This window comes from Ammospiza nelsoni, chromosome Z (assembly GCF_027579445.1).
Source record: "Ammospiza nelsoni isolate bAmmNel1 chromosome Z, bAmmNel1.pri, whole genome shotgun sequence".
Classification (NCBI taxonomy): Eukaryota; Metazoa; Chordata; class Aves; order Passeriformes; family Passerellidae; genus Ammospiza; species Ammospiza nelsoni.
The window spans coordinates 61,398,571-61,685,837 of record NC_080669.1 but is presented as its reverse complement, the minus strand read 5'-3'; the positions used below and the strand labels follow the sequence as shown (position 1 = coordinate 61,685,837).

General features: G+C 39.5%; 2 protein-coding genes across 7 annotated transcripts; one reads left to right on the top strand and one right to left on the bottom strand.

Annotated features, from left to right (window-relative positions):
- The first annotated feature begins 47,966 nt into the window (after window positions 1-47,966).
- FER (FER tyrosine kinase) lies at window positions 47,967-205,977 on the top strand. Of its 2 annotated transcripts, XM_059491723.1 has the most exons (20): window positions 48,550-48,644; window positions 60,852-60,963; window positions 66,083-66,341; window positions 70,028-70,201; window positions 73,555-73,654; window positions 88,352-88,535; window positions 91,453-91,590; window positions 92,422-92,541; window positions 98,249-98,371; window positions 101,773-101,962; window positions 124,712-124,804; window positions 131,205-131,408; window positions 134,865-134,987; window positions 149,393-149,449; window positions 152,366-152,481; window positions 154,072-154,166; window positions 167,786-167,909; window positions 190,701-190,855; window positions 194,558-194,680; window positions 198,043-205,977. In XM_059491723.1, exons 3-20 carry the CDS (start codon window positions 66,135-66,137, stop codon window positions 198,183-198,185), a joined length of 2,469 nt encoding a protein of 822 aa, XP_059347706.1. In that variant the 5' UTR covers window positions 48,550-48,644; window positions 60,852-60,963; window positions 66,083-66,134; the 3' UTR covers window positions 198,186-205,977. The 2 variants fall into 2 exon arrangements, with proteins under 2 accessions (XP_059347707.1, XP_059347706.1); XM_059491724.1 differs by lacking the exons at window positions 48,550-48,644; window positions 60,852-60,963 and adding an exon at window positions 47,967-47,987.
- A 37,862-nt stretch (window positions 205,978-243,839) lies between these two features.
- On the bottom strand, window positions 243,840-275,141 carry PJA2 (praja ring finger ubiquitin ligase 2). Of its 5 annotated transcripts, none has more exons than XM_059492338.1 (9): window positions 275,137-275,141; window positions 262,996-263,187; window positions 258,353-259,364; window positions 253,663-253,848; window positions 252,078-252,263; window positions 249,919-250,027; window positions 245,640-245,754; window positions 245,235-245,350; window positions 243,840-244,003 (listed from the first exon to the last, which is right to left on the bottom strand). In XM_059492338.1, exons 2-9 carry the CDS (start codon window positions 263,183-263,185, stop codon window positions 243,923-243,925), a joined length of 1,995 nt encoding a protein of 664 aa, XP_059348321.1. In that variant the 5' UTR covers window positions 263,186-263,187; window positions 275,137-275,141; the 3' UTR covers window positions 243,840-243,922. The 5 variants fall into 5 exon arrangements, 3 of the variants coding, with proteins under 3 accessions (XP_059348321.1, XP_059348320.1, XP_059348322.1); XM_059492337.1 differs by lacking the exon at window positions 275,137-275,141 and adding an exon at window positions 274,940-275,126; XM_059492339.1 differs by lacking the exon at window positions 275,137-275,141 and adding an exon at window positions 274,940-275,126 and having other exon boundaries at window positions 245,652-245,754.
- Window positions 275,142-287,267: the final 12,126 nt, after the last annotated feature.

Here is a 287,267-nt window from a genome sequence, read left to right as displayed (position 1 = left end):
GCGATGGGACATTGTGAGCCTGGCCCAAGAGCACCCTGCTAATGTGGTGATGAGCCTCCTGCGCTGTGCCCCAACCTGTGACAGGTACAGAGCACAACTGCCTCGAGAGCTCGGTGCTCAGCGGCCCCTAGGGCCCCTCCCCCTGTCCAGCCTGTCCAGTGGGGTCTGCCAGACAGGCGGACAGCTCCAGGACCCTGGGGCCCCTCTGTTTCCTAAGCCTGCTGCCAGGCTCCCCGCCCCTGCCCCTCAGGGCACCGGGGCTCTGTACCCCGGCCCCACGCAGCCGCACGGGGGCACGGTCCTGACACGCAGCTCTGGTCCCACAGGGCTGCTGCGCTGATGTGGAGAACCATCGGCTCCTCGGGATCCGCAGTGCAGAGGGTGCTTCCAGCACTCCTGTCTGTGATGGAGGACAGGCCACTGTACAGCATGTTCTTCTACAGTGGGGATAACGAGGCCATCTTTGCCCTGGCTGTGAGTTTCTGGAACTGGCCTTTGCTCACCCTCCAGGTCACCTCTCCAGCAGCTCTCCATGCTCTCTCCCTGTCCTGCAGTTCCCTGCCTCAGGCGCTGGGCCGAAAGCTGGGTTAAGGGCAGGCTCAGGGGGAGCACGCTGGCTGCTCCCACTGCCATCTCCCCTCGAGCCCTGCAACGTGGACACCTGGGCACTGACTGCTGCCTCGGGGTGCTTTCTCCTTTGCAGGCAACTGTGGTACTGTGGAAGACTGTCCACATGCCCGAGTGGCACGAGGCACTAGTCCCTTCTTCCGCCCGCCTGTTTGTGGCTCTGCTCTTCCAAGTTTTTGACACCACAGAGCAGATGCCAGAAGACGTTGAGCACTTCTGGAGAGCTTGCCGGGAGGAACACTGCCTTCCCACGAAGCCCAACAGGTCTCAGTCGCCCTGTCCTTCCCATGCCCTTGTGGCCAGGACCAGTGCTCCTGGCGTGACCTGGCCTTTGCTCTGTACACAGGTTTGCAGCGCAGGCCATGAAAGCTCTGCTCTGCCTCCTGGACTTTGAGAAGCAGCTGGTGACTCTGGAGCGCAAGCGGGTCTGGGACACCCTGCTCTGTGCCGACACCCGGCACTATGCAGTCGGTCTGCTGGCCAGGTGAGACCCCCTTCCCCCCGCTGCCGCCAGCGTTTGTGCCCTGTGCCCGGAGCGGCCCACGCAGTCCCCGTGGTTGTGGGCGAGAGGGCCTTGTCACCGAGGGGCGACCAAGCAGACCGGAATAGGCTGGGAGAGGAGGGTGCCCAGGAGCAGCTGCCTCCCAAAGCACCCACGTCCCCTTGCAGGGTGCTGGAGAAAGATCACACCTCTGGGAGTCAGTCCTGGCAGAGGTCTGCCTGCCTGGCTCAGGCCTTTGCTGCCTTTTTCCCCCTGCCAGGGAGATGCGCCGTAGCTCGACCCGCTTGTGTTCCCACATCGCCTTGCACCTGCTCAACCTGCTCATTGGGAAGCAGCCCTGCTGGGATCTGCCTGCCCTGGCCTTCTTTGTGGAGGTGAGCCTGATGGCCAGCGCTGCCTGGCTGAGCTGCCTCCCAGCTCTCTGGCCTCTCGTAGCTGCAGCCGCCTGGGACGCTGCCCGCGCCTGCTGCTGCTGCCTGGGCCCGGCCCTGTGCGCTCTGGGCTCCTGCCGGCCGGCTCCCCTGGCACTGCCCTGTGCCTTTCAGGTCCTCGAGTGTCTGGACTTGACCAAGCACGTGTCCCAGTGCGCTGTCGGTTGTGTCCAGGCACCTGCCGAGCGAGTGCAGGGACAGGCTGCGCCTGGAGCTCAGAGGCCTCGTGGTGCTCAGCAAGGAGCCCTCGCTGGTGAGAAGGGGCGGTGGCTGAAGCCGCGCTGACAGCGCGGGGCTGGGCAACGCAGGCCTTTGTCCTTAGCTGGCCTTTGGCAGCAGAGGCAGCTGCTCCCAGCTCTCCTGCCTCCCACTTCAGCTGCCCGAGTGCCCCAAGCAGCTGTTGGTGCTGCGGCTGTCCTCGGCTTCACAGCACGGCCTGCTCTTGCACACAGGGCGGAGGAATACGCGGCCTCTATCAACACCTGCTGGAGCAGCTGGCGGATCCTGACGCAGAGATGGTCGGAATGATCCTCTCTGTGTTCACACATATGCTCCAGGAGAAAGACCTCAAGATACCTGGCGTCACCGCCCTGAAGCTGGCTGAGCCACTCCCGCCACACTTTGAGAATGTAAGGCTCTGTGCCCCCAGCCACGGGCACTGGACGCTGCCCAGAAATGTCATGCCTTGTGCACTTTTGGGCCTCTGCCTTGATGGGCCTGGGGCAGTTGGTGCTGAGGTCTTTTCCTTTCCTCCAGGACAACAGCCACGTGCAGCTGCTCTCCATTACGCTCTTCTGCAAAGTGATGGAGCTGGTAGTGGAAGAGGGGGAAGAGCCTCTCACGAGAATTGTGAGCCAGAGCCTGCTCCCTCTCTTCTTGCGCTGGCATGATGAGAACCAGAGTGTGGCAAAGGTCAGGTTTTGTGGGACGCTGCTGCATCCCTGGCTACCTCCTGCCCTGGCAGCTGGCAGGCTCCAGCCTTCCCTGGCCTTGGCACAGGGATGCGGGTCCTGTGCCCTGGGCTCTGGTGCCACCTGCGGCTCTCTGCTGCTCTCCAGGCCTCTTTCCAAGCCCTGCTTTGCGCGGCCCGCTTCCGGAGGAGGAGGGACCTGGAGGAGCTGCTGACCAAGGAGCAGCGCATGAAGTTCGCCGAGCGCCTGGTAAGGAGAGCCCGAGAGCCCCAGACGCGGGCTGCAGAAGCCCCCTGCCCCCCGTGCTGGGGCTGGCAGCTGTGCCCCTGCCCGGCGCCGCAGCCGGGCCCGCCAGCCTGCGCCCCACACGCCGCTCCCTGCCCACACGCCGCTCCCTGCCGGCTCGGCCGCTGCCGGGCGCAGGGAGCGCCGGGCCGAGGGGCAGAGCCCGCGCCAAGCCTTCCCCGTCGGTGCTCCCCGCAGCTGCTGGAGGACCAGAGCCGAGCGGCCGAGCACCTGCGCTGGGCCCTGCCCTTCCTGCAGAGCCCACAGAAGCGCCTGCGACAGACGGCCGTCAGGTTGATCGGTGAGCCAGCGGCCCCGCGCCCCTCCCTCCCTGCCCCCGGCCCGGCTGCTGCCCCGGCAGCGGGAGCCGCGCCCGGGCCGCTGCAGCCCCGCCCGCCCTCAGCGCTGCCGCCGCCCTCCCGCAGCCGTGCTCTCGGGCGGCAGCGTGCGCAGGGGCCCGGCAGGAGCCCTGCCGAGGCAGGAGGGCGTGCGGCCGCAGGGCTGCCAGCGCCCGCGTCGGGCAGCTGCGCAGCCTGGCGCCGCCACGGGCTCTGTCTTGCCAGGGGTCGCCGGAGTGCTCATGATGGGGCAGAAGGAGGAGCTCCAGGTCCTCAGTCAGGGTGAGTGGGGGCAGCCGCGCGGCTGCCAGCGGGGCCCGCCGGGGGCAGCTGCAAATCCCGGCTGCGGAGCTACAATCCCTGCCCGGGCTGCCGAGGGCTCTGCTCCCTGTGCGGACGGGCGAGGGGCGGCGGGGCCAGTCCCTGCCCGGGCTGCCGAGGGCTCTGCTCCCTGTGCGGACGGGCGAGGGGCGGCGGGGCCAGAGCCCGGAGGGCTTTCTGCCACACGCAGGGGAGCCGAAGCCAGCACCTCCCGGCCCAGCCCTTGTCTCCGGCTCCCTTCTGGCCATAGCAGGAGCCGGCTGGGATGGCCCTGGCAGGAGCGTTTCCCTGGATTCCCGCAATCCAGCCTCTAACCGTGGCTCTGTGCTTCTTTTGTCCAGCCCTTCAAGCCCTGAGGGAATTCGAGTGCCCCTCCGTCATCAACCGATTTATCCAGGTGAAGTTCGAGGCAAGAGTTGCCGAACTTCGATTGCAGGATCGGAAGAACCCGTGTCCTTCGGCAACCCCGAGTTCCCAATGCAGATGAGACCACCTGCAGAGCACAGGGGACCAGCTGGAACTCCAGGCACAGCTCTTGCTGGTTACAGTTGAGCCTGTGGGAAGCTCCAGGAGCTCCTGTCATCTCCCTCCGTGATGGCAGCTCCCTGCCTCCCTCCCTCCCTGCAGCCCCCAGGCCCTGCCCATCCCCTTTTTTTGCCTCCCAGTTCACCCCTTTGCTTTGCCTCCCCTTAATAAACAGTTTGGCTTTGTCACTTTACCCACGTGTCCTTGGAGCTGAAGCGGCACAAATCCTGAGCCCGGGGACACGCGGGGCCCTGCTGCCGTTCTCTTCCACGCTGTGTTCTGTGCACGGGCAGAGAGGAACAAGGGGCAGCTCAGGCTGCAAAGGTCCCTGTCCTGCTGCTTCAGTTGCACAGCACCATGGAGTTGAAGGTCATGCTGAGCATGCTGAAGGGAACAAGGACCCTGGGTTTAAGAAGAGCTAGCTTGAGGATGCTCTGAAGGCAGCTGTGAGGGATTCCACAGCATGCATCTATGGAGGGCAGAGGAGCTTGCAATGCTGGAAGGTTTTCCCAGAGAGCTTCCTGAAAGCACAGCAATGCTCCATCCCTACACAGGGACAGGAAGAGGGCAGAAGCAGAGACCGTCGTGGCCTAACAGTGAGCTTTGCAGCAGCAGCAGCAGCGGGGAGTGGCTGAGCCTCAGAGGTGCGACCGTCCCAGTGGCCGCAGCGCTGTCAGGCGGTGCCTGCAGGCTCAGTGTGGTTCTGGCAGCTCTGGTCTCCCCACAAGTGAGGAATGGCAGCCCCTGCCTCGGGCCCAGTCAGAAACCCAACCAAGTGAGACCAGAGGGAGGAGACCCTTCCCACCTCTCTTGGGCAGGGCTGCAAAACAGCCGCTGCATCTTCCTGCCTCTCTGTTTGGGGTGTGCTGAGCCCAGAGCCGGCCAGCTTGTGTCCTGCTGTCCCAGGAGCGTTCTGGGCGGGCAGGAGAAGTGCTGCGTGCACGGCGGAGCGTCCCGGAAGGGGCTCACCAGAGCCTCCTGCGGGAGCATGGCTCCGCTCTCTGGCTGGGAACAGCCTGGTTTTGCTGCCCTGAGCGCAGGCAGGAGCTCAGGCACGTGCAGAGGCAGCGGGCAGCTCGTGTTTGGAGGGGCCAGGCGCTGCGCGCCCAAAGCGACGCGTGGAAAGAGACTCGGGGCAAGGAAGATGAGCTCCAGCTGGAGTGCCTGCGCTGCAAGGAGCACAAGCAATTCAGCCTTGCCAGTGTTTCTTAAGGGATGGGTTGGTGTTCCCCAGGAAATGTACACATTTGGGGAAGTGCCCTTGGAAGAGAGGGGCTTGATTCCCAAGGAAACTGCTTCCCCAGGAGCCCCCAGTGAGGTAGGTGCAGCTGTCTCCCTTTGACTCCCCGTGTTTCCTTCAGTCCTTGAGGCCCCTTGCACTTGGCAGAGGGGCAGGGCCAGGATGTGAAGAGCAGCCTTGGCATCTGCCTGGGCCTGCAGAGACCAAGCCAAGCACCTGTGGCAGGGTTTGTTGCCCAAACCCTGAGGACAGGTCTGAACCGGATCCTGTTTGTTCAGCCGAATGCCCCAAAGCTCTCTTGGGGAGCTGTGAATTCAAAGGCCTTGATGCACACATTGATGCCACCTCCCCTCTCTGGTGTGTTTTAACTCTTGGCAAGATGCGTTTGCCCCGTGCTTGCTGGAAGCTGCTCTGCTCCAGAGCCAGCAGCGAGCTGGGCTGTGCTGGCCGGGCACCGTGGAGAGTCCTTCCCTGAGCACTTGGCCGGGCTTGGTGTGTCCCGGGCTGTCTTAGACACTTGGGGCAATGGAATCCTTCCAATCGGAGGCATTTTGGGCAGGGTGGGGGTGGCCCCAGAGCACTTGGCAGCGTTTCCAAGGGCCCTTGCTGACATGGCGCAGCACAGTGGCCACGGAATGGAACAGGACCCTTTGTGACACGTGGTGACATGGGTGCTGGTGGTGACGAGGCAACGCCACAGTGCTCAGTGCACGTGACGGGACAGGACGTGCCAGAGCTGTGCTGTGAGGAGACCCACACAGCCGGCTCTTTTGTCGCTGACCCCGAGCTTTTCCAAACCGTTACTCCTGCGGCTGGCCTGGCGGCCAGACTGCGGGACTTCCTGACTCAGAGCCTTCCCAAGGTATCTGCCGTCCCTGTGGCCAGTGCCCTCGTGGCCAGGCCATAGGACTCAGTGCCTTCCACTGCTCACGAGGAGTCTCGTGTTATTGTGGCAAGAGCCCTTGAGAGATCAGAGTGCAGGACGTGCTGTCCTGTAGCCTTCCTGAGGCTTGTCTGTGGCAGGCACCTGCAAGGCGCTCGCTGATTCAGACCTTTGCCCAGGCATCTGGCGCAAAGGGGTCCTCCAGGTCAGCAAGCGGGATGGCAGGTAGAGTGCGCAGCCTCTTCAGGGTGCTTCGGGGGAAGAAAAAGAAAGGCCCTGCAGCCTCCCCAGCGCAGCAGCCTGCAGAGCCGGAGCAGTTGCAGCCACTGCAGGACGGTGAGTGGCAGAGCCAGGCCGCAGGGCTGGTGCCTGCGGCCGGCCTGGCCCCATCCCATCCCTGCCCCCGTGGACGTGCCCGCAGACAGAACGGAAGAGGGGCTGGGGCTGCCCTCCGCTGGCCGTGCTGTGTCCCCTGGCCACCCGGGGGCTACCCCTGCCAGGGCAGCGCAGGGCTGGGCCGTGTTCTCCGGCCTCTCCCGCAGCCCCTCAGCTCTGGCTGCGCTCGCTCTTTGCCAGGTGCGGGCAAGGATGGGACACCAGAGCAGGACCCCACTGGCGGATGCTTCCACCGAGCAGCGCAGGTACCTGCGGCCATCCCCACCTGGGCCGGGCCTGCTGGCACTGCTCGGCCCAGTGCCGCGCTTGGAGCAGGCCACGGAACGTCCCTCTCTTCCCGCCCTTCCTTCTGCTGCAGATACTGCGGAGGTTGCTGCGCCTTCGGCGCAGAAACACCAGCGCCACAGCAACCCAGGCCACGGCCGAGCTACGGGCAGAGCCTGATGTCAGCTCGGCCTCCCCTCAGCGTGCAGCAGACTCTGTCAGGGCAATGGCTGAGGGAAGGCCGGAGGCTGTCACGGCCCTGAGTGAGGACACAAGGACGCAAAGCACGTGGGCCCTCTCAAAGACCAACACCAGGCCCACTTGCACTGCGGTTCCTGCTCCCACTCAGGATTTCTTTTCTTCCCAGCGGCAGGTAAGCAGCCTGGGGCCAGGGCTGAAGGCCTCCCAGGATCGTGGGGCCCCTCAAGCCACGTCTGCTGGGCCCCCCCAGCCATTGAGGCTAGCAGAGTGGGGTGGGAAGGCAAGCACTTCTTGGGGGAAGCTGGGCAAGTTGCTCCCTTGCACAGCACTCCAGACATTCCCCATGCCTCCTCTAGGTGCCAGCCATGGTGAGGGACATTCACCAGACACTCATGTCCCATCTCACTGTGGACGCTGGGCTGCGATGGGACATTGTGAGCCTGGCCCAAGAGCACCCTGCTAATGTGGTGATGAGCCTCCTGCGCTGTGCCCCAACCTGTGACAGGTACAGAGCACAACTGCCTCGAGAGCTCGGTGCTCAGCGGCCCCTAGGGCCCCTCCCCCTGTCCAGCCTGTCCAGTGGGGTCTGCCAGACAGGCGGACAGCTCCAGGACCCTGGGGCCCCTCTGTTTCCTAAGCCTGCTGCCAGGCTCCCCGCCCCTGCCCCTCAGGGCACCGGGGCTCTGTACCCCGGCCCCACGCAGCCGCACGGGGGCACGGTCCTGACACGCAGCTCTGGTCCCACAGGGCTGCTGCGCTGATGTGGAGAACCATCGGCTCCTCGGGATCCGCAGTGCAGAGGGTGCTTCCAGCACTCCTGTCTGTGATGGAGGACAGGCCACTGTACAGCATGTTCTTCTACAGTGGGGATAACGAGGCCATCTTTGCCCTGGCTGTGAGTTTCTGGAACTGGCCTTTGCTCACCCTCCAGGTCACCTCTCCAGCAGCTCTCCATGCTCTCTCCCTGTCCTGCAGTTCCCTGCCTCAGGCGCTGGGCCGAAAGCTGGGTTAAGGGCAGGCTCAGGGGGAGCACGCTGGCTGCTCCCACTGCCATCTCCCCTCGAGCCCTGCAACGTGGACACCTGGGCACTGACTGCTGCCTCGGGGTGCTTTCTCCTTTGCAGGCAACTGTGGTACTGTGGAAGACTGTCCACATGCCCGAGTGGCACGAGGCACTAGTCCCTTCTTCCGCCCGCCTGTTTGTGGCTCTGCTCTTCCAAGTTTTTGACACCACAGAGCAGATGCCAGAAGACGTTGAGCACTTCTGGAGAGCTTGCCGGGAGGAACACTGCCTTCCCACGAAGCCCAACAGGTCTCAGTCGCCCTGTCCTTCCCATGCCCTTGTGGCCAGGACCAGTGCTCCTGGCGTGACCTGGCCTTTGCTCTGTACACAGGTTTGCAGCGCAGGCCATGAAAGCTCTGCTCTGCCTCCTGGACTTTGAGAAGCAGCTGGTGACTCTGGAGCGCAAGCGGGTCTGGGACACCCTGCTCTGTGCCGACACCCGGCACTATGCAGTCGGTCTGCTGGCCAGGTGAGACCCCCTTCCCCCCGCTGCCGCCAGCGTTTGTGCCCTGTGCCCGGAGCGGCCCACGCAGTCCCCGTGGTTGTGGGCGAGAGGGCCTTGTCACCGAGGGGCGACCAAGCAGACCGGAATAGGCTGGGAGAGGAGGGTGCCCAGGAGCAGCTGCCTCCCAAAGCACCCACGTCCCCTTGCAGGGTGCTGGAGAAAGATCACACCTCTGGGAGTCAGTCCTGGCAGAGGTCTGCCTGCCTGGCTCAGGCCTTTGCTGCCTTTTTCCCCCTGCCAGGGAGATGCGCCGTAGCTCGACCCGCTTGTGTTCCCACATCGCCTTGCACCTGCTCAACCTGCTCATTGGGAAGCAGCCCTGCTGGGATCTGCCTGCCCTGGCCTTCTTTGTGGAGGTGAGCCTGATGGCCAGCGCTGCCTGGCTGAGCTGCCTCCCAGCTCTCTGGCCTCTCGTAGCTGCAGCCGCCTGGGACGCTGCCCGCGCCTGCTGCTGCTGCCTGGGCCCGGCCCTGTGCGCTCTGGGCTCCTGCCGGCCGGCTCCCCTGGCACTGCCCTGTGCCTTTCAGGTCCTCGAGTGTCTGGACTTGACCAAGCACGGTCCCAGTGCGCTGTCGGTTGTGTCCAGGCACCTGCCGAGCGAGTGCAGGGACAGGCTGCGCCTGGAGCTCAGAGGCCTCGTGGTGCTCAGCAAGGAGCCCTCGCTGGTGAGAAGGGGCGGTGGCTGAAGCCGCGCTGACAGCGCGGGGCTGGGCAACGCAGGCCTTTGTCCTTAGCTGGCCTTTGGCAGCAGAGGCAGCTGCTCCCAGCTCTCCTGCCTCCCACTTCAGCTGCCCGAGTGCCCCAAGCAGCTGTTGGTGCTGCGGCTGTCCTCGGCTTCACAGCACGGCCTGCTCTTGCACACAGGGCGGAGGAATACGCGGCCTCTATCAACACCTGCTGGAGCAGCTGGCGGATCCTGACGCAGAGATGGTCGGAATGATCCTCTCTGTGTTCACACATATGCTCCAGGAGAAAGACCTCAAGATACCTGGCGTCACCGCCCTGAAGCTGGCTGAGCCACTCCCGCCACACTTTGAGAATGTAAGGCTCTGTGCCCCCAGCCACGGGCACTGGACGCTGCCCAGAAATGTCATGCCTTGTGCACTTTTGGGCCTCTGCCTTGATGGGCCTGGGGCAGTTGGTGCTGAGGTCTTTTCCTTTCCTCCAGGACAACAGCCACGTGCAGCTGCTCTCCATTACGCTCTTCTGCAAAGTGATGGAGCTGGTAGTGGAAGAGGGGGAAGAGCCTCTCACGAGAATTGTGAGCCAGAGCCTGCTCCCTCTCTTCTTGCGCTGGCATGATGAGAACCAGAGTGTGGCAAAGGTCAGGTTTTGTGGGACGCTGCTGCATCCCTGGCTACCTCCTGCCCTGGCAGCTGGCAGGCTCCAGCCTTCCCTGGCCTTGGCACAGGGATGCGGGTCCTGTGCCCTGGGCTCTGGTGCCACCTGCGGCTCTCTGCTGCTCTCCAGGCCTCTTTCCAAGCCCTGCTTTGCGCGGCCCGCTTCCGGAGGAGGAGGGACCTGGAGGAGCTGCTGACCAAGGAGCAGCGCATGAAGTTCGCCGAGCGCCTGGTAAGGAGAGCCCGAGAGCCCCAGACGCGGGCTGCAGAAGCCCCCTGCCCCCCGTGCTGGGGCTGGCAGCTGTGCCCCTGCCCGGCGCCGCAGCCGGGCCCGCCAGCCTGCGCCCCACACGCCGCTCCCTGCCCACACGCCGCTCCCTGCCGGCTCGGCCGCTGCCGGGCGCAGGGAGCGCCGGGCCGAGGGGCAGAGCCCGCGCCAAGCCTTCCCCGTCGGTGCTCCCCGCAGCTGCTGGAGGACCAGAGCCGAGCGGCCGAGCACCTGCGCTGGGCCCTGCCCTTCCTGCAGAGCCCACAGAAGCGCCTGCGACAGACGGCCGTCAGGTTGATCGGTGAGCCAGCGGCCCCGCGCCCCTCCCTCCCTGCCCCCGGCCCGGCTGCTGCCCCGGCAGCGGGAGCCGCGCCCGGGCCGCTGCAGCCCCGCCCGCCCTCAGCGCTGCCGCCGCCCTCCCGCAGCCGTGCTCTCGGGCGGCAGCGTGCGCAGGGGCCCGGCAGGAGCCCTGCCGAGGCAGGAGGGCGTGCGGCCGCAGGGCTGCCAGCGCCCGCGTCGGGCAGCTGCGCAGCCTGGCGCCGCCACGGGCTCTGTCTTGCCAGGGGTCGCCGGAGTGCTCATGATGGGGCAGAAGGAGGAGCTCCAGGTCCTCAGTCAGGGTGAGTGGGGGCAGCCGCGCGGCTGCCAGCGGGGCCCGCCGGGGGCAGCTGCAAATCCCGGCTGCGGAGCTACAATCCCTGCCCGGGCTGCCGAGGGCTCTGCTCCCTGTGCGGACGGGCGAGGGGCGGCGGGGCCAGAGCCCGGAGGGCTTTCTGCCACACGCAGGGGAGCCGAAGCCAGCACCTCCCGGCCCAGCCCTTGTCTCCGGCTCCCTTCTGGCCATAGCAGGAGCCGGCTGGGATGGCCCTGGCAGGAGCGTTTCCCTGGATTCCCGCAATCCAGCCTCTAACCGTGGCTCTGTGCTTCTTTTGTCCAGCCCTTCAAGCCCTGAGGGAATTCGAGTGCCCCTCCGTCATCAACCGATTTATCCAGGTGAAGTTCGAGGCAAGAGTTGCCGAACTTCGATTGCAGGATCGGAAGAACCCGTGTCCTTCGGCAACCCCGAGTTCCCAATGCAGATGAGACCACCTGCAGAGCACAGGGGACCAGCTGGAACTCCAGGCACAGCTCTTGCTGGTTACAGTTGAGCCTGTGGGAAGCTCCAGGAGCTCCTGTCATCTCCCTCCGTGATGGCAGCTCTCCCTGCCTCCCTCCCTCCCTGCAGCCCCCAGGCCCTGCCCATCCCCTTTTTTTGCCTCCCAGTTCACCCCTTTGCTTTGCCTCCCCTTAATAAACAGTTTGGCTTTGTCACTTTACCCACGTGTCCTTGGAGCTGAAGCGGCACAAATCCTGAGCCCGGGGACACGCGGGGCCCTGCTGCCGTTCTCTTCCACGCTGTGTTCTGTGCACGGGCAGAGAGGAACAAGGGGCAGCTCAGGCTGCAAAGGTCCCTGTCCTGCTGCTTCAGTTGCACAGCACCATGGAGTTGAAGGTCATGCTGAGCATGCTGAAGGGAACAAGGACCCTGGGTTTAAGAAGAGCTAGCTTGAGGATGCTCTGAAGGCAGCTGTGAGGGATTCCACAGCATGCATCTATGGAGGGCAGAGGAGCTTGCAATGCTGGAAGGTTTTCCCAGAGAGCTTCCTGAAAGCACAGCAATGCTCCATCCCTACACAGGGACAGGAAGAGGGCAGAAGCAGAGACCGTCGTGGCCTAACAGTGAGCTTTGCAGCAGCAGCAGCAGCGGGGAGTGGCTGAGCCTCAGAGGTGCGACCGTCCCAGTGGCCGCAGCGCTGTCAGGCGGTGCCTGCAGGCTCAGTGTGGTTCTGGCAGCTCTGGTCTCCCCACAAGTGAGGAATGGCAGCCCCTGCCTCGGGCCCAGTCAGAAACCCAACCAAGTGAGACCAGAGGGAGGAGACCCTTCCCACCTCTCTTGGGCAGGGCTGCAAAACAGCCGCTGCATCTTCCTGCCTCTCTGTTTGGGGTGTGCTGAGCCCAGAGCCGGCCAGCTTGTGTCCTGCTGTCCCAGGAGCGTTCTGGGCGGGCAGGAGAAGTGCTGCGTGCACGGCGGAGCGTCCCGGAAGGGGCTCACCAGAGCCTCCTGCGGGAGCATGGCTCCGCTCTCTGGCTGGGAACAGCCTGGTTTTGCTGCCCTGAGCGCAGGCAGGAGCTCAGGCACGTGCAGAGGCAGCGGGCAGCTCGTGTTTGGAGGGGCCAGGCGCTGCGCGCCCAAAGCGACGCGTGGAAAGAGACTCGGGGCAAGGAAGATGAGCTCCAGCTGGAGTGCCTGCGCTGCAAGGAGCACAAGCAATTCAGCCTTGCCAGTGTTTCTTAAGGGATGGGTTGGTGTTCCCCAGGAAATGTACACATTTGGGGAAGTGCCCTTGGAAGAGAGGGGCTTGATTCCCAAGGAAACTGCTTCCCCAGGAGCCCCCAGTGAGGTAGGTGCAGCTGTCTCCCTTTGACTCCCCGTGTTTCCTTCAGTCCTTGAGGCCCCTTGCACTTGGCAGAGGGGCAGGGCCAGGATGTGAAGAGCAGCCTTGGCATCTGCCTGGGCCTGCAGAGACCAAGCCAAGCACCTGTGGCAGGGTTTGTTGCCCAAACCCTGAGGACAGGTCTGAACCGGATCCTGTTTGTTCAGCCGAATGCCCCAAAGCTCTCTTGGGGAGCTGTGAATTCAAAGGCCTTGATGCACACATTGATGCCACCTCCCCTCTCTGGTGTGTTTTAACTCTTGGCAAGATGCGTTTGCCCCGTGCTTGCTGGAAGCTGCTCTGCTCCAGAGCCAGCAGCGAGCTGGGCTGTGCTGGCCGGGCACCGTGGAGAGTCCTTCCCTGAGCACTTGGCCGGGCTTGGTGTGTCCCGGGCTGTCTTAGACACTTGGGGCAATGGAATCCTTCCAATCGGAGGCATTTTGGGCAGGGTGGGGGTGGCCCCAGAGCACTTGGCAGCGTTTCCAAGGGCCCTTGCTGACATGGCGCAGCACAGTGGCCACGGAATGGAACAGGACCCTTTGTGACACGTGGTGACATGGGTGCTGGTGGTGACGAGGCAACGCCACAGTGCTCAGTGCACGTGACGGGACAGGACGTGCCAGAGCTGTGCTGTGAGGAGACCCACACAGCCGGCTCTTTTGTCGCTGACCCCGAGCTTTTCCAAACCGTTACTCCTGCGGCTGGCCTGGCGGCCAGACTGCGGGACTTCCTGACTCAGAGCCTTCCCAAGGTATCTGCCGTCCCTGTGGCCAGTGCCCTCGTGGCCAGGCCATAGGACTCAGTGCCTTCCACTGCTCACGAGGAGTCTCGTGTTATTGTGGCAAGAGCCCTTGAGAGATCAGAGTGCAGGACGTGCTGTCCTGTAGCCTTCCTGAGGCTTGTCTGTGGCAGGCACCTGCAAGGCGCTCGCTGATTCAGACCTTTGCCCAGGCATCTGGCGCAAAGGGGTCCTCCAGGTCAGCAAGCGGGATGGCAGGTAGAGTGCGCAGCCTCTTCAGGGTGCTTCGGGGGAAGAAAAAGAAAGGCCCTGCAGCCTCCCCAGCGCAGCAGCCTGCAGAGCCGGAGCAGTTGCAGCCACTGCAGGACGGTGAGTGGCAGAGCCAGGCCGCAGGGCTGGTGCCTGCGGCCGGCCTGGCCCCATCCCATCCCTGCCCCCGTGGACGTGCCCGCAGACAGAACGGAAGAGGGGCTGGGGCTGCCCTCCGCTGGCCGTGCTGTGTCCCCTGGCCACCCGGGGGCTACCCCTGCCAGGGCAGCGCAGGGCTGGGCCGTGTTCTCCGGCCTCTCCCGCAGCCCCTCAGCTCTGGCTGCGCTCGCTCTTTGCCAGGTGCGGGCAAGGATGGGACACCAGAGCAGGACCCCACTGGCGGATGCTTCCACCGAGCAGCGCAGGTACCTGCGGCCATCCCCACCTGGGCCGGGCCTGCTGGCACTGCTCGGCCCAGTGCCGCGCTTGGAGCAGGCCACGGAACGTCCCTCTCTTCCCGCCCTTCCTTCTGCTGCAGATACTGCGGAGGTTGCTGCGCCTTCGGCGCAGAAACACCAGCGCCACAGCAACCCAGGCCACGGCCGAGCTACGGGCAGAGCCTGATGTCAGCTCGGCCTCCCCTCAGCGTGCAGCAGACTCTGTCAGGGCAATGGCTGAGGGAAGGCCGGAGGCTGTCACGGCCCTGAGTGAGGACACAAGGACGCAAAGCACGTGGGCCCTCTCAAAGACCAACACCAGGCCCACTTGCACTGCGGTTCCTGCTCCCACTCAGGATTTCTTTTCTTCCCAGCGGCAGGTAAGCAGCCTGGGGCCAGGGCTGAAGGCCTCCCAGGATCGTGGGGCCCCTCAAGCCACGTCTGCTGGGCCCCCCCAGCCATTGAGGCTAGCAGAGTGGGGTGGGAAGGCAAGCACTTCTTGGGGGAAGCTGGGCAAGTTGCTCCCTTGCACAGCACTCCAGACATTCCCCATGCCTCCTCTAGGTGCCAGCCATGGTGAGGGACATTCACCAGACACTCATGTCCCATCTCACTGTGGACGCTGGGCTGCGATGGGACATTGTGAGCCTGGCCCAAGAGCACCCTGCTAATGTGGTGATGAGCCTCCTGCGCTGTGCCCCAACCTGTGACAGGTACAGAGCACAACTGCCTCGAGAGCTCGGTGCTCAGCGGCCCCTAGGGCCCCTCCCCCTGTCCAGCCTGTCCAGTGGGGTCTGCCAGACAGGCGGACAGCTCCAGGACCCTGGGGCCCCTCTGTTTCCTAAGCCTGCTGCCAGGCTCCCCGCCCCTGCCCCTCAGGGCACCGGGGCTCTGTACCCCGGCCCCACGCAGCCGCACGGGGGCACGGTCCTGACACGCAGCTCTGGTCCCACAGGGCTGCTGCGCTGATGTGGAGAACCATCGGCTCCTCGGGATCCGCAGTGCAGAGGGTGCTTCCAGCACTCCTGTCTGTGATGGAGGACAGGCCACTGTACAGCATGTTCTTCTACAGTGGGGATAACGAGGCCATCTTTGCCCTGGCTGTGAGTTTCTGGAACTGGCCTTTGCTCACCCTCCAGGTCACCTCTCCAGCAGCTCTCCATGCTCTCTCCCTGTCCTGCAGTTCCCTGCCTCAGGCGCTGGGCCGAAAGCTGGGCTAAGGGCAGGCTCAGGGGGAGCACGCTGGCTGCTCCCACTGCCATCTCCCCTCGAGCCCTGCAACGTGGACACCTGGGCACTGACTGCTGCCTCGGGGTGCTTTCTCCTTTGCAGGCAACTGTGGTACTGTGGAAGACTGTCCACATGCCCGAGTGGCACGAGGCACTAGTCCCTTCTTCCGCCCGCCTGTTTGTGGCTCTGCTCTTCCAAGTTTTTGACACCACAGAGCAGATGCCAGAAGACGTTGAGCACTTCTGGAGAGCTTGCCGGGAGGAACACTGCCTTCCCACGAAGCCCAACAGGTCTCAGTCGCCCTGTCCTTCCCATGCCCTTGTGGCCAGGACCAGTGCTCCTGGTGTGACCTGGCCTTTGCTCTGTACACAGGTTTGCAGCGCAGGCCATGAAAGCTCTGCTCTGCCTCCTGGACTTTGAGAAGCAGCTGGTGACTCTGGAGCGCAAGCGGGTCTGGGACACCCTGCTCTGTGCCGACACCCGGCACTATGCAGTCGGTCTGCTGGCCAGGTGAGACCCCCTTCCCCCCGCTGCCGCCAGCGTTTGTGCCCTGTGCCCGGAGCGGCCCACGCAGTCCCCGTGGTTGTGGGCGAGAGGGCCTTGTCACCGAGGGGCGACCAAGCAGACCGGAATAGGCTGGGAGAGGAGGGTGCCCAGGAGCAGCTGCCTCCCAAAGCACCCACGTCCCCTTGCAGGGTGCTGGAGAAAGATCACACCTCTGGGAGTCAGTCCTGGCAGAGGTCTGCCTGCCTGGCTCAGGCCTTTGCTGCCTTTTTCCCCCTGCCAGGGAGATGCGCCGTAGCTCGACCCGCTTGTGTTCCCACATCGCCTTGCACCTGCTCAACCTGCTCATTGGGAAGCAGCCCTGCTGGGATCTGCCTGCCCTGGCCTTCTTTGTGGAGGTGAGCCTGATGGCCAGCGCTGCCTGGCTGAGCTGCCTCCCAGCTCTCTGGCCTCTCATAGCTGCAGCCGCCTGGGACGCTGCCCGCGCCTGCTGCTGCTGCCTGGGCCCGGCCCTGTGCGCTCTGGGCTCCTGCCGGACGGCTCCCCTGGCACTGCCCTGTGCCTTTCAGGTCCTCGAGTGTCTGGACTTGACCAAGCACGGTCCCAGTGCGCTGTCGGTTGTGTCCAGGCACCTGCCGAGCGAGTGCAGGGACAGGCTGCGCCTGGAGCTCAGAGGCCTCGTGGTGCTCAGCAAGGAGCCCTCGCTGGTGAGAAGGGGCGGTGGCTGAAGCCGCGCTGACAGCGCGGGGCTGGGCAACGCAGGCCTTTGTCCTTAGCTGGCCTTTGGCAGCAGAGGCAGCTGCTCCCAGCTCTCCTGCCTCCCACTTCAGCTGCCCGAGTGCCCCAAGCAGCTGTTGGTGCTGCGGCTGTCCTCGGCTTCACAGCACGGCCTGCTCTTGCACACAGGGCGGAGGAATACGCGGCCTCTATCAACACCTGCTGGAGCAGCTGGCGGATCCTGACGCAGAGATGGTTGGAATGATCCTCTCTGTGTTCACACATATGCTCCAGGAGAAAGACCTCAAGATACCTGGCGTCACCGCCCTGAAGCTGGCTGAGCCACTCCCGCCACACTTTGAGAATGTAAGGCTCTGTGCCCCCAGCCACGGGCACTGGACGCTGCCCAGAAATGTCATGCCTTGTGCACTTTTGGGGCTCTGCCTTGATGGGCCTGGGGCAGTTGGTGCTGAGGTCTTTTCCTTTCCTCCAGGACAACAGCCACGTGCAGCTGCTCTCCATTACGCTCTTCTGCAAAGTGATGGAGCTGGTAGTGGAAGAGGGGGAAGAGCCTCTCACGAGAATTGTGAGCCAGAGCCTGCTCCCTCTCTTCTTGCGCTGGCATGATGAGAACCAGAGTGTGGCAAAGGTCAGGTTTTGTGGGACGCTGCTGCATCCCTGGCTACCTCCTGCCCTGGCAGCTGGCAGGCTCCAGCCTTCCCTGGCCTTGGCACAGGGATGCGGGTCCTGTGCCCTGGGCTCTGGTGCCACCTGCGGCTCTCTGCTGCTCTCCAGGCCTCTTTCCAAGCCCTGCTTTGCGCGGCCCGCTTCCGGAGGAGGAGGGACCTGGAGGAGCTGCTGACCAAGGAGCAGCGCATGAAGTTCGCCGAGCGCCTGGTAAGGAGAGCCCGAGAGCCCCAGACGCGGGCTGCAGAAGCCCCCTGCCCCCCGTGCTGGGGCTGGCAGCTGTGCCCCTGCCCGGCGCCGCAGCCGGGCCCGCCAGCCTGCGCCCCACACGCCGCTCCCTGCCCTGGGCCGTGCGGGCCGGCTCGGCCGCTGCCGGGCGCAGGGAGCGCCGGGCCGAGGGGCAGAGCCCGCGCCAAGCCTTCCCCGTCGGTGCTCCCCGCAGCTGCTGGAGGACCAGAGCCGAGCGGCCGAGCACCTGCGCTGGGCCCTGCCCTTCCTGCAGAGCCCACAGAAGCGCCTGCGACAGACGGCCGTCAGGTTGATCGGTGAGCCAGCGGCCCCGCGCCCCTCCCTCCCTGCCCCCGGCCCGGCTGCTGCCCCGGCAGCGGGAGCCGCGCCCGGGCCGCTGCAGCCCCGCCCGCCCTCAGCGCTGCCGCCGCCCTCCCGCAGCCGTGCTCTCGGGCGGCAGCGTGCGCAGGGGCCCGGCAGGAGCCCTGCCGAGGCAGGAGGGCGTGCGGCCGCAGGGCTGCCAGCGCCCGCGTCGGGCAGCTGCGCAGCCTGGCGCCGCCACGGGCTCTGTCTTGCCAGGGGTCGCCGGAGTGCTCATGATGGGGCAGAAGGAGGAGCTCCAGGTCCTCAGTCAGGGTGAGTGGGGGCAGCCGCGCGGCTGCCAGCGGGGCCCGCCGGGGGCAGCTGCAAATCCCGGCTGCGGAGCTACAATCCCTGCCCGGGCTGCCGAGGGCTCTGCTCCCTGTGCGGACGGGCGAGGGGCGGCGGGGCCAGAGCCCGGAGGGCTTTCTGCCACACGCAGGGGAGCCGAAGCCAGCACCTCCCGGCCCAGCCCTTGTCTCCGGCTCCCTTCTGGCCATAGCAGGAGCCGGCTGGGATGGCCCTGGCAGGAGCGTTTCCCTGGATTCCCGCAATCCAGCCTCTAACCGTGGCTCTGTGCTTCTTTTGTCCAGCCCTTCAAGCCCTGAGGGAATTCGAGTGCCCCTCCGTCATCAACCGATTTATCCAGGTGAAGTTCGAGGCAAGAGTTGCCGAACTTCGATTGCAGGATCGGAAGAACCCGTGTCCTTCGGCAACCCCGAGTTCCCAATGCAGATGAGACCACCTGCAGAGCACAGGGGACCAGCTGGAACTCCAGGCACAGCTCTTGCTGGTTACAGTTGAGCCTGTGGGAAGCTCCAGGAGCTCCTGTCATCTCCCTCCGTGATGGCAGCTCTCCCTGCCTCCCTCCCTCCCTGCAGCCCCCAGGCCCTGCCCATCCCCTTTTTTTGCCTCCCAGTTCACCCCTTTGCTTTGCCTCCCCTTAATAAACAGTTTGGCTTTGTCACTTTACCCACGTGTCCTTGGAGCTGAAGCGGCACAAATCCTGAGCCCGGGGACACGCGGGGCCCTGCTGCCGTTCTCTTCCACGCTGTGTTCTGTGCACGGGCAGAGAGGAACAAGGGGCAGCTCAGGCTGCAAAGGTCCCTGTCCTGCTGCTTCAGTTGCACAGCACCATGGAGTTGAAGGTCATGCTGAGCATGCTGAAGGGAACAAGGACCCTGGGTTTAAGAAGAGCTAGCTTGAGGATGCTCTGAAGGCAGCTGTGAGGGATTCCACAGCATGCATCTATGGAGGGCAGAGGAGCTTGCAATGCTGGAAGGTTTTCCCAGAGAGCTTCCTGAAAGCACAGCAATGCTCCATCCCTACACAGGGACAGGAAGAGGGCAGAAGCAGAGACCGTCGTGGCCTAACAGTGAGCTTTGCAGCAGCAGCAGCAGCGGGGAGTGGCTGAGCCTCAGAGGTGCGACCGTCCCAGTGGCCGCAGCGCTGTCAGGCGGTGCCTGCAGGCTCAGTGTGGTTCTGGCAGCTCTGGTCTCCCCACAAGTGAGGAATGGCAGCCCCTGCCTCGGGCCCAGTCAGAAACCCAACCAAGTGAGACCAGAGGGAGGAGACCCTTCCCACCTCTCTTGGGCAGGGCTGCAAAACAGCCGCTGCATCTTCCTGCCTCTCTGTTTGGGGTGTGCTGAGCCCAGAGCCGGCCAGCTTGTGTCCTGCTGTCCCAGGAGCGTTCTGGGCGGGCAGGAGAAGTGCTGCGTGCACGGCGGAGCGTCCCGGAAGGGGCTCACCAGAGCCTCCTGCGGGAGCATGGCTCCGCTCTCTGGCTGGGAACAGCCTGGTTTTGCTGCCCTGAGCGCAGGCAGGAGCTCAGGCACGTGCAGAGGCAGCGGGCAGCTCGTGTTTGGAGGGGCCAGGCGCTGCGCGCCCAAAGCGACGCGTGGAAAGAGACTCGGGGCAAGGAAGATGAGCTCCAGCGGGAGTGCCTGCGCTGCAAGGAGCACAAGCAATTCAGCCTTGCCAGTGTTTCTTAAGGGATGGGTTGGTGTTCCCCAGGAAATGTACACATTTGGGGAAGTGCCCTTGGAAGAGAGGGGCTTGATTCCCAAGGAAACTGCTTCCCCAGGAGCCCCCAGTGAGGTAGGTGCAGCTGTCTCCCTTTGACTCCCCGTGTTTCCTTCAGTCCTTGAGGCCCCTTGCACTTGGCAGAGGGGCATGCCATGGGAGAAGGCTGTGAAGAAATATGAATCCTGTTCTCTTCTTGCAGTGTGATTTTGTTCACTCTCTCCTGTAGTAGAGATGCTCTTCATTTCTACTGTTTTGATTATTGTTATGAATATATATTTTAGTTTTGTCTTGCATTCTTCCCATAGAAAATCTTTCCTTGTGTATTTGATTTACGTCTGCAAATGTTGATTCGTAGCTTCAGCTATCTGAATTTAGCCCACTTCTACTCTCGCTTTAATTTCAAAAAATGTCTGCATTGGAGATGTACACTCTAATGTATCCAAGATTTTTGTGCAACAGAAAGATGGGTAAACAGTCGTACAGCCCAATCTGAATTACCTTTAGCAGTTACCAAAGCCAGTAGCTATTTAGAAAAGTGTGCCTTCTTTCAGCAATATTACAAATAGATTGTTATATACAAAATATAATATTATAATATTGGCTTTAGATAAATATTAAAATGGATTCTATATTTGTGATGTAAAGTTGTGATCTTTATGACTTTGTTATAAAGATATAGTTTTTATTTCTGTTGGTAATTAAGCTTATAGAGCTCTCAAGGCCTCGAACATACTTGATACTGATTTTACAATTAACTATCTTTTAAAACTGTGTTTGGAAAGGAGAAGGTAGGAACATCAGTCATCTGTTGTGTTTGACTTCATTGTTATTTGAGACTGAAGTAAATACTGAGCATGAGCTGGGATGCAGATTGTAGTTGCTCATCTTTCCAAAGATGGATATCTTTCCAAAGATGGATACTATTAACCTGTGTCCTGTTTATTGTTCCTCACTGACTAATTTACTGCAGTAGTTTTATAGTGCATTTTTATTGTTGTCATGTCTAAATGTAGTGGGAGAATATACATGTAACTTGGGGTGGTTTGGCTTTTGTTTTTCTAATAAGAAAACCACTCTCTTCAGCCTGGTGAAGATAAAATCTGCTTCTGTCCTTGTATACAGCTATGGGTTTGTTTACATATCTTCTCCTTCCCTTTTCTGCCTAGGCTTTCTCACCTGCAGTTTTCAGTAGAAAAGCAGCAAACCTTTCAAAGGCTAAATCTCAACATAACTGTGACCCTCAATCAATACTTCCTTCTTCCAATTTCTTAAGATCTCTTTGTTCTGGGCATTCAGTATGGCCTTTTTCCTCGAAGTTCTGTGGCTGTCTTGAATGCCTATAGCGTAAAAGGTAATCCCTGATCTATTTTCAACTCTCTGCTCATATGCAGACTGCTGGAAGGGAGGTAGGACCGGTACTGGAAACCTGGCAGCTTGTTCAGGAAGCAAAATTATTGAAATAATGGTAATCTGAGAAGCATGCAAGTCCAGGTGGTGAACTCATATATGGAAGTACTTGCAGTTTCCTGTCAGGACTTTACAGTTCAAGGGTATGGTCTCCTTATTTCTGTCCCTTAATGCTCAGTCCTTGCCACACTCCTTCAACTTCTTTTGCATTGACATCTTCCGTGTTTTCTTCCTCTCTTCTTCTTTCTGTGACTTTCTATGCAGGATGGATAACCTGTCATACACTGTCAGCTTGCTCAGTAACCAACTAGTGATATGATGGTGTAGAAATTGTAGGAGCACAGTAGGCAAACATGTCATGCTTCTGTGTGCCCTCTGCAGGCAAACCTGCTTCCCTAACCTTCAGTCAGACTTGGAAAAAAGGCTTGTCACCACTACTTTGTTGTGGTTTATGCATTGATGAAGAAACACTTCCATCTCAGCCTGCTTAAACCACTGCAGAGCAGGAATTGTTGCTTTGGTAGCAGATGTGCTGTCAGGGTCCTTACAACTCCACAAGATGTGCCTCTTCTAGAACAGATTTCCGCATCTTTGTGCCATAAAATCTATGCTTTAAATTGCTCCAGTGCAAGTCATGCACTCAGTGCAAGTCATGCACTCATGTAGATGTGTTTTCAGACATAAATATTTGTATATATGCCCAGTGAATGGCTTCCTGGGGAGCAGGGACAAATGAGGAAGGAAACTGGGCTGATAAAACATGCTTCTGCTTCAAGAAAAACCCCCCTGTCTTCCCTTTACAGAGAAGGATATAAACTTTTTCTTGATTGGCCTAAAGGGGATAAACAAGTCCCTCCATGTCCTGATCTTTTAGTAGTCTCAAATGATTTAGAAAAGTTGTAATTTTTTGTGTGTGTGTGTGTTGGGGGGGGTGGTGGTGGTGGTGTTCGGGTGTGCACTTCAAACCTGTTCTCCCAGCAGTCAGGGACGTACAGCTGCTGTGGATGGGGCAGGTGCTCAGGTAATTACCACCAGGTGCTTCGTAATTGCTAACAGCAGTTGAGGTGAGAAGCTGGCTTGTGCCTGGCTGAGGGCTGGAGGACTGTGGTGGGAGAAGGGATAGAGAGTGGAGTGGAAAATATTAGTTACACAAGCAGGTATAGATGGATGCCTTAGGTGTAGGTGGGATTTAACTGTTGATCACAATTTATGAAGAACTGAACATTTAACTATGAGATAGGACTATTTAGTTGCTATTCTAAATGCTGCATTTACTAACATGTAATGTAGTTTATTTGTCCTAATGATTTAAGAGGAATAGCTCGATTGATATTTACTCAGCATCAGCAGTTACTATTTAACGCCCATTGGCAAGCGTTGGTGAACGAATCGGTTGCTGTACAACGAGCCCAGGGAGACCCACTACAGGGAGTAACAGTAAAGGAGCTGATGGGCTTAGAGGCATTTTTACGTACAGAGGCACAGATGATATCGGGAGAAGATAAACTTAGGGAGTCTATGTGGTTAGTGAGTGCTGCAATTGACATGGTTAAAGAGCCAGGAGGGTTACCGGTTTATATGGGCATTAAACAAGGTAGAGAAGAATCATTTGGAAATTTTATCGATAGAGCAGCTACTGCTATAGATAGGGCTGGTGTTGCAGGGCCCTATTGAAGTAGTGTGCCTTGCAAAATAGCAATCCAGCAACCCAAAGAGTGTTAGCTGCTTTAGGGGCAAATTGGGCTATTGAGGAAGCATTAGAGTGAATGGCATTAATGCCAACAGCTTCACAGGCATTTATAGTAGAAGCCTTAAAAAGGAATTAGGATTAGGGTTGCAAAAGCATAGTCTACTCAAAATCAGGTGTTAGCTGCTCTTGCTCCTCTCCGAAGCGGCTCACTGGTGGTCACGTAAGGAGGCTCGAGACCATTCATCAAGTGTTACCGATGCGGCAATGAGGGACAGACACAAGTTGCCGCCGTGTCATCGGAGACACCAGCTGCTGCCGTGACATCGCTGCTACCTCCTGTCTGCAACCCGCAACAACAGGGAGCCTCGGCTTGGATTTATCAGCAGCAGTAGACGTCACACTAATGACGAACCGGCCTGAGAGGATACCCACTGGAGTAAAGGGTCCTCTTATATTAAATGGACAAACATGTGGAGCATTATTGCTGGGACGTTCCTCTACAACCATGTTGGGATTATTTGTTTTGCCTGGTGTTATCGATGCAGACTTTACAGGGGAAATACAAATCATGGTTTACACCCTTTATCCTCTGATTAAAATTACAAAAGGACAACGCATTGCACAATTGGTACCACTGTCACAAATGATATCGGGAATACAATCATTTACTGGACAAACACGGGATGAAAAAGGTTTTGGCTCTACTGGTGTTACACTTTTAACTGTGGATTTACAAAATAGACCAAAGCAAAAGGTTGAAATTACTTATGGGCATCAAAGCATAACCCTTTATGGATTATTGGATACAGGAGCAGATACTAGCATCATTTCTCCAGAAGCATGGCCACAACACTGGCCTCTATTTCCTTCATCAAACATGCTCACAGGAGTGGGAGGATTTACAATGGCAAGCAGATCGCCGTCTTTGTCTGTGTGTATTGAGAATCAACAAATATCTGCTGTGTTTTCAATTGTTCAACTGCCTCCTACAGTTTCTTGTTTAATTGGAAGGGACATTTTAACACAATTGGGAGTGGTGTTAACTAATCAGCACCCTTTGGGGTAATTGCCATTGCTTGGACTTTCCCCATTCCACTCACCTGGAAAACAGATACACCGGTGGTGGTTAAGCAATGGCCATTAAAAGGGGAGAGTCTTATGCATGCCCATGAATTGGTACAGGAACAATATACAAAAGGGCACCTACGACTATCTACAAGCCCTTGGAATACACCTATTTTTATAATCAAAAAGAAATCAGGGAAATATCGTTTGATACATGATTTGAGGGCTGTGAATGACCAAATGGAACCGATGGGAGCTTTACAGCCTGGTCTTCCAAATCCAGCTATGATTCCAGAACACTGGCCACTTTTAATTATTGACCTAAAGGATTGTTTTTTCACTATTGGCCTACATCCTGATGACATGAAGAGATTTGCTTTCACTTTACCAGCAATAAATCGTGGAGAACCGGATAAAAGATTTGAATGGACATCTCTTCCGCAGGGCATGCGCAACTCTCCCACTTTATGTCAGCTTTATGTTGATGCTGCATTACAGCCACTACGTCGCAAATGGCCAGCAACTATAATATATCATTACATGGACGATATTTTGTTTGCACAGCAACAGCCATTCTCCTCTTTACAGATTGAAACCATTAAAAATACTCTTGCTGCATATTCACTTGTTATTGCTGCAGAGAAAATTCAGGCTACAAAGCCCTGGAAATATTTGGGATGGACTCTGATGGATCAAATAGTAATACCACAAAAATTGGAATTACAATTGGACATTAAAACTTTACATGATGCACAGAAGTTGCTGGGAGACTTACAGTGGCTGAAGCCTATTGTGGGAATACCAAATCATTTACTAGAAGCCCTACGGCCTTTGTTGAGAGGCGTGGACCCTACTACTCCTGTACACCTGACAAAGGAGCATCATCTTGCCTTGCAGCAAATTAGTAACTGTGTACAGCAAGGGTATGTGTCTCGTCGACAACTCGACCACCCCATCGACCTTACTATCTGGAATAGCCCTTGCCACTTGCTTGGTGCCCTCTCTCAGTTGCAGAAGAAAACGGGGGAGATACGGGTGTTGGAATGGTTATCACCACCACTACAGCATAAGAAAACAATATCTTCAAAAATTGAACAATTGGCTGCATTAATCAAAAAGGGGCGTCTCAGAATTCTTGAAGTGGATGGTAGAGAACCTGCTACTATTAGATTGCCTATGGAAAAAGAAACCTTGGACTGGTACTTGATTAATTCAAAGAATTTACAAGAAGCATTATTGATGTCACCTGCTAAAGTAGAGACTAGTAAATTAGTGCCTAGAGTTTTGCAATGGATGACAGAATGGAACTGGATTACTCGACCTTTGAGAGAAGAACACCCCATAGAAGGAGCTATTACAGCTTTTACAGATGCAGGAAGGAAATCAAGGCGTGCTGCTGTTACCTGGCAAGAAAAGGGACAATGGAAGCATCAACTCCTCACAGCAGACCCTGCAGATAGCTTACAAACTTTGGAATTGTTAGCAGTAGTATGGGCGGTATCCAACTTACAGGAGCCTTTAAATGTGGTCACAGACTCTATGTATGTTGCAGGAGTAGCCAAACGAATAGAGGAAGCAGCAATTAAGGAAGTGAATAATAAACGATTGTATGAGTTACTGATACAGTTAAGGAAGGCTTTACGAGAAAGAAATGCAGCATATTCTGTGATTCATATTAGGAGTCATAAATGGTCTGAAGGTTTAGGAGAAGGGAATGAACGTGCAGATAAATTGGTTACCCTACCCATTGATAATTCTTGTCCTATTGACAAGCGCACATTGGCCAGAGAAGCACATAGTAGATATCATCAAAATGCAAGAGGTTTAGCAAAACACTTCGAGCTGAGTTTGTCAGAAGCCAAGGCCATTGTCAGAGCATGTCCAACATGTAGTTATCATAATGGTGAGATAGGTCTAGGCATCGGGGTAAATCCTTGAGGTTTAGAAATAAATGAGAAATGGCAAATGGATGTTACACACATAGCCAGATTTGGTAAAGTCAAGCATGTGCACGTCACCATAGATACATATAGTCATTACATATGGGCTACGGCTCAGGCAGGAGAGAAAGCTATACATGTTATCAGACACCTGTTAAGTTGTTTCGCTGTTATGGGAGTTCCAAAGAGTATCAAAACTGATAATGGTCCAGCTTATGTAAGTGCTAGGGTTCGGAAATTTTTGAATCAGTGGTCTGTTAAGCACGTGACAGGTATTCCACACTCTCCTACTGGACAGGCAATAGTAGAAAGAGCAAACGGTACCCTTAAGCAGTATATTGAAAAACATCAAGATTTGGCAGATCCACAAGCATGTTTGGCTAAGGTTTTGTATGTGATTAACCATTTATGCATTTTTGGGGAAGATGATACCCCCCCTGCAATGAAACATCATCCGAGGTCAGGTCAGGAAAATACTAAGGAAACAGAGGTCTGGGTTAAGTATAAGAACCCGAGTACAGGACTATGGGAAAAACCTGCAAAAGTATTATATTGGGGTCGGGGGTATCTTTGTGTTTCCTCACCTACAGGGCCTTTGTGGGTGCCTGCTAGGTGGACTAAACCTGTCTTTGATGCAGCCTCTGGTGGATCGCCTTACGGAGGAGGACAGGGAGCGACTGGGGAAGAAACTGCTTCTAGTCCTACAGCCACTACTGTTACAATTGAAGGGGTACTCGGAAGCGTTGGACAGAGCACTGACACGTCACTATCGGACAGCCCAGGATCTGATTGGTTTTATTGACTCATTATCAACTTTTCATTTAACGAATCCAGCGAAACTACATTGTCTTGACTGTTACAATCCACATTGTGCTGCCTGGATAGCTCTATGTTGTGGGGGTTGTGAAAGAACTTTTTGGATAGAACAATCACTATTGTGGGATTTGTGGTGTCATACTTGTGAACAAGAGCACACGTGGGGTAAAAGTTGGCAAGATGAATTAAGGAGACAAACAGGGCAAAATGCATATATAGCTTTAAATCTTTATGAGTCTCCTGAACAGAAAATTCTTGCTTATTATCGATGGGAACTACAATGTATTGTAAATAGAATTAAGGTTCAAAGTAAATCACGTATAGTTTCTATAAGGTGTAGGAAATTAGTGCCTTTAGCACAGCATTCAATTGTAGGACCCTTCAAAGGGGATCCTGATAGAGCATTAGATTGCTGCATTGACAAGTTGCAAAAATTGAGTTTGCAAGTGGCAGGACCAGTGAAATCAGGAGCAGCAAGATTAAAGACAGATAAGAAAAAGAAGGCAAAAGGGGAAGGGTCTCTTTTGAATAAGGGTATCAGTGATTGCTAATTAATTTTCTATGATTAGAACACTTTTACAGTTGTGGGACCCTCGGGAAGATATAGTTGTTGAGGAGGATAACGAACAAGAACTACGATTACGAAATAAGATACGTCTTGTGTTAAAGAGAGACCTTGAGCTGTTAGCCTCATATAGTAAAAAGGCAGAAGAGGCTTTGCGATCACCACCATTGAATTGGTTGCTTTGGATTGAAGAACCACAATTTCATACTGGTCCTTACTTATATTCACTTCCTTGTTACGTTTGCAAAAGGGATAATGATAAATGCTATGCATGGGTAGCTTTGCATTGTGTAGATTGTAATCAGGTTTATTGGTATTCACAGAGGTCAGTAGATTATTTATGGTGTAAACCTTGTTCTGGAAAGTGGATTCGAAATTATTTCTGGGTTAGAGCTCTTGAACAAAGTACTGGCCTGCCAGGACGGACAGGATTACAGCTTTTTGAGAGTGCAGAACAAGTGATTATAGCATATCTTAGGTGGAAGTTGCAGGAAAACCTTAGAGTATTTGAAATTACTAAGGCTTCACGCATCATAGCAGCTCGCTGTAAAGCTGATTTGCCTTTAAACTTATCTCATGCTATACTTGTAAGCAAGGATGCTGATTTAGAATTAGATCAGTACATTCAAAAATTAACTCAGCCCTACAATAGACAATCTAACAAACCAGGGAAAAGACAGCGAAGAAAGGAAAAACAACGCAAGCAGAGGGAAGAAAGGGAGAAGCAAAGCAAGCAGAAAGAAAAATGAGGTTTGTTCTTGTTATACTGCTCAATGCTGTAGCAAGTGAAGCAGTAGGAATAACACACTTTAGTCAACCAAGGGAAAATTTATGGGTGACACTTGCTAATCAAACTAACCAATCATCACTTTGTCTTAGTCTTGGAGGAGTCACTAACCCATTTCGAACATGCCTGGTGGGACTTCCGGTGTGGTCTCCTGGAGAATTTTGCAGTTTGATAAACAACCAAACCTTATGTATGTCTAACATGTCAAACATCACATTGCCAGTACAACAAGGGTATACTGCAGGTCAGAGTGATGGCTATCGTCAATGCTTACTAATCCAATCACTTAACACCTCTTTGCATTCTCCTCCTGAGGAATTGGATCTTTTTGGAAGTACAAATGCCAGCGTATCTAACACTACAGCTGGTGGATGGTTTAGCTTCAGACTTTTGGGTGCTCAGAATTTAAACCAACCTAAAGAAACATGGGCCACCCTAGATTCATCCCTGAATGTGAGTGAATTCTCTCCACAGCATTACAATCAATGTAATGGCACAAATATCACAGCACCAATGAAATTACCCACAGGAATATTTTTGATTTGTGGAGACAGGGCGTGGAATGGCATACCAGCTAAACCACAGGGTGGACCCTGTTATTTGGGAAAATTGTCACTGTTTCACCCTAATGTGTCCTTGCTAATGCAGCTGAGTCAAAATTCAAACAGGAAAAAACGTAGCATACATGACTTAGACTGCAGCAAGATAGGAGATCCACGGTTTTGGGGCACATTCAAACAGGTGGTGGTTTCAACTATCTTGCCAGGAGGATCTGCCAATAAAGCTATGAATTTAGCAAAACAATTAGGATGCTGGGCAAGGGATGAGTTGAACAAGACATCACAAATTCTAGACATGTTAACTGCAGATGTGCAAAGTGTTAACCATGCTGTTTTGCAGAATAGAGCTGCTGTAGATTTTTTGCTCTTAGCACAAGGGCATGGATGTGAAGAGTTTGAGGGAATGTGTTGCATGAATCTGTCTGATCATTCGGTGTCCATTCACACTAAGATAAAAGAATTGCAACAGGGACTTCACAAACTTAAGGAAGAAGACGGTTTAGGAATTGACGAATGGCTTAAAGGCCTAGGACTTGGACCGTGGCTGAGGAACCTTGTGATCTATGCTATAGGCCTGCTGGGTGTAATCTTACTGTTTTTGCTTATTTTGCCTTGTATCTTTAACTGTATTCAAAACATGGTCAGCCGTACGATAGCAAAAACATGGCAAACTAATCTCCTTGCACAAGAAGAAAACGGGGGAAATGTGGAGAGTATTATTAATAATTGGTTAGCTGAGAAAGGCCACGCTGAAATAATGCTGCTGGTTAAGCTGAAAGAGAAAAGCCAGCAGTCAGCAAGCTAAAAGGAAAGGTCAGCAGTGACCTTGCTGCAACATGAGGAAAGGGAGTAGAGATATTCCTGAATATATCCTGAGAATATGTAGAAAGTATCAAAAGTAGAACCATAGGAATGTAGAAGTAGGCGTAGATGCTGATATGTAAGCTGACCAATCCTGAGCTCAACTTTTGCAATATGTATGAAGCTCATTATTAACTGTATTTAACCCGCCGTACTGATCAATAAAATTGGGCCTATGATGATCAACGGATGTCTGGGTCTCCTTCCGTCGACACCCTGGCAGTGCTGCCACAGAGCCCAGCAGGAGGGATTCCAGGCATTTGTCAGCACAGGGAGCGTCAGCTCCTACTGATACTTCCATTCAGGGCTGGCACTTTCAGGCCAGCAGTGACAAATTCTGCAGCTCTGGCTGCACAGTTGCTCTTGGCAGTGCTGAGGCAGCCTCTGCTGTGAGAGCAAGAGCGTCTGCAGGGGCAGGATGGTGCAGAGATGCCTCTCAGAGAACGGAGAGAACACCTTCAAACAGCAGCTGGCAGAGTTAATGAAGGGCTGGTAAATCCCTTTGAAGGGGTCGGGTTATAAAAACCTCTCTCTGTGAAAATAAGAGACAATAGGAGTGAGGAGGGAATGGGAAAGGGGAAGGGAAAAGGTAAAAAAAAAGAGGAAAAGGAAAGAGAAAGGGAGAGGGAGAGGATAGAGTCCTTGGAAATTCTGATTTTATCTAAAGGACATTTTCTGACAACATAGATGTTTGCTACAATAAATAGTGCTTTCCCATATGCTTTGGATTGCTAGCACTTGATATTAACTGAACGCAGTGAGTTTTAAAAGAGAGAGGAAAAAATTTAGTAAAAAGTTTTCCTTTAAGACCAAATATCTGCCAGAGACTGAGTGCTGTGGTTAATGGCTTTTGAACATTTACAGGAATGATTGAAGCATTAAAATAATTAAACAGGGTTCTCAGAAGCCAGCATAAGTTGTACTAGTGAGGAGATTAAATAGAGATTCTCATTGCATGTCGGTTTTATAGTCTTGAAAACAGAGGCTTAGTAACAGAATTTCATGCATACCAACATAAAGAATGACAGCTCATGCCTTTTTGTCCTGGTAAGTATTTGCTGCAGCAGCCGCCTTTCTTCCAAGTAAAGATGTGTTCAAAGCCATTTTTCCCCGTTTTCTGTTGAAAACTGTTTCATATCAAAAAAGATTAGTACCATATGTAGTCTTCTTGTCAAGGAATGAGCTCAAATCTCCAGGCAAATATAAAAGGCTACAAGATTTTAGATGTATGTAAATTGCAGTGTTAATGAACCTGACTTGAATTCAGTTTTGACTTCTGAAGAATTAAAAATCCAAATGGGAATGACACTGCCTCACCTTTCCTTAGTCATATGTGAAAGGCCAGAACAAGAAAAGAGAATCTGGTGCCTGCTGAGATCAACATGTACTGAGAAATTATTGTTATTATTGAAAGAACAGTTTAAATTACAGGAGGGTCTCTTGCCTTGGTGAGCCCTCAGCCCTCTGTGATACACCTCACCTCAATGTAGACTTCAGGTGGTTTTCTGTTTTCTTTTTCTTCCTCCAAACACCAAGAGATGAAAATTCTTGGTAAAAACAGGACTTCTACTTTCAGTCAAAGCCAAAGAGAAGCTCTGCAGGGCTTCTTCCTAGATACAGATAAAATACTCTGGTAATCTTATCACGCCCTGTTCTCAAACTTTTGGCACCAGCTTCTACTCTGGAACACCTGACTTCCCTGTACTCTGAAAGAGGGAACAAATCAAACCTCAAGAGCTGGTCCTACCTTTAAAACCAGTGTCCCTCCCACCAGAAACTTCTTTTCCTGTTGTGATAGATGAGTGATGTGATGATTGACTCTCACAATTAATAGACAAATGTCATGTATATAAGTTAAGAAAAGTTTACACATTTATAGTTACGCTGTACCCCTCGTGTGGTTATGAAAGGACAGCTGGGGTTGGGACATCTGGGAGGGCTGGCTTGTCGCTATGGCGACACCTGACCCCCAGTCAGGATTTGAGGAAGAGATCTCCACCACTGGGCAGTGAAGAAGGGGTTGATGGACAGAACTTTGGGAGGGGTTAAAGGGTTAAAAAGGGAAAAGTCTCCAGTGTGAGGGGGCTGAGCACATGGCAAGGAAAGTCTTTTGCTGCCAGTGCTGTAACCTTTTTTCTTTATTCAGTCTTCTGTTGTATTTTTGATAAGGTTTAATAAACCTTCCTAAATATGAAAAGTGAGTGGCTATTTCTCACACTGTGCTCTGCAACCCTCACTCTTTATTACAATGAAATGATTCTTTTTATTAGGTTTACATCTGTTCCGTATGCTTTTATGAGCTTTTATGCCTTTTTATCTATATATATTTAATGCCACTATCTGCTTATTGCAACATTCCAGGAATCCCTTTTGACTCTTCTCTCCATATTCCTGCAGAAGGTCAGGTCACTCTGGGTTTTAAAAAGATATTCTGTAAATATGTCTCTTATACCTACATCTCACATTACTGTTGGTAAGCCCATTTGACAAACAAAAATGCTGTTATGATGAGATGCAGGACAGGCTTCAAGACAAAAGACTGGAGTATTAGATATTAAATTGCTTACCTAAATCCCAAAGATGAAGAATTCCCAACTTTCTTTCACATTGATCTTAATGCTTTTCTAAATAATAAGAGGTCCTTGTTTTGCTGAAACAATCTGTTCCCTCGAAACCTGAGAATTCACATGTTTCAGGAGCAGGCAATTTACTAAGTACTGATCCAGTTTTTCACTCCTGCTTTGTTACATTTTTAATCAAAAGTAACTCTTGCCAAGCTCACCTAAACTAGGAATATTGAAATGCACCCCAAATTTATAAGCCTTGATGAGAGGGTATCCAGCCCTGTTTAGCAACCAGTGAAGAACTACGACAAAAAGAAGGAGTCTAAGTTGTTGAGTCTGTAATGCCTGTAGAGTCTGCATTACTCAGCCAAACTGGCAAAGCAGTCTGGCTGTCCTGAAGAGAGGAAACAAGCACCAAACAGGCACAACAGCCAGCATTCACTGTCACTCCAGAAAATCTGAGAGGCGGGTCAAAACAAACAGACAGGGCCAGAATTCCTGTATGGGAGGTTCTTGTACAGCAGGTTACAAGATTAGGCTCTGTACACTGGTGAAGCAGGTCTTGCATAACAAGTTTCTCAGAAAATTTTCTTCCAGATATTTCTAATGCTTACAAAGCTGTAATAAGATACATGTCACATTCATGTGATGGTTCTGGGAAACAGCACACAGATTATATTTTTATTCCAGTGGAATTAGCATGCATCCCTCCATGGAGATCAACAACAGCAGCTCTCTAAATTTGGCAGATCATGGGTGGTAGCCAAGGAAAAACATATAACTTGATTTCTGAAGGGTAACATGAGGTATGCTTCTTGACTGTATCAATCAGAGAAATCCAAAATTTGAAAACACACAAAACCAGGATACTTTCTGTTAACTATGGTTAAAAAGTACTTTTCTTAAAAAAAAAAAAAAGAGTCCAAGAAGTCCATAAGTGACATGAAATCTGAAAATTCTCTAGCTATCATAAAATACTTTTAGTTACGGTAATGTGGTGAACCAACAACATCAGAATTACAAGGCAAGCAAAAAAACTCAGTAGGCATTTAGTAGAAATAGCAAGATTGAAAAAAGCAAAATAAAAGGAAAAAAATTACTTCAATACAGTTGAAAATTAAGAAGAAAAATGGTTTCATAGAACAATAGTCTGTTGATATGCCAGTGCACAGAAAGGTTACATCAGCAAAAAACAACAGCACAGCTCTTGGTATATTATGCCATCAATATGCACAGCCAAACAGAAAATAAATTACAGCAGAAAATTACTCTTGCATAATTGACATTTAGTAATTATTTTCTGTTCCTTACCTTTCCAATTTCACTGTAGCAGAATTTAATCAGAATGTAATATTCTTTACTAGACTTACCTATGTGAGAAACAAGACAGGTTCTTCCTATCTACAGAAATAAAAGGGATAAAATGAGCATGAAATAGAAAGGTATCAGAGCTTCTAAAATGGACATTTCATCTCTAATATACTTATGGCCATATGCTATAGTGTAAGATTTAAAGTAAGATACAGTTCAAGGGTAAAATTTTTACAATATGGCACAATAATTTTGTCTTACTGTTGCTAAAGAATTTGTGACACTTTCAAGTGATCCATTATTAAAACTCATATTAGCCAGATTCCAACTTGGAGTGCTTGTTTAAAGCAGATAGTGTTTAGAATTTTGAATAAATTGATGCAAATTCTCCTCTCCTCTCCTCTCCTCTCCTCTCCTCTCCTCTCCTCTCCTCTCCTCTCCTCTCCTCTCCTCTCCTCTCCTCTCCTCTCCTCTCCTCTCCTCTCCTCTCCTCTCCTCTCCTCTCCTCTCCTCTCCTCTCCTCTCCTCTCCTCTCCTCTCCTCTCCTCTCCTCTCCTCTCCTCTCCTCTCCTCTCCTCTCCTCTCCTCTCCTCTCCTCTCCTCTCCTCTCCTCTCCTCTCCTCTCCTCTCCTCATTACTGTCAAATGTAGGTAAACAGTTTTTGTTTAAAATGAGACATATACAATGAAGGACTAAATAATTCATAACTACAGACTTCATTCTCCAGGTGTAACACACCAAAACTTCTTGAGTTGTATCTGTTAAGATGATCCTGATTAATCTGGTTGTACAAAGAAAGTTTAAATCTGCCCTTAGCAGATACTGTCAGTGCTATAACACCTTTCAACAATCCCAGTATGTGGCCATGAAAAAAGGGTTTTTGTGTCCTGCTGTTGGAGCTGTCCATTGGGACTGTGGCCCTGAGGCCTCATTAATAAAAGAGGGATAGAGGGTAAACATTTTTGTCCAAGCAAAACAGCTTATAATCAACTCTGTGATCACAATCAGTATTGCCTGCCGTCAGTAGAGAGAAACATCAGAGACCCTGAGCATCACACAGTTGGTGCATGACTAATATTTTCTATAATATTTAATGTATGAGTATGAAGTCAGCACTAGTCAGGAGTATTTCTGCTATCTGAGGGATGCCGACATACTCTCATACTTTTCCCTTGCTGCAGTGTCAGGAAATAATGACAGAGGGCAATGTAGGCAAAACTTATGGGACTTGCAGACTGGGATTTAAAGAATCAGTAGCTGGGAAATAATTTTATGCTACTTTGAAGACATCGTTCTGACAATGGGCAATTTTTAGGTCACTTAAGCATGCACAAAGAAGTGTCCATTTTAGAAAAACTCTCTCTTGTCCAGTAGATATGAGAGCACCTTGAAACAGCACTGAGGAAAACTGCAGGTCCCATCAACCTGCTCAGAAGCACCAGTAAATAAAGGTACCAGGAAAATATTTGTGATAATGAAGGCCAACTGGCACAAGAAGACTGCAGCTCTTCCAGTCAAGTCTCTAGACAGGTTTCCAAGAGAGGAGCTGCAAGTAAGCTACCTGTCAGAAGTGGAGGGGCCTGATGAATTCTGACTCCCAAATCATACCCAAGGATTATTCTAGGCAATGTTAAGCAATAGAAAAAATATGCCAGGAAATATATGAGGGTAGGCAAATCCAAAGAGTTTAGCAGGCTTTGGATCTAATAGCTTTGAAAGGAACTTTTGTGGCTTATTAGAAATGACTGCACACACAGAGCTAGACTGCTTTGCTGTTACTGCAAGCCAGGAACAGAAGACTGCTCATTTTTATAGCATTGCTCCTTTCAGTGCCCTATAAATTTTGGAGATTTTATTAGTTGGCATTTCTATCTTAAAAGTATTTTTAAAAGCATTGCATGATTTATGCAGTCTTAGTAAGAGATTTATGTCAGAATTCAAGGCTATCACCCAGGAGCCTGAGAAGAAAGTTTAAAAATTTAATACACAGGTGGAATGTGGGACATTTATCCTTCTGAAGTAAGAGGTAGATTCTAAGATAAATTTCACATTTCTTTTTCTCATTTAAAGTGCAGGTTATTTGATAAGAAAATTAGAAGAATGACTACCAATTAAATAAAGATAAGTAATTTTGGAGTTGAACAATCGGAATTTGATAGTTGCCTAAGTTGGTGACCATTTCACAATTAGACAATCTTGTTGCCCATGAAATCTATACTCCCTCTCAATTTGTCAAGTTACAATTTTTAGGACAAACACTTATGGGCCTGTTTTTTTTATTAATCATCAGTTCATTTTAGATTATGAACTGATAATTAATAAGTTAATAATTAACTGATAATAAACAGATTCTTTTATTAATGATCAGTTCATCAGACAATATTTTTCAATAATTTTCGGCTGTCTACAAGTTCCTTCCAGAAATAGTATAACAAAGTTAACATAAACCCCAAATGAATATACCACACACCTTGCAGGTCTTCTGAAGAAATGCTACAGGCTTTCACAATACTGAATGAACTTTTCAGCTTGCCCACTGGTGAGACTCGACATTCATTATCTTCAGAAGCCTATTTGTGCCAAGCAATGAGAAACAATTTGTTTCTGAATTTGACTATAGTTACATCTCAAAGCCATCAAGAGAATTTAGATTTAAGGATGGATATGATTCCATAGCTTACTTCAAAGTTATACCAGATTCTCGTCGTGCTAAACTGTGACAGCTGGCCATATGCAGGTTTGAAACTGGGCTATTCATATGGCACTTGAAGATGAATGTGAGGAGCATTTTTAAATGCTGCTATTGTCTTTAAACAGCAGAAAAAATACATACAGCATTTACTGCTAAAGTCAAAGTCAGAAAATTACTTCTGTGCTTCATAAGACCAGAATTGCAGGGAAGAGGAGGACTTTAAGAACTCAGATGAATTTTATTTAATTGCATATGAGGACCTGTGTCTAAATAAGCTCATTACAGTTGACATATCAGGTACTCATCAAGTACACATCAAATATACCCCAAGACAAGGAGCCAGTGATGGGGCCAATACTTTCTAATACCTTCATCAATGGCATAACCAATGGTATTGAGTGCACACTAAACAGATTTGCAGATGACACCAACCTGAGTGGTGCAGCTGACACGCCTGAGGGACAGATGCCATCCAGAGGGACCTGGACAAGCTCGAGCAGTGGCCCATGGGAATCCCATGAGGTTCAACAAGGCCAAGCTCAGGTGCTGCCCCTGGATCAGGGCAATCCCTGGTGCCAGCCCAGGCTGGGCATGAACAGATCGAGAGCAGCCCTGCCCAGAAGGGCCTGGGGGTGCTGTGGGTGAGAGCTGGACATGAGCCAGCCATGGGCAGTGCCAGCGCAGAGAGCCAAGGGTGTCCTGGGCTGCACCCAGAGCCCCTGGGCAGCAGGGCAGGGAGGGGATTCTGCCCCTCTGCCCCGCTCTGCTGAGACCCCACCTGCAGAGCTGCCTCCAGCCCCGGGGTCCCGGCACAGGAAGGACATGGAGCTGCTGCAGAGAGGCTAGAGGAAGCCACAAAAATTATCAGTCAGAACTGTTTAGCTATGAGAGGAGAAGACTCTGGGGGGGACTTTTATGTGGCATTTAAATACTTAAATGGGCTGCATAAGGGGAGGTAGTCTTTAACAGGGCCTTTAGTAATAGCACAGTGATGATTTAAACTATAAGACGACAGATTCAGCCTAGATAAGGAAGAAATTTTTTTTTTTGTAATGATGGTGAAACACTGGAACCCGTTCCTTAGAGAAGCTATAGATGACCCATTCCTAGAATTATTGAAGATCAGTCAGGATGTTGCTCTGAGCAGCCTGATTTTTTTGATGTTGCTGCCTATTTCAGGTCATTGCACTATGTGACCTTTAAAGGTCTCTTCCAATGCAAACCATTCTATGATTCTTTGATTCTATGAAGAATTAAATTTGTGGTTCTCAGAACATCTACAAGTAGGGAAACACAACATAAAGGCTGCATAACAAAGTGACTAACTCTGATTTGCCTTAACCTTTATATTTTTAAAATACTTTTTACCTTTGCAGTTGCCCATTTATTCACTGACTTGTAAGATTTGAACATTCTCCTCTACAATACTTTTATACCTAGAGTAGGATGTATGGATGCAATGAAAAACAAACAAACTGGAGAGCAGCTTTGCTGGGAGGGAGACGAAGGTCCTGGTGTACAGCAATTTGAGTGATTCAGCTCTGTGCCCTGTAGCGAAGGCCAACACCATCCCAGCCTGAGTGGGATAACATAATAACATGAGCACAGGTTAAGGGAAGTGATTATCCTGCCTCATGCAGCTCTTGTTAGACCACATTCAGAGGACTCTTGCCTCCAGTTTTGGACATACAGTGAAACAAACATTGACAAACTGGAGTAAGTGAAGCAGAAGGCCACCAAGAAGGTAGCTAGCCATGTCAACCAAAAATCCCTCTTGGCCATCTTCTGGTGCACTACTAGTTGACCTCTGGGGCACTAGTTGACCTCTGCAGCTCTGCTCAGCCTCATGTGGGACCCTAACCCATGTGACAGACTGCCACCTTCTCCCACAGGCACAGAGTGACATTCAAGGAGTGCTGCTCTTCAGCCTCACCTGCCCATAAGTAGGGTCTGTAGAGTCATAGATTGATCTTGGACCTGCCCTATCCTCATAGATATGTGAGATGCCCTGGACTTGGGATTGCTCTTACTTTTAGCCCATCTGCACTGAGCACCGCCCTGCTCCCTTCCTGGAGTGCTGAGATTGATTGCAGTGAGATTCCTGTCCTGACAGAGATGGGATGCCCTTGTCTCCCTGGGCCTGGGGACACCCTGGTTCTCTCCTGTGCTCTGGCACCTAGTTGTGATAACATTTTCAGTTGGCTGGTTCTCTGCAATCACAACTCAAATGTTTAGACATAGGTGACTAGAAACAAGGCATTGTCACATGGTGACAAACATGTGTGGAGTTCACAGCTATCCTTGTCACTACATAGAAAGTTCAAGGTAACAACTCTGACATGCCTTGCTTGAATAGAGAAAAAATATGTGAAACTTGGATAGTTAAAGATATTTATTGGAATAATCCATAGAAAAGGTGCCAATGGAAATCTTGGACTAATGCAGCAAAACCAGTCTTGCTACATACACTTCTTTCAAGGTTAGACATGTTGTTGCATTTATAAATTATACAAGAAGACACTCAGATGAAACACAGGGGATGTGTCTTTAAATGTGCTTCTCTCATCATCTGGAAGTATAAAAATCAGATCAAAACAGAATTTCCTGCAGTTGAAAAAGATTATTTTTTTAATTAAGCACAAAGCAGATATCTAATATAAACTAGCCAAGAAATTTCTGTAATTTGATATTGAAAGTGAGGAATGCTGATAAGCTACAGATATTATATTCTGTGCACTTCCATCAACAATTTAAGAGCAATTTCAACTAAAATGGTATAAACATAATCCTAGAATATCTCTGAGCAGGGAAAATCCCATGTTTTACAAGAAACACGCTTCATAATTACATGCAATATTAAAAAAGAAGGGATTATGTCATCATCTATGAAACAAAGCAAACTATTTTGATAAATGCTTAATTTAAAATATATTTTGTTGAATTTTTTATTTAAATAATGAAACAGAATCAAGTCAGAACTTGTTTTATCCTGCTATGGATTCCAGAGGGCACAATTGATTAACTGCTGGTGATTAGACAAGGGCAAAAAAAAGTAAAAACCTAGTAATACATTTCTTACAGCTTCACCTACAGGTATTCAGAGCTGGAAGATGGATATCTGCCTATTTGTCATTTGTTTCATACTGCTGCAAGCTGCAGAATCCGTAGTGCTGGCCTTTGGGAGCGCTCCCACTCTGTCAGCGCTGATACACGCTGGCTTCAATGGGCAGGGTACCAGCACCTCCCAGGAAAGGCTTCCTGCTGTGTGGAATAATGCTTGCTGTTGCATAAAACTCTTGTTTGCAAATCCTACTGCCGGTTTCAGGGTGATTCACTTGCCAGAGGTCCACGGAACTCTGTGTGTGTATTCATCCATCCTTAAGACATGGTGTAGGCCCGACAGGCCTAAACTGTATAAATGTGATATAATCTACTAAATACTCAGTACACGTCTAGTGGCATAACATATTGGATACACTAGCAAGCACCAGCTTAATTTCCAGGGCTAGGATCTAGTCAGCTGGCCATAATTTTACCAGTACCAGATAGCAGTCGAGCTTGTATTAAAATCTGAGAAAACTGTTGATCTGCACTCTTTCTCTCTCTCTCTTTCTCTTATTTTAAAATATTTTTCTAAATTTATTTTCCTTCCCAACCCACTTTCTGAGAGAATCTATTTGTTAATGTATGTATGCTTATTCACAGACCTGACTAGCTGGTCTTTCCAGGCAAGATGTGTGAGCTCTTACATAGTTAGAAACTGTTTGGAATGGACTCTGAGAGTCAAAAACTGTATGGCAGATAGCTCTTTGTACCCAGTTATTATTGCTGTGCTGAGTAATACTTGAAAGACAATTTTAGTTGTGAAATACACTGTGCTTTTAAAAGAGCAATGCTGTGTAAAGTATCCCAGGCAACTGAGCTCCACGAACCTAAACCAGTTTCTGATAAGCAGAAATTCGGCTTTAGAGAACTTCTAAAGAAATCCCTGTGTCTCTCCATAAAAGCTCCAAAGTAAATAAAGTAAATAATGGCAAAATTGACATTTTTTTGCCTTGGGAGCTCTACTGCTGTTTCTTTCTAAATTTTTCAGCTCCATACTTTGCAATGACATGGTGTCCCTCCAGGTATTCTCTTTCTAATAGGTACTGAAAAAATATTACTGGACAGGACAGTTCTATTACAAAAAGACATAGGATTTTAAGAACATGTTTCTGACATCAGGACAACAATAATACTTTGGCTTTTCCCTTGAGGTTTATCTACGTAGCATAGCCAAAATTATAAAATATGGGGCAACTTATACCCCACTGAGGAAAATACTCCCAAGTATGAAAATGAGGAAGTGAGAAAAATATTTTAACAGGTTTTAATATTGAAATTACCCTTGGCACCAGAAAGGTAAAAATAACAGAAGAGTAATCCAATTTCACAAATCAAATCTGTGCAACCTTTTTTGTCACATCTAAGGAGAGGTTTAGAGGAAGAGCTGCATCTCTTTGTACACTGGCTCTGGGAAACACCTCCATCACTTTCCTATAGAGATGTCAAGTCACTTAATCAGCCATGGTGCTGTGGAAACAAATTTATATAAACTCTTCACCCTAAAAAAAATCTTTGCCTTAAAGGAACAACATTTAAGAAACATGTAATCTTATAAACTCTGTTTCATGACTGCCTTCTTGGTGATTTTAAGTTTAATAAAGTTTACTTTTATCTTCTGCTGCTGCTTATATTTTAGAAAGACTCCTTTTCTTTACTGTCGTAGATATAAACATTATCTGTCAAGAATGATTAAATCATCAATATGTTCTGCTGTCTCAAGGCAAAGACTGAACTTCTAGGCCATGGATTAACAACTTGTGTTTTAGAGTGTTTTTTGTTGTTTGCTTGCAGGATTTTATTTAGTTCTATCAGTTTTCTTCACTATGTAATCCTACCAAAAGCTGCGTCAGCACAACCTAGGGTGGTAGCATATTGCAGCATGGGAGGAGGAATGTACATTGTTTGTAAGATGCAGGAATACTTTAAGGTGGAATTTGTCCTCAAGGTGGGTTTTCTTAATACACTGAAAATTGTTTTATACAAACGGATTCACAGTGATGGCCACGATTTATTTAATCATATAAAGTAGCTTAGCCTGTGCATTACAATTTTGTCTTCTCAGAGTAGAAAAATTTTTTTCCTATCCCAGGTTTGGATAGGAATGATGACACCAAAGAGGTAATTCAACCCTGTTGCTTCAGGAAAGGCACACTTTAGTGGCAATGGTAGCCTGAGGAACTGGCACACTCATCCTCCTTCGCCGACTCCTCACTGCGTGGCTGAGTTGTGCCGGCCCAGCTCCTTCCTGGCTGTGGTGTTCAGCAGATAGGGAACACGCTTTGTTTGAAAAATCATAACAGGACTTACATAATGAAACCATGTACATTTTAAAGTGACAATACTTTTTTTAAGCCCGGTCATCTCCTTAATGTCTTTTACAGAACATGTGCATAAACTTCTGGTGCACTTCTGGGAGCAGAAGTGAGGAAAATGCTGAAGACTGAGGAGGGAAATACCTCTAAAGTGGAGGGCGTCAGAGGAATTGATGCTGACTTCAGGTATTGTATCCAAAGATTTAAAATCATTAACTGCAGTCTGAAATAAAATACCAACAGAAGGCTCAGTGGCCTTTTACCTGGGTACATTCACACACAGCTGGCCTGCTGTCTTGCAGCTGGGAAATGAATTTGCTTTAACACCATTGAAATATTTTAAGGTGGTTTCTGTATCATCTATGATACAGAATGTTAAATATTTACCCTGTTTTCCAGTCTGTATAAGTAAGTAGCAAGATTACCGTGATTTTCAAGGAGAGACATTTATTCAAGGAATTATTATTATTCCTTTAGCTTAAGAGTAATAACGAGCTCTGGTTTTGTTGGTGTGTTAGTTTTTTTTTTTTTTTTTTTTTTTTTTTTTTTTTTTTTTAATTAGACAGGAGCATAATAACATAGATTAGCAATGCTGCTCCACAGAGCTAGAGGTAGAAAAATTAAATCAGTGTGTCAGTCTGTAATGCCACTTGATGCACAGGATAAAACTTGGATAAAATTTTATCCCAGGATAAAACTTGGGCTTGTCATATCAGTAACGTGGGATCATTGTAATGACATTGCATAAACTCTGTAATTATTTTTTAATTTGTTTAAATGCTCAGGAACTTACCTATAAGTCTCCTCCCTCATCACAAGTTGATACAGGATGTTCTTTAAACTCTGTTTAATTTCAGTGAGTGTGTTCCAGTATTTGAGCAGTGTATCTGTGACCATCTAGGCTGAAGCTTATGACTCCAATTAATGGTAACAGCAGTAAATTTATCAGGACTTTAACCGGTTTTAGGAAGTCAGGTGTTTGAATGTAAAATCAGAAATTTGAATGCAAAATCAGAGATTTGAATGTGTGTCTTTAGCTTTGGATTATGAGTGGAAACTCCACTACTGCACACTTGTTCTTTGTACTCAGGCATTAGCAAGGATCAGTAGCAGCTTTTAAGGAAAAAACCATTAAATTCCCTCACACCACTGCGAATCTTCCCTATTGTCTTCTGAGTTTTAATTCATTATAAAATTAAACTGAATTTGGTGGTTCCTTTGACTTCTCTGAGAAGTTCTGTGGCAGATTACAGTTTACAGACATGAAAAACAAATTGTGTATGTGCACATTGAGCCTGCTTATTTGTTTATGTATATACCCATATATGTACACATATGTAAATATTTATGGAAATAAATAAAAGTAAAAGTATGCTTACTTCTGTTAATTCCACCATCATTTATTTAGCCACCATAGAAAAGAAAATAGTCAAATTAATGTGAATTGGGATGGACAAGCATTGGCAAGTATTAGGATTTACAATATGTATCTGCACTATAGCTTAGAGCTGGGAAAATCCTGTCAGGTTATTCTAAGGAAACCTCCAGGCCCCTTAAACACAAAATGTGTAGTTTTAAATAGCACAGCATAGATTTGAAAAGGGTCTGAAGGCAGCACTAGTCAGATCGTGGTGTTGCCATAGCAACAGACATTGAAATTCAAAATATGAAGTACAAAATGGGGGTGGGAGAAAAAGAAGGGTAGAGAGGAGAAAAATAGCAAGTAATAATGAAAATCTCTAAAAAGAATATGAAAATAAGTCTTCTATAATCAATGATAGAATAACTATAATATCCTTACTTCGCTTACTATTATTTGCATTTTTTCACCTTTTCCACACAAAAATTTGAAGATGCTTTGTAAATATTAACAATCTACACCTTCTACCATCCTGCAAGGAAAGCATTGATGTTGTCATTTACAGATAGAAATACTGAGGCAGGGAGTGCTTTGTATAAGTAGAATACCTATGGCAGAGGTAAAAAGGGAGTTCAGCTGTTTGCTTAGCTCTGTATTCACACGCTTTTTGCTTCATTGCTTTAACATGCCTCAGTTTTATGATGTTATTATCTGGATATGCAATAGAAGAACCAGAATAATTTTTGTAAGAGCAGTAGCAACATTATTCTCCTTCTGACACAAAAGCTCCGGTGCTTTAATACACATTTGGTATAGTTATTTAAAGGTTTCTTGGTATTTCCTTACGATGATAGTGACAGAAATTAAGAAAAGAATGAGTAAAATGGTAAAATGCAATTTTTTTCAAAGATGTTCAATAGTTCAGAAAAAGACATTAATTCATGCCTAACTCATCAAGCTACTGCAGCAAATCTAATTCAACAGGAAGGAATTAATACGCCTTTGTTGGGGATCAAGGATACATACTGCAGGTTAAAAGCCTGAGCTAATGTTTTTGTTGGGTTTTCTTTGAAAATTTATTATTTTATCTTTCACAGAAATCTCTTAAAAGTCTTTACTTCTGAGTGTATATCTATATTAATCTTTCAGTATTGCTGACTTGTATATAATAGAATCCTTTAGTATATCCAGGAACTTTATTTAATCTTGAATTTTGCAATGACTCCCATTTTACTTCAGCACTATGATGGAGTGATAATGAGGAACTTTCCATCTCTCTACTTCCTACATTTATATTTCCCTTCCAGGCATGTAATTTAGCTTACAGTCATTATTCTTGAAGGAATTTAACACTACAGTATGTCTCCTAAGAATAACTTTGAGGTTTTTCAACATCAGTATCAGCAGTATAGAACAACTGATAACTTGCATGTCACATCCAGGAATTTTAGGCAATGAGCCATAAACAAAGAAACTAGATAAAAGGTAGAAAAGAAAATATGCTGACTGAATTACAGACTTGCAGTGTAGCAGAGGAGTTGCAGCAAACAGAAGAACAAAGGGGAGAGAATTCTTGAAAGTTATAGCTTATCTGAATAGGACAAGAGTTTTACTATTTAAGAAGCAAAACTCTGGTATTTCTAGGATCACAAAGGTGTGTGGATAGATTATGACAGACTGACAATTCTCTAGCAGTTGGAAAGCCAGAAGAAGCTGAAGCATGAGCTTACAGAAAATGAGTAATGTGAGAGGTAAAGAATGACCCAGGATAGTGAACTCATTTCTTCAGGTATTTTTAACCAGAGAGCTGCAATCGTTTTAGGTGGTTGGGCCATGAAGTAATCTGCCTGGTAGCTGTTGAGGAATTGCACCATGGAACCCAGCACGTGTCCAGGTTCTGCTGAGGTTTTTTTGGGAGGCAGTTTTGCAGTAAGGTCTGAAATAATGCTTCAATGCCACAATCGTCCAAACCAGCAGGTTTTAAGTACTGATGCTGATCACCTCTTGTCTAGCATGAAGATATTATGTGTAGGAGTTAACATTAGGAGCTGCTGAGGGCAGAATGGAAAGTTTCAACAAGGTTTATGAGGGAAACCCTCCTGCTGCATCATGATGTTCAAAAAGGTTCTAGCTTTCTAATGATCTCCTCAGAGAGGAAACCAGGTGTGGCCTGGATCCACACCCAGTCCCAGACTTGGTCAAGAGTTTTGTCCAAAGATTTTTATAGGCATAATTAAACCTTAGTACAGCTTTATCTTGGAGAGTTAAGGATTACAAGACAATACAGAATAATTATTCATTTTAATTGATGAAATTAAAATGCTTAATCAGAATTTGTTACTACACAGTGAACATAGTTATAACTACTAGTATAATGCACAATTTATTAAATACTGAAGGAATAATATTAAAGCCAGCAAAACAATTACTAAGCAGAGATTGATGTTACCCCAACAACAGAGGGCAAATTTCTTCTGTTCAGCCTTGAGGAGTAGCCTTGAGGGGCATCCCCGTTCAGGGGTGGAGTATCCACAGTCGCTCTGAGAAGTGGTGTGTCAGAATTCCCTGCAATTAAAAAGAGGGGCTGGGCTTTTGTGGTACAAGGTGATTTACAGTCAGATGTCTCTGGGCCTGCAGCATCACCTCAGCAGCTTCAGGTTATCAGCGCTATGACCTGATGGTGCCTTTCATAGCAACTTCACCTGGCACATCCTCACCAGTGCCAGTTCATGTCAGGAAATGTTCTTCACATCCTCAGAATGTTTCACTTTGGGACTGATCAATCAGGCTGATTCTTCAACACCAAACACAGTATGAGGCCCCTTCCCCACCCACTACTGATAATTTTTTTCAAATAGGGTCGATTTTGAGCTGTTTTACCCCTACTTAGGCAGAGCATCCTGCTACAGCAGCAAAGGGGAGTGGCTGGAAGAAAGTACAGCCAGAATGTGTTGAGGCAAGAATATATAAATTTCCCTGATTCTTTTCATCTCTTCTGGATACTTGCAGGAAGCAGCCTCTCCAATTTTGTACTTAGGCAGTGGGCCCTTGGTCAGGCTTGGGAGGAAAAGGGCAAAGGAAATATGTACTGGGCTGAGTGAAGGAATGTGTGCAGAACTGGAACACTGGGATAGGGAGGATCCTTTTACAAATAAACTTGCTAATTTGGATTTCAATTGCATGTGGTGATAAAATTCTAAAGCTTTTTTTATTCAAATAATAACTGCACTTTCTATATAAAATTAACAACTTGATTTTTAAAATATTTTGCATGTCTAGACTACACTGCAGTGACTATAGTATAGGAACATCTCTTTTTCATATTTATTTTAAAAATATTTGAAAGCTGCAGGGGAAAAAAAGCCAACCCTGTTACATGAAAAAGCACACAGAATCCTCCCTTCCTCAAAAATCAAGTAGATTCTTCAATAAAGTTTAAAAATTTCTAATTAGAAAACTAATGAAGAAAGGTTTTTCTACCCTTGTACCATTGCCTACCAGTTTTCACAAAGCTGAAGGGTCTCAAGGCCAGGTAAACTACTGAACTGTAGACAAAAATCATACAACATCTGCAGGCACACGAGACTGATAAGATACCTGCCCAATAAAATAGTCTGTGTTTGAATATAGCTGAACGAAGAGACTGGCTCATGCTGTTTGCACCAGCATTTGTCATAAAACACTCTAACTGATGACTTACAGCAAATTCAGTACTAGCATATAAGATATTTATCCCAGATCTAACACAGTTGGAAATTTACAAATGTAAATTACAACTTAAACCCCCATTTTCTACAACTAAATAGCTTTTTTGTTTTCCTTCAGTACCATGCAAATTTGTTTATTATTGCATATAGGTCTCAATTTGCCTCAAGGTGCATAGAGACGACGTACGAAGGATGTAATTTTTTCTTATTTGATAAAGAGGTCAATCCAAAGGAAAATATTTTTATAAGTTGTTTGGGAAGCAAATGTGTGAATGGTTTAACAGAGGTAGAGAACTGCACACACCAAATTTCATTAGTGCTCTTTAAACACTTGGGTCTAAAAAGAAGCCATGAACTGGAATATGAGTGCTCTGTGCACATTTCTGTTTTTAGGGTCCTGAATACCAATCACTACCAACCTCTCAGGAAAAAAAAAAAGAAAAAACAACAAAAAAGATACCTCTCTGTAAGTTTAATCTAAACTGTTAAGGGGCTCTTCAGTATCTCTGAAATAGATAATGACATCTGATTTTGTTATTGGTACTTCATTAAATTGACTTTTTTCATTTGTTTTCAGCTTAATCTATTATAAAAGACAGTATTAAAAACTTTAATATTAATGGGATTTCCTGAAACCTATCAAGGGGATTTTTTTCCTCCCTCTTTTTTTGTTTTTCTTTTTTTCTCTTTTCTTTCCCTCCCCTCTTTTTCTTTCTGTTCTTTTTTGTCCTCATTTTTCCTTCTGGTTTTTCTTTTCCCCTTTTTTCTTTTATTCCCTTCTTTTTCCCGCCACTTTTTTATCTTTCTTTTTTCCTGCCTTCTCTCCTCTTCCTTTTGCCTTGTTTTTTTTCTTCCATTACCCACCCTTCGTTTCTATTTTGTTTTTCCTTCCCCTTTTTCTTTTTCCTTTTCTTCCCACCTCCCCATTCTTAAATTTTGCCCCTTTTATTTCTCCCCCTTTTGTTTTTCCTTCCACACCCAATTTTCTTTTTCACCGCCTTTCTTTTTTCACTGCTCGCTGCCTCTCTCTGGCTGAGCTGCTGCAGCACCAAATCGCCAAATTACTCCTCGTCCACCTGTTCGGCAGCTCAGGAGTCACTCTCAGTCAGCATCGCGCACCGCTGAGCCCCGCACGCCTCCCTCCCTGCCGCCGGCGCGGGCAGCAGGGACCTGCGGGGACATGGGGCTGTCCCCAGGGCTGTCCCCAGGGCTGTCCCAGGCATGTCCCCAGGGAAGTGGCTGCCCGGGGGCGCGGAGCGGGGGCGCGCGGTGAGGTGCGGAGAGTGTTGCCGGGAGACGGAGGCGCGCGGGAGGCGTTGACGCGGGAGCGCGCCCCCGCTCCCCGCCCCTCCGCGCGCGCGTCAGCGGGAGGCGGACCGCGCCGCCATTGGCCGGCGGGGCGGCGGGCGGCGCCGCGCGCATTGGCCCGCGCGGGGTCACGCGGCGCGGGCGGGCCCGTGACGCGCGCGGCGGCGGAGGGGGCTCGGCTTGTCAGGTAGGGACGGTCCGCGCGCACCGCCCGCGCCCGCGCAGAGGCCCGGCCGCCCTCGCCCCGCCGGCGCCGCGCCTGCCCTGCCCCGGCCAGGGACCCCCGGGAGCGCCGGGACCCCTGGGACCCCCGGCCGGCAGGGGGACGCTGGCGGGCCCCGCGCCGGCTCTACCTGCGGGCGGGGCGGGGCGGGGCGGGCAGCGGCGCCGCTCGCGTTCCGCTGTGCCGGGGCGGCGGCGGCGGCCGCATCCGGTCGCGTCCCGGTGGCGTCCCGCGGGGAGGTGTCGAAGGCGCCGCTCGCCCGGCGGCGGCTCCGCCCCGGCGGGGCAGGGGCAGCGCGGCGGGCGCGGGTCCCGCCCCTCCCCGGGTCCGCCGCCGAGATCCGGCCGGGGGGGAGGCAGAGGGCGGGTTCGGCCCCGGTCCGGCGGTGCCGGGCGTGTCTGTTCCCCTCCCGTGCTCCGGCCGGGCTGGGAGTAATGGGAGGACGCGCCGGCCACCGGCAGGAGGTACGATGTGTGACCATCCCTGCTTCCAAATAAATGCAGCAGCCCCGGGAGGCGGTTTGGGGTTTTGAGTTCCTTTCCTCCTTGGTGCCGCCTGACAGTTCTGTGCAGCACAGCGGCCGCCTGCGAGAACTTGTGCCTTAGTGCTGGAGCCTGCACGGTGAGGCCTTGTCAGCGTCGCTGCCCTGGCGCTCTTCGTGTGCCTTCTGATGCTTTGTGTGTTTGAGATTGTGGGATTTGCACGTGTACCGAATACTTATATTTGGTGTTCGAGTGGGCATTAAACATCCCTTTTCATGTTGGAGTATGTTTCTCTTTGGTTGGACTTCACATGAGCATACACATCCCTAAAATGACACATCTGTCTGAGCACCAGGGTTTTATAAGACCTTTAAAACAAGCCAGCTCATTTTCTCTTTGCAGGAGGGTATCACTGCTTTTCATGTACGTGAAATAACTTTTCCTGCTTTGCAACAGACCTGCTCAAAGTGGCTTTGGTGGTCTGCTCTGTTGTACTGCAGATTCCTTCAAGAAGTTGCAGTGTGAAAAATGATGGGTGATGCATGAAACTAGACCAAAAAAAATATTGGGTATTAAAATAAGTTTATTAAAATAAGTTAGTTTTACTTGTTTACAATACCTAACAAGGAGACTGCTTCTACAGTTTATTTTATGTAAGTGGTAGTCTTTGAGAATCTCAGGGAGGTGGGGCATTCACACATCATCTGCTCACAGTCAAATCAAATTGCAAATGATGGACATTGTAAGTTGAGTTAGAGTAATGATTATTGTTGGTGAGACCGAGGTCTGTTCCCTCTTCTTACAAATTCCTTGTAATGTGTTGACAAAAATTGTCAGTACAATTAGAACTTTAAAATACACGTGTGCGGAATGTTAACCCTAGTAAACTTGGGCTTTGGAGATATTTCATTGAGGGAGAAGATTAGGTCTCCTATGTACAGTGTCACTTACTAGCTGAGTAAAAGCTGAGTTATCCATCAGATTTCCTGATTTTCTACAACTGTAACTTCATGTCACAGCTGAGTCCTTTGTCCTTTGTCAGTTGGTATTTGGATTGCCAGTGTATAAAGTGATCATGTAGGAATAATTATGATACTTGAAAGCAAGACAGGCTAGAGAAGGCAGTGAACAGAGTATAGAGAATAGAAATTTTCAGTTCCTCTGGAGTTGTTTGATGGAGCTTAAAGATTAACTTGCAAAAAAGATAAAAGAATGTATCAGTGTGTGCACAGGATGTCGGGCCAATTTCAAAATCAGAACTTTAGTGATGCGAAGGTGAGATGGGCCTTTGTTAAGAGAGGGGGAGTGACATTTGCTTCACTAGATTAGAGGTATTTAACTAAGAGCATAAAAGGGAAGAAAGGTTTGCCTTCAGGAGGTGCACTGCAGTTAGGTAACATGGGATGCATTTCCATACTTAAAATGTTCAGAGTTCAGTGTCATTCTTGCTGCAGTGGCGAGCAGAGGTGCTTTGGTGGTAGGAGAGCGGGGCTGGCATCTGGTGGCCTGTTCTTTGTCCTTGGGAAATCCCCTCTCCCTGCCTGCTCTGACCTCCCAGTTGCCGCCTGTCCTCAGTGTTCCCTCAGCTGGGAACAGCAGGGTGAAGGAAGATATGTTTGCCATGTCAGGCTGAAGGCGGAGAGAGCTGGCAGCAAGTCCAGAATTGCTCCATAGAAGGAGATGGGCTAGGAGCATGAGGTCATCACTTTGCAAGGAGGAGGTTCTTTTTGCAGTGTGTGGGAAGTAGCTCTAGGAAAAGAGACTTTTTTGCTGGCGGGGAGAAGAAACAGAGATGTAAGGGAAGAAAGACTAAATGCATTCCACTGGGAAGTAAACTGCATAGATGCTCGTGTTCTAAGATAAAACTGTCCACTTAGTCTTGCCCTAATTATATTGGTGCTGTACTTGCCTTGTGAAAATAGATTTCAAAAACCTAGTGGAGAGCTTTATTCTACAGTAGAGATAGTCTTGAAATTGTTGAGTATTCACCATTTTATTAGGGAGTTAAAGGATTTAAAATTTGGAGCATGAAAATATGCAGGAAGTCTATGCTGTTTATCATTTGTGTCAGGTAAATCTAGCATTTCTTTACAAAGGTGTATTTTTGAAACTTTTTTGCAGTAGTGAATCAGTGAAATTCATAGCTTTGTTTCCAGGGTTTGAGAGAAGATAGTCACCTCTTATTTTAAGAGTGTATGGTATCATTCAGTACATAGAGAGTTCTGGTAAGGATTCTTAAAAACCAGCAAGAGTCCTTCTAAAATGGTGTTTATGTTTGTGTTAGGGAATTATAATTTTTTTCTTGTGGAACAGCTTCACTGGATGGAAGGCTTTGATTGCTGTCAGCTTGTAGCATGAAATCATATTTTTGACCATTACGGTAATTCTTCTCTATTTTCTCTTTCAAGTTTAGGTGCAGAGTTCAGTTCAGTGTAAGGAGTCTGAATTAATATGGAATTTTAAAATTCCTGTGTGTTTCCCTGATGATATTAAAAATAAATTCACAATAATTTAGGGCTTAATGCTGTTTTTAATCTGAGTGAGTGAACTGTACCTCATGACATCATTCTACTTTGGATTTCAGATTTCTGTTTGCTCTATAGTAACCAGCTTCCCTTGCATTGCTGCTTTCTACACTTGAGAGAAAATGCCAGGTGCTTTAACCACATATAATTTCAAACTTTTTTCTTCATATCTGAGTTTCTTACTAACCTGCTTACAATACTCAGATGGGTGCCTTAGCAGTTTGTAGAGACAACCCTCTGTTCTTATAACTTTACTGCGGTTCAGTGTCTGATTTCTGTCGCCATGTATGGGTTTCACAGAATTACTAATCTTTGGAGTGTACTAGTTGGCTCTTTAGAGCGTCGTTGATGTTGTGGGTTTGCACCTTGAGCAAAAAGGATATTTTGTTAGCATATCTGGTATGGCTGCTCTCATTTTCTGCTCAGGGCACAGTTACTGCTTGGACCAGATAATTCCTTCAGGTTGTTGACAGCGTGAATGTGGAGTAACAGCACTAATTGCATACTGTGAGAGCTTTCTGCCATGTAGCCCCCTGTTACGACAAACACATGCTGTCAGCTGTTGAGGGGGAAATAGAACAATCATGTGTATGCTGTTAATCTGTTCTTTAGGTATGCTGTACAATACTGCCTGCAGAATACTGTAGTCCGCTTAGTATGAGCTAGTAAGAAAATACTTAATGAATAAGTTCTTAATGGTTCTCATGTATTTGGCATTTTTCAATACGGCATTCAAGTCTTGGTCTGAAGACAGGTAGCTGTCTTGAAATTGTCTTACTTAATCTTAAGAGTCTCACAACTTTTTTTTTTCATTCTGTGATTCTGTGAGTGATTTATTTCAACATGAGGAGCTGAGACGTTTAGAAATTACGCTTAAGCATAAAACTAAATTACCATAATTTAGACTTAATGAAAAACTAGTTATCTTGTAAGTAGTGGCAACCTGTGAATAGTCTGTGAATTGTTGCGTATTACATGAGCACTCTTTGCCAGAAGTAGAAGTTAAATCCAGAGCAGTGTTAAAGTGCATTAATCATGAGTCATTTGTTCCTTGAAATTGCCTGTTTAGTAAATGGGAGACACACAATTATAGCAATGAGCCTGATAAGAGTCGTGAAGATGAGCCCCTCTGACAGAGTGCTGAATCATACTCAGAGCACTCCATCCTCTCTAATAAATGGGTTGGGCATTTCTGGAGAAAAGCTCTATGAAAGTAATTACACAATCACATAGTGCATATTCCAAAGAGGGTGGAATTTGGGTTTGCATCCTCATTTTGTGAGTCCTAATTTCGTACTCCGTTTGTCAGCTTTGCTGCCTTTTTTCAGTTCTGTTTATGCCTAACTTTTTGCTTTAGAAAATTTGGAAAATCTTACTCCATACATTGACAGCATATTGTAGCTTACATTGTCTGTCATCACATTTGTTATGTTTGCTGTTTGAATTGAGAGTGGCAGTTATAAGTTGTTTTCTTTCTTGTAATAGAGAGCTGGAAAGGACATAGATTTAATGGTTATTTAATAAGACAGGAATTATTTCATTGAATATTTGGTGCTTTAATACTCAGGCAAATAACCTATTAATAATGGCTGAGCTGGTGGGTGTTGTTAGCTGCTACACTTGTAAATCACAAAATTTACCTTTGGTAAACATATAAACAAGTAGGAGTAGCATCATAGGATAAATCCTGATTTTTGAATATATTAAGCTTGTTTTATCTGCTGTTACATTGTATAAATTTGTTAAATTATGATCATTGCAGTGTATTACTATTGTGTCTGCTCAAGTACAGCTTTTTAGAATTATGCTAAAGCTTCCTTTCTAGATTACATGTGTCTTTCAGATAGCATCTGACTTCCTAGTTGTGGCTTCTGCTTTCAAATGTTCATGAGTGTAAAATAATAAGCTGCAGCATTTATTCTCTAAGTTTCAGGAAGTACAGATAAGGGTTACAGTCAGGCAAAGTGGTTAAGTTCAAAAAATATGACAAGCTTTGTAAAAATGTGATAATTGCAATGTTAAGAAAAATCATACAACTTTACAGCAGCTTTTTACTGGTTAAAAAATAGAAAAGATGGAATCAGATAAACACATCCTTGTTTATTTTAGGTATATTTGTTGGATGTCAATGCTGTGAATGCTGTGTTACGTCCCAACTTTTCTGAAATTTTCATTATATTGTTGATAAACTGAAGTTAATCAGATAAAAGAAAATGCCAAATACAGAGAACATGGTGTCAGTTGAAGTGAGCATCTGAAAAAGCAAGCAGTTCTATAGGGTCTGTAACAAAGATAGAGGAAAGCTATACAATACCAGTTCTGCCTTTTGGATTAGGTGGATGTTGAAATTGGAGCGCAAAATCTCTCATCAGTGAATGTGTTAAGTAAATTTGAAGCTACTATTTTAATAAATTTAATTGGCATTCAGATAATCTAATTTATCTAAATGATTTTTTTAATGAGAGAAGGTAATTATATGTCATTCTTACTGAAGTCAAAATCTCAGTTAGAGTCAGTTGTTGTGTTCTAGCTTCCAGCTCTCCTTCTCTGGAGCCAGGTGGTATCCTCTGAAGGGAAGCCAACTGATGGCAGTTTACTCCAGGCTCTGCTTCAGACACAATGTGGGAACTCATTGCAGGAGATTTGTGCCCTTTGCAGAACAGTCTTCAGGAGGTATCCTGTCCTTGTATGCCTTGTGTCCCAAGGCCTCATGTTTCCGGGAAGCAGCAGTGCATACCCTGTGCAAAAAATCAGTCCAGTGGGCTGTGACACAGCAATTTCTTGTGCTCTGGTATTTCATCACCAGTCACCCCATCCAGGCTTGGGGAGCCTGAGTGGGGCTGTAGGGGTTAGCAGTGTGGGTGTGGTCAGTCTGCTTTTGGTGGGGGGGGAGCTGCCATTTCCAAAGCTCTGATTAAGCAGATGGTTATCAACATTTGGCCATTACAATAGTGTGGCTTGTGTCTCTCTACAGAATTTTTCTCAGATTAAGCTGGGATTTCTGGTTTAGAGATGCAGTCAAATTCCCTTTAGGTATCTCAGAGTACAGTAAGACAAGAATTCTGAGGGAGCTAAATAACCCTTGTCTACAGTACAACAATATTGTCATCTCTAACTTGTTTCTGAATGACATTATGTTATGAAGAATATTGTCCTTTTAGCTGAAATATTGGCTGCCTGGTATAATCTCTGGAAAGAACACTTTTGGGCGGCAGAAGGAAAGGCTGGATATGAAATAATAATCTAGTGCAATAAAGATCAGATAGGCCGAATCTTATGTATGCAAATAAATTTCCATGTGAAGACTCCAGTCATGCCATGTGCACTTCAGGATCACTTGTCCAGACATCTGGAAGATTAAGTCTCTACCACTTTTACTTGTTTGTAAAAGCATCCATTAGTTAAAGCTCATACATTTTCAAATGAGAGTAATATTCTTCAGAAGGAATGTTCTTTAGCTAGGATGGCTGATGAACCCAAACAGAACTGACTGGAACTAAGAAAAGAATAGGTAGGTTTTACATTTTGGTGTATATCTCTAGAATGTATGTAATAAAATTTGTTACACACTTAAAGCATATAAGAAGGTTCAACAAATGCATCTTTCAGTCATTTGCATTTCTGGTGAGAGTAACTGTGTCCCATTTAAGACAGAGAGTTATCACTGTATGGAGATGAGAAGGAGCAGTCAGTTCAGGTGCAGCAAACAGAGGCTTGAGGCAACACCTTTCACTGAACCACAGGAGAGGTTGTATCTCCCGCAGTGCAACAGCCTGGAATATCTGTAGTTAGGAAGAGACAGAACTGTCTCATGGACCTATGGTCCTCATGGCTAGTATTTTCTGTACAAAATACTGTGTAATCAAACTACATTAAATGTGGTACAATCATGCCAAGGAAATAAGTGACCCCAAGAAGACTAAATGAACAGTGAGTTAACTAAGTAGAAGGTTTAATGAACCAGAAGGATGTGATTAGTTTAATGAAGGAGGCAAGAGGAAGAAACATCCTGATTGCTCTTTCAGTTTCTTTCCAAAGAGCAATAAATACTTGGAACTAGATTATGTTTCTCCTGAGGAGACCACATTGTCATTTATTACAGACTAATGGCAGATGTCTTACCTAATTGTTTTGTCTGAAGTGAGACATTCTGGCTGATATTGGGCCATAGGAAGAAATGAAATGTCTCTAGACTTCATAAAGTACTTCACATCCTGAGGATTTATCTTTTTCTATGGCTGTTCTTGAATCTTGAGAGCTAAGACAGTGCTACTGGGAGAAGCTTCTGGTAGTACTCTGGATTTCTAAGCTGAAATGTGCAATGGCAGCAGCCAGTGAATTTTGGGACCTGAAGTCTTCAGGAGAAGTCTTAGGTGTAGCTTTGTGATGGTGAGAGGCCCCCAGTAGGAGTATTCTTCAATCTTGTTCCCCTTACATAGGCAGCTATGCTTACATAGGCAGCCTTGGGACTCAGGATTTGCATGTGGGCTTTGTGTGTACTTCTGACTTGCTATGTATTCATCTCGAGACTGGTGATGGATACCAGGATGTGAAATGCTGCTTTCAGAGGTTTGGGGTATTTTTTCAAATACAGGAGACTGCTTCCTTCCTTCTGACTAAAGAACTTGGTAGCTAATTGAAATCTAAATATCTAAGAGAAATCAGCAAAGATATAAGTTAACATGCTTCATTTGAGATGGTTACTACAGGTACTTTTTAATTTCAGTGTTGACTTTTTCGAGAAGTTTCTACCTTCACTAGTTGTCCAAGACAAGAAATCCCTTGAAAATGCAATAGTTTAATTTTCTTTAGCTTCTCTTTTTTTTTGCTCAGAGGTTTCTTTAATACACTGTATAGTACACACTTTAAATGAGCTTGAGTCACTGATGTATTTTTTATTCTGTTTTCAAATTGTGGCCAATTTTTGGACATTTTAACATTATGTATTTCTTAGTAATTCTGGAAGTCTTTCTCTTTAGCTGGTAGAATTGGTTAACCAGGCTGGAGATGCACAGTACCTGCCCTGTGATAGTCACTTTTAGCAGCCTTATCCTGCTCAATCCTTTTTTCTTTTAGGATCTAGTGTGGTGATACATGTTGGAACACTGCAGAGCTGAGAGGTCAGTAAAAATTTGTCAGTCAGGAATTCTCTATTGAGGCCATGCTTTTCTCTGCCTTTCTTTGAGTCCTGGAGCTGAATTTAAGGAAAGTGTAATTCTTGGAAAAATAGAGGAAGGAAAGCTTTTTCTTTCTTGTAAACTTATGAAAGGTAATGGGAAACTAGGTGTGTTTAGCTTTGAAAGCAAAAGAAGGGTGTGTGGCTCATTTTGTCACTTTCTCAGAGTCAACAAGACAAGAGAAGAGTCTTGAAGCATTAGTGACAGGATGTGACTTCTGTCAGCTGGACTAGCTCTTCTTAACCTGTATCTGCCTTCACCTTCTTGTTTGTCTGCCTGATGAGATTCAGTCTTGCTATTTAGCTGTGACTGTAAGGTAGAAACTTCTGTCAGGTGGAAACAAAGCTGGTTAAGTAACTGCACCTAAAAAGCACTTAGTGCATGGTTTGCTACCAGATGTCAGCTCTACCCTTTGCCCATTCTTTCACAAAAGGCCTGAGATGATAAAGAACGTGCTGAGCAAGTTACCAGGCCATGGGAAGTAGCAAACAGCTGAAGATGGGGAGGAGAATGAGATTACTGTTTCAAATAGTCTTGGAAAATGGAAGATGTCATCTGGAACAAAGCAGGGGTCAGTGAGTATGAAAGCTCACTGGCTGTTTGTAGGCTGGACAGAGTGGATATGTGGTGGTGGAAGATGAAGTTACGTGGAAAAAGAACATGAATTTTTGGATAATGAACAAATAAGGATATATTATCAAGTTGTTAGAAAGAGGGTAAGCACATGGGCAAGGAGCTTGAAAGTAATTTGAACTAATTTCTTGTTCTTGTCAGAGTTGGTTGGTCTTACAGTTGGTCCTACAGTTTCAGCTTCTGACTTCTTATGTGGGATGGAGACCAGTTGCAGGGTGTTCAGAGGAGAGCAGTGGTTTAGAAAGTGGTTTAAAAGGAAAGATTGAAGATAGAAAAAAATTAGAATTGTCTTATGATTCTAGGTAGAGAATCTGGGGGCTGTCTTTTTGGGCTTCTGTCTGTTTCACTTTTTTTTTTGGATTGCTGCTAAGTGTAAATCCTATTCTTTGATGAAGCCCACTACTTCTTATTTGCATTTATTTTTAATAACATCACAGCTGCAGGAGCTGCTAAGAAAAAATGTGGTCTTTCTACAGGTGTACGAATGGAAGAGTGAGAGTGCACTGTTTGAGGATGTTAGTGCCTGACCAAGTAAAATCCATGTAGCTTAGTACTTGCTACTGTCAGATAAGAAGGGGCTGTTGGCATAAATATAGACTAGTAGTTCCTGTTTTGCTTTTACAGTTTAGAGACATCTTGAGATGGAACTCTTACTGTTCTACAGATCTGTTTTTAAAATGAATTTGTATGATAAATTTGTACTTTTGTTTCATGGTCTCAGAAATGTCTTTAGGCATTGAATTATCTAATTATTTTCTGAGCAAAGAAGGACATAAGAGCAACTTTTTAAAAATTTCATTTGATGTTCTCGAGTTCTTCTGGAAAACACTTCAGGCATTTGACATAGCATATCACTTTGTGCTACAATGATTTTTCTTTTGGTGTACTTTGATCTTACACCTGTCATTCTTACATTTTTTGTGAGCTAAAAATTCTCTTTATATGTAAGCTGCTCCATGCCATGATCAATATTATCTATATATTTTTTTGTGCTTTAAGTTTTTCTTTAGCTAGAAGAACTTCAACATACAGGGATACCACTAATCTATCAGCAGCATAAGGCTATGTTATGTTTTCCCTTCCCTTCATTAAAAAATAGTTTAATATTCTGGATGGTTTCTAACCTGGGTGCTTGAAAGCACTGAACAAATGTTTTTGAAGCTATGTGTTCTGTTACAGTTTTTTCTGGCACTGTTATTTAATAACTCCTACCCAGTGTATTATGTGGCATTTATTGACATGTGACTTCATCTGCTGCTTTCTGTGCTTGCTGCTCAGTGTTCTGAGGTTTTGCAAGTTTAGTAATGGTTTGTTGGTTTTGGTGAATCAGAATAATTTTGTATAAAGCACAGATGCTTCTGTTATGATGTATAGGCAGGTAACCATTCTGAAGAGCAGTCCAAGTCCTGGCACAGATTATGGAGGCTTCTGAGCTCTTTCCCCTGTCAGGCTTTGTCTCTTAATCTTACCCTGCAAGGTCTTCAGTTCTCTAGTAGCTTCCTATCAGAGACATCAGCAGAAACTTCCTACTTCCAACACCTTTTCCCACAGGATCCTTGATGCCTTCATAGAACTCTTCAAGTTGTGAAACATGATTTTGCTCTGTAAAAGCTGCGTTGTTCTTTTTTTCTTTTGATTTATTCTAGTCTACAGATTCTTAGGCATGGTTTTAACCACCAGTATCAGAGTCAGACTGTGTTGTGCTTCTGATTGCCTTTTCCTATCTGAGGAAAAATTTATTTATTTTCCTCTCTTGATACTTCTTTGCTTGGCTCACCTTAAGCCCAAGTTTTTGCAGAATTAATATTTTGGAAATTTCAATGCTTTGGCTCAAGTGTTGGACTGGTGAATTCTTACTGATAATTTGGTATTTTTAATTGCCTCTTGGGTGCTTCATTTTTAGAAAATGCGTTATATATCCTAAATCTGAAGAGGATCTGATTTGGGGATTGGCCTTAACTGTCTTGTTAGTAATTTCAGAAAACAACAGATCATCTAAGTTTTCTGTTCTGTCTTTATCATCGTATAAGTTTGTCTTTTATACCTTCATTAGCTAGTGAATTATTGCATTGAGGTAGCAAGATGTTTGTAACTATCAGATTCTGCTATGTTTGAGCTCAGAAATAACAGTGGACATATTGTGAGATTTTATTGCCTTCTGGCAGATGGCTGCGCAATTCACTGGAAAGCTTTTATTATGATTCCATGTACTAGCTAGTCTATGCCTGTCAATTAGACCTGTATTGGACTTGCATTACCAGCTTTAAGTTCTACTAATGACCTGTGTACAGATGAAAAAATGCACATAGGTAAGAAGTTAATAGTAACAGGAATTCTAAAGAAAAGTGGGGTTTGCGTTTAGTTTTCTTATTGACAAAATTCTGCACTCCAAAATACGTGATAGCTCAGTTCTTTAAAAAGAGAAATAAAGGTGTGTTGTTGTTTGTGTTCAGGGAGCAGAAGATAGAACTTTTTTGTGTTGAAGTGGCTCCAGTCTGTTGTTTCATTTGATAAATGGAATTTTTTTATGGGCTTCATTTTACCACAAGCAGTTCTTCACATCTGCATGAAACTTGAATGTGCCCAGGTGCTGGTGGTGGTATTTGTTCCACTTTCATGAGTCCCATTTGAATGGAGATTAGGATTTATGTTCCTGTCCAGTGACTGGTGTTTCTTCTACCCACTTTGTATTTATGTTAGTAAGATGAGCCAAATTTACTCTAATGTTTTGCTCTTGCTTGTACTTTTTTGCTAGTGGAGACTTACCCTTGGGCTGTGCAAATTTGGAACAGATTATTTTATATCTGTTTCTTAGAAATGTGATTAATTTTATAATGCTTGTAACCTCCTGTGGTTTTTTTTTCTCCTTTCGTATCTACTTGCTGATCCTTTTCAGTGCCTGAATCTTAGCATCACTTAGTCTTTTCTATTTTTGGTCATGGAGAATAGAAGTTTTGTATTTATATTAGGCAGTTCTTTGTTTCTCAAACATACTAAGTAACCAGAAGGGAATACTAAATAATGCTGCTTGAATGTGAGCTAAGACTGTCCCTTCTCAAGGTTTTATGAATGTGTCTGTGAGCAGTGCTTTGTTTTAAATAATGGAGAATTTGAAAATAGTTTTGTTTTCTTCACCCCTACACACTTGTCTTTCTTTCAGTTTTGCTTTATGTGTTTTTTCCTATGAGGGCATTGCTAAACTGTTATGGAATGTCTCATTTGAAGTTGGACATTGTGGTGTGAGATTGTGAGTGAATGCTTATCATGGGTCCACACACAGAGATTATACAGTATACCTTACACTTGTAAGTTGTGTGCAAAGCTTGTTCTTTATAATTCTTTAAACCCAACATATTTTTTTCTTAATATAAACCCTCAAAACCTTCTGTGTCATTTTGCTTCACCTAAATTGTGGTCCAGATTTATGATTTGAAGTTTTGGTCCTGCTAGTCATCCTAACTTCCTGACCTCCTACTTTTCTAGATCTTAGAGAAGTTAGAGCCAGACAGAAATGTATGTGTCTTGAGTGGTTCCTTTCTCTCGTTGCCACTTGTTTTCTTCCACTCTTATGAAATTACCACTACTAACTTGGTCTTTCATATGACAAATTTTGGCCTTCTGTGCTTTCATTTTCCTTAATAGGTTTCTGTTTTCATTTTACCAAGGGCAAGATTCATAAATAAGTAAAATTGTCTAATTTTTCAGCTACAGTACACTTGTCATAAAAAACTTCTAAGAACTTAAAGAAAAATCTTCTCTTACATGTGTAGAGACAAAATTATTTCTTCATTCAAAATTATGTGTATTAAGTGATATATACTATTGCTAGCAGTCATTTGAGAAATCTGCTCTTTTCTTTTAGTTGTACTGTCTGTTTTTTTTTTTTTTTTTTTTTAAAGCTGGCCTCTGGTAATCTCAAAATGCAGGGCAACTTACCTAAGTTTGAGTTTTGCAATGTATTTGAAAATGGTGAGATAGTTAAAAGAAGTTTGATATGTTTTTCTTTCACAGAGTCCCCAGAAAAGAAAAAAAAAAGTATCTTTCAGTAGGTGAAAATCAGAGGAAGTAGCTGCTGATATAGGAAAACTGTACTAAAGGACATTTCTGAAGGAAAACTTTTAAGGTATGTGGGCTAAGTTATGCTTTGCGGAGGGGCTTTCCTGAAAATTAGGTGACTGCTTTGCTTTGAATGGACCAGTATTTCAAATCAGCTTTGAAATAATCAGGCAAACTTTTATTACCCCTTCAGATGTTTATTGTTGACAAAAGCTCTGCAGAAGGGTTGGTTTTACTAGTTTATGTTGTATGCATCATATCTATGCATACAAAAATGATCTTATTAATATGAGATTAGTGTGCACAAAGGGTAGATAATGTATGTGTTTTGTTTTTCATGGTCTTGTGCATTCCAGGAATGGACCCTATACTAACAGAAATGTCAGTTGTTTGACTGTCTAATTTTTGTTTAAGGTGTGGATGGAACACTAAGAATTATTTATTTCATTATTTTAATGGAATATAACTATTGTAAGCCTCACATTGAGAAATTGAGAAGGACTGTCTAACAAATTCATAATCTATTGTAAAACCGCTTTTAGTTTGGTATAGAAGCCTTGATTTTAAGGATTTGTCTCCTGAATCCAAATCCTCTTTCTTTTCTGATTTTGAAATATTTTTCATGTTTGTAGAAAGTGTTTGCAGAATAAAAGACATGCTGTATTCTCTATGATTTGGAGCCCATGCAGATTAGGAGTAATCTAAATTCATGGTCAGCATATGAAGAGTGGGAGAATCCAGATCTGTGATGTGCTTTCCTATTCCAAATTTAGCTGGGGGCCAGGTGTGCTTTCTGGGTTTGTGGTTTTTTAGTTGCCTACCTTGTTATGGTACTGTGAAACCACAAGTTCCAACTTTAGATCCGTCATTATTTTAAGTTTATAAAGTCACAGCCTTGGATATAAGTGATGGCAATATGTAGCGGAAGACACCAGTTGTTACAAGTGGAAGTGTTGCATTGTATCTGCTCTGTTCTTCCTTGCTCATTTGATTTCAGTCAGTGTCAGACGCAGGACCTTTGGTCTGACAGCGTGGCCACTTTCCTGTGTCACAGTCAGATTGCAGTCTTTAAATTAAACGTATATGGGTTATGGAAACTACTTTCTTCAGAGGTGCTGCTGGAATCCAGCAGCATGACTAACTGGAATGCTGGTTTTATTTCCTGAGGGGAGTGTTACAATGTTGAAGGATTATGTGACCAGCAACTTCCTTGAAGTTTCTCACTGTTTGGCTGAAAAAATTTAACATTGATTTGTTTTGAATCTGACTGCACCACTGTGTTGATGGTTGACAGAAATTTTAAATTGTCTTTGGTAACTCTGCTTAAATTTAGAACAGGTTGAGATCTGCTTGCTCATTCACGCTATATTATTGAATGTACATTCAGTGTGTACTTCCTGTGAGTGATTAGTTCGTTGTTTTGAGCGTAACACTGTAACGAATGTAAGTCCTACTTTCTTGGAATTGATTGTGAGATGCATTTTACTCCTAAGTTTAACAAATATTTTTTGACTAATATACAGGTACAGTAATTTTTTTAGCCATCTGTATCTATGTCTGTAATAGATAATATAGGATATTACATATCTTCTAAGATATTATATATATATCTTATATTTCAAAATATAAAAAAATAGCTGAAGCTCATTTGTCTTATTTGGTGGTACTGGTATTTTATTGCTTTTACGAGATGTGGTGCAATTCTGTTTGAAACTTCACTGGCATGTCAAATTGTGCAAGCTATGTTCACATATGGAAAAAGAGATAAACCTCATGGATATCTGCCAGAAGCAGAAGAAATCTCTTCACAGTAAGAGTAAAGCAATTCCTGAAGGTTTCTATTTCTGTATGAATTTAGCATATCGTGTTTGTTATTATCACTTCTCTGTCTAGTTTGTTTTAAAACCTCATGCCATCTCTGGTTTTTCCGTTAAGATAAAATACTCTCCCATGTTTTTTTGAGAATTTTTTTCCCCCAGAATAGCATTCACACTGTATTTTCATCTTTTGAACATTAGAGAAGAAAGTATGCTTGTTCAAACTCCTCATATCTCATACCAGTTCCACATTAAATCTTTTCTGGGTTCAGATTTTGCTGGTTTTGCTGATTTTTTTTTGCCAGTGGTCTGTGATTACAAAATCTGTCAGGGAATCTTTGTCTTTCAGTGTGAGTGTTTTAGTGTTGTGTGGTAAAGCCAAAAAATATGGGAATATTAGTATCCCATAATCCAGTAGCTGTGAATGTGGGGAAGCACAAGGAGAATCACACCATGAATAGCAGCCCAGCTAGTCTGCTGTTCTTAAATGTCTTGTGGTGCCATGGTTGGAGACACAGGGCGGATCTAAATGCATTGCTGTACCTGGGTGATCACTGTAGGTCCCTTCTGACTGAAATATTCTGCTGTATTGCTCTGGCCCTGTAGAGCAGCTGTCGTCTCATCTGTGGTCACTAACGAGGGACATAGCAAACTTGGAAAAATACCTGTCTGTGTTGGTGCTAGACATAGTATTTTTGAACACTGCTTGAAAATTTGCTTGTGTTTTTTAAGAGAAAATTAGATTTGTTTGTTCATGTGTTCGGTAAATCTTACAGTTCTGACTTCAAATTAATGTCTGTGTGATCTGTACTGTTTTCTGTTGTTTAAAAACATTAAAAATCAGAAGTGGTTTAAAGCAACAGAATTAGTTTTTAGTTTATCAAAATTTAAGCTTAGTCAAGTGGCTTAGGTCTTGAATACTTCTTCACCATTTCTTAGCCTCCAAATAAAGCACTTGAATTTGGCTGGATGTCTTGGTTGAACATGTTCTCAATTTACATGGAAGTCACATGGCAGCTGACTTACCCATTTGGGAGTCATCAGTTCTCAGTTTCTGTGCTTGTTAGTTTTAGCAAATCAGAATTGTACCACTTTTGCAAAAAAATTCTTTGCTGTGCTGCTTCTGTCACAGGGAAAGGAATAATTTAAAACAAAGATGATAGTCTACTATGTGTACGATTTTTGCCTATGTATCCAGGCATCTAATAGTGGAATTGGAAAAAAAATCTGTTTACTGCTTCATGTAGAGGAATTTAGCAGGCTGGAGTAAGATATTGTTGGGTCTTTTGTTCTATTGATTTTTGTAATCCTATATCTCCTTTGTAAGTCACTAGAAGCAGACTGAAATATCACATGCTGAGAATATTTCCTCCTTCCCTTGCCATACTGCCTCTCAGTAAAAAACAGAGGCTAGGGTAAAAGCAAGCAAGCCATTTGTTTACTCATAATACAAAGCCGAACTTCACTGTGAGACTCAGTTTCCATCTCTTCTAATTCTGGATATAAGAAAACAAGGGTACTATCTTTTCTCACAGCTATTCTGCTAGGAGAGTTTGGTAATGTGCTAAAATGAGCTAGGAGAAAGATGAAAAGTCATAAAAATGGGTTTAGATGTAAAGGACATTGAAAATTCACTACTGCAGCTTTAGTCATGTTAATAAACAGGGACTTTAAGGTTTTTTTTCTTTGGTTCATGTTGCTAAAATGTTTGTGGTTCTACAAGAGTGTTCCTCAATTTTAACTGTGGAGGTATTTTCATAATGCTACTAATAATGACATAGTTCATAAATACAGCCAACATAAACTATTTACTGTTGCTGCGTATGACTGAATTCCTAGCCATCAAGAAAGATTCTGACTAAAATATACAGTTTCAAATTAAAGAGTTTATGAAAGCTTACAGGTTTAAGGTTACTCATACAGCTTTGACTTGTCTGTATTGTGTAGATATGTAGTAATGTGTCACAGTTCTAGTTTTCTTTATTGGATCTTTGTTTTGTTTTGTAGCAATGTTTGTGTTCTAAGAATAAACACATAGTACATGAGGCTTTTTTCAGAGGTTGCTTGAGGTTCTAAATTGCAAAATCTTCAGAAATTTTGTGCAGTCCCTGAAGCCAGTAACATATTTATTTTTTCTGAATACCTAACATGCTAAAATGCTAGGCACACTGAAAAGTCTGTCTTTAAGCTTTGTACATATTGGTATGAGCTGCCACAGTGTTGACATTAGTTTATGTGTATCAGTTCTTAATGCAAAATAAGAATATTAGTCCTACTTCCCTCAATGCACTGCTAGGAAGATAAATTTGTTAATGTTTGTAGAACACTGCTAATTTAAGTGGTAATGTGTAAAGTATATTAAGAAATTGGTATTTCTGTGTTAAAAAGAACCAAGACTTTGCTGTAGTGCAGGAATTAGTGAATAGGCAGTGCACAGGCTGTGGCTGCACTGCAGTCCAGACATAAGGGTTGCAGTTTATATAAGTTTATCTTACCTACTTGAAGCTGATTAATATAGGAATGGGTGGTGTGTACACAGAAAAGAGGGTTCAGCCCACATTACAAAACCTTGTGCAAGAGTGTGTAGGAATTACTTCTTTGTGTGGTTTCAGCTCTTCCACAATGTAGCTGTGTGTTTATCACCATCAGATGCAGGTGTTTCAGAGCTAACAATTGGTTCTGCTACAGGGTTTCACAAGGCAGCATATCTTATGTGTTTATCAATCTTACTTTATGTCAGTTTGGTACAGTGAGACTGGCCTGTCCTAGGATAAAATGGTGTGAGCTAAAGAACTCTGACCCAGGGGACTAGTGTATGGTTGGATAGGAAACCTACTTTGGGATATTTTCTGGTTTTTGGGTGGTTGAATCTGCAGGTTTAATGGCCTGTTAACTCAGGGCTTAGGAGCAAGCTAGCTTCTAAATAGTTACCAACTTCTCACAGATGCAATGCTTTATGTGGATTTTTCTGTGCTCTTAGGAGAGTAAACGTGAGAAACAAATGTTTCAGGTCACCAGGAGTAGAAAAGTGCAGCTGGCAGCTTGTCTGGAGACACTGTGCTTATTTGGTTAAATATGTAGATTGGTCTTAAGTGTTTGTCTTAGATGCTGTTATGTCTACTTTCATACTGTACTTTAGGTTAGGAAGGAATGATTTTGCAGAAATGTAAACTGGAATTCTAAGGCTGAAATATTTTCCAGAGTTTGTTGTGCTCTGAACCTCCTTTCAGTTTACACTGAGGAAGTTAATGTGTGTGGTTAGTCTTATGATTAGGTAATTTCAGGGTTCAGGCATCAGTAATTGCCCTTTGTCTCACCAGAAGTTTTTTCTTTTGATAATTGTCTCATCAATCTTGTTCTCCCTTTCAGATGTGGTGAAGAGCCTCTATTTTCCCCTGTCTGGTATATAGTGCCTTAAAAAATGGGGTTTGGAGGTGACCTGAAGTATTCTCATGATGCTTTATTAAAACTGCAAGACTGGGAACTACGACTGCTGGAAACAGTGAAGAAATTTATGGTAATGAGAGTAAAAAGTGATAAAGAATATGCGTCCACTTTACAGAATCTTTGTAACCAAGTAGATAAAGAGAGCGCTTGTCAATTGGATTATATCAGCAATGTGTCCAAGGTAAGTCTGAAGTTTGAATTTGGAATATCCTTGGGTTTTGGGTTTACTTTTTTGTTTTTTGGTTTGAGTTGGATTCCTGTCCATTCAGTTTCTTGAGAGTTAATGTTGACAAAGTATTTTAAATGGATTATTTTAGTTTCTCAGTGAAATATGCATAAGTTGAGCTCTAGTCTTGCTTTGAAAAAATTAACTGAGTGAGAATCAATCCTGATTCTTGAAACTCGGTGTTTTACATAAATGGGTTGAGCCTGTTTCTTTGTTTAGCTTTGAAAATCAAGTATGCTATAGTAAGCTTTTCTTTTAAGATAGGAACTATTGTTTATGCTATATAGAATTTGTGAGAGAAATAGAAAAATGCCAGGAAACCAAGGCAAACCCTAACATTCCAGCTGTTGCTCACACTGCAGCATGTGTTGTAAGAAGAAAACATTAATTCAGGATGTTTCTCATAATTGTGAGGTTATTTTGTATTCTGTTTAAAAGAACTGTGTTGACTTTTTTAAAAGGTAAGGCTATTCTCCAAATTACTGGTTTTTAGATTTAGAGCAACTCCAAGTAAATGTAATAATTAAGCAAACTTCCCTTATCACCTGTTTGAAAGTTTTACTCCAGACCTGGAATCTACTGACAAGAGAAGACTATTCTGTTTTGATGGCTTATTCGGTTCTTGGCCCTTGTTCTGTAGCAGAGGTTACACAGTCAATTCAGTCTGGAGGGAATCCTTATTTTCTCTCTGCAGGAAACACCCTTTCTGGGTCAGGTTAAATTTCAGACAAAGCAGTTTTTATGTCACGGGCTTATTGGATGGCTGCTTGGACAGTGGCTGTGGTGTAGCATTAGGAACAGGAGTGCTCCTTGTGCAGCAGGATGGATGTATACAGGGTGAAAGTGGCTGTGTGTGACTTGGAGGCTGTGCTGATATAGCTGGGCTGCTTCAGCACTGTTATATAAACTGCAGTGTTTATGTATAACATGTTTTGTTGTTGCTTCCCTCCCTCACAATAATTCTTGCTTTGTAAATTGAAATACTGCCCTTTTTTTTCATTGGCACAGAGCATTTAGCATTATAAGGTTTAAACAACCGTTAACCTTCACATAGGTATCTCAGTCTAGGACAGATCCTGTTAATAACATGAGCACTTCTTGTGAGCAGATAAAGCAAAAAAATCTGGAGATCTGACTTAAGCCATCTTCTTTTTGCCTTGAAAAGAGGTGTGCATGTAACATTTTGAAATCGTTTTGAATGAAGGTGCTCAAGTTGTCCTTCAGCATAATTTTCATTCCCTTTTTTTTTCTCTTAAGGAGGTGTAATTTTTCAGCGTTGCATCTCTGATTTCTATGTTTTCTCTGTTTTCCACATTTTAATAGCAAAAATATTCATATGGACTGGCTGATCTTTTATATGGGCTTGCCTTATAATTTCACTGCCACCTTGGATTTTGCAGTTGTGTAGTGACACTTTATGTTACTGGTTTTGGCAGTTAAAAAGCCTGAATTATTGATTATTTAATAATCTCATTCTAATTTATTTTAATCCTTTGTGATACTTTTTTCTCTCTTCCTGACATTTTACAGAACCAAAGAATGATGGAAATATGGGAAATAAGTCTAGTTTCTTATATCTTTTAATATATAAAATACCTGTTTTTGTTATTGTGGTATTATTTGGCATTTTGTGGCATTAAAACCCAATAGCAAGCTGTTTAATTTTTAATGGGTTTTGTTTTGTTGGGTTTGTTGTTGTGATTGATTGTTTTGTTTTGATTTGATCTCTAAGTTTACAGTAACAATGAGCACTTATAGAGAAATGGTGTTTGGGAAAATCTGTCTTCTGGTTTTTTTCATGTGGAGATAACAAACTTGCTGGAAGGCATGGTAGCAGGAACTGGTAATGCTAGAAACGGGGTGTTTTTAACAGCTTCCAGACTGCTCTTTTGTGTGTGTATATGTCTGAAAAATAGTGTTAAAACAAACAACAATGTGTTTTACTGCATTTGTTGAACTGTGGTAATTTTTTTGTGGAAGGAAATGCTCTTTACTTTTTCTGCTATTCCCACACAGCTTTTTTGTCCCATATAAATCTCTGTTATTGAAGCATTTTCATGTCACCTTCTCCTAATTTAAAATAATAAAAACACAGCACACAAACTGCGCTTTACTAATATTTCCCTATGGAAACATCACTTTCCCCTTTTCCTGATGGAAAGAGTGATGTGAAGAACAGGGAAATACATGATTTTTTTTTTGATAGAAAGGGAAGTAATTGCTATGTTTCTGACTTATTTAAGCTCATTTGGTGACTTATAAACTAAGCATTTCCTTAGAATACCTGTACTGTTGAAAAATGCTTTTGGTGTGATTTTTCAGGATTCAAACAGTAGTTGTTTCATCAGTAACAAATCAGCCTTGCGGAAAATGGATGATTCTAACTACATTTTCACCTCTGAGAGCACTTTCATGAACTCTTCTGCAACCAGAAAGCCCTACTCTTTTCACATGTGTTCAGTGCTGTTTTATCCTATGCAGCTTTGCAGTATGGCTTCTGAAATGGTCTCCAGCCACAGCAGGAAAGCTTTAGGCCTTGACATTTTATAACACACACTTTAAGCAGTCCAGATATCTCTGTGCCAATCTGTGGGACATTTACAATCTAGAAGAAATGTTAAAGATAGTCCAGTATGTAGGGGAGTCAATTGTCTTCTGTTCTGTATAATCCAGTTTCTGTTGCAGCATTGTCATGTAGAGATGGAAATATTAGGTATATATATTTGTATGCAGGATATAAAGAAACCCCAAAGCTAAGAAACAAATTATTTTCTAAAGTTTTTATCTCAGATTAAGAGCCAGGATAAATGCCAATAGAACTCTTATGCTAGGTGTCTTCACAACCTTGTAACACTGTGGCATGTAGCCACTCTGAAATCTTAGCTATAGCACAGCATTCATTGTCAGGGAGTTATCTTTAAGGAATCCAGTGACAGCAATCTTGAGGGTAACCAAGGTTTTATTTGAACTGAAGTTTAATTTCACATTTGTGTCTCTGCTATCTGTAGATGTATATCTGTATTCAGAGCCACTCACAGCACATTAAGCTGTCCTGAAAACTGACAGAATGTCCGAGCAAGCTATTAAGGCAAGGGTTCAGAAGGATGCTGGGTTACAGTGACAGATGGGTGTTGTGTCTGTGCTTTGATACTGGTGGTCTGACTGATGCTGCTGTGTGAAGCAGCTGATCTAATGGTGTCCTCTTAAACCACCACCCCTCAAATGTGTATTGCTGTCAGGTGTTCAGACAAAGGTGGAAGTCAGCTTGGGCAGAGCAACTATGGGGGGAAACTGGAGGACAAAGGATGTTGGAACATGGTTCTCAGGGATGTTAGGGGTATATTTAAAAAAAATAAGGCTGCAGTGCTTTCTTTGGTGTAGAGAAATACTATGACAATGCTGAAGGGTGAATATTCAATACTGTATTTTTCTCTCTGGTGCTTTTTTATGATTTTATGAGTGAGATTGAGGCATGATTTTCCTGTTGCAGGAGGATCTCAAATGCATTTGGGTAAGCTTAAAATTATTGCTTTACTGAATTTTTTTAAACAATGATGCATCTTCTCCCACAGTTCTTATTAATTGTGTGGTTATTGTGAGCTGAAATAAATAAGTGCTTTTCTGTTCTGACTTTTTTATAGTCTTGGTTGCTTGTGGTACAGCAAACAGAACAGCTGAGCAAAATAATGAAGACACATGCCGAAGATCTTAATTCTGGGCCCTTGCATAGGCTTACAATGATGATCAAAGATAAGCAGCAAGTTAAGAAGAGTTTTGTAGGTGTTCATCAACAAATTGAAGCGGAGATGTACAAGGTATTTTATTCATCTGTGCTTGATAAGTTGATTATAATTCTCATATTTAAAATATTAAATTAAGAGTGGGTTTTTTGGGTTTTGTTCGTGCTGTGGTAAAAGCGTAGTGGGTGATATGTAGAATGCTTAGTTTAAATTTTAATGATTTTCTTCACAGATTTTCTTTTCCTGCTAGTTGATAAGGCAAAGATGGAAAGGTTTCTTCCATGAATTTCCGTGGACAGATGGAACTGGAAATGTTATTGTAGTAGAGGATAATGAATTCTTGTGTGACACTTCTCTATTCCATCTATTTTCCTGTTCTAATTCCACTTTAGACATTCATGGGACTAGGGCACTGTAAACTGTTCTCAATGAGTGCTCTTGGCAGTCCAGACTCTTTTGGGAGGGGACAGGGTTCTAGTCCCTATTCTAAAATATAGAGCAGGTGTAAACTAAATATTGAGACTGCAGGTAAAACTCTTCAGAGTGTTTTCCATGACATGTCTGTTATCCTGCTTGTGTTCGAAGTGCTATATCTTGTCAATAAAGCTGACAGAAACCACAGTTTCAGATGCTCTGGGGGAGATTTAGCTACAGATGTCAAAAATCAGAGCAATAGTCTGAAATGTCTACTGAGAGAAGGAAAAGCACTGTTTCTTCTTTGTTCCAGCAGAGAATTTGGGATTTGAAGTAGTGTAATTAAAATGTAAATCTGAGTAAAGCAGAAACACTGTCACGGATTGATGAGTAAAAGATTCTTGGTCAGTTCTGAGAAGAATTTGGAGCTATTCTGTATTTAAACTAAGACTATTTTAAGTTAAATACATTGGCTCTAATAAGATTGCTTCCATAATATGCTAGAATCCTGGCATATTCCTCAGGAAGGGACTATGGGGATGTCTTTTTTGATGCATGGTCAGTAGGCTGTCATTATCTGATAAAACTTCAAGCCAAATGACCACTTACTGCTACTTGTGAATTGGTGCACCTCAAAAAAGTCAGAATGGAAGAAGAGGAAAAGCTGGTAGCATGTGTTAGAAATAATAAAAGTTATAAAGAATTGCAGAAAGAGAAAAAGAAAGATAAGAAGGAAAGGCTGAATGGAGTAAGAGTGCCATAAGCTCCGGTATACTTTGAAAAAAGACTATGCAATGTTTTGTTTTCTGTTAATAGGCCAAACTCTAATAGAGGCTCTTATAAAATTGTTTTTTAAAATAAGACTTTTCCAAAAAACCATAATGCATACTGAGCACTTGCCAAAATGATTATTACAAACCATATTAACTTTATTTTATTATGGGTTTATATAGCCACGAAAGTATTTTGCATCCTGCTGATTAAGCTTGCATTGTTGTTTGGTTAAAGGTTTTTTGGGGTTGTTTTCTTTTTTTCCTCTTGCTGAATTTGCAAAGAAGTATTTGAATAGCATTCTCCTATTGTTAGCTGACACTGTTCAAGGTTTTGTGTACCTGGAGCACTCTAATAATGAATCCCTGAAATTCAAAAGACTTCTGATGTTCTGTGGTATTATTTCTGATTGTTATGCACAGAGGTAAAATGCCAATTATATCTCAATACAGTGTGCAAAGTTTGTGAACATCAGTGTCTGTGCAGCTCCTATTTTTAGGATAAGATGGCATAAAAATATGTTTAGTTGAAATGGATGTATGTCATCCTTTCTTATTCTAGACACCTCTACAGTGAGGAATCTTATGGGCAGATTCTTAAGAATAGTAAATAACATGGCTTTTGCACAAATGTAGTGGACTTGTATCTTGTAGATTTATTCCAGTTTCCATTAAGATGTTGAATAATTTTCTTTCTTCATGAAATTTGAAGGGGAAAAAAGTACAGTACTGTGCTAATTAGGTGGGTAAGACTTTTGAAATAAAAATGGAATTTAAAGAAATCCTTGACTGTCTTAATTCCTTAAGTGTTCTTTGGGAACAGACATGTTCTTGGTGTTGGTTTTATCTGTTGGAAAAACACAATCTAGATTAAGAATCATAATGTAGTTATTATAAAGGTTTCCTAATGCTAGTGCCCTGTTTTATTTTTCAGTTTTCTGTAAGAGAAGCTGTTCTTATTATTTAGGTCTTAATTACTTCCTAATTACATCTTTTTCTCCATTTGTGATGATGTCTTTAAATACAAATTGTCATAAAGTTATTTCTCCTATAGTGCCTCTGTTGGTGTATAATAGCAGCAGATGTGTATAATTAACAGATTGTAGAAATATTAGATGAGTATATGTGATTGATGTGGAGAAAAGGTTCTGCCTTCAAATTAAATATTGCACAGTTGGCCCAAAAATACAAGCTGTAGACAGCACTTTGTTGGATCTTTAAGGAATTTCATAAAGTTTTCAGATGTTGATGAAAGTAGTGTTATCTGGGCCTTGCATCATGAAAAAAAGGGAAAATGGTGAACTTCAGCCTTCTTCCTGCCAGCTGCAAGAGGAACAATTTTCCAGTAGAACAAATTTCTTTTTCTACACATTCACTGAGAGGAGCACTTCCATTAAAAGTAGTTAATAATTTCTCTTCTGTGATTTTCCAGTTGATGTCTGTTATTCTGTTGGATTTTTTTTTTGTTGGAATTTTTTGTTTTTCTTACAATATATGGTAGGTGATTTGTTATTGTGATGGCTGGTTTTGTTTGCAAGTTCATTATTTGGGATTATTTCTGAACAGTGCACTACTTTTGTCACACACTGAATGAATACTGGCGGAAGAAGAGAAAACTTTAATTTTGTGATCAAAAATGTTGTGTTCAGTGCTCAATTTCATGGTAGATGTTTCTTATTTGGTTAGTTGCTTCTGTAGTTGGGTTTTTGTTTGGGTTTGTTTGTTATTGGTATGGTTTTCCTTTTAAGGGTTTAAATTTTACCATTGATAGATTATTTCATGCCAACTTACTGTTCTTAGTCAATTGTAGGAAGTGTAATGTCTAAAAATTTTGCTTTTTATTAGATGCAAAAGAAATTCCTTCCTTTGCATAGGACATTCTAAGCCAGTATGATTTGTTAAGCATCTTTTTGATTTTTTTTTGCCTTGTAATTGGAATAGAATATTGTTGATGATTAGCTGGATTTTCTAAATGATTTTAATTACATTGATGTGAATGGGGATTTGTGTCTTAGGCCTTTTACTTAATTACATGCATGTATTGATTTTGATTTCACACCATGTAATGTACACCATGTAATTTGAACCATTTAATATCCTTTTAAGATTTTCTCAATCCAGTAGAAAGTGTAGCATCCTTGTTTTGGATAATAAATTCTGTTAATTCTGTTTTACTAATGCTATTTTTTTTAATGTGGTGAGAATAAGTATTTTTAATGCTTTTAATATTTCCCTTTTTTAAAGGTCACAAAGACAGAACTAGAGAAACTTAAATCTAGCTACAGGCAACTAATAAAGGAAGTAAATTCTGCCAAAGAAAAGTATAAAGAAGCTGTGGCTAAAGGTATGATTTACTTCATTTTGTGTATTTATTAGTGCTTTTTTCAAATCTGCTAAAACTCTGACAATGAAATAAGGTAATTTTTTTTATTTTGAGCTGCTTGATTACAATATAAAAGATAATTTAGTATCTTAAGTAAGCCAGGCTGACTGTCATCATGTATGTTTGGTATAACCTCTTAAAAACTAATTAAATATAAATGGTGATTCTTCTAAGTTCTTGTAGCATTCCTTCAGTGGATATTTTTGAAATCTGAAATTGCTCAGATGGACTCTGGTCTCACCTGTGTTGTAGCTACAGCCTACTTACCTGTGAATTACTATTGTTGCTACAGTGGCATCAGCATCAGTTCTTGTCAGTGTAACACATCAAACCCTTGTCAACTTCATCTAAAAGAGGAAAATAAGTCATTTGCACACAGAGATTGAGCACATCACTCCCTAAAAAAACAATCTGCATGGATTTTGATTCCTGTTGAATTGTGCTTGAATGATGAGATAAAAAAGAGCCGTTGTTCTATTATGTATTGAAATATTGTGCTAATAGTAGTTCTTATGTGTCCTTCTTAGATTTTATTTTCTTCCTTTAGTGAAAACTGACTGGCAGTATGTAAGTGCGATTCCAAGATCCATCTTAAGGTTTTGTATGAGTGTCTAAATCACAGTTAATCTTCTTGGTTCTGTTGTAGTACAATTATAGTAGCTCTCAGTGAGGAGAGATTTTTCTTTCCAAATTTGTCTCAAATTTGGACAAAACAGCAGGAGATAAGAAGTTATGCTTAGCACTGTTGAACTTTTACTGTTCTTTTTCTTTTACTGAAGTTCATAATCACTTAAAATTAAAAATGCATACTTTGATGTCAGTTTCCTCCAGTTCCATGTTTTCTGTATGTAACTTAATTTGATTACTTGGTTTATTCTCAAGTAACTATTTAGCATTGCAATATGTAGTATCTATCATGGAAAATGTAATAGGATGTTCGGATCTTATATGTTATTTTTAGCCTGTTTTATCCTCTCTTCCTGTTACTAATTTGGTCACTCTCTATTCCTGAAGCACCATACTTTCCCACTGGAATAAAGGAGTGTTTTGTCTGTCAGCAGCTGTGATGTTTTGATGTGGTTTTGATTAACTGAATTAATGTTTCTTCGGATAGACAGCAAACATAAATTATTTTTAAGACACATATCTCCTATGGTTTTCTTTGACCTTCTCTTTCAGGCTTTTATCTAATATTTGTCTTATATAGTTCATACTTAATTTAATTTCTGGTAAAATCTTGCTTTGATAAACACTGATGCCCATAAAATATTTTTCTCCCAAAAGTTGCAGAATTGCTTCTCTCCTGCTCCATCCCAGGCTCTGTTCCTGTTTGTAAATACTTGTGCTACTACAGTTTATTAGCTGCAGGTCATCTGGGCTGCTTGAATTTTTCTAAGTCATGGTATTTCTGAGCTTGTACGTTGTCAAGCTGGTTTGCTGGTGAAGTGAAAATTTAGGGAAGTCTTAAAATTACAATGCTTCATTACAAGGTATTCTTTATTCAGTAAGCTAAGCTTATCCACATTATGTGCTATTAAGATATATTACTTTTGTTAATGTACAAACTGTTTCAGTCTTTCAGGATTTGAAGAATTATTGAAAACAAGAGAAGAAATAGTGCTTACCAGAACAGTGGGAGGGCATAAATAAGTATTGAAAATAAGCTGAAAACAATTTTGTTAAACAAAAAAATGAAAATCTTTTGACATCAGCTCTTGCAAGTAATGTGTTAAAATAGCCCATCCAGGTTCATTTATGTAAAATGTTGTTTTAAACAGAATCTCTTCCGCTGAAAGGACTGTACAAGTCTTTAAGACAGTGACTGGCCTTGCCTCTCTGGAGGCAAAGGGGAAAACTGCCTCTTAGGAGATAGAATTTTAGCTTTACCCTGGGGGTTACGTGCAAGTTTGTGCAGCACCTGTACGAGCTGGTCCCCAGGAAAAGAATGAAAATCACACAAAGTAGTCTGACAAATGTCTCTGTTTTGCAAGAGTAGTGATTTTGAAATGTAGTAAATTTTTCTGCTTTGTTTTAGAATAGCAAAGCTGCTTTCTGGTGAGAGAGTAGGTTTATTAGACCTAATAGTGAAAGAGGTACAATTGGTTCTTCAGCTTGTGAAGACAGTTGCTTCCTAGTTTTCTAGTTGAGTTATTAAAAGTGATGTTAAGCTCTGGGCTAAACACAGAGGTAGAGGATATTAACTGATAAGGGTAAAGGCTGGCAAAGTCTGTACAGTTAAAAGTTTGTACATAACATCACTTTCCAAGTGATATGATTTTCTGGAATCAGGAAGTAGTCTCAGGTAAACTTGAATGTCTCTGTGTGATACTTTGCACCATGATGTGGGTCGTCCCTTTGAATCAATGGCACCCTGATGCAGGGTTACAGGTGTTTTCATTTTTTGGTGAAAACTCTAGGAGGACCATTGGAAAGATTAGTAAGTGTTAAGGACTGAATAATAATACTGGTTAGTTACAGGTTTTGTTAGTGTTTGGGCAATGGGTAAAGCATGTGGTGAGAATTTTTGGATAGTTTTTTAGTCGGGAAAAGGGAATTGGTTTCTGAAGGAATGCAGGAGCTTAATTCCGGAAGACTTTGTGCTGTCGAGATTTGGAGGAAGGTGAAAGCATCTGAGATTGTGTCCCAGGAGCTGTTCTGGGGAACCCTCTGCTAGCACTGCTTCTGCTTGTGCCCCAAGGGAAGCAGTGGGACTGTTGTGTTGCAGAGGGAGCACCACTGAGACTTGGCTGCCGCTTCCACCTTGTGCTGGGTTGCACTGCCTTGTTGTGGCCACCAGTGTCTGCCTAATGGCTCAATCAGAAATGACTGAGTTATTTTGTTTGTTCTAGCCCTTACCCCAGTAAGTCATGCATAGCTGCTTCTTTCTGGACCAGTGATTACCATAGGAATCACAAATGCAGTCTGGTTGGTTTTTCTTGTGCATGGAGGCTCCAGGTGTCAGGCAGTCTGGTTGATGTTAGTCATTTGCATGATAATTTTCTGCCCTTTTTTCCCCCAGACATTCGTTCTTATGTTTTTTAATGTATGGTAAGAGATAGGAGGCAGAGAGAGGATGAAGTCAGCAAGCTGAACTAGTCCAGTGCCTCTTAAATGAGGTGTGCTTCAGATTTTTGGACTCTATGGACAGATTGGATGCAGTATTCTCTTCTGGATTAGAAAGCTTTGTTAAAAAAACTCCACAAAGTATGTGTAGTGGGAATGCAGAGCATGTTCCTTTGCAGAACTGGGTCATTGGAGTCATAAGGCATGCAGGGGTCTTTGGAACAAATATAAGTGCTTGTTATATTATTTTTCTTTAATGAAATTGACAGTCCTGTGAAACATTCTGTATGTGTGATACTGACAAAAAACAGTGTGAACATCTTCCAACAGCAGTCCAGAGTAACAGTCTCAGAGTGTATATGAGTCTGCATTTACAGGGCTGTGCTGATCAGTGATGCTGAGTAACAAGGTGGTTAGAATGTGGCGCGTCGATGTTGCTGCTGTAGAAAAACACATCAAGCCAAAATTTGTGCCAGATGGAAAAACCATGATTTCACCAAAGAAGTCACAAATCTTCTGAAATAATTTAATGAATGATGTATTAAGAATACAAAATAGAGACTGTAGGACAACTGTAAATATCAAGTGTGATATTTCATTACATTTTGAATCTCATTTGGTTATTTGGTTGGATCAGTAACTGCTTCCACTTAAGTTTGCTGTTTGCACAATTATTTTTGTTTCTGCAGGACTGTGCATCTGTAAGTATAGTTTAGTGTGTCCGTGGGGGTTTCAAATATTTTCATCCTTGAACCTTTTGATTAAGCATTACTTACTGCTTTATAAATAAGGAAATAATGGTAACATGAAACAATAATTTACTCAGTTCATTACAGGTTTTTAAAAAAGTTGAAGTGCATCAATAAAATTTAGCATCTGTTTTTGTAGCTTATTTTGGTGTTAGATGTTGAAGTGTGAAAGAGTTGCTCATATATCAGTAAATATTCCAAATTGGAACAGAGCCAGTGTAGCTTTGGGAGGTTTATACTGAATTTTAATACAACATACTCTTTAGAAAAACTACAGTTTTTGTGTAAATACATTAATTACAGGTGTTTATTATAGTCTTACTCCTGGTTCATTACTGATTGAATGTAGAAAATATTTTGCAGTGCTCTTACGTGACACAGTGGGTCTGAAATAAACAGTAAAGGAAAAATACATAGATTCTAAGTATTTAATACCATAATTTCATTTTATGCTGCTACAGCAGCATAAAGAATATTTCACTACATTTCTCTAGGCTTGTGTTCCCTGACAACATTGTGATTTAGAGGAGCCTAGAAATATTAAGTGTACACCTACCACATTATACCACATTGCTTCTGCTGTAAGAATGTTTTCCCTGCAACTCAGGTGATTTAATACTTCAGAATTGATGTGACTTCTGTGGCACATACTGAAGTTTCACAGCAGCATAAGCTCACATCTGTGATAAATAAGGGAGCTGTTAGAAAGCTTTCATTATATCAAATTATTGTCCTACTATTCTTTGTAATGGCCAAGTGGTCAGAAAATACTTACTAGGTGGCTGGTGCATTCATTCTCAGATGCCTTTAAAATTGTTATTATACAGCCACATTTCCTGGTGGTATATGTTGCCTGGAGTTGTTGCTGCAATGAGGGAAACTCCTAGTAAGATTTTTTTTTTAAGCTCAGCTTTGACTGAAACTCTCATATTGTTAAGACAAAACAAGTAACACTGGCTGAACTGGTCTTGTGTTACAGAGGCCAACAGCCTGTATAGATTTAAAATTAATGCTCTACTGCAAGTGTTTCAACACATATTTACTACCAGTGCTTTTGCTTGGAAAGGGTCGGGTTGTTTTTTTCTGTGTAAAATAAAGCTTCTAGAGCAGGAAACCCCAGGGAGTGCAAAGAGATTATGGTGACTTCTTATGGAGAGTGAGACCAGCTTGGACATGCTGTTTTCTCTTAACACAGACATGCAGCACCAGGAGGTTCTTTCCTCACAGACCAGCAGGCACAGGGCTGAGAATTGGCTAGAGGTGCTTAATAGCTTGCCCTGACAGTATCTGACAGCAGTTCAAAATATAGAACATTCATGTTTGATATTTTTATGCTATGTTACTTACTTAAGATTACGCTGATAGCTTTGGTGAACTGATTCTTTACTCAGAAGTTTAGATGTGGTATTCTGTAAATTTGAACTCTTTAAATATACACAAATAATTTTGGGTTTTTTTTCCCATTACAAAACTATTTATTATTTTCAGTCATTAATTTGTCAAGTCATAATTGGGAGAAACCTATCCTCTTCCCAGAAACTGGTTGAGTGGAGAAAGGAGTAAGTGATTTTACTTGTTGAAGAAATAGATTAATGTAACAATCTTGCAAGACATAAAAAGGAGGAAGACCTTTGAGATTGAAGGTGAAGATCCTATCTTGTTTCTGTCTTTGTGATTTTGGTATTGTAAAACTTGTGTTAATTGAGACCACTCTGTTTGCATCTCTTGTTTTGCAGAATGATGATAAGGCTGGTCACCCACTAAACTTCTGAGCATGTTTCCAGAGACAGAGCTGACAGTCAAAGCTGTCCTAGTTTAATGGCAGCAGTTTGCATAAAAATTGCTTTGTAGATAGGAATATTTAAAAGTCTTAACTGGGGGTGGAGTGGCTGGAGAGCAGCCCTGCAGAGGGAGACCTGTTGTGCTGGTGAATGGCCCGCTCCACATCTGTCAGCAGGGTGACAGATGTCATCTGGGGTGCATCAAACACAGCACAAACAGAGAATCAGCAGTGGGATAGTCTTCTGTATTTAGTGTTTGTGAGGTCTCACCTGGAGCACTGAGAGCACTTCTGGGCCTCACACTTGAGGAAGGGTGTGAAGGCGCTGGGCTGCACCCAGAGGAGGGCAGTGGGGCTGGTGGAAGGGCTGGAAGGGCTGTCCAGTGAGGGGCAGCTGAGGAGTTGGGGTTTGTCCATTTTGGAGAAAAGGAGGCTGAGGAGTGACCTCACTGCTCTCTGCAGCCTCCTGGGGAGGGGAAGTGGAGAGGGAGGGAGGTGCTGATCCCTGTTCCCTGGGATCCAGGGACAGGACACATGGGAAGGGCTCACAGCCGTGCCAGCGGATGTTCAGACTTGACATTAAGAAACATTCATTCATTGAGAGAGTGTTTGAACATTGGAACAGGCTTCCCAGAGAGGTGGGTGATGCCCCAAGGCTGTCAGTGTTTAGCAGACATTTGGACAATGCCCTCCAAAACACGCCTTAGTTTTTTGCTAGCCCTGAATTGATTAGGCAGTTCAACCTTGTAATTCTTGTAGGTCCCTTCCAATTGGAATATCCTAGCCTAGTTTTAGGGAAGTGAAGTTGGGCTCAGTATGGGAGTCCAAATGATTCAAAAGTCATGTCACTGGTGGTTTTTTTTGGATCAATAAGAACTATTGTATGAGGAAGTGATTTTCATAATCACCTATGGTATTTACATGTTTCTAGCGTTATAGTATGAAATATGGAATTTTATTAATTTGGATCAGAAAGGTCCTGAAATCACTAAAGTGGGTAGTACAGAACAATCAATTACAGAGCAAGCTCTACAACCTGTGTCTTTCCTATTGCACAATAAAAATCTGGGAAATTGAACAAACTATGAGGAAATAGAACTGGAGAAGTAGAAGATTGCCTCCAAAAGCAGGATGCAATTATTTTTTTCTCAAGAACTAACTGTAAGTTGTGTAATGTACTGTGTTTGGAATCACTTTACGTAAGTATACATTGTTACATTGGTTTGATGTATAAAAGTAGTCTTTTTTCCCCCCCCACCATATCTAGGCTTTTAAATTACTTGCTGTAATTTAGGTGCTTAGTCCATACTAAAATTCAATTGAGATGAAGACCCTGTTCTACTCCAGTTTCAGTCTGTGGAGTAGCTGAGTCAAGTTTTATGATTCTCTCATGTAAAAATATTTTACTGTGTTAAAAAAATACGTTTCTAGAAAAAGAGCTATTTGAAAGCCACAGCCATCTCATTCATGCAAAGAATGTGTTCAGTGTGTTTGGTACTATAATGTAAGCAAATAATGTAATGGAGTGTTGTTTTCCAGGCACTATTAAATATTGCTCTGTGAAAAGGTGTGTCTCCAAAGTTGAAATAAATAAGGAAGTGACTGTATTGGACTTTTGGTATTGATAAACAAATGTAAAGACAGCAAAACACTCAGAAATGGTCTGTGTTGTTGAAAATGCTGGAAAAATGTGTAGATGGAAAGAAATGCAGTTCTGGAAAATTATTGAAAAACTACAATCATAAAGAATGGGAAATTCATTGTAGATCACTGTATGCATTGTCAGCTTTATAGTTTAGTGCTGGTATTTACAAAAAAAAAAGTTTCTAAATCAAACCGAGGAAGAAAGGTTTTTACTGTCTTAAAAATTATTACATGCTCAAGATTTCCATACTTATTCAGGGGAAGATTGTTACTTCCTGAAAAAAAAAAAGAAAAAAGAAAAATAGCAAAATCTCTGATTCTCTCCTCTTTTTCCATTTAAAAATTTTGTGAAATCAAATAATGTGATACTTAGTGAGATTTTAATCCAGAAGATTGCAGCAACTCTGGAGCCAAGCTGCTTAGTGTTCTGTGGGACCTCACCTGTTCCCTCCTTAATCCTAACTCACTGGGTCACTCCTTTGTCACCCCTCATCCATCTTGAGGCAGTGCTCCATGCACACCAGCTGCTCTCTCATGTGAAGAGCAATTCTCTCCTTGACTTCCTGGACTGCTTTTCCCCAGGAGACTGAACTCTACATTGCATAGCTCTGGTTCTGCCTCCGTATTCCTGACAGCATCCTGGTCCTACAGCTGTGCACAGACACCCAGCTCACCACGTTTATCACCCACACTGCATGCAGGAATACACAGGAACGTCATGGCAGCATGTTGAGGTCCTGTAAAGGATTTATGTGACTTCTCAAATTGGTGCTTTGCAGGGATCTTCTTGCCTACCTGCACCTCCTGTTTTGTTTTCCTTGTGACTGATCCCTTCCCATCTTACTGTGCCCTTTCCTTAGCAGTCTCCTTCCTCAGGACTGTAGGTCACCCTTTCCATCCTGTGTAGTTACTAGTTTAAAGCCCTCTGAATGAGGTCAGTCATCTTGCTGACAAAAATACTTTTACTCTGCTTAGGAAGGGGCTTCCTATCTTTCAAGCAGATGATGGTCTGCAAAAAGGGTCCCATGGTTGTGGAACACAGACCCAGGTGGCTGACACTGGTTCTGCAGCTACTTACCAGCCTGGATTGTCAGTGCTCTCCTTGCACCTTTTCTCTTCCCTGGCAGCACTAAGGAGGACACAGCCTGATCCCTTGTGCTTTTCATGTCTGCCCCTAGATCTCTGTAGTCACTTTTGGTACTGTCCAGGTTTCCCCTGGCAGCATCATTGCTGCCCACATTTCTTATGACATTGCCTTTGCTGCTCTTCCCTGTACTTACCTATACCCAGAAATTTGAATGGATTTGCTTTTTGCAGTGCCTGAACTAGACATGGTTATGCTCCTGACATATATTTTAGTCCTCAGTTTCTGTGGATTTTTAGCCACGGTTTTATTTACGTATAAAGACTTTCTTCCTTCTTGTTATTTGTGTAGATAGTCACCTTGTCCTGTTTTTCATTTTGTTTGTCTGTTCCTACAATTTTAGCATATTTAAGGTTTCTCACTGTGTTTCTGTTGAAGGGATGTAACCATATATTGTGACATCAGATGTGTCATTGGCTCCTTTTGAAAATAAATGAAATTAATTGTCAAAAACTGGCCTTGTGTAATATTGTGTCATTGGTATGTCTGCATGGGATGGTGTTCATTGTGTGCTGAAGCCAAAGGTCACGTTTCAGTACCAGGACTATAAATCTAGAAATTTAGTTTGTCTGTTGTGAGCTAAGCCTTTATAATGATCTCTGTTGAGTCTTTTATGAATACTTTGTCATCACTTTGGAATGAAGGTCTAGCTGGAAGGAGTTGGAAAACCTGGGAAAACGGGGAAAAGCCTGAGCTCACTGGCATAATTATTTCTTTTAAAGCCAAAATATGTGTGAAAACTTTCTCTGTCTGCATTGTTTATTTCCTTAAGGTCAGCTTCCCTGAGGCATTTGGACTGTACATTGATGCTGATTTAAAAACAGATTAACATTATGAGCTAAAATTTTTCTCAGTTTTTTGTCCTATCCAGTATTTTTTCTTCTATTTTAGGTGATTATTAGGCCACAAGAGTCTAACAATTATGGTTGCAAGAATTTGGGATTGGCAAATCTGCCTTTTAATTGAAAATAGACTAAAACATTCTTTTCCTGGATGGCTGTGTTGTACTGTATGCAGTAAAATCTTAAATGAGTTTCTATTAGAAATTGGAATACTAGACTCCAGAATGAGTGAAAAAGAATGCCAGCCTTTTCTCTGTAAATATAAAACTTCCATAATTGAATTTTGCAAGCTTCACAGTACAGTTTATGGTGTGACATATTGTATACCCATCAGTTTCTATTAACATTAAACAGTTTTGTCAACAGCTGATGGCAGTAGAATTATAATTATATCTATTTATGAAATTCATTGTAGAGATATAGAAAATTGGATGTTTTCCTCTGTGCTAATTGACATGTAGAACAACTGTGTATGCTGCTTCTTTATTTTGCTACTTTAAAAAATAAATTACAGTATGAAAATAAAACTGTAACTATGTTCCCTGAATTAAATATAAGGCTCTAATTTAAAGTTGAATGAATATGATAATTTGATTTATGTCACAATTAGTTGAGGTGTTCTTTGGAGGAATAATGTGTAGCAAAGGTGTTTAGTCCTTAGAACAGATGGGAAAATCAGATAGTTTAGATGCTAATGAGTTATTCTGAAGGAGATGTAGTATTACTAAATTGTGAGTTATTTGATAATTTTAGTGTAAATTTTCAGTTTAGTTTAGCTGTTGAAGATGGTTTGCTGCAGTTCACAGGTCACAAGCCTGATGGTACATGGTATGATTTCAGATGTGCTAATATTTCATAAGCTGAAAACTGATAAAGAAGGTCTTTTAAACACATGCATAGACAACTTGTAGCTCTTAAACTATGACATATGGAGATAATTTTAGAATATTTGACCCAGGGGATGCTTGAGTATGAACAGGCAAACACAGAATAACCCAAGAAATTCTGCAGCATATTTGCCTCTGCTACCACCTTGCCTGACTCTTCTGGCTTCCTGAACAGTGTGGGCTGGCAAGCAAAACATTTCAGCCTTGGCTTCCAATAGTTTGTCCTCTCCTTTTTCATCCAGTCTTCATCCTCTACTGTACATGACCTGTTCCTTTCCCTTCCAAACTCTCTTCAGTCATCTTCCAGTATTTCCCGATACTCCACATACCTTTCCTTCTCCAGAAAGACCTTATGGTGTTTATGTTTTACTCTGAAGATGACCAGGTTGACTCTGTAACCTACTGTATTTGAAAAAAGTATGTATGATACTTCTGTATGATACTCTGAAATTAGTTGAGGTTTTCTGGTCAGGAATAATGTACATACAGGAGGAATTTAGTTCCTAAGGCAGATAGGAAAATAGGATTTTACCCTCCTGTTACGTTGTTGTGCTGATGTCAGACATGCGTATTTGGGGATATTTAACTTCTGGGATGTTATTCTCATGTGTTGGATTATTTTTTCCCTTATAAATTGTCTATATTTCATTTAGAAATAAATACTGATAAGTACTGTGGGTTTTTTTTTGGGGGGGGGGAATTAGTCTCCATATGAAACATAAGTTTAGATGATATGCCACAGACAAAACCTGCTATGTCTGGCTAAAGTTTAAGATAGCCTTGTGAATGTTATCTCTCCAAAACAGTTCTACAGAAATTTTTAAAGTGGATTGTTTCATTCATACCTACATGAAAAATTCTTCTCTGGTGACAGCTCTGGAGATGTGCTTTGTCTTTGTTGCACACAGTAATTCAGATAAATTGTAATGTAAGAAATCTGTACCTTCCATGTACAAAATTAGGTCAGCAGTTGTATTGTTTTCAATTAAATGAAAGACATAATATCCTTTTAAAGTGATTTTTATTAATCTGTGTTTGAAATGCAGTTGACAGTGGTGTGAAGTAGCAAGTGTCTAGAGAGCCATAGGAGAGTACAAACTGATAGAAACGTGCTTTGGCTTCTTGGTAATTTGTTACCTAGGGAGTTCCGAGTCAGAAGTGCTGTCCTAGTTCTTAGTAACTCTTCAGGATTTTTTTTTCCTTTATTTTTATTTTACATATACTTGTCCCTTCACTATTAAACCATGTAAGTTTCTTTTTTTTTTTTTGCTGATGATAACTTTTACCAGAAGAAACCATAGGTCAGTTGTGTGCTTATTGAAGAAGGTCTTTTCTTTTTACTCTTTCCATATAATCTCATAAAATGTACGGTTTTTACATTGAAAGTGGTTGTGCAGATCTGTTAACTGTGTCCTTACACGTTTCTCCTCAGACTCCTAGTGCTTCAGGACCCCTCACTGTAGTAACTCTTCCTGTGTTTGTCTTGTTTCCCACCTTTTTGATGGTAATGCCCTTTTCTAAACCTTTTGCACATCAGATATATTCTTCTTGAGGTCAACAGATTTCACACTTTTAAGTGGATTTGATCAGTAGCATAATAACCCAGTCTACTCCTTTGCTAAATAGCATTGTGTTCAGCAACTGCTGAACACTGAGTTCATATTTCTGTCAAGCTTGCTGACAGAAGTACTGACCCCAAGACCTCATTCTGTGTGCATTTAAATTACTAAACTTCTTTACCCATGTGCACCTCTCTAAATATTCACTCTATAATTTACTGTTGTTTTAATCAGTACCTCTCAAGATTTTTGTGTTGGTTTTGCATGGCCTGGTTTTGGTAGTGGGGGGCTAGAGAGGTGGCTCCTGTGAGAAGCTGCCAGAAGCTTCTACCATGTCCGGCAGAACCAATCCCTGACAGCTCTGAAGATGGACATGCTGCTGGCCAAAGCTGGGCCAATTAGAGAGGTTGGTAACAACTCTGTGATGACATATTTAAGAAGAAAATCAAAACAAAGGGGACACAGTTTTTTCCTATCCAGAGAAGAGGAGGAGGGAAAACAATATGGAGACACCAAGGTCAATGGAGATGGAGGAGGTGGAGCTGCTCCAGGCACCGGAGCTGAGATTCCTTTGCAGGCTGTGGTGAAGACCATGGTGAAGCAGCTGTGCCCCTGCAGCCCATGGGTGCACAGGGAGTTCAGAGATCCACCTGCAGCCCATGGGAGAGCTGCCCATGCTGGGGCGGGTGGATGCCTGGAGGAGGCTGTGACCCAGTGAGAGACCCAGTGGAGAGAGGGCCCTTGCTTCCAGGCTGGAGCAGCCTGTCCTTGGAGGAGTGCACCCCCTGGAGTGATCCCTGCCACAGCAGTTTTGGGAGGAGTGTCTGCCCATGGTGGGAGTTCATGCTGCAGCAGGTGCAGTATGGCTGTTGTTTGTGAGAGTGGACCCACACTGGAGGAGTTCATGGAGAGCTGTCTCCTATGGGAGGGACGCCATGGCCTCACAGGGGAAGGACTCCTCTCCTGGAGCAGTGGAAGAACCCCTCAGGTGATGGACTGACCAAAACCGCCACGCCCTGTCACCCTCCACTGTTGGAGGGAAGGAGGGAGGGGGTGGGGGAAGAGAGGTGTCTTTAAGGGCTTATTTGACTTTCATTATCCTCCCCTGATTTTGTTAGTAATAAATTCACCTTGTACCTTTAAGTTGAACCTGTTTTGCCCTTGGAGTGTTTTCTCCCCTTCCTTAACTCAAGAACCCTTCCTTAACTTATTTTCTCTCTGCCTATCTCTGTTATTCATTAAATTATTTTCCCTCTGTCCAGCTGTGGCAGGGGAGGTTGGGGGAGCAGCTTTGATAGGTGCTTGGCATTTGGCCAGTGTCAAACTATGACAGCTTTTATTCCAGTTCTTCACATCTGGTTTCCCTGATTGCTACTTTCAGACAGCATCATCATCATTGTCTTCATCACCTCATCTATCAGAGTCCAGCTGATGTTCCTGGGACACTCCATTGAGTTCCTACTTCCTCCTGTATAATCTAATCATAATATTTTAGATAAACTTTCTCAAGTACCTTTGAAGTTTCCAAGCTAAGCACCATCCAGTCCTCGTAATTTGTTCTCATTTCATTTATTCGCAACAGCCTCTTTTTCTGACAGCTTAGAAAAAAGAGATTCTTTGACTCGTTCACGAAGTAATATTTCATCCTGGAAATCTCTGAAGGTCTGAGGTAGTGATCACAGAAGCAAAAACAAAATCTTTTCTTGTACCAGCTCCTTTTATATGGTGACTGTTGTTTACTTTTTCTGACAAGGTTGCTGACTCCAATGTATATGAAAGAGGATTTGTTACTGGTTTTCCCTCAACTTCTTTTTAGTGTGCCTTTAATGTTGCTCTGTTTTGATTTATTTGAGTTCACAGTCCCTTGTGTATTCCTTATATGACACAGCTCTTCAAGGTCTGCTTTCAAGTAGCTGTTTTGCCACTTAGCTATGAATGCTTACATTTTCTTTTTTCTCAGCTGTTTTGTGATGGGTAGTAGACGTGTTTTTACTTACATAAATTATTTTAAGTTTCTAAGAAATGCAGTAGTCTGAATGAGATTGCTTGAGGTAGTATATATTTATCTGTGCAGGTACTTGTGACTCTATGCTTGATATTTGCAGATATGAGAATAATTTAAAATGGTCTTAGTTCCTGAAAAAGTAATGAGATACTTGGTAAATATCAAGAAGACAGCAAGGATGTCATTAAAAGCTTATGTGTGTGTTGTGGTTATGGTTATTTTCTTCAGCTGTTGCAGGGCTGTATTTTGGATTTGTGGTGGAAAAAGTGTTGATAACATACTTCACGTAGCTGTGCAGTTACTGTGGTAAAGAATGGAATAGGTGACCTCATGAAATACCTTGTAGCTCTGCAATTCAACTCTCAGCTGGTCCTGTCAGCTTGAACTTGAGGAATTCCAGTCTCAGTGGTACAAAGCTGGGGCTGTAGAGCCAATCTTGATCAGGATAGGGGAATGTTAGGGTGTAGGAGAGAAGCTGGGCATTTTGAGCAGGAGTAACAGTGTGAGGGTTCAGCTGCTCGTGTGGACTGACTGCATCATTGCTTTATCTGGATTATAGGTAGCAATAGGAATGCTTGAATACAAAAAAATAATTTTAGTGCATCTAGTATAGGAGGACATCGCTTTCTCTTCTAAAAATATGATTTTGCAAATAAAAGAAAAGCTTTGAGATAGAAATCCGAGATTTCTTTGTTGTTGATATTGTATTATTTTTATACTTGTGGTTTTTATATACTTTTAGATTAGAAATTCTTACATTTCTGCTCAAAGAAAATAACCTTTTTTCTTATGAAGTTTATTAACTAGAAAACCTAGACATTTGATCATACTAATTATCTGGCAGTGGTTGGATTTTACCTTCCTCATAGAAGTACCTTGGAAATTACTGCAGATAAAGAGGAAAACCTGACATAAATTTACCAGATGTGTCATCTGTAGGCCTGTATACTTTTTAAATCACCATTTTTGTTTTGTTTTCTCTCAGGAAAGGAGACAGAGAAAGCCAAAGATCGGTGTGAAAAAGCCACTATGAAACTCCATATGTTGCATAACCAGTATGTGTTGGCGCTGAAAGGAGCACAATTACATCAGCACCAATATTATGATACTACACTTCCTCTGTTACTTGATTCACTACAGAAGATGCAAGAAGAAATGATTAAAGCCCTGTAAGATGTATTCTTAAATATTTCTAACTTGTAAAATTTCTATGTGTAGTATTCTAATTAATTTTTGAGAATAAGTGAAAATAAGAAACTCTGATTAATTACTTAAATATCAGGGGATAACAGTTGAAAAAAGTCTGTCCAATTGATACATACAGTAGTTGTGAGTGCTCACTTAAGCCTATCAACAAGACACCATCTTTTTATAAATTCTTACAGATTGACTGCGGTGTTTATGTTTGAGCTCATGACTTTTCCTTCAGTTTATAGACTATAGCAAGTTTGTTGCCTCTCTGGTAGTCATTATTATGAAATTCCACCAGCAACGAGTTTGGTTTAAACTGCCCAACTGTCTTGAAAGTGATTGTGGAGGCGCCACAATTGGATGCATAGTTAATGGTATGGGTGGGAGGATTAACAGAATTATGTAAACTTGATCTCTCTGTAAGGAGTCTCCCCTTAGAAATACTGTGACCTCTTTCCTAAAAGATCATTCTTACTTCATTACAGAGTACATGCAAAGTGGTGATGTCTGACAACAGATAGTGAGGACTTTCAGCCCTCCTTTCTGGTTTGTAGCCACCATGCTGCCTCCTTGTCTTAGCTTAAAAAAGGGGTGGTTAGCTTTTTTTAGTAAGTTCTTAATTTAGATGTGAAATGTTCTTTTTTAGTTCATTGTCTTCCCTGTTCTGAATTCAGAATTCATCTTTATTTCAGTGCACAGGAACAGAGGGAGAGTTGGGGACTCCACACTTTATATGGTGCAGGCATCATTAGCTTCCCTGTGCAGTAACAATTTAATTTTTAATTTTTTTGTTTCAGGGGCTGGTATTGAAGTAAAGCTTTGTAGTACTCCCTGTATGGTCATTTTAATTTTATATGTAAGATCACAGCAAAAGGCTACAGTTAAATATGTGTGCTCTAATTCATGTTATTGTTTTAGAATCACGAGCTGTAATAATTAACTGAGGAAATTTATGATGGAACAAGAGCTTATTGAACTTATCTTTACTCTTCCTGGAGTAATAACCTGTAGAAAATACTTTTTTCACTACATAGACTTTTTTGTGAGTTCTGAATGCATTGGAAAATGATTCTATTATATTACCTTTTTTTTGGTGCTCGTATAGAGATGCTGATTTCAGGTGTAGAGCTTAGTGTTACAACCTCTGTGAAGCAAATCTTCCTCAATAACCCTAATTTTGCAGGTGAATTAGTTTTTTAGACCTGAAAAAGTATAGATTAATATTGCTGATGATATTTTTCCTCTTTTTTGTTATTGTAATTGATATAGATTCTATAAGATATGGCACTGCTATTGTTGATGTTTATCTATCTGTTCATTACACTCCTTGAAGTATTTTCTGGAACTTTTTCACACATATTCTCAGAAAAAGACAAGATTTAATGCCTTCTCTTGCCTGCTTTCTGCTCAGAATTAGTGCACTGAAAAAATCCTCTCACACCATTCTCTTTTTACAGAGCAAACACAACTTGAGATCTTATCCAGAAAAAATGCATTTACACTTTTTCCTCTGCATATTTGACTAGCCAAAATTCATCAGTGTTTTTTGAGTGGCCACCATGCTTCAGGTCCTGGCAAGCTAACAAGTTTATCAGAGATAAAAATGAAATAGGAAATAATTATGAAGGTACATGATGAAGGAAAACTGAAAGTTAAGGAGAATAGGAGGGTGTTCTGAGTGTGTGTCACTGGATGTTATTAAATAAGAGTAGTGTCACAATACCACCTCTTCCTTTGCCATTCCTTTTCCACTTGGTTTTTCCCACTCTTGAAAGCAGATGAAGACAAGGTTGGGTGGCTTGTACTTTCTCACAGCAACTTCTTGGTTAATTTTCTCTCCTCTTGTAAATGCATGCTTACTTGTGATTTATGCCTATTTTTGTCTGAATGACAAATAATATACATAAAAAAGTTAGAACAAGATGGAAAGCCAGTGTTGAAAGGAAATGCACACATTTCTGTTGATCATTTTGCCTTATGCCAGAATATATTTTGCCATGAAACATGAAAACCTTCAGTGTTATGAATGGGTAAGGTGATGATTGGCTCTCACGATTAAGAGATTAATATTGTGTGTATGTTAGGAGAAGTTTTTGTTGATGTATGGTTATGTTGTAGTAGTTTGTTTGGTCACCCTCTGTTTTCCCCATAGTCCCCTTTTCCTTCCTGTATTGTTGCCATTGGACAGCCTTGGTTGTCAGGGTCATGTGGAGGGAGGGTGTGCACTTGTGCCCCTTGCATAGTGCCTTTGGGAATGGAAAAGCTTGTTGCATGACAACACATGACCTCAGTCAGGTTACAAGAAAGCAGTCTCCACCAGTAGATGGTGAAGAAGAGTTGACAGACAGACTTCAGGAGGGGCCAGGGTTGGCTGATGGGACCTCCAGGGGTATAAAAGGTGGAGCAGGCATTTTGAGGATGAGCCTCTGGCAGTTGATGATGCTCCCAGCGCTGCCCTTTTTCCTGATTCAGTCCTTTGTTGTGTTTGTTGAAGTTTAGAAAACCTTTGAAATTTTAATGTGATAGGTTGTTTCTCACTTTCAGTGTAGGTTATAACAAGTGTGGCAAGTCCTCTGTGAAGAAGAGCATCCTTTCTGAACTATATACATTCCCTTTCCTTGTAATCGCTCCAGTTTTTAGTTTAGCTATGCTGTGTGTTGGTGCACTGAGATCAACAGAAGGAGCATGGTCTTAAGAGCCAGCCTAAGCCTGTAGAAGAAAGTCCTCAGATGATAGATTGTTTGTTTCTTTGAATAATATATTGTCATACTTTTCCCTTTTAAGCCAGCTGGAACAAGACTTTGTCAAAACAACAAATAGAAAATTTGAAGCATCTTCAATGCCATCGGTGCCTTCAGTGCCATATTATACACTAGACTTTTTTTTCCTTTCTAGAAAAGGGATCTTGGATGAGTATAGCGAAATCACCAGTCTTGTAACAGAAGAGATTGTGAATGTACATAAAGAGATCCAGACCTCCGTGGAACAGATAGACCCTAACTCTGAGTATAATGACTTCATAGATACTCACAGGTGAGCATTTTAATCTCATATTTCTTCTTGAGAAAACACTGCATTAAACTCCAACTGTTTAAGTGCTCAGAGGAATTTGTTTCTGTTTGATTCCTTTTACCTTGTTTCTTGTAAAACTTCATCCTCATTTGAAAATTGTTTTACTTTGCAGATACAGAAAGCTGGCTGAACAGTCTGTTTGGCTGGTTCTAGAAAAACAAATTTCCAGTTACATGAGAATAGCCAGGACTTTGATACTGACAGCAGACTACACATTGCAGTCTAGACTCAATGTGAGCCAGTTTGCTGTTTATTTTGATGCAATTTGCATTCTGGGCTAAAGTTTAAACTTGTTCTAGTTTAAAGTCAACTCTGCAGTTATTGCAGGTTGAGACTTCAGAGCATGCAGATAACACATGCTCTGCGTGTATTAAAAAGTGTATTTCCCATTTACTGAACTATTACTCTGTTTTACTGTATGAAAAAATAGCTCTAAGATTTCTTTTGTTTTCTTCTTGTTATGGTTATCTGTTAATTCATGGTCATCATGTGCAGGTTTGTGGAGGAAGCAGATAACAGGCACCTGTTCACATTGATAGTCTTTGAGAGTCTTGATTTTGCTGTGAACTTTATTCAAAGAACTGTAGTGTGTTTTATCTCATGAGACTTTAGAATTATGGTTTTTTTACAGGAAAAAGAATATGTATCCAATTGCTATCTATCCTTATATGTCATAAATAATTTTAGCTATAATCTAGTTAATGAAATACTTCAAAACCTAATGATCTGCTCTATGATCCACTCAAAGATACATGTTGATTTTTAAATGATAACAATTATTTACTAAATTAGGTCATCAGAAGTTGTCGAACAAGAAATAGAGTTTGATACATCTTTACTAGAAGAAAATGAAAACCTTCAAGCTAATGAGATCATGTGGAATAATTTAACAGCAGAAAGTTTGCAAGTCATGTAAGTCTCTACAAATCTTTCATCCTTTGGAAATGCTATTCTGTGTTATATCTATGCTCACTTAGATCCTTGCATGGCTGTGTCTCCATTTTTAAGGGCCAATTTCTATGTGTAGTATTTTCAGGGTACAGACTCTTTCCCATTCTGGTTGTACTGTTCTTTGCACAAAATCCTTCTCCTTAGTCTCCTCAAAAACTTGTCCTTATTTTCAAAGTATGCAATTCTTTGTGCCAGTTAATAAAATGCCCCAAATCTATGATGATTCCTCTTTGGGAAGGTGCTGGTTCATTTTCCCAAAAGTGTTTCCACATTCACTACCCTAGAAGAAGCAGCAAAATATTTTGATGAAATCACTGAGTAGAGTTATGTGATCAGTGATTTAAATCACCGTGTAGAAAATTTTCATGAATAAATTTATCTTGTTTTTCAAGTGTTTGCTTTTGTTTTCTAAGGGAGATTTAGAGTACATTAACTTAGTAACACAGATGTAGCAGTTGTATAATGTTTCACAGTTTTTAGCTATATGGGGTGATGAACTACCTCTCTGTGTTTTCTTAATATATTTCCTAGTTAAATAGTTTCATTACTTTTACCAATTTCGCCTTTAATCATTTGTTATGGGGAATGAATCGACTGCTGAGAGTATTATATTTGTATATTATTGGCCTCAACTTTTGACATAAAATGGTCCCGCGTGGTCATCTGTGGGATTGTAACTGTTAATCGTGCATTAAAAATGGGAAATTTAGAATTTCATTGGTTGATGTTTTTGCTGTGTCTACTGTATTTCAGTTCATGTGAAACTTATTTGAAATATTTTCCCCTTATAAAGTAAAACTGATGCAAATAAGACATCAATGACATATTGTGCGAATTTTTACATTTAGTTTTCTTTTCTTTAATTTCACTTCCTTAATCAAACTATGATCATTATTTTTTGTAGGCTTTTCTGAAAACCAAAATTAGTGTGAAATATTTTCAAATGTAAACATATAGCAGTGTCTTCTGCAGGTTACTCTCCAGCCCCGTGTTTTCTCAACATGACAGAAACTCGGGATTTTATTAATTCCTTTTTAAGGCTGTTAATAATCCTCTCTTTTTTTTCTGTATAATTTGATTACTTTCTGTAAATCTATTCCCTTGGTAAGTACTGAAATATTTTTTAATATGAAGTATCTGCCTTCTTAATCATGAAGAAGCTTTATCTTATGAAAAGATCCCATGATAATTAAACCCCCCCAATTCCTTTAAACATGCTTCTCTTTTTAATATATTCTGCATCATTATTGTATTGAGATTATTCCTGCCTAAACTCTGAGATGATGTACATCTTGATGTACTTAAGCACAGCAGCAAGAAATATATAGATACTAAGCCTCCTTTTTAAATGGAATATTAAATTTTTTCTAAAATTCTGCCTTTGGCTTGTCTTTTGTATCCAACTGTTTAGAAATATGACAGCAGCATATCTAAATAAAAGAGATGAAATCTTGCTTTTCTAATTAAGATTTCTGATGAAGTATATAATTTTGTTATAAATGTATGTCAGGATATTTACCTACATATATATATATATATTCAGTACAATTTACATAGTATTCTCTTGCAAACCATTCATCCACTTGAAATGGTTCTGCAATTGGAGAAATTTTATGGTGTAGCATTATTTCTGGAACACAAATCAGGTAGCCCTTTTTCGTGTTGCTGTCATTAAGTTGTTCACTTTCTGGTATATATTTAGAGTTCTGAGAAAGACAGTTAAGCCCTGGTAGGTCAGACCAAAGAGAGACACTCAACTTTCTTCATTCCCATGTTAGATAACTGGGAAAAAGTGTTGAGAGAACAAAGCCAGGATGATCATATAATGCTAATTCCTCAGCCTCCCATAATTTTAACCTCTGAAATATTTTGAGATAAATGTCTTTAATGGCTGTGGAGGTAGTTTATAATATCCTTGGGAGTACTTCTGTGATCTTTTTCAGTCAGGTTCAGTGTGTAAAAGTGTCTGTTGTCCATAAAATTTTTGGTCAAGGAATTCCAGAAATTAACTTTCTATTTTGTGAACCTGCTCTTATCTTTTTCCATTTTATGGTTCTTAATCTGTTGTTTTGGAAGAGAAGACAAACAATCTGTTCCTTTCTGCCTATGATAATGTAAATTTCTGTTCAACTTCTGTTCTGTGATCTCTTTTTCAGAGTGATCTTTTAGCTTTAATCTGGCCTTTCACAAAGCTTACTCATCCTTTATCCGTCTGGTTGTCTTCATTTGAATATTTTCAAGGTTCTATATTAGTTTTGAGATGAATGACTAGAATTTCACAGGTAATCCAGATAGAGAGTTTAGAGGGAGGCCTTCCAAGGTTTTCTGTGTTCTTGCTCTGCTTTGGTTTTAACAAATCCTAGAGAAGCATTCGGTTTGATTTTCTGACCTGAGCAGGTCATCAAGCAAGTGTTTTCAGGGAATCACCAACTGTATCTCCAAGATTTCATTTCTGAGTGGTAGTGGTCATTTTAGATCCATGCTCCATTCTCTACATAAATAAAGCTTTGGATTATTTTTTCCTCACTACATATTTGCCTATTTCCATATGTATTGAAATGACAGCCTCGGTATGGAGTGTCATAAGGTCCAGAATAATCCTTTTTTATTTTTCACATTCAGCCTTCCCCCTACCTCAAGTAACATTATATGATCAGCATTCTTTGTCACTTTTCAAACTGTCTTTTTATTTGGGTTATTATGAATATAGTAGGGAGTGCAGATTATATATGAAGCTCCACTGTCCCACGGTACTGTAAAAACTGTTTATTATTATCCTGTTTGTCCTTTTGCTTTTTAATGCAGGTCAGAACACTTCATTTTTTTTATAGTTCTTGGTAACTTGGTCTTTACTCATAGCTCTTGTTAACTGTGTTTTAGATATCTTGCCTTAAAGCCACTGCAGCCAAAAAACCTGTATTTCTGTCAGCGGTGTATGATGAGAAATTTGCAAGCAAGAGAAGTGTACTACATCATTTATCCATAGTTGATGACTTTTAAAAAGTCAGCTTTACATGACGAAACAATAGAAATTTGACTTTTTATCTTCAGCATTAAAATCGTGGATTTGGAGCTTTAAAATGCTGCTTTATGTTTCTGCAGAGGAAAACTACCTTCAGTATCTACCAAATAAAATAAATGCACATGACGGATTTATTACACAAACATTTAAAACATTCGAAGAACATTATATTGATTTATAATCAATATAATTATTGATTATACATTATATATATAATCAATAGTATTTAGTTGAATCAGCTGTTTTATTGACTATGCAATGAAAAAATGACAGCTTTGCTTACATAACTGTTTAATCATTTTAACAATGTGTATTTTAAGGGAGCATGATGAGAAAACTGGTTTTTACATTTTAAGGTGAGCTTATATTTATGAATAAAATTTTGACAAAGGGAGGTAGTTAAAAGTCAGCGTTGACTAGCTAACCTTTCTAAAGAATGAGTTGTGGTGTCTCCTGATTAGTATTCATAGATGTCACTGAATAGTACTGAGAAATTCTGAAAAGTGTAGCAGGGTAAGAGTTTATGCTTTGAAGAGACGCGTTAAAAGCTGAGAGGAAGCAACCTCAGCTAAAGGCTGATCAATGAGCATAGTAATGTCCAGTTCTTCTGAAATATGAATTCTCTAAGATCAAGCATTTGTTTTAATTGATAGTTGCAGCAGAACAGAGCTTAAAACTAAAGGAATAGAAATGGAAGCTTTCTAGGCACGGGCATGATGTGATTTTTCAAGTGTTACAGTGATTAACTGTTAAGTCATAGTAACCCTTCTGTAAACTGATTGTATCCATAAGGCATATACAACACCACAAGAAAATTCCTTTGGTAAACAAGGGCCAAGATGATACAAGACAGATGCAGAGTTGTCAGCTGTAGCCAGTTTGAATGGAAGTTATTGTTTAAACAAAGAATAGATGTGAAGTGCAAGGAGGCAAGTAGTTTTGGTGTACCTGGTAGCTTCTTTTTCTTTTCCCTAAGATAAATAAAAATCTTTCTGAAGTATCTCAGAAGTTTCAGGAAGAACTACATCAACTTAATGTTTCAATCTGATATTGCAATATAAAATATAACATCTAGTATTTTTGAAGCGGTGAAATAATAAAGATGTTGTATCTGCATACTCATTCCTTCTACTGATGAAGTCTTATCAGTTTCGTTTTAATTTCATTACTGTTGATGCTGGATCATTAGATAAAACATGTGCTTCCTGTAAATCAGTTGTTAAGCAAATAAAATATTGATTAAAATTTTGTTTAGAAAGCTGTTTAAAAAGCAGTTAAATTTTTTAAAATTACTTTCTTTAGCAAAGTATTAAAATAAAAAAGTTAGTTGGTAATAAGTTGGAGACCCAGTATAAGGAAATATAGAGAAGTTCAGCATAGAGATTTTGACAGCCTAAAACTGATAAAATGTATATGGAAAGCAGAGCTGTGATGATGTTCGTGAGGGAAATGTTTTAAGTATTTATCTTATCTCAAACACATGTGGAAGGTTTATCTTTTGGGAAATAAATCTTCATCATTCACTCTATGGCTTTTTTTTAGTGGTTCTAGTCTCCTAGAGTAACGTACACGACTGGGTACAGATCATATATAATCAACATTGTATAAAATATATTGGGAAGCGAGGACTTGATTCAGCGTTTAGAATCAAGTAACTCAGTTTGGCATATATGGACGTGTGGAATATGCCTCCTAGATATTTAGAGAGTTGGGTGTACCACTCCCTGGTCTGGAATGGTTTTGGGCAGTAGATCAGTGCAATGGTAATTGCTACATATATTTTGCTTGTGTTCCACTTTTTACTTCAGTAATTTTATTGAAATTGGGCTTGAAAATATAGGGAAAATAAATTAAGATAGTTAAAGATGTATAGATAAATGACAAAAAGGAAACAAGATGTTTATGCTTATTTATCTTTAAGAGATTGTTCTGATTTAACAATCTTGATTGATACACATTTTAGAAGTTGTCATTATGTAAGCCATTTACATGCATTGTTTAGAATGCAAACGGTGTTGTACGTTCATGGAACTTTTTTTTTGTTATTGGAGTATTTACCAGTATAATTATGAATTGTTAGTAATAGTTTTAAAGTGTAATACCCCTTCTCTGTTAGTATTGAGTGGTTTTGTACTTTATTTTTAATTAACCATTACCAGAGATTGTAACCTGAAAAGGATAATTGTAAAGAAAGATACAATCAGTATTACAACAGAAGGTGATTATTTGTACTTTTGCTATTTCTAGAAGTAAATACAACCCAGCTACTGATTCTGTGTATTTATTTAACACATTTTTTATCAGTCAGAACACTTTTGTCTTTCTTTAAGCATCTCACAAATTAGCAATATATTAGGAAGGCATTAATTCATGGAACTCATCACACAGTCTGGAAAAATATTTTCTTGATAGGAGAACCTGCAGACAGGAGATCATTCTGTAACCTTGTGTGTATACAGAGGCTCACACAAAATCTCTAACAATACAGATTAGCAACGTGAAGGTCCAGCCACACAAAAAAAGAAATATCACTAAGCACTGAGTAACATAATCTAAAAAATAATGCTCTTTTACGTCTTCAGGAAAAAGATTACAATGTACACAGTTTATGCATTCACAGGCTGGGTTTCTGAAATCTGTTTACAGGTTAAAAACAGTAATAGAAGAACTTATGCAAACGCAACAAACCCTTCTGAGCAAAGAGGAACTTGTTTTGGAACTAGAGAAAAAAATAGAAGAGTCATCTAAGACATGTGAAAAGAAATCTGAGTAAGTTGAAATTTAAATTTCAAAATACAATAGTTTGATGGGGAAAAATGTCTATAATGCAATTCCTAAAACTTAAGTAAGAAATAATCTTCACTAATCTTGTTCTGCCTTTGTGTTTAGGAATTACTGTGAAAAACAACGGTAAGTTAATTTCTTGTCTCTGAAATAAGCCTTGCCCACTGCAGACCCCAACTCACTGAAGAGCTGTGCAGCTCCATAAGTTTAATGTAATTGCCATGGTTTGGCAAGAGCTTTTGGCTCAAGAGCTGGACCTTTCATTAATTCAATTCAGCTTGCTCAAAGAAGATGAGTGAGTTCAGTTGCCTCTCTGTTTGGCAGAATTCCTTGTGGAGGTATAATTCTGTGAAAGGCTTTCAGAACCTTGTGCAAGACTTTCTTATGCAGTAATATGTTTGCAGCTTGTCAGGTTAAGGTCATTCTTCTTTGCATTTCCTTTACAGAAGTGTAAATGTAAAGTACGTAAATCTCATACCCTGTAGTACTGCATAGTAAATGCCAAAGGTGAAACATTAGTGAGTGTTTTAGTGCACCATAAATAAAACATTATTATAAAGAATCATTCCTGGACAACATCTTTAAGTATTTAGTTCTTCTACCTTTGGTTAGAAAAAATATTCACATACTCTTCTAAACTGCTGTCGGTACAACAGATAAAGAAACCTTTTGTCTGTAGTGATATTTTTCTGATTCTTGTAGCAATCAATCTTAAATCTTACTAATTTGGTAATAAATATTTGTTTACAGTACCAGTAGTGAATTGGAATGCAAGTCCTTTAGGTAATCCTTCATTTACTGTAAAAGTCTTGATGCTCTTTGTTGATGGAATCTTGTCACACGAAACATTGTATCACATTGTTCCATCACATGAAACATTTAATTACCATCTAAAACTTTATGTATCTGTTGTCAGTGTTTTAAATAGATATTTTGATATTTTGTGTCCTTTCTGTGGTGAAGTTCACATGCACTCACAGTGTGTTTTCCAATTTTTGGTTCTTGACCTGTCTTCTTCGCTGTATGCTACTTAAAGGATGAACTATATTTGAAGTAGCTGAGTTTAATGGGGTGCTGTTTGGGTTTTTTCCCCTCACTATCATTTTATTACGAGTTATCACTCCCTGAAAATAGTTTAGACCGTCACTGTGTTTCTTTCTGTGTGAAGGCTTCTGTGACTGATCCTTTAGCAGATGTTTGTGATATTGAGAAGATGATTTCAGTTCAAATTGCACCAGTACCTGTTTCTCTTATTAAAAGGCAGGGAATCTGGCTTAGATGTGTAGCTGTACAGTGAAGGCTTCCCTGAAGTCATCCTTGTTCTAATTTGTCATTGATCATGCCTGCCTCCAGCAAACTCCCTTTTCACCTTTTAGCTGCAGTGCAGAGTTGATCAGGACATTTCAGGATGTTTACTGTCCCCAGAAATATCTTGTCCAACTGTAGCATTGGGTTTAATAATGACTGCATAAGGTCATACCTTATGACAATGTCTTGGTACTATTGTCCCCACACTAATATTCCTTTCCATCTTCAAATGATGATATCACCTTCAACACAGAAAATGTTTAATTGTATTTTATTTATATATGTATATGTCAAGCATACCAACTGCCCTTAAAACATGATAGCGTATTGAATATTGAATAAGGTTTTGGTTTAGTACACCTTTTTACCACTTTCTCACATGTAGCTGTGATTTGCGGGGATCCTTCATAAAAGATGTCACTCTGTGAAGTTGCTTGTAGCTATTACTAGCAATAAGAACTTTGCAGTTTACACTCATGCAAGCCACAAGCAAATTATTTTATAGATTCTAATTCCTCATGCATGACTGGAGTGGCAAGCACTGAAAGTTGGATTTGGGAAACCAAATCAGATTGTAATCCATATTGCCACAGTTCAGAAAGAGACTATCTTATGAGTGACTTTTCAGGGTATTATTATGTCATGTTATTGCTGTGTCCTGTTTAGTTGAGACCATTCTGTGTTTGGGGATGTTACCCCAGCCAGTGTTTATTCACGTAAAGCCTTGCTGATGGTTGAAACTTGTTGTTTTCACATGGTGATGTCCTTTTTCTCTCATAAGGGAGACCAGATGAAAACACATTATCTTCAGGATGACTTCAAAATAGTTGTTCATTTGCTTCTCTGATGCATTTAAATATGTGCAAGTCTATGCCAAATCTCAGTTTCAGATTTGAGAATTGTGTTTGCATACCTCACAGTTACCGTTTTTGGATGAACAATGATTTTGCTGATAGTGAGGAGTTTTGCTTATTACTGACTTGATGTAATATTCACCTGTATCAATATAATTTGTATCTTTTCCTGCCAAAGAGGATTTTATGACATATGGTTCCCCTGTTATTTGAAACCCATTTGAGTACCCATTTGACTGAGCATCACTTTGTGAAGGATCAATCCCTGCATGAACTACTTTTGCCTTATTTTTTTCTTCAAGGGTAGGGCTTGCAGAGGGCTTGTCTTCAAGGGGTTATCCTGAAGATACAGAGTAACACAATACTGTGATTTTTCTTCATATGGTCCTCATTCTTCATAGTTCTGGTCCATTCACCTCCTTTATCTATTCTTGTAGACTGTGAGAACTCAGCATCTCCTCTAGACCACATATTACTGGGCACTGGTTGAGTGCTTATAAGGGTATCTGTATTATACTGTGAGTGATAGTGTCTCTTAGGCAGCTTCTGTCAGTCTTTGGTTTTGGTAGTTGTTTGGGACGATAGAGTCAACTGGGTACCTGCAGATACTCTACGTGCGTGTCCTTCAATATGATTTAATCTCAACTGTCTCAAGTATTCACGAGTTTAAGTGGTATTCAGAGAAGAACTATAAAAATAAGCAGAAGATGAAAAGTTGCTTTTAGCTCCTCATAAAGATACGTTTATTTAGCTTCATAAGACAGTTATAACCCAGTCCAGAAATACTTACAGTGCAGAGGAAAAAACAGACACCTCTTATGTGATGCCATATGAATGCATACTGGATGTGAGGGGAGTTTAATATTGCAAATTATTACTGCAACAACTACACTGATTGGAGTGAATTTCTCATCACTTCAAATCATTATCTAAAATTTACTTATTCTCCAAGGGAGGGGGAGCCCCAGAGTTTATCAATTCAGTCAAAAGTGGATGAAAACAGGAGTTCTACCTATATTTATTAAACATTATTTTTTGTGATAGAGAGAGAGAATGAGTGTTTGCTTTTATTATCTTGTTGCTTTGAAAATTTTCTAGAGTTGCTTCATCTTTGAATAAATGATTATGTTGAGGAGTTGTCATGCTTTCTTCTCCCCAGATTTTATGAAGCGAATAGACTATTTTGATTCATGTACATTGTTAAATTTTTATTATTCTTTGCAGTATTGTACTCTTGCTGAGCCAAAAGCAAGCGCTTGAAGAACTTAAGCAAACAGTCCAGCAATTAAGATGCTCTGAGGCAAAATTTGCAGCCCAGAAAGAACTACTGGAACAAAAGGTTCAAGAGAATGATGGGAAAGAGCCACCACCTGTAGTGAATTACGAAGAAGATGCCAGATCAGTGACTTCTATGGTAAGTTTTACATCTGTTTTACTGAATTGTGTAGCCCTGCCATTGTACTTCAGACCTGGGATCAGAGTATCAAGCTGGGGTGATTTCAAGTGAAAGGGCTTCACGTTGCATTTCTGGGGACTTGTTTGGACAAGAAGTTCAGTTGCATGATATTTTTTCTTTTTAAGTGTCAGTAATGCATAACAATCTGTCTGTGAGGACTTGGATTCGTCTTCTCTACACTTGATGCTTAGATTTTCATTACACTGTTTAACAAAGAAAAGTCTTAACCCTTACATAGATTTAGTATATGTGACTGTGTAGCTGTTGGTAATTTCCTTGGCTGTGTTGAAGAAATAAATTTACAGTTGCATGTAGAAAATTAACAGCAAAAGCTCTTGGAATTGCTGCACATGTTATCTAATTGAGAAAAATTAATGTTATGTACTGTAATTACTCTTGTCTCAAACAGAAATGAACATTGGTTTCTTTACAACTTATTTTTAAGTGTTTACATGCCCTTAATAATTAAAAGGATTTTTTTTGGTCTGATGAGACCTCATATAGTTTAAATAAGTACCTTACTTTGCTGATATTTTCTGTGACTTCCTTCTCTCAGTTGTGTGCATCTATATGCAGAGTTTGTAGGTCAAGTAAAAAGGCAAACAAACAGTACCTGTTTACTGAAGGGGCAAACAGTTTTTGCCTTTGTGGATTAGTTTTGACATGTTGGAGATATTTGTGACTTTTTTTCTTTGAGGTTTAGCCTCACATTCTTTTTGGCCCGTGGGGCAGTAGCTCTGTGAAATGATAATTAAATAGTTATTTCTGAGGGGAGAGATGTTTTTCTTGATTCCCATTCTACAAATATACTTGATTGTCAGCATTCTCTTTTTCCACTGCGTTTTAATATTTACAAGGCACTATGAGATGGTTCTCATTTACACTGGTACAAAACATTATTTTACAAAGCTTTTATGCTTGTCGTGACCTAGAAGGAGTTTAAAAAAGTACAAAATGATGAAGAGACAGGAAGGATCAGGATAATGATTGCAAAAGATTAGGAGGCTTGGAGTCTTTTTGGTGCAAGCTATCCTGTTAGTTACTTAATACCATATCCTGTAGTAGTGTTAGTGATTAGTGTCTGCTAGTATTAGTTGAGATGATGAGTCTAGTCATAAGAGTGGTACTCTTCCCCTTCAGCTCAAGGTGACTGAAGTCTGCTTTCTGGTGTCTAAACCTCTGTTTCGTTGAGTGGGAGAAAATAATCCTGTGTGCTGAGCACAGGCCTACACGGGGCCAACATGACAGAGACACAGCAGCTCCATCGCTGCCAGCACTGTGTCACCTCCAGCGTCACCTTCAAGGTGAGAGGGCTCATCACCTCCAGTGCAGCTGCTGATGGGCCCGCTGTGCCCCAGGGCAGATGGCACAGGGTGGCTGGTTCTGTGCTCAGGGCACGGTGGCCTCTGCAGGAGGGCAGGGGAAGGGCGAACCGAGCCATAGGATGGTTTGGGTTGGAAGGGACTTCCAAGATTGCCTAGTTCCAACCCCTTTCAACACCTTCCACTACCGCAGGATGCACCATTTACAAAATCTTGCCGCTTTAACTCAATGCAAGGTTGCAGAGAAAAGCCATGAGAGCAATTAGAAAAGGGCCTAATGATGAGAGGCAGTCTGGTCAGCTTCTCAGGGAGAAGGTACAACGGAATCAGGAAGTTGGTACAGAAGGAGGCAGAAATATTTAACACACTAAGGTGATGTTGTGTAAGCTGAAATAGGATAATGTTGATTTTTGTTGTTTTATTTTTTAAACCAGTAGGTAAAATTTACTGTTAAGGCAACTTCAAAAAATAAATCAGGTATGCATTTGTATGCCAGAGATAATGTTAACATTCATTTTTAACATGGTTTGTGTACTTTAAGTAACTTGCTCTAGTTTATGCAGTTCCATCTGGCCTGTGTTATCTGAGAGTTCAGAGTGCCTTCACCTTTTATGAAAATAATGCTGATTATTCAAGCTACCTTGAAGAGACGACCTGTCATTAAGTGTGATATGTTAAGATTCATCAGAAGAATAAATTGTGCAGAATTACCACTTTCCTTGCTTCAAGGCAAAGCTTGCCAGAAGGGCTAAGCCACTCTTGCACTCTTATTTTTTGGGTGCCAGTTGTGGAAGTCCTTCTCTTGTGCAGGAGACTGAATGGGACTGAAAACAGGCATGTTTATTTGCACAGCTAAGTCAACTTCAGCATTTACATGTACAGGATACAGCATTTACATGCAGGCCATTGGTACTGAGGCTGCCTTGGGATCAGCACATATTGCCTCAGAAAGGAGATGGTCATGATCTACTGCAGCCTGCACTGGACCCTGTTCATTCTGCTGCTTATGCTGTTTTTTCCCTTCAGACCTGAAGAAGCTCCTGCACCTCAGTAAGGAATTCTAGCAGCTTTTAGACTTAAAAAAAGACAGGAGCTAAGCATGCCTGATGGTGTTGATATTGTCCTTGCTTTCTGAGAAGGGATTTGAGGTGATCGTTAAATGATTTGATGCCTGTGATGTTGGATAAGTCCTTACACCTGAGCTACACGGTAGAAGTGCTGAGAGGTAGTACAGACTCTGGGGCATTTTTCTCTCACACAGCCTGTTCCCCAGCTGGTTGCTCCAGTGAGCCAGAAGTAGTCAGCCTGTTGTCTCTGCACATGAGAGGACTGCTGCTGTCACCCTGCAATGGAGCAGAGAGGATTAAGGTGGTGTTGGGTGGTCACTGTCAATAGTGGGGACGTCTCCTCTCCCACAGCTTGTGCCAGAGCTGTGTTTCCAACAGGGTAAGACTCTGCTCAGGTGCTGGAACCTCTCCTCTTTTAGAATAAGACTGGTTCCTCTTATATCACTGTCTGCCAGCCTGAAGAGTCAGCCTCCATCTTTCTTATGAGCTTCCTTTAAGTACTTAAGGGCTTCAGTGAGATCTTCCTGGAGATCTTCCTTTCCTTCTCCAGGCTGAACAACTCCTCCCTCAGCCTGTTGTCATAGGAGTGGTGCTCCAGCACTATGATCAGTTCAGTGGTTTTCCTCTGGGATTGTTCCATCTCTTTCTTGTCTTGAAGACCCCAGACCTGGGTGCAGTTTTCAAGATGGAATCTCACAGGGGCAGAGTAGAGGGAAATAGTCACCTCCATCATCCTGCTGCTCATGGTGCTTTGAGTGTAGCCCAGGATGTGGTTGACCCTTTGGGCTGCAAGTGGATGGTGTCAGCCCATTTTTGTCTACCAGCACCACAGAGTCCCTCTCTGCAGGGGCTGCTCTTGATGTGCTCTTCTTTCCTACAGTCTGTGCTTACGTTTGGCATCACCCTGACCTGGCAGTCTTGACTATATCTCAAGATGGAAAAATAATGCTCTGATGGGTTGTTTCTGTAAATAAACATAGTGGTGATTTTTAAAATGGGATTTTTTTTATTTTTTAGTAAAACTCCTTAAAAATATAGGGTTGTAAAATATCAGAAACTAAATGTTCTTGCTGGTGATTGCTCATCCTGATTTCATTCAAGAGGATGATTGTTTCTTCGGCTATAAATTAAGTTTTCTCCACTTTTTCTGAGAGCAGTTCATCTAAATGTCACTCTGATACACTTGAATGTAGTTATTTATTACTGTTCAGAAATTAATTGTAAACACTTGTTTTGCAATTTCTTTTTCCTAACAATTAGAAAATCATGGTTGGCTTGTGTTGTCAGCATCCATATGAAGCAAATTTTCATGTCCTCAATTCACAAGTAATTTTTTTGTTTTGTAATTTAAAATATAAAAGATGGATATGCAAAGCAATTTTGTTTCATATCTCCTAAGTATTTATATCATATAAATAGAGCCAATTTCATGGTGGAATAGTTTGCAAATTGTTTTGCTTCCCTTCTTTTACATTAGGTGACTGTATAATAGAATACTAACACAAAGTGAAATTCTGAAATGCAGTTAGATATGTTTTTATAGACTGTATAATGTTATGTGAGTGTTTTTACTTAGTTTCCATGTTCTTTTTTCCCTTCATTAAATGTAGGAAGTTTTGTATTGTGTTAGTGTCTCCCATATGGTTTGCTTTAGTCAATATATTTTTTGAAGTATATTTGCTGTGTATTGGTAGTCATGCACTCATTTAAGGAAAAAAAGAAATCGCCAAGCCATTCTCTTTTTTTCAATCAGGATATATCATGGAGTGAAACAAAAATTTCTGAACATTGCATTTAACAGTTTTATCATTGTATATGGAAAAATGAAACATTTTATTGTTACTAGCAATTATACTTTTCTACTGACTTATCCATGCAAGACAGAGATAATTATAATTCTGATGGCACTAGAAGTTTAAAATCTTGGTTTTTAGCCCCTTAGAGTTATGCATTTATGCCATTCACTATGTTAATGGGAGATTTATAGTTCACATTTTTTTCTGTACTTTAAGTATGAAGATACTAAAGAGAAGCTGGTTATTCCATGTAAATAGATATATTTTCACAAAAAATTCAGTAGTATCCAAAGTGTTATGTATTATGTCACTTCATAAAATTTAACTGAAAGCTACTTGAGCTAACTTTTCCACGTTTAGGTGTTCAGTCAGTGGACGTATGGCCTGTCATTTGTCTTGAGTTACGTAGGGTGTATTTTTGCTGTTGATGTGATCATCAAAGCGTGGCATTAGTCCATGGTAATTCAAATGAAGAAAACAACAGCAACAAAACTTTTATATGTCTGATGATCAGATTAGAAACAAAAACATCATTAATTTTTGAATATTGCAGTACCAGCTAAACATTTACTCAGGTAATTACATACAATTATGATAATTTGCATTTCATGGTAAAGCTTTAAACTTACAACATCAGTATTGCCTTGGAAATTGTTACTGGATAGGGAGTCTTCAGGGAGTTCTTAAACCAGGCAATAAATTCAGTTAATATAAAATAGTAATTAATTTTGCGTAGCAATCAAATAGTGAAATCTCTATACCACTTTAGCATATCTTTTCCTTTTTCCATACATGATAAAAAAATTATGAAGGTATAAACTTGTGACTTTAAGAATATGTGTTTGAAATTAAATACTGTTCTCGCCATAGAAGTGTTTTGTGTAGATTTATTTTGCACACTGCAGCATTTTCCTGGAGCTGGCTGACAAAACTGAGACTTGGTGTGCAAGCTCTGCAACACTTGAGAGACTTGTCAGCAGGTGGAGCTCAGTGCCAGAAGACTAGTTATGACTGAATAAGCCAAAGCTGTTAGCATGAGCTCGGGAGAGATACCCAGGGCAGAAGCAAGCTGAAGCACCATGGTACAGCCGTTGGGATGTTGTAATGCCTTGTGCCGGTAGAGTTCGAGGCTTAAAACTGTACACAGTAGAAAATGGTTTTATCTGTTCTAGCATAATGCTTGAAAAAATACCACAGAAGTTCACCTCATATCTAATCACTTTTGTTTGTTATTCTTTTTAAAAGGCTTCAGAGACCTTATACTTAGTGATTGCCTTAAAAATAAGATAAGCCAGCTTTTAGTGAAGGTTGTGGTAATTAAAAAATTAGATCTCAGTCATTACACAAGGAAAAAACCCCTAAATACATGAAACAGAGCTGAAGTGCTATTTTATTTGTTTGTAAATTATTCTACCTAATGTGAATGTTTTATCTTTCCATCCTTGCTTTCTAGAATCCAAGACACGGTCCTCTAATTAGTATGATCTTAAAATCAATTGCCAGATTCTTGTTCTGCAGGTTTGTATTTGAAGAGAATGTGTTCAGAACTCTCACTAAAATAGTAATTGACAAATCTAATCAATTTGTATGTTTTGATTTTTTCACTGTCAGTTACACAGGTATGAGAGAGGCTTTGCATGAGTTTGCAATTTCATTAAAGATGCTTCATTGCATACATTCTTGATGTTGGATCGCGGGGTCCTGAAACGTAATCTGCTGCGAGAACTACCACACTCTTGGTGGTTCATTTTCCCCTGCTGTGTCAGACTATGCAGGCTCTTTATTTTGAAACAGATGCAAGGAAGTGATTGCCTTCTGAGACAGGCCATTGCAGCAATTGCAGAAAGCAGAACCGTAGAGATAAATTTGTCACGTTCTTACTGATTCAGGAGATACATTCTTATGCTCTGTAATGCATCACCAAACATCTCCCTTATCTGTGTAAGTAATTCTCTACTGATTTGAGGCTCATGACATTTATATAAAACTAAGATTGTATTAGAGCATGGTAGGGGAGCCTTCACAGTAATTTGATTTATATATTTATAACTCTTGTACACTTCCACCATGTTATTGCAAAATCTTAACTTTCTTGTCAATAGACCCAGGGCCAGAGTTAGTCTGTGCAGCCTTGGTATCCTTATCTTTTATTTTATTTTAGTCTCTGCTGAGGAAGTGCTGCCAGTACAGTCATGCTGTAGAAATTTTTGCCTATCTGTTTATTAAAGACCTGGAAATAAACAGTTTTATTTGGTGGCTGCCTGGACAGCTGAAATTCAATTTTGTTTATGGCCACTTTCCAAGCTTGCTGGCTTGGACCTGTGTTTCTGGCATACAACCAGAATTTGACATGGATCAAAAGTGTCCCAAATGTCAGATGCTGTTAGGAAATGTGGAGAAGATGAATTCTATTAATCTTTCTCTCTTAGTGAATATATTCTAGCTTCTTTTCTAAATCTCAACTGCTGATGGATATATATCAGAGGAAGAACAATACAAAAGGAGATGACAAGGTAGTAGGCAGATAAAATAAGTCATGCTTTGTCCCACTGACTGTCCAGAAATTACAGGATAAGAGGTCAGTGGAGCTGTCAAGACTCTTGCCATTGAACATGCCTAGAGACTTATGAAGTAAAAGGCTGGACTAAGTTCGCACACTAAGGCTCAGAACTTAAGTATTTCTTAAGGTTAGCATATTATCTATCAGAAATTTGTTGAGAAATTACTTGGTCTTGGGGAAAATTAGAAGTATAAGCAAAATTTTTGAGGAATTTAAGGAGGTGGATCATTCACAGAAACAGGACTCTAGAATATTTGAAGTGCAGAATTAGTTGACTCTCTCTGTATGAAGGAGAGTTATAAGCATTGAGATACCTAGACCTCTCTTGAGCTGCCAAATATATTTCAAGACCTTTCATTTCTTCCTTGAGGAAGCAGGCTTCACCATAGTAGTGTTCAGAACTGCATACCCACTGGGGATTTGTTATTTCACTATGAATCTTCTCTGTAGATTAAGAAAGCCTCAGAGAGAAGTTTCCTTTCGAACAGAAATCACATAGTAGTATCCAGCATATGTTTCTCTGTGTGCTGGGAGAAAAGTAGTAATTCTTTGCCAGAATCATCATCATTGCCTTCTTGCATCTTTTTCATAGTGATGGGACTGAATTAGTGTGATTGCTCACTTCTCATAGCCTCTAGGCAGTGCACAGGAAGTAATATGATAGAATTTGGCTGCTATAAATCACTCCTCTGCTTTTCTCTCTTCCTTTTTAAGTGCCTGATTAAAAATGCCATTGTCCTTAAAGGCAATTATTATGCTTCTAAAACTCCTAAAGTCTGCTGTAAAACAATTATTAGAATTAGGATTTGTGTTTTTAATCTAGTGTCACTGGTAGTTTTCTGCCAGATAGAAGTGTATGATTTTATGCTTAGCTTCTGTTTTTTTTCTGCCATGTGGGGAAGTTCTTGCCTGCTACAGACTTGAGAAACCAGAATGGCAATCCAGTTTTCAGACCACTGTCTTCAAGTTACAGAGCTATTTTTTTGTTCTCCTTTTTATTTTTTTGGGTTTTACTGCTGCTTTTTAACAGCGGGGTAAGTGAAATAGCATGTTTCAGATAATCCTTTCTTTTTGTTTTTGATCATCTAGCAGTCAGATGCAAAACATTTCTGGCCAGTTTAGGATGCAGGTGCTTGAACATCAGCACTAATGCCCGATTTTAGATTGCTTAAGGCATCCTGCCTGTGACATGAAGCTGTGACTCAAGTCTGCCAATCGCATGTAGTTGTCTTGGAAATCTAGGCCATGAAGAGCACTGGATATTAGTTTTCAAACAGGTGAAGCCCTCTTTCCAACAGACATTGCGGTCATTCCTTGTTCAAAATAGTCTTTAATAGTAGGGAAAATTGAAGTTCTGTGTGAGACCGTGGTAGTCACTGTAATTTTGTCAAAAAGTTCCAGGATACTTATCTCAATTTCTTTTAAGGGAAGTATAGAAACAGGTCATCAGAAAGTTAATTTCTCTTTGGCTGTTGTGTTAGGGTAACGTGATAAAGTCAGTGGCATTTGCGTGAAGAAAATAACAGATATCCAGGAGTTTCTGAAACTGACGTCCTCATCCTAGAGGAAAGAAAGCTTGGAGTATCACAGCCAAGATACGTGGAAATTTTTAATTCTTGGAAAATTATTGAAGGTCTTTACTTTTAGAGCACTGTAGGATTTTGTAGACCAAAAGCAGGTTGTTTTCTGGAAGTTACTGCAAAATATTTCTGCAAGAAAAATGATTTCTTAAATCTGATTTGTTTGTCAAGTTTCTGAAGAAAGTAAGATTTGATGGTGTCTAGAAGCTAGAGCCAGACACTGGCAGCTCAAGAAACAGCAGAGTGTTTAGTCAGGGTCAGAGTGTGCCTAGGAGTCCTATCAGGAGCAAAATTAAAAGAGGTCAGGGACAGTGCTGAGGACAAGACTATCATGTTGGTCCAAAGTCTGTCCAGGACACAGGACCAAACATAGGATTGGAGAAACCTACCGCATAATCATGTAGGACTCATGCAGGACAAAGGGCTGGAGACAGAGCAGTTGTCAATATAATTTCATGAGACAGTATGAAATTATATGAGACTGTGGCTTCATCAATACATGTTGCCACTGTGGTAAATTGAATGCTAAGTCACAGCCTATACGGTATGATAAAAAAAATACAATATATATAAGATATATATATATAATATACAAGAAAAGTATACAAGTAATATACCTGAGCTATGTCTGCAATTTTTTGTTTCTGATGTGCCTCAGAATGACTTGTTTTGTTTCTAGATCTTGGCTATGAATACTAAGATGAAATAAAATCACTTAATGTTTGGCTTTATGTATAATACAAACTTCTGTCATTCTCCTTTAGATTAAATTTACTTAGTTTTGCTAGCACTCTGTAACAATGAGGACTTTCACAATACCTAACTGAAATTATCTCACTCTGGAAACCTCTGTAGCATTTACTTAGCAACTCCTGTAAAAATGAAAATAAAATGGAAACACAAATATATTGGTTTGGGGGGCTCAAATGAGATGCTTGACAGTCTTGACAGTTTCTGAATCATGTTAACCTGAAATTTTTGTCTTCTGTGGTAATTGCTGTTTGGAGCAGTTGAACATGTTGATTTTTGTACTGAATTCAGTGTAATGCAGTACAGAAGGAGTTGGTGTGACTGAGCTGGCCATAGACAATTGTAATGAAAGATGATGCAGATTTTGCATGGCTTTTAAGTGAGGGGAGATGTATTTAGAGAGTTCTAAAAATGAAAAATTTTGAAAGTAACTTCTGAGCTAGAAACAATGAAACAAACAAAAAAAGGTAACTTCTGGTTTATAAAACCGTAAGACTAAAAAAGTAGCTCTGGGTTTAAAAAAACTAAAAACCTTTTAGGTTTGTATTTTGTTAGTCTGAAAGAGAAACATGCATCCTCAAGGAAAATCAAAGTTCAGTGCAGCTGATATAAATTCAGTTTTCTTATGTTAATTTGTTGGTTCTTATAGCATAACACGGAGGTGATGTTTTCTCTGTAGGGGGTGGGAAAAGACAAACCTGCAAGTGGAATTATAAACTTTTCCTACCTAATAGGATCCTGCTATGATGTGGTTGTGCTCATTTAGTGATGATTCAAGTTCCAGGCCACAGTAATATGTGACAACTACATAAGTACCATTAATGAAGGAATGATTTGTTTTAGACTAGTTTTGATACAGGCGAATGAGATAGCTTTTTGACAAAAATGCAACTGTTTTCTTCTTAGGCTGTTTTGTATTAGTATGCAAAGCCGTGACTGTGTGTTGGTCTGCTTGAGACTGCTGCTGCTTTTGTCCATTTGATCTGTTCACTCTATAGGGATTTTTTTTATATAACATATAGAGTAACGCTGGTTTTGTGGATAGTTTTTGATCTTGGTGTCTCAGGAACTGTGTGACAATGAAATTTGTAGCTGAGGCATTGAATCATGTATAGCTATACCTATAAAGTAGAAAATACTGATTTTTTAGGGTGGAGGGGGTGTGGGCACGAAAGGATTTTCTTCTGTAAAAGAAGAGACTGGTCTTTGATTCAACAAGCAGCTTGAGTATGCCAAATAAATATAGCTTATAAAATTTGAGGGAATGCTGCTTGGTTGTTCAGACGCTTTTTAATAACTAATGATTGAAGTAAAAAAAGGAACTCTATTGACTGAACTAATAATTCAAAGTCTTTGCATTACTGTAGAAAAAGTGCTGCCTTGTTTATTTTGTTTCATCATGCTAGATAAAATTTATGAACCTTAGCTTGAATAGTATTGAAATCTTTTATTTGGTACATTTACTAAGACTTACACACTGACTTTGTCCTCCGTGTTTATTTTGATGATGTTTATACTTTCAAAGTAGTCGTGTTTGTGTCTAGGATTTGTAGCTGTAATCTGTGCATGAGTTCAGTGGACCATAGGCTTCACTCAGAGTTGAATTTGAACACTGCCAGTTTTGAGGGTTGGCATTGATGTTGTTCTATTGTTTAAATCGGCAGATAGTTGTTTTTTTGGCACCCTCCGAGGATTACTTATTAAGCCTACCTCAGTTATGATGCTAAACTTATGTTCAAGCTGTCATAAAGTTGGTCCATTATTTTATCTATTAACATGCAGGCTGATTTGTGCATAAACAAGTATCTGTCAAGACCAAAAGTAAACATCACATTCTGACTACCCTGCCAAACAGCTGTCAGACAGAAATACCTGATCAGATTTGAATCTAGGCATACTGCAAGCTCCTTCCAGTTATGAAAGTTTCAGTTTTATTGTTTAACACATCTAATCTAAATGTGGATTTGGCTAAGAACCTGTCATGTCCCATTTGACTGAAGCTCTTCAGGGTCAACTCCATGAAACTTTGTTTTGTTATGATAAAACAAATGTACCCTCTCACAGTAGGATTTTCCAAACAGGTTACAAACACCAGTCCATATTTAGTAATGCTGTTTGTTGGGAGAAGAAAAGGGCTTCACATCCTGCCTGATCACTTAACATATAATGCCATTTCTTGGTGCCTGACACAGCATTTGTCAGGTGGTTTCATTAGAGCCAGTCAGTGAGTCAGCTCAAGCCAGTTAATGAATTATAAGAGGAATCTTGATTAATAGATGCCAATAGATGTGTAGAGGGCAGAAGTGAAGAAATCTTTCTTTGTACCAGTCAGAACACGGTGATGACAAACATAAAGGTAGCATCCCTCTGGTGCAATGACATGGTGGTTGGCTGGGGAGAGAGGATTTCTCTGCTGCCTATAAGAACTTCCTTTGAAGTTGGGGAAAAATTTGGTGGTTTCCCCTCTTCATGCCCCTAGAGAATAGTGTTTTCTGTAGGTTGGCATGGACTTCTGTTGAAGTTGGGCTGCAGGTCCCTGCCTGCAGCCTGGGTCTTGCAGCTATTGGATATTTAGTTTTTGATGTCTTTTGAACCATAGTAGGATTCATGGATTTCAGGATCATGCAATATAGTGATGCTGTTCTTATTCTTTATTCTTTACACGTTGACTTTTGTCCACTGCTTCCCCAACAGCTGTTCAGGTTTCAGCTACTCCAATATATCTAATCCCTTCCAGGAACCAGACTTTCTTGAATTAAATGCCTAAGATCTGGACTCCACCACTAGCTTTGTAAAGCACTTATCTTCAGCAGGTATTGCTGAGTGTAAATATGGCTGAAAACCAACCATATCCATCAGTGTTTGAATATATTTAATGAGATCTGGAAAGACTGTCGTTCGTCTTGTTAGTGAGTAGTGCATTCTAATTAAAATAATTGACCGATGTAGTAAGTGCAGTCACTAACAAATGCCATAGTCAGTTCATGCTATGTTTATAAATACTGCATTTAGATATATTTTGGACTTAACTCCCTGTTGGCCCAGTTGGAAGAAGCATCATCTGCTTCATTTGCTGATGCACAGAGTACTCGCTCCCATAGCTTTACTTTTCCCTTTATGCAGTTGGTACAGCATCCAGTTAGTTGAATCAGTTGTCTTCCCATGTCTTTGCATACAAAATGCTGAACTTAAAAACACATGCAGTCCTTCTTAGAAAACCATGTTTTGGATGGAACCTTTGCTTGAGTTGAGGTCAGGAATTTTTTTTTTTCAGAATTTCTAGGAAGAAACTTCCCAAACTGTCCTTCTCACTGACCTGTTGCCTTAGTTCTCCGTTCCCTGTACTTTACTGGAGCATCTTCTAACTAACCTCCATGTCAGAAATAAATCGCCTGCTTGCAGCTCATAGCTGTAATTCTCTTCTGTGCTGACTTATAATCCCCCCCCTACAAACTGCTATACAGTTTTACTTTATGAGATCACATTTTGTCAAGATACTGATGCCATTGTACTCAGTGAGAACAGAGAAGCTCTGCCTCTGCAGATCTGGAATAAAAGAATGAGAACTGTTTTTGTTTTGTTCTCTGCAGAAATGTGGCTTGACTTCCTGTTGTAGGGTTTTAGTTTTAAAATAACTAACACAGGTTGTAATGAGGAAAGGAGAATGGCTTGTGCTCTCAGTCTGCAGGATGTGTAAGTATATATGGATTTCTGGCAAGCCTGTTACTGTTATTTTAAGTTTGTGGCTAGTAAAGACAATTTCCAGTTCCAGATGGCATTCTTTGGCATGCACACTGCTCTTCAGGAATTTGTCAACATGCTTGTGGTAGCTGTGGATGATCTTCATCACTTCCTTACTTCAGCTGCAGACTGTTGCAGAGAACATTAGGAGTTGAGGTATTTTGGAGATTTATTTGCAAGACTTTATGTTTACCAGTCTGGATCCTTGCGTAAAAATGTCCTGGACATTGAGTTTGTATTTGCTTGGCCTGCTGAGTTCATTGTGTTGAGAACTGTATGCATAGCTTTGTTCTTCAGGCACTTGCACTGGAAAATTTTGCATGCCTCTTGTGAAATGTAGCCTGGAGGTTCTTCACTTGTGGCTTTTTGTTATCAGCCCACAGAGTGGTGACTCTAGTTCTCTTTATTACGCCAGTAGTTGTATTAAAGTTCTTTTGGTCCTTGAGCAATATTTACTGATTTGAAAAGCTTGATGTTAACTTTTTTAAAATTGAAGCCAACTACTGTACACCTAAAACTCCACCATTCTGTTGGGGAAGTGCCGTTACAGAATACTGTAATTTTTGAACAAGTGCCAAAACAACACTCTACCTTTATACGTGGTTTTGTGAATAAATGAGTATATGAAAACTTCAGGACATAAATTTTATTTCCTACGCTAATTCCCATCTCTAGTGGAGGAGTACTGTTTTCTTGGTTGCTGTTTTATCACAATCTAGTTCATTAGAGATGCAGTTTTCCAAGTAGGAGTCATGCTGCAAAACAGGTGTTTATGTAGAAAAAAATCAATTTCTTCTATTACCTTAGCAAGAATTTTCATTCTAGCTCAAGCTTTGTTTTGTTTTTTTTTCTTTTTTAACTTGAAAGAAGGATGGCAAGACCAGTCTTTTTGTGCATAGATGCATATAAGTTCAAAAATATATTGTAATTTGAAGACTTGAGCACTTCAAATGGCAACTGTAGTGTTGATCTTTATTAAAACTCTGGGGCAGCTTGAAGCACTACTACATTTCTCTGTTTTTCTGAGAATTCTGGTCATAAAACCCTGAAACTATTTCAACTGGATGTATGCAGTACTAAAGAATAAAATTAGTCTCTTTGAAAAATTCTCCTAAGAATTTTAACATTGAAATGGTTTGTGGATGCGCATTTATTCACTACTTTTTGACTTGTGGGTCTTGGTTTTCTTGAAGCAGCAGCCAGCAGCACAGCCCAAATGTTGAGCATGTTGTCCTAGCAGATGCTGACCTTCACCAGCAGCCAGTTCATCATAGCATTGTTTTTTTTCATGCCATTGGTTTTTTGAATTATTAGCTGCCAGTGGATGTAAGATGTTTGCTTTCTTTTGTGAACATTAGGTACTGCAGTACAACTATGAGTACTCAGTGCAGTCTGTTTTATGTTCTCCCATTGCAACTTAATGAGCACAGAATTATAGCAAGAGAAAACTTGTGAGTATATTTGGAGATCTGTTACTGTGATGTGGCTCTGACAGCAAAGAAGGAGAAGGACCATGCCATGAAAAGATAGTTCCCTTTCATATATAGCAAGAGCAGTCATATACAGACTGAAATTTAAATTTAATAGTTTTTTATTACTTGAAGCAAGTAAAATGATGTTTTGAGAATTAATAATTTTTTGTAAATTCAGTTAATAATGGCATTGTTGATTAATAACACTGCTCTTGAAATCAGTGAAACAGTTCATATCTGAAAATGTACATACAAGCCTGAGGTTTTTAAAGGATGGAGGTCTTAATTTTCCCTGTTATATGTTTCCAAAGTTAAATAAGGTAATAGTGTTTAAATTTATTTTTAAAAAAGTATTTATTTATTCTAAATTTGTCCATCGGCTTTCAAAAGTTTTAATTGGTTTGTTAAATTGCCTTTATTGATATCAGGTGTAATTTACTTGGCATCATTATGTAATCAATGGATAGAAGTGTCTTGGGATTTAGTGGTGTAGAGATACAGTCATTAAACAGAGAAGGAATACTTAATTTTGGGGGCCTATCTGCACTGCAAAAACCCTTGTCTGGCTACCTTTTCCTTCCACAAAAACAGTTTTTATACAAGATCTCAGTGCCTCAGCTTAGGTGTTGAGGTACATTTAGTCATCTTTTTCTCTAGAGAGCCATTGACATTCTTGACGATAATTTGCTGAAATCCAAGTATCATCTTTTTAAAAATAAAAGTGCTGTTAGGTGTATATAAGAGTTAAAATGGACTGTGTTTCTGGAAACATTATTGCTAACCCCTGTTAAGAGGTGCTTGACTTTCGTTAAGACATTTAATACATGTTCATGTGTTTGGAAGATTTGCTAATTATTTAAAAGATGAAGGTGACATTTCCCTGACATTTCATATGTAGCTTGAAAAATTAGCCTTCTGAAAGTCTTAATTAAAACAGAAAACAGAGCAGACAACTTAACTGTACATTCTGTTATGATAGATAGGGATTCAAAAAAGAGAGTGAAGGGTCAATCATATTGTAATATCCATAATTATTTTTTAAAAATTAATCTATTTACACAGAGTGTTTGCTGATAGCCAAACCTTTCCTAGGTAAAATCTGCCAAAGATTTTTCAGGTTTTTGTCTCCAAATATTTCACTAGTCTCTCGCTTAATACTTTTTCTTGTTGCTGTTTGTAGCTACTGTTGTAACTTCAGAATCTGATATATAAGAAATTAAATACATAAAAGTAATCATAAGAGAAAAAAACTTTATTTTGAATGAAAACAAATGTTTTTGATAGTAAGTTAAATAAATCCCTGAACTTTTTACAAAATGTATGTATTATTTTTAACACCCTTGTAAAAACTTTTAACATTGACATTGTATTGTGTTACTACATTCCTGTATACCAGCCTGTAGTAATACCGCCTGATTTCATATAAACCATTAATAACTTCTGATTTACCACTCAAAATAACATCTAAATGTTCCTGGAGATGTGAGGTCACTAGAAGTGATCAAAACCAAAAAGCATGCCAGAAAGTTTCAGGAAAAGAAGAATAGAGCAGAAAACATTACATCACTGTACTAATTGATGTGCACCTGCTTCCCAAATGCCATAGAACCGCAGAATAATTTAAATTGGAAAAGATCTCAGGGGGTCCATCTGGTCCTGCTTCTTTCTCAGAGAAGAGCCATCTTTAATGTTATACCAGGCTGCAAAATGCCTTATGCATGTTAGGGTTCTAGCAGCTCCAGTGTTGGAAGTCCCTCTGGGAAACCTGTTTCAGTGTTTAATCACTGTCCTCATTGTGAGGTTTTTGGTTTTTTTCAGTATCTTAACTGGTGTTTTCCTTAATGCAAATTGTCCTTTTGCTATGTACCACAGAAGAGTTTGGATTTATGTAACTGATTGTATTTTCAGCTCCCTTAATTAAAAAACTGATGTAGGAGAATTCAGAAAGACTAAATAATAATGCTCAGATATGTGGAGGAGCTTCTGTAGAATTAGTGAATAAGTAGATTGGGCTTTACAGACTTGAGAAGTGCAATGAAGGGGATTGTGATAAAGATGTAGTGGGTGTGGGGATACCTGGAGGAAGTGAATAAGGAATAATGACTTTTCTTTGTCTTTGCAGAAGCAAGAAGTAGGGCTCATCAAATAACCACATTAGTCAAATGATTCAAAACAAGCACAGAAGCATGTTCTTCAAAAATGTGTAATTAACTTGTGCAAGTGGTTGCTACAGTAAGGCATTGTAATAGGTTACATAAATTCAGAAAACAGCTAAAAAATATGGAAGGAAAATCCTTCCATGACTGTTGCATGTAGAAACATCAGATCTTAACCAGTGAGGCTTGTCTTATACTACAGCTGCTTGGAGAACAAAGACATGCTCTGAAGAATAGTCATTCTCCTTTTCTTACAGGTTATTAGTCCACTGGTGTAGTCTAGGATATGCTTTTGGTCTGAGAAATTATAACAATTATCAAATTTCACACTAAGTCTTGTTTTTCAGGCTACCCCCTGCAATGCAGGATAGGTAACATTAATTTTCATCCAGTGCAGTGTTTTATAATAGGTATACATCAATTATGCATAATTTCTGCTGCTTTGGAAGGTGTTTAAAACAGAAAATGCTACCTTATCATAAAGTGATTTTTGAATACCTATGTTGTTTTAATTGGTTTCACTGTGTACATGAGATATTTTTAATTAGATTTGAATATTTAAATTTTTAATAACTGTATTATATCTACATGGCTCTGCACAGTTCTAGATATCTACAGTAGTAAACTAAGAAAATGCATATTATAATTCCTGGAAAGGGACTCCAAAGAGATGATCTACTCAACTCAAGCAATCAGCTTATATCCAACCAGCAACTGGTTTTGTGTGTGAGTGCCATGTTAATAATTTAAAATACTCTGTGTTTTTTTGTAAAGATGGCATGATTCTTTATCTGGTTTTCTGCATGTGGTCTTTCTGAGATACCTAATTCTGTCATGAATGGGACCAAAAAAAAAACCCTAAAAAACCAGAGAACAGTGTTTTGAGGAACAAAATTAGTCTTATTTCTGAAACCATGTCATAGGCTTTAGGGGTATTGGCCATGTTCTGCTGTATGCCCAAATTTTAATATGTCAGCATTTATATCTCTTTCAGTAAGTGCTAACAGCTGTGAAACAGACATACAAAGTTTTTTGTGGTTAGTATATCCACTCATCAGTTGGCAGGCCAGAGTTAATGTCACAGTAAAAATTTATGACATGCTTTTGGGGCCTCTCCTTAGTAACTTCTAATCTCCACTACTGAAGTGACTAATGCAGATGATCATTTTCAGAAAGTTATTTTCTCTATTTTGAAGAGTTTCTGCTTGTAAATCACAAAACTTCATTCTCACTCCATACTTCCGTAGACTTCAAAAAAACCCAAAACTATTCCTTGTTCTGCCCATTGGCTAAATTTAAAGCCTTGAGATGAATGTTGTTCAGCACTTTTTTCATCGGGGAATGTGTATTATCAAACAAGAAAGGAAGCTAGCATTCCCTTTACAAAAACTATATTAATTACTCTGGCAGATGCTGTCTGTATGCCTGTTTCATCTGTATGTTCATTGAACATCGTTTGCAGTAGCTGCTGGAATTTCCCTGTCTAAATTTATCTTAGAGCCCTTGTATTCTACTGAATTTTCATCAAAATGTCTGAGGACCAGTTCCCTAGCCAAATTACAGAAACAGTGATATCATTCTCATCTTTTAGATATCACTGATTAATTTCTTCTAATTGAAATCCCTTTTCTTCTGAGAGCATTTTCTCTTTCACTTGTAGAGTCATCATCACATTTCCTCTGAGTTTTCTGTGAAGGTTCTATGATTTGGTTTGCACGCCCACATTCAACTTCTGTATCCATGGGGACAGTTCACATCTGACTCATGAGACATTTTTTTCTTTGAATGGAGTAATGTTAGAGTATGGGCTTATTTGTATCACTGTACATACATGGCTGACTAGTGTTTTAGGAATATTCAATATATGCTGGACTGTCCTTTGTCTCTTGCTGATAATCATGCACCTTTGATTTGTAGTGTTACTGTTTTCCTGTCTCTCAGAAGCATTAATTCTATTTTATTTTTATCTTAGATCTCCCTTTAGCCTCTTACTTCATTGGTTTTTTAAAAAGAGTCTAGACTATTTTTCTTTTATAAAAACATCTAAAATACAGCCCTAGTCCTGGATTTATACCACTAAAAAACTCTTCTGGGCTTTTACATCACACAGTTCAATTTAAGCAAAACCTTTTTTTCCTGTTGCTTTTTCTTGCCTATGTTCGTTGAAAATACTGTTGTGACTCTGACTCATCTGGTCTGCCTTTTTGATTGTATCACCCTGCTGGGTATATTGTTTTATTTCTCGTACACTGTTAAGATTTGCAGTGATTGCACTCAGTGACAAGACTGTGTGCTTGGCAAATGAGCCACTTGTCCATAGGAATGTATCAGTTAACGGGCATGACCATGGAAGATAAATTGTAGTGAAAAATCCACTAAAACACACAGGATCTCACACTGCACAAGATCCCCCAAAGACAGTACAGGAACCACAGAAGCCCAGATTCTGGTCGTATATAAAGATGCAGTTGAGGAAATCCTCAAGTAAAATAGCAGGTGCTTCACTCATGGTTTTCAACTGACCTAAATCCTGCTCTTGTTTTTTGGTTCTTATGCTTATTTTCTTCTTTCTGTCACTTGCGAGAGGAGAAAGAATGGAAGAATGTCAGAATGGTTATCTTCTGTTGTGGCATCTCTTGAAAAAAGCTGAAGTAATTTTTCCCCTCTTAAGAAGGAAAGAAAACTGAACAGCTTTTCATCCTTCCATTCTGACACTCCACTGGCGCTGCCCTACCATGCTTCAGTGATACCAGTGAGGTTATAGCCCTGAAAGTGTGAGCACATCTCCAGTTTTCCTGTTTACTCCCCTGCTATATGCAGCTGTGTAGAGTCATTTCAGTGGGCTCCCAGCAAGGCCAACTCTGTGTCTGGGGTGGCTGAAATTCCCTGGTGTTCTTTCAGGTGTTCTCCTGCTGATCTGCCTGCCTACCCCGGGCTGTGGGCATCTCAGTGGTGTGTGTGGATGGCATCTCATCCCACAGCTTATCATTGTTAAACCTGATGATATCCCCTGCCTCAGTTATGTCTAGTTTATGATATAGTTAATTTCAATTTGTTCTGGAGAGTCATTAGAAACATGGCTAGTTTTAAAAAGGGAAATACCAGTCATGCATTTTTCATAATTTTTTATTATGTGCTCCCATGACACAGATGTGTTTAAACACAGTTAAAAGAAATAGGTTAAAATGTTTTCTGATGACAGCTTGTATTTGCGTACATACCTAGCTTCTTAATGGTAGAGTAGAAGTTTTTCTGTAGTAATTCAGTTATTACATAAAATATTATGATCTACAGGTTAGTTTGCTTTCTAGTGAAATTGGTGTTATATAAAATAAGTGAGAAATCATGCTGCCATTTTCTTGATGTCTCTGAAACTAATTAATTTGAGCTGAAATGAAACTGAATCAGCTAATATGCTTTAGTGGCTGTGTTGTGTATGCTAGTAAGTGTAATACTCCATAATGCTCTCTATAGCATCACTGGAGCAGAATTCGTAATACCTTTCCAGTGTCCAGATCAGATTGTTTAGTCTGATAGTCACATGTCTTACAACTTTGAAACTTTTGTCATGACTACATATTTGGCATGTTTGTTCTGTTTGGTGACATGATGTCTGTTGGAATGAGCACTGTGTGGAATTGTAATGAACTTTCTGAGTGAAGAGTGCCTCTGCTCTCTGCTAGGTTCCTTCAGAAATTTTAAGTTACCTAATACCCTGAAATAATTCTTTCAACTACTAAATCCTTTGTTGAATTGAGAGTGTCTTGACTAAGAGGTTCAAAATTTGGGGCTGGGGAGAGATCACTGAAAGATAGCTGTGATGTACATTTGCTTTTATTTTGTAAATCAGACTTAAAATAACACCCTGATTTAACTAGTAAGATATTACACGCGCATGTATATAAATACATTTTAAAATAAGTAGATGGGATGTTCTGGGTTGCAGTTCTACAGTAGTTCAGAAAAAAGATATACTTAATGTGCATTAAAAAATCCCTTTATACTGATTTTTGTAATATTCTGAGTGAAAAAGAGGTTTCCTGCAAGATCAAACAGTTCCTTCTAAGGCACACTGCAGCTGGAAAATGGCAAAAAAAGTCAGCAGAAGACCACTGTTGTAGCTCTTTAGCTTTATATAGGTTGCCCTAAAAATACTTGAATGGAATAAATAAACTCAGTACTGACTGCAGTTGTGTTTTGTCATATGTTTGGTTAGGCCTGCTGTGCAAATTCTGAATCTTCATTGCTGTAAGATATGGACTAGTTTCAATATGTCAGGGGAAAGAACTGTAGAAATGCTAAATACAGTTTATAAATGTGCTATAGTTGGAACAGGATGTGCTACATTTTGAATAAAGCCAACGCTTATCCCTTAAATCCACATTTCAATACTCACTCTATTTAATGCAGAAGTTTGTCTTTGTATGTCGTTCAGTGGTGCTTATCAAAGTTGTCCCAGGCCTTGAGCCTGATATTTTGAGTGAAAAAAGCCCCCTGTTGTTAATGTGTTTTTGTTAATGAGAAATTGGTGAATGTAGAACCTTACTTGTAGTTTGATGTTGTTGCTAGATAAGCAGGCTGTTAGTGTCCACTAGAAAGGGAGCGCTTGAATTTTGGTTGTGGGAAGTGAAGTAGAGTTTGTACATCTTTTGGTAACTTATTTTCTCCTGTTATGTAAGAAGTATACAAATAATTGGTGTTAAATCTCATGGCTCACTTCTGAAGAGATGTGCAGTGGATCATTCCACAACCAGCATGCAAGCTAATGTGGACTTTGTGTCTTAGTTGTTAATGAAGTTTTTTTGGTTTTGTTTGTTTGTTTGGTTGATTTTTTTTAGAGTATTTTTGGTTTTTCTTTTTTTTTGTGTAAGTAGTTTAATTCAGCAGCATCATAAGAATAAAAATCAGGTTTCAGCACAGAGTTGTTTTACTAAAATTAAATTACTTAGTATATGATAATATTGAGTCCGATAAAATGTATAAAAATGTTATTGATGGGTAAGTGGGCACCCGGTTAATGAGTATTTCTGTGACAGATGCACTCCCTATCAGAGTTCTCACAATTTGGCTGGTTTTTGCACTCTTTTATTCAATAGCGTACAAATTAAGGCAAGTTGCAGACTTCTGGTAAAAAATAAATAACGTTATTTTGCTAAGAGAGCGCTTAACCTGTATCTTGTAAAATAAACTCTATTTGGAAATAATTTTCAAAGACTGCTAAATTTGGTGTGCAGATTTGTTGCTTGTTTGGAAATCTTGGAATAAACTGAAGCTGCATTTCTTACATTATGAGATCTTTGGTTTCTTCTCTCAAAGGTGTACATTGGAAACTTGGAAGCAATTTTTCTTTGTAACACTGGCAGTTGTAGTCTGTCTTCATTATCAGTTTTTTACAGTTTTGAGTTAACCTAAAGCATGAGGTTGTTAATGTGTGATTTTTCTGCTTCAAGTTTATATACTTTATGAGTACTCATTGAAGTATCTTTGCTGTTTCTGAAGGTGATTTACAAGTAAATAAACTCAGTTTGTCCATATTGAAAATACTTTTTTTTAAAGGTTGTTATTACTTTGAGAGCTGATAGTAGAGATGAAGAAAAATACAGTCTTTGGACTAAGTCAGCTTTTGAGACTTTGGAATTTATATTGATTTCTGCTGAACTAGAGATGCTTAAAGGCTGTTTCAGTGTTCCAGTCAGAACCCTCTTCTTGCAGAATTTTAAATTCAGGCAGTGGCTTGTCAGAAGTGACAGTGGCACTTATGGTTTACAGTAATATCAGAAGAGAAATGGCTCCTATTACTTGCACTAATGGATGCTAATATTTACAGGTAGTCTGTTGTTAGAGAAGGACCTGTTAATAAAGGGAAAAAATCTAAAAATATATTAAGTAAAGATAATGCACATACATAGAGTTTTTTACTATGTGGGGATGTTTATTACATATTTTCAAATCATTGTCCCTTTAAAATTTCAGGTATTTCAGGAGAACTGAGACTTATGTCTCTTGTTTTTGGAGTAAAAAATAATTTCAGTTTTCTTTATAGTTCAAATATTTGCACAGAATATTTTAGGAAATATAAAATTTGTAAGTGGTTAAATTGATCTCTGCTTAATCCTGCTGATTTTGACACTTTCTGGCTTGCATCAATAGCAATTCAGCCCTTATCTTTTATTTAAGTGAAATTCAGGATTCTATATTCACCAATAAATTCATGATCCTACAGATTTGCCTTTTTTCACTAAAGATTATGGCCTTTCTCCTAGGACAAGAAGGATAAAGTGTCAAGGTTTGACACTATACGTCATTCCATAGCTGGAATTATAAGGTCTCCAAAATCCATGTTGGGTTCATCATCGGTAAGTAGTACCAATACTGTAGTTTATGATATTGTTTTTTCAGCTTAAATAAGATTTCTTTTTCCTTTAAACATCGTGCATTTTCATCTGAATGGACAAAAATTACATTAAAACAATGTTATATAAACACTGTTCTGACTGATCAGCATACAGGATAATATCATGGTATAGTGGTGTGTCAGAACAACTTGCCACACTTCAGGAGAATCACAGTTTGTATGTTCTTTGCAGCTCCCAGAGTGGTGCTATATTGTTCAGAGTATTCTTCCTGATAAGCTGATTTTCTTGAAATGCACTCTGTGATAATAATCTCTATTAGGTTAGATGGCCATACATGTTTTACCAATTGTTGCAGAAATTGTATTACCCATATTTTTTTAAAAAAAGCTCCAGTGTACAAGCATATTGTTACTATTGCTACTACTCCTGTACTATATAAGTTACTTGAAGTAATCTTGCTTAAAACCCTACTAAAAATGGTTGTTGAGTATCTCTGAGATATAGTTTGCTTTTGTTGAAATTCTGTAATTGCTGGACAAATGTCTTTGTTTGTTTTACTTTTGTATTTACTTCTGTTTGTTTCATATGGAAGCTTGCAAGATTAGTTAGAAGCCTTGAACCTCTACTTGTGGATGTATGAGATTGTACTTGAAAACTTGAAAACCTTCTGCCTTTTTCTTGAATATGTGATCACCATAACCCTCCCAACTAAAAATAAAACAAAAACCGCAACTCAAAAACCAAACAAAAGGGGAAAAAAACCTGGAAGAAATTTGGGTGAAGTTTTAAAAATTGTTTAAAATTGCATTTAATTGTGATCTTGTCACCTAAAATACAAGCTCAAAGTAGCATTCTTGAGAAAACTTCAGAAGTAATGGGTCTTCTATTTTATGCTGCAGGATTGCATCCAAGGACCCATTAAAGGGCACAGCAAACCACATTTAAGCTAGATAGTATTCAGAAAGGGTGGAAGAGATAACAATTACATATGTGAAAATACACATGTTGTATGCAGAGGACAACTGTACGTAGTGATGAAGGAATGGAAATATAAATATAATAATGAGATAAAATTAGGGTAGAAAGGCTTTTCCTCTGAAAAACATAAAAGTTGTTTGGCATTTGAAAAGTAATAGGAAAAACCTTGCTAAAATATTAAAATATCCTTGATGTTAAACAAGATCTCCACATTATTGTGATCTTCATTTTATTAAAGTTTTAGTTGTGGTAAAAAGGCAGCATTTAATATTAAAAACTGATTAAAATGTGTATTTCTGTGACCTCTGTTCTTTATGTAGGTGAGACAAAGTGTTCATCTCTGTTTCTCTGTATTACAAAACTTATGATTTCAAAATAAAGCAAAAAGCTTCCACAAACCATAGAAAAAACTTATCTGAAACTGCTTCAGAGAAAATTTGGAAAATAAAAAAATCTTAGAGATAAAAAAAAAAACTTGAAAAAAACTTGAAATAAAATGCTTAGGTTAAATCAGGGAAAGTCAATGTCAAAATGTCAATTGGCTTAAAGTGTCATTTTAAATAGTCTATGTGCCACACTCCGATTTCGTTCCATGTAAGCTGATGTAAATCTGGCTATAGTGCGTGATAGATAGGATTGGTGAAACCTTGGAATATATTTGGAAGAACTAAGATTGGTGTTAGTTCATTTGAGTCAGAAAGTAAAATCTAGTAACAAGTGCAATCTTGATTACCTGTTTCTTAAATGACACTTAAATTACTTCAGTTACAATGTATAAATTTCAGCCAATTTTCACTTTTGCTTTGTATTTTGATTTAGCGACTTTGTGTATGTTATAAAAGCTGACCATTGTGTACAGCTCAAATTTGCTTCATGAATTTGTACTTAGCTATTAAATGTGGTCAGCTATTTCCTTCTGACAACTACATAAGCATGTTTAATTGCTAAATATATAAACTGGTACTTAAAACTTATTATCCATCAACAAAGTATTCAAAATTATTACTGAATGTGTATTATAAAGTAATACTAACATCCATTAAAAAAATTTTTTTTTAAATAGACCAGTACAAAAAGGATGTCAAAGCAGATTTGCAAAAGGACTGGTACTGATCTTCTCATATAGTCTAGTCTAAAATGATCCTACCTACCTGTTTTCAAATTATTGATTTGAAGCATTTAAAGTTTTTAAAGTATTTCTAAGTATTTAATTTTCAAATATATTAAAACTTTAGAAATGGAACAATATAATGATTTAAATGTAGTGTTATATTGTAAACACTGTCCAGTATTTTTATTTGGTTGAATAAATTGAATTTTGTTTGTATAAATTTGAGAGGACTAATTTTTTGTATGTTATCTGGAAAAAGTCATAGAGAAACTGTGCCATTGTAAAAGCAGACAGGAGTTTTTTGTGTGTTGACATTGAAATTCTGTATGTGCTCTCAGAATGAGAGGGTAATACAGGAAAAAAATGTTGTTTGAAGAGAAAGAAACAAGGTGAAGGATTCAGATAGTTTTTGGACAAAATACAAGCCAATTTTCTATAACAGCAAGAGATGTAACTTAAATGAAATGAGGAGAGGAAACACAACAGTGGGGGTATCTTTCATGTACCAGTAATGAAATGCTGTGAATAATCTGAATGAAGAGTCTGAACAAATTGCATCATGAATGCCAGCTTCTGCCCTTCTGCATATTATTTTTATATGACACATTTGAGCTTGACAGAAACATCTGCTTTTATTTATAGGATTTTTTTTACTGTTTATAGGATAATAGGTGGAATTACTGCTTGTTTCAGATGGTGTACTATTAGCATGTGGGCATGAGCCAGGTACACAGAGACTAAATATTCCATAGTGTATTGTCTCCAATTATCAACTTAAATTTATTGCTTTACATTCTTATTTGTGTCAGTGCTATTCTTTTACACTGTGAGAGAAAAACTATCTTGAGAAAATGTTTTGTTTGCTCAAACATGGGAAATAAGAGATTACTGAACATTTGCATTCAGAATACACACAAAAATAGAATATTGAGCATGCTGTTAGTGCAATAAAATATCATCCCCATTATTATTTTAATTTAATTCTTGGTGCAAGTGCAGGAATAATATACAATTTTTTGAGTAGAAATAACACACTGCTGTTTGCTCAGTTTTTTTCTTGAAATAAGGGAAGCAGCAGAGGACTGCTTCTTTTTACTGTTGGAGAAGAGCGTATGTTTTAATGGGTTGTTACGCAGGGTGAGAGAAAGGAGCTCAATATAAGGAAAGAGGACAAAATACATGAGGATTTGATGATGATGAAAACCATGAGAAGCATGGTGAAATACATGAGGACATCTCCTTGTAGAAGAAAAAGTGTGATTAAATATATAAGAACACACACCCCGCCAGCCCCACCCAATAATCCATGAGTGAAATATGGCAATAAACGGAGATCTTAAAGGGCAATGGAAATCTTAGAGATAGGCAATAAACAAAAAGTTGGGCAGAGGGAGAATTGAAATTTGCAGTGTGAGTTCCTTTCTCTTTGCACAGTTTGGTTAATTATTGTTACCTTCCAGCAAAATTAACAAATCCTAGAAGCAATATTTCTTCCTTTAGGCTATTGAATCATTGAGTGCTTCTGTAAGTGTACATACAAATGAGCAAGAGATCCATCCTCAAATGAGATTGTAAAACATTATGGCCTAGAATATAAACTTGTCATATTAACTTGCTGGCTGATATTTAAGTAGAGTTTAAAGAAAAGCAGTGAGTGAGTTCAAAGAAAATTTCATTTTGTGCAGGTAGGGTTTTTTTTCCTCCTCTGTTTTCCTTGAAGACTAATCTATTGTCTAATTCTAACTATAAAATGCAGTAGAAATATTAGTACTAATAGTGATAAAATGAATTGAAATCAATATTGAAGTAGATATATATCCTGCATTGGTACTCTTTTTTCTAGTCTTTCAGCCGTGTTTTATTCTATAGCCAGTTAGGGTCAATATTATATCACAGAGGAAATATGTTGGAATCAGAAGACTTGTTCATAAAAAAAATGTGATTTTAATAACACTCAAGACAAAAATAATTGCTGCTTACTTCATCAGAAAAAATGATATGATAAAAAGTAAAGGTAAGGTAAATTGAAAGACAATCAACAAAGAAAAGTCCATGGAATTTCCACTCTTTCTTTCTGAAGTAATAAACAATACTTCAATCAAATTTTAAAGGGAGGGAAAATTTATGACATTGTTATCTATGTCTAAAATTGTCTGTTTTCCTTACATAAACTCTTTCTCTGTCATAAAGGCTCTTAAGATGCTTTGTTTTAGGATTTGATCCTGATTGTCTGAATAGTGCCTCAGCCTGAACCCAGTTTGTACATAAGCATATTTTACAATCTGGTGGCTTCATTTTTAAGATATAAATAAATTGCATGTCTGGTTGGTTTTTTTTTAAACTTTCTTTCATGAAGGCCATGGAGTAGATTAGTCACCCTGTACAGTCCTTTTATCCTTAGGAGCATTCCCTCTCAAGTAGGAATCTGTTCCTGTTAAAGAGTTTGCTACTCTGAACATAACAGAGATCTAGGTTTTCTTTCAAGTCAAGCTCAGAATATTTGAATAAATAAATAAAAAAATACTTACTTGAAATAAATGTTCAAGTAAATAACATTGTCTAACATTTTGAAAGCTTTTTTTTTCTCTTTCTTTTAGAAATTTGTGAAAGAAAATGTCATAATGTCATTTAACAGTGGTGAACAGTTTTCACCTGGGATGTTTTTTAACTGTTGATGAAATTGAAAGATATGACTATCTTCTTGGCCAATCAATATCTCTGCTTTTAAACAGCTCATTGTGCTGATAAACACATAACCTTGGAGTACAGCTTTTGCCTCTAAAAACTCTGTGCAATTTTTGTTCAAGCTGTAGTTATTTCTTACATAGTGCTTCCTATCTCTGACTCTGTAACAAAGCACACTCTCTCTTGTGATCAGCCTGTTGGTTATAGCACTTGTTTCAAATCTCAGGTGTGAAATTCTCCTGAATTTCATCCATGATGATTCTCTCTCTGTTGATACCTGAGACCACAAGGGTCTGTCAGGTTCTTAAATATGTTCTCCAGTTTTCCGTCAAGATCCTGACCAAGGATCCTGACAAAGAACTAAACTGGTTCTTTGAAGTATAACATAGGCAACTGGAAGCTAACAAAGATATTTTTAACAGCTAAAAATATGTGCAAGTACTAAAGAATTGCAGATATTTGGAAACAAGAATTGCTGTTTCCATTCTTGGGTCTGCTCATTTCTACTCTCAGAGTCTGAGACCATTCCTAGTGTTTTTTGGACTAGGTGAGGCATTGTAGTCTAAGTATCTTCTGAGAAGAACCTTAAATGTACAGATGGCCCCCAGCCTGGGATGTTATCAGGACAGAGCAATAGCAGAGGTTAATTGAGAATGGTATTGCTTTGCTTGTATCTGTTTGACTGTGCTTCACTGAGACAGAGATCTCTGTGCCGTTGCCTAGGTGCACTTCAGGAGTCTGGGAAACATCCACATACCTGTTGTACTCACAGTGTGTGCTGTGTTACATTGTTCAGAGCTTTACCACTCTGGCTGTGAGAATTTCTATGAGCTTTTGAATTACATACAGCTTAAATGAGGGCTTGCCTTCCTACCCAAAGGTAGGAATAAATAAGTCTGAAGTGGTCAGTGACAAAATACAAAGTTTTAGTCAGTGTTTTGTTAAACAATGTAGGCATGTTAAAATTAACATGTGAAATAATAGATTAAAACTCATTAACTTCCACTTATAGCTAGTAGCTTCCATTTGCAGCCAATTCCATGTAGTGAAAACAATTCCTTACAATCTTTGTGTCTTACAGTAGAGTTCATAAGGACACTACACCCAAGTGTGTACTCTGCACTACAGGGTACGTGTTAGGAAAAAAGGCTCATAATTGTTAATTGATTTGGGATGCAATTGATGAATTCTCTGAAAACAGTTTATCCAATTCAAATGCTTTGTAGGAGTCAATGTGTTATGGTTTTGTCTGAGAAGTTTCTGTCTGGATAGACAAATGATTAATTTTTAGTTGTTAATAGCATGTCAGAATGTGTGAGAAAGAGTTGGTCAGTACAGCTTACGAAAAACTTTAAGCTAGATGAAAAATATTGCATGCTTTATAGATGATTCCTTAAACTTCTGCTTTTGATATATTGATTTTTCAGGTAAAAAGAAAAGAAAGCAACCAAGATGCTTTTGTGCAAGTGTAAGAGCTTGTAAGAGCATTGATCTTGTTGGTTAATAGAAATAAATAATTTAGATACATAAACCAGAAATTATTGTTGTTTGTGATACTTTTCATGTACAAGGAAATTCTTAAAGTGTACTATTATAGTAACATTTTTCTTCAATATTTTTCCCAAGTTCTTTGATGTAATCTCAACCACTGAGAAACCATTGGCTGAGCAAGACTGGTATCATGGTGCAATTCCAAGAATAGAAGCCCAGGAGCTATTAAAGCAGCAAGGAGACTTCTTGGTGCGAGAGAGCCACGGGAAACCTGGTGAATATGTCCTTTCTGTGTTTTCAGATGGACAACGGAGACACTTTATCATACAATATGCTGATGTACGTCTCTGACATAGTACTGAATATTCAATTTAGGATCTACATAGTTCGCTATAGCAAATGGATTTAGCCTTTATGTGCAAATATGAAAGCTGTTAGAAATATTTCCATCTGTGCTGTAATCAGGAGTAAAGGTCATTCTGGGAAATAAATGAAAAGTAGGAAGCATCAGGTTATTCAGTATCTTTTGTCTTATACTGAAAAGCCAAGATATTTCTGTAAATGTTTTTAAATCTGGAAATTGTTACTGTTTATTTATGCATTTACATTTGGTTATTGATTGGTTGGTTACCCATTTTCATAGTTGGTGCAAATTTAGCTACTTCTAGTTCAGACTGTAATGATCCCACTGCATCTTCCTGAAAAATTGAAATAGCCATGCAGAAGAAAATAATCTGTGTTGTTTTTTATAAACATGGGAATTGAAGTCCCTGTTGCACTTCGGGTGCCTATTTTCTTTTTAGTCCTGTGGTAATTGTTTTGTTCAGTATAACACAAACACTTTTGGATGTTGCACAGTGTGTATGCTTCTAAGGACCAGAATTGACCCCCTTGTTGCTCTGAGGAAAAATCGATGACTTAATAAACAATATATTAATTATTATCTACCTTTATAGAGTGTGGATTTTTTATTGTTAATGCATTGCTTGGTTTTTTTAATGTATGTAAGTTTCTTTTTACCTTGCCGAATTTTAAACTTATTCAAAATGTGACAGTTCCCATAACATTGCTAGAAATTTTTCTTGAAGTATGAAATTGCAGCAAATCATTCTCAGTTTTGATTCAGTAGTGCTGTCTCTTCAGTCTCTTGTAATAAAGTTTCCCATGTACAGAAAAATTCTCAAATTTAATTGCATAATGATACTACACTGAGGGAATTTCATTGTCTGAATCCCCAGATGATGCAGCATGTCTGGGGTAACTCAGTATTGTGTACCTGGTTTATTTTCTTTTGAGAAGCAGTAATATTTTTCTGAGATTCACAGAGTTTGCAATGCTTCTATAGGATTAATGATTATGGACACTTGTCATGCTGGAGAGTGTTCATTAGTTCTCACTTAGAATTTTCCTTGTAGAAGTGAACACACAATCAGTGTTTATTTTATTTTGATTGTATGACCTTAAAGTATTTTGATATGTCAGACTGCTAAATGAGAAAATTAAAGCAGTAAAATTACCTCTACCTAGAGTCTTACAAGGTGCTTGGTGCACTCTGATCTGACCCAGCAGAAATAAAAGGACATTATATATGTGGTCTAACTGAAATAATTTTGTGCAAATCACTGTATGTGCAAGTACATCTTGAAAAGATAGATTGGACTTTCAAGTTTCAACTATTACTTTGGGGCCTACCTGTAAGCAGACTTCTTCTTTTGTGTGTCTATGTAGGAGGGTTTCCACCAAAGCAAAACAAAACAAAAGAAGCTATCTTTCTCTCCATAGAATCTAGCAGTTAAATTTGAAATGTAAGACTGAAACTGTTGCATGGCCTGGACAGTCCCAGCATTGTCAGGTCAAGATATTTACCTGCTTGTACATTTACTAATCTACAAGCCTTATGTTCAGCTGCTCTTGGGATTAATTTGTAGTAGATTTTCTTGGCAATCATGGAAGTTAACACTTTCTTTTTTTCTTAAAGATGCTCTGTCCACTGTATGCATTCCTATTTGGTGAATTCTCTGAGAATGAGGAAAAAGTTTATTAGCTTTAGAAGGCTGGTTAGCTTTATTAAGCTCTAGAAAATAGGTGTTGGGAGTGTTAGGGTCACGTAATGAGGGATTTATTCATGGACATTTTTGTAGGCAGGTTTAAGGAGAGTTTAGTACAAAGGATTTGCTCGTTTGTTTACATTGGTATGAACAATGTAGAATTGGGTTTCTGACTGGTCAAACCACACTCTTGGATCATTGACAGGTTCCCATATTTTTTTCTGACTCAAGTACTGAAGATTAGAGCAGGATATCTGTTTTAACAGCAATCCTTCAGTTGTTTAAGTGTTTTCTCTCTGGTTTTACCAGCATTTTAAAAGCTAATCTTGATACAATTATGTGTGTGATAAATTAATTCATCATTCAGCTTTAAGCATAAAAATTCATTGCTGTCATTCAAGGCTGCCATTGTTTTCATTTCTGCTTATTTGAGGCTGTGCCATTTAAAAATTTTTGTTTGTTAGTGATCTTAGTAAGGGTCACAATTGGGTATAAATACACAGAATGAAAGGACAGTGGCTCTGCTCTAAAGGTTTTACATAAATGGCAGCAGATGGGCAGTGGCTGGATCTGGAATGAGGAAATTATAGGCAATAGTGGTAGTTGTGCTGAGGAGTCTCAGGACAGCAGATTTTTTGGATCTTCATCAGAAGTATGAAGGAGCTTATTTTAAAGGGATGGGAACTAGTGTTAGTGGTCAATCAAAGCTGAGTCACTATTTAACAAACAACAAAATATTCAGACTGTGGAAACGTTTTTATGATAGAGATCGGTGAATGTTAAAAACAGCTGACAAGACCCTGCTGTCTTTACCAACAGCAATGACACATTTCCGGAAGTTAATGCTTTAACCCTTAAGGAAACAATGAACTTAGAAGTCACTCTGTAAGGAATTCAGCCCTTCAAGCTAGAAAGAAAGCATGCCAGTGGTAGAGGTGTTCACTGCCCATTTGTGCAAATGAACTTGAATCACCACCTGTGCTCTGAGTTTTGAAAATTGCAGTACTTGTTCATTGTTGCATTGTCAGGCTTGTGGCAGCTACTGCCTTCTGGGAAAAGCTCTCTGTCTGTAGATGCTGAGACTTAGGAAAGCAGGAGACTTTATCGTGTTTCACAATCAGCTGCAGGATCCTGCCCAACTTCTCTTTGAAGCCTGTGTATCACCTGCCTTTGTCTCTAGCTCGTTTAGACATTCCTGATAAATACTCTTTTTACAGAGCAATCATGCATTCTATACTCTGTGCCAGGGATTTACTAATTTTAGGAGACATTAAATGAAGTAAGATGAGATTAGGATAGCTATTGTGTATCTCCTGTTTGTTTTATTGCTTGTTGTATTTTATCATATAGATCTTTCAGTTTGCTTGCTGTAATTTTTAGAAATAAATAAGAAGTTGGGGTTGTTTTTTTCTGGTTTATAATATTTTTATTTCACTCTGTAATAATTTTGATTTTAACTGGCCTATTTAAATTATGAGTTTAAATCATTATTTTATCATATTGCCTTAAATGACTGATGCAGTCATTTTTCTTTTATTAATTTATCATTTTCATAACTGTCATTCCTGTTAAGTGAGTATAAATGCTACTCAATAGGTCAGAAAAGAAATCTAAAATAACTCTTTAAAAGTGTACATTTTTTTTCTGTGTTGTTACTAATGAAGAAACTTTGGTCAAGCACTTTTGCAGTTTCTTGTTCAAATTATTGCTTATAGAAAAATAAGTTTTTCCTTTTGCCTCCATACAGAATCAATATCGTTTTGAGGGAACTGGCTTTCCAACTATTCCTCAGCTTATAGAACATCATTACACCACGAAGCAAGTTATTACAAAGAAGTCGGGTGTTGTTCTGCTTAATCCTGTTGTTAAGGTAATGCATACATTCCAGAACCTTTATTTGACAGACAATAACTTTGGGGGGATTCTGTTACTATTTAAATAAGCTTCTATGGAACTTCTCAGCAGATTTTTAATTTTTATTTATTTTGTGACTCTGTTCTTGATCTCTATTAAACTTCTCACCTCTGTGCAATACATTCACTTGAAACAGCTCTCCATCCTGATTCTTACCATGAATTTTTGCTATTTTGAAAGAATGGCATTCAACTTCTTATCAAGTATCCTGATACTTTTATTTTTGGTTTCACATTTGGATTTCCCTACTAAGTAATTCAAAGTAGTAGTTCATTTTAGTCCCTTTTATAAAGTAAAAAATCTATTTTATACAATGGAGAAGGTCTCATGAAATTTTGGAAGACTTATGACAACTGCATTTTGTCCCTATTTCATATTGCAAAAATAAGTTAGATACAAGAAAAGGTACTGATATTCCAGTATCAATGAAAATTTGAAACAAAAATTTACTTTTTAATCAGGAAGCTATTGCAGAAAATATTTCAGGATGGAAATAAAAAGGACTAAATATTAAACTGTATCAGTGTTTTAAGAGTCTCCTTGAGTTCTTCCAGCAGTTTTACAGTTAGTATTTATCTAGCTGGTACTTCATTCATAAGGCAACTCCACTTGTATCTTTGCATCTCAACTATGGATAAGCCTTTTGTTCTTGATATATTTGTTTTTTCAAGACTGGTTTCAAACCTGTGTTCATCAAAATTTTAGGAAGTACGACAATTTATATTTCACCATTAGTTACCTATTCCAAGATCCTAGTTTTTTCCTGCTAATAATACTAAGAAAGTCAAGTATGTTCTTTTTCTCAAAATTGCACTTTTTCTGCCCTTAACTATTCTATATAATTTTAAAATTTTGAGAGTGGGACATTAGAAATACACATTTTAGGTTAGTATCTTGCTGAATACCAAACTGATGCTTCATTGAACATAAGTTACTGCTTACATTCATTCTAGATCACATGTGAAAGCAGGGAACATTAATTTTAATGTGTAATTATTTTTGATATAAATGGTTTAAGCTACAAATAAGGGGTAGTCAAACTCAAAATTAATTTTTTTAAAGACTGTTTGCAAATTTCTCTCTCTCTTTAATACTGTGTTTGTTTTAAATGTGACTGTACATAATGTGAGAGCAGCCCTGTTTTAGCAAATGTAAAACAGTGGTATAGAATATTATCACATAATCTTAGTTATTGTCTGATAAACTGGAACACCTTATCTGTAAAACAGCATTCATGTTTCATTCCCTGTTGCTTACTTTGATGATAGGGGGTTTCTTACTCCTTCCGTTTTTGCTTCATTTTGTATTTTCTCTTCATAGAGTTAAGTTTTAATGTAACTATAGGCTTATGTAACTATAGCCGAATAATTTTTCTAGTCCCTATCTTATAGAAGAAACATATTCCCAAAAGACATTCCTGGTCATTTCACCATTACCGCTCTGGTGGCAGCAGCGAATTCCCCCCCATGAGGCAGCTCCGACCGTTCTCCAGAGCTGAGAGAGCAAGATGGAGCTCGCAGCTGCCCCAGCCCTCCTTATTTCCAGCTCAGTTCTTAGGGTGTCTCTGCCCTTCCGAGAGAAACCCTCACATAAGACAGTAACTAACCGCACCTTTTTGAGACAACTTCTTTTTTCTTTCAAGTACCTGGTCGTTATGTCTCTTAGCAACAGAATGGGAAATAATTCTCTATGAGAAAGATAATGAAAGGAAAACCCCAAACTTCCAACGAGCCTTTTGTTTTTCCTCTATTCAGGGGGAAAATGAAGTGGGTCCACTCCTCCCAGGGTTTGTTGACTTGAGTTAGTATCAACTAAGCTCAGTATTAACTAAAAATTAGTGGAAATAATAGTATTTCCTCTAGAATTGTGTTAGTTGGTAGTTGATCTGAGGTGCAGTGCACAACTACTTCAGTTACTCAGGTTTCCCAAAAATTATGCAAGTAATCGGCATCTATTTGTAAAATCCACAGGCTGCATCTGTTTTTTCATATGACTGACCTTGTCCTGGTGTGCATCAGTCTTAATATTCAAGAGTCCTTTGGGTTAGTAAGCCTTTCTACTTCCATTCTGATATGTTATGTAAAGTAATGGAAAGGGTTACTGTTAGTACTAAGAAAAGTATTGGGTGACAGGAAAGTGAATGTATAGATTTTTTTAAATATACATGTTGCAATTGCATGTAGGCTTTCATGAATTTATGAAATAGGATGTCAGTTTCTACAGCTGCTAATACTTGGTGTAAAGTAAAACCAATGTATAGTATACTTAGTGCTTCCTGACCAGCAGTTTGAGCCAAACAAGGCAGTGTTGAAAAAGGTGTTAGCTACATGATTTGAATTTTTTAAGAGCAACTGTTCTTAAAAATGTTTAAATTGTTTTGGTTTGAGCTATAATTTTATGGTGGTTTTACTTCTCCCATATGATAAAAACTATTTGCAGTATTCTGAAAGATGTACTTCAGAGTTAAGCAAAAGATTGTTGTGAACTTTCCTTTTTAATTTGCTTGGAACTCTTTCATATGGGAAAGTGGAGACATTTCAGGTCGTTTTCAGAAGGAGCATATGCACTCTGACACCTAGTGTTGGGGGTAATTTATGCATCATGTGCTATTACCAAGATGTCTTTAATCATTTCCTTAAAGTTCATTTGGCATCTGCAAAGACTGTTTTTGCATTATAGCTGCAGAGCAGTCATTGTCATTTCATGTAATCTTTAATCTTCTTATGCAAATTGCTGTCCCTGTAATAACCTATTTAGAAATTGAAAGTTAAATACCACAAACTTCACAGAAAAAAAAAGTTATTCTTTTTAGTTTGCTTTTGCTTTCCTTCCTTCCCACAGTCATTCATTCTCCTTTACTATATTAGGAAAATTAGTGTTCACCTTCTGTGATGTTGCCCTTGAAAGGAACAGGCTTAATTGTGTCACAAAAGGCCTGTCCCGTATCCCATTTCATGTAGACTGAATTGCCTGCTTGGAATTTTAATGATTCTGTAATAATAGAATTTAAATTAGAAAAACTGATGGCATTAAAAAGATATTTGCTAGTACCTTCTTTAATGGAAAAGTGTCTCACACTTATTTATAGTCTTCTTGAAAAAAGTGTACATTACGTTCTTCAGGTTGTTATTGATGGATTGACTGGTACACAGAGCCACTGAGTAACTCTAAGCGCACCCAAGGACTTTATTATATAAAAATGCTGTTTTAACCATACTGGATGTATTTTAACCTTCTAAGATCTTTGACCTCCTGTTTTCGAGGGTGATAGATTTCTTGAAATATAATTCCTTTTTATATTTTTACAGATTACACCACCTGTATTAAGGTGTGAATGTGCTTCAGTTTGACTACTAGAACAGAGAATGATCAAAAAAATAAGGGATACCATTTTTATTTAAGTGTACCTGTATTAAAGTTTTCATTTGGATAGTAAATACACCTTTGAAGCAAATCTGCCCAGGATGCACAGCTGCTCATGGGAGGGAGCTCAGTTTTCAGAACCAGGAAAGATTTAGCCTGAAATATTACTTTTCTCCCAAATACATGTTTCAGATTCTGAGCACCAGTTGATTTGTTCTGAAGATCTGCTACTATTTCACTAGTGCTGAAATACTCATGGTATATGAATGCTCTGTAGTTAATTCAAATTCTGAACTTATGGAAAAAATTAACTGCTGCTTTGTCAGATGAGTTAAGCCATGTGTTTGTTACTAGTAACTTTAATTTTAGAATTCTGGGTCTATTTTTATGTGACAAAGAAGCCTGTGATATGGTCTGATATGTTTTGTGTACATAGGAGAATGATGGATCAATCATAAATGATGAGGTGAAAGGAAAATGCTGAAAGAAAAAAAAACAGGCATTTCTTATTAGTGTTTCTAGTGCTGATAAATCAGTTTGCAAGTGACATGAGAATTCTCTGCAGATCTGAAGCTGTCTTGCAAGGTATGAATGTATTGAGGAGTTAGACTTGGAAGGAAATTGTGAAGAGCTGTAAATTTAAGTTAGATTTTCTTCATGAAAATCCATTAGTAAAAATCTGAAATAATGCTAATTTTTTGTTGATGGATTTTCTGGGGAGGTTTGTTTTATTTTAGCAAAGCAAGCTGAGGTTTGCTGTTGCAGACAACACATGTGCTTAGAGTACAGGTAGTGTGTGCCCCTCAGGCCAGCAAAGCACAGGAGGAGGAGGAATTGAAGGAGACTGCTGAACAGTCTCCGTTTCAGGGAAGCACTCTTAAGCCTGCTGGGAGATATTGAATAGAAACAAGGAGACTTACAAAGGCCAAGTTAACACAAAGTAATGCTGTCACACAATTACAGATGCTCATTTCATGGCTGGAGACAATTAAGGTGCTGCAGAGGGAAGCAGTGGCAGTAATGGTGCTCCGTGGAGGGAAGATCATCTTGAGTCTGTTTGACCTGAGGACAACTCTTGAGGAGCAGGAATCCAAAAGAGAGAAGAAGCCTGTAGCAGGGAGTGATCCAGTTATTGCAGCTCTACCTTGGCTAGATCTGTCACTCCAAAGAGGATTCCTGTGGCACCCTGGCTTACCTGTGTGATACCCACCAATTTGGCCAGGCATTCTGTAGAAATGCCAAGAAGCACCTGGTGGTAGTGATCTTTGGGTGTTGGTTTTTGGCCTAAAGCTGTAATTTTCATGGGCGTGGTTAAAGTCTAATACATGCATTTTCAAATGTCAAAATACATCTTCAGTTTTCTTTAAGAAAATTGATCACCATTGAAAGTGAGTGTTTATAATATGCAAAAGACATACTTACAGGAAATGAATGTATTTATTGTATGTGCACTAAATTAATCAATAGCCTGCAGCTATTGACATTTGAGAGCAGAGTTTCATATCCTAATATTAGAGATTACATTTCAGTTACATTCTCATTCCTTCAGAATTTGGAGAAGTGTCACAGGATTTCCTTTTAACATTTTTTAGCAGAGATTATTGCAATATTTCTGTCAGATAACAAAAGGAATGCATCATCCTTAATGGTGGTCTGTACTTGTCAAGGCATGTCATCCTGTAGAGAAAAGTGAAAAAAGAGAGTAATATACTCTTTGTGCTAACAAAGTACTGAACCAAATTTATGTATAGTTTCAGGTATATTGACTAGTTTCAAAATTGAAAGGATTTATTTTCTCAAAAAAATCTCATTAAAATGCTTTATAATAATGGAGGCAGATAAGGCTACCTGAACAAAGAGTAATAAGGATTGTTTTATATTCAGTGATCGAAGTTTTTTATAGTTTAAGAGGCCATGGCAGTAAACATCAGCTCTGTTGAATGTTTCTGGTTCAGTCTTGTTTTTCTGGTATTTCTTTCCATGATGAGGTTTAGATTAAAATGGAAAGATAACCCTCCTAAAGGGTGTAAGCATTACGCTCAAACCTAGAAAAAAAAGTATTTTATCAAGTATATGAATTTCATTTTAACAAACACAATGTAATTTCTGACCAATTTAATAAAGAAAATTCTCTGTCCTTGAAATTTTAAACCTCGGCAACATGTGCATTCCTACTTTCTGTGCAACTTTCATATAAAAAAATTACAGAATGCCATACTGCTGTGTGGAGTGCAAATTGAATAAAATGAGTTATCTCAAACACAACTGAAACAGTAGGAAGCAGAAAAAATAAGTAAAATTTATAAAGCAAGAGATGGAAGCAAGAAATTAATTCTTAAAAAAAAAAAAAAAGGTATATTATTAGGAAAGGGTAAAAATTTTTAAATGAAAGATTTAAGATGATTTTTTTATAACTGATACCTAAGAGAATAAACTACTTCAATCAAAGCATCCTTCATCAAAGATTATTTAGATTTACTAGAATTTGCTGCTGTTCATTTGGCTATAGACGTGAAAATCAAAGGATTGACTGTGTTCTGTAATATTCTGGGTGTAAATTGTGCCTTATGGAGCACTTTTAAAAACTGGGCCTTTTATCAGAAGCTTTATAACCAGATGTTAATATAGTGCAATAAAAAATTATATTGGAATTGTGTATGATTGCAGCAGTTTTTCTGCTGAACTAAAACTCTTGTAGTCCTTGTAGTAAACTTCTTGTAGACCTCTAATTATATTCTTATTCCTGTTTTCACTAGTGCAGTCAGGATGACTTTAAGGCAAATAATGCTTTGAGTTTTCAGTGTTTTCATAGTATGTGGCTGACAAGCACATAACCTTCCTTGAACACTGGCTCTCATGGGTCAGAAAACACAGTGTAGATTAAGAATAGGAATGAGCGTCTGTGCTCTTAAATTCCTGTGAAGTAGCTTGTGGTTGCTTAAGTAGTTGGCCTCTGCCAATTTAAGTGGAACAAAATGTTAAAAAGGAGCGAAATGGCATTTCAGCTGTGGAGGAATAAAGGATACACACAAAAAGGAGCTACAGGGTAAGAAGGATACGTTTTTCTTAAATCTGGTTAGTGCATCTGATGTATGTAATAGTGTCTGAATTCTCAAGAAGATCTGTTTATTTAAATGTTGATTAAGGAGGAGTTCAGAGGTGAGAATAGGTAAGGCTTCAGGATTCCTTATTTGCAAAGCAAATACTGTACTTAGCCTACTATTGAGGGTAGTGCATGGATTTCATGCTCAGTTCATAATGAAGTAAATGCTATTACCAATTCTATCCTTTCTGTCGCTTGGATTTCTTCCTAATAGAGTTGCCAATGATTTACATAGTGTATTACTAAAATTAAGATCACCCCCAGAGGGTGGTAATCAGTTGTGCAAAGTCTAATTAGAGGCCAGTAACTACTGCTCTACCCCTAGGGTCAGTTGTGTGTCCAATCCTTCCTTCATCCCCTTCTTCATTAACAAGCTGGGTGATGGCTAGCAGTCTTACTGATGAGACCAGTCTTGGAGGATGGGCTGATACACCAGAGGGTCAAGCTGCCATCCAGAGCAGCAGGAAAGGCTGGAGAAATGGATTTGACAGGGGCCTTGTGCAGATCAACAAGGGGGAAAACAAAGTTCTGCAACTGGGGAAGCACAACTCCAGGCACCTCAACATGCCTTCACTCCAAACATCTTCCCCCTTCCTTCTTTTTGAGCAGCTTTATATGCTAGGAGTGATGCTGTATGGTATGGGATATCCCTTTGGTCTGTTTGGTGTCAGTTGTCTTAACTTTGTCTCCTCACAGCTACTTGTACAGCTGCTAGAATAGGTGGTAAATTCTTCAAAACATTCACGTTCACTGTTTATATTTCATGTTTAATTTTAGAGAAGGATGTGCACACATGCATGCCATAAAGATTGCTTCATGGGTAATCATCTTTGTCAAGAGAATACTTTAAAATGTAAAACGAAAATATAACCCCAGACTAGCTACTGTGAACAAAATTACCCCAGCCAGAACCAACACAGTAACAAAGATTACTGTGTAATCTGTCTGTAGAATCTGTAGATTCTACAGACCAACCACACAGGAAAATTTTGTCACTAATACAGGAGAAAAAAGATTGCAGAAGACAGCATTTAGAAGATTACTAAAGTAATAATAGAATCTGCTAATATCTAGCAGAACCATTTCGTGTATTTGCTGCTTCCCTTTGTGTGTCCTTCATTGATCAACTTTTTTTTTCTGCTGCTAAGAGATTTTCCATTGCTTTTGCTATCTGAATATTGAGTTGGTAGTATGTGAGAAAATACCAATATCTTGTTAAAGAACTGTATGCATTTGATGTAAAAAACCCAGTGCAGCATGTTCTTTTTAAACTCTTGGCATCCATGTAGTGTTGTATGACTTCTGATTCAAAGCCAACATCTTACATGGAATGCAGGTCAAGCTCACTGGTACACTGAAATCTCATAAGTTAAGGCTACAGTTTCCTTTCTGTGTGGCTTTGCCTTTTTCCTGTGCTCTCACAGTCACAAATCAGCTAATACATCAGATTATTTGAAATTTGGACAATTTATTTCTGTTCCAGCTCAGTGGTTTTAACATGCTATCTGAAGCTTATGAAAGACAACGCAAAATAAACATGTGTGGCTAGAAAAACTTAGGATGAAGAATCCTGGGGTTTTGCTTTGAAGAAAATAGTAATTTGGTGGAAGGTCTAATGTGGAACTGTAGCACTCTGAAAGGTATTGCATGCTGACCACTGAAACTTAGACATTATTTTTGAGGGATGAATTAAGCTTTTCTCTTCCTGAGGTAAAGAAATCTAAGTGGAAACAACTGGATATGGAACTAAGTATGTGGCTAAGTGTCTCATATATATTTCAAGGAGACTGTCTTGGACATTAATACAAACAGCTGTAGTTCCCCCAAGCCCATTTGACATAACCTTTCCATATGTGGGTGGAAGTGAAAATGTGTTTGCACATATGCGAAAATATTTTAGCCTATTTTAATAATTTGAGTGTTTGGGGAGTGTGTTGTGCATACATAACGTGACTCTGCTTTTCCATTCCTCTCTGTTTAAATTACATGGAATGTTTAAGTGAAAAATCACGTTGCCTCATGGTTTTGTTTGCCTTTGAGTGTTTTGTTGGTCATACCTGATCCAGAGCTGATAATTTTTCTGTTGGAATATATTTGGTTAATAGATGATTCAGAGTACTTTGTTTTGGTAGCTGAATTTACTGTATTCAGTCGAGAGGAATAGTGTGTGTTATAATGTGCTTGAAATATAAAGGTTTTGACATAAAGTTGACTTTCCTTTTCCTGTGCTTAACTATTTCACATTCTATGTCTTTTTCTTTTCTCGGTTGTTTTTTTAAACTTCTTTATTTTTCTTTATTTCCTGGTTTTTTTCCTGGAATATTCTTAGCATCATTTTAGCCCTTTCATGAAAAAGAAAACATAAGTTTAGGGAAGTACTGCAAAAAACCCTGAGGAAAACAGGTATTGTATGTTGAATTGTACAGTCGTTTTGTCTACTGATCTTCAAGAAAGAATGGTCAAAGAACAGCTGTGCAGGTAATCTGAGGTCACTTCTGCAGTTTATAAATTGCACAGTAGCTTTTCCAAATCTTACTTCTCCTGTTATATGATAATTCAGAATTTGGTTTAGCAGGAGGGTTGAACTTTACAGAGTTTTTATGTAATAGTAAGAAGTCAGATAAAATAGTACTTTTTTCCCAAGGAGCTATTATTCTCTTTTACAGCTCACATTGAGTTTCATCAGTGTGGCTTACTGCAGTGCTGTTAATAATGCAAAGCAGCTTCCATAACAATTTTTACAGCTCATGAATCTTTATTCTGAAACAGTTTTAAAGAAGTTGCCAGTGAGGTTTTTCAAAACCTCTCCTGTAAAAGCCACTTATTCTTATGAAAAATCTTTCCCATCAGCTACCTTTATTTCTGTACTTAATCTGAAGGACTTGAAACACATAGTTTATGATTCATGAAATTGATATGAACATTAGATCTACTGGCATAGGTGGTATCAAAAATAGTACTTCTCTAAAAAGACAATTTCTCATTCCAATGCTGATAAGCCCTATCCACATGTACACAGCTGTTACATTTTTTTTGTCTGGTTCATCAAGTTCTGATAAGTGAGATTTGAATACCCATCTGATGAAAATTGTCTGTGATTCTGATTTTCTTAGCCATAAAAATAATTTTACTCCAATTATCCTTAGTATTGGAAATGAAAGATTAACTTTCCATTTTTGTTGATGTGGAAAAATAGCTGCAGTAATTCATACTACTGTATTTCCTATTTAACTTGTAAGAAGGAGAGCAAATAATACTTTCCAAAGTATTTTTAATGCATTTTTTCTGCTTAAACCATGAAGAAACAGGCATCATCTTTGTTTGTGCACTTTACTCCTGAGGTGTTGACCATATCCCTCTATTTTGAGTTTTTTTAGAAGATTGTTAAGGATTAATGTACTGGGATGAGGGAAAGGGGAAGGATATTTAGGTTTTTCACAAATGCCACATGCTGTTCTGGGATAGATGTAAGATTGGAAAGTCATATGTTTTGAGTTCTCTTAAAGCAATAAGTTTTGGTTGATTCCTTCTGGGGCTCCTTAAATCAGCTGAAGTTTCCAGCCTATAGAGTTTTTTATCGTTTTTCACTTTGCTACATCTACAATTAAGATGAAAAACAGTGACAGTGTTTGTTATAGATACTGCCTTCTGAACTAGGAAGAGTAAATAATGTGACAGAGAACATGAGATGAGTAAATAACAGTGATGATAACAAAAAGTCTTACTTATGCACAGTGTTGGAGCCTGATCAGTATTTCCTCACTCTTCCTCTTTGAAAAATCTTGTATTGGAGTTTGGGTAAGAATCTTGATGTTGTTTGGTGGTTCTCTGAAACTGAATACAAACACAGGTGGCTTTTTTCCTCCTGCCTTTTCTCTCTCCTTTTAGAAATGGTAAGATTTTTAGAACCAATTATTTAAGCCGAGGCTCATAAATTCATACCTAATTCTCAAAACATCTGTTTTTAAAAGTTTATTTTCTGATTGCTTTACTGCTGGTTTTTAATTTGAAAAAGTACCATTTTAAGATTGTTAATGATTGAAATTGTTGCTGAGAATTATAGAAAAATAATGCTAAGGGAATTTGAACACTAAGTATTAGATCATGATTATGCTTTCTATTTTATTGAAAGCTGTTTTAATTTACTGCAGATGATTTGTAAACTTTCTTCCTGGTATAGTAATTTGTGATCTCTTTGATGTAACTTCTCCTAATGAAGGGAGATAGGCAGGATAAAAACTGCATTTAAGCGTTTTGAAGATGTTTAGGGTAATAGTGATAACATTTCAGTCTCATAGCTCAGAAAAGGAAAATTGAGATTTCATTTTTTGCAGCAACCAACTGCCGTTCAAACTGTTTTCAGTGCCTTGCACACAACTCCGCTGTATGCTCACTAAAGTAAGGAATGATGAACAATTCCATCTTTGCTAACAGTTCAAGTTTTGAACCTTATCATGGCCCAGGGAACCATGAAACACCCTAACATTATAAAGGAATGCTGTGTATCCAGGAAAAGAATAGTGTATATCCGGAATACTTTATTTTATGAGTAAAAGGAGACATTTCTTATTATTTCTAAGTATTGCTTTTCACAATTGAAAGTTTTATTTCTTTAATTACTGGTCTGTTTGAGGTTTGGTTTTTGTCACTTAAAATTAACTTCTGAAATAACTCTTCTCTTTGAAAATGCTTATCTTTGTTGAAATCAGACAAGTGTGCTGAGTGGTTGCCCAGAGTCTAGAAAGATAGTCATTAGCAAGCTGCTGCATATAAAAACCTTGTGTGTGATGTGGGTTATCAAGTGCCTGGCTGTTGGGTAGGAGTAACTGTCATGGCTGACCAAGTTCTCCCCTTTGTGAACTGTCTAGTTGACAACTTGTTTCTCAATGTTTGACCAACAGATGTAGCAGTACCTCCAAAGTAAGAGAAACTGATAGGATTCCTATCATCTTATTAGTAAACCTGTTCTTCAAGTGTGATGTTCATGTAATTCAGTTTCTCCTCCTGGGGGAAGCTAGAGGACAGAAATAAAGCAGAATGTGGTAAGCTTGTAGATGTCCCAAGTTATTCCATTTGGAAATAAGGTATATAATTAAGATTACAAATGAGTATGCTCAAATGCTAATTTGTGTGACTGAATTTTTCTGAAGTGTTTTTATATTCTGTGGTCCAAAATTAACAAGAGAAAAATCTGAACAAGCCCAAGGTAAAGAGATAGCGATGTCACAAGAAAAGGGCTGCATCATAAATGTCTTCCTTCTGGGTGAAATTAATGGGCATTAATAGTCTCAGGAGCTCTGCTTGCTGTCATTCAGATTACTTTGATTAGGTACAAAAATGTACTGGATTTGCTCCATTTGATTTAGAAGCAACTAACTCTATTGAAATGAAAAATTCTGTGACTTGGATTGATATGCATTAAAGTGTCTGTTGATCTATACCTACATTCAAGAATATTTTTGTCCCATTTTGCTGTCACATTTCTTTTCTAACTTTCATTATCTTTTGCACACTTGATGAATCTGTAGAGTAATGGCATTTGACAACTGGAAAAATCCTTACATTCTATTCCAATCAGAATTAAACAGTTAGAGAAGATGATGAATTTCATGATCAGACACATTATTTCATAACCTTTGTTTATGAGTGCTAGTATTTATGCATTGATTTTGACATTGATAAGTGTGCCTTATTGATGTCTTTAATTACTGACAGCTATTCAGGTTATTAATTGATGTTATATTAAACTCAGAGCAATTCAAGTAGATTTAGTGAGACAACAAACTTGGAGAAGAATGTCTTGTTATTTTTGACCTTACTGTTCATATTATAGTTTACTAATTAAAGGCAATTATCTGACCAATGACACTGTGTTATGAACACTATTTAAATGAATGTCTAACACATTGCAAACTAGAAAATTTGGTTTGTTTCTTTTTTAACGTCAGAATTGTACATTGGCATGATGTATATGACTCTCTCTTCTGTTAGATTTTTTTCTTATTGTCTGCTGAAGGAACTGCTTTTGTGCAGTTTATAGGAGTAGTATCAAATGAAGCTGATCAAGCTTTGACTAATTTGATGACTGTGAAAAATCTGGCAGAACCACAATAAATTAATAAATGAGTTAAAGTGGTATAAGAAATGACTGAAGGCTTTCATAAAAAGTACAGATTAATGTACAGATGTAGTGATAATAAATCCTTCAACAGATAATTTGATTCCACTATTTTCTTTTGTTAATTCTCTGAAGAATTATCAGATTTTTTTCCTTCATAAACAAGCTTTTGAAATGTCATATTGTCAATTTATTCAAAAAGTTATTCACTGAAGTACAGAATCCTTGTAGTTAAGCAGTAAAAAATCCATTCAATTTTAATTGTATAACTTTTTGGCTCTACCGCACTTATTTCAATGTTAAAAACTCTTATATTAATACCTCTAGGTAGTAGTTTTTGTGGTGTTTTTCTTTTTTTTTACAGCTTTCTTTGCAAATTATTTTCTTAAATGTGAGTATTATTATTGAAAGAGTGTGCAGTTTGATGGCACTTCCTATCTATTTGTAGTATAACAGCTTCTGAATGTGACATTCATTCTGCAAAAAGTATCAACTGAGATGAAGCAAATGCATTTCTTATGATGTTTGATCAGTGAGGCTGTAGTTTTAAGCAATAATCTTGTGTATAGGGGAAAAATAAACTATTGTATATTGAGAATTTCCTCCTAAGTCTCACAGTTTCCCACCTGGGGAAGAGATACAGTAACGATTGGTTTCCATCATGCAGCATGGTAGTGTGGTGCAGGAATTCTTGGGATGGGACTGAGAGGTGTTGTGTGCTGGGAGTTTGGGTTAATGGAGGCATTCAGAGAGTCTTCGGAATGCACACTTGTAACATTCTACTTATGGACAAAAGCGTAGAAATCACAATAGCAATGATCCCCACCCCTTTTTAGATTTGCTGAATTCATGTTTGACAAAAAGTCTCCAGAGAGGGTGAATCCATGACCTCCCTAGGCAGCTTACTCCAGTTCCTAACCACTCTGTCAGTTAAGATTTTTTTCCTAATTTTCAATCTGAACCTCCCTTGGCACTATTTAAGTCCATTTCCTCTTGTCCTTTCATTTGGGATGTGGCAGAAGAGACTTATCCCCACCTAGCTTCAACCTCCTTTTCTTCAGACTGAGCACCCCCAGTTCCCTCAGCTGCCTCCTATCAGACTTGTGCTCCAGACCCTTCCCCAGCTCCAGTGCCCTTCTCTGCACATGCTCTAGCTCTTCAATGTCCTTCCTGAAGGGAAGGGCCCAGAACTGGACATCAGTGCCCAGCACAGGGGAATGGTCAATTCCTGGACAAATGCTTTACCTGTCATGTGTTATCTTTTCAAGCAGTTGCCTGTATTATTTCCAACTTCCAAGAAAGATATAAGAGATGCAAATATGTGTCTTGTTGACAAGTCAGAAGATCAGTTCATTTCCATGTGCACTGAGGAGAAAAATGTGGGAGTTTTTTTTTAATTTAGTAGTAAGTTACTTCATATACTAAAATGAAGTTTTCTTATCTAATTTTCACCTGACAAATTGTTAAAATCAGGGTGCTAAATATTATTTCCAGAGCTTGTGTGAAACTTTGCATAGTACTAATCTATCTACATACCATCATGCTGGAGGCTTAATTTCTAATAAAAATTTGCTATATGACATCACCCACTATTTTATTGTATAGCAAGATTTCTAAACTCTTGAACTATAAATGCGTATGTTTAAAATTTCTTGGTATGCTTGTGATTGAGTGCTCTAAATGTAATACTTCTTCAGCTCCATTTCTGAAATGTGTCTTAGAGAAACTGTATCTGGCATATTTGCACAGACTGAAATTTCTGCTTTCCTTTTCATAGGATAAGAAGTGGGTTCTCAATCATGAAGATGTCACGCTGGGGGAATTACTGGGCAAAGTAAGTAATAAAGTGAGCTAAATAACATTTGAGTAAGTATACTTTAATAATTAAGCTATTTCTGTATACCTTTTCTTTTAAATTGCTCTGGTATGTAATTTTTATGTCAATTTTTTACACTAATACACAAGACAATCTTGTGCTTTACATAGACATAAGTCACACTTACTAGTAAACATTATCATGATTGTGCTGAAAATATTTAACTAGCATACATATTTTTTTCTCTTTTGGAAGTGTTTTGAGGTAACTAGATTTCTATAAAGCATGATGTGGCTGTTTTACTTTCTGTAGTTGGAGACAAATGTTGCAAAATATAAATAAAAACAGAGAAATAGGTGTATGCTTATGCATTTGTGTATAAAATTTGATATGATGAGATGACTAAATAATTATTTATTAAAACAAATGCTAATTGCTTGTGCATGATTATTTTCACTCATTCATTGATGGAATTAGATAATTTCACAATCTTATTAAATCTTGTGTAGTTTATAAACATGTGGTTTACAAAGTCTGCTTAGGAACTACTGATCTTTAAAATCAAGCAACTCCTCACTTTTTTGGCACCTTTGCACCTGCAAAGACCATTTTGGGCGCTGCTCTGGACACTGTCTTTGGAAAAGATTTTCCAAAAACTGAGAAAATAAGATTAAATGAGGAAGAGACAAATCAAAGTAGTTAATTGCCTTCTTACTATGGTGCACACTAAAAAAAATCAGTAAGAAATTCAAGAATGGGGAAAAAAATATTTCCATAACTTCTGTTTCCCAGTATAAAAGCTTTTTGGGAGATTAAGATGACAAAAAATATGACCATATTGAGGTGTGCCTTCATAAAATACAGGTACTTAGGATCTTCACATTCTTAAACAGGATGGTATCAAGGGAGAAAAATGAAGATGTTCCAGCCACAAAAAAAGGTTTGATTTGTTAAAAAATAAATATGAATTAGTTTTAAAAAGCATTTTTAGTAAATTCAATTTACATGGTATTGCATGTTTTTGGCACAAAGCATTTTTAACATTCAGTAAAGGCAGCTCAGAATTTTAATTATAGAAGGATGTTCTTTAAGAAATACAAAATAGGCTAAGAACTTTATTGGAACACAGCATGATTCTTATGCATTCACCTCTAAGAAGATGTGTTCACACTAAAAAATATAAGAATGACAGGAATATTGACATCTGTATGACAAAATGTGAAATAAACTATAGCCATTCACCACAGAAGTGAGAAATCAGAGTCTACAAAACCTTGAGTGGCCTGGAAAAGATGAGGAAGAAATCACAAAATTTTAATGTGTAAAAGATGCAAGCTTTAGAAAATATGCACCTCAGGGGTGAATGGTCAGTTTATTTACTCAGCGTTAATTCAATAATACCCCACAAAATGAAAATTGCAGAATTGGAATGTGTTTTACTAAAAATCATCTATCCAATAATACTTTAATATTGTCAATAAAGAAGTAAAGCATTTTCAAGACTTAAATAAAGCTCAGGATGGATTCAGATTTCACTGTTAAATACTTCTGACCAGAATGGTAAAGTGGCCTGGGAGCAATTCACCTGCTTACCTTGGGTGCCTCATGCCATTTCAGATCTGAGAGGTAATGTGCTAGCCTCTGGAAATGCTTTAGAAGGGCTGTCAGAGATCCTGAGCCTCACTTGCCGGCTACATCTTCCTTGTCCCAGCATACAGAAAACAATTCTGCAGGTGTGTTCAGCCCTGCATTTATTCCCTTTGTTACTGGAAGCATGTTACTCTTTTCCATCTGTGATTTTCTTTTTTTCCTTTTCTGTCATCTTTCTTTGGCAACACTAAATTCAGCTGCATGATGTAATGAAATCTTCATCACTCAGGAAAGGAAGGCAAACATCTCCAGCAGATTTTTTTGAAGTCACATGCAGCTCCAGACACCAGGACACAGAACTGTAGTATGTGTAGAAATTAATCAGACATAGTTTCAAAATTGAGTTGTGCTTATTCTTTGGGAAATACAAAGCTTACTAGATGTATCAGATCTGTAGTTTTCTTCTTGTTTCCTTCTCTTGAGGGTTTTTTTCATTGATACCAGTGCTTTATACCTCACAATTTCCTTCTTCTTTCAATTTGTGTCCTAATTAATTTTCCTTTTCTTTTCATTACATAAAAATGCATCAGGTGGAGTATTTATGGTATTTAGTACTTCAGTTTTCTTCTATGAAAGCTAAAAAAACTTAAATTGCCTTGTGGGTATGTTAGTCACTACCTAAAATGTCTGATGATAAAAGGAGCTGCTTTCTAAAGTCTTGTCCAAATGACAGCCTTACAGATTTGTCTTTATAGAGCAGTGCTGAGCTTGAGTTTTAAAGAAATTCTGGATCACCATACACAGCAATACATTTTGAAGTGGGTTTAATTTATTATAAAAATTAATATTCAATGTTTTTCTTCTTCGTATTTTCTGGTTTTTCTTTCTTGTATATGAGAATGTTTATGTTATTTTGGTGTGCTGTGTCACAGTTTTTTGAGATCAGTTTTTGGTCTCTTCCAGACTGCAAGTTAAAAACTATTCACAAAATACAATAGTGTGAAAATGAAAGAGGGCAAGAGTAAGAATAAGAACAAAGTACTACAGTTGTTTTGAAAAGCCACTAAAAGGTTTTATGAGATAATTCTAATTACTTAATTAATGGTGTTTTTTTCCTCCTTCCAGCAAGGTCAAAACAGAACTCATATGCTGTGTCCACATAATAGATGTACTATGTCAGAGTGAATGGCTTTGATTAGGACAGATACTGAAAGAAAACCTCATTTGGCTTCATAAACACATTCCAGAGTTCTGGTCCACTTTCAGTAGCTCTCTGCATTATTTCTTCTGGCAATTCATTAAGATTTTATTTACCTAGAATGATCTTTTTTCTCCTGATTTCAGGGTAATTTTGGTGAGGTGTATAAAGGAACATTAAAGGATAAAACCCCTGTTGCTGTAAAAACTTGCAAAGAAGATCTTCCTCAAGAACTGAAAATAAAATTTCTGTCTGAAGCCAGGTAGGTTCTCTAAAGTTACTTGTGGCAGTTTTTTTCAGTTTTTATCACCAGATGCATTTACAAAACCTGACCTTCTGAAAAATTCAAGAAAGCAGTTGTCAAACTTTTCTTTCTTTTCTCTCCCTCAGTACATTCCACAGCTGTCACCCTCGTAACTAAACACTGGCATTTTTAACGTGTGAATGCAGTAGCATTTTCACTTGCTGAAACCATCTTGTTAACAAAGCAAGCCATGCCTGTAAAATAAAATTTTGTTGTCTAAGTGCTTTCATTTAGAACTTCTAAGATATACCATGAGGATTGGGATAAGAAGAGTGGAAATGTTGTTAATTTAAGTGTGATTATACCAGGCCTAACTCCTGCCTTATATTCATGGCTAGTAGAGGTGATCAAATGTGCGCAGATTGCTTCTCTTAGTGGGGTATAGGCCCCATTCAGTAATTTTCTCTTTGTAAGAAGAGTTTGCTCCAGTAGAGCTTTTTTTATACTGTGTCAATCAGCATGAGATTATATGCTTATTTTCCAAATTACATGACATGATACAATGTGCAAAGCATTCTGAGTATCAGCTAATGTACATAGGTAGATTCTCAGACTCCAGGGTGAGGGCTATTTTGAGATAAATGTCATAATTTTTAAACTACCTTGCTCCTTCTTGCTTTGAGGATCCATATGCTTTGATTTCCACTCCCAAGTTAGTGTGATGAGTATTGGAAAATAAAAGACACCATCTGCGTTTGTAGAATGAGGATCAGCCATCCTATCTGTTGAATAATTTAAAAAAACTTGTAACTTGGCAACAGCAGAGATATGTCATTTTTTAAGCAGCTTGACACTAATGGGAAAAAATGGTCTGAAAAAATGGAATGTGTTATTTTTTGCTAAATGTGTGTGTAGGTTAGTATTTTACTCTTGTTCCTTGGGAAAAAGGGAAAAAGAGGAGGTGCTTTGAGTCAGCAAATATCAGAAGGAACATTTAAGTTACAAGGTCTCTGTAGAATTTTTTCTTGCTCTTCTTTTCACTTAAAAATCATAGCATGCTGTTTTAGGCTGGAAATGTTCTTATTAAAGCATTGTGTCAAAAGATGTAAATAGTTCATTTAATTCTCAAAACTGATGTCCTTATAGTCTTCTAAAACTTACCGTATTAATTAATCTCTCAAAGTAATATTGTAACAAGTGTTCTTTTGAACAGTGCAGCAGGGAAACATACAGACAAGTTGTGCATACTGTTTTGATGTTGCTCTGTTTCTGGTCCACCACTGAAATTCTGATTATATACAAGGGTTCTATCAGGCCATTTTTTAGTTATATATAGATAAGTGTCACATGGACAAATGGTAAAATTACAATAATTTTTTATTTATTAGTGAATCAGTTATGATATTCATTTAAAACAGAGTGGTGATTGATCTAACAGATTCTATCAAATCACTGATTTTGATAACAGTAGTGATATTTTTTCTTTGATGACAATAATGATATCTTCCATTAAAGTAACATTAAGGGTTTTAGATATTCTCCTATAATGTTTAATCAGCCTGTACAATAAAGTTTATTAATATAATAAACTTCTTGTGTGTTTTGCAGAATACTCAAACAATATGATCATCCTAATATTGTAAAACTTATAGGAGTTTGCACTCAACGACAGCCTATATATATTGTTATGGAACTTGTTCCAGGTAATTGGTTTTTTCCTTTTTTTTTGCACCATATTTCCATAGGTTTCATTGTTTCCATATTGTGAAATGTATTATTTTCTATTTGTCTTATTCTGCCTTCCTATTGCTGACCTCAAAAGTCACCTGTATTGAAATCTTTGAAAATGCTGGGTTCTACTAGCTTTGGAGTGGTTGAACTCCACAAATCTATTGAGAGTTTTACTGTAGCCTTTAACGACAACAGAAGCTTCATTATTCTCCTCATAAGATATGAAATGTTATTTCCTTTAACAATAGAGTTCAGTATTGAATAAGAAGTATTTAAAGAAACTTCATGTCTGGGTAAGGTCTCAATTTTAATAACTCGTTTGGATCACCTTTATTAATATATATTTTTTCTTTACCAGAATGCATTATTTTGTTTTAAGGTTGCTTTACTTTTGGAATTGGGTTCATTTTATTTAGCAATGGCTGGAGTGAATTTCAAATTACTGAGATGATAACAGCTTTTGGGCAATTTTACCTCTTTGTTGATTTTCTCAGCAGCTGCAAAATGTGTTGGTTTGGTAGCCTCTAGTACTGCTTAATATGCAACACTGTATTTGTTTTGTATATCGCTGGATTTATCTTCAGAATTGTACATCAAGCTTCTTTAATAGCCATTTTATTCAGGAAGACTTAGATTGCTTATAATTCTTGAATACTGGCTGTAGAGCACTGATGAAATATTTGACCTTGTGGAGTTTTCTGCCTTTATTAAATTAGATTATATTAGATTATTATATTTGTATGCATGATTAACTTTATTAAAATGGAGACTGAAAGCAGTGTCCTCGCTTTTAAGGGGCACTTTAGTAATCAGCTTCCCCAGACATCTCTGAAGATAAAAGTAAATCCTGATCTTTTAACACCTTTATCATTCTGGTTCAGGTTTTCCAGAGCCTTGTACAAGTTGTTGAAACATGCTAATGCAATTGAGGAGGAATTGAGTCAGAACTTTCTTCTGATTCTTATGCCTATTTTGCAGTTCAAGTCTATCCAAACATTCTTGGAATTGAATTTGCTTCAGAAAGAAGCTTCTTCCAAAGAGAACTGTTGCCCTGTTTCAGCGGTCTGTAAACCCCCTGGGCTGGCTGCTCTGCCTGCACACCCAGATAAACAAGGGACTGCCTTCAAGCCATCACACTTCCCCATGTGCTCTTACTTCTTGGCACACTAAAAGACTGACCATATGAGCAGAAAACATAGGGATGCCAGAGAAATGTCAAATCACTTAGATGAGTAGAGAAGCAGCAATTCTGTTGTTTTTTCTCTTTTTTTAGTGACAAATTTGGATGAGATGACAAAAAATGGTAGTTAATAGCGCTCTGACTTGGTATTTAACACTGCCCTTTGAGGAACAGGATAATGGTAAACTTGTCTTCTACTTGACACTAAACTTTCTCAGTATCTTCATTGTTTTGTTTTAAATGTGTTTATGCTTGAAGGTGTTAAAGCAGTTTAACTCTGACATTCTGTTTAATAACTAAAAATGTCAAGTTTTAACTCAGAATTGTGTTCTGTGAATGTATGCCTGAGAACACATGTAGTTTATAAATGTCTGACAGTTTTTTCCCTGAGGATAAAATTAGAAGCATCTCCATAAAACAAGGGATTTCTCCTGTGATTTTGGACTTCTGTCTAATGCTTGAAGATTTTCTGCCATTTTTATATCCCAAATACACATCGGCTGCACACCTACTGTGTCTTTTGAGACTCCTCTGGTGTGGTTCCATAGCAGCTAATTCTGCTTTGCATTCCAAATTATGATTTCAAATCAGAGTCTTAATTTATTCAGGTCTTAGAAATATATATTGAAGCTTAGCACTTTATATAGAGAGGTGGTGCTCTGTTGGTGATTCTGTTGTAAATTGGCTCTGCAGACATATCTTTGTTGAAGGTGTAAATGGGATTAAAAGCAATGCACACAGGCATCAGTGAAAACGGTAAAGAAGGGTTGCAGATGCATCTTTAATTACATGTCCATCCTTTGGTACATGTAAAAATAGCCCAAATGTTGCCAGCAAGTAACAGAGAAACAAAGTCAAAGACAATTACTTACCCCTTTTCTTAGGGGTGTTAATATGAGTGATATATCCTGTAATAAAGAAATGTCAAGATGGGTAATGTAGGAAGGATTAACTGAAATAGTAAACAATGTAGCATGTCATGGATATCTAGAATCATAGAATGGTTTGTGTTGGAAGGGGCCTTGAAGATCATCCCATTCCAATCCCCTTGCCATGGGCAGGGAACACCTCCTGCTGGAACAGGTTGCTCAAAGCCCCACCTCGCCTGGCCTTGACCATAACTAACTACCTATTAGTGAGAAAAAAACATCCTTTGCTTACTGTTCACTGGCTGTTGGCCATACTGGTCTCACTGTACATGTCCTCCCAGTGTCAATCCATCACAGATTACTCCAGTACAGAAGGAAAGACTTGGTTGTTTTCACAATCTGTCTATCAAGAAATTAGGGAAAGGTCTTAATGTATGTGTGTGTTGTACAGATCTCTCTTTAAGGGACAGAGAAAAATGCATCTGATCTCCCTGCCATTGGCTGGGTTTTTAGAGAGCCAGGTCTCTTCTCTGCTAAGTCTTTTCCTACAGGTCTTTCTGCAGGTTCCTCTACATGGGAAGGAACATCTTGTTCCTTGCAGAATGTGTGCATTGTTTATTTATTGTAGAATTCTGATTTAGTGTTGCTTTCTATAAACTATTTTTTTAATTGTTGAAGAAATAAACTAAGTAAAATGTTCTTTGTTGTATACTAACAGAAGCTAAACTGTATGTAGCAGCAATTTCCTTCATGTATATATGGAAAATTACATGTATGCAAGAAATGAGACCCAAAACCACCATTCAGGAATCTGCAGTTACTAAAAGTTAAAGTTTTTTTAAATCCTAAACAAATTGTCTTGCTTTTCCTCCCCTCACCTTCCCAAAATTACCAAGATAGCCAAGGAAAATGAATCAATAAACAGTTACTATTTTTCTTATTAACATTTTATGTATTTGTTATTTGAGATCTATACACAAATCTGATTTGCAGGTTTAAGTTATGCTAGCTAGTTTCTGTGAAAAAGGAGTCTAGCCAAGCAGATGGTTTATAAATTTTTGTGGTTGCATAGTGGATAAATTTGCAATAACCTTTAAGGCACTCTTGCAAATAATTGGTTTTATTCTTTTTTACCTAAATGACATTGAAATACTAACTAAAAGGATAGACAGCCCGGATCTTTATAAGGGCCCAATGCTGTAGTTGCTGGATTGCTTTTCAACTATCATGTAATAATAAAACCCCCTGAATTTTACAGTGGCCTGGTTTTCTTCTGTGAAATTTATAGCACACTAAGAAATGAGAAAATAACTCTACTTGTAAATTGTTATCTTTCTATTAAAACATTTTGTTATTAATGGAGAATGTACCATAGAGATTTCCCCTTCTTCTGTGACTTATGACTCTTTCTCAATGACAACTGTTGTTCCTAGTTGGAAAACATTAGGACTGTTAAAAAGACTGCTGCTTAGATAAATCAGACCATTGCAACATGTTAGTGTCTTGTATGACTCTGAACATCATGTAGGTTGCTATAGGTTATTTTCTTTGTAATATTCCTCTTCATTTTTACTGCTTTATAGTGAAATGCTGTTTAAGATGGGTTTGATAAGGTTTGTTGCAAAAGTCACATTTGGTGGAGTTTTTTTTTTCTGGTATCTTCTGATCTAAAAATAGGAATACTGGACTGCTTCATAACTGAATACAGTAAAATTTTATTAATCTGTTGTGATACACTTTAATTATGCAGTTTATCCCAAGAAAGAGAGAAGAAGTTAAAATGAGAATTGCCAATGAATTTTGGGGGAAGAAACCCTGTATGTTGAAACTTGCCAAATGCGTGATGGTAGTGTAGAGCCGTGAGTTTGTATTCTCCTATGGACTTGACTAACCTGACTGAAAAGTAATGAAGTAAATGTGCAGCATGAGTTTTAAAGCTGTTCAGGGGGAATTGCTGCGTATTTGCAACCACTGGAATTTTCTAATGCAGATAATCCTTTTTAGGGATTGTTTCCCACATGAAAAAGAGCAGAACTTTGTATAAGAGTTTATAGTGCTGTGTAAGAAAGAATGTTACTTTCCTGTAATGACAAGTCAATTTGAAAAACTGAGCATTATACTCATATTTTCTGTGTTAATTTATTAATTTTTCTTTGCTCTATGTCTGTTGTCCCAGTGGAATTTCTGTGCTTTATCTTGCATTGTTGACCTTAAAACTGAAGAAAGCGAAATAATTATGAGGAACTGCTTTGGTATTCAGAACAGTGAAAGAACTAATTGCCATTGTCTCTTTATGCCACACAGGGCATAAGGAGTTTTCGTAGCAGCTCATTTTCGGCAAATTTATATGATGATCAAAAAGACTGCCTGGAATACTGCCAGAGTCCAGACTGACAGCTGAGACAAATGGATGCTGTATTTTATTGGGGCGTGGAAAAGATTTATCAGGAACATTCTGAAGGGGCTACAAAGCTTCCTTCCTGTTCTTTTCTTTTCAAAGTAAACTCAACATATTTTCATTTAAAAAAAAAAAAGGAAAAAAAAGAAACTAAAATCCCCTTCCCTTTTACCCTTTTTAACTGTTATCTTTCTGGCCCCAACTTCTCTTTTAGTGATTACGGGTGACAAAGTGTGTTTTAATTCATTGCATTGCTCAGAATCATTAAACTGCATTTTCATTTGCTTATAATTTATCATCCAATCTCCCATGTAATCAAAAAGGAACTGCAGGAGTCCCATTAAAAATGTGAATGTTTTTTCCTCTTTCTTTAGGGGAAGAACTAATCAAGATCAAATGTAATCTGTAAGATGCAAAAAGCAATCCCAAGCTACAACGCTCTTTCTTTTCTTCTTTATGTTAATTTCAATTCACTTGAATCTTAGTCCTGAAAGGAGAATTTTATTTAGAGGTAAGAACTTGGTGTGTCCCTGAAGTATGAGTTCTAGAACAGTATCTATTTTGAGGGTAGATGTGGAATCCTGTGGTGCAGTTACCACTTCATGCAACTATTTTAGCAGCTTATCTTACAGAATCTTCCATGGTGCCTCTGTCCCTCCAGCAAAGAGTGTGCAAAGATAAGCACCATCATCATGCTTGCACCAGCTCTCTCTGAAAAATTTGTCTAATTAAAAGTAGATGCAAACATCTTTGTGTGTTCCAGTGCTTGATTCAAGGTAGTAGATGGAAGCTTGAAGTCACATGTTTTGTGACCTCTTTCTTTTTGAAGGTGAAATGTTTAATCTCAAGTTGGTAGCCTGCTTTCTCTGTTTTGGGTTTCTATATATTTAAACATTTTTATAACCAACATAGTTAAAATTAAAACCCCAAAAATATCTTGGAATAATTTTATTTCTGCTACGTCAGGCATTCAAATATAGGCAATTGAAGTGTCTGTCTTGTCTCTTGAGCCTTAAAATAGCTTCCTATAGCATATGCATTATGCTAATATGATCCATGATGAGGATATTATATATTATGACATTATGAAAACTAGATGATATTCCTGTTCCAGGTCCAGTACTTCAGACAGTTCTAAACAATTTTTCAGAAGTTGTCTCTTGGCTCCTGATCCATTCTGTGGCCACATACCATATTTAGTCTGTTGTAGCAGTGATCTGCTCTGATTTGATTCTCACCCCCTCTCCCCAGTGTGTTCTTGGACATTTTTCATTCTCCTAATGCATTACATTTCACTGGGGTACCAGTGTGCCTTACTGATACCACTGTAGAATTCCTTTCTGATAATAGATACATGCTTTTAAAAAAAGCAACTTCCTTTTTAACTTAACAGTGAATTTGTGTTTGTTGTTTTAGCTAACTCTTGTTGGTATGTTCTAAATGCTGGCAGCTGGAAAGAGGTAGAGCTATGCCTGTACATGTAAACAGCTATGGAAATATCCAGTAATCTAGTGGGAAGATTGTCAGAATTAGGCTTCAGCTATACTCAACTTATATCCAGACATGTGCAGCCAGCTTCCAAGGGGAAGCAAGGTCATAAGTTCTGTCTTTGCAGCTGGATAAGGTAACCTTAAAGGTCTGTTCTGAATCATTTGGGATGCAAATTGCCTGTGCCACTGAGGCAGAAACAAATCAGAGGTGGCAGGTTTTATGAGCTCAGGTGCAGCACTGCTGGATGTGCCCTGACTCCCAGGCACACCCAGATTGAGCATGGCCATTTCTGCTGTGCCTGTAGCCAGTCACCACTCCTGGAAGTTCTCAGAAAATGACTAAACCTAGCACTTTGAAATATGGCTTAGTGAGCATGGTGGTGTTTGGTTGAAAGTTGAACTTGATGATCTTGGAAGTCTTTCCCAACCCAAGGGATTCTATGATTCTTAACCCAAGTGTGAGATTACCTCTGAACCCTGTTCATGCTGTCCTACCTGTGGTTGGGTTTGGTCTGGCTTAGTTTATTCACTCACTGTCTTCTGAAATGTGGTTCCCATTGCTATTTTCTGTATGTTAGAACACTTTTCAACTTCCATGGGGTGTGTTATGTCAGAAATGTGCCAATGAAGTGTGGTGTCTTCCTGACCTACCAGGCTCACTTTTTGGCTTTTTTTGGAAAAGAGGGCTCCAGGGCATAAAGTGTAGGAATACCTACAGATCCATTATAGGTGGTGCTGGGAAGCTGATACAATTTACTAAATCTTAATTTACTTTTGTGGAATTGCTCTTATTTCCTGCATGTAGTGATAATCTGGAGTATAGCACCAAATCACAGCTGAGTTTATGCATTTCTCTTGTTACTTTCACTGGAACCAGTAAACCCATTTATAACTGAAAACTCAGTTCTGAGACTGAGATGTGTATAATTTGTTTATTAATATGAAATACAACATCCCTATTATCTTGAGCTTTTTGCTAAATTAATTCTCTACTTGGATAAAGGAGAGCAGATGCTAAGAGCAGCTGAAGACCATGTATATTGTGGCTTACTTGAGCCTTAGATTAGACCTCCTGTCTCTGAGGTGCCACTGATTTCATGCACAGGTCTGGAATGCTGGTTGATGCTAGGAAATACATGAACTTTTACTTTCACATTGTGTGATTCAGCTGCTGTGTCTTCTACTTCAGTATTTTTTTTTCTTCTTTTCTACTTTTGAAGGCAGTGAGATCTCTGTAGAGATCATTCATGTTTTTTTTCCTAATTGCTTCTCTTTAGAGAGTCCCTTAAACTTTAAGAAAGTTTTGCATGATCTCACCCATTGTTCGTATTGGTTGTACGTCCTCTGTAGCTGTCTTTTGTGAGCAGATTTCAGATCTGAGTCCTATCTTGCAGTCACATCCTGAGTCTTTACTGCACACTGTCCAAAATTAATACAACAGAAAAAAAGAGGGATCTATCAAATTCCAATTAGAGATAAACTGCAGTGATAGTGACTGTCCGGCTTTGTTTCTATTCTGGTCTCTTTTTTTCTCTAGTCAAATAAGTTATCTTCTTATTATTACTCATTGGTGAAGCCACCTTCTGTCTACCCTACAGTTTCTCTTTACACAGACTCCTGTCTGCTTCTCTAGGTTTTCTCTCTCACTTTATTCTGTTAAGTTTCCAGCTCCCATTTTGATTTGTCTCTGTGTCTCTGCAACTGGCTGTGCTTCTGCCTGTGCCACCTCCTGTTGTTGGGCGTTTCACTCAAAGAGCCAGACACCTCCCACACATTCCTTCTCTCCATGTGTCCCAACTTTTCCCTCTCCTCACCAGCCCTCATGCAGTATGCACACAGATATGAACAGACCCTGTTTCTTCTTCCTTGCCTTGCTCATACCTCTGTAGGGGATATGGGTCTCTTCCTCCCTCTTTGCTTCATGGATTCCAGATTATTAAGAAAAGTCATATTCCTTTGTAGGTGGTGGTGATTAAAAATTTCTTTTTTTCTCAGAGCTACTGTTTAGTAAAACAGGACCAAAGTTCTGGTCTCCTTTTATAGTAGCATTTCAGACTATATTTCAATTTTTTATCTCTTCACATCTTCTAGGCTTTGATGTTTCTATATTTTGTATCAATATTGTACAAAATCAAATCAGCAAGTAGATTAAACCAGAAATTCAATTTTAAAAACTGAATAAAACCAACCAAACATAAAAAATTAGTGAAGTGTTTTGGTAGTTTCAAAAACTTCTGTATTCAACTTCTTTCTTTTTATTTGTTGTTATTCACTTTTTTCTTTTTACTTTGCATAGAGCAGTTTTTGCTATAGTAGGTATTTAATGTGTCTGTGTTTAAAAAATGTTTACTGGTTAATTGTTTTTCTTTAGATTAAAAAAATCCTCTGTTCTTCAGGTACATTCTCTTTCATATCAGCTATCATGTCTCTGCAATACTTTTTGAGGCCTTTGATTATGGATTATTGAGCATAATCAGTTTACAGGAATTATTTATTGAAGAATGGGAAGGCCTTCCTTTCAGGTAGCTTCTGAAGTAGGTTTTATCTCTACACTCACAGTGGGTATCCTTACAGCCACAATACTAAAACATAAAGAGTCCAAGTAGTCTGGGTAGTGTTGTTTTGGCAGCACAGAAGACAAGGGATGCTAGCTGTTGATTCTTGCTATGATTTCTGATGTTTTCTTGACAGGTGATTACAGACTCTGTTTTGGACAGGCACTTACGTCACACGGGATATTGGGTTCATGCTCTACCCTATTTGATCCTCCTGAAATCTAAAGCAGGACTGCTGAGCATAGTCAATATTTCCTTTATTTTGATAATCATATGTCTGTGGTCTGTCATCCAGTTGAAAGGAAGTGAAATAGCATGTATAAATGTGTTGTAACCTTCTTCTCATCTTCATTTTATCACAGTGCAGTTGTATTTTGTGCTCATGAGTCATCTCTGTTCGGATCTCATCACAGGTGTCTGCTAAAACACCATCCACAGCACAGTTCTGGTACAAGCCACATTTTCTCTGTTTACTTCTTTGCTGCTGTTGCTCCTGTCCTTGGGTCTCAGTGCACACTATTAGTTTAATTGGTTTTTTCTTTCTTCTTCTTTTGTTTTCACATACAGATATTTCCACTCATACTTCAGTACTGCCATTGTTAATACTACATTGGCAGCACTTTGCATGATTATAACAACTTTTATTTTCTTTGCTTTACAGGAAAAGTAAAGTTTTAACTGAACTTCACAATAGTACTCTCTATGCAGTTAGAAAAGTAAACCTTGGGTTAATATACAATTTCTGTACTGTACAGAAAGTTATATAAATACATATATAAAATATGTAGTATTTCTGGTACTACATATATAAAATAAAAGAACAAAAACAATATTAAAGTAATGCATTGCACACAAGTGATGCATTAATTGAAATGTGAAGGTGCAGTACTTTACTGAAAATGTGTTTTAGCATTTTTAAACCCTTGTACTTTAAATAGGTTGTCAATCGCTTCTTACATACTTAAAAAACGTATCTCCTAGAATTCCCTAGAGATGCATGTTTACTATTTTAAATTCATAGTTTTAAGTAACTCCATTTGGGCTTATGTTTTTGATGCCATGTATATAGTATTAAGATACTGGACAAAAAGGAAATTCTAAATTGCTTTAAGGCTACTTGGAATACTGACCATTTAAATTCTCAAATTTATAAACACAGGTGCAGATAAAGGTAATTTCAATAATATTTCAATGGCATGTAAAGCAATTAGGAAAATTACCCCACTTTATTAAAATTTGTATGCGAATAAGAATACATATAGCTTCCTATTGTTCATAATAATTGGTATTGTATTAAGATATATGTTAATATTTGTATAATTATTTATAATATTATTAAGATACTAGATAGAGATACCATATATAAACAATGTATGTGTATATACCAATTCAGTGGGAGATTTCCCATCTTCATTTCAAAACATATTTTAGTTGTGTTCAGCATCAGAATTGTTGTCAGAATTGTTGCCAAGAGTGCCTAGAGCAGATAGGTAGGTGTCACTATGGACACTAGCTCAGGAAAACACTGAAATATGTGGTCATAGTTGATGATAAATGCCAGTCAAATCAGAGATTGCCATAACTTAATACTTTGTAAACCTATTTAACGTTTTCCATTGTTGTTTCTTGCATTTTTGGTCTCTTCTCATAGATCACAGGGTTTTTTTCTCTTCCAAAGCAACAGCTTGCTTTTTTGTGTGCAGAGGAGTGAACTCTTTTATTACCATGATATGCCACTTATTGTACAACAAGAAGTTTATGCTGTAAAGCACAACCAATACCAGGAATTGGTGATGCGTGGTATTTTCACTCTCAGAATTCCAGCATGTAATGAGAAATAGTTCCCATCCAGAGCAAAATACACAAAGGACTATGTTCAGAAACCCAGTTATAACAGGCCGCTCTCATGGAGCTTCTGCTCATGAACTGTATTTTGTCCTCTACTTAGTAAAATAATTCTGTTGTACTAGGAAGGGATTCCGGTACAACAGGTATATATCTTCCTGTAAACCCAAAACAGGCAAGCCATTTCTGCTAGGGGATAATATATATAAAAAATGGTCTAATTTTTTTGATAATTCTTAATGCTGTTAGAGCATACCCCATTTTCTAGAGATGTTGTGGGCCATTAAAGGGAATCACAGGTAGCTGTGCAGAATATAATGGAAGTTCCACATAAAAGAGAAAACATTGCTTACTATTACGTAGTCTCCTGGTCTGTTTATTTCATGTGTATCAACAGCTATTATGCTGGAAATAATGCTGTGACACTCTGTGCTGCAAATGCTGAATTAGGGCTTTTCATATTAAAATTTATTTTTAAAAGTGCATAAAGATGTTAGCAAACCACTGCTCTGCACTGAAGAGTTTGTAGACAAATACTCTTAATTCAGCCTTGGAGATACTCATGCGGGTGCTTTGCTGTGAAGATGAATAGTTGGAACATTGACCACAATAGAGGTCAGAATTTAATGAGAAGTAACTCTATTACTTAAAGGACAGACACGCCTATGTTAGTATCACAATGATGAGGATAATCAGATTTAGCGTAAACATTACATATATTGTACAGAGTGAGATGGGTGTTACTTGGCTCTTTTGTCTAACTAACAAAAGCTACTAACACTGCTTTTAAATTAATATTAAACAGAATATTTAGAAAACGTTTTTGCCATTTCTATGCAAGGGGAGATATTTAGAATATTTAGAAGACATTTTTGTCATTTTTATTCAAGGACAGGTACAGCAAAACAGAAGATGAAAACCCTGAGACAGATTAAAGTAATGTAATTAAAATTTAGTGATAGGCATCTAGTACACTGTATACGGCTTGACATATGGTGCTGTTTTTGCTGGAAACTCTGGAATTTCATACAATGCATGCCACACTCTGAAAATCAGCAAGTCTAAATCACTTCCTGATGGTAGTGAATTGCATTGGCAAGTAACAGGCTTGTGGTTTTTGAGTTTGACATATTCTGATGTTAGGAACTGAGCAGCTTTTTATATCATTCAGAAACGGAGTGTTGAAAATTGGGATATTAGTGTGACTGCTTGAGCATATTGAGAAACAATTTATAACATATTATTTTAAAAAATTTTAGTGGATACGGTTGGGTTTTCTTTTGTTTAAAGTTTGGTTGAAGTTTCCTTATTGTCTTTAATACCTTGCTACTTGAGAACAGATAGTTTCACTGTTGATTGTGGAGAGCATTAACTTATTCATATGAAGAATTTATACGTATTGTGAGAATTATAGTTTACACTGGTGTTGTTATAGCAAGTTTTTTTTAAGTAGAGAACTTTTGCAAGATTTTAGGGGCATTTGTTTCTGCGTGTTTTTTTGCTTGTGTTTTGTCCTTTTTTGTTCATTTGGCCTTTTATCTATTTTATTTTCCCAGAATATCAAACTGAACTTATCTGTATTCTCAGTTCTTCCTACATGAAGTTGCTAGCAATTATTAATCTTCGATATTGAAGCACTGATTAATTGACAGTAGAGTTTTTTTTAAGATCTTACATGCCTTTTAAGGTCTTAAATGTATTTTTATAAGCTGCCTTGATTTACTGCTCTTATTAAAGTAATGCCACAGTCTGTGAAGAAGGAAGATTACACATTCATAAAGGCTTGTAGTCATACTTTCTCATTCAAAGATGATTCCTGCGTAGAGAGCAGTGAAGTCTCAGCACATGAATAACAAAATTTTCATCAGTTTTTTGTGTGTGTTGGAGGGGTGAGTTGTTTGCAAGTTTTAGCTGTCTGCTGTAACTAGAATCATTCTGTTTACATGTACAAAAAATGACACATTATTTTTTGGAGTGCTTATCTTACTTTCCACTAGCAATACCTACTTTTTACCAGTTACCAGACTATGTCAGTAACCTCTCAGATTAAGGAAAAGATATCATTGCCCAGTCGGTTTGCAGAAGTCATCTGTCCTTTTTCACTGGAGTTTGAAAGTCAGTATAGGGTGTTTCTGATTAGCTTTAGAGTCAAGGCTATCCAGTCACCTCTTGCTCTCCTATCTATGTGTTACCCAGTCTGGGACTAAAGAGCAGCTCCAGCATAATGTCTGAAGGCTTCATAAAATCTGATTTTTTTCTTTAATATGGTCTTACTTTATTTCTTACACCATGAAATATAAATATAGATAGCCTCTTAAAAGAAATCACATATGAAACTTTTCATATAATACCATAATTTCATATTTCTAAGAAAAGGCAGTAAATAAAATTGTGTAACAGCTTAGAACAAATCCTAATAGTTCAGTCCTATATGAATAGAAACAAATACTGGGACAATGACTGGCTACTCACCATCAAATAACTGTGTTATACAAAAAGGTCTGCTGTGATTTTTTGGTCTTTGCCTGGAACAATAAAATGTGTTTTGGAAAAGTCTTTTAATACATTTGTATCAGTTGGATCATGGCTTTGCAGTGTTTGTGTAATATTCTTCCAACTTACCTTTGTCCTAAATTGGTTTTTCAGAATACTTTTTGCTAACACAGTTTTCTTTTTGGAAACTCTCCACCCTGACCCCTTCCACTTCTCAGATGAGAGGACAGTGCCTTTGCTCCTCTGAGGGCAGAGTAATAACTGTTCACCTTCCACTGCCCTGGTGAAATGTCCAGTTAACACTGCCCCAGAAGAAAAACACTTTGTTACTCCTCCAACACATCTGTGTAGAATTAGAGAAGCATCACTGCAAATGATCAGTTAAAATGTAAATACTTTCATGTAGCTAACAGGACCTAACCTCTTTATTCACAATTAGTAATTCTGTGATTAGAGAAGAATGTGCATCGCAGATTATCAGTTGTTTTTGTCAGCAGTTTGTGAGTCTGTATTTAATGTTCACTAGTGAAGACTAGATGTATCAAAAGCATGCTGTGCAATTTTCACTTTCAAGCACCTACTATTTAAGGGGAAATGTATTTTTGAAAGGTAAGTTCTTTCCTTGTTCTTGGACTAGCCTCAAACTTGGGATGAGGAGAACAGCTAATAACCTGCATTTTATTTGGTCTTGCATGCCTAATGAGAAATGAATGTGTATGTTCTATCAGTCTGTCTCACTGTCCATCTGTCTGATTTTCTAGGAGGTGATTTCCTGTCATTCCTAAGAAAAAAGAAGGATGAGCTGAAAACCAAACAGCTGGTGAAATTTTCATTAGATGCTGCCTCTGGTATGGCATATCTTGAATCTAAAAATTGTATACATAGGTAAGGAAGATTTTTTTCTCACTATTGTACCTTTGCTCAGTAGAATCGCAAGGTGTTTAAAGGTGTATGGTGTTTACTGTCACAGAAGTGAACTTTACGATTTAAAAATACATACTTTTTCTGATTAACTGGTCATTATTACTTGTCTAACTCAAAAATATTCAGTTGGGTAACAAATATGTGTTACGTTATTTGATGTCTATAGTTTGGTGCTATTAGTGTAAGTTAAAAATTATTTTTCACCATAATGATATGCATTATAAGGAGCCTGATTCATACAGTGAGAATGAATCATAGTAAGAAGCAATCTGTGAGGCTTGTGTCATGTCTGAAATTTACAGATACTTGCTGGGCCAACAGAGAACTTATAGTATTAAATTAATACCTTAAGTATTAAGAACTAAAATTCTGTATTTTAAAATATTAATTTCCTGAACTGCTCTCTCAGAAGTATGAAAGATTATGGAGCATTATGCTGTTTGAGTTTCTTATTTCTGTTCATACCATTCCTTTTTCTTGTTTCTTCTCCAGTTTGACTCTGCCATTGCTGTTTATACTCCATTTGTATCAAAGAGGATGGAATTAGTTTCCACCTGTTTTGTTCTTTCAGAATAGCACAATATACTTAATGCTGTGGCTGAAATATGAGATGTAAACATAATGATGATCTATTTCACAGAAAAATTATGGAGAATAAGTTTTCATTTCTGATCTTGATGTCTTACACTTTGTGAAATGTGTGACATCTCATTCACATCATCAGTTCATTTGGGATTTAACACCTTTCTGGTGAATGCTCTTACCAGAAACCTGAGTGGCATTTCTCTTAGATTTTCATCAGCAGTGAATGGGTCAGTTGCAATCCTGCACATTTAGTTAATCAAAACAATTCTGCAAGATCATGAACTATAAAAAACACTGAGAGAAAAAAACCCGAATTCATGATCTAAAACTATGTAATACTCCCTTAGGGAAATCCAAGAAAGGGATTGTAAGCATTCTGTCATGACAGAATGTGTTTCAGCCTGGCTCTGTTTGTCAAGGATATAATGGCATAAAAATCAGAGCAAATAACAGCATTAGTGATTTACGCTAGCCTCATAAATGCTCCTGTGCTTAATTACAGTCAGATCATTGTTAAATCTGAAGTGCATGTTTAAGCTCTTCTGTTCTTAGTTAAATAAAGCAAAGATAAAAATAGCAGCTGGATAACTGAAGTTCGTTATTGCAATTATTGAAAAAAAAATTGCAATATTTATTCATTAAATGGTAGCATGCTGCCTTAATTATAAGTAGCCTTATATTTTTTTTTTAACACTGGGAAAAGGGTATTCCTGCACAGATGTATGAAAAAGAATGTTCTAGTAGCTGTAGATGACATTGTGGCTTCACTGTAGCGCTGGAAATTTGCTCTGCTGGTTGGTGAATAGGAACCGCTATTCCTAAAATTTGTTTACAAAGCTAATAGTGATCGAGAGAATGTGTTTCTGAGAGAAAATATGTGAAGTATTGTCTTACTATATGAAGATTTCAATTTTTCATAATTTTCAGTTGAAAATCCGAATACAAATGTGTCATCAAGTTCCCAAGTCAGGAGGAAAAAGAGATGAAATCTGACATGTTTTGTTAGTGCCATAGACGTACCAATGCACACAGTCTGGGTTACACCAACTGTAACACAAAGCGAAAAGAACTTCTATCCCCTTGTTTACTTTTTAACTTCTAAAATATTAATGAAATTTGTTGGTTACCACAGATAATCAGAGAAGGTTATCACAGAGAGCTAGCACTTTCCTAAGGGAAAAGCCAAAATTTTTAGGAAACCTATTCTAAATAAAAATAGTTTTAATGTAACGAAACAAGCAAACCATGCGTTCAGGAGAACTTCCTACTTTTATGAAACACACAGGTTTATAAACCAAAATATGCATTTCCAGTATTAGTTTACCGAAGCGGCGCGGCTGAAGACGCAAGCACGGTAAGCACGCCAGCACTGCTTGCAGCCAAAGGGGCACTGTCCCTGCCTCGATGCCAGGACAGCGCCTACAGTCAGCACCCACCGTTATAGTAGCAGGGCGGCCTTGAACAAGGACGTGGCCACCTTAAAGCTTCCGCCCACAGGAATACGAGAGAGTTACACCAAGTCCAGCTTTATTGTGAATCCAGGGAAGCCAGCAACCTAAAAGGAGGAGGGAGGGATTACATGAACTTATAAAGGGAAGGGAATCCAGGGGAGGAGTCGTTCTTTGGACCAGTAGGGTGACAGGGGGGAGTGGGGTACAAGAGATTGACATAAAAGAAACACCAATTATAACAAACTGAGGGAGGGGTCCTGGCCCCTGAACCAATCACTCAACGCCCTAGCTAGAATGTTCCAGAGAAAAAGGTGGGACTGAACAGTGACTGGCAGGGCACTGGGGTGGGGCTTGGAAGAAGATACATTGGTTTCTAAGGAAACCGGGGAGGGGTTCAGGAAAGGATACATTTGTTGTCAGGGCAACTGGGGAGGAGCTGGGAAGACTGACAGAAACAGGGAGGGGAGGAGAACCAGGGCGGAACCATTATATAATACAGAGGGAAGCGGAGCAAGCCAACACACCACAACAGTTTACCAGTCTTATTTTGTTCCGTATACAGCATTCTTTATTGTTTTATGTGGTTAGCTATAGCATCTGCTTACTTTATTTATGAGTTAATTTTTCTAAATTTAATAGGTAAACATAATGAAAATTTCTGAATCAGCAAACAACTGACAAAGCGTAGTGATTTTTGCAGTAATAATAACGGACTTGTGTTGGTTGGTTTTATTTTTAGTTGCTAACACAGGTTGATTACAAATGCTTACTCTGGGAAAGAATCTCCTGAAGTTCTAAAATGTATTTGATCAATGGCTAAACTGTAATTTGGTAGGCTTGGCATACATATAATTTTGCTAGGTCTGTCCCCTCTTTGAGTGCTGATCCAAGATTTGTGGACACTCTGGGGAGTGGCTGGAGGTGTATCAGTCCAGAACCCCTGTCTGCTGCAGGAGCCCAGAAAAACAGGGAAAAATCAAGCTGTGTTATGCTCCATGAGCAAGTTCTTGGGTGTTCTAACTCAGAAGCCCACTGGAATTTCCCAAGCACTGGAAGTGCAGCCATCTGGCTGCATGGTCTGTACAAGAAATTTGGGAGTCTTTGCTGCCTACAGTTTAAGTCAGGTAGGACAGATTGGTCATGTGTAAGTTTAATGTTGACAGGAGATCAGTGGGAATGGAACAATTTAATTCATAGCAGTAATAAGCTTTAGCACTCTGTAAAAAAAATAGTGGTTTTCTGAAAGAACATTAAACTCGTTCCTTTTTTGTCAAAAAGTTCATCTACTGAAAGTGGTTCTCAGGTAAAAAAAGAGGTGAGAAAATTAACTAGAGGCAATGGACTAAGCAGTGGTTAAAAAAACCTTAATCTTTTTGTTTGTTTAAAGGTCCTTAGGCCTTGATTACTACTGCTTAAAGATCAGTAATGTATAGTTAGAAATAGTTTCTATTACATAGATTGCAGTAAAGTGAAATTGGTTTGCTTCATGCTGTTATCTTTTTGTAGTATTCAATTTAAGTTCTTTGATTTAAGGATTTTTTTCAGAATCCCACATAAATATTTGTAGTATTTTAGGTGATTAATTTAGTACCATGCATAATTGGCTACCTGCTAAGAGAAATTAGGGCTACTCATCACTTTATTTGCATTATTTTTGATGCTGCTCTTTAGTTGTAACTGCAGTAGCTACACTTAGCCTTTATATTTTCAAATTCTACCCCAGTTTGTGTTGGATTTTGGAAATTATTGTCTGAATTACACTTTAACTTACCCTTTAAGTAGTTGGGAGTGCGCTACAACTAATGTGCCGTTTGTTTTTCATTTTTTAATGTGTTAACTATATCAGTAGGGGAAAATGCTTACATTGGCATGTAAATGATTATTGAATTATTATTTGATCTACATTTGCATTTTCTCTAGCATCCAGATATCACTTGTTCTTTGCTCTCTCTTTAAAGAACAGAAATGACTTCACTGTTAGGGAGAAAAAAAGCTGCATGAAAAGATGTTATTAAAAAAATGAAAAGAGTAGTTGAACATGCACAGAAGAATGTAGTCATTTCATTTCCATTTAATTAACATGAGGTTGAAGAATTGTTTCTTGCTTTCATTTTTACCATATGCTATTGTTTAGATAGTTCAATTTTTCTGTTAATTAGAAACAGAAAATAAGGATGGAGATGTGATAATTTGAGTTGGCTTAATAAGCATCTGGGAGTGGCCTTCTTTTCCAATACTTGATTTGCATGTGGTGAATTCATTTGTCCATAATTTATGTTCAGTTTTCAAAGCTGTCTTGGGGGCTGTAGGAGGGAAGCTGCAATTTCTGTTGGACTTTACTGAATGTGCAGGGATGTCTTCTACAAGATCAGGTTGACTTTTTTGCAACAGATGCACTATGAATGTGAGGAAACAGGGACTAAGGTCCCTGCATTCAATGTCAAATTTTCCTTTCAGTCAATGAAATTATCTTCTGGAGGTCTCCTGTATTCTGAATTAAAGATGTGCTGGTTGGCAAGAAGATCATGTTTTCTGGTCTAGTTTTTCCATTTTTAGTCATATTGCTATTTCTTCTGTTTGCTTTGGTTATGTAGCTGTGAAAACACCTGTGTTATGTTAAATCTGGCTTACTTTCATGTTATGAAATCCTGACTCTGTGGATACTCTGTGGATAGTAATTCAGGATTTCTAGAGTTTTCATTAGATTGTATAATTTAATTTAATTACATATAAATTGCTAGGAATATACTTGTTTCCCTGATACTAATCTAGTTTAGCCGATCTGCTCTGCTATGAGAATTTTTTTTCCTCTCAAGTCTGGTAACTGCCAATGTATAGAATTTTGGAAAAAGAGTGTCAGAACACTTTTATAACCATGAACTTAAGAGCTATAATAAATAGTTAAGTAGGTCATTTATTTCCTGTGAATCTTCTGTTTCTACTTGGAACAACAGTTCAGTTACTGTGAAAAGGATGAAAAGTGATCCTTTTCAGTTTAGCAAAGGTGCTGCTCAATTCTCTGTGTTTCAGGAGGGATTGGAGCCTCCTGGGAGCAGGAGAGTGACTGTTTAGCTCCAAAATGGAGCAGGTCTCCTTCCTAAGAAGGAGGAACAACCTGTCTGCTTGATTTCTCTACTTTCTAAATCCCATGAAAGACAGTAGCTCAACACTTCTCTGTGTGTGCCCTTGGGAGCCTCCACACAACCCTGTGCTCCCTGGAATAACAGCTTTGGTTCTGTTCTGCAGCAGCTGGGGCACTTGTTTCTGAATATTGCATTTCCTCCTGGGCAGTTGCAATGCCTGAGACCTTTATTGCAGTTTCTGTAATTTTATCTGCTAGTGTATGACTTACAAAGAAAGACAACATTTAGGTGGTAAAGCACCTCAACTCTCTGAGGTTTATTGCAAGGATTAATTTGCCATTATTCATTATCTTTTTATGATTCCTTCCGAATTACATGTATAAAACAATGATCTGAGATTCCATTTCTATAGCTTTCTTTCATAGAAAATTTATTTATAACTGAATGAAAAAGTATGTACTTCTGTGTTGGTAATACCTGTTGATCATGCTTCAATGAATAAGTGTTTGAGAGAATTATAGTCAGTGCTACAGTTGAAACACTCTGTAAATGTAGTGAATAATCATAGTTTTGGTCCTTTTTTATAAGAAGATGTTTCTGCTTTATATAAAATGATGTTTGCAATATTTTTTTTTTCAATATAAATGTTGGAGATGTTTCTATTCTGTTTAAAGAGAAAAACAAATGGAAACTTTGATGAGGAGCTGTTACTTTCTGCAGGCCACTTTATATAAGATATATTGTTAGTTTTAAAAAAATCCACTAAAATTTACTCTACTATGTCAATAAAATAATTTTTAATCAAACTTTGAACTTGATTGACACATTACCATGTGTTGAGCTTTTATTTCTTAATATGGGCATGCCTTTCTCTGTTGCCTTTTAACTGGTGAGGGTTTTTCACCAAAATGAGTATTTCCACTGACTTTATTAGATTATAAATATGCTGTGCAATTAAAGCATTGCCAGTTTTATACACATTATTGTTTTTTATTAATTATATTGGTCATAAGTGTGCTAATGAAAGAGCCATTTGCAAGATTACAAAAACCCTCCTCCTCGTAGTTCTGTGGTGGGTAAATAGGGATGTCTACTAACTCTTTCCAGAAAAAACTGAGTTCAGAGAGCTGCTCTTGGGACTCCCAGCTGTTGCTAAACAAATAGAGGAAGGCACTGTTTCCAGAACAGTGGTGCTGCTCACCTCTCAGCACATTAATGCCAGCCCTCCATGGGTGCTGCTGGGACATTTGGTCTGCCATGATCCTTCTTTCATTAGCGGCTATTAAAACTGCATTTCAGACCATAACACTGGCAAAGACAAATGTGTCGGTGCCTTCAAATGCACCAGGAAATTATTTGTCTAAGTTTTCATTCAAAATGAGGTGTTTCCAGCCCTAAAATAACTAATACAGGGCTCTCCAACTGCTGTCATCCAGGAGAGGCAGCTGAACATTGCTGGATTTCACTAAGCTTGCCATTTAGGAATAGTTTTTAGAGTATTATATACCAGGTTTCAGCTTTTAAGAATAGATTTTTAAGTGATTCCCGCCTCTTTTTTTTCCTGCTGTTACATTGGTTTGATCCTAGAGAAGTACATTTGCGATTTAATGTGGATCAGTTCTGAATTAGTATTTCTGGTTGTCTGAGATCTTACTTGAGCAGAGTGATTATTTTTTTCTTTAGTGAGCCTGTATGAATCTAATCTGAAAGCATTAAAGGGAAAAAACCCAGGAAACATGAGTATCTAAGCCCATGAATATTGTATACTTTAAACTCATTATAATAAATTAGAGTGAGTATTGAATTCGAAGTATATTGTAATGGAAGTGCCTGTGAACTATGGTGAAGAGTTGCTTCTGAATAAAAATTGAACTTTCTTCTAATCTATTATCTGTTTCTCTAAGCTATTCAATTTTGACATGGTTGGTAACAAAATAATTTAAAAGGAAGAGAAATACAGTTTTTTCCTTGTGGACGCTGTGCAATTGTTCTGCTGGTTGATACTGCTTTCCCTTGTGTGCTTCATTTGAAATTCACCCCAGGCTATATTAAAAGCAAACTAGGCATCACAGATTGAGCTTTGCCATAGCTGCACAAGGCTTGTAATTAGAGTAACAAGTGTGTGGGTTTGGATGGCCAAAGTGTGGTATAAGGTCTGCATACGTTTTTGTTTACTGTAAACCCCACGTCATTCTTTCTCCCTAAGACCATGCTGTCTTTATATATTCCTGATGTATGCTCAAGGTAGTGCTGTTACCAGAGGAGTTAGTGGTCGCAATGTGCAGGAAAAACATATTTGAATTGTGGTTTTTTCATGTTACTGTATTAAATAAACATGCAGTAGACTACACAAATACACAAAGTATTACATTAACTTAATAATTGTTACATTAATGATAGAACTGGATGCTCTGGTGCTTGTTTTTTTCTTCTTTAGGAATAACATGATAGTTTATTCAGCTGCTATTAGGACAGATTTTATTTGCCATGGGGATTTTCCAGTACTACTTAGTTCTACCACTTACTACTCTTCTCTTAAAATATTAAAATATAAGGTATCTATTCATACTAGTGGAAAACAAAGTACTTGTTCAACTGTGGTCATTCTGAGGCTAATATTAATAATTTATTTTCCCAGAGGCCAGTTTAGTATAGGATATTAGATTATGCTGTTCCTGAGCTTCAAATGGCAAATTGAGGTTTCTTCATATTAAATAAAGGGAAATTACCTTTTTCTTTCTATGTTTGTATTTTCTTTTGAAAAGGCTGTTACAATGTTTCATCTTTATTTTTGCCTAATTGACATTTCCTTTAGCTTCCATTTTATGTCTGAAGATAGCACTGCCTGTATATCAACTGAATGGCATCAGGGATAACCCAGTATGATCAGTTAAGCATAGTTCTTGATATTAATGTTTTGAAGTGTGTGTTAAAATACTCAGTAAGGCAGATATTTTCATTTTATTGTGAATTTTGCCTAGTGATCCCTATTCAGTATGTGCTTAAGTATCACCTTCCATGTGTTCTCCATAAAATGGGGAAAAAATCCAGTCCTATAAGCTTTCAATATTCCAGTTTTTCTAAGATGGTGATTTAAGATGGTCATATAGTGTTAAACTAAAGATAGTAATAATTAAATTGGTTGGCATGTTATTGCAGAATTATTTTGTAGACCTAAGTATTTAAAAAATATTGTGTCAATATTGTCAGTAACCTGTATTAGTACAGATATATGCGGTGATAGAATTCACTGATAACTGCTAATACAAGGGAAGCTGAAAATCCATTACTTTTCAGAATAGCTAGAAATTTATAATGTCTTATAGTTTTTCTTTCTGTTTGCTACATTTCACCTGTCAGTTAGCAATTAGAGGTTGGATATTTACCATTAGAAGGCAGATTCTTCATTCTGGTCAGCTGACTCTTGCATTTTTAAAGAACATTGAGCATTTATGCATAACTTATTTATGGTTTGAGATCTTAGTCTCACAAAGAAGAACATGAAAAATACTTGCTAAGGATCATATGTTGTGTGCAAATATAAAGGGACAGAAATGTGGCATTTTAAGGATAATATTTTGTAAGAAAGTGACCCTAAACCTTAAACTTTTTGAGGTTCTTTTACCTTCTGTTAGTCCAGGGCTTTTCCTTCTGAGATTTCACAGCTTTCCTTTACATTGCTCCTGCCCTTCTAGATTTTACTGTACAAGTGGGTAAGATTGTGAGTGAGAGAAAAAATATGCAAAAAGAAAATTTGTTAAGAAGGAAATATTTTTGTTCTTATTGCATAGGTAAAGTACATATTGCATAGGTAAGGTTGTATTACTTACTAGCTGATATTTCTGCTCTTACAAGTGTAAGTGAATAGCAATGAATCTGTTCCCTGAAATCTCACATAATGGTCTGCTCTTTCTGCCAGGCTGAATTCCTGTTTGGATTCCAGGAATCATCAGAGAATCCAAAAAACCAACACAAAGCTCAAAATATTTCCAGATACTGTAGCAAAATGTATGTGATGAATATAGCTACATGATCTCATCCTTTAGAAGTGCATCTATGTTATTCTAGGGGGGCAGTTGTTCTGTGTAAACCAAAATGAAGTTATTAGAATATAGTAACTATTTAATAGTTAGTGTTTTATAGACAGTGAGGAGAAACATTAAGTATTGAAAGCTAATTATAAAAAGGCTTATATCAGAATAAATTCTTAGGTAGTAAACAATCTGTAGGAAATGCCAGAGAGATTTAGATTTTTTTTTCCTTTGTCACAGAAAATGCATAGTATGAAAAATATTTATTTCTTGCCATTGGAGTTGAATTAGTCTATTTCTCATGAGCTATCCCTGATACAGAAAGCTCCCTCCTAAAAAATTAGTAACCTTTGCTAGGAATAAAGAAAATAAGGCTGAAAGAAGTTAAAGCAAATTTTCTTAGACTCTCTCATTCTGTTTAACAAACAGTAACATTTTAAGTGTAACATTATTGTGCTGTATTTGTTTTTATTTACTGCAGTATCACTTTCTTGTTGATAAATATTAGGCATTTACAAATATTACTCAGTAAAATAATTTGAATAGTATTTTTAGTATAATAAATCTACTCACTGCATGAAAGCAACATGCTCTCTCTAATTAAAAAGCAAAAAGGAAAAAAATGAAAGTTACAGGCTGTTGAAACTAAGATAAAAATAACATGCTGTTTGTGTTAGTGGAAGCTGTAGTGCTCACCATAAAGTCACATAGCTCTTCTGGATAGTGTAAATAATATTTTCTCTAGTCTCATAATCCTGGTATAGTGGTGAGCAGTGAGTGAAATGTAATTACTTTCTAAGAAAGATGGGCTGCAGTATACCATTTGTGCAGTGGGCAAAGGAGGTATTAGTAGATGATGAACAATGAATTAGATGATAGGATAAGACAAAAGCAGAAGATTGAGGGAAGAGGAGAAGGGGGAGAAGGCAGAGAACTACATCAGTTGCTTTAAAAATGAGGTTTAGGGGTCCTCTTTGAGCACAAGTCATTGACCACAGGGTGTGTCAGTGTTTGTCTAGGGAGGCTAAAACATGCTTTCATGCACCACTTTATTTTCTTTGGGGTGTAGATATTTTCCTGGTTTCTTTCCTACAGCAGAAAATTCTAATCATTGTTTTTGAAAAGGAAAAATATGTATATCTAAGATACAATGCACTAAGATATTATGTATCACTTCAATATTTTCTTGGCTTCCTGATACTAATTCTTGACATTCCAAAGAGGAATATACCACAGTTGTCTCCGAGTGGTAACAAATTTCTTTTAATAAGAAATTTTTAGGCTGTATGTGGTAACAAACAATTAATTCCCAAATTGTTTTCCAGAGGAAAAAGTTATTTCTCTTTTCTGTGTTTTGTACATATACATACACACAAATATGTATATATATGCTTACTGGGTTACTCCTATTTTGCGGATTTGACAAAATATTAATCTACTATTTTTCCAGATAGCACTAATGATAATATACTTTACGTGGTTTTTATCACTGCCTCAGGAGGTTTTTCAGAAGTGCCTGCAACCTTTATGGTGCTGTAGTTTTATTACTGATGTATCATATTCAGCATTGTTATCTGGCTGTGTATGTAGTGAAAAACAGATGAAAGAAGGACGTGTGGTGGGTTTTAGTGTGTATTCATGAAATAACTTGGTTTTAAAGTTTATGGAACTGGAAAACTTCATGGCATATAGGTCTACACATCAAATCATATAGAGAGGGCTGTTTTCTAGATCTTTTTGTAAAATCAGGACATTTTTCTTATAAAGGTAAGAGAAACTTATGCCTGTTAAGCTAGGTTCAAAGGTAAATCCAGTTCCAGTAGGTACTGCTCACAAAAAATGTTGTGATCAAATTTAAACTGTCTGAAAGAAATTACACTTGCTGAGGATGAGTACAATAAAACACACAGAAAGCTTAGTGCATGTTTTGTTTTTTGCTTTTTTTTTGTTTTGTTGTTCTCAGCCTCTTTCCTCCTCGTTCAGCAGAACTGTAGTGCATGGAAACACTTCTACAAAACAGTATTTTATCACTGTGAGTTTTTATTCAAATAAGGAGTTACTCTTTGTCAAAGGCTATTTCAAAATCCTTATGCAAGGTAGTAAACAGCAAGAGAGAGCATACTGGCGTGTTAACTGGTTTGGAAGGTAGATGGAGATCATCAGGGTACATGGAACTGTGAGAATTTTTCAGTCAATGTTGCTGTATTTAAAGGCTCACAGATTTCAGCTGAGTCATTCAAGCCAGACATAAAAAGCTCCTGGCAATGATGGATGTCAGATACTTCATCAAGTGTCCTGGCTGCTGGGAAATAAAAATAGATGAGTGGAATAAGGGCCAAGCCCCAGTTTTAAAAAAAAACCTCAAACTATATGTAGGAGTTAGGATGCTGTAAGTAAAAATACCTGATTTGAAACATTTCTGCTTTGGAATAATTTTGATTTTGGAGATCAGTAAGATAGTTAGCCTGCATGTGCTCAGAAGAAAGGGTTTGAACTTTACTGCTCCGAATATTGCATCTTAGTAGTTAGTTGGTAATAAGCATCTCCAGGCCTATCCACTAAAAAATTAATTGACTGTCCTTTCTGCTTGGTATCTTAGACCTCTCTGACTTCTCATCTGCTTCCAGGAAGCCACCCTTGCTGCCCACCTTTGCAGACCATGCTCTCTTGTATGAGATTATTTGGGCTAGTTTCTTACTCTTCTTCACGGTCATGTAAAATCCCACTCCCTCGTTATGAAAATTCTGAGTATCCCAAATGAAGGGCAAAATTGAGATGACAGGGTCTCCCATGCTGCTATTGTCTTTTTTTGGCAGAACTCAAGTATAAAATATTAGTTTTGTTGTTACAAATATATATATCTACCCTCATTGTTTTTAAATAGATATTTATTTCAAAGGAGTTATTAAACTTCTGTATATATTGTTAATCTTCTATAACAGCTTGACTTACGTTGTAAATTGAAACCAGTTGTTTTTAGTTTTGCAAGTCAATAAGCAATCTCTCTAACCACAAGAGAGCATTATGACCTTCAGATAGAGTCAGGTAGACAGAACTCTTAGAAATAAGACTGTAAAAGTCATGGAAGATTTTTCTATGTCAAATATAAAGACCTTAAGCAGGCAGTTTCTGCTTCTTTTAACTATCAAGGAGCTATTAAATTTAAGTGCTTCAGTTCCCTTTTGGGGAGTATTTTACAGTAACTTATACAGAGTTTGGTAATCTCTTAGATTTGACAGTGGGCCAATATTTTTCTCTGATGGTTTTTAACCTATTCTTTAAAATTGCACATTTCACCTCTGCTGATGTTCCAAGCCCCTTGCAGATGTCTGAACCTGGAGCTGGGCTCTGAAGTGCCACTGACGTGCTGCTCACACCAGCCTGGGTTAGGAGAAGGGGCAAATTGGTACTCCCTAACGAAGCCTGCAGTTGAGGAAGCCAAAATTTGTGTGATAGGTTTGCTACACGCAGTGTGGGGCCACATTTGACTTGTGAAACTACCTCTAACCACAAATAAATACCTGAAGCTGCCTGATGGAAATCTGAGGAGACTCAGCAGCGGCTGTGTCTTTCTAACTTCATGGGAATCTACCTGTACTCGACTGGCAACACCTGTAACCCTTTTCTGTACAGAAATTAGTAGTTTGTGTCATTGCATTTGGAATTTTGTTGTTTCTCCAATTATGTGATTGGTTGAAAAAGTCACCTTTTCATATGATAAAATGAACAAATGCACTAGGCCAGGAAATTAATCATTCTTTGGGTCTCTCCCTCTTTGACCACTACCTTTTTGTTGTGTACTTACTTTAGTTGTATACTTACTTATGCCTGATACTAACAATAGATTCCAGGGCATATGACAATTCTAATGTTTACTGAAAGTCAGTAAAAAGTTGGGTTCATTTACTTAATCCATCCCTTTGAAACAGACACTGGTCTGTACACCTGTCAAACTTTTTTTGGTTTATTAAGTAACTTCATTAATAAAATAGAATTTCTTACTTTTCCTAGACAGATTTCTCACAATCTAGTAGATAATGAGCTTTTATTTTTCTGATGCTCAATTTAATTCCTTTACTCTTCTTTAATTGGAATCCATATCTTTTTAGGCTCTCTTTTTTTCTATATGATTGCCTAGTAGTATTTGTTTTTTACTGAATGTTTGTATTTAGGCTTAATTTTTTAAAATATAATAGTTCCTGTTTTACAGGCTATGTCTAACACTTATCCCAACAGATATGTTTTGTCCCTCTCTCCCCCTCTTTCTCCTTCTTTCCTTTCCTTCTTTTTATTTATTTGCCCTTACTGTTGCTTGCAGCTGCTATTAATTTGATATTATCTGGAAATGTAATTAAATTCCTGTTTGATTTTTCCCTCAGATCATGAACAAAGCTGCTAAATGAAAACAGGCAACTCTAATTCGTTGCCCTATATTATATCACCTTCTAAGATATTTCTTACCCATGATTTTTTAAGCAGGAAAATTTTAAATGTTTATCAGTTGACTAGCTGGACTTCAGTTATTTTATAACCTTTGCCCACAATAAATGCTAAAATGAATGTAACATTAAATGGCAAAGAGGATCCTATCTTCCTAAAGTATAATGGCAGAATAGTTTTTTCTGCAGAAATATTTCAGAATAATAGCCAGGTGCAGTAAATCCATAGCTTTGCAATAGCTTTCTAATAGTTTTCTCTTCCTGTCTTACATTAAGCACAGGAAAGTGTTTTCTGCACCTCCAACAAACTTTGAATCCTGGTAGGACCAGGAACATTCAGATCTGTAGGGAGTCAACCCTATGCAGGAGTGAACATGCTTCCACAGAGAGCAACCAGAGGCAGAGGAGCTATTTCTAAATACAGAACTCTGGATTTCCCAGGGCAGGGACATTCTTGTAACAAGCAAATGACTTTTGCTATCAGATAGCATAAGGTTTTAATAGAAGAAAAAGGATAGAGTTCAGTATGTGATGAACTTTGAGCCCCTGGACTTACTAACATCTCTTCCTCTACTCAGCCCAGCTGTGAAACTCTACCATGGTGAATGTGCATGTGACGTGTGAGTTCATCCAGTTCCCAAAAGCTGTGGAAGTCCTATCCTGTCTCCAGCTGTCAATATGAGATGTAATCATGATCCTTAATCAGCACTGTCATCTCCTTTTTTTCTTCAACATCTCCCGCTTTGAATGTCCCACTATAATTCCATGAAAATTCCATCACTTATTTCTTTTTCTTGTGATGAAAAAAGTGCAGAATATTTTCTTTCACATAGAAGTTTTATTTTTGAGTGGGAAAACTATTGTGGATTTTAAGTAATAGAGACAAAAACCAGGAGAGAGGTTCAGTTTATTTACTGTCTTGTTAATTTACAGGAAGTTAATAGGTAATTTTATTCCTCTCAATTTCTATATATATAATTCTCTGCAATGTGTTAGTCACCTGAAATTTCTTTTGTATTTCTCTAAGCTAACTGTGGATCTTACTTAGCTGTCTAAGACAATTAGTAAATTATTCCTCATCTTTATTTTCATTCATCCTTTTTTATTATAGTTACAAAACAGGCTATTTTTAATATACTGAAATATTTCAAGTATTTGTTGGTAATCCTTGATTAAAGGTAGAGAAATATTGTAAAGTACAAATTAGAATTTTTTTCTCTGACTGGAAAATTATGAATTAGTGGGTTATTACTGCACATCTTTGTCAATGGTTTCCATTATTAAGAATGCTTAGCTGGCATAAGTTACCTGTGCCATTCATCTAAATTCTTTTCTCCCTAAATAAGGAACGTCCCCAGATGAATAATTGCCTTAAAATATGGCTGACTTTCCTCCCTTTGCTATTGGCTTTCTTTGTGAGTGTCTCTTAAAAATGTAGGACATTTTGTTTTTGCTTTCTAGCCACTCAGGTGAGGACTGCAGCACAATCCTCTTGTCTAGCAATGCTTGATTTTTCTAATTCTTTGTTCTGTCTTTTCCTCCTCATTTCAAATTAGACCTAATGTTTTTGGTTTCTCTCTTATTCCTTGTGTATTATTTTCATGAATATGTAGTGTCTTGTACCTTAATTATGCTGGATGCTTCATTTCTTTGTAGCCTGATTATTACCTTTACCTTTTTTTACCTTCATTAACAAAGTGTTTCAGGATCTAATTCCTATAAAATACTTTATCTACTGAAAATCATGCTTGTCTGTTACTTTTAAAATCTTAACTGATGCCTCTTGGTTGTAGGAACAAAAATAAATTTAAGTGATGGAAATGCATGGAGAGATAACTTAAACTACAGCTACTGTTTCATACCACATTATTGGTTCTGGCTATTGAAAAAGCAGTAGAGTTGCTACCTGTCTCAGATGAACTTTGATATTCACCTGTGGCAAGTACTTAAATGTACCCTGAGAAGACTTTGAAATATTTCCTGTTTCATTAGGACTTCAAAGGCCCTGAAAATACTGCATTATTGTGCTATTTTATTTTATTCTAATAATGAAGGTGGGAAAAAAGTGACCCATATTATAATCATACTTTTGAATTTCTTGATTTCTTGCGCACTTGCAGTGCTTTTCAATTCCACATGCTCTGCTTTGAATTATTAGTCATTTGAACTTAATATATTGTGATATTAACACTAGAAAATGGCTTTATTTAATAGAATGAAAAGTTTATTTTCTAAAAACCTTAATCATCAGAAAAATCAGTGATAGAAGCTACTCTGCTTTAGACATTTTCTTTTAATCCAACATGCAGCCTTTTCTATCACTGATACCTTATGGGCAAGGGAATGTGACCCGTGACCATATCTGGTCTGCCTCTTCGGATGATTACAGTTTTATAAACAAGTTAAACCAGTATTTAATGCTTCTGTGCAGAGATATCAATTACATTTTTACATTATATTATATAATAAGATATAATAATAGAATTATTGTAGAATTAGTAGAATAAGGAAGAGATTAATTCAAAACTAGATTCAGAATTAAGAACTAAATTGAGTGATCCTTCTGGTCTAAAAGGGCAAGGACACTCATTGTAACAAGACTTGTGTTATCACATATGTTGAGTAAAGCCATGATACTATATTAAAAATGTTCCTGTTAGCAAAATGTTGTGCTCCACGGTTGTGTTTCATTTTAGTTGCTTCTGTGAATGATACAGTGTAAATTTTTGCTTGAAAATGGTATTTTTCTTCCTATGAATAATACAATATCCTTATATAACTGGTTATGGAAATGGAAGGCATTGTGATTGTAATTTAAGTCCACTGTAATTTTATCAAGCACAAAATGTAAACTTGTGTTCTGGTACATCTTGGATAATTAATTTTTGGAGACTTAGTTTCCCCTGTAATTCAGTTAATATCAAAGAGACTTTCCAGGACTGTTACAAGTCTTACACATTAATAAATGTACCCATATTTGTAGTTATGTTCTGTAATGTTTCTCTTGATATCCAAGAGCTTAGCAATGGTTGCATGGAACCCAGCAGAGATGTTTATTCCCATGTCTGTTCTGTCATTAAGGATTTCTAGACTGTATATTTAATTTTCCAGTCACTCTAATATTGTAGGATCTCCATGAAGTTGCCTGTCTTCCTCTCTGATTACTGTCCAGACACTTCGTTTTTCACTAAAATGGGCACACAAAAGAAATTGGATTGCAAATCTTTGTTTCAAGATATAGCACAAAGTAAAAAAAGGGACATTTTGTTCAGCATATTACATATAATCAGCAGTGCACAGGAAAAAATTGGTTATAAAAGTCTGCAGTGATATCAATGCATAGAAGACTGTTAAAGACCAAAATGACTGTGATGTCATTTTCATCAAAATAACTGTTCAGAAGAATACAGGCAATAACTATTAAGTTCTAAAACAGTTGAGAAACAATGCAGATAAAAACCATTTAGATGGTACTGATAGGAATGTTTCTGTTCCAGGAGCAGGCATTGTGAAGACAACCTTCGAAATAGGAAAAAGTGGGGAGGAATAGATGATGCAGCAATTTATTGCTTCATTTCTGTCTTCATAGTCTACTGCTTTGATTCTCCTCAGAAAAGTGCTCATTGTCTACTATTCCCTTCTTTATCTTGCTTAAAATTGCTGGTACAGAAAACTTGCCCTGCTAGGAAAATGGAGGGCACATTTTTGGTAGCAGTAGCCTACCAAAAAATCCTCAAAGATAAAAGTTTTCTAATGTGTCAGTAGATCTGTACAGTCCCTTGAGTCATATCTGGGTGGGAGACAGTAAATAAGTTGACAGTTGTGTCCAGCTACTGAATACAATTTTTTGGGGGTTGTTTTGTTACTTTGCCTCCTTTTGAATTCCTTTTGCAAAATTTTTAAGTCTTTTGCTTAAGTGCGAAGTGCTTTATAAAGAGTAATTGACGTCCACCAATGCTGTGAGGTGGGTGAAGGTGCTTATTTTATTTATAGTTGAGAGAAACTGAGCAATATCCGAAACTTGGATGGCAAGCCGAGCACCTGACATTATTGAGAAATCACTACTGTATCCACTGTATCCAACTTGGAGTTTCTCTGGTTTGCCAGCACCGTTCATCTGTGGAGATGAACGTGGACTTGCATTATATATGAGGAGCTGAGAGCAGTTATTAGCATTGTAGTTAATATGGCTCCAATATTTTCATAATAACTAAAATAATGTAAAGAAATAATTAAATCAAAGTTAAAAGGGGGAAGAAAACACAGAATTCATGAAAGGATGTTCTTCTGACCCTCTAATATTTTCCCAGTCTGTTACTAGGCACATGTTATTTGTTGTACCCTCCACATACAGCAAAATTAGCATATCAAGAAAGTTCTGAAATAGATTTAGGCACGACTGTATTTTGATTTAGACATTATTGGAAATTACGTCAGGTGTATGAAGGCGAGGTATCTTAGAGTTCACAAAAAAACCAGCAATTTATCTTGTAGTTTCACTTCCAACCCCTTTTTTTGTATTTAGGTAATAGACCATTTTCATTGAATTTAATGTGCAGAGGAGATAAACCGATCCTGTTCTCTAATTAATTACTTGCTTTTATCACCTTAGAGTATTTTAACTGCATAATCCAGGGATGGAATATAAAATGGCTAATTAGTTCAGTGAGGCAGTCTGTGCTGCTGATTTAGTAATGAGGAGTTTGCTCTCTAATTTTGATTTGCTTTAACTCATGGAATTCCATTGCAATGCTAGGTAGTACTTTCTCTGCAGATCCTGTGGGATGTAGAGGGGAAGAGGCGAGGGAGTGTAAGAATGTCCTTAGAGAAGGCTTTAGTTGCTTTATGTCTTTACTGACAGATGTGAATCCAGGTGGTAACAGCTCGCAGCTCAGAGCTCTACTTCCTCCTTGAACTGGCTGTTGAATTTTTAGCCGAAGTCCTATGACCTCTCTCTTAAAGTTTCAGCAGATTTGACCCATATTGACATCCCTAGGAGAAGTCCTGTTTGTACTTACAGGAACTGCCGAATAATGCTTAAAAAGGAAATTTCCAAATTACATGCTAGTTTTTACTTGTTAGTAGCTGGGGGGAAGAAACTTTGTTTCTAGCAGTACTAGGAGCTTATATAATCGTGATCTTAAATAGTGAGAGTCAGCTTCTCTTTTACTAAGGAGCTTACTCTGTAGCAATTCAGTGTAATATGTGCCCAATTTGTAGAACTTTCACAATGTAAATAAAGAATATTTTCTTGCTTTCTGTGTTAAAGATAAATACTGATTTAATGAAATTACTGCTTTAAGTAGCAAATGCTTTATGAGAAAAAAAAAATTCCTAAACAGAGATACCAATTTTCATAGAATTATCTCTGTGTTTCTTCAGGACGTTGGCTTTAGAGAGCATTAGGGAGAAGGAAGAGAAAGCAAGCAGAATACACTGTTTTTTCAGAGGCAAGAAGACAAATAGACTGTAGTTGATTTTCGTGGAGTTTTTTTGTTTGGGGGGCTGGTGTGCTGGAGTTTTGTTGTCATTATTTTTTTGGGGATTTGTTGTTCATGTGTTTGATTTGGTTTGGTTTTTTAATGTCCATGTAGAAAGAGTCATGATTTACTATGAAAACTTTACACTGATGAAATCTTTAATGTTGACATCTCATAGTTAATTTTGGTCATCAGACCTCTGCATTTATATTTTCATGTTTCCCCCAACTCATGTTGTTTATCTTAAAAATTGAGTAGAACTCCACTGTGGATTTCTTATGGAAGGTTAAGAAGTAAAGGGTCTTTATAAACCCTTTGAAATTATTATACTAGAATGCCTATCTGTAGAAAATAGAAATTAATTATAATTATGGAAACTGAAAGAAAATTAATGTCATAATTTATTATTTTAAAGTAATGGGAGTAATAGTTGCTGCTGCCATTTTTTTCCCAGATTCTGGCTATAAATTCTGTAATAAATCTTGTTGACTGAAAGCATCTTCTGTATTTTTCTCTTATGTCTAGACTGAAAAATAACATCCATTTTAAGGAAGCTGTCAGACATAATGAAGAACAGTGAAGAATTTATTTGAAAAATACTGAAAAATCTTAACCAAACCCTCAGAATAATAGTAAAAAAAAACCCGCCAAAAGCTGAGGTACCCGCAGCTTTCAGTGTAGCTGTTTAAAAAATGTTTTTAAGCATTACATATAAAAAATGTTTTTAAGCATTACAGATAAAAATATGCGCAAATACATGTAAAAATTATCTGTAAAATTAAGCAACAAATCACTGAGGATATGAAGCAGATGTAAAATGACAGTGGAAATACTAAGAAGGTAATATAACTTTGTGACATTTATATGCTTGAGGAATGAAATTATCACATCTAAAGTATTTTCTAAGTAAGTGGTAGAGTGAGCATATCATACTCAGGATGATAGAAGAAGGCAAATTTGCTTATGTCAGAAATAAATATATGAAGTGCGCACAAGACTTTATTAACAGAAATTATGTATTGAAAGTAATACAGAGTGTATAGCATTGAAAATGGGAGAGTTTTAGCTAAAAGTGGAAAAAGGCATTAATACTGTGAGACTCAAAACATGCAAACATTTGATTTCTTCTTTGAGGTGTTAATTTACATGTATCCTGAACAGAGTGTCACAATCTTTATGAACTTCTACGAATGCCAGTTGATTTTCATGGAAGTGTTTTAGTCAATTTTCAGTAGGGATGAAAAGCTTTTTCTCTAGTTGATTCTGAATGAAAAAGAAAACTCATATATATCTCTATGTACAAAACTGACAAAAATTATGCAAACTGAGTGTAGTCTTTGTTTATAAGCACCATACTGTGCATATTATTTACTATCCACTTTCCCAAACAATCAGACTTATGCATGAGGAATAAACCTAAGTCAGATCAGTATATAGATTTTTCTTAACTTGACTCAATATTTTTAAATGCTAGGTGATACTTCAGGTAGGGGGATGACTGCGCTTTCAATTAACTATAAATTTTCTTTGAGATACAACCTCATTACTTTTTCCACTCCTTATGTGCATCAGTTGCAAAATCTAGACTATATTGAGTAACATGATGAAAAACCTAATTACTGAAGTATGATTGGAACCTAAGTCATAAATTCTTGAAGTTCTTGGTGATACTTTTTACACACTTGAGTATAAACAATAACAATTTGATTTTGTTTTGCAGCTCGCTTGCTTTAACCAATATAGCTGTATGTAATGATACTGCATGCTAATATCAAGCTATGTAAAACAGTGCACACTGAGCTGTTTTATGCATTTGTGCACATGTTCAGCTGGTGCCTGTGAGTTCATATTTGTTTGTAGTGATCTGTCTTCTCGAACCAAACTAATAACTTCGTTTCTATCTCTCAAGCTCTAGAGCTATTAATGTTCTTAGTGGCAGAAAAGCTGTGTGAGTCAAATATGTTGAAATTCTTAAATCAAGTTATGATATTTAGGGTCGTACCTAGGCTCTGTCTACATATTGAATAACATAACCCAGTATCAATATGGATGAGCTGATTAAAGCCAGTTGTATGAGCTTCAGCATCCTTAAATATGGCTCAAGACTTTTAGTTTGGGTTAAGCGTAGTTCAGTCCTTTGTCATTACTGTGGGTAATACTGGAAGCTGTTTGCCGCTGGTTCAAACCTTTCTGTATTACCTGTAGAAACAAATTCCTTGGAAAGAAAATTGTGTTGCTAGAAAAACAAATTTCGTGTCTATCATGAGCAGAATTCTAAGTTAGTTTCTTCCAAGAGCAATGTAGTTTGCATGCACCAAATTCATCCTTCAAAAACCAATGAATGTGCATTAAGTGCTCAAGGGATTCACTTCAGAACTATATTACAGGTCCAATTCAAAATATCAAAGTTAATATAGTTTTTCTGGAATATTCATGTAAGCCATTTGTGAGCATATTAGCTATTTAGGTAAGCAAAACCACAGTAAGGTTAGTTTAAAAAAATATTTTGTCCATGTTGTTCATAATGGTATGGAATTAATCCTCTTGCTTGACATGTCTCTCCCTTTTTATTACATTACCATGGGAATAATAATACATATTTTATTATGTTGTATTCTAATAAACTGTGAAACACTGAAATGTAACATACATATAATATGTTGATAATATATTATTAACATGTAGAGAAGTCACAGTAGGTCTTTTATCAGGTATTACTGCATGTCTTCTGATCTAAAAAATAAAAAAAATTGAGGTGAAGAGAAGGAGTTGACTTTCTGAGCTTCTCATCCATCCATCACTGAGCCAAAATTTCTTTTCTATGCTGAGTAGCTTTAACTTCTGATAGAAACTCTAACGGGCAGAGGGAAGATGGAGCGGTTTCTCACTGAAACACTTCCTGAACACATTTCAGGATCCTTCTTCAAATTCTGTTTCATTTTACGTAGGATCCAGTTCATTAATCTGGAATTTATTTTTGTGGAGGAGTAAATGGAGGGCAGTTGTGGTGGGTTAACTTTGCATGGCTGCCAGACACCCACACAGATGCTTTCTCACTGTCCATCCTCTACAGGATAGGGAAGTAAAATAAGACAGAAACACTTGGAGGTCAAGATAAAGGCAAGGAAATCATCTACCAATTACCAGCATAGCAAAACAGAATGAACTTAGGTAACATGAATTTAATTTATTGCGAATTAGAGTAGAGTTACATGGTGAGAAATAAAAGCCAAAAATTGAAATACTTTTTCCCTTTCCCTTCTTCTGAGGCACTCCTTCATTCTGAAATGCTTCACTTCCTCCCCTGAGGGGTAAATGGGAAATGGAGGTTCTGAACTCTCCATAACAGCTCCTGTCCTTCAGCCTCACACTCCTTCACTGCTGCACTGTGTCTCTTCTCTGTGGACTGCAGGAGAGTCTCTGTTCAGGCACTTTGAGCATCTCCAGCATCCCCTCCCCTCGCTTTTTAATAGGATTATTTCTAAGATTTTTTTCTCCTTTCCCTCACTTCTGTTTCCTCATGACTGCTGTGAAGTGTTTTTTACTCTTTTGTAAATAAGCCTCTGAGAGGTATGACTGTCTTGGCTGAGGGGCTCGGTCAGTTTAAATGACTTCCAATTACTTTCAGACCTGTACAAATGTGTTGGTTTGGGTTTTTTTTTTTTTTTTTTTTTCTAATTTAGAGACCTGGCTGCAAGGAACTGCTTGGTAGGTGAAAGCAACATCTTGAAAATAAGTGATTTTGGGATGTCCCGGCAAGAGGACGATGGCGTGTACTCATCATCAGGCCTAAAGCAGATTCCAATCAAGTGGACTGCTCCAGAAGCTCTGAACTATGGTAAGAGTATAACTGGATTTTCTGGAAAAAAGAATAAAAAATCCGAAGTGCAGTAAAGAGCACCAGAGCCGCAATATTCGAGTGTATGTACATACAATTCTTTTCCCTCATTCAAATTAACAATGTTTAAAATAATTTTAGTATTTCAGTCTGATTTATGTAAAAAATGCAGTTGTGCTGCTGGAAAATAATAGGGCAGCAACATCAAAATTGCTATTATGCAGCAATAGCAGAGTGCTTTGGCTCTGTTGCTGACTCATTCTTGTAGACAGCCTCATCAGTCATCTAAATTATGATCGTTAGCAAAATGAATGGCAAGTTCTGCATATTTATAGCCACTCACTGAAAACAGTAGAAAATGTTAATGTACTATAACACTGTGTTAGATAATTCATTGCATTGGTGAAAGATACAGTCATTGTTTTATTTTCAGGGGGTTTTAACCGCAGTTTTACTTTACCTGCATTTTTGTGTATCACTAGGTTTTTATATTGGGGATAAAAATTCATTATTTATCACTGAGGGAAGAGGTCCACACTACTTGGTTCCAGAATAGAAGCTGAAGCTGCTGCTCTTACCTTTTTTTGCTTATATGAAACTATAAAAATAAGTTCTTCTAGGTAAAGGGGACTGTGGAGAAGCAGCACATTTAATAAATGATGGCATGTTTTGAATGTGCTTCTCTAAAGCAGTTCTTTAGTTGAGTACACAGAGTAAAATATTTTTGAATTCTTCATCTGAAGTGTCTATAAATATTTCTACCATCTCTTAAATTTAGCCTTTTTTCAGAAATCATGCATTGGAAATCATAAGTTTGTGAATTATGATTGATAGCAGAATGCTTCCTCTCATTAGCACTTTTGCAGCAATTAATGACATAACACAGTAATGCAGATCTTCCCTTTAAAAGGCTGACAGTAAATTCAGTTTAGTAATTGATCCTGTATTACCAGTTACTCTAAGAGGTGTTAGTGTTGCCAACATTCACTGGTGAATGCTTTGGTCTTTTGGGTGTTTGATCCACTATAAAAGGTGGTTTGAGTTTTTATTTTTGTTATTTTGGAAATACATATGGTGTTTTTGATGTATTATGAAAACCTATCTTTATAACCATGTGTGGTCCAGTTGACTGCATTTAGCAGGAAACAGGCTCTTGTGACCACACCTTCACTTTGTACTGCTGAGTCTGTTTTTTCTGCACAGTACAGGAGAAGAGGGGATTGTGGATTAACATCAACTTACTTTGTGTTTCCTAAAGCACATACATATTCCAGCAGCTATAGGTCATTGTCTGTAATGTTTGGTAAATAAGCTCCCTCAAACATGTTGATGTGTTCAGCAGTCAGTATTCAACTTTCAAAATGTAATGGAAGATTTCTGTGTGTTTTTGAAGGATAGATTTTTCCATTCCCTTGAAAGATACTAGTAAAACTTACTGGATTATGTTTTATTGTTTTCCATTCTAATAATAAGGTTGTAATAATTGCATTGAATTGTGTAGGTATGATTGGTGGTTTTTAAGATATCAAAATGAAATAAAATTAAATCTGTGGTATTTCAAAACTAGTTGGTAACCACTGGCCAGGTCAGTCCTGAATATCAAGATTCAAAGGCTGGAGGAAAATGAGAAATAGGATCATTTGGCCATTACATGAATGCCAATGTGGTTAAGAAGCTACAAAAAAGTTCTTTTTTTTGTCTTTGCTGAAGTCACTGTATATGACAAATTTAAGAGTGGTCACTAAAGTATGTTAATTTTAAAAAAACCCAGAAGTTGTGAAGGCTAGGAACCAGGCTAGGGCAAATGTTGTGGTTCTGTCACAAATTGTGTCAGAAGTTAGAAGCAAAATTCAGATGCCACTGGAGTTTTTGAGAAATGGAAGCTTTGGTTCTGTGGGTGCTGTTCAGAGCCATTCAACACCATTATTGGGAAGGCAAACCCCATCACTCCAAAGAGCTCCCCTTTCTTCCTTCGTCCCCCCACCTCATACACTGAGCCTGATGTCACATGGTCTGGAATCTTCCTTTGGTGTGTTTGGGATCACCTGTCCTGGCTGTGTTCCCTCCCAAGGACCCCCAGCTTCCTCACCAGCATGGCAGTGGGAAAAGCAGGGAAGGCCTTATAACAAAACCATCACTGAATTATCAACCCTGAGTTCAGCACAAATCTAAAACAGAGCCCTGTACCTGGCACTGTGAATAGAATTAATCCTACCACACCAAAATTGGCACATATTTAGGATGATTATGGGGTATTTTTGCTTCCTGATCTTTGAAAACTAAAATACATTTAATATGCATGTTTTCTGCCTAAAATATTTTGAGTTATTTGTGATGTTAGTAGTAATGTGGGGAGGACTTGGGGTTTTTTCCTGAACAGATCTTCTTTTTTTCCCCTCAGATAATGTAATAGCATAAAATATAATTAACTGTACAGAACTTGTACTTTCTGTAAAAAAAGCCTAAAAACCAGCTAATCACCTATCTTGTATTTGCTGAATGCTTTCAGTGAAAAGTGTTAAATTACTGGATGCCCAACTGTGGGAAGTTGATACACAGACAAGAAAACTAATCTTACTCCAAAGAGCATAGTGAATATCCATAATTGCCAACCATGAGGCACACAAGCTAACATAGCACAGCTTGAAGTGATATTTAGTCTAAGAGTAAACTGAGATTTCTGACGTCAGAAATTGTCACTGTCATCAACTGTCACTGTAATTTACATGTATTTTCATTTTTTTCCTAGTCAGAAGTGGCTTAGTTTGGCTTGTTTGATGATTAGAGATAAACAAGCAATACATTCACAAGTGTTGCTTTTTAAGAATAAAGATATGTAAATACAAAGTAATAGTACACAACAAAGAAGAACAGTCATGAAAAATGTTGAAAGTGATGTTGAAAATGGATTTTTAAGGTAACATTTTCACTGATTCTGCTGCAAAAGGCTGGGAGTCTTAATTTTCTAATGAGAATCCATCAGGGACAATAGAAATATCTGCTCCAAAATGTCTCCCTGTAATAGAAAGCTACAATTCCACAAAGAGGCTTGGAATTCAAGTTATCTATCAATTACCTGTTTTGCTATCTCTGAAGCATAATTGGAGGCAATTGAACCAGCAGGCCTGATTTTTTTTTTTCCTTAAACTCATTGGGTGTGTCAGTTTTGCAGCATCCAGCCTTACTTTGATTTTCAGAGATCAGTTTCTCAAAGCATAAGAACCAGGCCTTCTTCACACTTAGAAGCAGTGTTGGTGGTAGCTCCTCTCAGAATAAACACCGCCATGCTAAAATGGAGAACTAGAAAAGGTAACTTTTTAAAGAATATTTGGAATTGAAAGCAGTTGTAAATGAGTAGGAAAACTCTGACTTTTTTTTGTCCTTTTATATTAAAAGAAAAATATTTTTGTACATTAAGAAGGAAAGAAATTCTTAACTTGCTTGACAAACTGGAGTTGTATACTGTGTAGAACTTACAGTTAGTTTATGTTACTCCAGAGTTTTTACTTTAATATAATTTGTTCATTCTTTGAAATACTGGAGACTGTGAAATCTGTAGAATGTTTTATTAGTAGCTACAGCTTTGTTTTGCCTGAAGATTGCCAGTGTAACATTTTGCCTTTACAGGAAATTTGGGCCATAATTATCTGAAATAGCAATTTCTCTGTATGTTAAAGTCAAGGTTTGCTTTCCTTTTTTTAGGGAGATACACATCTGAGAGTGATGTATGGAGCTTTGGAATCCTTCTGTGGGAGACCTTCAGTTTAGGAGTGTGCCCATACCCTGGAATGACCAACCAACAAGCACGAGAACAAGTTGAGAAAGGTAATTATTCCTTGAAAGTGAAACAAATGCTGGATAAATGGTAAGGATTCAGCGTAAAATAGCCAAGAAATAACATACAAGTTTTGTAGCAACTTTAGCAAAAACAGTATGAGGTTTCCTAAACTGCTGACTAGCTCTCTGGGAGGAGTAGGGTGATGTATATAGGCCTTTTGGAAAAAAAGGAATACACTGACCAGTAACTTAAACGTTGGAAGACTTACAGCATGCTGACTTTCATTATTGCAGAACTAACAGGTGAGATGGAAAGGAGGAATTTACTGCTGTGCAAAGCAGAAGCTTGAACAGAATGAATTATTTAAGATTATGCTAATGCAGGTATAAATATTCTAAACTGCCAGAAAAAAATCTCTGTCATTCCGTCTTCTTTATTAAATAATTTCACAGAAAGATTTAACAATTATGGTGGAGAATGGTAAGCTAGTTGAGCATTGCAAGCTGCATTTCTCTTTTACTAAATAATCAAAAGGTTAAAATAGCAAATAACTGTGAGTAGGAGTTCAGGAGTTTGATTTATTTTCATTGTCTTTAGTGGCATTTCAGAAGTGTTCCTTCCTTACATAATACTACTGTAAAATTTATAAATATGTTCTAAGCTAGTAAAACTTCCAAATTATTTAAAACAAAAACAAATGGCAAACAAACAAACTCTGGTTTGCTGATTTACACACATTGTCAGTGTTTGTTATGGTTTTATAAGCACTGTAGGTGATAATGAAGTTTCTCCTTAAAGGCCAAATCAAATCCTGGAGCCTGAGCCATATTTGTCTGATAATTTGTGGAATCACAGACTCAAAGGATGGCTGAGGTGTGCAGGGAGCTCTGAATGTTGTCTGGTCCAACCACCCAGCTCAGCAGGATCACATCCAGATGACTTTTGCATATCTCTGTGAATGTGATTGTCTTTGGACAATCTGTACTCAGTCACCCTCACAGGGAAAAAAGTGTTTCTTGATGCTCAGGAGGAATTTCCCATGTTTCAGTGTGTGCTCATCACCTCCATGTCCTGTCACTGGGCATGGAAAGAGCCTGGACCCACCTTCTTTGCACCCTCCCTGCAGGTGTTTATATACATTGCTGAGATCCCCTGAGCTTTCTCCTCTCCAGGATGAGCTGCTCCAGCTCACTCAGCATTTCCTCATAGGAGAGAGAGATGTTTCAGTGCCTCCATCACCTTGGTGATCCTTCATGAGATTCTCTCCATTGTGCCTGTGTCTGCCTTGTACTGGGGAGCCCAGTACTGGACCCAGAACTCCAGATGTGGCCTCAGCCAATACTGAACAGGTTGGGCAGATGATTTCTCTCAACCTGCTTCAGCGCTCCTTCTAGTGCAGCCCAGTGTGCCATTAGCGTTCTTTGCTGGAAGAGCTCATGCTGGTGTCCAGCAGGAGCCCCAGGGCCTTTCCTGACAAACCGCTTCCCACGGGGCATTCCCTGCCCTGCTGGTGCCTGGGGCTGCAGCACTTGGCTCCTGTCAGCCCCTTTCTCCAGGGGCTCCTGGCCCTAGCCTCCTGCCTTTCTCCAGCCTGTCCCTGTGGACAGCACCACCACCCTGTAGTGTATCAGACCCCCTCACGGCTCGGTGCCACCAGCAAGGGGGACACTGCTGTGTCACCATCGCTGAGGGGGCGCCTGCCCCTCACCCTCAGCCTTAGTGAAGGTGCGACACAGAACTGGATCCTGGAGCTCCACTCAGACTTCGAACCACTCATCACCTCCCTTCAGGGCTCACTGTTCAGCCTGTTTTCAATCCACCTCCCTGACCTGTCTCTAGCCCATAAATTCAAAGGTGTCTTTGTGGAATTTTACAGTGAAATCCCCTCATGTATCAGGCCACTCATCTCATTGAAGAAGTTTCTCACACTGGTCAAGCATGATGTGATCTTAGTGAATCCATGCTGACTTTCTGCATGCTTACTCCTCATGATTTCCCTGTACTGCCTGGAAATTGCTTCCAGCATTAGGGGTCCATCACCTTCTGGGATCAATGTGATGCTGACCAGCCTGCAGTTCCTTGGGTGCTCTGACTTGAAGATAGGAGTGGCATTTGCTTTACTTCTGTCTTCAGGTACTCCTCCCTGTAGTTGAAGCGATGTATGAAAGATGATTTGGAATGATGTGGCAGTCACATCAGGCCGTTCTCTCAGCACTCAGGGGTGCATCAGAGCCCCTGGACTTTACTAAATCTGGTGTGCTTAAGTATTCTCTGATCAGGTCGTCTTCCATCAAAGGCACGTCTGCCTTGTTCCAGCCTTTGTCACTGATCCCTGGAGTTTGGGATTCCTGGAGGCTGGTCTTGCTAGTAGGGGCTGAGATGAAGAAAGTGTTCAGTACCTTAGCTTGTCCCTGTCCTGTGTTGCTGAGTTGATCAGTGCCTCATTCAGCAGTGGGCACACATTTTTTCAAGCCTTTTATCCCCTGCATAGTGAGAGGAGCTCTGCTTGTTGTTTTTGACATGCCTGGCCAGATTCAAGCCCTTCTGGGCTTTGTCTTTCTTAGCTTCGTCCCTGGAGGCTCAGGCAGTGTTTTGGTATTCCTGCCATTACCTGATTTTGTGTTTGATTTTGTCCAGGAGCTCCTTGTCCATACATACAATCCTCCTGGCATTTTTCCCAACTTCCTACTCATTGAGAAATTGTCTTCACTGCTGTGAGTACACCTCTGTGGTCCAGGCTATTGATGATATGCCTGAATAGCCACTTACCTGCGACTTTTGAATGATTAGCTGCTAATTTACTTAACTGATTGTCCATTCTCTTGCTCATTGTCAAGTCAGAGAACTCCTTGGCTGATGGCAGCAGAGAAGTGTGGAAGGAACTGCCTGTTTAAGCAAACCAGAAGAGAAAGAGATTTGAGATAAGATGGAAAGATCCAAAAGTCAAGAAAACAGAGGGAGGAAAAATTAACTACTAAAGTGCAGGTGGGGAAGAACTTCCTTAAGGAGACAAAAAAGGGAAGAAATGTGAGAATAAAAGTGGATACATCTTCAAAAAGAGAAAATACGTTTACTCACATCTTCATTTTTATTATCAGTTTCCTCACTGCAGTGAAGTAAGGAAATACAACTGAAAACCAGAGGGTAGCTGCTTCCTAAGATACAAGAAAGAAATCTGTGTGAGTTGCTGCTATTAGGGAGGGCAGCATCACAACTTGAATGTCACTGGTACTGAATTTTAATTAGTTTCATAATTATCTGTCATGTATAGGATACGTATTTAAGATGTTCCTCATATTGCCTTGAAGGTCTGTATAATATATTTGAACTTTGCTCTTATCTTTTTAGATTTGTTGACAAGCATCTGTTTTCAGTACTAAAAGTTTTCTCCACTTTTTCTGTGTAACAGGCTACCGAATGTCTGCACCACAAAAATGTCCAGAAGAAATATATAAAATAATGCAGAGATGCTGGGACTACAAGCCAGAAAACCGGCCAAAATTCAGTGAGATTCAGAAAGAGCTGTCTTCAATCAAAAAGAAAGTGACATAGTGATGAAGAAGTGCCAAACTCAATGTCTGGGACTTTATTTTCCAGTGAAGTAATTGTTTCCCTCAAACACTATGCATTTATATAGCATTATTTGCAATATTCTTCTAGGATTACTTTGAAATTAACTAGTGTACCATCTTGAATGGTGCCTACACCTGCATTAAAGATATATACTGCGAAATGCTATATATCCAGTCACAGTAGTACTGTAATTTAGGTTACATGTCCATAGGAAAGCACATACTATAAGGGACTGTGGCTTTTTTCTGTTTTACAGCAAATAACTGCTAGTGACATTTTCAGAAGTATTGTACTTTAAGCTGTGCTCCCACTCTGCTATCCCTGTCCTGTATGTCAGCATATTAATGTGGGGATTGTCATACATGTTGGCCTTAAAACTCAAGACAGTTTTGACAAGTATTTCAACTAGAAGCTTTTTTTAAAAATTCTTTCTACATCTAATATATTTAGGTGATACTTGGTTTGAAGCATGAAGCTCGGTTAGATTCTGGATGCAAATATGCTTACCAAATGGAAAAATCCAGAATTTTTGGTAGTTGAATTACTTGTGCATCTGTTACCATACAGTAGAAATACTTCTGACTTTTTATGTGATCTATTTAAATAATGCCTTTTTTCTCCTTCAGTGCCATCAGAATTGAGTAGCATGTTTCTTTTATGGTGACCTATGTTTATTTTAGGAAAAAAAAGACCAATATAAAGTATATTTCTTAGCACATGTTAAGAAATACTGCAAACTATCTGCCTTCCAAATAATATGTGAAAGTACTAGGCCAAGAAAAAGAGGTTTATTAATGATAGCAGCAGATGACAAATATAATTGATCTTAGAGGCACTAAAAAAATATGCTGCTAAATTTGCTTTTGACCCTGATTTTTTCCCTAAAATTGGTAGAAATTCTCAGAATGCAGCTGAAGCATGCAAAAGTTTATTCTGAACAAAAGAACATTTCACGCATAGTGTCCAAAGGAAAATACTACTTCTGTATGGCATGAGGAAGTTGTGCAAACAACCAAAAGGAAAGAAGTATGTTTAAAGCCTCTGACAGGGAACAGCAGAGTAGAAATACTAACCTTCTATTTTTCTTACATTATTGCAATCAAATATCAAAAGACTGGGGATAAACAAGGTTTTAATGCACCAAGAATATAAACCTTGTGTTTGTATATATATACATATAAAATATATATTAAAAAAAAGCCAGAAAGAATAAAACCTTACTAGATAGTGGAGGGAGGAAGTGCACCATTTGTTACTTTGACTCTGGGTCCTCTTTGCAGCTGGAATTGTTTTCTAGGACTCCGAATAAAAATAGGAACAAGTTACTGTATCCCTGTCTGAATTCCAGCATTAAGGTGCTTAAAATACTTATAGGAATTTACTGAAATATTCAGATCAAGGGATACTAGTTGCTGCTAATGCAAGTAAGAAACAGGGATAGTAAGTAACACAGCATCTGGAATGTTAATTAGCCTTATATTTTAGTGTTACAGTGGGAATGAGATGTAGTGAAGTCAGTGGCTACATTACATTTTTATTTCTGTTAGGGTGGCTTTTCTATTGTCCACATCATCTTTTGCTCTCTAGAGTATATTTACAGTAGTGCTGAGTGGTGGTTTAGGGCTATATGTGACCAAAATATGTGTAGGCTAGAAGAATTTGTCTGTTACATAGGAATTAGTGTCCAGCTACAACAGTGAATGGTTGTGTGGGATCACATCACCTGCCTTTGAGGTGGTACTGTCAGTATCCAGCTGTAAGGAATGGTAAGTGCTTCTTGCATTTTGTTAAGTGATTTTTTTTCTTGGAGATAAGGAAGCATCTATATACACATACCCATTTAAGTGTAGTGCTTGGAAAACTTGGTGGCATAAATTAAAACTTCATTGTAAGTGTACTGGATATATTTACTTAGTTCTGTACTTCAAGTAGCCCAGAGATATTTTTCAAGAGCTATAGGAAACGTTCTTGTTAGCTTGTATGCTTCTAAGTAGTACACAGAGTCTGTGCCTTAATTTGCTAGTATGCTAATGCAAGTGCAAGTGTACTAAGATCTAAGAGATGTTTCACAATCACTTGGGAAAATCCATCCAACAGCGTTTCCTCACATATGCATCCCTGAAGTCTGCAAGTAAGGATGACAGTGTCAGCATTCATAGCTTTTCTGGAGAGTTAATATTCTTTTATTAGAGAGATGGACTGTTTCTTTGCCATATGCCCTCTTGACAGCAAGAAATACTGCTTCATTCAGATAAAATAAAATACTGTTTTATTTGTCATAAATTAACCAGTCACCATCCTGACTCTCACAGAAGGATAAAAACAGTACTAACATTTTATTCTGGAATTGTTAACCTCCATACATATATATCACACTTCTGTTTAAATTTGAAGTCTTTTTAAAACAGGGAATTTCTACAGCATTGGAAAAATTTGTTACGGTTACTGAAGTAGGCACCAGTTCAGTTCAAAACTAGTAATACTTTGGGAGAATACCAGAATGGCTTTTTAAGTATAGAATAAATTTCAACACAGGTACATGTCTTTTCAATTATTTAAACTTCTTGTAGCATTCATTTAACAGTTTGTGGCAGAATTTATTTGTCATGTCTGACTTGTAAGTGTTGAAACTATTCAATTTAGGAAGTGGACTCCATACCTATAGCTATTGTAGGCTTCTCACAGGAGCATTCACAACCAAGCCTGCCATGCCATGAAATTTAAAAGAAAGACATGGCACTAAAGAAGCAAAGCTGCAATATCTTCTCAACATGGCCTCTTGATGACTTAATCTTGCCAGGTTAATCTTACCAGGTTAGCCAGGTCATTTGGCTCATGTGCTGTGTTTAGGGAACTTAAAAAGAGAACTTACAAAGAAGTTAAGCTTCAGCCTCTTTGGCAAGCATGGATTTCAGGTTAGGTTGTTACACTGGCATTGTCACAACCAGAGGGACCCTGAGAGAATCCTGAATTATTTTATATTGTTAAACATAGGAAACTCTAAATACTGTTATCCTCAGCTTGTAATGTGAGAGCGATTTCAACAGGTTTTCTCTTATTTTAATGTTTTTCCTAGCAATTGCATTCATTGTTGTAAGAAAATTGCTTTGACAGCAAGAAGTGCATCCTTAGTTTGTTTTTAGTAGAAAATTAGTGCATATTTTCTTCCAAGTCCAGTCCTCAGTGAAGTCATAAGTTTTTCTCAGCTTCTTTATTTTATGAAAAGTAAAATACGGAAAGTATCTTGTCTGGAAACAAACCTCGGTTCAGCAAAGGGTGATGATGTAGTGTTAGCATCCCACAAAGGCATTAACTTTGAAATTAGTTCTTTGAAATTAGTGCATTTTCATTAGTTCTGTAAAAAAACAATGAACTAGCTTTTTGTTTATCAGCTACAGTTATACTGCATTTCTTCTTAACAAAAATATGCCCTTTTGCAGAATTGCTTAAAACTTCTTTGGAAATCGTTATTGGGAAGTGCATCACCAGAAGGCCATCAGTGAGAACTGCAGCTGGTAAAGCCCATTCTCACTGACAGGAAAGAGAAAACTGGTTAAGGAAATACTAGGTTATTCATACTCAAGTATTTTTTCATTAATGTCTTTGACCTCCTGTTATGCTTACTTAAATACAAGCACATGATTAAACTTGACTATGAAGTTACCTATTTGTTATCTCTTTATAACTGTTTTGTTACCCCTTCTGCTCTCATTGTAAAGGTTATAAAGACAACAAAAAAGAAGAAAAATCCCCCACATTTTTCTGAGGTTACAGTGTAACCAAGTCTCAGAAGTATTTACAAATGTCTCCCCTCCAGTTTTCTCAGATGTGCTGCTGCACAAATATTAACAACAGTGATGAAATACTAGCCCTGTTTCCAGTATTCTTGCTGTCATATCCTCTAAATGTCAGTGCTACTCACAGACTTAAGGGAGTGCAATATTTGAAGACCTAAGCTAGTGTGTAGATAGTGTCATCAAACATGGTATTCAGCAGTTCTGAGAATAATTGATTGTCACAAATAATAACTCATTATAAAGATTAAATAAAGAGAAAGAAGCTGAGAGAGTCCACTTTCTGTAACAGCTGTCCTCTTTTTAGGCACTAGAAATATTTGTTTGTGCCAGTGCTCTTGGATTTGTAACATTTTTATGGCTAAGCATAAAATAGTTTGCTATTAAAGGAAGAGTTTGCCAATTAATGTTTTCTTCTTGTAAAGCACAAAAGGACTTCAGATATTGTTGGAAGCTTTCTTCCTAGGCTAGTCAGGCTACCAATGAAGCAATGCATTTTTTTCCTCTTAGAGTGGTTTTCATGCAGTCCTTCACTTCTAGTAATTAGTAATACAAGACCTCAATTAGTAATCAAAAGGTGCGTGGCAAGCACAGGGCAAGTCCAGTATTCCTGAAGTTCCAAACAACCATGAGTTTTTAAGAGATCTGATCAATTTGAAATATCAGCTCTATTGAAAATATTTGCTTTCACTCCCCTTTTGCAGATTTACTGAAAAAAATAAAAAAAGCAGTCCTTAATAACCAGCAACAACTTACTAGGAAAGTGAATCAACCTCAGGAGCCTATCAAGGTTTTCTAAGAGTAACTATTCCCTGGGGTAGCTTCCCATTATAAACACATAAAGCTTAAAGGTGGAAAGCTTCAAATTGAAATGGAAGAATCCATTCACACGTCATGTTGTGAAAAGTCAAGTATTACTACCATTTATTTCCTCAAAGTGGTACTGAACTGTTATATCCAGCTCCTATATGCGTTGCAGAGTTGCCTTTTAGTATGTTATTAATACCAACTTTACTTTGCTGAGACCTGAAATTTTAAACAATGGAAGATTCTCTCATTGAAAATTCCAGCAAGATCTGCCTGTAGCTCCAACATTTTTGCGTATTTTCACATCCAGTTATCAGAGTCATTGTGTTCATTATAATAAGTACCATATAGTACAGGGCTGGAAGCCCCTGACTTTAAACTTTCAGAGTTTTGACCCTAGAATCCACCTTGATTTCACTTCTCTGTCAAATAAGCAAAAGAAATATCTGTTTTTCAGCCTTAGTACTACTCTATGAAACAGAAAGTTTCAGAGGTGTATTTACTGTTCTCTCCCAGGGAATGCTACCTCCACCAACAACCCTAAGCTACCATTATGTCCCCTTCTCTTTGATATAAAATTTCAGCTGAAATATATGTCCAAGTATAGAACTTGGGTGTTAACTCAGATTTGTTTTATTTTCAGGCAGTTGTATATTATTGGCTATTTCAGAGTGCCATTTTCTCAGACATCATCTAGGCAGGACTTAAATTAGAAGTTTCAGATGGTTTATTTGGGGGTGGGGGTGTGAGCTAAACAACTAATTAGTTCAGTAGCTAAATTGTTGTTTTGTAGGTGTTTGAGATTGTAGCTATGGAAGGGTAGTGCATTTAAAGATCTCAGATCCATATGCCTTCTTCAAACAAAAAAATTCTAGACATATTTAGAAAAAATTGATAAATAAAACCCTTAAATCTAGTTGACTGAGGTCATGAATTGAAAACATAGAAGAGCCATGAACTAGATTCTTTCTTCCTCTGTCTCCCAGAGTGGAACACCTTGTAAATACAACTTAATTGATTTATTGTTTACTGATAAATACAGCCTCTGAATCAGTATGGTAACCTAGGATTCCCACTGAGCAGAGAACACTTGGGAAAATCCTGAATTGCTACTATTTGGATCTGTCATCTAGTTTTAGAAACACAAATGTTTATAGATAACTACTTAAGTTTTGTGAATACAGTAAGTAAGCCAGCCCTTGAAACTCTTCATCAATGTAAAGCAATTAGACTTTTTAAAACAAAAATCAGAACAGTGATTCCCTTTGCATTACAGATATTGAAAGTATGTGACAACACTTTCCATTACTAAAAAAAAAGATGCGCTGTACTCTTTTCAGTCAGCTCAGTCTTTCTCAACATATGAAGAATTCCTTTGCTGTTACATGCAAGTAATAATGTAAAATTCTTGGATAACTGATACATAACCAATTGACTCTGAGCTGTTGCCTCAATTCTCAAAGAATCTTTCTGCTCTCTAATGAGGGTTGCAGCAATCTTACACTTCCAGCTGAGCTCTGCTGTAATAATCTTTACTGTTGCATCTCTCAAATATTTCCTAATTCTGAAGGCTCCATGTATCACAGATGGCACCCTTTCACTTATCAAATGAAATTATTCTGGCGACAGAAAAGTCCAAATACAGAAAAGTCCAAATGTTTAATTAAAAAGTAATATGGTGATGTTAAACTTTAAAACCTGGGGCAGTGGGTTTGTATGAAAATGGAAGTAACCATGAATCAAGGTAAAACATATTGTTCAAATCACATTTTTAATGAAATTGCAGACCCTAGCTATATCACAAATTGTCCACATCATAAGATACATCAGAGGAACAACATTTGTTACTGTCTGGTTTACAATACTGAACATCCTGCTCCACATAGGGAGAATTAAAGAGCTAAATATGCACCTTGACATTTTGCTGTCAGGCTAGATTGGAACAGTGTCTTCCAAATCAACAGCAATTACTTAATTCCACCTCAGCCTTATTGTGAACTTCCTTCTTCTTAAACAGACGTTTCAGACAGTGTTAATTTTGATCATTTTGCTTTCAGGAATTTGAATTCGTTATGTCATACAACATTTATTTACAGAAATAATTGTACAGCCCCACCACTATTAAGTGTTGAACCCTCCAATTCCAGGAGATAAGCATTATTGTTGTGTACAGGGAACTGCTCTTGCACTGGGTCTCAGTTGAAATGTCTGTTTACATGTCTGTTTCCAGTGTTAATTGTACCATTACCTGTAAATCACAAGTTAATTTGTTTTTTTTTAGCAAGCTTCCCACTTAGTTTTCACTAAAATGCTGAAAACGTGTAATAGGAAAAAACTCCATGATACAGGTTCATCACACAGGACACACAAGGCAGGCAGACTCCTGCAGAGAAACATTGAGGAGTGAAAGCCAGCATTAAACACCTGCCTTGTACCTTCTGTTAAAGGACTTGCAGGGATGAAACTTGGGCTGGGGTTGTAGGACTGCTGATTTTAAAATTGCATGTGTTGCTTTTCCTTGTGTAACTGTTGGCAGCTGGAGACAGAACAGGGGTGTTAGGGAAGGAGGGAAATTCACATCACTGGCTTGCCATCACAAGCCAGACTTTTGTCACCAGTAGCCTTGAGTGGACACAGATGCCATTTGCAGATGTCTTTAGGTATCCAGTTCTCAATTTTGTGCCAAAATATGCACCAGCAATATCAGGTGAAGCACCTTTTATGCTCTTTGTTGTTTAAAAATAATATATTTGTGAAATGGATCGATAATACATAACACTGGAAATGGGTCCTTCTTCCCTAAAGTACATGTAAAATAAAATTTAAAAAAAAAGAAACAACATTTGTGAATTTATCTGGCTTTTAATCAAGTCGGAAAATTATAACTATGTTTTACAGTTGCCAGTTGTTGGTCCTTTATAATTTTAAATAGATCTGCATTTTAACTTTATTTATTTGCCAATTTTTTATATACTTTTAAGTTACACTTTAGAACTCAAGCTAACTTTTTATTTTCCTAGGCTGTTATGTAAGAGATTTTCAGTCTTCTTGTAAACTGCAGACCTTTTTTGAATAGTCCTTTGTCTTCTCCTTTGGACCACTTACCACTAATGAGTCTGCAGTCCCCATTTCACTGTACTCTTCCAATAAATGTAAAATATTTGTATCAAGCAGTCTCATTTTATTTGATATTTACAAGTTGTGTTTCTTCATTTGCCTCTGTAATCAAGTGGAAGACCAGTTCTAGTAACATTGCTTTTGGGAATAGACACAATTCAAAATACTCTGTTTCACACAGCAGGGGGAGACCCAATTTGATTTGATTTTTTTTTGAAATTTCTGGAGATAATCTTTCTGTATGATCCTCACTCGCAGTTTTGCATTACTTTTGTTTACCTTTTGCATATCAGAAGAAATTGAAGCAAGAAGTAACGTAGAGGACAGAAGGGAAAGGAGATGTTGAAATGGGCTGAGAACTTTGTTATGAGAACATTATTATGCCTTAAAAATACAAACATATTTTGAGATCCTGTGGGTAACATAAAGTATGAATACCCCTATGTGCAGAACTTCTTCCACTGCCTAATGCTCCCTGCAAATGCACCTTGTTTGAAGACCCAAAACCAGGCAGAAGGATGTGATTTTGGGTACCTGCGCCTTACATGGTGTTGTTAAGCACTCTGCACACTGGCAGAGCCCTATGATTAGTGCCTGACTGAGGAAGGAGTTTGTAGCATGTAAGGCAATTTACAGCTCTGGTTCCTAAGTGGGACTGAGGTACCTGGGATTTGTGTCAATTTTTTTTTCTGATAGAATACAGTTGTTCCCTTTTAAAAACCTTTGAGGTGTTTTTCCCCACCATCTCCCAGTAATCATGAATGGATAATGTGTAAGTCCAAAGCTTGTCCACTGAATTTTCCCAGTGTGTGTTGAAACAGAAGACAGCACAGCATGGGGTTGCACACAGGTCTGGTACAATTCTGCTGAGACTAATTTATTAGCAGGATTATTTTAGAAAAAGTTACTGAAGTTACTGCAGCCAAATCTGTTTTTCTCAGTGATGCCTGGCCTCCAAATAATAGAAATATGTTGTTTGAAAATCTGTGACTGCCAAACACTGAGCAGCACAGGGTGGTGATAGATTTCCTCATTTGAAGTGTCACTGCAGTGAAATAGAAATGAGGCTGAAGAAAGGAGCCTTGAAGGAGATCAAGGACTTTGAACAGTCCTACAGTTTCTCCAGTTTAGAAGTACAGTTAAAAGATTTGCTGTTGAAAAGATTTAGTTGATTAAGACTTCTCACAAGATCCCAAAGGACACTGGTGCACAAGGACTGCTTTAAATGGCAGATCATAGCATTTCCCTATTCTTGAGATGGCAAATTTAGCCATGCAGGTACATCTTATCCTAACAAACCTCATGGCCTGCAGTAAGAAAATGCTCCAAGGTAGATACTCCCCAATTCCCAGGTGACCATAGCACCTTATTTTGTATTTCAGTTCAAGTTCTTCACTTGGGACTTTTTATGTCTTGCTGACTTGTGAGCCCTAATGTTGCTGGTACTGTGCAGCTGGAAAAACTGCACACAGAGGACATTTGGACACAGAAGGTTTGATCCTGGGTAGCAGTTCTGTTTTGGGGTTCTTTTTCCAGACAGCCAGCATTTGCATGTCAAAGCTGGATCTGTTCTTTTTCTCCCTTTTAGATCCAAATACTGTGCATGCAAAAGTTTTGATACTTGGGTTAAAATCCTCTCTTGATGTTTGGCAGAAATAACATTTTTGTTAAATGAAGGAGAGATTAATCTTGCTCAGAGACACAGAAGAGGCTCACATCTGAAGACTCCAAGTAGAAGAATGTGCCAGCCTTCAGCCTGGTGATGAGGGGAATTTGTGCAAAATCAGGGATGGAGAGAGTTGTTTTGGGGAGTGAGTTTTTTCAGCATATTCAATTTACAGGCACACTAGGTTTGCTGACTTCTATAAATGTTCTCCTAGATCCCTGTGTTTCCACCAGCTCCACACTCTGGAAGCTTAACTTAGCTGGGGACCATAGAGAGATCAAAAGCCAAGTATTGCTATATTTAAGATTTTTGGTGGATCTACCCCCTAAAAATAAGTCTGAGGAAATCTGCAATAAGATGCACTTACTCAGTGTAGAGCTCAAGGGCCATTACAGATCACTGAGTATGAACTTTCACCAGGGCCAGAATTTTCTGATAAGCTCCTGATATGAAAATTGTTTAAAGGATTGTCTCATCACACAATGCAGCTACTGTTCAATCCTCCTTGAACTCCTGTTCCAGCCATTAGAAAATGCAAAAATGCAGTAACCTCACTGATATGGTCTTGATTACAGCCGGACAGTTTACACCTAAAGGGACATGATACAGCTAACCACAGAAAATACACAAGCCAATGACACATGCACGTAGCACTAACACTGCAACACACAGAGGTCTTTGATATAATTTCATCAGTATTCTCCTCCTCCATCACCCTCCATTCCTTGCAGGTCTACTACACTAAAGGCTGCTAAACTGTGTGAAGAAATGCATCAGGACTAAAGAAATAGCTCTGTCTTGAGAATACAGAATAATGAGGCACTGTGCTCTCTCTATTTTTCTAATAACTAAGCTCCCGTAGCTTTCAATGACCTAATCTGCTGCAAAAAGAGGTCAAGGGAGAGAAAAATCAAGCTACTAACTAGCTTAGAATCTTCAAAAGAATCCTCAAAGGAACAGGCTGCCATTTGACCAGGCTGTAATGGGCATGTATCTTCAAGAGACATTTCCAACTCAAGATGGATTAATTCTCTGACAGCTGAAAAAAAAATGAGATTGCATTAGAAACACCTGGAGTATATTGAAATATTTTTCTACTCTCTATTTTAAAAGCTTGCAGTGCCAAATGCAATTCGCTAAAGAGAAAGTACAGAGAAGGGTTAGTAGGATAATCCAGTTGCTGAAATTTAGTCTGCAGTCAGTAGCTATGAAAGTCCATCCTGTTAACATTAAGACATGGAAGTCACAGCCCCTGTAAAGTCAGACAAACACATACCAAGCCCTTACCCCCAAGGGTCATAAAGACCTTCACTCAACTAAACCTACAGCCCTGTGCATTCAAAAATCTTTTCCACTACTCTATTGCCCTGAGTCTGAAACGAAAAAAATGCAGTGACCTAGATCTTGCTAAATATAATTAGAGAACCTTGAAATGTGAAGGAGCTAGACAGCACTATTTCTCTCACAGCTATGGACCCAGAGGGTCAGGTGTCTAAAGTCTGAGCCCGAACAGGGGTCATTTTTGTGCTATGCATCTGATTTTCAGAGAGATACCTTGACTTTCTGTCTTTCTCCAATACTTCAGGTGGACCAGGCCCTGGGGCTTTGTCAAGCCCTGTGAACCTTAGGATAGGATGCAGGTTTTTTTCCTTTTTTTTGTTTTGTCTTGGTGGTGGTTTTTTTTGTTTTTGTTTTGTTTTAATACAGCAACAATATTTAAGCAGGAAAAGTATGGAAAAAGCCCTTCCGAGTCCTTTTGCACTCCCAGCTGGTCGCTGCTGGGGTGGTATGAGAGGCAGGAAAGCCCTTGCCTTAGTGCCCCAGGGCTTTACTGCTCAGCAATAACTAAAACATCCTTGTGTTATCAACACTGTTTTCACCACAAATACAAAACACAGCTACTGAGAAGAATATTATCCCGGCCAAACCAGCACAAGAGAGCACACGGAGAAATTTTAGGTCTGAGGGAGTGTTCATGCATCTCCTCAAGGTGCAGCTCACAGCAGCAGTCACACTTCACACTCCAACCCCACGAGTCTGAAAGTGTCTCTTGTGAAAGAGCTGCAGATGTGCTGGTTTAAAGCAGCAGGTGGTCAGGGCTGTTCCTAGGGCAGGGTGGAGGGATAAAATAAAATAAGCAACTTAAGCACCCTGTAGGTGTTTACATCAGTCCCTAGAGTACCTCCTCCAGCCCCATGAAGTCTGTATTTTCACAACAGGGAGGAGCAGAGAGAAAAGCCCTTGTCCAGCGCTTGTGACCTTGGCTTTTAGGGCTGCAGGGAAAGGCCTTGAAACAAAGTAGATTGCCTCCCTGCAGACCCAGTTCTGGCTCTAGCTACTGAACTGGGGAAATGTCCATTTTGAGGCTCTCAGACTTGCTGAATCCAGAAATGTGTGGGAGACACTTAGCTAAGCATGGAGGTGGCACCAGATATTCCCCAAGGGGCTCAATCTGCCCCTTAAAAACTGGTGTCTATGCCAACAGCAGTCTTGGACCTTGGCAGCTCCAGCATCCTGCATCCTTCCACAGCTCTGTCCCTCCTCTGAGCTGAAAATACCACCTAAAGCAGTTCCTGAAAGGCAGAGACTATAGATGACTTTGAAAAGCATAAACAACATATGCCACAGTCTGTCACTCAGGGATTATTAGGTTTATAGCTGTAACTCATCTAATTACAAAATCACTGTGAAATACAAGGTTTAAGTGAATTTAAAACTAGCAAATGGGAAAACCCATGCAGCCTTTTAATTTTTCTGCAGTTTCTTCATGATCCACTTGTAAGCAGTATCTGCTTTAAATTCGGATGCTCATCTACACTGGTATAGGCAAGGTTTTATTGAGGGGAGGGTGAACAGTTCATTAAGGATTAGTTTCAGGAAAGAAATTGTGCCAGAAAATTACAGAAAAGTCAAAGTTCAGGCAGTTTTATGCTCAGCTACTTGATATATAGAGTGAATACTAAACTGCTAGATCTTTTCATACAGTGTTGTGTCATCACCAATGGTCCTTCCTCTCTCTGTTTTACTCTTCACAGAGATAATGGAGAAGTCAGATTAAAGCAACAAAATCAAAGAGTCAATATGCTATTATCTGAAACAAGCACCTGATTATTATGGGGGAAAAAATTTGAAGCAGATAAATTCTTACCTTTTTTTACAATAAAAGTAGCTTTCAATTTCTAAGACATCTTGGGGTGCTCCTGCTGTGAGGTTAAGGGCAGCTTTTATGCCAGAAACACATTCTCCTGAAACATTTTGAGGCAAGCAAAATCTGACAAACATCAAAAATCAGAACATGGCCTATCTTTCTTTTATTCCTTGTTATTATAATATTCTTCAGCCACAAGGATATCAAAGACTTTTGTGGCAGTGGATGCAATTTAGCTGCTCCCTAGAGATGGCTTTAGAGAATGCATAATCAATTTTAGAAATGAGCAGCTGGCCTGCACAGCAAGGTGCACTCTGCATTTCACCAAAATGAATAATGAATTGCATATACTCTGCATTAAGAAGATTGGCTTTCTTCTCAGAAACTTATATGACTAAGTCTTGTTTGTTTCACTTGTTGAAAGATAAACTAATGCCTGGCTGTTGCTTAGTGTACCCATTGTTTTTGCGTGGTAGCCAGCAGGTAGCAGAGAGAGGCTGTGCTGGGAGGAGGCTCCCAGGCACGGGCCATGGTCAGGCACCCAGGTCAGCAGCTCATGGATGTCAGTCTGCCCAGACCCTGTGGATCCTTCACTGGAGACAGCTCTCCGTAAGCCTGAGGCTCCAGCCTTGGACATTATCTTTTGCTGGCCCAACAAACTGATAATCTCAGCTAAATGGCAAGTATTTATTTTTATATTGAACAAAAATATTTCACTGCAGAAACATAAAAACAATTTCCAATGCCACATCTATTTCTCTCAAACTTAGTGATCTCTGTGATCCAGGACAAAAGTTTGCTCAGGCCCAAGGGCATTTTGTTCACTTTCTACTGGTCTTTAAGTCTATAATGTGATTTCTTGGGTCTCTGTGTGGAAATGATTTGTGACTCTCATATTCCCATTGAGAATAACCCATCCATTATATAGCCTCCAGCAAAAGCTGCACAGTGACACATGTTTGAGGTCAGATAGGCTACTGCAATGCTTCAAATGGGCAGCCATGACAGGCCTGCTGCTCTTCACAGGGCACAGAAAGCAAGCAGGAAGGGAAGCAGCAGAATGTGGCAAGTAAGAAACAGAGCATCTTTACAGGGGCACATTCATACTGAGATGTACATTTTTTTCCTGACAAGAAGTCTCTGAATAAATCTGACTTCAGCTGCCCTGCTCCAGCCCCCAGGAAATGTCCTTTCAAAACCAAGTCTTTCCTGAGATTCCTAGGTGTGCCCCATGAGATTTCACTGGCATTTACATTTTCATTTCTTATTATTAGATGTACTTGTAAGACAGCACTAAGGGAACTGTCATCACTGCTAAGAGCTGGCTCCAAGACATCTGTGGGGTTGGTTTTTTTTCTGATCATGTTGGTGTTCTAAGAGAGTCGTGGCAACAGTGGTGGAAGCTGTGCAGACTATATTCAGCAACAACATAAGACAGGAGAAAAAGTACACTTGTGGGAGCACATAGGAAGAGTGCTAGGCTTGGTGTTCCATGTGTGCTGCAGGAATTCAGCACACAACACCCATGACATCACTGTGGTCCTGCTCCACCCCTGCACTTTCTAATGACTGAAGCAAAACACCAATCATTCTGTCTGCTCAGCTTTTAACTCTCGACTACTTTTTTTGACAGTTCAAGCTTCTGAAGATCGAGAGATGCAAAATGAAATGCAGCATCTAGTGGTCTCATTGCATCACTGCTTATACGGTAACTTCCCTCTTTTCACTGCATAGAATACAATAAAATTAGTCAAGACTTGAAGCATCACACCTTTATATGAACCAAAGAAAACCACGTGGAGACCTTGGCACATAAGTTCTGTTTCCATCACTAAGGCCAAGGATAGAAGCCTTGTATGGAATAACACACCACCCTGTGGTCTCCCAACCTTCGAGCAACCATCCAGGTTGTGATTAAGGCTCCTGGATGTTATCAAAAGCTGGCAGGGCTCTGCTGGGAAACAGAGCTTTATGCTCCTGACACACCAGCAGCTGCAGTCCCAAGCAAGCACAGCAGCTGCTCTAGTGGCAGTTCCTAAACTGCAGCACTGCCTCCACTGGCAGCCATCCCAGGTGGCCAGGCCAGGCATGGATAAAAAGGCCCGAGCATCCCTCCTCTTCCTCTTGCTGTTCTAGGTGTGAAGACAAGGAGCAGGGACCCAAACTGGGGTTTGGCAGCTGCTCCTCTCAGATGGCACCAGAGCTCTGTCCTTCACATCCAAGGCAAATTTTTGGATCCTGTTTGCCTTGTTTTACTGAGACCAGCCAGGTAGCCCCTCCACTTCTGCATTCTGCTTCTTGAGTATTCAGCTGTGCTTTTCCTCTCTTCTCAGATCAACTACTGATCTTTTAAACATCAATAATTCACAAAAACATAATGAAATACTTTCTTTCTAAATTCTAAACAAGTTCATTATGTGACTACTAAGTAATTAGTCTTAAAACACATTTTTAAAGGCAGCTGTAGACAAGATCCAATCTGTTACTAAACCTTGAAAATATTTCTTCATGTGGGAAGCTTGCTTTGCTTCAAAAATACTACCACAGCCTCACTAGGAATGAGCCTGGTCTTTCTCTGTTTCTCTCTCGTTTTTGGAGAAATGCTCCAGAATCTAGGACTGAGGAGGGCATTATAGTACTTCAGTGTCACTGACACTCCATGTGCAGCAAGCAGACTTATCTGCACCCTCCCTTTTGACAGCAAGGTTGTTTTCCAAGGGGAGGCCAATTTGTGTGTCAGAAAACACATTTCCAAGTCTTTTTCTTTTGCTGTTGTGTTCGAGAATAAACAGCACACTGCAGCACGCCAAGTGGAAAAATGACAGGAGGCTGACACATTGTGTGCCATTTGGATCATGTCATGTCACAGAGTCTTGGCTGTGGCAGGACTGCCAAAGGGAATGGCTCCCCAGAAAATCTGGGACTTCATAAGCTGGAGAGAGGAGATCAAGTCCTCAGAAAAAAGGACAGAAATAGTCAATACAGGGACAAACTAATCCTTATGAACAATATATTTTCCTGTATGGTTCTTACTCCCTTTAGCAAGAATTCCAGATAGATGGCACTAGTCTTTAATTATTATTTAGGGGGGAAACCAGTGAAAGCTAGTAAGAAGCATTATGCAGGACCTGACAAGAAACACTAGTTTTACTTTCTCAGTAAAATCTTAAAAGGCTGCTCTTTCATCATTCTCTCTGACAGCAGCTGATGTCATGAACAAAAGACTTGGCAGTCACCAGATTCTTCTCTGATTATGTAAATGCTATTACTCACACTAAAAGAAAAAAAAAAGTTAAAAAAGATGCTAAATTTTCAGATGTTTGAGATATTTAGGGTTTTTTGTTTTTTGAACAAGAACTCTTTACATACCTATGCCTGTTTATTTGCCTACCTATGCAAATTCTGAGGATCAAAAAGAGCCACCAACTTTCAGATACGTTTAAAATAAATTTTATTTTTGTAACTAGATGAAGCAGGTTATAACCAGGCAGCTTGGGCACAAATACAGCTATAAAGGAAAAAGGCTGATTGGGTAAATAACCTATAGTGCATGGGCAAACTGAGTGATGCACAGGACTGTGAGCCACGGGTAAGAGCTCATTCTCAAACTCAGTTTTCACGTGTGCAGCTGGTCTGTGTTGTAGGGAGGGCAGGGCAGAGGGGTGGAAAGCCCACCTGTGGCACCTTGCCTTCCAAGGCAGAAGACCCATTTTGCACCAATTGTATTAAGAAGCTCATAATTAAGTACCCTGTCAAATTTCCTCATTACCCTGCCTGTGCATGCAGAAGGTCAGTTGTACTCTACTCATTTGATAGTGGGTACATGCACCAGTGTCTGAGGATTTAGGTGGCTCTGTAGGAAATGTTCACTGTAAAAGCTAGAGGAAAATGTTCCAGCAACGTGAAAAAATATGAGTATTGCAATAAGGACCTGCACATCACCTCTTCAAGATGGCATCTCGATGCTGGTGTTAATATTTAGGGTTTTCTCCAGTGGTCTGCCTGTATCCACCACCAAATCTTTTCCTCCTCAATCAGCAGGAGTTCTGTGCTGAAAGTACTAGTTAATTTTTTGTGAGAGGTTTCTGGTAGGATTAGTTCTTTGTTGTTTTTGTTGAGTGTTTGGTTTTTACTTTTGTTTTTAAAGAAGGTAGCCACCAATTTACACAATTATGAGAGGAAATAGAGCAGCAAAATGAAAGTTAAACTGGTATTGAGTTGTAGTCTTTACTAATAGGGTTTTTTTACTTTACCTAATAAAAATGAAATGTTTTTTCAGTAAGAAATAGGACTCTCACATAAGTCAGCAAGTATTACTTATGCATTAGCAGAGATTATTCAACAATTCAGTGCAATCCTCACAGCTGGTCTTTGAACAGAGGACGAATAAAGGCAATGTAGTTTTTGCTAGATGAAAAACACATCAGCAGAGCTCTTGTTAGAGCTACAATCACAAAAGACACACTTGACAAACTGCGTCCTAACTGTGCTGCCCAAGGAATTCACAGCTGGTTTCTGCACAAACATTATTCAATCAGGCATTTTTCTTCTGTGGTCACCCTGTGGGCAAGCACAGCCAGGGGGAGAGGAGGCCAGGATGTTACTGCTGGTACCATCCCTTCCCTTCCCATAACTGTTACTTTGCCCCTTGGCACTGCGAGCACATTGAATTTCCTCGCTATTGATAACACAGTAGGCTATGTATCAAAGGCATTTCATTGCTGGGTGGGAGCCCTGTTGCTGCTCCAGCAGAAAAGGAAGGCAATTAAATTTCCTGAGGGTAGGTGGGGTGGGGTTACAGAGCACAGGCCCCCGAAGATCACCCCTGCTCAAAGCCTGCAACAGGACAAGTCTGGAATCATCCATGCAACATTACAGTGGATGTCCCACCTGCTTCCATTAATCCTCCCCATCTCAGCTGACTCCTTGCTTGTCATAGTGTCAGAAAATACATGGAAGTTCAGCAGAAAAGTTTGGTCAGACCTCAAAGCACAATGATTTCTGTCTATTTTTCTTTTCCAAAACACAGGCACTGTTTCTCAAAAAATGAGATTTCACTTCAGTCTCTCAATTTGTTTAGTTTATATGTATGTTTATCCTGAAACTCCTCTTTTGATCTCTTCTACAGTGCTTGAGCCATGCAACAGCTGATTATTTCTGTTTGAGAGAAATCCATTCCTACAAGGCACAGGTGTCGTCTTACTATGTATCCATACATACTTTTAGAGCAAATTATTATTAGAGGTGAGCAGGAGGCAGAGCTTCTCTAATTCCCTCCTGTTCAAATGTTAACATTTTAAGTCAAGCTCAGATGACAGGACTATGCTTCAGTGATACTGAGCACAGATGGGAAAAAGAGAGTGCAACAATATAGGTTGAGAAAAATAAAGAAGCCTTATCTTCCATGTAAATTTGTAGGTTTTTCTCTTAATTAAGCCAGGCATGAGCTGTTAGTGTCGCTGTCCAGCCAAAGGGTGATGCCGCTGGGCAAGCAGCACACACTGAATTGAGGCAGGGCTGTCCTGGGAAAGGGTCTCAGCCTTCCCCTATCCAACATCCCTGCGGGGGAGAGGCCAGCCCTTGGGGCAGGTGGGTGCAGTGGGCAGCCAGCTCTGACCATCAGGGCCACCCTGGCTCAGAGCAGGGAGGTGGTAGCTGCTCTCCAGATGGTGCCTTGGCTTCGTCCACCGCCCTTCTTCGCACACCCCTCACTCATGCGTAAAACTGTGGGTAGGGATTGCACAGAAATCCAACTTCAGTTGCAGTAAAATGCGGCCTCAAAGAACAGCAAAGTGCTTGCAGAAAAGCAAACATAACCAGGAAGAAGTTTTACTGTAAGTATTCTAGGTGTCTTGCCCATTTATCATTTCTTGATCATGAAGATCAAAGCTAAGCACTTTATTTTTATTTCTTTGTAAGCTTTGCTTCAGAGGTGCTTTACAAAAGAGTCAGAGGGGAGAAAAGGCGTGATTCTGCTATCACTACTATGACACTATTAAATCCACATGGAGTAGTTCAAATATGGAATAGTTCCCCCTCTGAAAATAGCATTCATCCCCTGAAGCTATAAGCTAAAGACACAACTCTTCCACAGAAGATGCTGTTAAGGTTAGATTGCTTCTGAATTTAGGCAGTTTTGTATCACCTTCACATGTGGTAGCATCCAGGAATTAAGGAGGTTTTGGGTGGGCCCTCCAGTCATGCTGTCACCAGGCTGGCTCTGGGAAAAGCAGTGCCCTTAGCAGGGATCCCAGCCAGGCTGCCTCAGTCAGTGTCTCTCACTGCTGCTGGTGCTGATGAAGCTGCTGAGGTCAGGAGGGTTGTGGAAGGCTCATTTACACCACCAAATGTTCTGCTTTGTATCAGGCAGAACATTCAAACAGTGCATCTCGTAGCTGAGTGGTCTTCTATCTCCAGGTTCCTCTGACTGTCCCTTGCTGTAACTGGAATTGGCCTGGCTGATGATGGAAAGTTATTTCAAGGCTTCTGTAGCCTTCAGACTCAGGTTTCAAGACTGGAAAGAGCATTACATGTTTCTCTTAGATCCCAGTCAAGCCATGGCATTGATTTGTTAAGGACCTTTCAAGGCTGTTGATTTGTCACTATCCATGTAAATCCCTACAGGACACATCTGTACCCACCAATTACTGCAAAACATTTTCCTTGCAAACAGGAACCTCCTTCCTTCCCACATCCACGTGCACTTAGACAAGTACCTGAAAGACATAGAAGTTTTAAATGTATTTTTTTAAAGGGATGTGGATACCATCAGCAAGAGTCAACTTTCACAACTCTCCCTTGTTTCAGCATCATTTAAAAGCTCTCAGATACCCGATAACCACATTGAAAAATCAATTCTACTTTTCTGAGAGTAAAGAGAATCTGCTGAAAAAAACATGTTAAAATAAAAAATAGCACCGAAACCACAGTATGGTCTCTCTTTCCTTCCTCCCATGTTGCTCCTGCTATTAAAATTCTTTTTGAGTACTTATTTAAGCACTTCTTACAGTGTTTAGTCATTCATTATGAAAATTGTCATGTCCTTATGTTCATGGTTTCCTGTCCTGCACAATTAGGAGACATCCATCAACAACATCATAAAACATACACCTGCACTATAATCAAGTCCAATATTAACTGCAACAACCCTTCCAATAAAATATTGTGTGCATAGTTAGGAAAATTTAAAAGGGCACATGAGTCTTAAAACCTTTGCACTGAAAGAAAAAAGAAGAAAAATATCCTGATTTCCAGCACCCACATACATAAAACATCAGTTTGAGTCATAAAATGCTCAAGATCTGTCTTACAAAAGAAATGCTCTTAAATATCCCACCATTCATCTTGGAAACTTGGTTTTGAACCTTCTGTGAAGACTAGGAGGTGCTTCTTACCTATTCCCCAATTTATCCTCTCATTTTTTGTGCTGGTATTGTCTTCCATGTCATAAAGTTCTTTTCCTCCAACCCTGGCCAGTTTCCCTTCAGGGTTTGATCCAGCATCATTAAACCACCAATCAAGAACAGCAGAGAAGAGTAGTTGAACAGCAGTTTAAAGTATTTTAACAGTAGTTGAAGATCCGACATACATAATACATTTCTGCAGTATACACATTGTGCAGGCTGTGGGAATAAATGGCTTGGAGTGTCTTGAACATCTGGTCCCTGAAAGCTGTGTCAAGGGTGGAGCTGCAGTGATGGACAGGACAGAGAGCGAGACCTTCTCTGGTGTATTTCACAGGGAGCCTGATGTGTCCTCTCCTGAGAGCCCAGCTGAGCATCCAACCAATCTCCCTTCCACAGGTTAAATGGACACAGAAGAGCCAGCCAGTGAGTCTGCACTCCTGCCTTATTATTTTCTGTTTCATCAACTAACATTTTCCTTTTACATTATGTTCTTTTTCTGGAAAAAAGTATTATTTTATGTTACTGCAGACACCTCATGTAGCAACAGATTGAAACAGACCTTACACACTAAAGGCCCTTTCAGACATCTTGAAATGGAAATGTTTCAGGGCAAAAGCCCTGTTGCTTTTCAAGGACTGATATTGTCCAGTGAAAAGATTGGAGAAAAATGAGGGTAAAGGTGGGGGTTTCTGCAATATTTCTCTTTTACCAACCAGTCTTCTTCCTCCTTATGACACAAAACTTACAGCAAAATGGAATGGTATTTTAGGGTACTGCACGACTGCAATTTGCATACTCAGTAATATCTCCTGTCCAGTTTTTGAAAGAGCAACTTAGTTTTGAAAGAAGAAAATGATGAAACATACAAAAACCTCGAGAAGGTTTTCCATCATTGCATGCCACACTACAAAACCTTGAGAGAAAGGAAACCTCCTCTGAACTACCGGGAGCTGCACAACCACCTTTCCCAGCTACACCTAAAGGTCCCTCTGCAACACTGCCTGGCAATGCAGCATCTACCAGACCTGTCTGGCTCACAAATGTGGAGCTCTGGTTTTACTTTGACTTGTGCTGTAGCACGCAAGAGGCAATATAACAGCCAATACAAGCAAGAAAGAGAGGGGAAGGAACATGGACATTCTAGTTTCTTTCATTGTAAAATAGAAATTATCTGAAAATGTATTAAATGACTGTACCCAACCTTTGCTCAGTCTATGGCCATAATGACAAGTAAATTAGGGAAAGAAAAAAAAAGAATAAGTGTTCTGCATAAAATGCCTCCCTTCAAAGTGCAAATTATCATGAGTCACTGTTGACTAATCTAAAAGGTCAATTTGCAAAACTGGAGAAGAACATACAGTCTAGAAAAACATGCTGTCAGCTCCTCCAAAACTCAAAGCAGCAATGGTTTTGTCCTACGCAAATCATATAATCCCAATTGTTGCCAGGTTAGTTTCATTCCCTGTAGAAACTCACTCTAAGGCAATAATTAGATTCACACCTTTTAATTGCCTTTTTTCCTCTTTGGGTTAAAAAGGCCAGAATTTTTGCATTTCTGTTGGGAGGGAAAAGAAAGCAGAGACTGAAAAAAAGCCTGCCCGAAGAGATCTGTCACTTCTCTCTCAATCCAAGACACAATTCCTGCCCTTATAACATTTTCTGGGCACATTGAAGGAAGTGTTTCTGTATGATTTGGGAATTGCAAAGACAGATCCCCATATCAGCCACTTTATGGCCAAGGAGCAACAAGGAGAGGAGCTACCACATCTCTGGATTTGCTCACCTCTGCTGGGAAGAGGAGAATGCTGCATGTGCAGAACCAGGTCGAGGATGCAAACCAATGTAAAACTCCCTTTTTATAGTCCCAAATCTCTTGCCTCCTTTCTCAGAGAAGTGAACATCATAATAGAGACTAAGACTAATCAATGAGAAAGCAAGGGGGAAACCAAAGGCAGAGCAAATAAACTGCGGAGGCCAAAAAATAAAAGGGAAGTTCAAAGAGCTAGGGGAAAAAAAACTAAGGAGGAGGAAACAATGAGCCAATTCAGATGGGGAATGAGGGATAAAAACTTCACTGTAGTCACTGTTATGGAGATATATTGCAAGCAAAATTCACAGTCCAGCGACTGCAGGATGAGGCAAAGCTAGTTAATACTGAACTGAACATCCCCACTGAAATTTAAATGCATCCAATGCATAACAAAGGGGCCCAAAGCCTCCAGGAACTGTGGAATTAAACAGCTTTATAGTTAACAGATTTCCAGGAAAGACTGTGAGACACTTTTAGGCAGTGAGGGAGCAAAGAACATTTCAAGCCAATAAGTCTTTGGGGAAAGTTTGAGTAGCCAATGAGAAGGACCAGCAAACCCTGCAGAATGATAGATGAAATTCAAAAGGAGCAAACAAAAAAAACCACTCTTGAACTGCTGAAGTTAATTTTTAAATGTGAAATAAGGTGGCTCTCAGATGTTCTGCACCCCTGGTAAATAGCAGTGATGCACTTAAAAGTGGATGCTAGGGTTGCCCTGGTTATAGAAAAGTTGTGTGGTCTTAGCACTGTTTTTACATTAATTTCTCCCGTGTCTGGGACCCTCAACACATTGTTTGTTCCAGCACAGCTTATGTTGTCACTGAGAAGGCTCCAGCTACATGGAAACACTGTACAGAATAGTGGGGCATTAGCACTGGGAATTGAAATAGGAAGAAAAAAATATCATACCTATTAAGAAAAAAAAAAAAAAAAGCTGCATACATTAGAAGTTATCTAATTCCTGGCATAAGTAGGCTGAAATAAATTTTGTTGCGACTTGGTTAGTTCTTGGGTTCTTTGGGGTGATCCTTGCAAGAACATAGACAGAAATTCCAGGAAGAAAATGCTGGAAATCAATGTTACAGTAAATACAGTCTAACTGACCTACTAAAGGTCTGGTTTATGTGAAGAAGGAACAGGAAAGCTAATTTTTTTCTCTCTGTATTTGAACCAAGGAAAAACATCCCCTGCTATGCTTGAATTACTCCTAAGTGTTTTCCACAGTCCACTACAAGTTTTCCAGAGCATACTTCATGTCTCCCTGCTCATGCAGCATTCTTAGGGCAACTCTGGCAACCCACAAAAGTTTGGTTCTAATGTCCTTGCTTTTGAAAATCATCAAGAATGCATCAAGCTGTTTCCATTCTGGTTGACAAAGGTATTTGCCAGTTATCCCTCAATATTCTCTTTCCTGCCCACGCCTTTCCACATTTCCACCTTCCACCAGGGATAAAACACATTGCACTGTACTAAACAGAACTATCTCTTAAGAAATTCTGCTTGCTTGAAAATCAAACCAAACAACTAGAGGTGAAATCCTTGGTATCCAACACAGTGATCCAAGAAAAATCTTCGTCCCTTCCTGAAATCTACAGCATCCCTCACTCTGCTATAAATTGCAGACAAAGGTACCAGTCCTTTCTCAGAAATACACAGGAGCATCCTGGAAAAACCCACTGCCTTTTAATCAAGTAGCACAGGTCCTCCCACCTGCAGCACAAATTCTTACTGAAACTGAATTTCTCTGCCAGCAGTTTTCTGTGTAAGAAGCAGCATTCCAACTCCACTTAACAACCAGCTTAAATTTTTTGCTCTGCAGCAAAATGGGCAATCCTATGGAGGATTAAGGAACATTAAGATTTTAAAGTGCAAAATAAGAAGGAAGATCAAAAAGCATAATATACCACTAGCTCACTTGGAAGAAGAGCTGCCTGTTTTGGACACAGCAAAGGATAAAACCAAGACAAGGCATGGGAAAATAGAGGGCTGGAAGAGGTAAATTTTAGACTTGGAAGCACAACCTCTTAACTTTACCAATAATAAATATTATCTGTGTATCATACAGTGATACTACTTTCTCAGTGTCTGTAGGACCGCTCTGAAGAAGAGATGTACCTTGCAAGGACATTTATCACTGTCTGCTTCTATGAAGTTTTGCTGTCCTAGGTCTTTGCTGTTCCTTGCTCTAGCCACATCAGCAGGACATCCTGTTACAGCAGGACAAAAGTATTAAGGAAAGGCAGCATGTTTTGTTCTTGCTAGAGGTCAATATCCTGTTTTAAAAGTTGCAGTTCATTTTTAGGAGATATGGCTAAAAGTATGTAAGCAATCATTTTTCTGAGGGCAAGGCTGAGTTAATGAATTGACATGCTTTTCTGTATTGTCTCTTTACACCATTCTTTGATACAGATATATGACAAATGTGCTCTACAGGGTGTTTAGAAAAAAATTAATGCAGTTTTTCCTCCTCCAAAAGTAGGACTGGTTTCTCTGACTGTGATGGATGTGCTCTGCTTCTGTTTTCCATTGATCCTAGATTGTAAAGGAATAGTAAAACAGCCTTTTTCCTGCATTTGCATCATCCAACAACAGGTCAGAACTGTTGGTTTAGGATTTCAAGCACTATTTCTAAGCAGGGTTTGCAACAACAGTTCAGGAATTCCTTGTGTCAAATAACTCAGCAGCTCTTTTTATTTCTTTGCCTCTTAAAAATTGCTTTTATCAGCTTGTCCTCAAATGAAGGCTAGTTTGTCATTAGTTAGAGCAAACAGGGGGTCTGTTGGAGATCACGGCACAGGGAAGCTGCACAGAAGGACTTCTGTGCTAAACATCACCCCCAGGGAGCCTGCAATAACTAACAATATCACAGCTGCCTGCGTGTAGTTTATTCAATGAACTTTTTGATAAAATCTTGATGCTCACTGGAATGCTGGGGAAAACAAAAAAATTCCACTATATGAAGGCATTATCACTGTTTTGTTATGGAAAACAACCTGTGTATGCATATTCCAGGACTTAAACTATGCAGTGAGAGTGCCAGTCAGTACATGAAAAGAAAAGCACCTTACAGCATTGTGGGCTGTACGAAGTAGAGGACAATAATATCTGTCACCAAGGCCTATGTTTGGGTCAACTTTGGTGAAAGCTTAGTTTTGTTTTGGTTTTGGGTGAAGAAGAGGAGATCAGACAGAGATAGCAGGATTATTCACTGCCCTTGTAGGATTCAACTGCGCTTATTACAAGTGCAAGGGCCACCTTCTGCTTCCATTCCTCACACAAAACCAAAGAATAGAGAAAACCCACAGATTTCCTTGTTCAGTACAAGCATAAATCTCAGCATGATTATCCAAAAGATAAAGGGATCCTGTCACTGTGGCAGATGGCTCATACATTGTTCAAGGCAAGGATATTACAGGGCTTAGACAAGAGGATCCATGTCCTCAAAAACACCTCAAAGCCACCTTAATAAACAAATTGCAAGACAAATTTACCATTTTACTTGTGATAAAATCCCTTCTTCCTGAAACCAGTATGTTGTTCTTAGGCTGAAGGACAGCATTGGAAACAAATTCAGATATGTAAATCCTACACACTTTATGTTATCTCAAAGTTGTTTCTAATAAGTTGCCAACATCTCAGCTGAAAATTATCATGTACAGCCATCATTTAGTTTAGAAGTTATATGATGTCTCATTAATTGCCTCTGGCTGCTTTTTGCACGACAATAATCAATAACCTGTATTTCAATTCACAGGTTTGGTATCCTGAGACATGCAGACACGTTTCAGTGACTCAGCTGGACCTGTGAGAAACAATATGTTTAGTTAGCTTTAGGTGACATATTACTTACACTTGATCAAAGTGTGAACTAGGAAGCACCATGAAGTACAGCTTTAGCACTCACTGCCATGCCCACCAGGGTCATTTACAGCATTGTGATTTTAGACAAGGACATTAGTGGAACAAGGCATACAGAGGCTGATCAGTCACACACAAGTTTTGAAAACAAGACAGATAACATTACCTCTCAATATTTCAACAATTACAGTGCTCTGAATTTAAAAGTCCTTGGGTAGTGTGTTTCTGGGCCTGCAATTTCCTTCTGTGCCTAGGACTGATGTGAGCAGAAAGCTTTAGAGAGGATGTGGTATCCTACATACCTTCAGGAATAATTTTCTCCATAATTTTACCAGTGACACCACTGAATGTGTGACTGACAGGCCTGCAGTTTCCAGGGTCATGCTTCTTGCCCTTCTTGAAAACTGGGACAATGTTTACCAGTTTCCAATCAACTCAAGACTTCTACGGATTCCCAGGAATGTTCAAAAATCATTGAGAGAGGCTCATGATGACATCAGCAGCTCTTTGAGTATTCTCAGACGAATCCCATCAGACCCCATAGATTTGCAGGGATCCAGCTGGAGCAATGGAACCTGCACAGGCTCAGGGCCAGCTGGGAGTTTGTCACTCTCACAGTCGTGGTCCTCCAGCTCAGGGCACTGGGACCCCCTCAGCCCATCAGCACTGTTGGAGACAGAGGCAAGGACAGCACTAAACACCTCTGCCTTGTCTCTGTCCCTGTTCAGGAGGTGACCACCCTTGGCCTGTGATGGGCAATGTTACCTCAGCACTGCCTTTTCTCTTCAGCTATATAAAAAAAGCTCTTTTAACTGTACCTCACAGTTCTGGCAGCTTTAACTTCAGTATTTTTGGTTGCATGAATTTTGTCCCTTACAAGAATATCTCTGTTTCCCTCCCATGTCTCCTGATTTTGGCCACACATTTCCTTTTTCTAGCTTTAGCTTCAAAAGACCCCTGCTCAGCCAAGCCGGCCTTCTGCCTCACTTGCTTTACTTACAACATTTTGGAAATGCCTCTTCCTGTGCTCTTAGAAGGTGGTGCTTTAAAAGTGACCAGCACTGATAGACTCCAGCACCTTCAAAAGCATTTTCACAGGCACCCTTATTCACAGGTTCTCTGAGCAGCCTGAAGAAAATATGATCTACTGAGACTGCATGGTGTCATCAAAAATCTGGATAGGATGAAATGGAGATCTATTTAAAAGTTAATCACCTTACTTCAGCTTTTAAAGTATTTTAGCTTTCTCATCAGAATAAATGTGCAATTATTAATAAGTCACAATTTCAGCCCAAAACATACAGGGAGCTCTGCAACAATAATTAGTTTTTGATAGTGCTAAACTCTGGAGAGGGGAATGAATCAATTAATATGAGGTGGGAGATAAGGGACCTGAAAGAATTGGAGGCAGTAAGTGAAGGGAGGAAGCAGTTTTGCATTATTTTTTTAAAGAACACCACCAAGAAACACAAAGTCAAGAAAAACTGCAAAAAGTGCAGAAAGTAGAAAAGATACAGACGAAAGGCAGCAGCAACACTTGAGAAGAATAAAAGCAAGATATTTTAATTCTGATTCTGTCACAATTCAGTGTATAGGCTTGGAGAAATGGTTTCTCCCATGACTCAGTCCTCCTCTGTTTGAAACTGGAATGACAGTTTTTCAGAAGTGTTTTCCCCCGACCTTTCCACAGCATGCTAATCACTGGTGAAAGAAAAGCATGTGAAGCCTTCTAGCAGGTTTGCAATTGCTAAGTAATGGTGTTACTGCCTGTAGTTTTCAAAATATTGGTAAGAAATCTAGTACTTGCCATGCTGTGCGGGACCTGTGGTATGTGAGGTCTCACTCCCTCCTGCACAGAGGATGCTTCTCTGGAATTTGCAGGTGTTCAGTGGAATAGTGGAAGTGGCCAGACACTTGGGACTGGAGTAGGCTATTGGCAAGAACAATGAAGAAAGCAGACAAGGCAAGAGCTGAAGTGACAGGTGCCTGAGTCATCACTGCAGGGAAACAGACACCATCTGAGTCAGAGCCCAGGTTTGTGTGACAGCTTGTGTCATCACACGGAGGAACTTCCGACTGAAGACTCACATGTGGGGAAAAATGAACTGCAGTGGCTGCTAAGGAGCTTGATGTATGAGGCAAAAGAGCTGTCACTCCTGAGCCCTCCTTGGAGGCCCAGTGGGGCTGCCCCTGCAGCACCTGCCACCAAACCATCTCTAGACTCTCTGGCCTGAACAGAATCTCTAAATATTCAGGATCTCAAAACCTCAATGTTATGTCAGATACTGTGTCAAGGTGTCTCCTTGAAAGGAAAAAAACAATGACAAGAGATAAAGTCATCTGCAAAACTGGGTTTAAAAAAGAAAATAAGTAGAAATTCCCAGCCAGCAGTGGTATGAGATTGAGGTGTTTTTAATATAGAACTCATGTTGCAGGACCTGTGAGTTACATACTGTAAATAACCAAAATTAGTAAGGAAAAAAAACACATTCCAGTTCTCAGCAAAGGTTTGGAACAAGCAAAACAAAAAAAAATTTCGTCCCTTTTAGGTATTCACACTAATAACATAAATGTTCTATAACTTTGATTAAAGGAAATAATTTCATCTTTAATTTCAACTTTGAAGTAATTTCCAGCACAAACACCACATCTTTTTAATTAAAATAGGAGTGGACTTTTTTTCCTTGAATAGTAATCATTCTTTCTGTCCTTGGAGATCAGATGAGCATGTTGAAGTGTCTGAAATTACAGCAGAAAATTTGGATTGTTTTTAAGGTTAAATTATGTAAGACAGTAGCATAAAGCAACAGCTTCAGTATTGAAAGAAGAAAAGTGTTTATTTTTGAGCACTTGTTATGAAACTGTAATGAAAAAAAGAAATAAAAAACAAACCAGAAAAAAAAGCACCCCAAGGTTCCTAGATTAGTTTTGTTTTTAAAAGCAAAATGGTTTACAATCCTGTAGAAACCTGAAACTGCCTGAACACAGTAAGTCACTTGATCTGTATTGAATCTTAAAGCAGAAATAAAGCATTTTTTCATTTCAACGTAAGGCCCTCAGTAACACTGAGGTGTGTTTAGTGTGTGTGTATGTGTATGTGTTAGGGAAGGAACCCATGCCAGGGTTTTTATTTGTAGCCCATTGATATTGTTCGAGATCTTTATTATGGTGGTTTGTGTTGTAATATGCTTTATGAAACTTCCTCTGCCAATAATTTTCTATTAACAAGCTGGTGAGACACAGCACTGAGTGTTGAGCTCAGAGCAGGTATGACCTCTGCAGTGAGAAGTTGTCCTATGCTGGACAGTCTTCTTTGTCACTGTTTTCAGGCATGGCTGGTTTTGTTGTTGCTGATGTATTGCACCTCTAGTCCACAGGAGCTAAGCAAGGCAGAACAAGGACACCTGTGTGAGGTGTGTGACCAAGTGGATGATAGCAGAGCTTTGAAGGGAAGTGGACTGGTTAAGGAAACATCAGGGAGTCTGATAAAAAGCTGCTGGAGCCATGCACTTCCTTCCCTGAGAGAGAAATAGGAACATGTGTGAGAAAAAACATCAAGATCCTGTATCCCACACCCTGCACCCCCACCCCCAACCACAGAGAAGGCAGTAACTTACAGTAAAGGAGAGAATAGAGGCAAATCTGTGCTTAGGGTGGCAGGTGAACCCTCTCCAGGTATCTGCCTCACCTCCTCCGGTGCCTCTACACAAGAGGTGTGAGGCTCTGGAAGTGGCAGGTCTGTCAGCTGATAATGAGGATGATGGTCCATCTACCCCAGAGGTGCTGCCACCCTCAGAAAAGCCAACCCTCATGTCATGACCACCTCCATGAGGAACAAAAGATGGGTTACAATGTTCCTTGTCCTTTCAAAATGCTACTGCTTAAAAGGCATTCCTTATCGCCAGACAACACTCCATGTACATCTTACAAATATGCAAATTATAGTTTTACTATAAGCTAATTTGTGTTTATTTTTCTAGGAGCACCTAATAGGAAAGATGCACAAAATCACAGAAAATCGGAAGAAGATCCTTATTTTTCCCCCAGAGGGAAAAAAATGCCTTGTGCTACACTTCTCAGTATTGAAAACATTTATCACATAAACCCCATGAATACATGCCTGAAGGATTTTACCAAGCAGAGGTGCTGAGGCACCTCAGCAGATCCCCTCCCCTGGTTTGGCATGGGGGGTTGGTGCAGACTAGCTCTCACTCCCAAACCAGCAATCCTTCTCCCACAGCCCCTGCCATTGCCTGGTGCTGAGAGGGGAGTTGTGATGAACAGTGCCCTAATAAGCAAGACAATAAACAAACAAATAAATAAATAATTATATAACCACAGTTATAATTAAAGCTGTCTGTATTTTCACCTCAGACATCTCTCTGCATTTTCCCCCATGAAGTATTAGTGTTTGATTTTATTATTGGTTATATATATAATTATTATTTTTGTTTTATTGTATTAGAGGGTTTTTAATTTTCTGTTCTCTCCTTGATTTCCTCAATTTCAGTGTCAAAAGAACTGCCTGACTGCCAGGCACCCAGGCTCCCAACAGCTGGATGCTCTCTAGAAGCTGCTGCTCTCCACCCAATGGGCAGCCCAGCATCCCAGAGAAGTGAGAAAAGCGCCCCCCCACAAGCCAAGGAAGTACCAAGCGGCTGATTAATGGCAGGCAAAAGCTGGGCCACATGCTGCAGCTCACACACCCAGGAAGCCCTCTGGCAAAGACTAAGCTGCAGCTCATGCGCCAAGGAATTGCATCCTCTCTTTAGCCCTGAAGGGGAGTTTTTGTTGTGTTGCTCTCTGCTCACTGGCTCTCGTGCTGGGGCAGGCATTGAGGGGCTCATCCCCACATCTGGCCTGGGCCACCTGAGCTCCTGCAGCCCCTCAGAAGCCCTTTTTTATGCCAAAGAGATCTGCCTCCCTCGCCCAGATCCAGGCTGGGAGTTTTGACAGGAAGAGCAATCCTAAGAGTGTTTTTTCATAAAAGCACTGCTGACTAAAATACATCTGCCACTCAGTGGATTGAGCCATTTGATTTGACATTTAAATGCAGAAATCTCTTACTGTGAAGTGATTTAACACTCCACTGAAACATCATGGTTACAACATAATTTTCAGAGTAAGAAAAATTTAAAGAGTGACCTGTCCAACTAAGCTGTTCCCAGAAGTTTAACAAGGTCTGCAGTTGTCTCTTTTTGGGCAGAAGCCCTAGAGTTGTTGCTGATGCTGGCAGCATTGCCTGTCCCTCTCCCTTCTGCTTTACAGGAGTAGACAGGAGCAGACTAGAAGGGAACAGATAGGCACAGAGTGCTACAGCACTCCCTGGGCAGCTGCACCCAGCCCCTCCTCTCCTCCTTCTCCCAGGAACAGGCTAAAGGGGCAGCTTTTCTGAGCACTGTTTGGAGAGAAATGTGTTGTTGTGGCTGGGAAAGAAAAATGGACAGTGTAAGAGGGGATAGAGGAAAAGCTGAGAAAACAAGAGGCCTCTGAAAAATTTCATGACTGAACACAACACAGGAATAATAAAGAAATCAGTTCTTCACTGGAGAAAAATCCAAAATGATAAATAGCAAGAGAAACTGAAAAATCCAAAATAATAGTTCCAAACCAACAGATTAAATCAATGCATTCCTCTCTGCCTTTTTGGCAGCACTAGGTTGATGATTGCCCACTTATCCACAACTGAGGATAATACATTTCACATGAGGATTAATAGGAAGATTATATTTTTTTCCTCCTTACTATTTCTGAAAATAATATAATACATCCATCCAAAGCTAATACAACCTACTTTTCAAATCCAGAATGCATTTTCAGTGACCTTTTAAGGAAATCCAATATTGACAGTTGATGCACTGTAGAGTATAGTGGAAATATGGGAAGGTTAGAGGACAGTGAAAGACAAAAAATATACCCATGTTCCTCCTTTCTTGTGTGTTTCATTTTTCCTGCTCTCAAAAAAGAAAGGTTTTCACCTCATACACATCTGAGTGCTCAGAAACATGATAATGACCAAAAGGTTATTAGAAAGCGTTTAACTTTCTGCCACTTTTACAAGAGATGTAATAGGTATGTGCTCTCCATCTTTCATTTTCATCGCTTGCAGCAAAATATTTTCCAGGTTTCAGCACAGTGCCTTTTTCCTTTTCTTGATGATGCTCACCACAGGACTATTTCTGATAAGGATAGTATGATTTCTCTCCTACACCTGCAGAGTTCTATTTGTCTAGTGTATAAAAACACAGTGCACTGCCTGGACTTAATATGCCAAAGCAAACTAGGAAAACCAGACTGAAATCAATGCAGTTAAAACATGCATGGATTTGGTTCAATTAAAAAAAATTATTACAAATATAAGAAGAATCTATCTAAATTCTTCTTTTAAGACCAATCAGGCCAATGTCAACAATAAAGTTCCAGTAACAAACAATAAAAATTTTGTATTTTCATCTGCACTGTATTAAAACCAAATTATTTCATTTTGTGTGGGAAAGCACTTCCAAATATGCAGAAAAAATGGGCATAGATGCAATGAACAAAACATTACAGTCACATGCAAAATATAATACATACCAATGCATGTGCTACATTTGAATCCAATCATGCTTTTCAATTCCATGAACTATTTCTAAATTGCCTCATGTCATGGAGAAACTGTGCCACAGTTTATTATCAGATTTCTTTTACCCCTAATCTTCTTAGTATTTTCCTCTAGCAATCACTGTCACAGCCTTTACCTTTCTCTGGGGTGTTAGAAGGTGAATGGTGGAGATAAAAATCCAGGGATGCAGAAAGAACAACCAGCTTTTAAATGAACCGTTGAATTTTGGCACTGAAAAAATGAAAAAAAACCAAACATCTGCATGAGCCTGTGCTAGAGCAACCCATAACTATATTCAGCTCCGGTCAAAACTGCATCACAACTTTTAACCTCAAATGTCCTATTCTAAAAGAAATGTGTCCTTTTCTAAGAGAAAATAGACTTACAGCCAAAGAAGACTCAAACAGAAAAATATTCTGGTTCTGAAGATATTTTAAGTGCACAACTTCCCAAAATCCCTTCACAAAAACAAAGTAGAGACCACCCAAACTGTCACCATTCCTGGCAGACCTGAGAGATGAATAGCTGGAGGACAGCACTTTTCCCATATGCCAAAGAAGTATACTTTTAAGTGAATGAACCATTAGCTTCTACCCTCTCATCTTAATGTCCATGTTTTATTGCTCTCTCCTGTGTACCTACATGAAGAGATGCAAAAATGTACTAAATTGCATTTAGTTACTCTAAAATCACATTGCTGAAATTACAGAAATGTACTCATTTTTAAATACATGATAAACACTAACCCATCTATTTAATGACTTTTTAAACAACATAGGGTTTGTATCCTTCCAGCTATTACAACATAATATTGAGATAAAAAAAATACTCTTTTCTGACTTTTAAAACTCTTGGAAGGGCAAAAGTTTTCTTGACTGGAATTTGCACAAGTGTCTGTTGGCCCAAATTCCTTTTTGAGTATCAGGGAACAAAGTCTCCTCCTTCCTTCTGTACATTTGGGAATAATGCAAAGCCCTGTTGCTCCATGCAAGCCACCTCCAACTGATCCTGGAGAGCACTGCAGCACTGGCAGCACTTGGCAGAGCAGCACAGACAGAAGGGCTACAAAGGACCTGGTGAATGTTCTGCTCATAGATCATGATCCTATGGCTGCACCCAGGAGCATATGGCCTTCCATGCTGCACTGTATAAATCTTCCTTGTCTCCTCCAGTCAATGTCAATTCAGTGATTCTCAAACATATTTGGGCATGATTTTTGGACAGTATGGAAGTAGTATATTGTGATGACCTGTTATGAGTGTATTGTCCCATAATGGTGCACACTAAGTTCCTGCTGGCTACATGGAGCAATAAAGGCCACCTTTGAGGACACCATAGCACAAACCACCTGCTTCCAGATACCAAAGAAAAGAGCTATGCTAGGGGCACTAAACCAGGAGTCACAATTCTGGCAGCTCACCTTAAAAAAGTATGCCCTAGACTTAGAGGAAAATCACAAAATCATTGATTCATTGAATCACAGAATCACAGGATATCCTCATTTGGAAGGGAACCACAAGGATCATTGACTCCAACCCCTGGCCCTGCAAAGGACCATCCCCAAGACATGGGGATGCCCCAAGACATGGCCCTGCACAGGACATCCCTGTGGCATACTATGTATGCAGCACTGTCCAAATGCTGCAGGCTTGGTGCTGTGACTGCTGCCCTGGGGAGCCTGTTCAGTGCCCAAATATGCACAGGCATGTTTTCACTCTCTAGCTGAAAAAACCCTATTCTGATATTTAATCTTAACATTTTCTGACTCACCTTTAGGCCATTTACTTGAGTCCTGTCAGTGGTCACCACAGAGAAGAGATCAAAGTCAGTCCCTCCTCTTCCTCTCACAAGGAAGTTGTAACTGCAGTGAGTTTCCTCCTCAGTCTCCTCCAGGATGAACAGACCAAGTGCTCTCAAGCCTTTCTCATACTGCTTGCCTCGAGGCCCTTCACCGTCTTGCCTTCCTTTGGACACCCTCTGATAGCTCAATGTTTTTCTTATGGTACCCAAAACTTCCCCCAACACTCTGGGTGAGGCCATCCCTGCCCCAGAGCAGAGTGGGACAATCGCCTCCCTTGCCCAGCTGGTGATGCTGGGCCTGATGTCCCCAGGACAGGGTTGGCCCTCCTGGCTGCCAGGGCACTGCTGACTCAGATCCAACTTACCACCAACCACGACCTCCAGGTCCCTTTCCACAGTGCTGCTCTCCAACCTCTCATTTCCCAGTGTGCTCATACATCCAGCGTTGCCCATCCCAGGTGCAGCATCCAGCACTTTCCCTCACTGAGCTCCAGACGGCTGGTGATTGCTTATCTCTCAAATTTGTGTAAGCTTCTCTCCAGGATTTAGCACACTTATGGCTACACGATGACTTCTGAAATCCAACATTTGGCCAGACAAAGTGCAGCAATAGTGTACACTGCAATAGTGTGAAGTGCCAGAGAGCCTCCTGTCCCCAGCACCAAGATGCCTTCTGGAAGAAAAGTGTCACTGCAATGCTACCTGTCAAACTCCATAAAGACTCTGTCTTGTCCTCCTTCGCAACCCATATGAAAGCTCTGCAGAGATCAACCACTTTGTAATCTGATCATGCTGAGACAGCTGCTGAGCAAAGACTGTCCATTTGTATCTAAAATACATTTATTTTGCCGACATTTCAGTCTCCAGTAGACCATACACTCCTGCTGCACAGTTCTTACTAGTGCTTTGTGTAATCCCATACTATTTTATAAAAGCATTTAGGAAATGTAATGTTTTTCTTTTCTTTCTTTTTTCTTTCTTTTTTCTTTTCTTCTTTTCTTTTCTTTTCTTTTCTTTTCTTTTCTTTTCTTTTCTTTTCTTTTCTTTTCTTTTCTTTTCTTTTCTTTTCTTTTCTTTTCTTTTCTTTTCTTTTCTTTTCTTTTCTTTTCTTTTCTTTTCTTTTCTTTTCTTTTCTTTTCTTTTCTTTTCTTTTCTTTTCTTTTCTTTTCTTTTCTTTTCTTTTCTTTTCTTTTCTTTTCTTTTCTTTTCTTGCAATGATCCCTAATGCTTTTTCAAGTGCTTTGGAATTTACTGCATCAAAATTATAAAAGCCACAAACTAAAGGTTTATGAATAGCTAAAGAAAACAAATGGCATATGCCTTGAGGTAGTAGCAAATAAAAACTCTTAGAAGAACTCAGATGCTTCTGCATTGAATAATACAGTTGTGAAGAGAAATTTAAATCTATTTAATATTAATTTAGTACACTGATTTCAGTGGGAATATTGCCTGAAAAGGATGTCACTACTAAGATTTCTGGAAAATAACCAAGCTTTTCATTTTCCCTTGCACATTGCAGTCTGTATTTAGCTACTGAGGGACAGCCTTCAATCTTCTGCTTCCCTACTTTGAACTATAAATCACTTCCCAGTTGCATTACACAGATGCTGAGGATGAAAAAAAGGATAGTGGTCATGGTTAAGAAAACATAATAAAGCTCATAATAAAGACATTTAAAGGCTGAAAGATTAACACTTGAGCATCTAGTACTATCCTCCATTAGCTTTTTAAGTAGCACAGAAAGGAATGCAAATGCTTGCAGGCTTGTAGGCAAATTTGCAATGAATATGTATTTTAGAATTTCAAACTGAACTTTCACAACATCTTTCAGCCAGTTCTGCCATTCTAAGTTATATTCCTGAAATTTTGCAAAATTAGTCATCACCTTATATGTCAAACTGTCACACATACAGAGGACAAGAGACTCACTTAAGGAAACAGACAAAGGCTCAGCTACTTTTTTGCTTTCTCACTCCTTTTTTACCTCAGGAAAGAAAAAAACTAATTTGCATCTGAATGAGGACGTGTGTCATATAACAGCAACGGAGTTTTGCATTTGGGAACTGCAAATATATTTGAATTTTATGCATGGAAAGAGCAGCAAGAATTTTGAAGAATTAGACCTTCATCAAAGCTTAATTTATGTGATACAGGAAGACATAAATAGCATTCATAAGAATGATAGCAAAAAGCTGCATGAGAACAGTTTTAACTGTAGCAAATAAAAATATATATATTTATTTTTTAGACTAGCGTTTTTTAATTAAAATGATGCAATGACAGATCACAATGCTTCAAGAAGTTAATCAATATTTGATATATTTTTTACTTGGATAATGAAAAGCCTGAAAGGATTTCTAACTGATCTCTGGAGCTTTAAAGTGAACTAGAAATTCCACCATATCTTGTACATAGCTGTGATCTGTTTTGAAGGCAGGTAATTATGTTAAAAAAACCCCAAACAGTTTATTCAGATACTGTACTTCAGTCTAGCCCTGTGGTATCAACTCAGTATTCAGATGATTATCCAATGAACATTGAAACTATGCAAAAAAATCTATGAAAAACTGGATCAGCCCTGACATGCTCCCCGCCACCTCCTTTTTTTTAAGGCAATATTGTCTAAAGTCTTTCTGACAAGCTGCTATCCTGCATTGCAGCACATTCCCTGAGTGCATCTGTTCTGGTACTGTAAAGGAGTTGAGGCTACCTTGCACTCTCCATTGCGCTCCAATTCACAGCATAACAAGGCAACCAGAATGTTAATGCAAGTTAACTAATTATACTGCCTTGCTGATAACTTCAAAATGCAGCAGGTGAGTGGGAAAAAATTTAGTTTCTCCCTCATATGCATGATGTCATGCCTAACATAAGACAGAAGAAAAACAGTTGCCAGCAGTACTGGCATCCCAAGTACAAACCCTAAAACATAAAAATCATCTATAATTGTTTAGAATGTAAGTTGCAATTTCAATATGTATTTATTCTGAAAATGAGACACCCATAGGTTGCTCTTGGTGCTCTGTGCTTGAATTATGCCCACAAAGAGACACCTTCTCTCTGGAAGGTGTATAGAAGGAGAAAATGCTACCCTTAGATACTTCACTAACACACACTGACTGTAGCAGCAATATATGCTTCTGATTACTGTCATTCATCAAATCAATTTCAGTGACAGAACATAAATTAATTTTTCTCAACAAATTAACTGATGCTTCTTTTTTTCAGTTAGATATGATAACTGATTCAGAGCAGGAGAGTGTACAGTGACACACTCTGAAGTGATAATTTAAGATAAAGACCCTTCTGCAGGTCACATGTGTCTCATGAACACACTCTTAAGCTGCAGGGCACACAGGCATCCTTTCTGTGTCCCTGACACCAATAAATGCAAATAATTCCTCTCAGAAAAAACCTGTCTCACAGATAATGTAAGATTTAGACCAAGAGATTTTGAATCTATTTTAGTGATCAGGCTCCACATTTCCTGAAGAGCTAGAGGAGTGCAGTGGACCAGTCAGCAGTGCCTTGGGAGCTTCCATGCTTTCTGCTGTGGGACAGAGCTGCCAAAAGCATTTTTGTGCCACACACTAACTTTTTTTTAACTTCTTATCCTCTACTCACAACTGAATTTGGTCTTGGTTGATACTGTAGGTTGCCTAGATTCACTTGAAAGACCACATTTTTTCTGCTCCCATTGCTCCCCTTCCTGCTGGCCACTTTCAGAAGAAGACTGCATGAAGTGAACGAACCTGAAGGGCATTCCTTCACCAAAAGTCCTGGTGAACTAGAAATTTGTTTCAAAAGCTCCAAGGAAGATAATTGCTGTGTCACAGAGAGAAAGATAACTGAAGGACTGTGGCTATCTGCAGGTAACAAATACTGCTGAGGATCCCTTGTTCTCTTGCACCACTTCTGTTTAAATGGTGCTATTCATTCATGTCCTAAAAGCTCACCATTTAGGAGCAAACTCTTTAGTCAGGCTATTTTGTTTTATTTGTGTGTGTGATGCTAGATTTGCTTTGTGTTGGTCCATTCAGTTATTCATATCAGAAGAAAAGCCTCACAGTCTTATGGAGCTTTAATGTAAATAATGAGGACTAAATCACATTTTTAATCTCTATAGCAAAACTTCCTTCTTTCATACATGACTTGTGATTCTGGGAGTTAAAACAATAAAGAAGACAAAGGCATGTGCAGTATGCAGGCTGCAATACATTTCACTAAAATAGCTTGAGAGGAACCTATTTACAGTATTGCTGGCAAGAACATCTTCCTTGACTAGCAAAGCAAGTTAACACCTTATAAAAGGATGTCTGGAATATGCAAAAAGCATTTTCAAATCTGTGTCAGTGTTTCTGCAGCTGACATCCTCCTATTGCAGAATTAAAGAAGTATTAGAAAAGCATTTTTTATGTTTCTGCTTCTAGTAAGAGGAGGGAATTCCACTCATCCACAAGGAAACCCTTCTACCCATTGACAATCTTCCAAATTAGCAGGTCATACATATTAGCATAGTACTACTCAATGTACAATAAAGAAATACTTTCACCAATGATTTTTATATCCTAATAAGAAATTTATTTCCTCTTTAGGTTTTCTTAATACAAAGCTATGAAAGATCAGCCAGGTCCCAACTATCACCAATGAGTAGCACTTACAACACTAAAATTGTAGCCCTTGGTTCTTGTCAATTAGAAAATCTGACATAAAATACCAAACTTGCCTTGGAAAACATAATTCTCACCATCACATTAAATTTCATTGACTTCCTTGACATATTTTCAAAGGTTCCTGCCTGGTAAGCTAAAGACAATTCTGCTTCACAACTGAAAGAAGGACTTGTTTTTACTGTGATTTAAAGGTAGGTGAAGAAACCAGCTAGACTAATCCTCCTTCCTATTTCCTATGTACCTAATTGTCATTTACGCCTTCTGGAGAGCCTTTTCTTTTGCCTCAGGAGGGCAAAGCAGCCGTAGTATACATGAAAATCATGCCTTTTACATTTTGGCCTCAATACATAATTCAATCCTCATACTTACTCATTAATAACTATTATTAGTTGTTTTGTGTGTAATTATTTATCATGCATGGCTCAGAGCACAGTAATTGTCTATCTACACACAGACTTAAGACTGAAAAAAAATTACAATTATGTGGAATTTTAGGACAATAAAATCTAGAAATACATATTTTGCTTATTAACCTATAAAAGGACTTATTTTCCACACACTTCTCTTGTCTAAATAAGTAGGCATCTTAGCTGTCTGTGTGTACCACATTGACCAAAGGACTGCAGATAACTAACATATTTTTCTGTTTTCTATTATGTATATCCTAAAGCACTCACTGATACCAATAAAAAGGAAAAACACAGGGGAAAGAGCATGGATTGTAAAAATGTGCAGATAAAATAAAACTGAAATTACTGAGCCAGGGTTGTTTTTCTTTTTCTATTTTTGGCATTTTTCAGAACAGGATGCCTACTGCATTCATCGAGTCAATTCAGATGTGCTCACATTAGTGCATCACCACAGAGAGATTATCCTATTAAAAGGAAAACATGGAGCAGGATTATTACAGTTGCACAAATTTGTTTTATGAAATAAACAACTCTGATGCTGCTGCTTTAAAATGTGTCCCTTATGGCAATAGTCTTAAATTCACTTAACCACAATGGGCCTTTTCAGGAATGATTCTATTGTAAGTTCAAAGAGAAAGATAATGTACCTAGAAATATGCTTTGGGAGTGAATTACATTCATGCCAAATACATCATATTCTCAGCAAAATATGTTCCTCTCTCTCCATTCAAAGTCATCTGAAAAACTTTGCTTCAAACTTAGGGAAGAGAACTTTTATTTTCAATTATTGTTTACACTGCATTTAACAAATGTGGCATGAGCTTATGATGAACCCTTGCACTCCCTGGGCTTTGACTGGTACCAGGCTTAGTTTGGACTGGATTTCAATGGCACAATAGCAAAAGTCAGAACCTCAAGGCTCCTGAACACCTTTAAAAGGTTTAAACAAAGGCTTAAGCCTTCATTACCAGGTCTGTACATCCAAAGGCTGCGCAGAGATGACTGTAGCCCACTTGTCTCCTTGTAACACAAGACAAGGAGCCTTACCTACTAGTCCTTGCCAGCTCTTCTACAATTCAGTAATTGAGCACTCCCCCATAATGAATCAAGCCTCAGTGTAAAGAAGGCTGTGTTTTGTACACCCTCAGTGTCCAACAAAACCTCATTACATCTGTTTCAATAAAAAGCAACTGGAAAGAAAATAATGTATTTTCAAGGTAGAAGAGCAGGCAGGTGTTTAGGGAGGAAACTGAATTTTGTTTGTTCCCGTCTTTGCCTTGGCTTTCTGAGAAAGAATGAGCCTACCAACTACAGCAGTGTATTTTGTTCAGTGGAAATAGCAGCATCTTATAGGGAGGCTATAATATGAAGAAATTGTCTTGATCTTTAACAACAAAAAACAACAACAAAAAATTGACTAAAGGAAGCCTTGTATTGGACAAATTCTATCCAAAAGCTTAAGAAAGCCACACTTTTATCCCTGTTCTGTTCAAGTAAGAGAAACTGGAATTTTGGGAGAACACACCAAAGTATTTATGCAGCATGCCATGCAGCATCACTATAGTATTAATACAGCTTTTAGGATTCAAACTGTAAAGCAGTAATTCCCAATCAGGGGAGGTTTTTATAAGCAACAACAACAACAACAACACAAACAAACAAACAAACAAACAAAAACAAACAAGCAAAAACCCACCAAAAAACTAAAAACAAACCTGAAAAAAACAGAAAAAAAGAAGAGTTCCAAGGCGCACTCAGTAGGCCTTGCTAGTGCCAACAAAAAAATCCACAATCCTCCAAAGTTAGGAAAAATTCTGTGCTTTGCAAAATAGGGCACAAATATCAAATCATATCATAACATCATGTCAACAAGTTATAGCCAGTTCCCTTCTCCAGTGCGATGTATTTAATCATCATTATTTTAATTTAAAATGGGTAAACCATCTCTGGAGTAAAAAGCTCTCAAAAACTATACTCTTCTTCATGCCCAGAAGAATTATTTTGTTGCAATACTTATTTTTTGTGCAACCCAACCTTGCAATTCTTTAAAAAAAACTGAAGAACACAGGAATTTTTACATCTTTAAAAATACAACAAAAAGGTAGTATCTTGGAAATAGCGAAACATTTAACAACTGATCCTAAATGCTGTCCCTAAAAGTTTGATCACCTACCTCACAAATAAGCTCAAGAGATGCTAAAAGCAGCAGAAAGAAAATACTTTCAGTGTGTTCTAAAGTCAATCTGATGATCAATAAATTCAAGCCTGGAAAGGGGAGCCAGAACACTGATGCCCCAGAAATGTATTCTGAGGGGAAATGACACCATGTAGAAAGATAGTATCAATAGAGTATGAAAATTCAAGGAAAACACTAGGGCCAAAGCAGCATCACATCCTGGGGCTCCAAGGCTATCAGATAAGCCCCAGAGGTAACAGCTCACAAAGGGCCAAGCTGTAAAGTAGGAACAGTGGTGCACAGTTCTGAAACAGCCACAGCCGGTGAGTTCAGGCAGATGAAAAACTGCCCATAGTGAGAGCTTCGGCTGAACACTTTCACTCCAAAGCAAGACCAGAGATGAGTGATGAAGCAGAAAAAAACCAAAGAAATATAATGAGGAAATAATTGTGAGGAATTAAAATAAATAAAGAAATAAAATGAGGAATCAACTTAAGCTACTTTAGATCCACAAATCCAGCAGGGAAATGGAAAAACTGCTTAAGCAAACACAAAGGTACTATTAGTTGAATGTTGTTGGTGTAAGAGCCTCCAAAGGCTCACATATTTGTGACCTGCACTAAATTAATGAAAGAGATTAAAAATTCAGCTATTACCGACCTCTTTACAGAAGATGGGACATAACCATGACCTGATTGCTACTACAGAAACTTGCTGGGATGAATTGTACAACTGGAGTGCTGTGACTGATGGCTACAAACTATTCAAAAAGGACAAGCAAAAAAGACAGTTGAGGGAATTTTCCTCTATGTCAAAAATGAGATTGATTGCACAAAGATGCTTTTGAAGAGCAGCAATGTGCAAGTCAAGAGCTTATGGAAATTAGAGACTACGCCAACAACAGAAACCTTGAAGCTGGTGTCTACTACACATTACCTGATCAAGGAGAGGAAGTTGGTGAAGAGCTCTTTCCTCAGCTGCAGGAAGAATCACAATTGCAGGCACAATCCCAATAGAAGACTTCAGCCACATAGATGCTTGCTGGGAAAATTGCACAGCCAACTGCAAGCAGTCCAGGTAAATACAGGAGAGCATCGAGGGTAGCCTTCTAGTCCAGATGATGAAGACAGACCAGAGGAGAAAAATTTCTTGACTTGTTTCTCACTAGTATGAAGGAATTTAGGAGGGACACCATAACAGGAGGTGGCCTGGGATGCAGAAATCAGGCCCTGGAGGAATTTCCAGTGTTGAGGGGTGAAGGTTTGGTAACAAGTAAAATGAGCACCATAAACCAAATATGGCATACAATGCAGTTTGAAAGAAGAGGGGAAGTTAGCAAGAAACACCAGGAAGAAACGTGAATAGCTTGGACAGTCTGCAAAAGAAGAAAGGAAGGAAGCAGGGTTCAAAAGGAAAATAGGAAGTGATGGTGACTTGCCCGATGACTTTCTTCAAGGGGATCAGTTTCTATTCTTAGTCCAAGGAGTGAGATGAGTTGCAGAGATCTGCAGGTAAGATTGCAGAGGAGTTACAAGATGAGAAAAGGGAATTAAATGGAAAGGAAAGACAGGCCAAAGTGCTTGGACAGCGCACTCAGAGACATGCTGACAGTGGGAACAGAACCACAGTCTGGGATCCAGGATCCACCACCCTGAGAGGGCTCCTTGACTTCTGTGCCTCAAAACAGCCTCCTCTCTAAAAGGGAGAGACACAGATTTGACAGACAGGACAGTCACAATGAAAGGGTTGTTGTCAATGGCTTGATGGTCCCAGGTGGAGACCAGAGACTGGTGGATTCCCCCAGCGTTATTGTTGGGTCTGGCCCTGTTGAGCACCTTTGTCAGTGACACAGGCAGTGGGATCAGAGCACCCTCAGCAAATGTGCTGACAACACCAAGCTGTATGGTGTGATGGACACACTGCAGGCAGAGGATGTCACCCAGAGGCACCTTGACAGGCCTGAGAGGGGCCTGTGTGGATCTCATCAAGTTCCACAGAGCCAAGGGCAAGGTCCTGCACCTGGATCAGGGCAATTCCAAGTACAACATAAAGCACAGGCTGGGCAGAGAATGGATTGAGAACGGCACTTAAAAGTACTTGGGATGCTGGATGATGAAAAGCTTGATATGACCCTGCAACATGCACTGGCAGTCCTGAAAGCCAAACATGTCCTGGGCTGAGTTAAAAGATTGTGGGCAGCAGGTCAAGGGAGATGATTCTACCTTCCTGCTTCACTCCCATGGAGAATTCTCCCCTACCTGGAGTGCTGTGTCCAGCTCTGGAGCCCTTAGCTTAAGAAAGATATAGACATACTCAAGCAGAACCAGGGAGCTGGAGCACCTAGCCTGTGAGGACAGGCTGAGAGAGCTAGGGTTGTTCAGCCCAGAGATGAGAATGCTCCAGGGGCACCTTACAGCAGCCTTCCAGAGGGGCTACAGAATAGTTGAAGAGGAACTTTTAACCAGGGTGATAAGAGTGATAAGAGGAGGGCTAAGGGTTTTAAACTGAGAGAAGTTTTAGATTAGATATTGGAAAGAATTGTTTACTGTGAAGGTGGTGAGGCACTGGAGCAGGCTTGGAACAACCTATCTGCCGCGGCAGAGGGGTTAGTACCAGGTATTGTGTAAGGGCCCTTTCAACTCAGACACTCTGATCCAAACACTTTTCATAGCTTATATAAGCAGCTTATGTGGTTTGTATGGAGTTATTTTTTAGAGACAGAGAGTATTTGCATTTTGCAGCCTTACTTTACTAAAAAAATGTTGGTTTTGCTCAGGTGTTCATTCAAGCACAGAATAAGGAAAGAAGGGGAAACAGGAGCTTTCTGCCTTTTATAACATGGAAGGCATCTACAGAGTTTTGTCTTATGAGGCAGCTTACCATGTAACTTTATCCAAAACCCTTAGAACGTTCTCTTTGACTTGAGGGAAATTATTTTCATACTATGTTAATTAGTATTGCTATGGCTAGTTAGAAAAAGGTTGTTACCTCTTTGTCTAATGGTCAAAACAAATTAACTTATCAACACCTGCCAGAATATGAATGCTTCCAATGTACTAGTGGATGTATGGATAACATGAAACTTGGATAGAAACAAGCTTATTTTTTTCCTTTTGCCTTCACATTCTTTCCCATCTGGTGGCCTTCTATGATGGAGTGACTACAGCAATGGATAAAGAAAGTGTTAGGGGTGTCATTTATCTGGACTTCAGCAAAGCCTTTGGCAGCATCCTCCACAATATCCTTCTCTCTAAATTGGAAATGGATTTATGAGTGGGCTAAAAAGTGGTTGGACAGCTGTGTCCAGAGGGTGGTCCTCAATGACTCAGAGTCCTAATCAAAAACAGCTGGTGGGCCTTGAAGATCACTAGTGGGACCAGAACTGTTTAATGTCTTCATTAATGACACAGACGAATGGATCAAGTGCTCCTTTTACAAATCTGCAGATGACACCAAGCTGAGTGGTGCAGCTGACACGCCTGAGGGACAGATGCCATCCAGAGGGACCTGGACAAGCTCGAGCAGTGGCCCATGGGAATCCCATGAGGTTCAACAAGGCCAAGCTCAGGTGCTGCCCCTGGGTCAGGGCAATCCCTGGTGCCAGCCCAGGCTGGGCATGAACAGATCGAGAGCAGCCCTGCCCAGAAGGGCCTGGGGGTGCTGTGGGTGAGAGCTGGACATGAGCCAGCCATGGGCAGTGCCAGCGCAGAGAGCCAAGGGTGTCCTGGGCTGCACCCAGAGCCCCTGGGCAGCAGGGCAGGGAGGGGATTCTGCCCCTCTGCCCCGCTCTGCTGAGACCCCACCTGCAGAGCTGCCTCCAGCCCCAGGGTCCCGGCACAGGAAGGACATGGAGCTGCTGCAGAGAGGCCAGAGGAGGCACCAAGGTGATCAGGGGCATGGAGCACCTCTGCTGTGAGGGAAGGCTGAGAGAATGGGGATTGTTCAGCCTGGAGAAGAGAAAGCTTTGAGGTCCCTTCAGTCCCTGAAGGGACTCTACAAGAAGGATGGAGAGGGACTATTCACAATGGCTTATGACAGGACAAGGGAGAATGGTTTCAAACAAAAAGAAAGTAGGTTTGGATTACACATTAGGAGATAGTTCTTCACGGTGAGGGTGGTGAGGCCCTGGCATGGGTTGCCCAGAGAAGCTGTGGATGCTCCAGCCCTGAAAGTGTTCAAGGCCAGGTTGGATGGGAGTTGGAGCGACCTGGTTTAGAGGAATGTGTCCCTGCCCACAGCAAAGGGGGTTGGAGCCAGATCTTCTTTAGAATCCCTTCCAACCCATGCCAATCCATGACTATATATATATCAATATTTTATACTGATTTTTTTTCACATTATAATTAAAACAGGCAAAATTTACATTTTTATTTTGGTGGCAGATTTTATTTTCAACCCTAGTCTGAGGGTCCTGTAGCAATGTTAACAGAAGATGCTGAATCATCAATCAAATAAAAAAAACAGTGTCATCAGCTGCTTCGGGAAGTACAGGTGCAAGGACATGACGACAAACAGGGCATGTTCCCGACTACAAAAAGAGAAAAAAAACCCAAGTCATTTGCACAGTTTGCATTCAATTCTACTGAAAAGCTAAAAGTTATTATTTATAAAGTATTTAGGGTCTCCACAAAAGCACCACCTCAAACTCAAATTTGACTGCATAGCTACCTAGAGCTGACAGCTACCTAGAGCTGACAAACTCAGAAGAAAGAGTTGTTTTGCTACATAGCAAATGCATCAGGTTCTCTGCAGGTTCTTCACAGCATTGATTTTACAGGTGGGGCTTTTTTTTTTTTTTTTTGAGGCAAAGATTAAATATAAGTTAGGTACAGCCCAAATCTAAGATGTTGAAAAACCTAGTTTTCAGCAATAGCTGCTGACTATGACAACAGAAAAAAAAAGGCAGGATGTGAAAAACAAGAAAAATGCGTATGGTAATCAACATTATCACAGTAAAAAAAATTATAAACCCATCAACGAAATCCATCAGGCCTCCATGCTAGAGGTATTCTGATATTTATCCCATGGTAAAACTAATTAATCTTTCTCTTATACTCTTGAGGAAATTATGTTACACTGTAAGCTCACTGAGAACTACCAAATCCAGGCTTGTAATGCACATAAAGGAGAGTAGAAGTGCAACAAAAAAAATCATACCAGTTCATTAATTACTGTTGTTTTAGTTTAGCTTCAACATGCTGCAAGCCTTTTTAAGACATTTGGAAGCAAAGTGATTATAGATAATGAAAATTAAATCTAATATTGTATAGAATTAATAAAGGCAATTTTAATTTTAAAAAAAGTTAATCTACAAGCATTTCACTATTTCCTCTGCCAGCCTCTGTCACAATAAATGGGCCTGACATTGTGGTAAGACAGATCAAACCCTTTGCTCTTCTCAGAGAAAATGACTTCATTGTCTTTTCTTCAAGACAGAAGTATAGTAAAGAAAGTTTTTCTTGTACCAAAACAAGTTATGACTAATCCATGTTTTTCATTCTTAGTAAAGGAAAACATGTTTTCCCATACAGAAATATTCCCTCTATTGAAGAAACTGACCTTCAGGTGAGTAAAAATATAAATTTTTTCCTCACTTGCATTAGAATTTGGTTCTAAAATGCATGAAGTCAAATAATATTTCATAAATTCTTGGTATTTCATCCCACATTTTCAAAGAGTTAAAAGTTCTTCCAAGAAGAATACACAATATACACAACCCTCCCTGCCCCCAAACCCTCCACCAATCCTGTAGTACTTACTCTCTGTAACCAAAGAGTTATACAAGGTTTGTGAAACAAATGATGACAGGGTAGCTCTGTAATGATTTCACCTTCCACATATTCACTGCAACAGATAGTACAACACTGCTCTTGACCTAAAGCCATGATGAAAAAAAAGCATTAATACCTTGTTTTACATCTCAGGGGAGCTCAGATTCAAGTACATATATTATCAACAGTATCACTAATGGTTACAAAATACAGTCACAGTAACTCCATTAAAGATTACTTTTCCAAATGGATCAAAATTATACTCAGATTCAAAAGATCTTAAGACAGCATTATGCAGTTAGTACACTTAAATATTGCATCTATGGTATTAGAGAAAGTTGAATTTTTTCTTATGAACTTTGTGGAAATTATTTTTTCCTTATTTTTCCATACCATTGTAGTCACCTGTGACAACAATCTGTGGCAGGCTATCTATGGTCTGTTTTGTAGCAGGTGGATGAGTCTGTTCAGCATCAAATGTAAGAGACTCCAATTGTGCCAGAGCAGTCTGAAAGGGGTAAGCGGAGATCAAGTTCTATTATTCACCAATGTAACATTTCATACAAAACAAACAAACAAGCATGAAAAGGAATCCCATTCTAGCAGTGTTACTTTTCAAAATGGAAGACATGTCTGTCAAACTAATCATTTAATAATTTTTATTTTTGTAATGAATGAGATGAAACTGAAGGTCAAAACAGCAATGCCTTGCTTTTAAAGCATTCTTAGAGTATGAGGACAGTGTCAAAACTTAATCTACAGTGAATATTTGTTAATTTTAAAAAGTTACAGAAAAAGAAGCAAGTTGAAAATGTAATAAATCTTGCCAAGCTAAAACTGTCCTTTCATTGTCTTCTTGAAAATAAATGCCTCATTAATGTGTTTCTTGGCCTCAATTATTAAATTACTCAGGCACAAACAAAAAATATTAAGTACCTTGGTTACACTAAGAGTGTAAACTTCAAGAAATAAAAACCCCAAGATCTATGTAGATATTTCTAATCTTAAAACAGACCAAATGCTCTGAAGTAATTATTTTAAACTAAATTTTTTTACCATACAAAATCTTTAAGACTATAAGTCTACACAATATTTGCTGTGTACATCATACATTCAACTGTGTAAGGCACTCAGAGGATATCCAGAAGAAAAAAAAAAATTAAAATCACAGAACTCAGAATATGTGGTTGTATTTGCTGAGAAATGTACTAACCTGTTTGAACATCACGCAAACTGAAGAACACAAACGCTGGGTTCACACCCTGAATGAATTAGTCACATCATTTAAGTACAACTACTTACTGTTCTAATCAGCTTGAAAATTATTTACATTATTGGCTACAAAACTCTCTTAGTAAGAAGTATAAGATAGCGTGATATTTTTGTAATATTAGGAATACACTTAAGTAAAATGCTCTATATACTAGAGAAACACTGGACTATACAGAAACCTCTCCAGTTGTCTTTCCTTTTAAACTTTCCCTGAAGTTACTACAGCTTCAAACATGCTTGGACTACCTGAAAACCTGCTTGGACTTGGATCGCAGTGACAAGGTACCTCAAGCTACCACACTACTACAGATCTAAATGAGCGGTTTTATACCTACAGTCAAACCTTTGGGGCAGAGAGAGATCAGCAGGAGCCAAGAAATATTTACAGCTCCTACTGCCACAAGAAATCTGTCAGTTCAGGGGAAAACCTGGGGTTATTCGTAGTGTTGTGTGCAAGTTCCTACAAAACAAGTATATTGCTCCAATTTTACAGCTAATACCCATCAAATTCTGGTACAGCAGACAGTACTACTTGACTAACATTAAGACGATTTTAGTATTTGTATTTGGTTTTTGCTCCAATTGCAATGGTCTGAGAATAAACAGTAGGTAAAAATACTATGCTTAATCAGAGTAACTACTACACCTGGAAAAGTTAGAAAAGATCCCAGGGATACAGAATGTTGCAATATTGTTTATGTGTCAAACTACTCTGTTTATATCCAGCATGAATATTCTCAAACTGAAAGAACTGCATTACTTGCTTGCTTCTGAAACCTACACAAAAGAAACATTATAGACACAAAGCCATACACTTAATCTGAGGCTGAAAGCCACATTTTCAAATCCAAAGTAGTGTCTGTTTTATACCTTCTATAAGATGTATCTTCAAAATACCTGTACTTCCTCTTATTGGTTGCGTGACTGCTTACTTCTCCATGTACCAAAACCAAAATGCTGGACATTTGGCTACAAAACAAGAGTGCTACAGCCTACGAGGGTTTGAGCTCCTCACATCTGTGAAATGGCACAGGAAATACTTATAAAGTCACTGATGCAGCAGGGGCAACTAGCCTGTACTGCTAATGAAGTAAACCAGACACTCCCAACTATGTAGTTTCTTTCTTACAGATGGAAGAAAAAAATATTTAAAATCACACATATATTCTATTAAGTTTTAGGAACTCAGAGCTATAAAAGCTATACAACACAGCTTTTCAGAAGAAGTATCTAGTATCTAATACTTTTATTACTTCTCCTGTCCAAATGTCATAATTATTTGGGATAGAGCTCTCCCACTCCATCCCCTCCAATTAAGACACACTTGAATTTTGGGTGCTTTATTGTGTCACATCCCTTTCAAGTATTTCAAAGCAATAGTAAACGATTTTGCTCATATTTCCTGAACAATTTTAGTAACCATCTCATACTGTAAAAATATGTGCTCTATATTCTGCTTGAGATTAGAAGGGAATATTTGGAATTCTTACTCAGAACCTGTGTTGTCTATGTGGTCACAGTCTATACAAGTACATACAGTCCTCTACCTTTTATTTCTCACTTACCACTTTCTGCTGACTAATTCCAAATACGCCAAGACTTCTATGCCTACCATAAAGTTTCACATGCTTGTCTGCTACTTACAGGCACAAATGCCATGTAAGAGAATCGGTGTTTCCACATTCATAGTGCCCTGTACCACAGATACCTCTGTCATCATCTGCCTGTTTGCTAATAGTGTTCAGTGACACTCTGTTCCTGGTGACACAAATATAATTACAGCACCTCCTCAACCAGCCATGCACATAATCACCTAGGATTACTTTTACAGTTCACTCTGACAGGACTGCACACATTTCTTCTGACAGAGTACTTAGGCAAATGTTGTTATACAGGAATGAGAAATCAAAACTTAAGAGTCATAATAAACTCAGTCTCCTTCTCAAGTGTTAATGTGCAGATTAAAAAAAAAAAAAAGATGTGATTAGTTTCTCCTCTCTACACAGATCCTCTCATTTGGTGCAAAGGAGGAGGTCAACTGTTTTAGCAGTTCATCTGGTTTTTTTGATGTAGTGAGAACCAGCCACTACACAAGAGACAAGAATCTTCTCTATACAGCTTCAAAACACTGCTTTTACAATAAGGGTATCGACAGACCTTCTCCACATTAATGAAGTGTGTCTTAATAAGTAATGCTAAGAAGATCCTACATAGGAGAAGGCCCTGTGATACTTGATCATGAATGATGACCTCCCATATACCTTGAGGGACGTACAAAACCTGGAAACTGTATGACTCCCAACTTACAGGATTGGCCCCATCCACTGACTTGGAAAAGACCTGGGAGCCTTATTCAGAAAATCATTGACTTTGCACATATTCACAGAAAAAAAACCCTGTTATCTATGATTGTTCCACTGTCTGCCAGCTTTAGAGAGCATTTCAAAGTGCCCTTGGTATTTTGTCTGCAAGTACACTATGACATACAGCCTGCCCGGTTCACCCCTTTAACTTGGGTGCTAGCAGCCAAACTGCCCCTTGCTGCCCTAAACTTACGTGACCTACAAAACATTCAGTTCAGCTGTTGTAACACCATATTATATGTCTACACAACATTTAGCTTTTATTTTGACAAATACCCTGCAGGGGAGATTTCTAGCAGTGCCAGAATTGTCATACTGAATCAAACTGCATCTCAGCTAGCTCTATATTCACTCTGACACTGACCAACCTGAAGTTAAAAACAAAAGACAAAGACCATAACCATGCTGGTTCTTGATAATAAATGCTTTGGTCTATATCCAAAAAATCAGACAGGTGATATGGGATAGATCAAGGTAAAGATAAAAGACTTTTTTTTTCAGGTGGTTTCTTTACCTGGAGTTTTTTGTCTGTTTGTTACTCGATGGGGTTTTTTTTAAAACTCTTATTTAAAATATACTGAGTAAGACAGTCAAACACAGAAAGCGTCTTCTACTGATAAATAAAAATTTGAGGAATCCAAATACACTCTTGAAAAAAAAAAAAAAAAGAAAGCCGCTACAATTCACAGGCACAGGTTCAAGCATAAGCTTTCCTTCGTTATGTAGAGAATTTGGCAAAATTCTTTGGAATTAAATGGCATATGTTCACAGTGGTAGAAACCAGTAACTTTCTTGGCCTTATGAGCAAATAAATGAATATACTAAAAGAAGCAGGTACTGAGAAATGACTTCTTGTAGTACATCCTTTAAAAGAACTTTCAAGATGTATTTTCATGTTTGCTGACCCAAAAGTTCAAGCTAACACAGGAAAGTATCTGAAAATCCCCTGATTTTCAGATTAAGTTGAAAAAGGATTCAACTATAAATATTTATGCTACAACATCAAAGCTATAAGACCATCAAAAATATTTTAATACCTCCACAGCTTCTAAGTGTCCCTCTAGTGCCATATATGTGAGAAATTGAGGTTCCATGTAAGGAATGGCTTGACCAAGTCCTAGGCCATCACCAAACTCATCAAGTAGTCTGAAAAACATGGGTTAGGAAACATGGTCTTATTTTCAAAATTAATAGTTACAACAGAAAGTCTGGATATATCAAATTATTGCATATCACCTGTTAGTAACAGCCCGATACCCAGCCATCTGATCTCTCCCTCCCTTGCCTCAACTGGACATGTAAATAAGACAAAAAGCTCATGGGACAAGAATAAGGGCCATGAGTCATCAATCATCACCAAAGGCAAAACTGACTCAATTCAGGAAAAGCCTTAATTTAATTGAAAGGTTGAACCAGATGATCTTTTGAGGTTCCTTTTCAATTTAGGCTGCTCCATGATTCTATTAATTTCTTGCCAATAAAAATGGATTTGAATGGTAAGAAACAAAGACAAAAACTAAACCACCTTTCTCTTAGCCCTCTCTTTATTTCCAGGCTCAACTTCACTCCTTAGCCCTTGAGCCCTCTAATTTTCCCTATCCCAAGCAGGGCAGAGAAAAAGGAACAGGGGTTGTGGTCTGTCCAAGGGAAGTTCCTCTTTGCAATTATTTCCTCCTTACGCTGTTTCCCTGCTCCTACAGGTTTTTCCCACAAGCTGCAGTCCTCCATCAGCTACTCCAGCATGTGTTCGCCACAGACACAGTTCCATCAGCAAATTCCTACCTGTTCCACCACGGTCTTCCCCGGCTCTAGAGCACTTCCTCCCTCTTCTTTTCTTACCTTGGTGTCTGCAGGGTTGCTTCTCTCACATTATCTTCATTTCTCTCTCACACACTGCTTGCTGTTCAACATTTTTTATCCTTTCTTAATACTTTCCCAGAGGCCCCACCCTATGGTGGGTCCACTGGAGTCAGCTGGAACAAGCTTTCTCCCACATGGGGAGGCAGTTCCAGCCTCTCAGACACAGTTCTGCAGTTTTGGTCCCAGTACAGTGGTATCACAATCCCACAGTATATACTTCAGAACATCCTGATAGGAGTTCTTACTGTGAAAGGGTGTAAGTTCAGCTAATATGTTTCATATGTATTGGTATTAAGTTGTTTTACAACTAACAATCAGATTGTTATTACATCATGTGTCAGGTCCTTTGAGTTCTGTTTTAGAAATTCAGAAATTAAATCTTAAAACAGGCGCAAGTGAAATGATGTACAGGTCTGCATATGTTCAGCAGACCAAACTTAACAGATCATCAACATCTTTGTTCCTTTTTTCAGTAACTAAGAAGCTTACCAAGGCCAACCTCCAACACTTAAAAGACAGCTTCTGTCCCTATCACACAATTCCATTGCTAGCTTACGGCCTGACAGTGTAAGAATACAGGTCTTACTTCTAGTTTGGACTCTCATGCATTAGTCCCTATTATGCTTTTCTACAATATAACTTCACAAGGTGAAAACAACAGTGTTGGTATGTCTGCACTCAAGTCTATATTTTAATAACCAGAAGAGAGCATGTGTTATGTCTCTCACTGGAAAACCTTTTGTCTATCACATTCTAAACAACACATTATACTATTATACATTATACTATTTTGTATGTGGCTCCAATCACTTTATTCCGGGTATTTGAAGCATGTTTATAATAAATTGATTGCAATATCCTTCAGTAATCTAATGACAGAAAATGGAATGAAGCATTCAAAATTATTATAATATTGGATAAGTGTATGGCATTTGACAGAGAAATAAAATAGATCTATAATGACTAACTTACACCAGTCTGAAAGGAGGAAAAGACCAATTATAAAATAGGACTGACTTGAATGCTGATTACATTTATACCGCCTTATTTCTGTTACACTTCCACTTGAAAATTAAATTAGAAAATAAACTCATGCCTTGCATATTTAGGGCACCACAATTTTCACAAATCACCACCTGATTTAGCAAATCTATTCCCTTCTCTCTCATTAGAAGATACATAGCACTTGAAATACCTTAAACTTTAAAACTGAGATTATTAGTCCTTGAAGCAACTGCATACTGATATCCATAAGTACTTTTGATATCTTATACAGAAAACAAAATATTAACTACAAAGCCTCTGAAATGAAAGCAGACAACTATGAAATGCATACCTCCACTCCACATCCAGATCTTCACTCACACTGGAGTCATCCTCAAGATTGTTATTTCCATCCAACAAGAAGAATCCAAGATGTACAAAATCACGAATTGGATCATTTTCCTCATCACTGCTACTTTCTACTTCTTCTCGGTACTGTAACCAAGGAATTTCACCTTCCTCCAATAATGCCTGCTCCCTTTATATAAATAAATAAAAAGCTAAAACTAAAAAGCTAAGAGAACTTACAAACACATATAAGCAATAAAAGCAAACAAAACAAAGACTAAACAGACATATTTCCCAGACTACAGAGTCACAGATTAGGAATTAACATTTGTAATAAAAATTCAAGAAATTCACAGGGCTCATAATCTAATAACACCCATGATTCTGTGGCAAAGTTTTGTCTAATGCTCAAGGCCAGCAGTACAGTATGCAGTTTGTTTCAAATTTTCCCTAGTACAGACAACATCCCTGCCAGGCTTAATAAATTTGGTAATAAACATCTTATTTATCTACAAATTCCCAAAGGCACTACGGAGAAAGATGGTCTTGACACCCAGAGCAGCCTCCATGGCAAAGCTTGGCTTGACTGCAATGCAAAGACCTACTGCTTGCAAGAGAAGCTATCTTGCAAGAGAAAGACTCCTCTCGTTCCTGGATATTCTAGAGGAGCAAAAGTCACCTGGATGCTGAGTCTCATGGGGCTGTGAGGCCCACTTTCCTTATAGAAGGGAAAATAAGAACGAATTATGTTAAAGATGCATACATTTTTATGCTGATCATATCAAAAAAAGTTAAAAATCTCCGTTATTGTTGTCTGAAAGAGACGAGTTATTATAAAGTTTTCATAAAGTCACACTAGTTCTTCAAGACCCAAGAATGTGGAGAATACTAAAAAAGCATTAACAACAAACAGGATTGCTTAGCAATAGAAGCACCTAACTGCACGTAAGAAGCTGAAAGAAAACTTAAGTGTGGCCTTTGCTTTATAAAGATCCAAACTAGAGTCAATATTAAATGCTTAAAAAAAGCTAGGAACATTCCTCTTATTTGTACATAGCTACAAATTTTGCCTTATAGCAAAGGCAGCTACAGTTGAATGACTAGAAAAATAAAGTTTAAAGTTACTAAAGCAAGCAAGAAATTCAAGTTTTCTTCAATCACCGATAGGGCTGCAGAAAATAAGGAGCAGCAGTGGAATAGGAGAAGCAATAAAGCAGAGAGATAAACAAGTTCTTTTCCAGGAGTCCTATGCAGTATCAAAGAATGTTTATGTAACATGTATATCTTAAAAATTAACTTGCCTAACTGGCATTTTAAAGTCAATATTAAGTCTATTAGCCATATTGATATTACATGTCAATACACTCTCATTGTTTCTGTATGTTTCATTACAAAGAACTGCTTGCATGAAATGTAATTTTCCCTGATTTGAAATGCATACAACTATTCAGATTATTGTGATGTAGGCAAATGATTGTTGCTAGCATGGTAACCGCTTTTAAATGCTATTCTGTGTAGTGCTATGTGAATACCCTACTACTGGCGATGCTAGAAGCTGTAGGAAGTTAGCCAATAAAATAAAGGCATACTCTTCTTGGAAACAGAAATCTGTGCTCTCGTCTGTCACACCACTGCTGCTCCTCTGCACACCAGGGTCACGCTCCTCCCTGCACGAGACAGTCTCCCAGCTTTCATCACTTGAGGACTGCTCTTTTTCCACAGCAGTAAAATAGGAGGGCACAGATGTAGACCATTCTCCATCACTGCACTCTGAGCTGCAATTTAAACAAGTAACAGAGTATGAATTCAAACACTGCTTTAGGGAAAAGAAAATAATTTCCTACTTTTCTATCAACATTGCTCTCAATATCAGCAACTTTTTTCTAAGAGAAATTAATCTTGTGCTATCTATAGATGCATTACAAATCAAATGCACATAGAGTTATTTAAAAAAAAAGAAAATTAGTCTGCAAAAAAAAATTCAAACATTCTACCCATCCTACTTTGCAAAAATGTTTTGTTCTTCTCTTGCCCCATATGTAGAGTACAGGAAACAACTCAGAAACAGAAACCAGTCTCACTACACACATCTTTTTCCCAGATTAGAAATATGGCAGCAGTGGCACTGCTTGATTAACAAATAATAATCAATGTTAGCCTTACCTCTCAGCCAAACAAATTTAAAGCCACAGATCTCAGAAAATATAAGCCATGCAGAATGACCTTTTTTAACATAGAAAGATATAATGGATTACAAACTCCAAACTATTTGATTCACTACCCCAAGCAATATGAACAGCAGGGAGTTTTGAAAAGACAATTTTCTCAGCCACCACATAGGAAAGGGCAATAAACAAGCTTTGAGCAGCTTAAACAAAATAGTAGTGCTAGCACAATCTTAGGAACGATAACTACTGCTACCATTGGTAATGGCACTTAGATGACTCACTCACTACAGTGACAATTACTGAAAATCCAAAAAAAAGTCAATTAGCTCTGTCACTTCAAAAAGTTAGAGAAAACACACATGTGAACAGCCAACTTGCTTATTGGACCTCATTTTATGAAGCAATCCACAACACCCACAGCATAGTTCTCTAATCTGCTAAACCCAGTATCTTAAGTGTATTGTTATTCCCCCACCTACAAACTCAGTAATTTCCTCCCTTTATCGAATATTACAAATGTATGCCAGTAGAACTTTCAATTTAAAGAATTTTCAGTGCTTTTGAAAAACTGCATAGTATATACTGCAAGTTTTACAAGAATGAAGAAGTTCAAGACAAAGATTATATACAAGCATTTTAATTTGAGGCAGGAATAAATTTTTCTACCACAATTTTGATGACTAAGAAAAGTGATGGAAATGAGAATATTCATTAATTTTGGGCATTTCATCTAATGCATTACACCATCTAAAGCTGAATATTGGCTTTTTTTAACCTTTTGATCTGTTTGGTTCTTTGGTTTTGGGTTGGGAGTTTGGTTTGGAATGCTGTTTGTTTTTATCTTGTTTGATCAAGTTTTTTAATATATATTATACAATTTCATCTTAGATTAAATTGTATATAGCTGAAATATTCATGCCTTGTTTTAGTTGTCTCTATTTTACAATCTGAGAATGACTTCCAACACACTTTAAAACACTCCTCCTTTGCTTTTAGTCAAATTTGTTCTATTTAACGTTTATACACAAACACTAATTCAAACCAGAAAAGGATATACCTAAAGTCACTAACTCTAAATGACTGGAGAACATTAAATATTTCAGAATTCAGGATTTAACTGTGCTCATTTCTGCCTGGGTGCAGAACATTACTTAATGGTTAGAGAGTTACAGACTTGTCACTTGCCAAAAACATAGCACATGAACTTAGCATCTGCATGTGGATTTGCTGACACTAGTCCCTCCCCATGACTGAACCCCTTCCTAACCAGTACTTGGCATACAGTCCAAAATTAAATGGATGGAGCTAATGGATATGATCCTCCTCCCTCCAACCCTGCCCTGGGACCTTCCACCACCCTTTGAACATACATGGTTCTGAGAAACATGCAAGACTTTCTCCTTCCCATACAGCTTCCACATGCTAACACCACAAAAGCTGTGCACCTCCTCCAACTGAAAATGTGAGGTGGAGGCCCACACTGCAGCAATCAAAACGTGAATTTCTCCTTGGGTTGGGAATAAGCTAAAACTGACCTGAAGGATGTAGTTTGACATGTATGTAGCTTTTCATGCAGCTCTGCATGAATATAAAATATAGTTTAAATCTTTAAACATAAAACTTCACCTTTCAAGAGTGATCATATTACTTCTTTGTACAGACTGACAATTTATTTCATAAACGTAAGTATTTTTAGGTTTTAGAACATAAATTATGGGGATTCTAAGTTAAAAATACATGATTCCTATTTACTGGTTCAGTTACTGTCATCATCAAGAACGTTTCTAATAATCAACCCATGTTTGTTTTTGTCATGCTACAATAATTCATCACTGTGCTTCATGGAAGCCAAAGTTACAATTGTAGAATACATTACACTTCCTTCATGGCATTTTAATTTTCTAGCAGCAGCATTTCAAAAAGGGAGAAGACTATTCATTAATAAAAATTTTTGAAAAGCAAATCTTACAAGGAAGTGATAGATTCATTTGCAAGTACCTTTATTAAGAATCACAGAATTGTCAGGGTTGGAAGGGACCTTTGAAGACCATCCAGTCCAACTCTTTTGCCACCCTGCCATCCAACCTTTCTGCAGTCCAATCTGGGACACAGGAATGGTCTCAGGTGGGTTTGGAATGTCTTCAGCAAGGGAGACTCCATGACCTCTCTGGGCTACCTGTTCCGGTGCTTTGCCACCCTCAACCTAAAGTTCTTCTTGCTGGGGTAGAACTCCTTGTGTTTTAGTTTATTGCTGTAACTCCTTGTCCTGTCACTGAGCATCACTGAAGGGAGTCTGGCCTCATTCTCCTGGCACCCACCTCGGAGCTATTTATTTGTATTAGTGAGATCCCCTCTCAATCTTCTCCAGACTAAACAGACCCAGATCCCACCTCTCCTCATAACAGATGCCCCAGACCCCTCATCATCTCTGCAGCCTCCACTGGACCCTCTTCAGTAGCTCCTTATCTTTCTACAACTGTGGAAACCAAAAATGAACACACTAACCCAGTGTGCCTCACTAGGGGCAACTTAAAACTCTGCGACTTTTAAGTTTTAAAGACAAGATTTTACGTTAATTAATTTTCATGCTTTTCTCTCTACAAAAATACAGGACATACAATCTACAAAGCAGGTTAGCTTATGAATGACAAGCACATGTACATCAACAGACAGCCACATAAATATCCAGAAGACATGTCTTGTGAAGTGAGAACAGAATCAACAAGATGAAAGCAAACTGCAAGAAAAAGAGGGAAAAAAGCCATCACAAACACTACTAAATCTCATAAGGTTAGAAATATTTTTACCCTGAAATAGCTCAGTTATATCATTCCAATTAATAGTGAAGAGTTCTAAGCTAACATTTTATGAATAGAAATTAATCAACATAAGCTTTATCCAAATTATTTTGTCTTTTGGATGATGTCTTAGGGTGATTATATGGTGCTTGCATCCCCAATCATCTGTTCTGTTTATGCTGGATATTAAGTTCTGCACCTTTGAGACTGGTTCCTAGAGTGAAGCGGGGGTGAAGAAGAAGCGCGCAGTTTGTTTTCAGGCACTGCACTCACTCCTCCACATTCCTGCTCCTGGACTGTGTTCTCTGTGGCATGGACGGACAGCGGGACAGAGCTCTCCTTTGCTTTTAGTTAGTTTTTAGCTAGCTAAGGCAGAGAAGTTTCCTGGAATGTGGTTTTTCTTTTTCTTGGAACTGTTCAAGCCTGCTCTGGACTGAAAACCCAGAAAAATACCGGGAGCTCGCACCTGTTGGAGCCCAGGATGCTGCGTTCCAGTGCTGGAGGGACTAAGAGACTGGGGGAGCCGAGTTACACTCCACAACAAGGACTCTCTGAATTTTAATATTTTTTCATTTTTTATTCTTGTGAATACTTTTCTTGTTAAATAAACAGTTTTTTCACTTTTCTCCAAGGAAATATTTTCCCGAATCAGTTGGGGGCAGGGCCAACTGCTTTCTAGAGAGACCACTTTTGGAGTTTCCTTGAAAATATGCCCTAAACCAGGACAGCTGAAGAGCTCAAAGCAGGAGAAACCTGAACACTGCTTCTCGTGTCAAGGTTGGAGCAATTTGTAAATCTAAAACTGTCATAATTAATAGTTACTTTGGAAACACCTAGTAGTCTGAAGAATTTTCATTAAAATGGGATTAAAACACCCTATCAAGTATTCTTCAGATATTACAAGGAAGAACAATTTCTTTCAAAAGAGACAATAACATAAATAGGCTTCCATGTAGAATACTGAGACTTGGAAGCAAAAAAACTAATTCTGAAGAGTAAGCCTAGAAAGAAACTTTCAAAGCTGAACAAGTCTCCCAGTCTTTACTCTCTATCTGCTGAGTAAAAATGAAATAAAAATAAACAAGTAATATTCCTCAGTGATAAGATGCTCTGACTGCAGACATAAAGAAAGGCTTTTTACATTACCAGAAGAGTGAAGGATAACTGAAAGGAAAAGTTGGCATCTTGTTATCTGATCATATTCTGGAATGCCTTAAGTTTTTATGTCTCATCTGCTAACATATTGTTCAGTTTCACCCATTATTTACACAAAAGATTCAATACTAAAGAAGATAGAAAAATAAAACATTTACCTGTCTTCATCTTTATGGGACATTATGTAATGTGTGTTGTGGTCTTCAAACTCATTCCAAAAAGCACTGTCACTTAGAACATTGTTTTGCTCTCGAGTTAGTGCATTTCTTCTTAAGTCTATTTCTATGTTCTTTTGATGACTGCACATTTTTGAGAGAAAGAACATACCAGAACTCATCTCATCTTTGCCACCTCTCAAGGGACACTCAGGATGGCACTGCAGGACATCAGCAGTTCCGATTCTCCTCCACGAAACATTTTCCTCTTCATCATCACTAGGGAGATGTTTTTCTCTCTCCAGTTGTTTAGCAGTATTTTGTTTTCTAATTTTAGGTCTCACTACTAGTTCAGATGAATTTTCTTGGTCAGAGTCTCCATCACAGATGTTTAATACATCAGCAGCTGGTACAGGGGTTCCAATTCCTACATCCACTATGTGTTTTATCTGCTGTGCTTCATAACTGTCATCACCCAGGCTAATTTTTGGTGTAGCTTCACCTTCAGCAGATTTAGGTTGCTTATTGTTTGGACATGCCAAAGGCGTTGGTCCTGCTTCTTCACAACTTTCTTTATAAACACTGTGGTTGAAAGCAGAGAGTCGGGACTCTAAGTCATTAATAGACTCCATGTCTTTTTGACACTGAGAAAGTATGTTATCTAGTCTTCCCTGAATTAGACCTGCTGCTTCTCTTATCCAAGAAAATTTGTCTAGACCATCCTCTTCCTCTCCATCACTGCTATCTGGCTCATAAGAGTCAATGTTTACAAAAGCAATTCCATTTTTACCATTCAAATCATTATGCCCTCCAGACGTGTATTCTGCAACGTCCTCAGATTTTTCATAAGGATTCATCAGGTCCCGTGAGGTTTGGTTGCCTTCTAGGTCATAAGAGAATACAGAAAGTGGTGATGTTTGGCTTGATGCACTTTGGCAAACAGGTTCTCTAGTGCCAGCATCTTTTGACAAAGGCTCAGAAACTTGAACAAATGGACTAGAATTTTCAGAGAAAGCTGTAAGAAAGAATGCACCAAAATAATCAAAACCAACAGAAATATTGTTGTCTACAACAACTGCTCATTTAAAAAGAAGGGATAATTTACTAGGACTGCCGTACAAAGTGATAGAAACATTTATCAGAGATGCACTCATTCTTCAGTAATATATTTACTTTCTCATTTATACAAACTAAGCCCACAGAAATAGATCTAAATTATACAATTCCAACTACAGATGTGATAGGGAAAAAAGTATTAAAGGAACACATATACAAGCAGAATTTTTACATTGTTTATATAAAAGGGAATTATAAGATAACAGGAAAACTGAAAGAACATTTCTCTCCATACTGGATTATCCATTCATTAACTGGCTAAATTGTGCCTTCTGCCACACTTAGATAAAGTCACTTATTGCTACTATAAATTGCATACTAAAAGAACTGTAATTTTTACCTGCACCTTTGAGTGAAACTCCTTTTAAGAAGAAAATAGCAGGGTTGAATGTGGCATTACAGGTAATAGCTGCTTCATCACAAATGCATTTTACTTATATTACACTTGAACATCTCTTGCATAGAGGGACAATAAACATCAAATCTAGCAGCAAGAGTTAAAGAAGGTAAAAACATCTATAGTACTGCTACTACAAAATCAATACTTTTCAAGTAATTTTTGAACTCCTAACCAAGGCAATAGTCCAGACGTTTTTTTGTCCAAAATCTCATCTAAATCATTAGATGAGGCTCCATTACTAGGTAGGTGAATTCCTGGCGCTGGAATCTTATGAGAGCTATGCCCCTCAGCACTAGAAGTCTGGCTTCTAGGAAATAATACTGTATCTAATTAGAATCTTGAAGCTCCTCCACAAAATTGCTATGAGCCAAGGCTGGTAGGCAGGCCCCTCTAGAGATCATCTACTCCATTCCTCTTGCTCAAGCAGAGTCACATATATTAAGTTACTAAGGATCAAATCCAGTCATATTTTTAATATTGTAAATAGTACCTCCTCCTACCCATCTTCTACAGTTTCTTAGATTCCTAAAGCACCTGGATGGTAACTTCATGGTGCAGGTACTAAAGGGGCCAACTAGGAGAAGTGCCCGCCTTGATTTATTGCTTGATAACAGAGGGTCTCATGACCCAAGTAGAGACTGGTGACAGCTCAACATGTGTAAGCAGCGCCCTGGCAGCCAGGAGGGTCAATCCTGTCCTGGGGGCATCAGGCCCAGCATCACCAGCTGGGATTGTCCCACTCTGCTCTGGGGCAGCCTCATGTAAGGTGCTGGGGGCAGTTTTGGGTACCACCACATAAGATACAAAGATATTAGACAATGTCTAAAGGAGGGCCAAGAAGATGGTGAAGAACCAATGGGGGGAAGACACACAAGGAGCAGCTGAGGTCACTTGGTCTGCTCATCTTGGAGAAGAGGAAACTGACGGGAGATCTCACTGGGGTCTTCAAGAACCCCAGAGAGGAAGAGGAGGGGCAGACTCTGATCTCTTCTCTGGAAAACACAATGACAGAACCCAAGGGAATGGCCTGAACTTGCGTCAGAAGAGGTTTATGCTCGGCATCAGGTAAAGGTTCTTGCCCCAGAGGGTGTTTGGGCACTGGAACAGACTCCCCAAGGCAGTAGTCATAGCACCAGCCTGACCGAGGGCAAGAAGTGTTTGGACAATGCTGTTGGGCACCACAGAGTGATTCTTGGGGGTGTCCTATAGCCAGGAATTAGACTCAATGATGCTTGTGAGCACCCTCCTATTCAGAAAATATGCAGCATTTTAGGTAATACCTACCCACCCAAATATAATAACAGATGGGGAAAAATGTAGCCTAGTGGAGACAAAGAAAGTAAATCAATCCAAAATGGTTCTGTAAGATAAATTTGAAGAGTTGCAATATACACACAAACACATGTAAAGGAAAGGCGTTTCGTTATTAAACTAATTTACATACAAAGCAACTTGGGAACAGGGAAATAATACACCCTTAAGCTGCATATATCTAATGACCCACAAAAGAACTACATGCATCTCTGTGTAACTGAAAAAAGAAATGTGGTAGCATTATATAGAGACTCCATTCCAGACTCAACACTGCCTTACAGGAAATAGACCTTTAACTAGATGAAAGTATAGAAAATGTATGAAGCATGGACAACAGTAAACACACTTCAATTACAACAAATTAAAATCCCCCTGAATACAAAGCTAAAACAGCACTATACCATTATCATTTAAAAAGAAAAAAAAAATTAGAATAAGAAAGCAGTTTCAAAATAGTCTATAAAGGAAGGAGGGGGAAAAAAGTTACGTTGTAGAGCAATAGAATCATTTATGCTGGAAAAGACCACTAAGGTATCAAGTGCAACCATAAATGTAACACTGCCAAGTCCACCATTAGACTATGTATGCACACCTTTTAAGGACCACCAAGAACTGACAACTGCCACTTTTCTGGGCAGCCTCTTTCAATGACTGGCAAACACTCTGGTAAACATATTTTCCCTAACAGCCAACTAAACCTCCTCTGGTGCAATCTGAAGTAATTTTTTCTTATTCCATCACTTGTTATTGGGCAGAAAGAAGCATACCTGCCTCACTCCAGCCTCCACTCAGGCAATTGCACAGAGCAGGAAGGTCCCTCAAACCTCCTTTTCTTCAGGCTGAACACCCCTAGCTCCCTCAGCTGCTCTTCATTTGACTTGTACTCCAGACCCTTCCCCAGCCCTGCTGCCCTTCTCTGGACACATTCCAGCCCCTCAATGTCTTTCCTGCACTGCGGGGCCCAGAACTGGACACATCACTTGAGCTGTAACCTAACCAGTGCCCAGCACAGGGGGATTGTCACTGCCCTGGTGCCACACTATTGCTGACACAGGCCAGGTGTCCTTGCCCACCTGGGCAGACTGATGGCTCATACTCAGCCAGTGTTGAGAAGTACCCCCAAGTCCTTTCCCCCCAGGCACTTTTGAAGATCTAAGGCTATATCAAATAAGGTTTTTTAAACTGAAAACCTCAGACAAAGAAATGGGTCCATATTTGTAATCCAAGAAGGCATTCTGTATTCCTCTATTAAATTATTATTCACATGCTAATGTGATAGAAGGCATTTTGGTAAATACTAACATCCAATATGCATTAAACAAGCAAGGACAGTGGTCTAACTGGTATACACAAAAAAAAAGTAACTTTTAAAGATGTTTTAGAGGCTTAAACTAATTTTCACTGTGGTTGACAAAGAGAACAACCTGGTTCATGATGCATAAAATATTTCACAGCCTCATTCTAAACAGAATGTTAGAATAGGCATTTTCTCCCAAATGTGAATTTTAATTTGGAGACAAAATATTTTGAACTAAACAATGTTATTGTTTTCTAGTTTATTAGAATGTATTAACTCATTATGAATGTTCTTCAACTAAAACTACATAGCTTAATACAGATTTATTAGATTACTTATATTTTATAGAATGAAATTTAGTATAAAAGCAAAATGAAGACACAGGAAATGTACTTTTCATGTTATTTAAGTGGCTCAATAACATGAGCCACTTATATGGCTCTCAGGGTGCCTTTCTCCTCCAGCCCCAAGCATCCCATTTTGCAACAAAATGGCACATACACAAAGATATGTACATACATAAAGAATTCTCTTTCTGAACATCTTCCAATTCTAATTGTTTGCAGTCGTCATTCTGTTGATGTCCATCTATGTCTTGATTATTCAAAAACGGTCTAAACCCAACAAAGGAATGTCTTCTTCCACCTGTAAAAGTCTGATATGCTCCTGCAGGTTTGGGCCAGGCATATCTGCCAAGTCCTTGGCCCATTGCTACATAAGATTATGGAGGAAGGAAAAAGACAGAGATACTTGTTAAACAACAACATGTCTTTGCAGTTTCTCTCTCCCCTAGAAGTTTGATAGACTTTTCTATCAAGGAATTTTCTATTTCTCTAAAGTCTTAAGCTTCATTTACAATATGATTATTAAGAACACAGAGTGCTCTGGGACCATATATTATGAAAGCATGTAACTGAGTTTTCATCAACACTGAATAATATTGACAAACTCTGATTGTACCCCCATCTTAACATGTTTTTAGTACATAACAGAGACCTAATAATTTGGTTTTTTAAAAATCCATCCCGGACGTCCCAGCTTTTTTTTTTCCCACTCTGTTAATAAATCTGACGTAACACATAAATCAGCTTGCAGAAAAGATTTTCAAGCACTACACTGAAAAATCCTTTAGGTAATACAGCACAATTCAAGCAGCTCTAGCTAGCTTATCTTTGTGTCTGGAAAAGTATAATTAATCAAATCACAACTTCTAAAATCAAAGTCCCAGGGAAAAGTCTTTATTCTTACTTCTAGAGGTAGTATGTTCAGGTGTGGCCATACAAAGCATTGCCCACATTCTGCTTCTTCTTGCAGCAGTTTTTCATGTTAATGAAACTTACAGCTTTTACCAAGAAAATACAGGATAAGGAGTAAAAATGAACTTGAGAAACGGTGGAAAAAGGCTGCCAATATTGTAACAGAGAGATTTTAATACAGCAGTATTACCAGGATTAATAATCTAACACAAGGGTTCATGACAAAGCTGTTGCTTGTACAAATACAATTAGAAGTTCATTTATTTCAGTTATACAGTGACTTCTTTGTGTCCCTCTAAGTCACTTTTAATCTTTAGTAGATACAGAATTAAAAAGTTTCTGTTCTTGAAACTCACCAAATTAAAAAGTTAACATTAAAGACAAGGAAGATTAAACTTGCAGCCATTAATATAGAGTATTATAAACTTAAGAAAAATATGAAAGATTTTTTATTTCCTGGCTGTGCAACTAATCTCTTCATTACACTTACAAAGAGTGTCTATGGGCAGAAACATATGAAAGAGATTGAACCTTGGAAGAAAAAAAAAATAGCAAGTATCTGAGCCCTTTTTTCCCTCATTCATCTATGAAGCTCTATGTAGTTTGATTACACATAATTTTCTCTGGAAATATTTTTGAGTATTTGTCCAGACCTGCCCATCCTATTAAAAACCAGAACCTAAAATGTTTGTTTTGTTATTAACTATACCATTCTTGCAATCTTTAGAAAGGTGAAAATTCTGGTGTCTTTGCAAAACAAAAATCCTGGCGACTGACTCAAGAAATAACAGGACTGACAATTCATTTTCCTATCTAGTCAGCCAGTAGTTAATATTTTTATTAAGTCTATCAGCAAGTTATTTATTTTCAACCAAGCTCTGACAATTCTGAAATTTCCCTTCATTGAAACATGGTTGATCAGCAGACTGCCAGAAGGAGCTGACAACTAGCAGCCACATCCAAATCTGCATCATAAAATCCAATATTTAAATTAGTAAATCAGAGTAGCAATGCAGAAATCTGTTCTCAAACAAGTGGTTGAAATAAACAAGGTAAAAACACAACAAAATTGCACAACTCTTAATTTCATTTTGTTCTCTGAAACATTGGTATTGTTCAAAAACAGATGTCCACGCAACAGAGTCAAGCTCTCTGAAAGCAAGTGTGTAATTTTTAAAAAACTGAGGTTGACAACATTAAAACTTAATGCAATACATTTTTTGTTCCAAATAATGCTCTCGCATACAGCGTCCCTCATCATGTATTCAGTTGTTTCTAGAAGATAGAGCAGGCAGTTGTTGTTCTTCTGTCCTGAGAAAGACTTACTGGATCAAGACAATGTAAGTTTTCACCACTTAATGGAGGTATGGTTGTCACATTTGGTTTTCAGGAGAGGCTAACTTCTACCTAAATACAAAACATCTAAGAAATAAGAGATGGAGGCATGAACTTATTTACCTACATGCTTAAATTCAGCAGCATTTAGCCACATGAATGCAGAGATGAATTTACAAGAAATCCTTCACACAACGAAGTTGTGAAACACAATATCCTCTCTCCGGTATTTCTTCCAGGCTAGCTCAACCTAAGGAGTGGGTACTGCTTCAGAAGATCTGTTCATTAGACCTGTTCAAAGCACACCCAATAGTTCCTGACAAGATGTATTTCTGCAAAACTGACCAGTCTTAGAGAAGCAACACACTAGTGAATAAATAACTAAGGTATAGGGCAAACAAGATAATTATTCACGTCTCTGGCTGAAGATGTTTTTACACACATCTCCATACTTCCAGAACATTATTAGAGTCACCCCAATTCCTCAAAAGGATCATGAACAGGAAAGCAATTTGGATTACTAGCACTGATTAAAAAATGGGAGTGTTTGTCTCATAAAATGCACAGTTCACAAACACATAGGTCCATAACCTTTAACAGGCACTGCCTTAATCACTGACAGAGTGGTGTGCTTCCTCTACTTCTACCAACACTGCACTAAGGACAGCACTCCCTAGTGACAGCAAATTATAGGCTGTAGCAGAATCTAGAAAGCCTCAGAATCTAGACCAAATCCTAACCAACTTGTCCTCTTCCACAGATTTTAAAGAAGGAAAAAAAGAAATCCCCTTTTTTCCAGATGTAAGTGTTTTTTCCAGAGTAGATGCATGCCTTCAAGTGTTCACAATGTAGCACTGTAACTTAAGTTACAGAAATCATCCATGTTCTTGACCACAATACTACATTAAAAAAAATCTCAAACCGATTTACAGAGCTACATGTAGGACTGGAATTTCCTGCTCAGATGGATGCTGGCAGGATCCCGTCCTCCTGACCACCGAAACCTGGTCACCTCCCTTTACTCTCCTCTCCATTACCTTTTGATCCCTCCTATCTCCTCAACTCCATCACATCCTGCGCACTAGTGACAAGAGCAGCAGCTCTCTTGAGTCAAGGAGCGCATGACTGAGGGCCACGAAGGTGATCTGAGGCTAGAGCACGCCTCCTATGAAGACAGGGTGAGAGAGCTGGGGCTGTTCTGCCTGGAGAAGGCTCCAAGAGGACCTTACAGCAACCTTCCAGTACCTAAACTGGGGCCACAAGAGAGCTGGAGAGGGACTTCTTACAGTAGGCCTATTACACAGAAGGAAAAAGCTTGGCAGAATGTGGTTGAGGGGCCCAGAGGGGACTGGGCAAGAAACTGGAAGGAAACAGTTCCAAGTTTGCCCTTCTGCTGCAGGAAGTATTTAACTAGTTTTTTTTTCTTTTTTTCCAAGAAATGTGAAGTTAGCCTCAAATACTTCTAAGAACTATATTTGCAATTTTTTAACAAATATTTTTTTAAAATGTTCCTCAGATTTTTCTAGCATTTGTAAAAAAAAATTGCATGCACATTCTGGACCCAATCTCAACACTTGACATAGAAATAAAAATAAATCCTTTATCCTCCACAATTGCTCTTTTTTTCTCTTATATCCATGAATTACAGAAAATATTTTCTCCTACAAGACAACAACAGGATTTCACATTCAAAGTTTTAAAAGGGAATGCATGTTATACTGACATGATTAATGTTTTCTAGGTTACCATCTTAAAAAAAATACATCTGCACTTATTCCCAGAAGTATATGAATTCATTTGGCTGTCAAATGGGCAAAACTTAAAACCAACCTCCCCCATAACTGACTATTTCTGAATCATAATGAAATCATAGCTCTGATCAACACAAATAAATGTTGCAGGAAAAGTATTCAAATTCTTTAAAACTGCATTATCCAATTTTTTTACATGGAACGAGTATTCTACATCTCTTTCTTCCCTGCAGGTATTGAAAGCTTGTAAGTGCAGATGAATTAAAAAAAGAAAATAATTAGAATGGAGAATTTTCAGTTTGCTAAGCACCACTGCTCAGGATTGCAAACAGATTACTTCATTTCAGTTAACAGAACGAAGGCACACAATAATCCCAAAAATGAGAGGAATATTTCAATTTAAATAAGTGAAACAATATTCTACTGTCACAATTTCCTTCTCTTGCCTCTATGGGCAGATTAACACTGAAATTATTTAAATGTTTTACAATGCTTACAAGCTTTAGACTACATACACTAGCAGATTAATACTCAAAGCAAAGAATATTCAGTTAAAATTTACTTTGTGGTCTGATATTAATCTCAGCCTCATATACCATAGAATAACCCCAGTAGGCAGCTAAGCACCACACAGGTGCTCACTCACTCTCCAACCCAGTCGATATGGAGAGAGACTAAGAAGGGTAAAAGTGAAAAAGCCCATGGGCTGTGATAAAGGAGTGTTTTGGAATTTGGGTTTTTTTAGGGAAACAATATATAAGAAGACAAAAACATAAAAGCAAGGAAGCAACACAAATAACCCCTAATTGCTCACCAGCAACCCAACAACGCTCAGAGTGTTACAAAGTCACAGCAGCCTGGCCAACCTTCCTCCCCTACCAGGTGAGCATGATGCCACATGGTCTCAAATAACCCTCTTGGGGTCAAGTGTCCTGGCTGTGTCCCCTCTAGCTCCTTGTGCACCCCAAACCTCCTCAAAGGTGGAGTGAGAAGCAGAAAAGGTCTCAGCTAGCAATTACAGAAACATCCCTGTGTTATCAACACGGTTTTCAGTCGAACATACAGAACATTATCCCATGCAAACGCTCGTGTAGAAATTCAGCTCTATCAAAGCTTAAAACTTTACACTGGATGCTAAGCAAAAATCAAATATTTTTCTTATGGATCCAATCCATTTAACCTTTCTTCCTCAAACTCTCTGGTTTAGAAATGACTTAAGTCTCCTCACTAAGATATTTGAGAGCACAGCAGCAGTTATTTTCATAAGCAGTATCAGCTCAGCTACAAGTACATTGACAAATGGAATATACTTCAGGGACATGCTTTCCAGGCATTGTCTTTTCACCAGCCTTACAGGTCATTTCGAACTCTCCTTTGAGCTACAGATTCCACTAAGTCAATTTTTTTACTCAATCTAGTTCCCTCTCACTGCCTGAGGCTGCATGTAGCCTGTAGCCCAAATTCAATAAGCTGTCATGCTGGTCCACTACTGATTTAATTTTAAATTAGAATATTGTTTAGTTGTGTTTTTTTACCTCTCACATTACATTTAAAAAAAATAGACCTCCAAAAGCCATGATCATATCAAAATATTCTGATACTGATCTGAGACTCTTCCCAAAAGAGGCAAAAGATCACCAGCAAATAACAAGCAGCTTCCTCCCACTTAAATACTAAATGATTTCTGTTTTGCATTTCCCTAAAAGCCTGCAGTTTTGTGTGCAATTTGTGCCATAAATGCAAAACTGAAGTTCTGAATTATGACAGTCTATTAATATTACACATATTACTATTAATTGTACAAATAATTAAATTTCTGCATTTACCAAAGCATTAGTCAACATGAAGGCTAAAAGAAAGAAGTTGATTAATATTTTGGACATTGTCTGTATACTCCCAATCTCAATAAAGACCTCCTATAAACATCACAAACAATTCACAACTCTACCCAAATTACGAAAAAATTTTGCCAGACTCGAAATGGAGCAAGTGCTGCCACTATACAAACAAGAGTGAATTAAGTGTATACATGAAAGTATCAGTGGTTGCTCTAAAAGAAATGCATTGGATATATTCACAGGACAAGTCACAAAGCAGACACAAAAATTCTTCAAGTCCAGAACTCCCTTAATAAGTGGAGCCCAGCCATCACCTTCCATACAGAGGTGTCTGAATGGGCAGGTTGCTACAAACAACCAACTTGAGGCACTTCCTTTCTGTCCTTAAACATCCTCCTACAGCTGAAGATCCTGAACAGCTCCTCTCATCCAGGCTCTTCTGACCAACACAAGAGCACAGAATCCTCCTAGGCTGATGTTTGCGATCTGCTGACTTCAGCCAAGGAACCAGAGTTAGGGTGGCTTGCTCTGATGCAGCTTCAGGTGTCACTGCAATGGTTGGCTGTCAAGCTCTAAAGCAGCCTGCATTAACTTACTCAGCTCTGCCAGATCTTTTTCTTTGAGAGTCTAAGTCTGTCTTCATTTTTAAGAAGCTCAACAGGCTGTTGCATTAGCACAGCTCAGGTGGTAGAACTGAGCCATTCCAGTACTGATTTTACACCATTTTCTGAGGGTCTATCTGCTTCAGTGCTATACACAACTCCTGCATTATTTCCAGGTTTTTTATACTGACTTGCTCTGACTTCAGCCCAGTTGTCTTTACTTTCTTACACGTTACTGTAAATAGTTCGAATGCATCATTTTCATTCCCCCGATGAAAATCCTCAATCCTCTGTTTGATCTGATAAACTGACAGCTTTGTCTTACCACTGTAATAATCAGTTTTACAGCTTTTATCCTAACTAATAGCTTCACCAGAAATTACACATTAAATCTCAAGAGGGAAGATTAAGCAACTGCAGTACTAAAAGCTTTTAAAAATGAGGACCATGTATGCCATGTACTAACCAAGTAACAGCAAGCCCCATCCTCCCATAGAAAGCTAGCATTACAACTTTGAGAATAAAAAGCCTAACTTCACCAGTGGTCCCTGTAGCAATCTATTCTGTTAATACAGAACACTATTATGTGCTGCTAATCATCAGGCAAGCTTTCTTATCTCCCTCCTTCCCCAATATCACAAGTTTTTGTATTCTAAGTAGGTGTACTAAACTAAGAGTGCAGAAGTAGTGATTTTTACCTGCTACTTGTCGGAAGACATACAGAAATTCAAACACTAACCCCCCACCTCCATATCTCTCCTCTCTTCTTATGACTTTCACATCTTGTATTCTTTTCAAGTTCTGATTATAAACTTCCCAGAGGAGGAAGCATGTCTCTGGACGTGAAACACTTCAAATAGAAGCGAATAATCAACAAAATGAAAAGACTTGTCTACACTTCGAGCAAAAAAGGTACACTTTTACTTTTGTCAGTGCAGATGACCCCAAAACACTTTTAAGAAACCAGAACAATCACTTCCTTTCCTCCTGATAAACACAGCAACTAGAAATGACAAAAGAATCCCAAGGTGGAAGTGCAGGCCCTGGAAACTCTTACATGATGGAGAGATACAATTCATCAGACTAGAAGACCAGAAGATGTGTTTTTGCATTGCTATCATCTTATGTAACTGTCTTTATTAATGCAAAATGAACCTAAAACATGTAATCAAACCTTATTCATTATCTGAAGCAGTAAAAGCAACTTTTAAACCTTTTGTGAAAGTTTAGAGGTGTTTTGCTTTGTTGTTGGTTTTGTTTTTTCCCCTGAAGAACAGTGAGCACTTCAAACTCTTCTTCTTTCATAAACTTAATTCTTTATCTTGGATTCAAGGGTAACAAAAGCCTCTGATCCAATCAACAGACAGGAGCGTTCACCTGAAGTGTCATGAAACAGAATCTGAAGTGATTCCAATAAACCTGTGAAGAAGTAAAATCATTCTCAAAAAGAGAAGCATAAGAGATTACTGTCAAGTAGGATAAAACAACTGAGGGAATTACTAAAGGGGGAACAACTGGCAATGTTCAGCTAAGCAGAAGGGCAGTGGAGGATTATAGAGGACCACAATAGACAGAAGTCAAATCATTGCCTCCCTCTGTTTTGGCAAATAGCAACACACAGAGCTGCATTAGAGTGAAAACTACAGGACAGGAAAAGTAACACTTGTATCCTGACCAACAATGTAAATCAGAGCTTATGCTCTGCATATAGTTTTAAAACACCGTGCTTCGAAAAAGATCACTGTTTTCCCTGACACATAGAAACAACACATGGAAATGACACAAGGGAAATGTTTTTACCAGTAAGGATATTGTATCCCTCAAACAGATTGCCTGGGGAGGCTGAAAAATATCCATCTGAAACACAGCCCAAAGAAAAGTATTCAAACAAACACCGGGTGAAGAATCACTGGGAGGAAGGGCTGGGAAAGAGGAAAGCCTGACAAGTTTGAGGTCCTTACCAGTTCCACAGTAATTTCCCTAACCAAAGCTCCAGAATGTCAGATATTTATTCTGCCCCCAGGCTGGAATCACAGTCCTACTTTTTGATGGAGTGAAAAATCTGTGGGTTTTTTCCTCCAAACAGGACTACCTATAACTATTTGCCTGTTTTCACACAGAAGATAAATCACAATTAATTTTTATTACTTTTACACTTCTTCTCTTTTCAAAAATGTTTAAAAGGTTACACAATTAATATGCTGTATGAAATTGCACTGGGTTTACTTGGTGTGGTATAAGTACTTTTTTTTTTGTCATCTTTTAAAAGACACTACTTTGCACTTAAAGCACTTTATTACAATCATGGAAGCATACTACAGATCCATTACCTAGGAGCCAAATTTTAGGCCTCAAAAATACTGCTGTAGGATCCTGACAGTACTCTCAGAACCCTACACCACAATGTTTTTAAGCTTCAAATAATAAATATCTGATTCACCAGACACATAATGAATAAAGATCTAGTTAACATATGAAGTTGACTATAGCATCACCAAAACTAAAGGTAGATTTTGCTACTGTTTAAAAGCACCTGGGTCAGGGAAATCTCTCTTGAATGTTTTGGAACATTCTAACACTAAGCTGACATGATAGGACACTTTGGTATACCAATTATCACTAATCTCCTAAAAAATAATCCACAATCTACCCTCACAATAACTTCTCTGTATTACGCTTTTCTACAGTATCGACAAATGGCATTTAAATATCAGATTTGTTATGATCTTGAGTTTTCTTTTCCCTGCTTTGCTCCTAGTAGAGAGATATTGATGATGTTACAGCAATACATAAAAATCACAGGGGACTTCAGAATGTGAAGCACAAACTTTTGAGGTTTTGTTTTAAAAATTTTTAAGGACACACAGACATGTGCCACATGGAATTCTCTCTGCTTCAACACTCACATATTTAGTTACCTGAAATGTTACATAAGGATTTAGTATAAAAACATCACACTGTAAATTTGTTTGTTTTAAAAAAGTTGTTTTAAAACTACTCAGAATGATTAATGCCATTGGCAGCAGAATTTATAAGTATTTTTCCCATCACAACACATGAGCATTTAGCAATTTACATGACCATCTACTCTGTCATCCTAGCACAGTATTGCACTCATTACCACGAGCTCATCAATAATTACCTCAATTTCCCATATAAATAAGTCATTGCCCTGCTCCACATAAACAGACAGCCAGGTGTGGCCTGTATGACAACCCAGGCTCTTGTAAGAATTACTGCATTTTGCACCTTGACAACTCAAATAACTACCCCAGAATTAAATGTGCACACCACCACTACAAGAGCTTCAGGACATTCCCCTAATAAACTGCATGGTGAGTTTTGTTTGAGTCCAGGCTATCAAAACCACAGAAGCCGAAGTTCCAGACACTGTTTCAGGTGAGTGTGTCCTCTAGGGACAATCACAGTACCCCCTGTCCATGGATGCTCTCAACAGAAGGCTGAGATGAGCTCATTGTCCTTCTCTAGTAGTCAGGGTTTATCTGCTTATTCCACATTTGAAGTTGTTTCTGTAACTTGAGTGTTTATTTCACAGTAGTAACTGAAGTCTTTAAACACATTTTCCAACTGAAATAAATGCAAAGTAGCCCTTTAGAACCTATAAACATACAGATACAGGATGGCTGAAGCACCATTGCAACTGAAGTGGACTCCACTGGGTTTACACACATAGCCACTAAAATGCAGGGGGCTTATTACCGTATCAGTGAATTAAATTATTCAAAACCAATTTGTTCCCCATAATTTTCAAACTAGAAATGACAAAAGAATCCCAAGGTGGAAGTGCAGGCCCTGGAAACTCTCATATGATGGAGAGATACAATTCATCTCTCAAGGCTTGTCCTAACAGTATTTTGAATACTATTCAAAATACTATTAGGACAAGCCTTGAGAGAATGGTAAGTTATATGGTCACAGCTCCAAACAACATCCATACCTCCAATTACCTCAGATGCCAAATGAATGTGACTCATCCCGCAACCACCTGTCTGCCCCAAAAACAGCCCTACTGCTGTACAGCACAGTAATACTTTGGGTTTCATTCAAGCTTTCCTAAGAATCCAAGAATCAAAACAAACACAGCTCAACAAGTACTATGGGCCACCAGGGAGATGACTGTGTAAAAATGGTAGCAATGCCAGATCAACTTTTTGCAACAAATATCCATTACAGTGTTTGTGGAAGTCATCCAGTACATCCTATCAGTGTTTGTCACTTGCTATGCTAAACTACTCTTGTAAAGGCACGCATCTTCCTAGGATCAGTTATCTTAACAAGGCAACAATTCATTAGTATTTCTTATTTAGATGAAGTTTTGATCTGTCAGGAACTCTTGCACCTTACTACACTGCCATTCACTCCACCAGCAAAGGAAACTTTAAAAACAAGCCTATTTCACAGAAGTTTTCTCATCCTGCATTTTAATGCAACTTCAAAATAAAGATTTTTGTGAACAACATTTTCCCAGACTTCTTCCTTTCTTAGTGAGTGAGAGAAAAATAAATTCTGTGAGAGGCTGACTCAGCTTCAAGAAAACCTATTTTATTATGTACATTTGCTTACACAATTTTAAATAAGCATACTTCTCCCAAATGAAATTTCAATCCATAAAGTATGTATTCTTCATTTCTGCATTAAAGAGAACACTAACAGTCTGACACCATACTTCACTGCTACAGTACACATTTTTTTCCTAGATAGTATGGCAAAAATCCAATCAAAAGTCATTCTTCTAAACTGCTTAACTGTGTGCAGACAAATGCAAATCAAGAACTACACTGAAAAAAAAATGTGCTGAATATGTTACAGCATAGAAAAAGGACCTAAACACAGTCTCTAAACACAAGCTTTCAAACACATCCCCTAAAGTACACAGCTTCTAAACTTAGAATAAACTTCCTAAGTTTCTGTGCACCACGGAGATTGACATGCTGTGTAACCCAAACGCTTCAGTGCTAATTGACGAGCAGTACCCAGTAAAGCCCATGAGCAGGTCAGGGCATCCTGAGAACACTCAGCTCCACCATAGCCAACACTGCTCTCCACGAGCATTCAAGAGAACTTCTAGAGGTGCAGCAGGAGGTGCTTTCCTACAGGCGCCAAGAACCATCCCGGGCAGTGTAACTACAGGTTAATTAATTTCACTCGTGCGGAAGAAAAGGCACTGACAAATCTCCCCTGGATTCTGGGCCCACAGCACGTTCCCTCTGACCCTGCGTTTGAGTGTTGCTCTGCTGGCTCGGACATCCTCTCCTCAAGCAAAGAAAGAAGTGTGAGTGTTTCACAACCTCGCTGGAGCGATGTCAGCGAAGTCACTCTGCCAGTGGCTCTCCTGACACCCGCGGCTGCTTGCATGGCACAGCGCAGACCCCAGGCCGGGACCTCCCCTTTCCCCGGGGTACTGACTCACCGCCGCGGTGGTGTGGGAGAAAAAATTAAAAAAAAAAAAACACAAAAAATCCCCAACCAAACAAGAACAAACCAAACCAGCAACAAAGAAAGGAAATTAATTGCAAGCCCTTTGCCCCCGAAGGCCTGCCCGTGTTTGCTCTGCCGCTGCGCGCCCCGCTGGCTGCCCCGCGCCCACAAACGGCCCAGGCTCCTCACGGACGGGCACTCGCGGGGTCCCCACGGCCCGCCCGCGGTGCCTCCTGACCCACCGGCTGAGGCCCCCGCCCTCGGCAGCAGGCCCGTCCCGGAGGGAAGGAGCAAGGCGGGTGCTCCACAGCACAAACGACCGTCACCACGACCGCCAGCGGGTCAGCGCAAGTCGACCCGGTACCCCCGGCCCCCGCCCGCCCCTTTTTATGGGCGTCCCGCGGAGCCGGGCCGGGGCCGGGGCCGGGGCCGCACTCACCCCGCCCGCTCCTGCCGCCGCCTCCCGCCCGCCGCCTCTGCCCCGGCCAATCCCGCCGCCAGCAGCGCCCGCGCTGACCAATCAGAAGCCAGGGCGGAGGGCAGCGACCAATCCCGAATGAGGAGTGGGGCCCGGGGCGGGGCGCGGCGAGGATCTGGGCCGGGCCGGGCCGGCAGTGAGGGACGCCGCGCCTGGAGCGCCCCGGACGGGCCTTCGGCTGCTGTTCCCCACTGCCGCTTCTCACGGCTGCCGCTTCTCACCGCTGCCTTGAAGGGTTTGCCGTGCTTCAACCCCCGCAGCAGCCCAGCGCCAGGCAGCTACTCCCTCACTCCCCACCAGCAGGACTGGGGAGAGAATTGGAAGGGTGAAAACTACAGAACTCATGCGTTGAGATACAGACAGTTTATAACAGAGAAAGCAAAAGGCCTGCGCACAAGCAAGCCAACACAAGGAATGAATTCCTTGCTTCCCGTTGTTGAGCCATTTCCAGCAGAGCACAGCCCGTTGCACTAAGGTGACTTGGGAGTACAAACGCCATCAGTCCAAACATCCCACCCTTCCTTCTTCTCTGCACTTTATACTGACTGTGATGCCATATAGTCTGGAATATCCCTTTGGTCAGTTTGGGGTCGTCTCTCCTGGCTGTGTCCCCTCCCAGCCTCCTAGTGAGGTGATGTGAAAAGCAGGAGAGGCCTTGGCTCTGTGCAGTCCCTGCTCAGCAATAACAAAAACATCTCTAAAAGTCAGCCCTCTGTTCAGCACAAAACCAAATCACAGCCTTATACTAGACACTGTGAAGAAAACTACCTGAACCCAGTCAAAACCAGCACAGACATGACTACTAATTTTTATCAATATTAGTCATTAATCAGGGAAATCTCTCAAAGTCAGCTTTGTGTGGAATATTTCAACTAAGATAAGGTGACACTGTTTGACACTCTTATCTGCAGAAGTATTCCTACCCTCTGTTCCAATGATAAACAAAATCAGCTATTGGAAAATAGAAAAAAGTATTAGATTGTGGCACCCTAACCTGCTTCCATCTACATAAAATGTTTTTTTGGCTATTCAGTATTACCATGTTGGGTACACTCTAAATGGTTAGGAACGCCAATATCTACCTATTGAAATATGGCAACCATGAAAGGGAACAAACTTTATCCCCAAAGAAGAAAACAAGTGATCACTGGGCCTAAAGAAATGTGATTTCTATTAATGTAGCCCATATTTGTGCTGCCATTCAGCAAAAAGAGTAAAAAAATCAAACCCCTTCCTTCCTCCCTTACATTATCAGTTCAGATCTCATTTTTACTCATTTTGCTCTTTTGTGTTTTCTTTCATAATTTTTCATGCCCCTCCAGTTTAAGCAAGAGAAGTGACAGAATGCACTGCAGCTAATTTCTAGTATTCTAATACCTTGGCCAGTATGTGCCATGCCAGCTGCTGGCCTCCTGAATAGCTAGCTGGGGAATTCGTGCCCCATAGAAATTCTGATTTTGGTTTCTTTCTCTTGTACGTAGTTGCTAATTTTTTGCAGAACTTACAAAAGTTTATGTGTGCTGAAGATGGTCACCTGACTAATAGGGACGAATAAAAAGCAGAGGCATTCAATTACTTCTTTTTTTTTTGCTTCAGTCTTTAGTAAACTGTCAGGCCTTTTAGCAAACTGTGTGGCCTGGTCCCCTGCATCAGTACCACCAGTGTGGGAGCAGTCAAGTTCTATTCCTGGACACTAAAATTGTAAGGGATGGTCTGTATGAGGTGAATGTTCACAAGTCCATGGAGTTTGGTGGGATTCATCACAAGGTTCTGGTGGAACTGGTGGATGTTATGACATGACCCCTCTCGATCATCCAAGAAGTCTTGGGAGGTCAGGGAGGTTCCCACTGACTGGAAGTTGGCTGTGTTTTTCCAATTTACCCAAAAGGGTGTGGGGGAGGACTCAGGGAACGACAGACCTGTGGGTCTAAGGACTTGGGAAACTTATGAAGAACAACATGCTGTGTACCACTGAAAGACAGTCAAAGAACAATACAATCTTCAGGCACAGTCAACATGGATTCAGAAAGGCAAAGTACTGCTTAACTAATTTCTATCCTTCTATGCTAAGGTCACCTGCCCAGAGGATGAAGGGAAGGCTTCATCCAAAGTGCATGTTGGATTTTTTGGATTTTAACACTGTCCCTCACAACATCCTTTTGGACAAGTTCTCCAGAGAGAACGTACAAGCTGCACTGAGTAAAGGTCTGGGATCAAAGGGTTGTTGCGATTGTGTCTGATGTTGGTGGTGCTGTTCCTCAGGGCTCAGTTCTAAAGACGGTTTTATTCCATGTATTTATCAATTATCTGGATGCAGAAATTGACAGATTTGCTGATGTCACTAAACTGACACCCTGAGATCAAGTAACACCAGGCACTATTCTGGTGTTAGGAATTGGGAGAGGATTGGCAGAAAGGGGTCTGAGGGTGCTGGAGGACAGCAGACTCCACCTCAGTCAGCAGGAGGGGAAGCCCCATCCTGGGCTGTCAGACACAGCACAGCCTAACAGCCAACAGAGGGGTTTGTCCTGCTATACTCTGTTGGTGAGGCCTATTCCATTCTATTCTATTCTATTCTATTCTATTCTATTCTATTCTATTCTATTCTATTCTATTCTATTCTATTCTATTCTATTCTATTCTATTCTATTCTATTCTATTCCATTCCATTCCATTCCATTCCATTCCATTCCATTTATTCTAATCTATTCCAGAGTTCCTTTTTTCTAAAATTACTTTTGCTAAGAACAGCTGATGGTTCGAAACTGTTAGAGAGGGGTGCTTACAGGAGTGTATGCAGACAGACTTATGGAAAGGCAAGCCCAATTCAGATACTTTGAGGCAATGATGCAAATTATTCAAAACGGTCAAGATAGGCCAGTGTTTGCAGACTATCTCTATTAATAGTAGAGCCTAAATCCTTCAGCAGCAAAGGATGCAACTTTTCAACTCAGGCTTCTATTGATAAACATCCTCTTAAGGAGTCAACTCCCCATACCCACAGACTGGCATAAAAGGAAACAGGAGAAATGAGGCACTAAAGGTTAAAATGACCTCTGTGAATTCTCATCATGGTGCATCAACTCATCATTCCATGGCAATACAAGAAGTTTTGGCTGAAAATGTCTGTCTAAATTGAGGAATGCTACCACTGTGCAAACACTTTGCTTTTGTATCTTCAGATGAGGAACAAGTGGGAATTCTTTGGGAAGACTTGCTTTGCTGATTGATGGTTTTACTCCAGTAAAAACAAGATACATAAGTCCATTAATTTTTTTCTAATGAATTTTTAATGGTTGCATAAGACCCTTCTGATGCAACTGATACATCCATGCTATCATTCATGTTGTATTCAAAGGACTAAATAAACACATAAATAGAAAGATCTGTGCAGGTAAGCATTTATTATTTCATAACTTTTAAAATCCTCCAGTATTCAGACCATGCGGATTGTTCCTCAGGAAGCTAAACTGTAGCTTCTCATACTGATGCTGCACCCAGAAAAAGCATACATAATTATAATATTATATCAAAATCACTGTATCAAGGAGTGTCACCTCTTTTTCCAGCCCTAGCTTATTATTCTTTATAATGATTGAAAAAAGTTACTATGAGCATCCTTCCTCACAGAGGATTTCAAAGAAAACTGTGACAGAATACTGAAAGGCAGACATGAAAATATGATTCCTGTAAAAAAATTCTATTGTAAACCATTAACTGTCATGCCAATGTGCTTTCTTGACGTGTGTCCCATTTTCTCTGCAGAAATTTTGTCTAGTAGTTTTCAAGTATTTTCTTTTTTTTTTTTTTTTTCGGGTGCTTAGTATCCCTACAGTGTGCATGCACAGCAGCTTAAATTGGAGTTGTTCTATGTTAGGAATGTTGTACAATTGGTTATTTCAGGATGTTTCTGAGCAAACAAAATATTATATGTACTTCACAGCAGAGCAAATATTTCTTAGAAGGATAAGAATTATTGTATGTACATACTACAAGTGATTTATTTAAGTACAGTTACTCAGAGGCATCCCCCAAACTCTGAAATTACAGCACAAGAAGCTGTAAAAATACCTGTAACAAATACAAAACTGCAAATGAAATCTTGTCTCCAGAATATTCAGATGGCTTTAAGTTTAGGAAAGCATATTGTATTCCAGTTTGAAACACAGATAATGTAAATTTAATCCCATGTGACAAAAGAACAAGGAAACATTCCATTTAATAAAGTAAAGCTAGAAAATTTTAAACTCTTTAAAATAATTTAGCTGACACATTGTAAAACTAGCCAAGGGATCTGCAAGGAAGTATTACTTACAAATTGTGTTATTTAAAACTATCATTCAGAACAAGTGTCTAGTAGAATATAAGGTATACTTTACAAATTATGGAGATAAGGTCAACATCTAATTTTACATTAGTATAAATAACAAATGCATACCAACAATTATGGAAGGAATTATTATAAATCTATGCCCAGAATTTTAGATTTCAAACTATTTTTAATTGATTAAGAAGAGCTATTTCTTCATGATTGGATTATTTCCTGCCGTTGTACTTCAGAGTACTTCCCCAAGGTCCTTTTATTCCTGCTGCTCTAACAAAGACTTAACAAGATTTAAGTTTTTCCTTCACTCACTATGGCAATTTTTATGTAACAAAACATTAATTTCTGTATTAAAATCAATTAAATAGTCCTGCAAATACACAAAACCAGCTTAATAAAAATATTTTTATTTCTTAGAGCTAAAATCGCTTCCTTTGCATTGCACTAGGACTCAGCCTACTGAGCTGCTAAACAAACTAGCTACTGTTTCAGATCCTTTTACATCTCCAAAAACAAAGAAAAAAAAGTAACAAATGAAATATGGTTTTATTCGAGGTCACATTATCTAGATAATCCACTTGAATGCTAAAGCACAACTATAAGATTTAAAATATTGCTTGGACAGTCCTCATTTGTGCTGGACATTTAAACCAGGCATGAAAGAATAACAATATTTAAATGATTGTTTTATTGGTAACATGGTTGTTATTCATAGCAATTACTAACTGGTTAATAAATGTATGTTTTATATTGGAATAGAAAAAGAAAGAATAGAATAGAATAGAATAGAATAGAATAGAATAGAATAGAATAGAACAGAATAGAATTAGAATTTTCAGTTGTAAGGGAGGGACATAAAATGATCATCCTGTCCAATTGCCTGACCCCTTCAGGCTTGACCAACAGGTAAAGTGTATTATGAAGGGCATTGCACAAATACCTGTTAAACTATGGATTACAGACTTAGCCATGTTCCTATCATCCAGACCTCCTCGAATACCATGTTGATATGGTTTAGCAAAACCTGAGCTCTGCAGCATAACTCAGACTAGTAAATTAAGTACTAAGAAAAATTCCGTAGGCAACTATAACAAATTAAAGTTTCATTAAAGAGATTGAATACTCTACATATATTTGTTTCTCATGTTATATCAGGATATACACAGGATGTTAAGTATGAAAAAAATATTATATGCAATCTCTCTATCTCTAAAAGTAATTTCTAAAGAAAAGCTCCTTGTAATTTGAATTCCCAACAAGGTCTCTGATTAATTAAATTCATTTGGCAGTGATATGTTGAATCAAAGAATAGACCCTAGCACATAGGGTCTAAAACCCATGTATTGAAAATACAACCCCCACAAAAAACCCTCCAAAATTTCACAATAAGATGCTACACAAACAGGTACTCTACTAGTTAAAGATCTGAGGCTTTCTTAATCAATATACAAATATATATCCTGTTAATCCATCAATACAGCACATATCAGGATTGCAATTCAAAAGGCTTTTGTCAGGGAAATGTTCTTCATCAGGAAAGCATTCAAAGAGATACAGAAGGCCTATGCACAGACAAGTCAAAGGTTCCCTTATGGTTGTGGAAATCTCACCCTGTACCTCCTTCCTAAATGACAGGAAGGAGGTTTTTAAACAGAAGCAGCCAACTTTTTCTGTCCTGAACAAAAGAATGTTAAAAGACAACTAAATGCTTTTATGCCTCTCCTTCATCTACTGTAACAGCTACAGCTGTTGCTTCAAACTTGCTAGTTGTAGACATGCAACAGCCTTTAACTAGTCATGAAAGTTCCAACAAAATTGGGTGAAATAAGATCCTGTAGCCGGGCAAGACTCCTCCCCTCTTCCAAATGTCGCGGGTGTCAGTGTGATACTGTAACACAGTAAAATAGTCACACTGCATCCTGTAAGCACACTGACAGAAATGAAAACTGCCACGGTGATTGATTTGGTTTTCCAGCCAAAAAATATGAAGAGATTCTAGGATTAGTTTATAAATATATAGCAAAATGTTTCAGCCACTAGTTTCAAAAGTCTGTATTTTGGCCATTTGTAGTAAGTGAACCAGCTTAATTGGAAGTCCTAACAACTGTTCCAAAATGGATAACTTTTGCTTTTCACAACAGAATTATAAGGTTTTTTTATAATATTCAAAGCCCAGAGTAGCTGAAGCAATTCTGTCATTATTCTCTGAGGCTGATGGAAGTACAGCATGTATATCTATGTATGTGTGTTACATCTCCAGATTCTGGCACAAAGTCAAATTTGACTATTTGACAAGGTCTATGAGTTTGAACATCTTTGGTATTTAGTTGACAGAGTAAAGATGTTGAAGTGAAGGGTGAAGAGCTGTTGGAGTCCAAGGTGGCCTCTCCCACCAGTGCAGTGAGGAAAGCTGGAGGGAAGGACTTGCCCCCATAGTTCCCCAGGGGGAATTTCCAGCTGTGGGTTTACTGCTGGTGCTACAGCTGTGCAACAGCTGGTCTGGGCACGGTCCTGGACCTTCCCCTATCTGGCCCAGAAGCTGGACCCTTGGGATGAACTTCCCAGCTCAGCCTCACCCTGGGCTGTGTCCATCTGGGGTCAGCAGCCCTTGACCTTAATTCTGAGCTCCGTGATTTTGTCAGTGAGGCCACTGCTCCCACCTGACTTGCTGTCACACTTGGCTGCTGGCTTGCCTTCCTTTCCAGAGCAGTCAAGCCTCATTATGCCCAATGCAACTCTGAGAAGCTGGTTTGTCACAAAGAAACAAATTAGGAGTTTAGGACTAGCAGTTGTTTATTGAGAATGATCTCAAAGCCTGAGAGATATGCCTCAAGTTTAATACATTAGGACCCAGGTAAGTTAAGAGGTTTGCCATGCTGTCATTATTGGTATCATGGTAATGATAAAATTTAAAAATAAATCCTGGCCTAGTCAAGGACAAAGAGACAAAATATTGGAAAGCTTCTCAAAAGCTCAACAGAAGTGCCTTCTGAATTTGCTTGCATGAGGATTTCTGCTGATCAGAGAATAAAAAGATTACTATTCCAAACCTGGGGAAGATAAAGATTACCTTTCTCAAGTAGTCATAAGGAAAACCATTCCTGTGTCTCAGAATCTGCAGTCCTCAGCCTGGCCTTTTAGCAAAAAACATAATGAAAGAGGAGTTTGTCTTAGCTTATTGATCTGATAGATGTATTTATAAGTATTGAACAAAATTCAGCTTTTAGGTGCAGAGGTGCAGGTTCAAGAATAAACAACATTGATGCAGTTTTATTTCTGACTCCATTTCTGGCAAAGGCAGTATGATCCAGTGTGAGATCTCAGCACCTCGGGACGGAGGTGCAGAGAGGCCGAGACCACCCTTAGGGGGCTCGAGAGTCCTGAAACGTTGCCAGAAGTGTCTGGTGGCTGGACTTTGATCCTACACAGGAGACGACACCTGTATGAGGATGGGAGGATTTCACTGGGTGAATGGTGAAGGGATAAGTTAATTAGAGTGTAAGACACAGGGTTTAGGATTTCTGTACAAGAGAGTCTAAAGAATTAAGGTAGAAGAATTGGGGTGTGTCCTGTTCTTCTTCTTCTTCTTCTTGGCCTCCATCTTCTGTGGTGATGTTGGCACTTTGAGATTAGTTATTACTAGAAGTGCACCGGTTAATAAGGGTAAAAGGTATTGGGGAAAAATAATAAATATTGTGTACGTAACTTCGAGTATAAAGATAAGTGACCGCCCCGGGGGCTTGGAGTGTGCCCATGGCTGACTTGCTGTGCAGACCTCTGTTGGGCCGAAAGAAAATCTTTTAGATAAACAATTAATAAACACCGAGACCGAGAAAAGACCTGAAGTCTCTTCTCGTCCTTTGAAGCGTCGGCTGTCCAAAGCCATCCCTGGGCCTTTCCAGGCCACCTAAACAGCCGAGAAACAGACAATCCAGGGCGTTGTATTCATGTAATTGTCGGTAAAGTCTGAATTACTGTACTTTTTTCCAAGTTCCAAATTTCCTTTTCAGCCTTTTTTTTTTACACACTTGAATACACAAATGCTCAAGCCACTCCTTTCTCCTTCTTGAAATGATGGAATATCTTGCATGAGAGAAGGGAGACTAATGCATTAAGCTACTCTTTAATTTACTAGGTGCTATGGGTGAGGAAAACTTGATCCTAAAATGGAAAGAAAATAACTGTATGACTTGTATTGCTGCTGCAAGCATGTCTTTCAAACCATTGTATGCTATATTTAGACAGAAAGTACTACAAAATGACCCCATATTTTAAAACTGCCTGGTTTGTTTTTGTGGGGTTTTTTTCCCTGTGAGGATATGTGTTTATGTCCACAGAGAATTGATTTTTAAATTTGTTTTTCTTATGAGTGAACTGGGATTTTTTCCATCTTAAGCTACTGAAGTTGAAGAATTCCCATCCAGCTCACTGACACCACTTCGTAGTACTGTGAATCTATTTTTCACTTCTTCAATATACTTTTCCTTACTGAATCTAGGTGATAATCAAAACTTTCTAAGCAAGTCTGCAATCATACATAGAAAAAGAGGTCTTGGCTTAACAAAGGGGAATAAAGTTATTTTAGATTATAAATGCACATATGGTGATCTTACCTGTAGGTGTTGTGGTTAAGGTTTTCCAAAAGGCTCAAAAGAACTGTGTGCATCTTTCCCCCAAAAAGAGTAGCTTATATTTAGTAGAATTTGTTCTCCCATACCTTTTAGTATGTTTTTTTTCTCAAACTCAAGACTGTCTGAGCCTTTACAAGTTGTTCTCTGCAGGTAGTGCAATACTGGTTTTCGTGTGCATGGCTAAGAAGGAATTTAGGTGTCTCACTATAATTACGGAGTAATTACAATAATAATATAATAATATAATTACAAACCCTGAAAATATGGAGCCTCGGCTTGTACCACCCCAGAGAAACTGGGACTGCTGCCTAACACTTACTGCTGCACACAAAACACCAGAGTCCTCCCTCCCTAACACTGCACAGCAGAAATGTGGGAGATATTTTGGCTGAAGTCTCAGACAAAGTCTGCACTTGTTTTGGAAACAGAAATTTTTATCCTTTTAATTAAGATAAGCCTAAGAAGGGCACATATTTTTGCAATGAAAACTAATTTTTGAAAAGGGTAAAATCTGTCAGTTTTCAGGTATAGCTTCATCAAAAAGCTAACTGATCAAAAAATTGACATGGCCTACTTATCAGAAAGTTAAAATATTCAAATTCCATGGTTAAATATGTCATTTCTGCAGTTTAGTTTCCTAATTAATCTGATTATTTGTCTGTCTGCCTGCCTCAGAGTTTTTTTCAAAGGCAGTGAGTAGAACAGGCTTCACTGCGAAAACACAGTCCAGAGTCCATGTGGAATAACTCCTATGTTTGTCCAGCACCAGTTCTTTCATCCACAGGAGGCCTGACCCATCAGTTCTCTTCATAGCACAACTGATTTAAGCATGGTACAATCAACATAATTAACAGAGGAACTGAAAATTCAGAATGGAAACATTCCAGATTAAACAAAATGGCATAAAGCATTTGCTAGAGTTTGATTTTTCAGCAACCAGAACCTAGGAGTTATTATAGGAATTATCTTGCTACTTATCTTCATTCTGTTTCAGTAACAGCACCTGCAAGATCTTATTGATGTAACTAGCAAACCAGATGGCAACTTTGCTAAATTTTTTTTGGGGGGGGGGGAAGTGATTGATTTTTTTATACAGTCATTGTGCAGGACAACTGGAGAATATTAAATTGGATGTACATATTGACCTGTATTAAATCAAGCTGCCTTGTTATGTTTGTTGATAATCTACTATGCTATTGATTGCTACATACTTCCCTATCCTCTAGAATCTGGTGGCTGTGTTCATATCTTTAATGTGCAAGACATCAGGAGACCATTGGCAGAATCTAAAAGTTATGCATGGTTTCTGCAACCCTCACAGATCATGCTGGGAAAGCCAAGTCTGTTTTGTTTATTCTGTAAAACACTTCAAGTTAATTTGTTTCCTGGCAAAGAAAGTGGCATATATAAACAGTCTGAATTTTCTTTATTTATTGAGCTCATAATCCTCCCTGGCCAGTCAGATTACTTATTCAAACTCAGCCAGTTAATAACTATACAAAACACAGTTATCTGCCTTAAAACAGTTGCTGTAATGTGCAAAATTATGCCCAACTTTCTTCATCCTTTTTTTACTGTTTCTATACACTTTCAAATATACTGTGTTGATTTTCCCAGTACCAGTATTTTAATGTATCATCCAGGAAAAAAACAGTGAAAGAATGTTTTCACTGCAGCAACATCTCATCTAATTTTAAAGGAGAAAAGTCTACTGACAACCATTCTACTCTTCTATGAGTATACAAGTTTAGGTATTTTCCACATATTGTGTATGTAGGCAGGGAAAAGGTACCAGTCAGGTCACATTAAGAAGCTGTACCACAGGACATGTTTAAAGAGTCAGGATTCAGAACTTCGTGACCCAGAGATGACATTAAGGAATGAGATGTCCAATGATACTGTCCATATGTAATCAGAGAATAAATACTGTGGAAGTGGTCTGGCTCTCTGCCTTAAGAAACAGGCTTTAGGGAAAAACTCATCAACAAATCACACAGAAGGCTGTTTTGCAGATTTTCCCAAATCTTATCTCTTATGTTAAAATAAATAATAGACAATATAATGACATTATTATATGTGGATAATCTACAGATTTTAGGACCTTATTGTTCAAAGTGAACATAGAAATCAGTGAAGCCCACTACTACAAGTAGAGTTAGAATAAAATACAATGAAGTCTCTCACAACACTTGCAGATATCAACAACAAAATGAGTGTATACTCATTTGACCAATATTTCATGGAAGAAATCCTGGTGATCTATTCTGCTTGCAAAGTCTCATTGGAATTCCTTTCAGCAATAGCTTATAAAGCTTAAAAAAGTGAGTGAGTAAAGACTTTGAATGGTTTGTAAACCAGTGTGTTTTTCCAGCTTCTAGGGGCTTTCTTATATAAACATTTTAAATAACGCAATATGCTGTTGAAACAGAAAAAAGCTAAATGCTGAAATTCCAAAATGGAATTTCTCAGTTTTGCCTTATGACACAGTCACCTTATATTACACATTTCTAAATGCATTTTTCCTAAATAGAGACATTTCTGTGGAGGCATTAATTCTGAAAAACTGATATTTTAAGAAGAGAGAGAGAGAGAAATGTCAAACATGTCTGCCCTGCATTTCCTTCACCTGTATGAATATGCAAATATCATAGCACAATAGTTAGTATCTATTATTACCTGGTTTATGTTTTCTGTTGTTTCAGACAAAAGGAAACATAAGTGTTTGTCCCAGCCCTGAAGAGTTTGCAGTGTAAAGGTGAGGAGCCAAGAGAGGAGCATTCTTAGAGTACAAGAGAAGAATGTCAGCTGGAAATTGCCCTCATATGCTTGGCATCAAATTTTAGAAATGGAAGAGTTTTTTCCAAAGGATTTGGTATGCAATGAATTCCTACAACTTAACACTAATGGTCAGCTAGCCTCCTGTGCACTTCAGTCCAAATTGCAGCCAATTATTGTGCTATCCCCCCACTTAGAGCAGAGATCTATAGAGGATCAGGGGGTGAATTGCACTGCTGCCTAATGGGCCTGTTAGCAAGCTGTGTCAAGGTTTCTAGCAGAGTCTCCATACACAGTTTATCCCTGCCGTTAACAAGAAGGAATACTAATACTAAGGGATAAGTCTAAAGATCTGACACAGC

What these genes read in the sequence shown, in the direction of transcription:
- PJA2 (XM_059492338.1), bottom strand. Translation starts at nt 263,185, where the DNA reads ATGGGCCAAGGACTTGGCAGATATGCCTGGCCCAAACCTGCAGGAGCA. An exon ending in GATCTGGATGTGGAGTGGAG is followed by an intron (nt 250,028 to 252,077) that starts GTATGCATTTCA and finishes CATGTTTTTCAG; the next exon opens with ACTACTTGATGAGTTTGGTG. An exon ending in GACACTTAGAAGCTGTGGAG is followed by an intron (nt 245,755 to 249,918) that starts GTATTAAAATAT and finishes TACCCCTTTCAG; the next exon opens with ACTGCTCTGGCACAATTGGA.
- FER (XM_059491724.1), top strand. Translation starts at nt 66,135, where the DNA reads ATGGGGTTTGGAGGTGACCTGAAGTATTCTCATGATGCTTTATTAAAA. An exon ending in CCATGTTGGGTTCATCATCG is followed by an intron (nt 124,805 to 131,204) that starts GTAAGTAGTACC and finishes ATTTTTCCCAAG; the next exon opens with TTCTTTGATGTAATCTCAAC. An exon ending in TTATCATACAATATGCTGAT is followed by an intron (nt 131,409 to 134,864) that starts GTACGTCTCTGA and finishes GCCTCCATACAG; the next exon opens with AATCAATATCGTTTTGAGGG.